Source organism: Jaculus jaculus, chromosome 2 (assembly GCF_020740685.1).
Source record: "Jaculus jaculus isolate mJacJac1 chromosome 2, mJacJac1.mat.Y.cur, whole genome shotgun sequence".
NCBI lineage: Eukaryota > Metazoa > Chordata > Mammalia > Rodentia > Dipodidae > Jaculus > Jaculus jaculus.
Genome location: NC_059103.1, coordinates 197708521 through 197994015, shown reverse-complemented (window position 1 = coordinate 197994015; position 285495 = coordinate 197708521). Strand labels below are relative to the sequence as shown.

The window sequence follows — 285495 nt, the reverse complement described above, 5'->3', positions numbered from 1 at the left end:
CCCAGCACATGGAAGATGGAGGCAAGGGTATAAATTCAAGGTCATTCTTGGATACATAGAGCATTTGAGGCCAGCCTGGAAAATGTGAGACCCTGTTTCATAAATAAATAAATAGATAAGTACTGTGGTGGTCAATGGCCATACCTACCAAGTGAAATTAGGCATACTTGGTGAATTAAAGTTAGTGAGGTAAATGTAACCAGTGTAGTTTTTGCTATTCAGCAAATCCTAATCTTGTGGAAAGACAGAAACATGTCTGCCCGTGTTGCTCCCATTCCCCTTGGCCAGCTTCCGGGGCAGTCTCCTCTGGCGGCCAAGGGTTGTTGAGTTTCATTCAGATGGAAGGCAAGACTGAATCAGAGCAACTTCTCATGTCCAGTGTCCAGTGACTGAGCCTGGTGACTCTTCCTGGGGGATCTGAACGCAGAGGTGTAGGTGGGTCACAGCAGCAACCTTGTGACACTGCCCTCGGGATTCCTGTCGCCTTGTTGTCACTGTGTCTCTGTATATGATCCAGGAGATCAAGGAGGAACCCAAGGTCAAGCCTGGGCCTGGGTCTGCAATTGTAAACTCAGTGTCTGCCTCACCCTACCTTTGTGCTCAGTGTTGGATCCACAACCTGCTTTCCACCCATTCTGTGTGTGTGGTGGATGTGGTGTGTGTGTGTGTGTGTGTGTGTGTGTGTGTGTGTGTGTATGCTCCTATTGCACGGGTGTATGCATAGGAAGCCAGAAGCTGATGTTTCTTCCTCTATCACTCTCTGACTTTTTTTTTTCAGGGTAGGGTCTCACTCTAGCCCAGGCTGTCCTGGAATTCACTATGGAGTTTCAGGTGGCCTTGAACTCACGGCGATCCTCCTACCTCTGCCTCCTGAGTGCTGGGATTAAAGGAGTGCACCACCATGCCTGGCCTTGTTTGGTTTTTTGAGGTCTTACTCTAGCCTAGGCTGTTCTAGAACACACTCTCTAGCCCTAGGCTGGCCTTGAACTGATAGCTATCCTTCTATCTCAGCCTTCTGAATGCTGAGATTAAAGGCTTGCACCCTCATGCCTGACCCATTTTCTTTTTTTCATATTTTATTTATTGTAAAAAGACTGAGAAAGGCTGGGCTTGGTGGCACATGCCTTTAATCCCAGCACTTGGGAGGCAGAGGTAGGGGGATCGCCGTGAGTTCGAGGCCACCCTGAGACTCCATAGTGAATTCCAGGACAGCCTGGGCTAGAGTGAGACCCTACCTCCAAAGCAAACAAACAAACAAAAAAGACAGAGAAAAAACATGAGTACAAACATGAGTATGCTAGGGCCTCTTGCCCTTGCAAATTAACTCCAGATGCATGTGACACTTTGTGCAACTGGCTTTATGTGGACACTGGGGAACTGAACCTGGGATGGCAGAGTTTGGTATCAAGTGCCTTCAACTGCTGAGCCATCTTTCCAGTCTCCCTCTCTATTTCTTCTTCCTCTTCCTCTTCCTCTTCTTCTCTTCCTCCCCCTCCTCCTCCTCCTCCTCCTTCTTCTTAGTATTGTAGTGTCTCCCTATAGCCCAGGCTGAGTTGGAATTCACTATATAGTCTCAGGCTGGGCTGACTCACAGCAATCCTCCTACCTCTGCCTCCCAAGTGCTGTGATTAAAGGTGTGCGCCACCACTCCTAGCCCACTCTCTGCTTTTTTGAGGCAAGCCCATCAGACTGGTCTTTTCTCTCTTGTTTATGCAAGAGAGAGAGAGAGAAAGAATTGGTGTGCCAGGGACTCCAGCAGTTGCAATCCAACTCCAGATGTGTGCGCCACTTTGTGTGCATTGTGACCTTGTACACTTGCATCACCTTAGGTGTTTGGCTTAGGTGGGATCTGGAGGGTCAAACATGGGTCCTTACAGGTAAGCTTCTTAACCCAGCCATCTCTCCAGCCCAACTCTATTTTTCATATTTATTTTTTATTGACAACTTCCATACTGTAGACAATATCCCACGGTAATTCCCTCTCTCCCTTCATTTTCCCCTTTGAAACTCCACTCTCCATCATATCCCCTCCCCTTCTCAATAAGTCCCTCTTTTATTTTGATGTCATGGTCTTTTCCTCCTATTATGATGATCTTGTGTAGGTAGTGTCAGGCACTGTGAGGTCATGGATGTCCAGGCCATTTTGTGTCTGGAGGAGCACATTGTAAGGAGTCCTACCCTTCCTTTGGCTCTTACATTCTTTCTGCCACCTCTTCCACAATGGACACCAAGTCTTGGATGGTGTGATAGAGATATTGCAGTACTGAGCACTCCTCTGTCACTTCTTTCCAGCACCATGATGCCTTCAGAGTCATCCCAAGGTAACTTCCATCTGCAAAGAGAAGCTTCTCTAACCAAAAGTGAGAGTAACATTAATATATGGGTATGAACATTAAGAGATGTGCTTACTGAGCAGTTTGATGAGCATAATATATACATTTAGCCAGACAGCAGCAGATGTTATACTCTTAGGACTCATGACTACCCCTGTTGTAGGTTTTCAGTATCAGGGATGTATTCCATCCCATGGAGTGGGCCTTCAGTCCAATTAGAGAGCTATTGGTTTCCCCCATAACAGATATGCCACTATTGCACCCGTTGGCTCATTTGGCCGGGCTAGCCAAATTTAAGGCTTTCAGTGTCTACTGTTGTCAACTCTCTCTCTCTCTCTCTTTTTTGGTTTTTCAAGGTAGGGTGTCACCTAGGCTGACCTGGAATTCAGTATGTAGTCTCAGGGTGTCTTCGAACTCACAGTGATCCTCATACCTCTGCCTCACGAGTGCTGGGATTAAAAGAGTGTGCCACCATGCCTGGCTTATTTATTTATTTATTTGAGAGAGAGAAAGAATGGGTGCACCAGGGCCTCCAGCCACTGCAAATAAACTCCAGATGTGTGCACCCCCTTGTGCATCTGGCTAACATGGGTCCTGGGGAATCAAACCTGGATCCTTTGGCTTTGTAGGCAAACACCTTAACCACGAAGCCATCCCTCCAGTCCCCAACTCTTTATTTTTTTAGTGAGGCAGTATCTCTTACTTGAACCCAGAGCTCATCAGTTCAGCTATTCTGTCAAGTTAACTTGCCCTGGGATCTCTTGACCACACTTCCTGAGCACTGAGTTTACAGGCGGGCCACCATGCCCACCCAGCATTTATGTGAGTGCTGGGGATGCAAGCTGATGTCCTAGAGCTCATGTGTTTTATCCACTAAGCCACATCCCCAGCTTGTCCTTCTTTGATAGGGAAACACGGACACCAGGGCTCAATGCATAGCCCATCTCTGGGAACCGGAAGTCAACATGGTTTCTGACCTCCAGGCTCCTGACTCTGAATCTCCTTGTAAAACATGCCAGTCGTGAGTGGCTAGTGTGTGGCTACCTTCCAGAATCTTTGGTCCCCTGGGGTTAGGATGGTGGGGACTCAGGACTCCATTCCTCCAGCCATGTCCTCTCCAGCCCTTCCCAGCCTGCTCCTGCAGGAAGCCCTCCCTCTGAGCATTTCCTCCAGAGGAAACCTCCTTTGTCCCTGGAAGTGCAAATCTGGCTGAGAGGGGACAGGTCTCTTGGGGGCTATTGTTTGTACTTCCTTCTTGGCAACTGGCCTTGAGCTCCTGGGCTCCTCTACCACCCAGCTGCCAGACCTGGCTCTTTCAGCAGCTGGCAGCTGAAGAACATTGCCAGAGCCGCCAGATAGAACAGTTCTTGGGTTCCTGCCCTTTGGGGCACCCAAGTATAAAGATATCAAGTCAGAACCATTCAGAAGTGCCCTGGAATCATCTAGAATCAACCAACCATGCCTTTTTTTTTTTTTTGAGGTGGGGTCTCACTCTAGTCCAGGTTGACCTGGAATTCACTATTTAGTCTCAGGGTGGCTGCTAACTCATAGAGATCCTCTTACCTCTGCCTCCCGAGTGCTGGGATTAAAGGCGTGTGCCACCACACCCAGCTAATAAACCATTCTTTAATTTTTAAAAATTTATTTATATTTGAGACAGAGAGAGAGAGAGAAAGAGACAGAGGGAGAGAGAATGGGCATACCAGGGCATTTAGCCACTGCAAATAAACTCCAGATGCATGTGCCACCTTGTGCATCTGGCTTATGTGGGACCTGGAGAATCAAACCTGGGTCCCTAGGCTTCATCGGCAAGTACCTTAATGGCTAAGCCATCTCTATAGCCCACCAACCATCTCATCACACATGGCCTATGAAAGATCATATAATTGTGTGTGTGTGTGTGTGTGTGTGATGTTGGGATGAAATCTAAGGCCTTAAACATGTTAACCCACTATTCTACTACCGAACTATATATACACCCAGACCAGTAACTGCTTTTTATTGGCACTAGGGCTTTTTGTTTGAGGCAGGGTCTCATTCTGGCCCAGGCTGATCTTGAATTCACAAGGATCTTTCCACCTCAGCCTCCCTGTGCTGGGATTAAAGGCATGAGTACAACCTCCACCTTAATTGCTATTTCAATTGTAGTGACATATGTATAACATAAAATTTACCATTTAATTGTTCTCGGAACAGGCTCACAGCACAGCACACACTGGCATTGCATGCAAACCATGCATCTTGCGAACTCTTTCACCTTCCCAAATGGAAACCCTGTCTTGCAAAACACCAGTACCCCATTCCTCACTCCCACAGCCCAGAGTAGAGCGGGAGACTCTCCAGTGACTGGCTAATTTCACCGTTCTTCCTTCCTGTAGCCTGTGCCAGGGTTCCCTTCTCCTGGGGATCCCCATGATCCCCCGTGGTCATCTGTCCCTGACGTGGAGGTTGAGGCTGTTTCCACCTTTCAGCTATGATGACGGTGACTCATGAGGCTTTGAACCTGGTGTAGACATGTCTGTTAGAGGTCCTGCTTTCAAAATTTTTTATTTATTTATTTTTATTTTTTTATTTTTTGAGGTAGGGTCTCGCCCTAGCCCAGGCTGACCTGGAATTCACTATGGAGTCTCAGGGTGGCCTTGAACTCGCGGCGATCCTCCTACTTTTGCCTCCCAAGTGCTGGGATTAAAGGCATGTGCCACCACACTCGGCTCAAAATGTTTTTTTTTTTTTAGTGTAAACCAAGAAGTGGGATTTTGGATCATATAATAATTCTGTTTTTAATATTTTGCAGAGCCACTGGTGTATTCCACAGCAGCTGCCCTGTTTTCCAGTGCTAAATGGTGTTTAAGGACTCAGGCTCCTTTCCATCTCTTGTCATTTTCTGTTCTCCCGCTAGTCACCATGCTTATGGCTGTGAGGTCATTGTCACTGTGGACTGGACTGCATGCCACATGATTGATGATGATGCCCCTGTTTCTATCCCGGCTGATCACCCTATTCTTCTTCTTTGGAGAAATGGCTCTTCAAATCCTTCACTCATGTTGGAATTGGGTCACTCAACTTGCTATTGTTTGAAGCCTTTAGGCATAAGGGGCTAATAACAAGCTTGCCCAGGATTCTACATCTGGCAAGAAGAGGGCACCCAAAGATGCTGTGCTCATTCACTCCCTGCCCCAGCACCCACCATCCCGGGGCTTTCAGACTCAACCAGGTCCCTTCGTGCTCCCAGGCTGAGCCCACGTTATCACACAGCAGGTGTTCTAACAGAGGCCTGTGAAGGCACAGGGGCCCTGCCTGGGCATGAACTCTCCAAGACGTGCAGGAGAGAGGGTTGGGGCCCTTTGGCCCTGCACTTGGCCCCCTGGTACCCACCTCAAGCCATCCGTGAGAGGGCATGGCTTTCTTGCTCTTGCTGACCAGGCTGAGGTCTAGAACAGGGAGCGCCCTTCATCTGACTTTTTGCAAACCCCCAGCCAGGTGGCTTCCCCAGAGAATTCTCTTATGCCTTGCTTTCTCACTTGTTAGGTCACCCAAGGGCCACCCGCATGGATCTAGGGTTGGGGAAAAGGATTCCAAGCACTAATAAATAATGTGATGACACAGTGTTTGGCCCAAAGAAAACAACATATAGAAGCCCAGGCAGCTCTCCAATCAGCACCATGTAACGGAGCGTGAACTATCTTGTGGTTGAGGTTGGTTTGGGTGCCTTCCAAGGGAAGTTCAAGTTGCTATGGCTTGAGAGATGCGCTCATGCAGTGTGTGTGTGTGCGCTGCTGTCTGTGGTCCTGAGTGAAGGAAATACTCTGACTCAGCAACCCTCATGGACGCTGACGTGGCCGGTAGATGGTGGTGCTTTTCTGTCTGAGAATCTTTTTCATACTGACTAACTCATTTGAGCATCGCAACACCCACGTGATGAGTGGGGCCATAGGATTACAGCCCGACCCAGCATGGCTTAGACGGATAACACACTGTCACAGAGCTGGGATGTGGGAGCAGGATCCTAACTCAAGCTCCACGCCCGAGTCCTCTGTGCTGTCCTTCATGTCTTGTGGAAATGTTTGCCAGGCACTGATAGCAGACAGGATAGGCCTCGTCTAGGAAGCTTCCCTATTTTTTTTTTCAAAGTAAGGTCTCACTTTAGCCCAGGCTGGCCTGGAATTCACTATGTATTCTCTGGGTAGCCTTGAACTCACAGAGATCCTCCTACCTCTGCCTCCCGAGTGCTGGCATTAAAGGTGTGCTTCCCTTTTTTAAAAAAAATTTATTTATTGGAGAGAGAGAAAGGGAGACAGAATGGGTATGCCAGGGCCTCCAGCCACTGCAAACGCATGTGCCCCCTTGTGCATCTGGCTTACATGCACCTGGAATCGAACCAGGGTCCTTAGGCTTTGCAGGCAAACTCCTTAACGGCTAAGCCATTTCCCTAGCCCGGAAGCTTCCCTTATATTGTGGGTGATGGGCCAGTGCACCTGACAAGTAAAATAGTGTAAATGCTTTTAGAATTATTATTTTTTGTTTATTTTTATTTTTATTTATTTGAGAGTGATAGAAAGAGAGAGGGAAAGAGAATGGGTGCATCAGGGTCTCCAGCCATTGCAAACGAACTCCAGATGCATGCGCCACCTTGTGCATCTGGCTTAACTGGGTACTGGGGAATCAAGCCTCGAACTGGGGTCCTTAGGCGTCACAGGTAAGCGCTTAACCACTAAGCCATCTCTCCAGCCTCCCCCCTTTGTTTTGAAGCATACTATACAAACCAGCTCAGGCTGACCTTGAATTCCTGATCCTTCTGCCTCTGAATCCTGAGTGCTAGGGTTACAGGCATGATTCACCATGCCTGGCTTTGCTTTCAGAATTACACTGAGCATGGTAATACACACCATTAATCCCAGCACTGGGGAGGGTGAAGTAGGAGAATTGCTATGAGTTCAAGACCAGCCTGGGCTACAGTGAGACTCTGCTTCAAAAAAAAAAAAAAAAAGAGGGCTAGAGAGATTGTTCAGTGGTTAATAGTGCTTGCTTGCAAAGCCTTTATTAGCCTAGGGTTTGAGTTTCCAGTACCCATGTAAACCAGATGCACAGTGTTGCACATGTGTCTGGGGTTCATTTGCAGTGGCAGGCCCTTACTCACTTTCTTTATTTGGCTCTTTCTTTCTCTCTGCCTGTCGCCTTCTCACAAACAAATAAAAATAAATAAATAAATAAAGGAGCAATTACCCAATGTCCCAGGATTTAGTTTTCAGAATTAACTCTGGTCAATTTTTTGTTGTTTCTTCAAGACAGGATCTCACTCTAGTCCAGGCTGACTTGAAAGTAACTCTGTAGTCCTAGGCTGGCCTCACAATCATGGTGATCCTCCTACTTCTGCCTCCCAAGTGCTAGGATTAAAGGATTTTAATTGTTTTATTTTAGTCTTTCTGTGTAGGAAAAATAATCAGAGGGCTGAGAAGATGGCTCAGCAGTTAAAGGTACTTGCTTGCAAAGCCTAATGGCCCAGGTTTGATTCCCCCATACCCATACAAAGCCAGATACACAAGATGACACATTCATCCGGAGTTCATTTGCACCTGCAGAAGGCCATAGCATGCCCATACTCTCTCTAATATATACTTAAAAATCCTTATTATTTCTTTATTTGAGAGAGAAAGACACAGGGGGTGAAAGAGATTGAGAATGGGTACCCCAGGGCCTCCAGCCACTGCAAACGTGCACCCCCTTGTGCATCTGGCTTACATGGGTCCTAGGGAGTTGAACCTGAGTCTTTTGGCTTTGCAGGCAAGTACCTTAACTACTAAGCCATCTCTCCAGCCCCTATAAATACTTAAAAAGAATAGTTAATTTATTCATTTATTTTTCTCAATTTTTATTAACATTTTCCATGATTACAAAAAAATATCTCATGGTAATTCCCTCCCTCCCCCACTTTCCCCTTTGAAATTCTATTCTCCATCATATCCCCTCCCCATCTCAGTCAGTCTCTCTTTTATTTTGATGTCATGATCTTTTCCTCCTCTTATGATGGTCTTGTATAGGTAGTTCAAGCACTGTGAGGTCATGGATATCCAGGCCATTTTATGTCTGGAGGGAGCACGTTGTATGTAAGGAGTCCTACCCTTCCTTTGGCTCTTACATTCTTCCTGCCACCTCTTCTGCATTAGACCCTGAGCCTTGGAAGGCATGATCAAGATGTTACTCAGTACTCCAGTCACTTATTTCCAGCACTATGATATCTTCTGAGTCGTCTCAAGGTCACTGCCATCTGAAAAGAGAAGATTCTCTACCAAAAGTGAGAGTAGCATTAATATAAGGGTATGAATATTAAGAGAAGTGCTTACTGGGCAGTTTGATAAACATAGTATATACACTTATCCAGACATCAGCAGATATTTCACCCCTAGGGCTCATGACTACCCTGGTTTTGAGTTTTCAGTATCAGGGTTGTATTCCCTCCCATGGAGTGGGTCTCCAGTCCAATTAGAGGGCAGTTGGTTTCCACCACGACAGACGTGCCATTATTGTACCTGTTTGCTCATTTGGCCTGTTATTCATTTATTTTTAAGTATTATTTATTTATTTATTTGACAGAGAAAGAGGTGGGAGAGAGAAAGAGAATGGATGCGCCAGGGCATCCAGCCACTGCAAACAAACTCCAGACACGTGCACCCCCTTGTGCATCGGGCTAACATGGGTCCTAGGGAATTGAACCTGAGTCTTTTGGCTTTCCAGGCAAATGCCTTAAACACTAAGCTATCTCTCCAGTTCCATAAATACTTTTTTTGAAAAAGAAAAAAAATCAGATTTTTTTAAATTAAAAAAGATTTATGCATATATTTGAACTCACTAAGTAGTCAGTAATGACCTTGAACCCCTAATCCTTTCCTCCTTGCTTTTCAGTGCTAGTATTACAGGCAGGTGACAACAATTTATTGATGAATGGATGGATGGGTAGATTGGGAGGTGAATGGACGAGTTGAGACAAGGTCTTTCTGTGTAGCCCAGGCCAGCTTTGAACTTGAGATCATCCTGACTCCACCTCCCGAGTGCTGGGGTTACAGGCCTATGCTACTGCATGCTTATATTACAGGCACGTAAAAGTATGTCCAGTTTTGCCGGGCGTGGTGGTGCATGCCTTTAATCCCAGCACTTGGGAGGCAGAGGTAGGAGGATTGCCATGAGTTCGAGGCCACCCTGAGACTCCATAGTGAATTCCAGGTCAGCCTGGGCTAGAGTGAGACCCTACCTCGAAAAACCAAAAAATAAAAAAGAAAAAAGTATGCCCAGTTTTATGTGGGGATGGAACCCAGGGCTTTGTGCTTGCTGGCACTCTACCAATTGAGCCATATATATGTATATGTATGTATGTATGTGTGTGCATATATATAAATCCAAGCTCTTAAACCTCTAATGTTTAAAAAAAATATGGGCTGGAGAGATGGCTTAGCGGTTAAGCGCTTGCCTGTGAAGCCTAAGGACCCCGGTTCGAGGCTCGGTTCCCCAGGTCCCACGTTAGCCAGATGCACACAGGGGCGCACGCGTCTGGAGTTCGTTTGCAGAGGCTGGAAGCCCTGGCGTGCCCATTCTCTCTCTTTCCCTCTATCTGTCTTTCTCTCTGTGTCTGTCGCTCTCAAATAAATAAATAAATTAATTAATTAATTAATTAAAAAAAATAATGATACCTGTTCATATAATAAATTCAAGGTATGATGAAATCCCCAGGAGTGGAAATAAAGGCCTAAACTTCACCAGCCAGAACTAACCATCATCAGTAGGCAAACAGCATTTGGGCAATCTGATCTGCAAATCACAGAGAAATGAGTAAAGTAACAGGTGGGTAGAAATACTTTTACAACATCAGAAAAGTCACGTTTTGGATATTATTTTTAACTTAATTTGAATTTAATGTGGGGGAGGGAAGTGACCTTAATGGACTTGTTGACCTTGCATAAAATATTTCTTGTAGGGCTGGGGAGATGGCTCAGTGGTTAAGGCATTTGTCTGCAAAGCCTAATGACCTGGGTTTGATTCCCTAGTACCCACATAAAGCCAGATGCACAAACTGGCACATGGGTCTGGAGTTGTTTTTTTGTAGGGGCTGGAGACCCTGATATGCCCATTCTCTCTCTCTCTTCTCATAAATAAATAAGTAAAATATTAAAAAAATATTTCTTCTATATGTTTCCAAAAAATATCCTTCTAAGTTTAAAAAACAAAACTGTAGATATATTTGCAGGAAGCAGTCATTACGGCTTGTTCAAGGCTGTATTTATTTTTTTATGTTTGTTTGTTTTTTGAGGTAGGGTCTTGCTCTAGCCCAGGCTGACCTGGAATTCACTATGGAGTCTCAGGGTAGCCTTGAACTCATGGCAACCCTCCTACCTCTGCCTCCCCAGTGCTGGGATTAAAGGCGTAAACCACTGCCCCGCTCCAAGGCTCTGTTTCTATTGTTTGCACCGGTAAACACACGCATGTGTATGGATGTATATGGCTTGCCTGTGTGGGCTGGAGGGGAACAGGTTCAGGTTTAGTACACTTCTGCTCGTTCTTTCTTGAGCCTGAGGCTCTCAGTGGTCCTGGAGCTTACCGATTTGGGGGCGGGGGAGGGTTGTGGATTTTTTTTCCCTTTGGGCCCTGATGATTTTGGGAGTCTCTGGAACTGGGTTTACAGATATGTGTGGCCACACCCAGCTGTTTTTGTGGGTCCTGGTATAAAACTGGATCTGTGGCCTCTCGGGCTAGCTCAGGAAGTGCTTAACTGCTGTGCCCTCTCTCCAGCCCCAGACTAACTTGTTTGTTTGTTTGTTTTTTGTTTTTTTGAGGTAGGGTCTCACTCTAGCCCAGGCTGACCTGGGATTCACCATGGAGTCTCAGGGTGGCCTCGAACTCACGCGATCCTCCTACCTCTGCCTCCCAAGTGCTGGGATTAAAGGCATGCCCCACCACGCCCGGCTCCCAGACTAACTTCTTGTAAGAGATGTGTCCACAGTCCACTGGGCCTAACACACAGGCCCAGTTACTACATACACATATTAAGCTGCCCACACCTTCCTTACTGCCCTAACCACTGCCAGGCCCACTCCAACCTGTATAACCCCAGGCTCCAGAACTACAGGCAGATGAGAGACTCGGTGCACCAATCCAACTCGGATTCAATCAAAGTAGATCACTTTTTTTGCTTTTTGAGGTAGGATTTCACTCTAGCTCAGGCTGACCCTCCCAAGTGCTGGGAATAAGGCGTGCACCACCTGGTTTAAAGTAAATCACTTCTTATCTGTTTTACATATTGGGTGTCCATGAAAGGCTACCAAGGTCGTTTACTCAAGATTAGCCTTCAAGTCTTGAAAACCCACAGCTCGAGGCTAGCTTCCAAACTCTTCAGTTTGAACCCCCTGCACCCCTCCTGCGGGTTAGCCCTCAGGCCCTTCATGTTGACAAACCGCTGCTCCAGGCAAGCCCTGGAGGCCCATGTATCTTGCCTTCCAGGTCGTTCTTTGAACCCACCGGCCTACACGTGTGAGCCCTTTCTGTGAAGCGGCTCAATGCATTAGGAAGTTGGCCAGGCTCTGGCATCGCAGTGTAATTACCTCGCCTCCTACTTGGCAGCAGATGCAGGCCCGCGGGCACGGAAAGTCCCCGGTGAGCTGGCTCCGAACGGGACAAGGCAGAAGGTGCCAGATGGGCACACGCGGAGCTGGCTGGAAGGGAGTGAACTTTTTTTTTTGCCCTGCCCTGGCCCAGGGTCTCAGAGTCCTGTGAGGGATGTGGTTCTCCCTTCTACCGAAGAGGAAACTGAGGGTGTGGGGTAGGGCTCCACGGAGGAGCACACCCAACGCCTGGGGTTCAATCCCAAGTACTGCAAAATAACAAGTCCTGACAACAGCAGCTTAATGGTAAAAGAGCGAAGGGACGCTCTTGCTGGAGCGCCCTCTCCTGGCTGGACTGCACAGGTCAGTGCCATGGCCCAGAGGTGACACGGGACAGCCTGCTGCTCCAGCTGTGAGCGCTTCCCACCAGGAAAGGTAACAGAGGTCAGCAGGGACCAGAAGCACCCCAAGTGCCAGGCATCACCAGAGCCCCTGTGTCCCCAGTGGCTGGTCAGTGGAAGGTGTGTGGAGTAAGGGAGCTTTGGAGAGAGGCCCCGAGGCTGGACTCACAGCTGGCAGTGGTTGGGAGTCACAGTGGTCTGGGTTCAAGTTCCAGTTCTGTCTCTTCTCCCTGTGGCTTCAAGCAGACCACTCCACTACTTAGAAGCTTGGTGTCTTTCTCGGGCATGCCACGCCCGGTGGGGCAATAACTAACTAGCAGGGACTCGACCAGTGGGAGGCTGGAAACTGTAAATTGGGCTGCTTGGAACCCCATTGCTCCCCAAGCTCTGTGCGTGTGTGCACAGGCATGTGTTTTTGTGTGCACACGTTGACATGGAGAGGATATTTAACTTTGCACCTCTCCCACCAGACCTGTGACTTGGGCTGTTCCTCGGGTGTGTAAGGAAAAGAAAGGGCTATGTGATGGTTTGATTCAGGTGTCCCCCATAAACTTAGGTGTTCTGAATGCTAGGTTCCCAGCTGATGGAGATTTGGGAATTAACGCCTCCTGGAGGGAATGTATTGTTGGGGGCGGGCTTATGGGTATTAAAGCCAGTTTCCCCATGCCAGTGTTTGGCACACTCTCCTGTTGCTGTTGTCTACCTTATGTTGGCCAGGGGGTGATGTCCACCCTCTGCTCATGCCATCGTTTTCCCCTGACATCGTGGAGCTTCCCCTCGACCCTATAAGCCAAAATAAATCTCTTTTTCCCAGAAGCTGCTCTTGGTTGGGTGATTTCTACCAGCAATGTGAACCGGACTGCAACAGGCTATAAACGAGGACTCCCTAGGAGAAGCAGAGCCCCACAGATGGGCGGATGTGAACACACTCATCACGTGGTATCTTACCTTTCCACTGGAGAGTGGGCTGGAGGACTCCTTGTGTCTGCTGTCCGGAGCCGCATGCGGAAGCCTCCGGTCCATGGGGCAGGGAGTGCAAGAGGGGCAGGAGATCATGAGTGAGCGTGGGCTACAGGCCTGGAGCACGGATGCCTCAGATCTCCGCAGAGCCCGTCTTGGCTCAGGGTGGGACCTGGTTGTGCAACACTGCCTGACTCCCAGCAGGTGCCCCATTATTTCTCTTGTGCCCCCCACAACTCACCCCTGGGAATGGCTTCTATAGAGAAGGTCCCTCCTAATCAGAATGCACAGGGACCAGGGGACAGCAGGTATAAAGCCTGGCAGCCCTCCTCCCAAAAACCCTCAAAGTTTTGCACCTGGGGATGCCATCTGGAGTCTTCCCGGCTTCTCTGACCTGTATATTGAGGGGTGCAGAGCTGGCAGGCACAGTGATGTGTCAGCTCTTTTAAAAACATAAATATTTATTTATTATTTATTTTACTTGAGAGAGAGAAAAAGGCAGAAGAGAGACAGAGATAGAAAATGGGCACGTCAGGGCCTCCAGCCACTGCATCTTGTGTATCTGGCTTATGTGGGTTCTGGAGAGTCAAACCAGGATCCTTTGGCTTTGCAGGCAAACACCTTCACTGATAAGCCATCTCTCCAGCCCTGATATGTCAGCAATTAACTGCCCTGTCGCCTCTCCTAGCCTTGAGGTTCCTTCTTCCGTATTCCCAAACCTGACCCCTTCTCACCACACTTTCTCAGCTTGGCAACGGAGCAGGGCTGCCAGAATTCATTGGCACATGGGGGCTCCAGTGGGGACCCTAGTGCGATCCATCCCTTCCCTGCTATCACATGTGTGGCTGCTGCTGTGGCAGCAGTTGCCCACCCTGGGGTGTGTGTGTGGGAGCTCTCAGGATCTGCCGGGAGCTATTGAAGGGCCTGGATGTCCACCCCGCCCCCCTACCCTGGCCTGCATCAGAATCAAGAGCCAAATGTCCTGACCGTGGCAAGCAAGTCCAAAGCCACTGCCCAAAGGAAGACCTCAGGTCCCTTGCTGCCCATCTTGGCCCCTGACAGCTTGAGTGCCACCCCCATTCCCAGCCTGACTGCTTATGTCCCCCTGAATACCAGGAGTTGTCCTCGATTCCTCCTGGAGCATGGGTTGTTTGGGCTTCTCACCTGAGGACTGCCTTGAAAACTCTTTTCCTTCCAGAAAACTCTTACCTCCTTTGGGTGGCCCTCCCTGACTGTTCTCTTCACTTTGTTCTGTGGTGTGTAGGTACTGAGCCTGTCTTCCCCAAGGGGAAGCAGAGGCTCGACTCTACGTAGTACCCAAAGCAGGTCTTGGATCAGGGAAGTGAAGTCATCTTTGGGTACAGGCCTGGCTTGTAGTAGAAGCTTCCAAGGTGGCTGAATGGTGGAAGACAAGCCCAGGGACTTGGCCACAATCTCCCCGGATGGCAGAAGGTTCCAGGTGGGGACCTCAGAAGCCAGGGTCTGAATTTGTTTCATTTTAACTATAAATGGGACCTGGCATGTTGGTAGAGATCACACGGCGTGGAGCTGTGAAAGGGAACGCCAGAGGTCTGTCTGCGCCCAGCCCCATCCCGTTCCCTATCTGACTCCTGCCCATGGAAAATTTGATAGCCTGACGGGTCTGACCAGTTTCTCCTGCACATGAGCTGCAGTCCTGCTTTTCTGTGGAAGAGTGTGTGAGCAACATGTTTTGACTGTGGCCAGGCTAGGGTCTCACTCGTCCCCAGCTCCAGGCCCAGGTGGTTGGGACCTGTCAGGCTCCAAGGAGGTAATCTGACTGTGGCCAGTGATTGCCCCTCTCTGATGCTCAAAAGCTTAGTTTGTCTCTCTGCTCGTAACTGTCCTTCCTAATTACTGAGGCTGCTGTGAGGGTGTCCACAGAGCTCACCACGAATGCCCAGTTTGGAACTTTGGTAACTGTCTGCCCTTCATTCCATAGCGGGCCAGGCCATGTGTGTCCCGGGCTTTTCAGGCTTCTGAGGGGGGCAGAGGGACTTCTGAATCCAAAGTGAGTCTGGCCTGCATCCATGCATTGCCATGTGCTCTTAGAGCACCCCATGGGAGCAGGGGAGCTGAAACCCTTGGGGGAGGGGCAACAGCTGGACAGCAGAAGGTGCCTGGTCTGGGTTAGTGCAGGAGGGGGGGGCTACATCTCCTAAGGCCCCTCTTCCTCCTCACAGGGTCAGGACTGCCAACCACCCCAGGGGAAGGACTATGCTTCAGAGGCCAAGGGCAGTGGGAGCCCTGAGCGCAAGCCACGAGAGCGTCCCTAGGGGACATAAGGCTGGAGGGTTATGGGGCTCCTCTCTGTGGGCTGTGGGAACCTCTACAGCCCTTGACCTAGGAAGTTAGGACCCCTGACAGGAATGGGGTCACCTCTACCCTCAGCCTCTTGGCTTCCCTGCCACTTCAGGAGGAAGTGATCTTGGCCTGGACAGGGCTGCACAAAAGGATGCTTTGACAGTCACTCGGGGAAGGGTGGGAAGAAGGAGGTGGCTGGGTATTTTTGGAGGCAGCTAAGGGATCTGCTCCTTCGCCTGCAGCACCATGGCAACAATGGAGCCTCCAGCTGCCTTCCTGGGCTGGAGTGGTGGTGGCTTGGATCTGGTGCTCCTGCTGGCTCCTGAGCTAGGGAGGCAGTGGGTGCTCTGTGGCCCTGGACAAACTGCTTGTCCTCTTTCTTGTGTCACATGTAATAGGACAATATCATAGGTGACAATAATAATCTGCCTCTCAGGAGCAAGGATTCAGGTGTCCAAAACTCTCAGGGGACTGTGAAAACAAGGGAGGGGACTCTGGGAGCCCATGGACAGCCTTGCAGTCTGGAAGGTTTGGTGAGGCCAAAGTGACCTGTCACAGTAACTCTGTGCCCCTTAGGAATGGGCTTGTCTCAGGGTGGCGGTTTGATTCAGGTGTTCCCCATAAACTTAGGTTTTCTGAATGCTAATCTCCCCAGCTGATGGCCATTGGAAATTAAAGTCTCCTGGAGGCAGTATGGGGCGGGCTTATGGGTGTTATAACCAGTTTTCCTTGCCAGTGTTTGGCACACTTTCCTGTTGCGATTGTCCACCTTACGTTGCCAGGGGGTGATGTCCACCCTCTGCTCATGCCATCATTTTCCCTGCCATTGTGGAGCTTCCCCCTTGAGTATGTAAGCCAAAATAAACCTCTTTTCCCCACAAGCTGCTCTTGGTTGGGTAACTTTTACCAGCAATGCAAACCTGACTGCAACACTCAGTGTCCCCACTGTGTCCAGTCCTGGGCAGGAGTGTGTAGCAGGCATTTCAAGGCAGGTGGCCAGCTCTAGCGGCCCCAACGGGCTCATCTGGGCCATCATCCCAATTAAGGGGAAGAGTCCTGGTGAAAAGCAGGGTTTTTTTTTTGTTTTTTTTTTTTTTGTGTGTGTGTGTGTGTAGGGTAGGGTTTCACTCTAGCTCAGGCTCAGGCTTAGAGTGCCCTCAAACTCACAGCGATCCTCCTACCTCTGCCTCCTGAGTGCTAGGATTAAAGGCGTGCACCACCACGCCTGGCCCAGAGAGATTTTAATGTGGCCACCTAGGGAAGGACGGATGATGGGGTCCAGTGACTCCAAATCTGACTTTGGGTTACTGACATGACCTTTAGGTTTAGATAGAGGGAGCCTTGGGATGGGGGTACGTCATTAAGCAGTCAAGGTCAAGGTGGTCCCACCCATTGCTGTCTGGGGGAAACACCACACTCTAACTATAGCGACCCCTGGCCTGTCTGCACACCATCCATCCTCTCAGCCACCTCTCTGAGCAGTTACTCACCCACTCGCTCATCAATCAGCCATCTACTCATCGTTCATTGTCCATCATCATCCACAGTCATGCAGCCAGCAGCCAGCCGTTAATTACCCACCTGTCAAGCATCCATCCGTCAACCATCTACTCTATCCTCCGCCCATTTCATCCATCTACCTATCTGGCCACTAGGTTGACTCTTCTATCCATCCAACCAGTACCCCCCCCCCACACATGTATCTCTCCACCTCATTCCTTCTTTCCTCAGATCGCTAACCAGTCCTCGTGTGCCAAGTCCTGTTCCTGAGGCTGCAGACACAGAAATGGATAGGAAAGGCGATATCCCAGAAGCACAGAGGCGAGGGGAGGGGATACGCTCCCATGGATGAGCCAGGGAGGGGCAATGACAGCAGTAAGAAGTGAGGCTAGTGTCTGGTAGCTGCTGAGAGATGGCTCAGTGGTTAAGGCACTTGCCTGCAAAGCCTGATGACTTAGGTTCGATTCCCTAGTGTCCAGGTAAAACCAGATGCACAAAGTGGCACATGATCTGGAGTTCATTCGCAGTGGCTAGAAGCCCTGGCATGTCCATTCTGAGTGTGTGTTTGTGTGTATGTCTGCACTTGGATCTCTTGCTGCTGCAAACAAATGCCTGTTTGACTTTACATGGGTGGCTGGGAAGTTGAACCTGGGCTGGCAAACTTTGCAAGCATCTTCTTAACCCTGCCAGCCACCTTGTTTGATGCAGGGTCTCTCGCTGGTCTGGAGCTCACAAATTAGGCTAAAGTGGCCTGCCAGCGAGTCCCAAGGATTTCCCCGTCTGTGTCTCCCTAATGACGGGGAGCAACCACGCCTGGCTCTTTTACATAGGGCCAGCATGCTATGACTGGATCCTCTCCCCAGTTCCCACTGACTTTCAAACCTAGAAGGGTTGATTACAGTCTCCCAGGTAGCAGGACCGTCCTGGTACAATGTGGCCTGACTCCCTCCAGACGAGACTGCTGCTCTGCTCTGTGTGGGGGGTGGGAAGAGCAGTTGTGGGCTGGGGCTGCCAGGAAGAGGTCCTGGGTTCTACTGGGATGCAGGCACTGGAGAGGGAGGCACTAGTGAAGTCCAACATGGCCTTATGTTAGAAGGTGACTCCCATGATTAGGCAAGGAGACCTAGAAAGACTGAAAAGAAATGGAGGAGTTGATGGGTCCAATAGGGAATAATAGGGCAATTGTGTGCACCTGCACGTGTATGTGTGTGGTGTGTGTGCGCGTTTGAGTGTGTGCATGCTGCTGTGCATGCGGAGGTCAGAGGACAACCTCATAGTGTCAGTCCTTGCCTTTGTGCAGTCTTGAGAAGCCCTTCCCTCCTTCACGGGATCCAGAGACCTGCTAGTGGCTCTCTAGACAATGTGGACGGCATATTTGATATAAACTGCCTAGTCTTCTGCATGTCCCCTCTGCTGCTTAAACCTCACCAAGGGCAGGTTGAGGAGTCTGTTCTCAGGCTCTGGCACATCCAACCCCTGGCAGATGCTCAGAGGATTTACTGGACCAACAGGGCCTTGGGTATGTGACGTAGCTGTGGCTACGGAGTGGCTAGTGACGTAGCAGGCGAGGGCTGGGGCTCACCCACAGGAACCCCACCGTGCTGTGGGATGGCCCCCTGCTCACAGTGTCTATCAGTTATTTCCTCGAGAGCAGCAGCTTAGGGCAGGAAGGAGTTGGTTGTTCCAGAGGGGTGGGTGTGGAGGGAAGCCACGGCAGGTGCAGGAAGCAACCATGTCTCCTTGGCAGATCAGCAGGGAGGAAGCAGCGCATAATGAATGCTGTGGCTCAGCTGGAGTTGTTTTTTTTTTTTTTAATATTATTTATTGGAGAGAGAGAGGGGCTCCAGCCACTGCAAACAAAGTCCAGATGCATGCACCAACTTGCACTTCTGTCTTACGTGAGTCCTGGAGAATTGAGCCTGGGTTCTTAGGCTTCCCAGGCATACGCCCTAACTGCTAAGCCATGTCTCTAGCCCAAAGCTGGAGTTCTTTTATTCAGTCCAGGATCTCCAGCCCATGGAATGGTGCAGATAACAGAGTAGGTTTTCCCACCTCAATTAATCTAATCTAGAAAATTCCTTACAGACCTCCCCAGAGATTTGTTTCCATAGTGATTCTAAATCCCATCAAGTTGACTGAGAGTGACCATCACACAGGGAACACGAAGAAGACCACAGAGAATGTGGATTTAGACTGCAGGTGGTGGTCCAACTCTAGGAGCATTCTGCAACCCCATCCCCACAACTGTGGATGAGGAGGCGTGTGGCCTGAGGGTCAGCTTAAATGACCATGACACTCAGTGCCCTGCTGAAGAAAAACCGGCCATAGAATGCACTTCCCCATTGCTCACATTCCATTGAGCTCAGACTGATTACTAAGATAAAACGCTTACACCTTCAGTGCTCAATTAAAAACAGAGGCAGTTAGTTGCTCTCAGGCCCTCACGGAGCCTGCCAGTTTTTGTGAGTTCTAACTCAAAAAGTGCAATATGAGGGCTGGAGAGGTGGCTCAATGGTTAAGGAGCTTGCTTTCAGAGCCTGATGGCTTGGGTTCGATTCTGCAGTATCCATGTAAAATTCTAAGCATGCTTACCCTAACACTTTGGGGCTTTCCCACCTCAAAAAATCTCCTTTGCCTTAGAAAACAGAATAAGGGGCTGGAAAGATGGCTTATCAGTTAAATCACTTGTCTGCAAAGCCTAAAGACCCAGGTTTGATTTCCCAGTACCCACATAAAACCTGATGCAGTAGAACATGCGCCTGGAGTTCGTTTGCAGTGGCTGAAGGCCCTGGCACACCCATCCTCTCTCTCTCTCTCTCTGGAAAATAAACAAGTAAAATAAAATAAAATATTTAAAAAACAAAAAAGCTGGGCATGGTGGCACATGCCTATAATCCCAGCACTTGGGAGGCAGAGGTAGGAGGATTGCTGTGAGTTTGAGGCCACCCTGAGACTACATAGTGAATTCCAGGTCAGCCTGGGCTAGAGTGAAACCCCACCTCAAAACAACAACAACAAAAAGTTCTTGTACAACTGAACTCTTGAAGTCCGAGATCACAGATTGTTGGTAGATCTGATGTCTGTTGAGGGCCGCTGTCTCCTTCCAAACTGGTCCACGAGTGTGGTCTCCTTGGAGGGAAGAAGGCTGTCCCTCACGTGGTGGAGATTGTCTGGGCGAGCAGAATGAGAGCTCCCTTCAGCCTGTTCTCTAAGAGTGCAAGTTCACTCATGAGGGTGGCTTGCTCCGGACCTAATCACTTCCTAAAGGTCTGGGTCTTGGCCCCCACCAGCACATTAGGCAATGGGCTCCAACACCCAAGTCTTAGTGGGACACATTCAGAAACCAGGGGGTGACTAGTTACAACTGTCCTTGGAGGCCTCGGTCAGTCGTGTCTGTCTTTCCTTCCTGCCTTATGAGCCAGCTAGGCCTTTAGTAAGAAACATACTTGGTCAGACCTGGTGGCTTAAATGACAAAAATTTGTCTCTCACAGTTCTGTAAGTCTGAGGTCAAGGTGCCCATTGGGTTGGCTCCTGGAAAGACCAGCTTGTTGGCTTGTCTCTGCCCACCCCCACCCCCTGCCGCCCATGTTGAAGAGCAGGGAGCTCTCTGGCATCTCTCTTGTAAGAACAATCATCCTCTGGGCTCAGGACCTCTTTTTTTTTTTTAAGAATCTGCTTTGTTTTTTGTTCATTTATTTATTTATTTATTTGAGAGCGACAGACACAGAGAGAAAGACAGATAGAGGGGGAGAGAGAGAATGGGCGCGCCAGGGCTTCCAGCCTCTGCAAACGAACTCCAGACGCGTGTGCCCCCCTTGTGCATCTGGCTAACGTGGGACCTGGGGAACTGAGCCTCGAACCGGGATCCTTAGGCTTCACAGGCAAGCGCTTAACCGCTAAGCCATCTCTCCAGCCCTCAGGACCTCATTTAACTGAATCATTTCCTCCCACTGCAGTCCACCTGGGGCCGGGAGCTTCTGCATCTGAATGGGGTAGGGATGCATGGTGTTCCCTAAAGCTCTGCTTTCCACCTTCTCTTCGTCCCTCAGTGAGGAATCTTGTGCAGTCCATCCATTCTCACACAGCTCTTACTGTGCACAGGTGCCGGGTGGTACAGGCTGCCTCTGCTGAGCCCCCGCCTCCCATCAACCTTGTCTACACACCAGGCTGGCACCTCCTTCCCCTGCCCAGGACATGTCTCTCCGAGGCTGCCCTGCTTAGGAGCGCTTGCTATAAAGCGGGCTGTTTTTGCAAGAGAAGAAAGCAGTCGCATTAGATGTGAAAGGGGAGCATCTCTATGCCCACTGCGACAGTCCCCCCACCTCCCTGCTGACTACCTGGTGGCCTCTTTTCCTGAGATGCTTCCTTCCCCAGTGGCCCTCAGGCCTGTCAACCATCCCTTTGTCACAGTCCTTCCAGAACCTCGTCTGCACATGCCAGCTGTTTCCTGCCATCATGGCAGCAGACAAAGGAGCCGAGGAGAGGAAGGGCCTGAGCTGGCCCTCCTGATAGGTGAAGAGAAGGATAGGGATGTGGCCTGGTTGGTCGGGGGCCGGGAAGGCCTAGGACATTGGGGCCAGGCCATCCCCCTACAAATCCTGCAACCTGCTTCCGTTGTAAAGGGCTCTGGTGGTCAGGACCAGTGACCCAGGCTCAGCAAAGGGATGTCCCCTTACCCCGACATCTGGGCATCCACCCTCTGTCCCTGGTGCCCTCCTGGCTTGTGACCTTGGGTTGGGGTATGGAACGCTCTGGCTTTCTCCTGTCCTCTGTGGTTTGATTACAGAGTCCCATCTGGATTCTTTGCCTGCCTTCCCCAGCATATTCGTTTTTTTCACCTTGAAAAGAAAATTGATTCAAGCTGCTGCTGCAAACTCCGGGTCCTGCCCCTGAGCCCATGCTCTCCCCATGGAGAGGAAAACCCTAGAGAGTCTAGGTCAAGCTGGGGTGAGGCTGGAGGGCAGCAGGTGGCGGGACCAGGGAAGGGAGTCTCAGGTGAGCGGGTTTGGGCTAGTCAGATAGCCAGCTGCTGTCGCCTCACCCTTCAGTGTGAGGATGGGAATGTCGCTGCAGCTACTCTTGGGAAATGGGGTTTCCCGAAAAGCAAAAAGGAGATTCTGGAAAGGAAGCAAGTTCAGCTGGACTGGGTACCCTGAGGGGACAAAAGCAGGAAGGTGTCTTGGAGAAGTTTGCTTTGTAGAGTCAGGGCTTAGCCTTGAGCTCCAAGCTTGCCTGCTAGTGTGGGACTTTAGACATAGTTCCCATCTCTTCTTGCTCTCCTGGCTAGGAAGTGGGGGAGGGGGTGGTGTTCCAGTCACAGGACAGGGTCAGGAATTGGCCACAGAAGTGGGCAGGGCCACAGCAGACATGGTGGCACTCCAGGAAGGGGAACGGCTTATGGCCATCATATTGTGTCTTTACAAATGTCTTTACCAAGCTCCTGCTGAACAGACACTGTTGTGGTCAACGCCACAATGCTGGGACAAACATCCAAACCAGACACAGTGTACAGGAGGAAGGGATTCATTTCAAGTGCACAGATCCAGGGGAAGGCCCATCAATGGTGAAAGAAGCTGGCTCTCTTTCATAAACCCAAGCAGAGAGAGGGACCACCACCAGCCAGCAAACACCACAAAGCAGCAAGCACAAACCAGCAACAAGCAGAAGCCCCAGAGCTCAACCCCCCCTGCACACCTTTGGGCTGGAAACAGATCACCCCCAAACACACCTTTGGGCTGGGCTCCAGGATCCATCCCCATTGACACCACCTCCAGCCTGGCAGCTGGAGATATAAGTTGTTTATTTACCTATTTTTGCTTAGGTAGGGTCTCACTCTAGTCAGGCTGACCTGGAATTCACTGTGTAGTCTCAGGGTGGCCTTGAACTCATGGCACTCTTTCCAAGTGCTGGGATTAAAAGGCATGTACCACCATGCCTGGCTATAAGTGGTTTTTTTTTCTTTTTTTTTTTTTTTTTAGTATTTATTTATTTGCAAGCAAAGAGAGAGGAGAGACAGAATGGGTGCACCAGGGTCTGCAGCCACTATAAACTAACTACAGATGCTTGTGCCACCTTGTGCATCTGGCTTTAAGTTGGACACTGGGGAATCAAATTCAGCCCTTCAGGCTTTGCAGGAAAACTCCTTAACCACTGAGCCATCTCTCCAGCCCCCAAGTTACAAGTTTTTAAATTTATTTTATTTTTACTTAGAGAGAGAGAGAGAATGGGTACTCCAGGGCCTTCAGCCACTGCAAATTAACTCCAGATACATGTGCCACAATGTGCGTCTGGCTTACATGGGTCCTGGGGAGTAGAACCTGGGTCCTTAGGCTTTGCAGACAATTGCCTTAAAAGATAAGCCACCTCTCTAGCCCCCAAGTTACAAGTTTTTTTTTCTTTTAAAAACCATTTTTTAATTCTTTTTTTCCCTTTGTTTGTTTTCCTCAATTTTTATTAACATTTTCCATGATTATAAAAAATATCCCATGGTAATATGGTAATACCCTCCCTCCCCCCACAAGTTTTAATCAAACATTTGAGTCTCTGGGGGACATACATTCAAACTGCCACAGACACTATCCCACTTTGCATATGAGACACATTGCTGAGAATGAAACATTCTGCCCGGGGTTGCGGGGACCATAAGTGTTTTAGTGACCTTAATGGGCCACCCAAAGCAAAGTGACATCAAATATTTCATTAGTCACTTGTTTTGTCCCCAGATCTTCAGGTTGGGCTCGATGCAGAAAGATTGGCTGCCTGCGACCCGCGGTACCTTGAGGAGGCAGCTCTAGAGAGGTCTTTCTCCCAGCTGGCTGCAGTCACCCAGAGCCCCAGGGCTGTGATCTGGTGCTCACAAGGGCTCCTGTCCACCATGGCTGCTCTACGTACTCAGAGACAGCCACGCCCCAACACACACAGGCCCAAGACCAAAGATCACCTACCTGCTCCCGCCACACTCTGTTGCTCTCCATCACTATGCTGAGAATTCATGGCCATCTTTTTAACTTGCCTCAGTGACAGAGCCAGGGTTGGAAGAGTGATCATTGAACTGGCCTCCAAACACCCTGTCAGAGCCAGAGCCACTGGGAAGCCAGGGAGGGAAACCTCTCTAGGACTGACCTGCCCTGTTGGCTGGGCCACTGGCACCATGTCATAGATGAGGGGAGGTTCCAAAGCTGGGCAAGGAGGGTGTCTGCTGGCTCCTCCCCTGGGAGCCACTTGGCTTTGCTCGGTTTGTGTGGCTCCCAGGGGGCTCTGTGAGCGTTTTCTGGATTCGACCCCAGAGCTCACGTGCAGCAGGGCTCAGCGGAGAGTAGCCATGACTCCAGCGAGGCGGGACAGTCCTGGACACACTGGCATTCACAGTGGGGGCTGAGGAAATGGCTCAGTGGACAAAGCCAGTCATTCAAACTGGAGCCTCCAGTCCCCAGATCCCATGTAAAAGCCGAAAGCTGGAATGGAGAGATGTCTCAGTGGTTAAGGTGCTTGTCTGCAGCGTCTAAGGGCTCTGGTTTGATTCCTCAGAACCCACATAAAGCCAGATGCATAATGTGGCACATGCATCTGGAGGTGAGAGGAGCATATGGAGATTGCTGGGCCGGGTTCCACAGAGTCCCCTGAGTGGCAGCCAGTTTCCTGAGGGCCAGCTGCGTGGTCATCCTTGGGTGGATCTTTCTGCTTTGTTCTGTCACCACTTATCAACAAAGACCTGGCAAGAGCCTTCCCCAGCAGCCCTGCACAGTGCGAGTCCGCTTGCAGCTGCTTCCTGGAGCCCTGGCCAGCCTCCACTCTGACCTTCCTGTCTCGCAGTCCTTCCCTAACCTGAGGCCCCACTGTCCTGACCATGTCACTCTCCTGGATCAGACCTCTGCTCTCCTCCTCCTCCCCATCCCCTCTGCCCAGTGCCCCTGTCCTGTGCAGCTCTCTGCCCTGTGCCCATGTCCTGGGAGCTCTGTTCATGCAGTTCCCTCTGCTGCAACTCCCTTCCACTCCCCACCTGGGCAGCGTCTCGGGTCTGCCACTCCATCTGACTAGGAGGCCCGTACTGCCTATCAAGTGCAGTGCGCAGTGGTTACGCGTGCAGGGCCACCACCTCTCCTGCGCTCTCGAGTCCCAGCTCTGCCACTTACTAGCTGTGTGTCCTTCAACAAGCTCCTAGACCTCTCTGCGCCTCAGTTTCCTTGTGCATCAGATGACACAACAATGGCCCTGCCTGCCTGTGCTGTGGGGAGGATTAAACAGGCTTGAATAGGGGAAGTGCCACAAAGCGCCAGGTCTCGAGGCCACTGGAGCCTCACTGCGTGGGGGCAGTGCCTGCAGCTTGGGAGTAGTCCCTGAAGGGAGCCCCCAGAAGCAAGCACCATTTTCATCCCGTGCTGTCCCTGGAGCCTGCTCAGGCCCAGGGCCCAGACACACTACGCCCCCTGCTGGCTGATGCTGTCACTGCAGAAGGTGGCCCGCTTCCCAGAGAGGACTTGACCCCAGAACAACTTGCCCGGCCCAGTAGTCAGCTGTCTTCCCAGTGGTGTGCCTTCCAACACAGCCGGTCTCCATGTCACTAACCCGGGGGTTATCTTCCACCTGACACCCTCCCTTCCCGAAGTCCCAGCGTTCTCAGCAAAGCATCTTGAACCTTGGTGGAGTGTGAATTCAGACTGAGGCTGGCCACCAGGAGCTGGGCGTGGGGCAGAGATAAATGAGGCGTCTTATCTCCAGGAACCACATTCCTATGGTCCAGTCAGTACAAAGGATGTTCACGGCTGGAGAGATGGCTTAGTGGTTAAGCGCTTGCCTGTGAAGCCTAAGGACCCCGGTTCAAGGCTCGGTTCCCCAGGTCCCACGTTAGCCAGATGCACAAGGGGGCACATGCGTCTGGAGTTCGTTTGCAGAGGCTGGAAGCCCTGGCGCACCCATTCTCTCTCTCTCCCTCTATCTGTCTCTCTATGTCTGTCGCTCTCAAATAAATAAATAAAAAATGAACAAAAAAAATTTAAAATAAAAGGATGTTCAATAAATGCTTGGTAAAGGATCTGTGACATTGATGGACTGGAGAGATGGTTTAGTGGTTAAGCACTTGCCTGTGAAGCCTAAAGACCCTGGTTCAAGGCGTTAGCCAGATGCACAAGGGGGTGCAGGCGTCTGGAGTTTGTTTGCAGTGGCTGGAGGCCCTGGTGCACCCATTCTCTTTCTCTGTATCACTCTCTCTCTTTCTCTCTATCACTCTCTCTCTCTCTCTTTCTCTCTGTCTGTTGCTCTCAAATAAATAAATAAAAATAAGCAAACAAACCAACAAAAAGGCTCTGAGACAAGGTGGTCAAACCCTTGACCAACTGGCAAACTCTACTCATCCTTCAAACCTTGATTGAGGGCTGGGGCGATGGCTCAGTGGGTAAAATGCTTGCTACACAAGTGTGAAGCCTGAGTTTCGACCCCAGAGCTCACGTGCAGCAGGGCTCAGCGGAGAGTAGCCATGACTCCAGCGAGGCGGGACAGTCCTGGACACACTGGCATTCACAGTGGGGGCTGAGGAAATGGCTCAGTGGACAAAGCCAGTCATTCAAGCTGGAGCCTCCAGTCCCCAGATCCCATGTAAAAGCCGAAAGCTGGAATAGAGAGATGTCTCAGTGGTTAAGGTGCTTGTCTGCAGTGTCTAAGGACCCTGGTTTGATTCCTCAGAACCCACATAAAGCCAGATGCATAAGGTGGCACATGCATCTGGAGTTTGTTCTCAGTGGCTGGAGGTCCTGTCATTCCCATTCTCTCTCTCTACCTGTCTTTGTCTCTCTAAAATAAATAAAATATACTTAAACAAAAAGAAGCTGGAGGCTGTGGCAGGCTTCTGTAGTCCCAGCATGCTGATGGGAGGCAGGAGGCAGAGACGGGAGAGTTTCCCAGAAACTCATGGCAGCACAGAACAGCAGAGAGAGACTCCACAGCAAGAAACCTGCCTCAAATCGGGTGGACAGGCGAGGAACAACCTGGGATCCCAATAGCCTACCTCAACTGGAGGCAGAGCCAGGAGAATCCAAAGCTTGCGGGCCAGTTAGTTTGATGGTTTTCAGTCTGAAGTTTGTTTGCAGCAGCAGGACACACGGTCTCAAAGAAGGAGCACAAGAGACACTTGTTCATTGACCTCCACATATGCGTTGTGGCACGTGTACCCTCCCCCCAACTCAAATTTAAAAACTAATTTAAGCTGGGCGTGGTGGCGCACGCCTTTAATCCCAGCACTTGGGAGGCAGAGGTAGGTGGGTCGCTGTGATTTCGAGGCCACCCTGAGACTACATAGTGAGTTCCAGGTCAGCCTGGACTAGAGTGAAACCCTACCTCAAGAAACCTAATAATAATAATAATAATAATAATAATAATTTTTAGGGCTAGGGAGATAGCCCAGAGGTTAAAAGTACTTGCCTATAAAGCCTGCCAAGTCTGGGCTGTTTCCCAACACACCCACATAAAGCCAGACACAAAAAGTGGTACATATGTATGGCATTTGTTTGCAGAAAAAAAAAAAGAGCCTGGTGTGTGTGTACATACACACACACACACAGGCAAATAAAAAAAATTAAATAGAGAAATACCCTGCTTCAAACAAGGTAGAAGGCAGGGCTCGAAACTCAGGTGGTTCTGTGACCTTCACACATTCGCCATGGCACCCATGTGGCTACGCAAACACCTGTATACATGCACGTCATACACACACAAATTTATTTTAAAAAATTGTAAAAGCTGGGTGTGGTGGCACACACCTTTAATCCCAGCACTCGGTAGGCAGAGGCAGGAGGATCATCATGAGTTCGAGGCCACCCTGAGACTATATAGTGAATTCCAGGTCAGCCTGGGCTAAAGCGAGACCCTACTTCCAAAAAACAAAAAAAGCAGGGCTGGAGAGATCGCTTAGTGGTTAAGCACTTGCCTGTGAAGCCTAAGGACCCCGGTTCGAGGCTCGGTTCCCCAGGTCCCACGTTAGCCAGATGCACAAGGGGGCACACGCGTCTGGAGTTTGTTTGCAGAGGCTGGAAGCCCTGGCGTGCCCATTCTCTCTCTCCCTCTGTCTTTCTCTCTGTGTCTGTTACTCTCAAATAAATAAATTTTAAAAAAATTAAAAAGAAAAAAGCAGCCAGGTGTGGTGGCACAAACCTTTAATCTCAGCACTCGGGAGGCAGAGGTAGGAGGATTGCCATTGAGTTCAAGGCCACCTTGAAACCACATAGTGAATTCCAGGTCAGCCTGGTCTACAGTGAGACCCTACCTCAACCAACCAAAAAAAAAAAAAAAAAAAAAAAAAAAAAAAAAAAAAAAAAAAACAGCTGAGCGTGGTGGCGAATAACTTTAATCACAACACTCGGTATGCAGAGGTAGGAAGATAACTGTGAGTTCGAGGCCACCCTGAGACTATATAGTGAATTCCAGGTTAGCCTGGGCTACAGTGAGACCCTACCTTGAAAAACAAACAAACAAGCAAACAAAAAAACTAGACATGGTGGTGCATACCTTTAATCCCAGCACTGGGGAGGCAGAAGTGGGAGGATGTCCATGAGTTCGAGGCCAGCCTGAGCCAGGTCAGCCTGGGTTAGAATGAGACCCTACCTCAAAAAACCAAAGTAAATAAATAAAAATACAAATACAAAGCAACAAGAGGGCTGGAGATACAGCTCAGTGGCAGAGTGTTTACCTAGCGTGCTCAAGGCCATAGGCTCAATACCGGTATCACAAACACTTGGGAAGAACAAGGAGGCCACCTGGCACATTCCACTTAAGGGCAGAGCATCAAGCACACTTGTGTCTCGGGGCTACGTTGTCACGGTGCCTCAGACCAAGCTGAGTGTGTCCTCTTCTGGGTGCTAGAGGCTTTTTTTGCTTAACACAATTTTCTCCAGTTCCATCTTTTTTTCCTGAAAATGATGGGATTTCATTCTCCTTTCAGCCAGATACCTTACTTTTTTTTTTATTTCCTTCAAATTTTTATTAACAACTTTCATGATTATAAAAAATATCCAATGGTAATACCCTCCCTTTCCCCGCTTTCCCCTTTGACTCTCCATTCTCCATCACACTTCCTCCCCCTCTCAATCAGTCTCTCTTATTTTGATGTCATGATCTTTTCCTCCTCTTATGATGGTCTTGTGTAGGTAGTGTCAGGCACTGTGAGGTCATGGATGTCCAGGCCATTTTGTGTCTGGAGGGAGCATGTTGTAAGGAGTCCTACCCTTCCTTTGGCTCTTACATTCTTTCTGCCACCTCTTCCGCATTAGACCCTGAGCCTTGGAAGGTGTGATACCTTACTTATAAGGTCACAGTCACAGGCTCTGGGACTTGGACTTATCTTTGGGGAATACCTGTAATAGTAAAGGTATACAGTTTGGGGTGATTTGTTCACATCTGGGAAGTGGGGAGATAGAAGCTCCACTTTGGGAGTACTTGGTGGAGGGTGTGCGTGGGGGGAGATACAGGAGCTATAAGAGGAATGGCCACGGAGGGTCCTGGGTAAGGCATGGTAGAAGGCAGCTGGCGGGGTCTTCCAGCTCTCACAACCTAAGTTGAAGCACCAGGGTCAGAGCGGGCTCCGTGTTACTGGCCAGCTGCCTTTTCATTTGGCCCTCCCAGCAGCCTGCGAGAGAGCGTGTCAGCAGCTCCAGGCTGCCGACGGAGACACTGGTTTCCAGAGGCAGAGTCCTCAGCTCAGCGAGGCCAGCTGGTAAGTGGGCTGGGTCTTGAGCCAGGCAGGGATGTGCAATGGCTGCCTGGCTCAGCTGCCGTTCCTCTGCTCAGCTGGAGGAGCTGAGGCTGTCACAGGCTTCCTTTGTGTTTGCAGACCTCAGGTGATGCTGGAAGCAGGGACCTTCTCCTGACTCACGACTTTGACCCTCAGATGCTTCGCCCCTTCAGGTGGGGCATTGTTTGTCTTTCTGGTTGAAGTTTTGCAGGACAGTCAACACACTAGGTTAAAGTTCTGGTATGTTCTTAGGGAGGGAGTGAAGGTTCTGGAAGCCTTCTGAGTCCCAAGGGCTGGAGACCCAGACAGCTAGATCCTATTAGCAGGGGGCAGGCAGGATCGGCCCCAGGCTCTGCCTGATGCCAAGGCCATGCATGACTCCCTGTTTGCAAGTAGGTGAAGCCAGCCCGTCATAGGCCTGACTCCTCCTCTGCCTCGGGAGGGCTCAGGCAGAGCTGCTCTGCCTGGAAGGGTTGCAAGCTCCTCAATTTCTCAGCGGAAAACAAAACATTAAGTGTTTGTGCTGAGCTAGGCTAGCCTGGAACTCACTATGCAGCTCAGGCCCCTGGGTACTGCGATTCCAGGAGTGAACCATCATGTCTGGTCCTGATATGTTATCACCCTTGGATCAAGCTGTTGTTCTGCCCAGTTCTCGGCACCCCCAGTGACCACCGAGGAGAACCAAACACTATGCAAGGGCAAGGAGCTTTATTTCGGGCTTAAGCTCGGTCTCTTGGCTTCACCAACGCAGTGGATCCATAGAAGAGCCCTGAGTAGCGGGAGGGTAGGGTTTTTATACGGATTTGAACATAGAAGAAGGAGATGGGTACGTGATTGGTTGATTTAAACAGTAACTGTACTTGTATTCTTCTGATTGGTTTAGGATATTGGTGGCAAAATTGGCGCACAGGGGTCAGGGGAACTCCAGGCAGGTTAGGTAATCTTCATTATGGTTGGCTAAGCGGGCAGCAGTCACATTTGTGTGCTTCTGATTGGCTGGGGCAGAAAGGCAGAAGGGACAAGTCCTGGGCATGTCTAGGGGCTGGCTTAAAACTCAGGCCTAGTCAGGGCAGCGTCCTACTGGAGTCTGTCATGGCATCAGTCTAGTTTCTGGGTCCTTCACTATCCCAGTTCCAGATTTACGTTCAACTGAAAGTAGGGTCTCAGCCGAGTGATTAAAAGTGTTTATGTGTGTTATGAGCATGTAAGGACCAGCATATGGTCCAGGGCCAGTTTAGGATAAACAAGTTTGTTGTGAGAGTAAAAAATGCAAAGTCAAAGCTTGTAAGCAAAACTCTGTGTGCAGTGACGTAGTAGAGGTTAGCAGATGTGTGTGTGAAACTATTAGATAAGCATTGAAAGGTATAAAAACCCCAGCTGCTCAGCAACCATTGTCTCAGTCTCCCCGACACTATGACTGACTGAAAGGTTGCTCAGCAGTCCTGACTGAGACCCCCGCGAGAAACATCACCGATCCGAATTCATCAGCCCGACACGCTGTCTGAATGATCATCCGTAAGCTAACGCACTAGCTTACGTCAGCGGACCAAGACTAGGCTTAGAGCGCAGCGAACCGAAAGTAAAGTAAACAACGTCGCAGCTCGAACGTCGCAGCTAGAACCCCGCGTTGGACAGGGCGTAAAACGTCGTAAAACGTCACAACTCAAATATCGCGTTGTCAGGTCGTATACATGTTAGACTCGTTAGAAATATTCTTGTGTTAGTAATGTAGCGATGAATATTATATTAGCTATAATATTATTTGTGATAGTTTGGACTTGCTTGTGTGTGACTTTCATCCCAGTAAACTCCTTTGTAAGTATACCAGTGTCTAAGTATCATTGACCTTCGCCGGCGGAATCCTCTCAACCAATCATCTTTGAGAGTGCTCGCGACAATGTGTAAAGCCTGACAGCCAGGGTTTGATTCCCTAGTATACAGATAGAAAGCCAGATGCATAAAGTTGTGCATGTGTCTGGAATTTATTTGCAGTGGCAGGAGGCCTTGGCATGCCCATTCTTTCTCCAAGGATATTTATATTAAAAAGAAAGGAAAGTAGGGCATCAAAGAGAGTTTTTATTATTATGATTATGTTTTATTAGGAAGGTGGGGTAAGGATTGAGATAGCGTTAGCTTACTTTCTTTTTCTTTCTTTCTTTCTTTTTTTTTTTTTTTTTTGAGGTAGGGTCTCACTGTAGCTCAGGCTGACCTGGAATTCACCACTATGTAATCTCAGGGTGGCCTCAAATTCACAGCGATCCTCCTACCTTTAGGCCTCCTGAGTGCTGGGATTAAAGGCCTGCGCCACCATGCCCGGCTACATTAGCTTACTCTCTTGTTGCTGGGACAAAGTGCTTGACCCGAAGCAGCTGGTGGGAAGAAAGTTGCTTATTTGAGTTTAACAGTCTCTAGCAAAAGCTTCACGGTGGGAGGGAAAGCATGGTGTGAGCAGAGGCTGGATGTCGCCTCCTTGCCACCACAGGTGAAAACAGTAGCAGGAGAGTGAGCTGAGTTCTGACAAGGGGGAGCTGGCTATAACACCCACAAGCCTGCCCCCAACAACACAACTCTAGCAAGGCTCCATCTCCTAAACTGCCATCAGCATCAAATTCAGAAGCCATGCATTTGTGGGGGACATCTGATTCAAACTGCCACAGACAGGGTGTCACCATGTAGCCCAGGCTGGCCTCAACTCATGGCAATTCTCCTGCCTCCGCTTCTCTAGTGCTGGGATTGCAAGTGTGTGCCTCCACATTCAGTCACCTGTGTTGTGGCAGCAGGGCCCGATCGCCAGAAGGGGAGCAACCCAAGCCTGCATCACCAGGTATGGGTCAGCGTGCAGTCGATCCTGGGAGAGTCTGACAGATGGGCTTTGAAGACTTGTTGATTGATGGAAACAAAAGGCCAGCTATTGTGTGGTTCCACTCATATCAGGTCCTTGGGGCAGCTGAATTCCTAGAAGCAGACAATAGAGTGGGGATTTCCAGGAGTCGGACAGGAGATGGGAGCCAGAGTCTAGTGCTTAATGGCACTCAACTCATATTTCAAAATGGTAAAAATGGGGATTGGGAGATGGCTTAGCTGGTAGGAATGCTTTTCACATAAGCACGAGGGCATGAAAAGGCCTGAGTTCAATACCCAGAACCCACATAGAAAGCCAGATATGGCCACACACCCCAGTCCTATGGGCGGGGGAAAGGGGAGCGTGGAGACAGAAGTAGAGCTGACAGTCACTGTCAGCCATTCTGACTAAAAAACAAAAGAGCAGCTCCAGGCTTAGAAAGAGACTCTGTCTCAAGGAAACGATGCAGAAGAATGATAAAGGACACTGGCCCCCCTCTGGCCTCTGCAAGGGTGTGTACAGGGCATGCACATCTGCACACACATGGGAATACACTATGCAACACAGTCCAAAGAAAGAAAAATGAATAAAATCTCAAAACAATAAATCATATATACATATAGGCTTTTCGAGGTAGGGTTTCACTCTAGCCCAGGCTGACCTGGAATTCACTGTTGTCTCAGGATGGTCTCAAACTCACATCCATCCTCCTACTTCTGCCTCCCAGTGCGCCACCATGCCCGGCTTATTTATATATATATATTTTTAATAATTTTTTAAATTAACTTATTTATTTATTTGAGAGCGACAGACACAGAGAGAAAGACAGGTAGAGGGAGAGAGAGAGAATGGGCACGCCAGGGCTTCTAGCCTCTGCAAACGAACTCCAGATGCGTGCGCCCCCTTGTGCATCTGGCTAACGTGGGACCTGGGGAATCGAGCCTCGAACCGGGGTCCTTAGGCTTCACAGGCAAGCGCTTAACTGCTAAGCCATCTCTCCAGCCCAGCTTATTTATATTTTAACACAATAATCTTAAAAGATTGTTGAGTTTCAAAACCTCGCCTTATAATGACTGCTTGATTCTGAGAGTCAGGCTGAAGCAGCGCCCCTGAGTCTTTATCCCTGGGGCAGGCTGTGTACTGTCCTCGCTTCTCTTCCTCTCAGGATGCAGGGTCCTGCAGCTCTGATGGGAATGGAGCTTGTCCTGACAGGTGTCTCAGCTTTGTCTTGTGACCTGCATCTGCCAGTGGAATGTAATCAAGTGTGACTGTAACGGGGTGCTAACGGTCCAGGAAAGTCCTTGAACCCCAAACCCTAGGTTCGTTTCTAATTTTAGTCAAAGAGTTGAATAAAAAAGAAGACTGAGAAGGATGGCTATTAAATTATTATATTTATTTATTTATTTATTTTTTTCCTTTTCGAGGTAGGGTCTCACTCTGGTCCAGGCTGACCTGGAATTAACTCTGTAGTCTCAGGGTGGCCTTGAACTCACGGCAATCCTCCTACCTCTGCCTCCCGAGTGCTGGGATTAAAGGCGTGCGCCACCACGCCCGGCTTTAAATTATTATATTTATTGAGGGACACACAGAGCCAAGGAAAGGCACCCATGTGGCTAGAGAGCCCATGTGGAGGCCTGGGGAAAAAGTGTGGAAAGAAAAAAGTTCAAAAAAAAAACCAAAAAAACAGTTCAAGGAGCTCCCGCCATGTGGGGAGCTGATTTCTAGCAAGTGTAAACTTTCCTGGCCTTTTTACCTTCAGGGGTCCAGTCACCTAGTTGTACCCCCCTCTCATGACCATGTGCTGGAGAGCTGGACTTCAACTCTGCTCCTACCATCATCTGGTGGGGTGCCTGATTCAGATATATATATATATATATATATATATGTAAAAATTGTGTGCATATGTGTGTGCACATGTGCATGCTCATGTGTGTGAGTGTGGGCACATGCATGCCACAGCATGCATTTACATGGGGTTCTGGGGATCCAAACTCGGGTACTGATAGTTGCATGATAAGTGCTTTATCGCCTGAGCCATCACCCCAGACCCCACCTCTGGAATGTTCTTAAGCACAAACTCACTGGAACAACAGTTACCTACTAGAGCCACCCACCCATCAGAATGCATGGCCCAGGTCTCCTGCCTCTAAATCACGCAACACAATACGCTTTGCAAACAAAACAAGGCAAAAGCAGGCATGGTGGATGTCATGTGCAGACCATACTGGATATGTTCCTAGAAGCAGGTGGTAGGGTCAGGATGTTGCTATGTAACCTTTCCGAGAATGAAGATCTCCCATCAGCCGCTGGGAAAGCGCAAGAGATGGAAAAGTTGAAGGAAAAAAACACTGGAAGGAGAAACAAGGTTGGGACCCAGCCTAGGCACTTTCCCTGGAGTCCGCCAGGGGGCGCGCACCACCCTCTGAGCAAGAGCTCAGAGGCGGAGGCCTCCAGGGTCCACCAGGGACGAGGCGAGGGGAGCCTGGATTCTCAGGGCTGGAGGGGGATCCTCAGTTTTCTCATGGGTGGGGCTCATTTGTGTCTTCCCTTCGGTCGGGTGAGTCCTCAACTCCCAGCTGCTGTTTTGGTTGGCAGGCTCAGGGATTATTCGGCCTCTTCCCAACCACAAGGACCAGGGTTATAGACATCTGAGGCACACTCAGCTTTTTTTTTTTTTTTTAAGTTTTTTTTGTTGTTTATTTATTTGAGAGCGACAGACACAGAGAGAAAGACAGATAGAGGGAGAGAGAGAGAATGGGCGCGCCAGGGCTTCCAGCCTCTGCAAACGAACTCCAGACGCGTGCGCCCCCTTGTGCATCTGGCTAACGTGGGACCTGGGGAACCGAGCCTCAAACCGGGATCCTTAGGCTTCACAGGCAAGCACTCAACCGCTAAGCCATCTCTCCAGCCCCACACTCAGCTTTTTATTATTTATTTATTTTTGGTTTTTCGAGGTTTCACTCTAGCCCCAGGCTAACCTGGAATTAACTATATAGTCTCAGGGTGGCCTCGAACTCACAGCGATCCTCCTACCTCTGCCTCCCAAGTGCTGGGATTAAACGTGTGCGCCACCATGCCCTGCTTAGCTTATATTTTTGAGTGTGATCTCCCTCCCTCCCTCCCTCTCCTTCCTTCCTTCCTTCCTTCGTTTTTCGAAGTAGGGCTTTACTGTAGTCCAGCCTGACCTGTAATTCACTAGTCTCAGCGGGCCTCGAACTCATGGCGATCCTCCTACCTCTGCCTCCCAAGTGCTGGAATTAAAGCCGTGCGCCACCACGCCCGGCTGAGTGCGATCTTTCTTGAGGCAGGGTTTTACTGTAGCCCAGGCTGTCCTGGAACTCACTCTGTAGCCCCCAGGCTGGCTTCGATCATCCTACCTCAGCCTCCTGAGTGCTGGGATTAAAGGCATGTGCCCCCTCACCTGGATGATACCCAGCTTCTTTTTACATCTTTTATTGACAACTTCCATACATACAGGCAATATAACATGATTGTAGTCCCCTCCCACCACCCGTTCTGAATTCTTCTGAATCCCCCCTCCACTGAGTCCCTGATTTCCAACTAGTCTCTCTTCTACTTTGAGGTAATCATTTTTCCTTTCTCTTTTTTTGTTTATATTTATTTATTCATTTCAGAGCGACAGAAGATAGAGAGAGAAAGAGGCAGATAGAGAGAGAGAGAATGGGTACGCCAGGGCCTGCATTCACTACAAACGAACTCCAGATACATGTGCCACCTTGTGCATTTGGCTTACGTGGGTCCTGGGGAATTGAGCCTCGAACCAGCATCCTTAGGCTTCATAGGTAAGCACTTAACTGCTAAGCCATCTCTCCAGCCCATTTTTCCTTTCTCTTATGCAGGTCTTGCACAGGTATATCAGCCACTGTGAGCTCATGAATACCATGCATACTTTGTGTCTGGAAGACAGTATTGTAAGCAGTCCTCCCCTTCCTTTGCCTCTTACGTTCTTTCCTCCACCTATTCTGCAACAGTTTCTGGGCCTAAGAAGGTGTGCTAGAGATGTCCCACTTAGTGATGAACGCAGCACTGTCATTTCTTCTCAGCACTTTGGTGAGTTTTTAGTCTCCCCAGCAGTCACCATCATCTGAAAAGAGAAGCTTCTCTAACCACAAGTGAGAGGACCATTAATATATGGGCATAAACATAAGTATTTAGAGCTGCTGCCATTTTAAATGCCAAGTATTCATCTGCATGTTGATTACCCAGAACGACCCATTTTGTATTTGGTTCATATATGCACACGTATTTTCATCTTAGCAGAACAGTGGGCAGGCTGCCCAGATCTCATTTACTGTTTTGTTGTCATTTTCATTATGTCTTTCCTGGGCACTGGGGAAGCAAGTGGCTATGTGCGGGCTGCTGGACTGTGCTCATGGGGTGGGGCCTGGAGAACACTGTGAGAACCTTAGACACATATCCCAGGCTTCTCCTCTTAGACCCTACCACTGTTTCACTGGACTAAGAAACACAGGTTTAAAGATGAAGCTATTGGCCATTTCCTGATGGTGACCAGTAAAGCATCTGGTCATCCTGCGGCTCCCCTGTGTTGCATGTCCATGAAATAAGCCCTGCCAAAGTGTCCCGGAGAGTTCCGATGGCAGAGGAGGAGTGGTGCCGGGGCAGCAGTGTGGGGTCAAGGACATGTCCATCAGGCAGGTTGTCAGGTGTGAAGAAAAGCACAGGCCTCCTCCTCCAGAGAAGAGGAAAGGGCTCGGACTTCAACCTGGACTCTTGCCAGCTATGTCAGTGACAAGGTCAAGAAAGGTGACTTCTCACATATCCACTTACTCACCTACCTCTCCATCCAACAATTCACCTTGCCACCCGTTCTCCTGTCTACATATCTTCCCTCCACTCATCATCCACCCATATATTCATCCTTGTGCCCACCCACTCACTTTTCTACCCATGGGCACATTGGGACCTTTTGTCACTGCAGACAAACTCCAAATGTATGAGCCACTGTGTGCATCTGGCTTTATATGAGGAATTGAACTTAATACACCATCTATCATCCATCCACCAGTTCGCTCACCCACCCACCAACCTGTTTTTTTTTTTTTAATTTATTTATTTATTTATTTGAGAGCGACAGACACAGAGAGAAAGACAGATAGAGGGAGAGGGAGAGAATGGGCGCACCAGGGCTTCCAGCCTCTGCAAACGAACTCCAGACGCATGCGCCCCCTTGTGCATCTGGCTAACGTGGGACCTGGGGAACCGAGCCTTGAACCGGGGTCCTTAGCTTCACAGGCAAGCGCTTAACCGCTAAGCCATCTCTCCAGCCCCTGTTTTTGAAATCTGCTAGGAGCCAGACACCAGTGGGTGTGTGGTCAACTTGGGCTGTGTCTTCAGAGTCCTTTCGGTGAGTGGTAGATGCAGATGGCTTACGTGGTGGTGTCCCCCATAAACTTAGGTGTGCTGAATGCTGGTGTTGGTGGCAATTTGAGAACTGGAGCCTCCTGGAGGCAGTGTGTTTTTGGAGGTGGGCTTATGGGTTTTATTCCCCATGCCAATGCTTGGTATACTCTCCTGCTGCTGATGTTCACCCTCTCTGCTCATGCCATCATTTTCCCTGCCATCATGGAGCTTGCCCTCGCGTCTGTCAGCCTTTTTCCCATCAGCCGCTTTTGGTCGAGTGCTTTCTACCAGTAACGGCAAGGCGTCTGACCCAGGCAGGTAGGGGAGGAGCTTCCCATTGGATGGGCCCTGATTCGCCCAACTTTGTGCAACACAGGTGCTGCTGTGATTCCAGCCTTTCAGCTTTGAGCATGCTGAGCAGAGGCCTGGCTTTGCTTGGGGCGGCTCAGGGCCTGCCAGGAGAGATGGGGAAGGATGGGGCAGAGCTGAGAGAGGAGGGCTCTGTCAATGGGAAGCTGAGTGCTTGCAGCTCTCCCTGGAGGGTGGGCATGAGATAGAGGCCTCTGCACACAGCCACTCGTGGGAGAGGAAAGTCCTCTGGGTGGAGAGCCCAGAGGGATGGGCATCGCTGGCTCTTTCAGAGGGCTAGGACCTGGCCGGGACTGAGGGGCGAGTCCTTGACCTTGGCCAAAGAGGCCTCATTCCGGTTCCTCTCCTCTCCCTGTTCTGGAGTCAGACTCAAGGCTGAGCCCCCTCCCCCACCTCAGGTGCAGGCTGCTGAGGGTCGTGACCTTGGGGATCGCTCACAAGCACCAGTGAAGCCTTGCTTCACGCGGTGAGTAGCAGGGCAGGAAAAAGGGAAGGAAATGAGGCCTCACCAGTGCTCAGTGTGCTCAGCCTGAGCCATTATCAGCAGCCAGAGGTCAGATGGGGAAACCAAGGCTGTAGGAAGTGGAGGGAGCTGCCCAAGCTCTGGACCCCTTGCATCTCCACAGGCCACAACCTCCATGACTGGTTCTCCTGGAGGTCCCCACCCTGTCCTCCTTCGTGACTGATGGCCCCAACAATGTGATTACCATGGAGGAAACGAGAGAAAGGAACAAAAGTCCCAACCCTGGGCCTCTGTGGCACATCCTCTGCTGGGCTGCATCCACATCGTGGCCATGTGCAGGTGTCATGGTGGTCACTGTTGTCCTGAAGGAATCACAGGCTTGGGGACAAAGGGTCCTTCATGGCCTGGTGTTTGTACTAGTGGCTTGAAAGTGATGATGGGGCCTTGAAAGAACGTTTCCTCCTGTTGAAGTGATGCATAAGCATTGCAAAATTCTTTCCAAATGAAAATAAATTACATGTGGGGCCAGGGAGATGGTTCAGTCAGTAAGGCACTTGCTGCGCAAGTGTGAGGCCAGAATTCCCATCTCCAGCACTCACAGAAATGTCAGGTGGACATGGAAAATGCCTGGAATCCCAGTGCCCTACAGAGGGAAATGGGAGACTCCCCAGGGCAGGCTGGCTAGCCAGATGAGCTGAATTGGCAGCTCAAACCCTGGGGTCAGCCTCTGTCGCATATGTCCTTTGCTTCTTCAGGTATTTTTTTGTTTTGTTTTGTTTTGAGGTAGGGTCTCACTCTAGCCCAGGCTGACCTGGAATTCACTATGTAGTTTCAGGGTGGCCTTGAACTCCTGGCGATCCTCCTACCTCTGCCTCTTGAGTGCTGGGATTAAAGATGTGCACCACCATGCCTGGCTTGTCATGTTTTCTTTTTTATGAGAGAAAGACAGAGAATTGGCACACTAGGGCCTCCAGCCACTGAAATTTAACTCCAGACGTGTGCACTGCCTCGTGTGCATGTGCGACCTTGCACACTTGTGTCTCATTGTGTGTCTGGCTTACATGGAACCTGGCGAGGTGAACATGGGTCCCTAGGTTTCGCAGGTAAGTGCCTTAACCACTAGGCAATCTCTCCAGCCCCTCCTTCAGGTCTTAGGCCTGTGAGATACCCACATGGCTGCAGCCGCAGGCCCCTGCCCTGGTCATTGTCTCTGAGCTTGGCTTTCCAGTGGGCCTGACTATAGTCTAGGCCGGGTCCCACCCTCCCGAGAGGCCCCAGGGTGTGGCCAGGGCTAGGACACAGGATGTCTCTGGTGCCTCACTCTCTGTAAATGAGGAGGCTTCGAGGGTGGGCTGAGAGGAAGTGCCCTGCCCATGGTCACACTGGGGCAGAAGCTACATCTCCTGGCCCCCGGCTGCTGGAGAAGCTGAGAGGTCCTGTGGGAGTGTCAGTCCCAGCAGAGCCCTCAGGGAGACAGGTTCTAGGGAGAGTCCTGGCTAGTGACAGACGGTGGGGGGGCGGCATAGCAGAACTCAGATACCAAAAATCCCCAGGGAAATGGGACATTAAATACACACACACACACACACACACACACACACACACACACACACAGAGTTTATTTGTTTTTTCAAGGTAGGGTCTCACTCTAACTCAGGCTGACCTGGAATTCACTATGTATTCTCAGGGTGGCCTTGAACTCCTGGCAATCCTCCTACCTCTGCCTCCCAAGTGCTGGGATTAAAGGCATTAGCCACCACACCCAGTTTAAAAATACTTTTTTTCTTTTTTCTTTACAGTACCTCCAGGAGGCGTTAGTATCCAAATTTCCATCAGTGAGAACCTAGAATTCAGTACACCTTAGTTTTTTTTTTTTTTAATTTTATTTATTTATTTATTTATTTGAGAGCGACAGACACAGAGAGAAAGACAGATAGAGGGAGAGAGAGAGAATGAGCTCGCCAGGGCTTCCAGCCTCTGCAAACGAACTCCAGACGCGTGTGCCCCCTTGTGCATCTGGCTAACGTGGGACCTGGGGAACCGAGCCTCGAACCGAGGTTCTTAGGCTTCACAGGCAAGCGCTTAACGGCTAAGCCATCTCTCCAGCCCAAAAATACTTTTTATTTATTCGTTTATTTATCTTCAGAGAGAGAGAGAGTGAGAGCGAGAGAGCACATCAGGGCTTCTTGCCACTGCAGATGAACTGCAAATGCATGTGCCACTTTGTGTATCTGGCTTTACATAGGTACTCAGGAACCAAACTTGTCTGTTAGGGTTTATAATCAAGCACCTTTAACCACTGAGCATCTCTCCAGTCTATGGGACTTTAACATTTCTTATTAATTATTTTAATTTTTTGGGGGGTTTGAGGTAGGGTTTCACTCTGGCTCAAGCTGACCTGGAATTAAATAATGTAGTCTCAGGGTGGCCTCAAACTCATGGTGATCCTCCTACCTCTGCCTCCTGAGTTCTGGGATTAAAGGCGTGCACCACTACACCCTCTTATTGTTTTAATTTTTAAAATTTTCTTTATTTGATAAATACAGAGAGCTAGGGAATACCAAGACCTCTTGCTTATATATGAACTCCAAATGCATGCACCAGTTTGTGCATCTGATTTTATGATGGGTACTGGGGAACTGAACCCAGGCCAGCAAGCTTTGAAAGCAAATATCTTCAACCACTGACCCATCTCCCCACACCTCTTCCCCCCTCCCAAGGTAGAGTTTCACTCTAGTCCAGGCTGGTCTTGTACTCAAGTGATCCTCCTACCTCTGCCTCCCAAGTGCTGAGATTAAAGGTGTGTGCTGGGCTGGAGAGATGGCGTAGCGGTTAAGTGCTTGCCTGTGAAGCCTAAGGACCCCGGTTCGAGGCTCGGTTCCCCAGGTCCCACGTTAGCCAGATGCACAAGGGGGCGCATGCGTCTGGAGTTCGTTTGCAGAGGCTGGAAGCCCTGGCGCGCCCATTCTCTCTCTCCCTCTATCTGTCTTCCTCTCTGTGTCTGTTGCTCTCAAATAAATAAATAAAAATTAAGAAAAAAAAAAACTTTAAAGGCGTGTGCTGCTATGCCTGGCTTCCACTCCTCTTATTTTATTTTTAAATATGATTTTAATTTTTTTTTTGTGTGTGTATGTGTATGTGAGAGAGAAAGACAGTGAGAGAAAAAGAGAGTGAATTGGCATGCCAGGGCCTCTAGCCACTGCATTTGAACTCCAGACACCTGCGCCACCTTGTGCACATGCATGACCTTGTGTACACGCTCTACCCTGTGCATCTGGCTTATGTGAGTTCTGGAGAGTTGAACCTGGGTTTTTACGCTTCGCAAGCAAGCACCTTAACTGCTAAGCCATCTCTCCAGCCCCCATTTTTTGTTATTTTCTTAAGGTAGGGTCTCGATGTAGCTCATGCTGACTTGGGACTACACCTGTCTGGGCCTCCAGAGTGCTGGGGTTAAACGTGTGTGCCATCACGCCTGGCTCTCTTTTCTTTTTTAATTAACATACATATCTTAGTATTGGGTTTTGTGGTAGTTTGAATGTCTGTCCTCCATAGACTCAGGTGTATTATTAAAGCTTGTAACCTGGGTCTTCAACTGCCTGGCTGGAAGAGGTGTCCTGGAGTCCAATCCAAAGATGTGTTTGGGGGTGGATTTGAATTCCAGCCCAAAGGAATGCAGAGAGGTTTCAGCTCTGGGGTCCTGCTTGCTGCTTTTTGGTGTTTCCTGGTGCTGGTGGTCTCTCTCTCTCTCTTTCCTTGGATCTGTGAAGAAAGAAGAGCCAGCTTCTTCTGCCATGGAGGGAGCTTCCTGTGGGTCTGCAAGTTTAAAATAAATCGCTTCCTCCCATAAAGCTGTGTTTGGTTGGATGCTCATTCCAGGTTTCATAATGGCATTTCCTTTTTGTATATATACTTTTAACACTTACATATATTTGCAAGCACAAAGAGAGGGAGAGAGAGAGAGGAAGTGAGAGAGAAAGAGAGGGCGAGAGAATGGGCTCACCAGAGCCTCTTGCTACTGCAAATGAGCTCCAGATGCATGTGCCACTTTGTACATCTGGCTGGATGTGGGCACTGGGGAACTGAATCCGGGCCATCGGTCTTTGCAGGCAAGTGCCTTTATCACAGCACTATCCCTCCAGCTCTCTTTATGGCATTTTCAAATAAAAATTGTTTTTGCTGATTCTCCTCCCCACCACCCCCCATTCCATAAACGCCTGTCCCAGGACTTTTAAGAGTCATTATTAAGCATCTACAGAAAGCCTTCCCCACACATACACTTTAAAAAAAAAATTGTGTTTATTTTTATTTATTTATTTGAGAGGGACAGACAGACAGAGAGAGAAGGAGGCAGATAGAGAATGGGCACTCCAGGGCCTCCAACCACTGCAAATGAACTCCAGATGCATGTGCCCCCTTGTGCATCTGGCTTACGTGGGTGGAATCGCGTAACTGGGGTCCTGTGGCTTCACAGGCAAGTGCTTAACCATTAAGCCATCTCTCCAGCTCCCCCACACATATACTTTAAAAAAAGTATTTTATTTATTTATTTGAGAGAGAGGAAGAGGGAGAGAGATAGAAATTGGGTGCACAAAGGCCTCTAGCTACTGTAAACCAACTTCAGATGTATGTACCACCTTGTATATCTGGCTTTATGTGGGTCCTGGGGAATAGAACCTGGGTCCTTAGCCTTTGCAGGCAAGTTCCTTAACTGCTAAGCCATTTCTCCAGCCCACACTTTTTTTTTTTTTTCAGAGTAGGGTCTCGCTCTGGCTCAGGCTGACCTGGAATTCACTATGTAGTCTAAGGGTGTCCTTGAACTCATGGTGATCCTCCTTCTTCTGCCTCCCCAGTGCTGGGATTAAAGGTGTGTGCCACCACACCTGGCTCAGCCCACACTTTTTACTTATTTATTCAGTTTATTTTTTTCTGTGTTTGGATTTTGAGGTAGGGTCTCATTCTAGCTCAGGCTGACCTGGAATTCACGATATAGTCTCAGGGTGGCCTCGAACTGAAGGTGATCCTCCCACCTCTGCCTCTCTCGGGATTAAAGGCATGTGCCACCATGCTTGGCTCTTATTCAGGTTTTCCAAGACTGGCCTTAAACTCCTGACCTTCCTGACTCTACCTCCCAAGTGCTGGGATCATGATGGGGGGGCGGGTGTCACTATTCCTGGCCAAGAATTTTCTTTTCCTTGTTGTTTCTGTCACAAACTCTACAAAATGCTCTCAGGCAGGGGCAGAGAAGTGGGTGGCCCGTTAGTCTGTTACCTTGTCACCCATTATTGTAGGAGGAAGGGAAGGGGCTCTGTGTGTTCCCGACCCGGGAGAGCCATGTGCTTGGGGCCGTGTGTTCCTCCGTGGGTCTGCTGCAGCCATGGTCGGAGAAGCCAGGTGCGGTTCCCAGCTCCGCTTGGATTTGTTTAGAATTTCTTTTGAAGTAAAGAGTTCTATCATTTACAAACAGGTTTTCAAAGCCATCTGGGGTCCCTACCGCCCCCAGAGGACTCCTGGACTGTGGCATCCCCTCCCACTCTGCCCCCTTCAACTGCACCCAGGGAGGCAAGTGGGACACTCAGGTTAACAGGACAGATTTTGGAGGAACTTCCGAGACGCTCTCTCCCAAGGGAGCCAGGCTGCTTTGAAGAGAAGCGCGACCCCTTGAACTCGCCCACCCTGGCCAGCACCCCCTGCTACCGAGGAAATGGCCCGGTCTCTTCTGTCCCATCCAGAGCCACAGCGAGGCCAGCTTGAAGCTAGCAGGGGAGGTGCCCCGCCCGCTTGCACAAAGCAAGGAAACGTGACCTCATCACAGCAGGGGAAACTGAAGGACACTTCCTCTTTTGCCTGCTGGGCTGCTGCCAGAAGGTTCTCAGAGCAACAGAAGTAAGATGTGTCCAGCTCCTCCTGGACGGGGCTTCTGAGGGCCACGGTGCTCCGTCTGTGGAGAAGAGAGGGCGGAAAGCTGGATCTGATGTGCCGGTGGACCCAGTACTGGGGAGGCTGAGGCAGGAGGATCAGGAGTTGAACAACAGCATTGACGACCTACTGAGTTAGAGGCCAGCCGGGGCTACATGAGATCCTATTCAAAAAAAAAAAAAAAAAAAAGAGAGAGAAAATAAAAGAGTGGGTGGCGGGTGGAGAGGAGATGGAGAGCTGGTTTAGCAGATAAGGGTGCTTGCTTGCAAAGCCTGACAGCCTGAGTTTAGCAGATAAGGGTGCTTGCTTGCAAAGCCTGACTGCCTGAGTTCAGTGTCCCAGTACTCAAGTAAAGGCAGATGCACAAAGTGGTATGTTTGTCTGGAGTCTGTTTGCAGTGACAAGAGGTGCTGGAGCGCCCATTTGCTCTCTCTGCTTCCAAATAAATGAATAAAAAATAAAATATACAAGACAACAAAAGAAACATTAAACAAAATAATTCTGAAAACCAGTGACCCAGGTGATAGGCGAGAGCTAGAACCCAAGTAGAAAGGCCACCAGCCACGACCCCCCTCCCCCGGGCACTTTGCAGATGAGCAAGCTGAGCAGCAGAGGGTAGGTGACCCCCAAGCAGGTGGACCCGTGGGCAGTCTGCATTGTGCTTTGGGCTGTGGGGCAGGTTCGCCAACGTCCTGTGGCAGACCGCCTCATCTCCTTGGTCACATGCTGACGCCCTGGGGTGACACAAGTGGGAAGGACAGCATTCTTCAGCATTAGGGGCCCTCTACCCTGGCCTGGCGGCCTCCTTCCCTCTGAACCCGGACCATGACACCCACATCCGACAGTGGATGTACCCGTCAGATGGCTGCCTGACGTGGGAATTCGGAAGAGTTCTTGAGAGCCAAGCATTCGCCCTTCCTCCTGTGTGGCTGCCCCACCAGTCAGCACAGAGCCCCTCACCCCCGGTGCCAGCGTGTGGGGACCCTCCCTCTCATCAAGCAGCAAGCACCTGCCTTGTTCATTTGGTCCCCACACGGTCTCCCTGGACACAGCATCCGGTCCATCATGTAAGAGTATCAGAAGGACAGCAGCCCACCATTGTACCTGACTGACAACCAGGGCTCCCATTCTCTCCTCCTTATCCCTGCAAATTCGCTAGAATGACTCGTGGCATGAGGACACATTGCCCCTTCATTATGAGGGGGTCACGGGGGCAGATAAACACAGAGGAAGAGGTGTCGTAGGCAGGTGTTCCCTCTGGGAGCATTGTCTGCCGGGACCCGCCATGTGTGCAGTCAAAAGTTCCCTAACCCTGTCCTCTTGGGGTTAGATGTGATGGATTATACCTCCCCTCTTCTCTGTCCTGGGAAATGGCATCTCAGCTGAGGTCCCTCTAGAGCCATGCACAGGACACAGAGCAAGGGAGCTGCTAGAGAGGCCAGCTTAGCAAAGCTGCAGCCATCTTGTGGTTGCTGGGCCTCTTGGGACAGCAGAACCAGGGACCTGCTTTGACAGAAGACTCTCTCGCAAAGCTCCCATGTGTGGAGGGGGTCTGATGGCAGTCTCCGAGGGTGGTTCTCCGGGCGGAGCTAGCAAGGCTTGCTTGTCTTCTTGGCCTCTTGGGGTAGTAGCTCCTTCCCCTGGGCATGGGGCAGGACCCTGGGACCAAGGGCTTTAGTGTCCTTTCAGGGCACAGCTGCTTGCAGCCAGCTCATTTGCAAGAAGGTTGGGGTGTGGAGAACATGCAGGGTTTTCAGGCGTTATAGCTGTTTGGGGTGAAGGCTCTAATTTCCATGACGGACCTTGGGGAGAGGAATTGAAGTTTTTAAGGCTTGTGTGAGAGAGAAGAGAGCAGGAAGAACAAAGGTGAGGTGGGGTGGGGTTCAGAAAGGCCCTTCCAATGCCCTTCAGCTCGAAGTCCTCAGCATGCCCAAGTTCTTTCGCTAGTGGTGTTGGGTTGTGAGTCCCCAAAGTAGTGGGAATCCATAGATGATCCTAAGACTCAGCAAGTGGCATACCACTGATATGCTGGTATCATTTCCCATACCATCAGCAGAGGAGTTCTGCCAATCTGCAGCTGGTGAAGAAGCCAGAAAGCCCGCGAGGGTCACTTTCTGTTTTTTTTTGGGTTTTCCCAAAAGAACCATCCTGTCAGCATTGGTCAAATCTTTCAAGTAAGACTGAGTCAGAAAGTTTACAACGTGTTAGTTCTCATGACAAGATGCCAAGTCAGAAAGTTCCCAGCAGGACATTGCTAGTTCACCTGAAAAGGAATGGAAAATCAGAATGAGAGCGAAATGCTTTTGGAAAAACCAAATCCCAGATCTTCCTTATCTATTACCAAATTGCTACCAGAATGGTAACATGGCAAACCCAACCCTTCTGATGTGTTTGGGGACTGAAAACCATGGCATGAGATGCTCTTGGTCTATGCAAGAACTGCCTCATTTACATAAACGAACTTTAGTCTAAATAAAGATTTCACATTAAGGGGAAGCTTGACTTATTTACATTTCTTTAAGAAGGGTTTAATAACAAATAGGGTCAAAATGATTGTAAGAAAAACCCCAAAGTAAATACAAAACCACAGGAGCCTCTAAAAATCTTCTCATGGTCCCCTCCCTGCAGCATATATTTGGGAGGAATGCAATTGGGGTCATGACCAGAGAAGCTCCGGGGTGGGGGAAGGAGGGCAGAACTCTGCAGGGAAGCCTCGCGTACTGGCTCAGAATACCCTCAGGAGCCATAGTGCTGACTGCTCTCCCGGGACCCAGCCAGGGCCAGGTCAGCTTTAGGCTTTGTCATCTCTGCTAGTCCTGGTGGTCCTGGCCTCTCTGAGAAAGAAAGACCAGCACCTACCCAGCAAGCCACTAGCAAGCATGCAGGAGCTCCCAGAACCGGGTGTGATCCTGCATCCCTTGGCCTTGGATGATGGCCCTGAGAAGGCTACCTGACTCCCAAGGATGTCCCAGAGGGCAGCCTGGTTTCACGTTTCTGACGCACAGTCAGTGCTCAATGGGCTGTAGTGAGGTATATGGGTGGATTTGTATCCCAGACTTCCTTTTTAAGACACTGATTGAAAATGGACTCACAGCTGGGCGTGGTGGTGCACGCCTTTAATCCCAGCACTCAGGAGGCAGAGGTAGGAGGATTGCTGCGAGTTCGAGGCCACTCTGAGACTCCATAGTGAATTCCAGGTCAGCCTGGGCTGGAGTGAGACCCTACCTCGAAAAAAAAAAAAAGAAAAGAAAATGGACTCACACTATCCCAAAGAAAGAGACTTTAGGCTAGCAGTACCATTTTGAAACTGCATTAAGAAAAAAGAAATGGCTAAACATTAATTTTAATTACCCCTCTTAATTCAATTCCATATACCACAAATGATATTATATCAGTATGTGATCAATAAAGAAGTTAAGGCTGGAGAGATGGCTTAATGATTAAGGAGTTTGCCTGCATAGTCAAAGGACCCTGCTTTGATTCTGTAGGACCCATGTAAACCAGATACACAAGAGGCACATATGTCTGGAGTTTGTTTGCAGTGGCTGGAGACCCTGGTGTGCCCATTCTCTCTCTGTCTCTCTTCTATCTCTCTCTCTCTGCTTACAAATTAAAATAAATAAATAAAACAAAATAAAATAAAGAAATTATTCCCTGGGTGTGGTGGCTCATGCCTTTAATTCCAGCATTTGGGAGGCAGAGGTAGGAGGATCACTGTGAGTTCAAGGCCACCTTGAGACTACATAGTGAATTACAGGTCAGCCTGGGCCAGAGTAAGACCCTACCTCGAAAAACCAAAGAAAGAAAGAAAGAGAGAAAGAGAAAGAGAAATTAATCCTGAGATAGTCTGCCTTCTTCTGTGAGAAGTCTGTGAAATCCTGGATTGGGGCTGCAGAGATGGCTCAGCAGTTAGAGGCACTTGCAAGCAAGGCCTGAGATCCCAGGTTCAATTCCCCAGTACCCACATAAAGCCAGATGCACACAGTGCTGCATGCGTCTGCAGTCTGTTTGCAATAGCTAGAGGTCCTGGAGTTCCCATCTCATTCTCTCTCTCTCTCAAATAAGCAAATAAATCCTTTTTAAAATGTGGGACAGGATGTTCTCAGAATAGCTGAGCAATGGGTCAGGTGGTTTTAGAGCAGTGCCAGGCTATGAAAGCCTGAGGGTGATCTTATCTGCACTCCACAGGTAGACAGGTGGGTCCCTCCCCTGAGCCAGCTCCTATCACTTGGGCCTCATTGCTCATCTCTGTCTTGCCCAGCCTGGCCCTGAGGTGTCCCAGCAGCTGCTGAATAAATTGCTCTCAGTGAGATTTATGCAAAAACAACGTAGTAATAGCACATTCACTCACTCATTCAATTCATGTAGTCACTAAATGATATATTTGAGCAGAGACTGTGTGCAGGGCCTCCATCAGGTCACTGGGCACCCCCAGGTAGAAGTCCAAAATCAGAGTCCACAGGGGCATGCTAACCCTGGAGCTGCCAGCAGCAGTGTGTGTCTCATCTCAGTGCCCGACTCAGCTTTTGGCAGGTTTGGCCCTGTCTTCACAGGACTTTCTCCCCCGTGTATATGCGTGTATCCTCTTCTATGAGTCCCGGGACTCAGGGCCTCCTCAGCTAGGCTGGCCTCATCTCAGCCAATCACATCCCAAAAGACTCACACTCATAATTTTGGGGGACACCATTCGTTCCGCCATCTCAGTCTCTGGTAGAGCTCCCAGCGCTTCTTCCCCGAGTTCTGTCCCTGGGTCATTTCAAGGGCATCCTCAACATACCACTTGCCTGCTTTGTCTTGTCTTGGGGATTGTTCCCCTCAGTCCCTGGGCTAACGCAGACGCACAGCCATCAGGCCCAGAGAAGCTAGAGCTCATCCTGGCCTGGGGACAGGCAGACCAGTGGATGACCAATGGCCAGCAGGAGTGTCTGCAGGACTAGGAAGGATGGCTGAGGAACCAGCAAACTGACCCGGGTATGTGGCTTGGGCAGGTGTGAGGGAAGCTATCATCACTGAGGTGGAACCTCTGTGGGGCAGGGCCATGTTTGGAGGAGTACTTTGGGTATGTACTTAGGAAGCTGAGCCCCATGAGAGGGTGAGTGGCCTTTAGGAGGCTGGACTGGCCATGGGGACAGGAGTTCCATGAGAGTGGAACAAGTGAGGAGGACAAGAGAAGGGCAGTGGCGAGACCCCCCAGGCCTGTGTTGGGCAGCTGCAGGGTAGAGATTGGACCTCTTCTCTCCCTGGACAAGGCTCCTGGAGCAGTGTTAGCTAGCGAGGCAGGACTGGGTTTTGGGTCATGAAATGTCTGGGGGATAAGCTTGGGTGGTTTTTAAAAAAATGTTTTTATTTGTTTGCAAGCAGAGAGAGGGGAAAGACAGAGAGAGAGAGAGAGAGAGAGAGAGAGAGAATGAACATCAGGGCCTCTTGCCACTACAAATAAATAAACTCCAGATGCATGCACCTCTTTGTGCATCTGGAGTACTGGAGAATTTAACCTGGGCTGTCAGGCTTTGCAAGCAAGCTCCTTTAACCACTGAGCCATCTCTCCAGCCCCCTGGGTGGGTTTTAAACCAACCTACCTTTAGCAGACTCTTTCCACCTAGCTTCTTCAAGACGTTTGATGGGAGTCATCTAAGACTGGTGTCACCGCACTAACTTATCTCACCTCTCCCTGCCTCTCCTCCCTCCTGTCGGAAGAGTTCTCAGAGGTGTGGGAAAGTGATGCAGCCCTTCCTTGCTCCTGGCCTCCTGAGGACACGTGTGTCACTGTTGGAAGAGCCTAGGTGCCATCTCAGTGGGCCAAGGGTGATCTGCAAAGGCCTCCAGGTCTCTGCTCCTCCACCGTGGAGACAGGCCTGGCTCTGAGTTGGAACTGAAGAAGGGTTGACAGAAGATGAACCTTAGGTGACAGTGCCCTGACCTCAGCTGGGCCGAGAGCCTGGAAGGGGTTTGGAGGCTCAGCCTCAGCCTGGCCTTCTGGGACCCCAGAAAGTAGGTGCTGTCCTCTGTGGGGTGGCACAAGGGGCTCCTCGGAATGAATGCGTCCTGCCCACCTCTGGCTACTCGGCCAAGGGTCCTCAGAGGATAACTGCCTCCCTCACCTCCCTTGGCAGTGTTTCCACTACTCCAGGCTGGCAGGGTTGGAGTTCAGAGCCTAGCTTCATGGGCACCCCTCATGAGTTCCTGCACCCCTTGTGTCTCTGCTTCTTCAAACTGGGACCTGTACTGAGGACCCAGCTGAGCTTCTACCCTGGGTTTGGGAAGACAAAAGACCCCCATTCCACCCAAATCAACAAATACACCTCTGTGCCTGTGGCCCCAGCGTGGACACACAGTGGGAATGGGTAGCAGGGACAATGAGCTAGAGGAAGGCTTTGATCTTTCACTCAGCCTGGGGGAGTTTAGAGTTGCCTGAATTTGACCAGATGGTTGTATAACCTCTTCTAACAATAACATTCCATTAAAGGAGGTGTGGTTGCCCACAAAACAAATATTAGAATCTCCTACAGAGGAGCTGATGGGGCAAGGCCCATGGTGGGGTGAGGTAGGGGCAGTGGTGGGAGGCCAGTGGGTTGGTTCTGGCCATTCCAGAAGGAACTGTGTCTGGAGGACAGTAGACTCCTGGAGTACATCTGGACTCTGGGCTACGTGGCTGGGCTGTCTGAGCCTCAGATTCCCTATCTGTGGAATGGGGTGATACATCCTCTTATGGAGGGTGTCCACAAGTGAATGTGTGGACATGTGAGGCTCCGAGCATTGGAGGAGCAATAAGCAGTCATTTTCGTTCTTTTTCTGTTTTCTAGAAAGAGAGTGAGCGAGTGAAGGAGGGGGAGAGAGAGAGAGTGAGAGAGAGAATTGGTGGGCCAGGACCTCAGCCACTGCAATCGAATTCCAGGCACTTGCACCACCTAGTGGGCATGTGCGACCTTGCACTTGCCTCACCTTTGTGCATCTGGCTGAGGTGGGATCTGGAGAGTCGAACATGCATCCTTATGCTTCGCAGGCAAGCGCCCTAACCACTAAGCCATTTCACCAGCCCAGTAGTCATTTTCAACACTGTCGTTACTGTCATCACTCCCTCAACACTGCTTGCTCTCACCTGCCCTGTTAGACAGCAGCGGGGCCAACAGGTAGAGCCAAAATGCATGGTGTCCAAAGGAAACCCCTCCTGTGTTGGATGCTGTGGGTGACGCCCTCCAGTCACTTTCCCCTTCAGAACAACTTCTCTTGGTTTCTTGTGGCTACTTCCCCACTCTTGCAGCTAGAGAGGGCAGAAGCTGGACCTTGAGGCAGACCTTTCTGCTTTCAGTGGAAGTGCCCTTTCCATGGGGCACCTGGTGAGAAGTGCCCATGCTGGAGAGACTGTGCTGGCCTCCTAGAGCAAGAACAAAGGAGGAGTCTGGACTGTTATTGAATTGGAAACCCAAAAGACATGAGCCTGCTCATCAGGTGATCAAGTGGTCAATGCCCACACCATGAGAAGTCTGGGCTGCTGGAGGGGGCGCATCTCAGCCTGGGTGGAGGAAACAGGGTGTCTCCTGCAGGAGTGGTACAGGAGCCAATGAAAGGCAAGTCGGAGTTATCTGTGGAGGAAGGGCAGCGGGAACAAGTGTGTAGAACGACCTTGAATAACCTTAGGAAGGATGAGCTTCCTCCTTGTGGGCACCTGCCACCCCCGCCCCCCTTTACCATCAGTGGCTATTTGTTCTGGTCTTGATTCCCAGTGCAGATGGGCTAAGAGAGTTCTCACATCTGTCCCCTTCCTCCCTGACTGAGCGTATGGCCCAGCCAGACCGCAGTTTCCTGTCTTTCTTCATCAGGAGGGGGATGGGAATGTTGAAAAGGAGCCACTTGGCCACACGGTCCTGACTCAGCCCAGCGCGGGAGCCTGGGTCACTGCAGGCCACAGCTGGCTGCCACTTCTGTAGCCAGAGGCAACTTGGCTTCTAGAAGTTCATTTGGTCAAAACCCGAAAAATAGTGCATTTCAGAGCAGGTGGCCACCAGAAAGGAGGTAGCCCGGTGTGCAGGGCCCCCCAGAGCCATAGAGTTATCAAATTTTGACCTAGGAAGTGTGGAGTCAGTTTTCTTTTCATTTTGGCCAGTTCCTTTCTATGTTCAGTGTTTTCTCTGGGATCTGCATGGGGTGTGGGATAGTTGCCTGGGTTGGGAAGGTGTATTGTTCTAGACATAATAGCATTCCAAAAATAGACCTAAGCCCTGGCTTGGCATTCTTCTGATAACATATTTCATTTTACAAAGGACATAATGCTATCCTGCCACACCCTCCAAAGGAGCAGATTTCACGAAGACCACCCCCCTCAAGCTCCCTTGGGCTCTAACTCACTGAACTTGGTCCTTTACAACCTGCCATAATTTATCACACGTTTCTTTTTTTTTCACTTACCTATTTTTTTTTTTTTTTTGGTTTTTCGAGGTAGGGTCTCACTCTGGTCCAGGCTGACCTGGAATTAACTCTGTAGTCTCAGGGTGGCCTCGAACTCTCGGTGATCCTCCTACCTCTGCCTCCCGAGTGCTGGGATTAAAGGCGTGCGCCACCATGCCCAGCTTCACTTACCTATTTTTTAAAATATATTTTATTTATTTATTTGAGAGAGAGAAAGGTGAGGGTGAGGGCACATGAGGGGGGGGGGAGTATGGACTTGCCAGGGCCTTCAGCCACTGCAAATGAACTCCATATGCATGCGCCCCTTTGTGCATCTGGCTTATGTGGGTTCTGGACTCAAACCAGGATCCTTTGGATTTGTAGGCAAATGCCTTAAATGCTAAGCCATTTCTCCAGACCTTTTACTTATCTATTTTGTATGCTCGTGTGTGTGTGTGTGTGTGTGTGTGTGTGTGTGTGCGCGCGCGCCCATCCACACATGCAACTGAAAGTCAGAGGACAACCTTGAGGAAATGTCTGTACACATCTCCTGAGACAGGAGCTCTTGCCAGCACAACTGTGAGTTTTGGATTATATTTTGCTTTAGGATGGTGTTTGGGAACTAAACCCAGGCCTGTAGGTTCTCCTGGGCTGGGGTCAGGGACTGCCTTTTACAGCAGCTGTCCTCTACTGACATAACCCATTTCAAACTAGGTTGTTTGATTTCTTATTATTTAGGTTTTTGAATTATTTGTATATCCTAGATATTAATTCTCTGTCAGGTGAATAGCTGGCAAAGATTTTCTCCCATGTGTAGGTTATCTCTTTGCTCTATTCACAGTGTCCTTTGCTGTACAAAAGCATTTTAATGTCATGAGGTCCCAGTGGTGATTAGTGGTTTTATTTCCTGAGCAACTGGGTTTATATTCAGAAAGTCATTGCCTATGTCAGTATGTTGAAGTGTCTTCCTGCTTTTTCTTCTAGCAGTTTCAAAGTTTTAGGTCTGATATTAATGTCTTTGATACATCTGGAGTTGATTTTTGTACATGGAGAGAGATAAGGATGTATTTTCATCCTTCTACATATACATATCCAGTTTCCCCAGCACTATTTGTTAAAGAGACTGCCTTTTCTACAGTGAATGTTTTTTAGCGTTTTTCTCTTAAATCAGATCACTGTAGCTGCCTGAATTTACATCTGGGACTTCCGTTCCACTGATCTACCTGTTTTTGTGGCAGTACAATGCTGTTTTTGTTACTATGGCTCTGTTATATAGCTTAAAACTGGGTATGGTGATACTGCCAGCCTTATTTTTGTTTTCTCAAATTTGTTTTGGATAATTGAGGTTTTTTGTGCTTCCAAATGAATTTTAGGATCATTTTTTTCTATTTCCGTGAAGAATACCATTGGGATTTTGATGGGGGTTGCTTTAAATTTGTAAATTGCTTTTGGTAAGATTGGCATTTTCACAATATCGGTTCTTCCTTTCCAAGAACATAGGATGTCTTTCCACTTCCTAGTGATCTTTCTGATATACTCTTGTATTCTGATTGCCAGTATTTTGTTGAGAATATTTGTTCTTTTATTTTTAAAAAAACTTTATTTATTTGAGAGAGAGAAAGAGGCAGAGGGAGGGAGGGAGGGAGAGAGAGAGAGAATGGTCATGCCAGGGCCTCCAGCCACTGTAAACAAACTCCAGATGCATGCACCCCCTTTTGCATCTGGCTTACATGGGTCCTGGAGAGTCGAACTGGGATCCTTTGGCTTTGCAGACAAATAACTTAACTGTTAAGCCATCTCTCCAGCCCCTTTATTTCAGTTTTTGAGGGTCTCACTCTATCTCAGGCTGACCTGGAATTCACTATGTAGTCTCAGGATGGCCTTGAACTAATGGTGATCCTCCAACCTCTGACTCCTCAGTGCTAGGATTAAAGATGTGTGCCACCACACCTGGCTTGTTGAGCAGTTTTGAGTTCATGAGAAAGATTGGTAATTTTCTTTTTTGGTTCAGTATTTGTCTGATTTTGGTATCAGTATGATGCTGGATACGTAGAAGGAGCTTGATAGGATTCCTTCCCTTTCTATTTTTTGGAAAAGTTTGAGAAGCAGTGGTGTTAGTTCTTCCATGAAGGTCTGGAAAATTCACCAGTGAATCCATCTGGGCCTGGTCTTTTTTTGTTGTTGTAAATCGAGGTAGGGTTTCACTCTAGTCCAGGCTGACCTAGAGTTCACTATGTATTCTCAGGGTGGCACACCCGGCAAGAACCAACCTTTTGTTTCATTGATTCTCTCTCTCTCTCTCTCTCTCTCTCTACACACACACACACACACACACACACACACACACACACACACACATATAATTTTTTATTTTATTTTCTTTGGTTTTTATTTCATTACTTTCTGTCCTAATCATTATTATTTCTTCCTGTCTACTGCTTTTTGGTTTGCCTTGTTTTCTATTTCCAAGGCCTTCCTTAAGGTGAAACATTAAGTTGTTTACTTGAAACCTTTCTGATTTCTTTTTTTTCATTAAAAAAAATTTTTATTAACAACTTCCATGATTATAAAAAATACCCCATGGTAATACCCTCCCATCCCCCAATTTCCCCTTTGAAACTCCATTCTCCATCATCTCCCCTCCCCATCTTAACATGTCTCTCTTTTACTTTTGATGTCATGATCTTTTCCTCCTCTTATGATGATTTTATGCAGGTAGTGTCAGGCACTGTGAGGCCATGGATATCCAGGCCATTTTGTGTCTGGAGGGAGCATGTTGTATGGAGTCCTGCCCTTCCTTTGGCTCTTATATTCTTTCCACCACTTCTTCTGCATTAGACCCTGAGCCTTGGAAGGTGTGATAGAGATATTGCAGTACTGAGAACTGTGGTCATTTCTTTCCATCACCATGATAACTTTAGAGTCGTCCCGAGGTCATTGCCATCTGAAAAGAGAAGATTCTCTACCAAAAGTGATAGTAGCATTAAAATAAGGGTATGAAAATTAACAGAAGTACTTACTGGGCAGTTTGATAAGCATAGTATATACATTTAGCTAGACAACAGCAGACATTACACCCCTAGGGCTCATGACACCCCTGTTTTAAGTTTTCAGTATCAAGGATGTATTCCCTCCCATGGAGAAGGCCTCCAGTCCAATTAGAGGGCAGTTGGTTTCCGCCATAACAGATGTGCCACTATTGCACCTGTTGGGTCATGTGGCCTGGCTGGCCAAGTATAAGGCTTACAGTGCCCACTGTTGAGTATCTTCACTAGTGATTTCTGTTTCTCCCATTGAACTGCATGCAGAATGGCTTCTTCTAGCTTTCTGTCAGCTGGTCTGCATGGAGGAGGTTATCAGCTCAGATCCTGCAGGATTTCTCAGTGTCCTTGCAGCCCAAGTATATGGAGTCTTCAGCAATAGGGTCTTACCACCTATTCCTGGTGGGAAACCAAGGGTCTTGGCAATGGCCTACAATGTTTTGGGACCTCCCTGGTCAACAACTCACTGGAAGATATCCCATCCCTGGCACTGAAAATTTTCTCGCCACAATCTACGGCTCCTGAGTGTTTCATTGTCCAAAAAAGTAGGTTTCCAAACTATTTATTTATATGCTCTTAGATTTTGATTAGCTGTCCCTCCACCTTTCCTTTACTCAATCTCTTCCCCAAACCTCATTTTGGGCCTTTTCACCCCCATTAATCTATTCTTCTACGTACATATATACAATACCTTCCTATTAGGTACCCCCTCCCTTCCTTTCCCTTCCACTTATATCTCTTTTCTAGCTTACTGGCCTCCGCTACTGAGATTTTTTCTTCTTACGCAGAAGCCCAGTCATCTGTAGCTAGGATCCACATATGAGAGAGAACATGTGGCACTTGGCTTTCTGGGCCTGGGTTACCTCACTTAATATAATCCTTTCCAGATCCATCCATTTTCCTGCAGATTTCATAACTTAATTTTTCTTTACTGCTGAGTAGAACTCCATTATATAAATGTGCCGTATTTTCATTATCCATTCATCAGTAGAGGGACATCTAGGCTGGTTCCATTTCCCAGATACTGTGAATTGAGCAGTAATAAACATGGTAGAGCACGTACTTCTAAGGAAATGAGATGAGTCCTCAGGATATATGCCTAGGAGTGCTATAGCTGGGTCATATGTTAGATCAATTTTTAGCTGTCTTAGGAACCTCCACACTAATTTCCACAATGGCTGGACCAGATTGCATTCCCACCAACAGTGTAGAAGGGTTCCTCTTTTTCCACATCCTTGCCAGCATTTATGGTCATTTGTTTTCATGATGGTAGTCAATCTGATTGGAGTGAGGTGAAATCTCACTGTAGTTTTAATTTGCATTTCCCTGATGACTAGGGATGTAGAACATTTTTTTAAATGCTTATATGCCATCTGTATTTCTTCTTTTGAGAACTCCCTATTTAGTTCCATAGCCCATTTTTTAATTGGCTTGTTTGATTTCTTATTACTTAACTTTTTGAGTTCTTTGTATATCCTACATATTAATCCTCTATCAGATGTATAGGTGGCAAAGTTTTTTTCTGTAGGTTGCCTCTTTGCTTTATTCACAGTGCCCTTTGCTGTACAAAATCTTTGTAATTTCATGAGGTTCCAGTGGTTAATCTGTGCCTTTATTGCCTGAGCAATTGGGGTTATATTCAGAAAGTCATTTCCAAGACCAATATGTTGAAGGGTTTCCCCTACTTTTTCCTCTAGCAGTTTCAGAGTTTCAGGTCTGATGTTAAGGTCTTTAATCCATTTGGACTTAATTCTTGTGCATGGAGAGAGAGAGAAGAATCTATTTTAATCTTTCTACAGATAAATACCCAGTTTTCCCAACACCATTTGTAAAGAGGCTGTCTTTTCTCCAATGAGTATTTTTGGCATTTTTATCAAATATAAGGTGGCTATAGCTACTGAACTTGCATCTGGGTCCTCTGTTCTATTCCATTGATCTACATGTCTGCTTTTGTGCCAGTACCATGCTGTTTTTGTTACTATGGCTCTGTAGTAGAGGTTTAAATCAGGTATGGTGATACTACCACCCTTAGTTTTGTTGCTCAGTATTATTTCTAATATTCCTGATTGGTTCTTCTTCAGACTCTCTATTTCCTTATTCCTGTCTTATATTGACCTCCTTATTTCATTAGGTTGGTTTCCTGTGTTCTCCTTTAGAAGTTTGAAGTTTATTTTCTTCTTTGATTCTTTTTTTTTTTTCTTTTTTTCTTTCTTTCTTTTTTTTTTTCTTGATGTAGGGTCTCACTCTCGCTCAGGCTGACCTGGAATTCACTATGTAGTCTCATGGTGGCTTCGAACTCATGGTGATCCTCCTACCTCTGCATTCTGAGTGCTGGGATTAAAGGCATGTGCTACCATGTCCAGCTTGATTTCTTTGAATATAGTTAAAATCAGTCTTTTGAAATCCTTGTCAGGTATTTCATCCAAATCAGTCTCAGTGGGGGTGCAGCATTCACATTGGCTCTCCTGTCTTTATCTTGCAGCCTGGGCCACTTTCCGTAACTCAGTGGAGCCCTCTTCATTCTTCTTCCCTACTGCCATACCCAGGACAGACATCACCCTCCTGAGTGTGCAGCTTGCACTTTCTTTCCTGACCCCTCTGTAGGCATCTCTGCCCTGTTCCATGACATGTGTTGGGTGCTGATCCAGGGGTGGAGCAAGCTGCAAGCACGAGGTGGACCCTTCTTGCCCCAGCCAGTGGGGAATTAAACAAGGACATGAGGGGAAAGCAACCTGGATGGGAGACAAGAGACACAAAGAAGGAGACCAGGTCTATATTCTGATTAAGGTCTCAGATTTATTCAGGCAAGCACCAGCTTATATACAGAAAATAAAACTTTCTAGACAGTGCCTACATGCCTAAAGTCTGTTCCACAAATACCTCTGTGCCTGAAGACTGTTTGCCAAGGCCATACGATAAGGTCTCTGTGCCTGGAGATCTAAAAACAGCTTCAGTTCTCATGGTCAAAGAGCAGCTACAGCTCCCAACATCTCCTCCCTTCTTTTATACAAAAGACGGGGAGACTCGCTATTCAGTGGTGGGCTTTAACCAACTGGGGGAGTATTGACCTGACACCTCCTGTGGGCTGTCATTTTTTCGACCCACAATATTGGCCCTTGGTACCTCTTGGGGAGGGGAGGCAGGGTCTATATGATCATAATAAGTGTGGTACCAACCTCCATGCAAGTCAGGTTTTTCTCTCAGGGAATTCAGAAGTGGTCAGAAAGGGACCTTCCCTTGCGGTGCTTTGCCTCGCACCCATGTTGGTGCCCATATCATATTCACTTTATTGTGAGCTGATATGCATAGGTCTGAATACTATGCAGCTCCTAAAGGAGGGGAGTCAAGGATGTATTCTATAGTGCATAGCTTGGACCTCTGCACGAACATTCACAATAGACTTCATTAGACACTTGAAGAAAATAGGCAATAGGCATAAGAGAAGCAGAAGACAAACTCCCACAGCTGCAAAGCTGCCTCTCCAGGAACTTAGAGAATCCCAACCAGGCAACACAGACTGAATTGCAGCAAGTAAATCATTAGCAGCCTTAGTGGCATTAAAATCAAGATGACTGTTCTGTATAGCTAAAATGTTTCCAAGGCTTTGAAAGATTAACAGGAATCATAACAAATGCAGATTGTTTGACAATCACTACAGTTTCAGAATCATGAGAAATACAATTGGACAGACTACAATTATCACAGGTAACATTAAACATTTTCTCAGACCCGTGACACCAGGTAATATTTATATTCCCTAACATAAGGGCATAAGGTGGTGTAACACAGGCCATAACAGTTCCCTTTGGAAGGCTATTTGAATCATTGCTGTCAGATGTAACCTTGATACCGCCCATAGCAGCAGCAATTTTCCACACATAAGTTTGCTGATGTTCATTGTCTGACTACCACAAGCCTGAGGACAGTCCAGTAGCCCAATCATTAACCCATTCAGTTTTACTCTCTTTAGAGCCTGCTGATCCTGACCATATCTAGTAGATCCAGAAACATTATACCTGATAATTTTTTTTTTCCCTACACATTTGCTCCAGTGTATAGATTTATTGAACCAAGGTGTGTTTCCTTCACAGGGAATAAAGTCCTCTGGTGGACTATCCCCTGTAACTTGATTTCCATAGGGAAGCCAAATAGAAATGCTGCTTCTTTGAACCTGCTTTATCGTCTTTGTACCTTGTACATGCTTTACAGTAATGTTTCTTTCCTTTATTTCAAAACATCCCACTATTGCTAGTCTTAGAAAAGCATAGTGGAATTCTTAGACCACGCCCTGAATATGAACTCATAATTATTTGATGTAATTCTATATTTTTACTAGATGGTGTACTTAGCAACCGAGTGTTATTGACTAGAACTATGATTTCTTTTTTCTCCCAGGTCACTGGATGTAATATAGGAGGATCAGGAACATAGGTCCAGTAAAGTTCACTGCAAGCAAGATGTAGATGACGCCATATTATCAGGATCAGCAGTGTCCTCTTGTTTGATCTCGTGGCCTGCATGCCGCACCAAACATTCTGGCGACCATCTGGCTCCATTTTCTTTCTGTGAAAAAATGCAAACAGATCCTCGTCCCCATATTAATACAGGGTTGGGTCTACTCCATTTGTTAGTCAATGGATCTTTCCACATTACTTTAGCATAATTAGTGTTGGTTTGTGCATGCCAAAAGTGGTCAGCAGCAGAAGACCCTTTTGCATCCAAAAGTAAAAAATTTAAAAATAAACAAACTATGATTTAACCATCTTGTTACTGATCCCTGCATCATTTTTCCCTTTTTTGTTTTTTGTAACTAGATTTCTGCCTTTTCTTTCCAGTTAATAAAATATCATCCATATAATGAATAACATATAATTGAGGAAATTTGCTTCTTCTAGAAGCTAAAGCTTTAGCCACAAATTTCTGACATGAAGTTGGACTATTAGCCATACCTTGAGGGAGAACTTTCTGGGCACAGAGAGGATGGGAGTGGCTGCTCAGCCTTAAGGGCCATGCATTCTCTGGAAAAATGACCTGGTTGTTTGCAATTAAAACAAGTTTTGAGCTTGTCCCCCTGGGTAAAATCTTTAAGGGCCACTCCTATGGCTAATCCAATGCTGTGGGACACAGGGTCTACATCAGCACAGAGTTTGATAAAGTCAGAAATATTTTTGCCACGGCGATGGGGGTGTACAGCCGCTTGGCAGGCTGAGTTAGCATTCTCAAAGGCAAGATGTCTAACACATTCATTATCTGTTTCCTCCTTTCCCATGAGGCATTCAGCGGCCTCTGTAAGATGGCCAATAAAATCACTATAAAGCTCTTGTGGACCCTGTTTCAGTTTAGCAAGAGAGGTGACAGCTGACCCTTTAGGGGGAAGGCTCTTCCAGGCTTTGAGAGCTGCATGTTGAATTTGTGTAAGTAATCCTGGAGGAAATTTGGTTTGTTTTTCATTTGTATCGTAGAGACAGTTGCCCAAAAGTTTATCTAGTAATCAGCTTTCCATAGAAGAAAGTCACCCCTAGTTAAAGTAGCTTTAGTTAACAGAACCCAATCATTAACAGTAAGTAAGTCTTCACTTAGAGATTCTAACAGTGAGAGAGTGAAAGGAGCAATAGGACCATATGAAGTAACTGCATTTTTTAACTCTTTTATATGTTTAAACTTAAGACGGCGATATCACTGGGCTTTAATGAGTAGAGTTTCATCCCCTTCCTCATTCTCAGTGCTTTCTGACCCAGCAGGTTCCCTTGTCTCAGATTCTCCCTCCCCCTCTTCTGGGCTATCTGGATCCCTTGGCTCAGCCTCATTAGTTTTTCCTTCAATAGGTTTAACTTGGGAGTGAGTTACAGGAAAGGCGTGGAGAGTTTTACTTTTGGTTTTAGTTTTCTGAACAGGGTGAGTGGAGGGGGAGCGTATTTCTAAATCAAGGTCGTGTAATTGCTTGAGCAGCTGCAACTTTTCCTTTTTGGCTTGGCGGAGCGTCTTAAGAGATTGTTCCTCCCGGGAAAGTTTAGTAATGGCTTGTCTAGTTATTTCTTCTAGATCAGAGGGACCATCAAGCGCTGGGGCAGAAGAAGGGGGTGCTATGTTATAGGGTGGTGACTGTGTGCCCAAAAGTGTCTGGGGACCAATCAGGGTTATGATATTTAGTAGCTTCATCCTGCAGTTCAGCTTCTCCCTCAGCTTTATTTGCCTCATTCTCAGGGGAAAGGGGGTCATCATTAGGATTGGTGGTTTTTAAGTTAGACAGAACTGGATAGATAGATTGCGGAGAGGGCTACTAGGCAGGGGTGGGTTATTAGGTGGCGGATCATCAGCATTTTCTGGCATAGGAATGATAATAGAGGAGCAATTAGAGCTTGGAGAGAAAGGGCAGGTTTTTGGTCCACAGCACAGCACTGAGCGAGAGCCGGTGCGGGCGGGGTAGGGGTTCTCTGGGACTTCATTCTTAGGGAGGGAGGTTTGACTACTGGTGAATTTATTTTTAAGGAAATTCTCACTATCTGTAACTACTTTTGAAACATCAGGGTGATAGTGGTGGACCTGTAATACGTCATTAATGAGATTCCAATAAGAAGATGCCTGCACTGGAATCTTTTCAGGAACATAAGAGCAGTAGTAGTCATTTAGACAGTCACCAACACGGCGCCACCGCTTCTCATCTATAGTTCCTTCCTGCGGGAACCAGGGACAGACATCTTCTAAAAAGACAAAGAATTTCACTAAATCTTTTTCTTAACCCGTATTCCTCGTGTCTTGAGAGAAGTTTTAAGCCCTTCAACAAACAATTCATGCTTACTTAATGCTTGTCCCATAATTGCGTCGCTTTTCTTACCTCTCCAGATCTGTATCACAGGCTGGCACTCCTGTGGTGATCTGCATGCGGATCTTCACTCACCGAGGGGGTGGCAATCCAATGGGGGTGACAGACGTCCATTTGAGTGACGTCCAGGTCACATTTCGTACCTCAAGCCCCACGTTTGGGCGCCACTTGCCCCGGCCAGCGGGGAGTTAAACAAGGACATGAGGGGAAAGCAACCTGGATGGGAGACAAGAGACACAAAGAAGGAGACCAAGTCTATATTCTGATCAAGGTCTCAGATTTATTCAGGCAAGCACCAGCTTATATACAGAAAATAAAACTTTCTAGACAGTGCCTACGTGCCTAAAGTCTGCTCCACAAATGCCTCTGTGCCTGAAGACTGTTTGCCAAGGCCATACGATAAGGTCTTCGTGCCCGGAGATCCAAAAACAGCTTCAGTTCTCATGGTCAAATAGCAGCTACGGCTCCCAACACCTTCTCAGCAGCATCCGGCCGCAGCTCCTCGCAGCCCCTGCCCTCACCTCGGAGCCTCTGCATACCTGAGCCCTCCCCAAGGCCCTGCCTGCTGCCACGCCCAGCTTAACCGGAGTGCAGCTGCTCCTTTGGACAATGCCTTTTCACCTGTCATGCTAGTCCTCCGTGTTTCTCTTTGGCTCAATCTGCAGTGGGGCAGGTGGCCTATCCCTTCTCATAGCTGCCTCCACTTCCTCGCTCTGGAGACATGCATGTTTTCTTCAAGTGGGCTCTTTGGTGGTGGTGGTGGTGTGTAGATGATGGTAAGTGTTCAAGAAACATCCAAACTGAAATGAGGAAACCAGAGCTTGAGAAGAAGATGGCTTCCAGGACTCTCAGCTAGTATGAGAGGGATTAGGGTTTGGAAGCATCTGATTGGTTCTCTCTGGTGAGCATTAGTCGCTGGACATGCTGCTTTCATCCCATACTCGGACTCAGGCTTCCTGCGCTTCCACACATGTCCTCACAATTCCCCAAGGAAAGGGGAAGGCTGGCATGTGTCATTTGCACAGAAAGCCAACTGACCCCAATCAGGGAGGAGTCAGTTCTCTTGCTGAAAGGCAGTTCTCATGTGGCAAAAGCTGTCCAAATGCTACACAGTGCATCTGTTCACAGTATTCTGCATCTACTTTTATTTATTTATTTATTATTTTAAAATTTTCACTTGAGACACACACACACACACACAGAGGGAGAGAATGGGCACACCAGGGCTTCTAGCCACTACTTTTATTTTATTTTTTGGAGGGAGGGGGTAGTTTTGAGGTAGGGTCTCACTCTAGCCTAGGCTGACCTGGAATTCACTATGTAGTCTCAGGCTGGCCTCGAACAATCCTTTTGCCTCTGCCTCCCGAGTGCTGGAGAGATGGATTAGCAGTTAAGGCACTTGCCTGTGAAGCTTAAGGATCCAGGTTCAAGTCCCCAGTACTCACATAAGCCAGATGCACAAGGTGGCACATGCATCAGGAGTTTGTTTGCAGTAGCTAGAGGTCCTGGCATGGCCATTCTCTCTCTCTCTCTCTCTCTCAAATAAATAAATAAAAATAGCTTCTGCTTTTAGCTGGGCATGGTGGCACACACCTTTAATTCCAGTACTCAGGAGGTAGGGGTAGGAGGATCACCATGAGTTCAAGGCCATCCTGAGACTACATAGTGAATTCCAGGTCAGCCTGAGCTAGAGTGAGATCCTACCTCAAAAAACCAAAATAAAATAAAATAATAATAATTATTTATTTTTCATTTAAAGCCATACTAAAGTCTTCCAAGGAGAGTCCATGCACCATGGTCCTCATACACTCCACTTAGAAAACAAATCATTCAGATGACTCGGCGGGCTCCTCTGTCTGTGGAGTGAGTGTCCCTGACAGCACCGCTCCTTCAGGAAGCTCGTCAAGGAGTGGGCAGAGAGTGCCTTCTTTCTTTCTTTCTTTCTTTCCTTCTTTCTTTATTATAAAAGAAAAGTTAGCTGGGCGTGGTGGCGCACGTCTTTAATCCCAGCACTCAGGAGGCAGAGGTAGGAGGATTGCCATGAGTTCAAGGTCACCCTGAGATGACAGAGTTAATTCCAGGTCAGCCTGGACCAGAGTGAGACCCTACCTCGAAAAACAAAAAAAAAAGGAAAAGTTATTTATTTGACAGAGACAGAGAGAGAGAGAAAGAGAGAGAGAGAGACAGACAGACAGACAGAGACAGAGACAGAGACACACAGACAGAATGAGAATGGTCATGCCAGGGCCTCCAGCCACTGCAAACAAACTCTAGAGCCCCCTTGTGCAGCTGGCTAATGTGGGTCCTAAGGAATCAAACTTGGGTCCTTTGGCTTTGCAGGCAAATGCCTTAACCACTAAGCTATCCCTCCAGCCCTCCTTATTTCCTTACCTAAGCTGCCTCAGGTTTTTCTGTAGAAACAGCACAGGACATCAGGGGTCTGCAGAAGATAGCTGGGGCTGGTGTCACACCTGTCCATCTGTCCTTGCGTTGCAGACAGAGGCCTTTAAAATGGGCCCTTTGGTAGCCAGAGCACAAGCTGCAGCTGTAGCCTAGGCATTGGTCTGAGCCTTGGCTTTGGTCAGCAGAGCCTGTGATCTTTGGCAATGTTGGCCTGAGATCGATTCCCAGGCATGGGGTGGGTGGTGACAGCTGGGCAATGGAGCTTGTGGTTGACCCCTTAGGATCTGCTGTTTTTCCTCCTTCCTTGAGCCCCGATGGCCTCAGCACAAGTGCTCCCGGGCGTATGTTTGTTTCCTGGCATCTTGGTTTTTTTTCTTTTCTTTTTTTTGTCTCATGTAGCCCAGGTTGGCCTGGAACTTGATATGTAGTCAAGTATGACTCTGATCTTCCTGCTCACACTCAAGCTCTGGGATTACTGTCATGTGCAACCATTCCCTGCATCCCCTAAATCTTCCTTGGGCCTTTCCTGGTGTGCTGCTTGGCAAAATGCTTGTTCCAGGAACTTGGGGTTTACCTTTTAAGAAAGTTCTTCCTTTGTGATCAGGGTTTCTTGATGACATTTCTGGGACTGGCTGAGGGTGGTGTAGTTCTTACATTTGGCCATGTATGTATTATCACTTTGGCTTCCTTTGTTTTGTGGCACAGGTACACTTTAGGTAAACGCTCTACCACAGAGCTACATCCCCGCCCCAGAGCAGAGCTTGCTGTGGGCATAGGATGGCCCATGGGGACTTTTGTTTTTGTTTTTGAGGTGAGGTCTTGCTGTGTAGCCCAAGCTGGCCTGGAACTTTTATTTTATTTTTATTGTTTTGGTTTTTCGAGGTAGGGTCTTACTCTAACCCAGGCTGACCTGGAATTCACTATGTAGTCTCAGGGTGGCCTTGAACTCACAGCAACCCTCCTACCTCTGCCTCCGAAGTGCTGGGATTAAAGGCGTGTGCTACCATGCTGGGCTAGTCTGGAACTCTTTTTTTTTTTTTTTTTTGGTTTTTTGAGGTAGGGTCTCACTCTGGCCCAGGCTGACCTGGAATTCACTATGTAGTCTCAGGGTGGCCTTGAACTCACAGCCACCCTCCTACCTCTGCCTCCGAAGTGCTGGGATTAAAGGCGTGTGCTACCACGCTGGGCTAGCCTGGAACTCTTGATCCTCTGCCTCCATCTCCAGAGCACAGGGATTACAGATGTGAACCACGCCTCCTGATTTGTCAGGGAGACATACTTACATGAGGCCAAGAGCCCTGGGAGATTGCCTGGCCTGACTCTCTGGCATAAGGTGAAGGAAGGCTTACAAAGGTGGAACCCTGTATCCCTTTACACTGCTGGAGCTTGGCCAGGACTATTTACCCCTGCCTAGAGCTCCCCTTCTCAGATCCTTCCACCTCCTGGAGGAAACAGGACACACCAGAGACTTGCTGTCCTTTGGGCCTCACTGGCCCTTAGCTGCTAAGTAAATCCTATCTGTCCCCACCTTCTAGTACAGTAGTCGCTCAGGGCTGTTGGGCCTGTCACAACACTGACGAGGAGGAGCTAGATTCCAGCCTGGGCCCTAATAGGGGCCCATGAGCATCTCTTGGGTGCTGGGGATTCCCAAGCCCAAAACATGGCCTTGGAAAAAGCCAGACAAACAGTAGTAAGTTTGAAGTCAGTGACTTTGACCACTTGTCCCAGGCTGCAGGAGCAGCTGCCACTAGAGGTTACTTATGGGTCAGGCTGTGGTCACCTCACCAGGCTCCACCCAGATCCAGGAATTTCCTCGGTCACCAGCTACAAGCCACCTGGGCTTTGCTGGTAAGACTTTCCCTGTTCCGACCCAGGTTTCCATTTCTCTTCCTTCCTTCCTTTCTCTGTTTTTTTTTTTTTTTTTTTTGAGGTAAGGTCTCGCTCTACTCCAGAGTAGGTAGCCTCAGGATGGCCTCGAACTCACAGTGAACTCACAGTGATACTCTTACCTCTGCTCCCCAGTGCTGGGATTAAAGACGTGCACCGCCACGCCCGGCTCAGGCTTCTATTTTTTTTTTTTTTTAATTTTTATTAACATTTTCCATGATTATAAAATATATCCCATGGTAATTCCCTCCCTCCCCACCCCCACACTTTCCCGTTTGAAATTCCATTCTCAATCATATTACCTCCCCATTACAATCATTGTAATTACATATATACAATATCAACCTATTAAGTATCCTCTTCCCTTCCTTTCTCCACCCTTTATGTCTCCTTTTCAACTTACTGGCCTCTGCTACTAAGTATTTTCATTCTCACACAGAAGCCCAGTCATCTGTAGCTAGGATCCCCATATGAGGGAGAACATGTGGCGCTTGGCTTTCTGGGCCTGGGTTACCTGACTTAGTATAATACTTTCCAGGTCCATCCATTTTTCTGCAAATTTCATAACTTCATTTTTCTTTACCGCTGAGTAGAACTCCATTGTATAAATGTACCACATCTTCATTATCCACTCATCTGTTGAGGGACATCTAGGCTGGTTCCATTTCCCAGCTATTATAAATTGAGCAGCAATAAACATGGTTGAGCATGTACTTCTAAGGAAATGAGATGAGTCCTTTGGATATATGTCAGGCTTCTATTTTTTAAAAAATAAGTTATTATTATTTATTTATTTGACAGAGAAAGAGGGAGATTGAGAGAGAGAGAGAGGGAGGGAGGGAGGGAGGGAGGGAGGGAAAATGAGTGCATCAGGGCCCCCAGCCACTGCAAACGAACGCCAGATGCTTGCGCTCCCTTGTGCTTCTGGCTAACGTGGGTTCTGGGGAATCCAAACGGGGTCCTTTGACTTTGCAGGCAAACGCCTTAACCGCGAAGCTATCCTTCCAGCCCAGGTTTCTATTTTTTAAAACAAGAGTCCTGGAAAAGTCCCTTAGCCTTTTCCCCTTAGGCTTAGAGATGCCCTGAACAGGACGCACAGGGGAATGGTCAGCCGGGTGGCAGGACCAGGACCTGGGTCCTATCCAGGCTCAGTAGACAGCTCTTTCGTGTGGGACCAGTCTAGAGCTGGAGGAGGTCCACCGGGCAGGGACCAGGTGTGCGGCTGACCGTCTCTGGTTCGAAGCTCCCCTTGCTCCAGGTGGCAGCGCCCACCCCCTTGTTCCCTGCTTCAGCCTTTTAGGCTCTGGAAGCCCGCGGTTAAACAGGCAGCGTTACTAACCGGAACAGACCGCGACATTCCCTTCCCTTCCCTTCCCGCAGCTCTTCCCGGGACAGCCCGAGCAGACGCGGGGCGGGGGAGCCGGGTGACGTGGCCCAGCACCTGGGGACCCCGCCCACTCCTCCCCGTGCCGGGGGAGGAGACCAAGCCGGCCAGGCGGCGCACGCGCCCGACCCACGGCCGGCTTGGAAATGAGGACCGCGCTGGAGACGCAGCCTCGCCCCCCCAGTTCTGTTTGCCCCCCCCAGAAACCCCCCCATCTCCAGGTCCCTCGGGTCAAGGTGTAAACGTCCTGTCCTTCCAAGCATGGTCCTCCTAAGCCCCGCCCCGTGCCTGCCCAAGCCCCGCCCCAGGCTCCTCCCGGCGCCCCGCCCCTCCCAGGCCCCGTCCGGGTCCCGAGGACGGCTCTCGCTGGCCGCGGCCCGAGGCTCCCGCGGGACCCGGCGGAGGCGCCCAGTCGGCCGGCGGCGGGGCGGCCATGGCGGAGCCCGCTGCGCGGCACCCGTCGCCGCCCTCGGGGCTGCTGGAGCTGTGCGCGCTGGTGGGCGCCCCTCGGGACAGCCTCCGCGGCCTGGAGCAGGTGAGGGCGGCGGGGCGCCGGGCGGAGGGCGGGAGCGCGGGTTCGGCCCGCGCGCATCCCGAGTGCACGGCGGACGGCCACCGTCGTCCTGCGGGGCGGCTCAGCGTCTTCTGAACGGGGACCGTCATCCTGCCGGGCGCGCAGACCGGTGACTGCTGGAGGCCCCCGGGGACCCTCTGGTGACCAGCTGGCGGTCGCCGTCCCGCGGGAGCGCTGGCACGCGGTGGAGCGCGTCCGCGTCCTCGGGCCTCGCTGCATTCCTCCGACCCAGGATGCCACCCGGGGCCGGGCGCTGACCCCGCGGGACCCCGGAGTCCATGCTCGGCGGGACCGGATGCTCTCCCATTAACCCGGTCAGGTGCTTTGCCCTCCCTCACTGCATGGTTCAGGACCAACTGCCAGCTTTGATTATTCCGAATTTATAGAGGTGAGGCGCCGCCCAGCAGTTTTCCTCCTCGCTTTCCCCTCGCAGCCAAAGACGCCCGAAGACAGCGCCTTCAGAATAGCTTGCTCTCCCCATTTCTGCCTTGTTTTCTTAATTTGGAAGCCCAGGTTTTCTTTTGAATCCATTGGTAGCTCTTTTCCTTTTGACCCAGCATGTCTGTAATAACTGTCATTTCCTCCAGAGAGTTCCCTAGTGTCCGGCCCAGAGATCTGGACAGATCCTCTGGAAGGCAAAGGCCTGAGTATTTGATTGATGGCTGGCTGTCCGGGGGTAATTCAGGCAGAAGGGATGTCTGCAAGGCAGGTGAACCATTGCTGGAAGTAAACACATGAATGTGTTAATGTCCGCGTAGTTTCTGCCCTGGGCCAATCTGACTAATACAAACTGCATTACTCCATATGGAAATGATTCACTTGTTCCTCCACTGGTCTCACTCCTGGTTCCCCCTAAACGTCATGGTGCCCCCTGTAGCGCTCTGAGTCCTCAGCAACCCTCCTATGAATGAATTGGTAATCTCTTTCTCTCTCTAGCTGGCCTTATGACATTGCCTCCTTTTTGTTAGAACAGGAAATACCCCGGTTTCACTTGTGGTCTTTGGACAGTTCTTTGCTTCCTGGATGTCACAGCGTGCCTCTTGCCTGCTCAGAGTGCACTGCCATAGGCACAGGGGTACTTTCCTAAACGCTGTAATCGGAAGTCCCCCTCCGGGCTTGGGGGAGAGGAGACTGGTTCACTTTAGCTTCACTTATGTTCGACTCCAAGATTGCTAGGATGTTGCCACACAGGAGAAAGCGTAGGGTCAGGCAAAAAGGAGTGAGGAGATGACTAAATTTCTGAAGTAATTCCACTTTAAAAAATATTTTATTTTTATTTATTTATTTGTTAGAGATAGAGAGAGGGAGGGAGGGGAGAGAGAGAGAGAGTGTGTGAGGGCGGGCCTCTAGTCACTGCAGAACTCCAGATGCATATGCCACTTTGGGCATCTGGCTTATGTGGGCCCTGGAGAATCAAACCTGGGTCCTTAGGCTTTGCAGGTATGCACCTTAACCACTAAGCCATCTCTCCAGCCCAATTCCACTTCTAAATCAACATAGTGTTGCGATTAACTAAGCATGCAGTTTAGTTTTATTTGTATAATTTTTATTCTTATAGATATTCTCTTTCAAATACCTCTTTCTTTCTTTTCTTTTTCTTCCTTCCTTCCTTTCTTTTTTGAGGTAGAGTTTCCCTCTAGTGCTGATACATTCACTATGTAGTATCAGGGTGGCCTTGAACTCATGGTGATCCTCTTACCTTTGTCTCCCAAGTGCTGGGATTAAAGGTGGGTACCAGCAACCCTGCTATTTAAGGCTATTGAAATAATTTTACCTTTTGAAATTGATATTTACCTTGATGGGGTACCTTGTTTCTATTTTCACATACTCTTAGAGAGCTAAGGCAGGAGAATTGCTGTGAGTTTGAAGCCTGCCTAGGTCACAGAGTGTGTCAGGCCAGTTTGGGGTATAGGGTGAAATCTATCTCCCTAAACAAAACCAACCAATCAACTGAGCAAAAGAGGCAAGAGGATCAGGAGTTCAAGGCCAGCCGCTGTTACGTAGCAGAGGCCTGCCTTGGCTACATGAGACTGTGTCTTTTTTTTTTCTCTGTATGGTGAACTGGTGTTTTTGTCCACTCTATTTGTATTTATTTTGTCTTTATTATTTCTTCATTGCTTATATAAAACAGGTACATTTTGAAAGCAAATAAGATAATTATAAAACACTATGGTGTTAGCTTACTTGTCATACAACAATCTTAATAATAAGTAACCATCAAATAGCCAAATCTGCCACATGACAAGAGAGATTTTTTATATACCTCAAAGGATTATCGACCAGATATACTGATCTCACACAAAAGGTATCAGAAAAACAAACACACATCAAAACTGAAACCATGGCTTAAAGGAGATAGGCTATTTTAGATATTTTCAACTACATTTGAAATACTGTAGCACTTTGGTTTTTTTTTTTTTTTTTTTTTTTGGTTTTTCCAGGTAGGGTCTCACTCTAGCTCAGGCTGACCTGGAATTCACTATGGAATGAGACTGTGTCTTTAAAAAAGAAAGAAAGAAAGAAAAGGACACTTTTGTGTGGTCCAGACATTCCTGTTTGGTGAAACATGAAAACAAGACCAGAGCACCAGAAATATTCAAATTAAGACCAGGTATGGTGGTGCACACCTTTAATTCCAACCCTTGAGGCAGAGTTAGGAGGGTCACTGTGAGTTCGAGGTCATCTTGAGACAGCCTGGCCTAGAGGGAGGCCCTACCTAGAAAAGCCAAAAAAAAAAAAAAAAGGCAAATTGAGGGTGAGAGTGCTCTGCCCTTTTTATTTTTTAGGTAGGATTTACCCTAATTCTTTGTTTTCTTTCTTTCTTTTTTTTTAATTTCTTAAGTGGAGTTGGGGCTAGTGTTTGTTTGGTTGGGAGTGGTGACAGAGAATTCCAGAACCAGTCAGCCCCCCTTGTGGCCTAGGGTAGGTTGTGATCTCCTCCATTCTTTGGCTGAGGACCAATCCTTTCATTGCTGCTATGATGTGAGGAGAGTCACCATAAGACGGGGTGTTAGGGGTTCAGGAATAGAGTTCTGGAACCCCAAATCCTAGGTTCATGTCTGCTTCTAACCAAAGAATTAGATAAAAAGACTGAAAAGGATAATCATTAAATTACCACATTTATGGAGGGAAGTACAGACAAGGGAAGAAAAGGAATGCACCCATATGGTCTGCGAGCCCACATGGTGGGCCTGGAAGAAACAGAGAGAGAGTTTGAGAGGAAAGAAAAGGAAGTGCTAGGAGCTACTGCTGTGTGGGGGCCAGGGGGGTACAGAGCCCATGTGGGAGTCGGGGTCGGGGGTTGGGGGAGACTCACCAGAACCTGCGAGTGATGGGCATCCGCCAAGAGAGGATGCCCTCCCCTTGTAAACGTGTTATAACCTTATGGTGGTGGGCCCCACCTTCCCGCTCAGGTGAGCCAGAGACAGCTGACTGGTCTGGGCTAGGGGCTGTCTCAGGAAGAGGCCAGACATGATGCCAAGTTCTGGGGGCTGAACTTACCACAATGTTAGGATTAAGTCTTGGGAAGAAGACCTCCCTCCTAGGAGGGGCCCAGGTGGTTTGTGGAAGAACAGATCTAGGGAACAGATGAGATGTCAGATCCTACTTGATCTCTAGCAAAGAGGAGACTGCAAGGATGCTTTCAGGGGCCCCGTCACCCTCACTGCCTACCAGAGCTACCTGACTCCCCCTCAACCATGAACCCTGGCTGGGAGGGGCTGGGAGTATGCTCACCACGCCTTCCCTGGGGCAGATGACCTGGTCATTTGTGTGTGGAGGTACCTTTCCTGGTTCCAGTGAAGAGCTGTGGCTTTCATTTCTGTGGGCAGCACTGTCCAGTAGAACATCCTGACAGCGGCTCTCAGCGGTCTCCATCCATGCCATCCAACACAGTAGTCACTGGCCATGTTGGCCATTGAGCCCTTGAAATAACACTACTGTGCTGAGGAGTTTGATTTGATATTTCATTTAGTTTTCATTCATTTACATTTCAGTAGCCACCTGTTGCCCACCACGTTGGATGGCTAAGTTCTGGAGCATTAAGAAATCTGAAGAGGGCTGAAGGAATGGCTTAGTGGTTAAGGTGCTTGCTTGCAAAGCCAAAGGAGCCAGGTTTGATTCCCCAAGACCCACGTTAGCAGATGCACAAGGGGGCGCACATGTCTAGAGTTTGTTTGCAGTGGCCCGAGGCCCTGGTGCGCCCATTCTCTCTCTCTCTCTTCCCCTCCCTCTTTCTCTGTCAAATAAATAAATAAATATAAAATATTTTTTTAAAAAAGAAATCTGTGGATTTCTTTTCTCTTTCACTGATCACAGCCAGTCCTATAGCAGTGCCACTGTGAAACAGTTTAGAAGGAAGCCTGTGACTCAGCGAGTTGGGATGCTTCTGGTTTTGCCTTTAGTTAGCTTTTTAAAAATGATGGTTTGGGGGCTGGAGAGATGGCTTAGCGGTTAAGCGCTGGCCTGTGAAGCCTAAGGACCCCGGTTCGAGGCTCGGTTCCCCAGGTCCCACGTTAGCCAGATGCACAAGGGGGCGCACGCGTCTGGAGTTCGTTTGCAGAGGCTGGAAGCCCTGGTGCGCCCATTCTCTCTCTCTCCCTCTATCTGTCTTTCTCTCTGTGTCTGTCGCTCTCAAATAAATAATAAAAATTAAAAAAAAAATGATGGTTTGGCTGTACCTGGAACAGAGCACGGATGACAGGAGCCTGGGCCCCAGGGGCTCCTAGCAACCGGCTGGGGCGGGAGTTCCCTGGAGACTGGGGGGGAGGGTTACCAGCTCATCTTCATCCTTGTCCCCCAGCTTCTCCTTTGCTGCCACCACATCCTCTGCGACTGCCCCGTCTTCCCACGGTGTGATCTTTGTGGTGGGAAACAGTTTTTAAACTACCCCAGTGGATGCAGACAGTGATGTTGCATTGGACATTTTAATTACAAATGTGGTCTGTTTTTAGAACAGGATGCCATTTGAACTTAAGGGAAATTGCTTTGGAGAGAGCAAATGTAATTTATAAGCGTGGTGTTGGGAAAGTATTAATGAGGTTGAGAAAACCTAGAATTACAGCTACGATTTGGTCCTCAGGAAAAATTAATTTGCATTGGAGCAACAAGTAAAGAAGCAGCTAAATTTGGTGCCAGGCGTTTAGCCTGCAGTCTGCAGAAACTAGGTTTCAGGTAATTTTTACAGATTTTAAGGTTGTGAATGTTTTGGCAGTTTGTAACATGCCCTTTGAAATCCGTTTGCCAGAATTCACAAAGAACAGTAGACCTCATGCCAGTTACGAACCTGAACCTCATCCTGCCGTGAGCTGTCGAATAAAGTCTCTGAGGGCTGCGTCGCAGGTGTTTTCAACAGGAAGCATCGCAGTAACAGGGCCCAGTGTAAAGGCTGTGGCTGCTACCATGGAGCAGGTTTACCCATTCATGTTTGAAAGCAGGAAAGAAATTTTTTAAACTCATCATCACTTCATTGGTTAGAATCTCTAACTGAGCACCTTTTAAAACCTGCTGCACACTTGGACTCAAAGGAAAACTGGAACAACAGTAACTGACGAGGAAGACTCTCACCCCTCGGCTGCAGCGTGAACCCGGTCCCTTCGGATTCTACGTCCAACTGTGCTGTGATCTAAGAAGGAAGTTTACAAGACATGACATTGCTGCTTTTACAACAGGACTTTCTATTTATTTTCACAGTAATTCTCACGTCCCCACAAGCAGAGCCGTCACAGTGTGCACTACCTTAAATTGTTTTATTCTTGTTATTTTTTTCCAGTTTGCGCTAATGTGTTTTATTTGTGAGTAGTCTTTTACATTTTTGTATGCTAAATATGGGCACCAAAGAAACTGAAAGAGTTATTTTTTTCAATTGAATGTGCACAAATAAAAAGTTTGAAAAAAGTTTTCTTCATAAAAAAATGATGGTTTAGGGCTGTGGGCATGGTGGCACATGACTTTCATCCCAGCATTTGGGAGGCAGAGGTAGGAGGATCACTGTGAGTTCGAGGTCAGCCTGGAATTAGAATTTCAAGACAGCCTGGACTAGAGTGAAATCCTACCTTGAAACAAAAACAACAGCAACAGCAAAATGATGACTTGGCTGGGCATAGTAGCCCACACCTTTAGTCCCAGCACCTGGGAGGCAGAGGTAGGAGGATCACTGTTGAGTTTGCGGCAAACCTGGGACTACATAGTGGATTCCAGGTCAGCCTGGGCTACACTGAGACTCTACCTCAATAAAATAAAGTGATGCTGTTGGCTAGAGATTTAATAAGTCAGTGTTGGGGACAGAAGAGTAGGAAATAACCCTCAGTGCCTGGTTTGGGCTGGCATAGATAACAGTCTTGGTGTTGGCATAATCTGTGGGCACTAACCTGTTTGTGTGTGTGTGTGTGTGTGTACATGTGGCATGCATAGGCCACTGTGCATGGGTGAAGATCAGAGGGCACCTTGGGGTATCAATCCTCACCTTCGACCTTGTTGCTGCCAGTGCCAGGCTAACTAGCTGGCCCTGAGCTGTGGGGTTCTCCTCTCTTGGTCTCCCATCGCTGGAGGCATGTTTAGGACAACAGACTGTGTGCTGCTTGTGTCCAGCTTTCTGTGGGTGCCAGGAACCTGGACTCTGGTTGTCAGGCTTATACAGCAGCACCTCTAACAACTGAGAACTCCGCCCAGCCCTGACCACCCTGCCCCTGAGCTGTCTTCTTAGCCTGGAGGTGAGGACAGCTGAAATAGGTATCAATCACCAAGTAACACTCTTGAAGGACGCTTCCAGGAATTTATTCCAACAAAGAAACTACTGTGTGCAGCCGTTTCAGTGGCAAGACTCATTGCTGTTTTCTCCCCAGTTATGATAAGACATTCACGGAGACCCTGATGTCTTTCTGAGGGGATGGGTAGATGCGTTATTGTCGCGTGGAGTCATACTATACAGCTGTGAACAGAGAAGTCAGCCCCACTGCTAAGTTAAATTGCAAGGCAACAGTTTAAAGGGATGAGTGCATTATGAAAAAATGTCCTAGGGCTGGAAAGATGGCTTAGCAGTTCAGGTGCTTGTCCTACAAAGCCTAACACCCTGGGTTCGATTCCCTAGTACCCATGTAAAGCCAGATACACAAAGTGGTGTATTCATCTGGAGTTTGTTTGCAGCGGCTGGAGGCCCTGGTGCACCTATATTTTTTCTCTCTCCCCTTGCAAATAAATAAAAAAAATTTTTTTAAAAATTTTCTGAGTTTACATTTGCATAGAGGACAGAGGGAAGTGCCTGGTCCTGGGCTGTGTGGAAGTGCCACTTTTGAGTTGTGCAGAGCTCTTGAAGGCTTTCCTGTTCTCGTGTTTCCTTCATTGTGTGTTCATTGTCACCTGTGGATGGTGAGACTGCATTGCTAATCCCATCAGACAAGACCACAGTGATGTCCATTACGTGTGTCATTCTGAGACAGTAGCTTGGGTTTTAAGCACATCATTTCTTTCTGGTGTGTGTGTGTGTTCTGTGTGATGTAGGCACATGTGTGTGCAGATGTGTACACCTGTGTGTGTGGGTGCGGAGGCCGGAGAAGAACATTGGGTATCCTCCTCTTTCTGTTCCTTCTGCCTCTTCGAGACACAGTCTCACACTGAATGCACTCATCCCAGAGCTGCTGTTTCTCCATCAGCAAGCTCCAGTGCTTCTCCAGTCTCTGCTCCTGGCAGGACTGGGTTGTGCACATGTGGATGTGACTAAAGGGAAAGACGGGATGGATGACAGGTGTTGGCTTTGGTGTGATGCAATCCACTCTGAGCTGCTTCTGAGGTCACCAGATGCCAGAAGTGTGGACCAAGGGACAGTATCACCCGAGTGTGCCACTTGTGGGAACAGAGTAACGACGGACGGTCTGACTGGTGAAGAGAGCATCGCAGAGGTGCTGTGTGCCTCAAGGCCCCTGAGCGGGAGAGTTGTGTGTGTCTTTGGGGCCCCCTGGCTTTGGAATTCACTGGAATATTGCTCAGAGACACATGCTCTTGTGACACACACACACACACACACACACACACACACACGTGATATGTACATGGGAAGATAAGCAGTGATGATGTATGGAAGACCATGGCAGTGCGTCCCTCTCCCTCGAGGCACCTGGCTGGTTACTAGCTACAAGGCAGCACCTGTCTTCAGCTGAGTGGGTACAGGTGCCCTGGGCCAGCTGGGTGAAGTGCCTTCATTCTCATGCAGCACCCTGGGCGGATGTGCTCCTGGTTTATCTGAACCCACTCTGAGCTGCAGTCTGTGTGGGTGCTGATCTGCACACGTGATGCCATAGATGGCGGTGAGGCCTTGCCCAGGCCCTCGGGGGCTGCACATGGTGGATGACGGAGTGAACAACAGGCTGGAGGAGTCCCAGGTCCCAATACACAGATGGTGCCATCTTCATTGTAGAAAGCGGAGGTGGAAGAACAGCTTTTGGAAGCTAGCAGCATGACTTTTGAACCAGAATGGACTCCCGATGCTCAGCTGAGCACGCAGACAGGCAGCTGGGAATGCAGAGGTCTGAGCTGGCACGGGAGCCTGGAAGCTGTCTGCTTGTTGCTATCAACAGAAATGTGCAATTAAGAAGTGGTCTCAGGAGCCTGAGGTTTGGGGCTCATCACTATGCTCTGAGAAAGGAGAGGCCTTCAGGGGGCAGGCCAGAGCCGCGGGGACCCAGAGAAGAGAGCCGAGGGATGCGTGGGGCGCGTTGTGTCTTTGCTGATGAAACATGGTTCTGGTGTGAAGTACCTTCAGGGGATGCTCCCTCTTGCTCCCCTTATTTAAAATAATACATACTTATTCACTTACTTATTTGAGAGAGAGGGGGAGGGAATGTATGGGTGTGACAGGGCTTTTTGCCCTGCACATGAACTCCAGATTGCATGTGCCGCTTTGTGAGTCAGGCTTTATGTGAGTACTGGGGAATCCAGCTCAGGACCATCATGCTTTGCAAGCAAGTACCTTTAACCACTGACCCTCTCTGATCTTCTTTATTTGGTTGTTGTTGGATGGGATGTCCTGCAGCCTAGGCTGTCCTCAAACTTACTTCTTAGCTGAGGCTGGCCTTGAGCTCCTGAGCCTCCTTCCCTGCCTGCCACGTGTTGATGGCGTCAGTGCGCTCAGCTGTCCCCTTGCTCTTGCTGGGGAGACTCATTGCTCTTGGGGCATCAGAGACCCTTTATTGCCTGCACCTCGCCCCTGCCTGGCTGCCACTTGTTTTCCTGTCTCCTGTATTTCCAGGAAGCCCTAGTTTAGACTTCATAAAAAATATATATTTATTTGGAAAAGAGAGGGTGGGGAGAGGGGGAAGTAAGGAGGGGGGGGGAGAGAGAGAGGGAAGGAGGGAGGGAGAGAGAGAATGAGCACACCAGGGCCTTCAGCCACTGCAAATGAACTATAGATGTTCCACCTTGTACATCTGGCTTACATGGGTCTTGGGGAATTGAACCTGGGTCCTTTATCCTTGCAGGCAAGTGCCTTAAATGCAAAGCCATCTCTCCAGCCCGACTTTTTGGTTTTTAACTAGCTGAGCACCCAAGCCACTCCCTCCTCTCATAGACTGCTTTTCTGTTTGTTTTTGTTTTTTTTTGAGACAAAGTCTCATGTGCTCAGACTAGCCTCAGCCTTACTGTAGCTGAGGAAGTCTCAAACTTTAGGTCCTTCTGCCTCTACCTCCTGACAGGCATCTGCACATGCCCAGTTCGGGTGTTGCTGGAGACCAGACCCTGGCCTTCATACATGCTAGCTACTTTAAAAAAACTGCATTTATTTATTTATTCATTCATTTATTCAGGGGGGTGTGCATGTGTGGACATGCCAGAGGCTCTTGTTGTTACAAATGAAGACCAGATGCATGTGCCACTGTGCATCCTGTTTAACTTGGGTGCTGGGATTTGTACCTGGGCCGGCAGGTTTTGTAAACACCTTTAACTGCTGAGCCATTTTGCTTTCTTTTCAAAAATATGGAACGCTTCACAAATTTACATGTCATCCTTGCACAGGGGCCATGCTAACCATCTCTGTATGTTCCAATTTTAGTATATGTGCTGCCAAGCGAGCACTCTTTTTAAGACAGGGTCTTAATATGTATCCCAGACTGGCCTTGAACTCTTCTTCTGCTTTGTCTTCCTGAGTGCTGGGAAGAAAGGTGGCTGTCACCATGTCCAGCTTACAGACTGCATTTTGGCCTCCGTCTTTGCGAGCTCTGAGGGCAGATGGCAGAACCATGTGCTCAGCCCAGCTCTGCAGCCCGAATTGTGCCACTCAGGGCATCGTCTTTTGATAGGGAAGAAATTGCAGGCTCAGCCCATGTTCTGTACCTGGGGAAAGAATGGACCCATAAGAGGTTTTTAAAACCCTGCACTTCTTTTGCAGGTCTGGGGATGGAATTCAGGGCCTTACGCATACTAGACAAGCGTGCTACCACTGAGTCACACCTCAGACCTCCAATGAGTTTATTTTAATTTTTATGTGTGAATGACGTATGTGCATGGTGCATGTCCAGGTGCGTATGTGCAGGTGCATGTACTCTGTGTACTCCTGTGACAGCCAGAGGAGAATGTTGGGTGTCTTTCTCTGTCACTCATCCATGTAGTTGAGACAGAGTATATTACTCAACTTCTAGTTGCCTCACTTTTCTGGGTTGCAGCCCATCATGGCAGCGAATGCCCGGCACCGTCACCCTCTCACTGAACCTGAGCTTGCAAGTGATAAGATACTCTGTTCACCACAGGGCTGGGGTTACCAATGTGCGTGGCCATAACAAGCTGTTTACCTGGGTGCAAGGGAATCGAAGTCAGGGGGGTTCTTGGACACTTAGACCCTCATGCTTATAGAGCAAGACCTCTCAGTGGCTGAGCTATTTCTCCTACCCCAATGTGAGATCAAAAGAGTTTGGGCTAAATGTCTGTGCCCCTTTTACCGCTTCAAAGGGGCTGTGTGGGCTAGCGGAGAAGGGATGTGTCTGCATGGTGTCCATCTGAGCCTCCCTACTCCTCTGTTCCTTTCCCCGATTGGACGGTGGATGACTGTGGGCGGCGTCCCCGTGAGCATGGAGGGTGTGTTGCTGGTGAATGAGTTTGTGCAGAGGTGCATATAGAAACAGAACAAGGCTCAGTGGCCACTCCCCTCCCGTCCCACATCTGTCTTCAGGGTGTTAATGTGAGGTTTAAGTTTAAGTAGAGGGTAAGAGGTCTGTAGAACTAAGCAGTCCTGGTCCAGGGGTGGAACCACCCATCACTGTCCAGGCTCTAGTCTCTACTGCAAGGTGGTCCGATGCCTTGTCAGCCCTGTGTGAAATCTTTTCTTGGAGTCAAGATTTCCCTCTGGCTGGTACCAGACCATTAAGCTTTTTCCTTCTCTTTGAATGAGATTCCTGGGGAAATTCTTTAAAAACATATTTAAAAAATTTTTATTTATTTAAGAGAGAAAGAGGGGGAGAGGGAAAGAGAGAGAGAGACAGAGAGAGAGAGAGACACAGAGAGAACGAGAATGAATGAACATGAATGGACATGCCAGGGCCTCTAGTCACTGCAAATGAATTCCAGATGCCAGTGTCATCTTGTGCATCTGGCTTACGTGGGTAATTGGGGAATTGAACATGGGTCCTTAGGCGTAAGTGCCTTAACCACTAAGCATTCTCTCCAGCCCCTCCTCCCCAGGAAATTCTAATTCCTGATGTTGCCTTGTTTAGTAGTCTAATAGCCAAAGAGAACAGAGAGAGAGGTGGGAATATCTCTTCAGAATTGTCTTTGGTTCTGTCAGGAAGGTCTCTGAGCTAGCATTTGACCTGAGCTTGAGGTAATTAGAGTGTGAAATGTCCTTTATAGCCTCATGTGTTTTGAATACTTAATCCCCAGCTGGTGACAGTTTGGGGCAGTTGTGGAGCTTTTGGGAGGTAGAGCCTTGCTGGAGGAGGTGTGTCCCTGGGGTAGTCCCTGAGGCTCACTGTCCAGCCCCCCGGAATTGAGAGCTGGCTCACTGTGATACCGCTTCCTTTCTGCTATGTGGAGATGAGAGCCACGCTTCACTCAGGCGTGTCATGCTTTCCCTGCCAAGGTGAAGCTTCCCCTTGGGACTGTGAGCTGAAGTCAATATGTCCTCCCATGAGCTGCGGCTGGTCAGGTGTTTTGTCCCAACAACAAGAAGGTGACTGCTGCACAGATAGATCTATGCGTCACAGAACCCAGCTCTGAACTGTGGTGCTTCGTGACACTTGGTGCGCGTTTCACACCTGAAGTCTGAGTGGTTACATAAGTCGCTAGAATGTAGGGCCTGAGAGGTTCCTGGAAGAGTCTTCTGCTGTCCCTGTGACATGAGTGCCAAGGACAGGACCCCTCTGCTGCAGCTTAGGGAAGGCAGTTAGGGCATCATGGAGAGAAAGGAGACACTTAGTGACTCTCATTTTCCCTTTCCTAGGCTGCTCAGAAACGAGGAGTGAAAAGGCTCTCCTCCCTCGACCCGGAGGTTCTGTCTGTCTTTGTGCCTCCTTTCGCCAGTAGAGAGGACAGCCAGGCCCCCAGCATAAGTGGCACCGCTCTCAACAAAGTCAGGAGGCGCTCCTTCCGGAAGAAGCGAGAGAAGCCCAGGATGGAGGCGTGGAAGAGCCCCCCGGGGGACCCCAGGGGGCCTGATCCTGAGGACGTCAGCATTCCAGGTGGTGTGGACCTCCTTGCCCTGCCTCAGCTGTGCTTCCCAGGTATGGTTCCTGCACTGGCAGACCTGTGGTGCCCTGGTGTGGCTCCAGACTGAGTGGTCTGATCCCAGAGGCCCCAGCACTAAGGACCACCTGTGCCATCTCTGGTGTCTGGCCATGAGATTCAGGGCTTGGTTTTTCGGTCACTGTTTTTTTTTTTAATTTTTATTATTTTATTTTATTTGAGAGTGACAGACACAGAGAGAAGGACAGATAGAGGGAGAGAGAGAATGGGCGCGCCAGGGCTTCCAGCCTCTGCAAACGAACTCCAGATGTATGCGCCCCCTTGTGCATCTGGCTAACGTGGGATCTGGGGAGCCGAGCCTTGAACCGGGGTCCTTAGGCTTCACAGGCAAGCGTTTAACCGCTAAACCATCTCTCCAGCCCTTGGTCACTGTTTTTTTGAGACCACCTCTTGCTCTGCAGGTTGCTTTCCAGATTGGCTTGGCACTCGAATCCTTCTCTCTCTTCTCTTTTTCTTTTTCAAGGTAGGGTCTCACTCTAGTTCAGGCTGACCTGGGATTCACTCTGTAGTCTCAGGGTGGCCTTGAACTCACAGCCATACTCCTACCTCTGTCTCCTGAGTGCTGGGATTAAAGGTGTGCGCTACCACGCCCAGTTTCTCAATCCCTGTGCTAGAGTCAATTAGTGCGATTGCACTGTGCCTGGGTGGGCTCAGTCCTCTTGGTCTGGGCATTTAAAGCTAGAGGATGCCCACACCTCCCTCTCCCTCCCCGATCCCTGTCAGTAGAAGAGATGCAGCTTGCTTTCAGCCCCAGGCTCATTAGTGCTAGCCAGGGACCACTCTTGCACTTCTAGGCCTAGGTCTCCACCTGACATAGGAAACATTAACTCAGCCAAGGGACTTGGTCCAGATCCTGTCTTTAGTTCCCACCAAGAGCCTGTTGCCCTCTTCTGGCTGCAGGGGTTATTTATAACTGTGCCCAGAGGCATGACCCTGACTACCCAATTGGACTCTACACCCATTCTGCCCCACCTCGCCCGTCTACCAGAGGGGCTGTGAGGAGGCTATAGATGGGCAGGCATTGGGCAGGGAGCTGTCTGGAGTGGGATGGAGAGCAGGGTGCTTCTTGGACTGGTAAGGTACATGCTGGGCACTGGGAAAAGGTTGGTTTACGTGCTCTGTAGGCCACCAGCACGTGCTGCGTCGCACAGCAGAACGCCCTCTCCTCTCTCTCCTGCCTGTAGGGGGCATGTGTGCGGCCTCGGAGCCAAGGGAGGACTCTGTGCATTTCCTGGTGCTCACCGACATCTGTGGGAACAGAACGTACGGCGTGGTTGCCCAGTACTGCCGACCTCTGCACGTAGGTGGCTCGTTGCTGCCCTCTGAGCTTGGGCTGGGATGTTTTGTTGTGGTGAAATGTGTGCACCAGGCGTTCTCTGCAGTGCGCCAGGTGTGTTCAGTGCACGCAGTCACCACCACTGCCTGCTCCCATCGTTGCCATCCCTCCTGCCTGGGTGCTCTTCCAGCCCGCACTGCCCTCTTCCCTTCCCCGTCCCTGGCAGACACTTGGCTGCATGCTGTCTCTGGGTTTGTTCTCTGCCTACTTCCTGTCGGTGGAAGCCTGAATGTGTGGCACTGTATGCCTGGCACCTGGCCCTTAGTGTGGTGCTTTGGAGGCTTGTCCACATTCTGGTATATGCAGTACTCCATCCATATTATGGCTGAATAATATCCCATTGTGAGAGCGTTTTGGGTTTATTTAGCCTCAGATGGGCCACATCGTACTTACCCACTGGTGGGCATATTGCCCCCACTTTTGCCTGCTGTGCAGGGCACTTTGGTGTAGGCTGACTACTCACCGTATCTTAGGTTTTCTGTTCAGGATTGCACACTGTGAATCTGGTGGTGTTTGAGGAGCTTTTAGGAAAATTACACACCTAAAAGTGTGGCGTGACTCACTTCCTGCTCGCAGAGGGCTTCCAGAAGCTTAGTGTGACCTGCTTCCTGCCTGTGGAGGGCTTCCAGAAGAAAGGAGACCACCAGCCCCCCTGGGCCCCTTTCTTGGCAGTTGTGTTTCCACAGTGACTGTACTGAAGTGTTAAGAGTCATCAGATGGCTTCTGTCCCCCAATGCTCATGGGTGGTGCGGATGGGTTAGGTCTTGGGAACTCCAGGTATGACCCTGAGAACCGAAGAGAGTGATTCCTTTAATCCTCACTCCAGGTAATGAGGTGGGGGACTATTCACAGAAAAGGAAATGGCAGAGAGGGTAAGTGATCTTCCCAGGTTCGCACACCAACCAGGGTTTGAACTTGAGCAGCCTGATGCTGGAGCAGTGTGTGCTCACGAAATGCTGGGGATGAACAGCTCATGTGTCTGCCTCCTAGGCTTTCCTGTAGCTCAGATCCGCAAGTCCCCAAACCAAAGCTATGGTTATACCCGCCCACATCCCTTGAAGAACAAAACCTGAATGGCTCCCTTCCCTCAGGCCAACCAGGAGGTGACATGTGTCACTGCCCTTTGTCTAGGATGAACACTGTTTCTACAATGGAAAGACGCACTGGGAGCCCAGCGTGAGCGTGAGCACAGCCGGCTGCTTCGTGCCCTTCGCAGTGTGTGTGGTGTCGCGGTTCCCCTACTACAATTCCCTTAAGGACTGCCTCTCCTGGTGAGCCTGGTGCCCTCTTGCTGTCCCTGGGAGCTGGGTCCAGTGGGCTGCAGTCAGGGGACCATAGGAGACTCTGGAAAGCCTGGAGCCTCCGTCTATACCACATGGCAGGGCAAGAAGCCATGCCAAGGGCTTTAGCTGTGTTTGTTTTTATTTTAAGAAGACCCCCAGCATGGTGGCACATGCCTGTAATCGCACCTTGTATGAGGCTGAGGCAGGATGATTGCCATGAATTTAAGGCCATCCTGTATACATAGTAACGGGAAAGCCTGGTCTACAAAATGAGACCTCGCCTTAAAGTCAACAAAAATAGGGCTGGAGAAATTGCTCAGTGGTTAAGGTACTTGCCTACAAAGCCTAAGGATCAGAGTTTGATTCCCCAGTACCCACATAAAGCCAGATGTGCAGAGTGGTACATGAATCTGGAATTTGCTTGCAGAGGCAGGAGGTCCTGGTGTGACCATTCTCTCTCTCTCTGCTTGCAAATAAAAATATAACAAGAAACAACAAAAATCAACAACAACAACAACAAAAACAACCCTCAAGGAAACAAAAAAGGGAGGCATATCAGGAGACACTCTAGGCCTGTGACAGAGGGAATAGCGGGCTGCCATCTGCTATGACATGATTCAGTGGTGTCTACAGGTGCATGGAATCTGGGCAGCATCTGTAATGTCTGCAGTGGGATTGTGAGGAGAAAGGGTTCTGAAATACCAGGAAGGCATTTGGCACACCTCGCTGGGTGCTTGCTATTAAAGGCTGTGATTGTGAGGTGGGGCGCCAATCCTGTCCCTGAGCCTGTGAGGTGGGGGCATAGAGAGCTGTTTTCTTAGGCACTCAAAAAGTCATGATCCTGGAATTGGTTCAGGTTCATTAAAGACAGAAGATGGCAGTTCACATGGGCTCCCCTATTGTGCGGCTGAAGAGCCGACTGGGGTGAGGCACCAAATGGCATGTGGGCTCTTTTGAAGACATTTGTTTTTGACCCTGCACCTGGGTTACAGCTAAGGCAAGTGTCACACTAGCTAAGCAGGAATCTCACTGCATGGATTCTAGCATCCACAGGTCCATTTCTAGCACTTTCATGATTTGCTTTTGAACAGAGCTGGCTTTGGTCAAAGTTTGGGCTAGCCTCTTACTTTATTGCTGTAGATGGTCAGGGTCTCTGTAGAGCAGAGTCAGTGAGACAGGGCATGGCTGTTTGTCGAAAGCTCTTTCTGTCCAAGGAAGCTTCAAGGCAGACAGCTGTGTGTTCCTCTTCTGTCCAGCTCCTGACCTATGCCCTTCACTGAGAATGACATGTGGGAAGTGCGCTGTTTGCACCTCTTCGCTGTACACCTGCAATTGGCAGTAGCAGCCCTCCTTCTCAGTGCCAGTGTGTGATGTCACTGTCACGTGTCCTGAGTTCCTTTCCTCCCACACTCATTGCTACACTGTCAGAACTGGAAAACATGGCTGGAGAGATGGCTTAGCGGTTAAGCGCTCGCCTGTGAAGCCTAAGGACCCCGGTTCGAGGCTCGGTTCCCCAGGTCCCACGTTAGCCAGATGCACAAGGGGTCGCACGCGTCTGGAGTTTGTTTACAGTGGCTGGAGGCCCTGGCATGCCCATTCTCTCTCTCTCTGCCTCTTTCTCTCTCTGTCTGTCACTCTCAAGTAAATAAAATAAACTAAAATAATTTTTTAAAAAAGAAAAAGAACTGGAAAACATGGCTAGAGAGGAGCAAATGACTGAGATGCAGAACACGGCATGCGCTGGGTACGGTGGCCCACACCTGTTGTATCTGTTGCTTTCTCGTTCCTGGGACAGAATCCCTGACCAGAAGCAACTTAGGGAAGCAAAGGGTTTATTTCTCTGACCGCTCCAAAGCCAGAGGCTGTCATGGGGGGAGGCGTGCTGGCTGGAGTGCGGGGCAGCCTGAGGCAGGCCACAGGGAGCAAGCAGAGAGTAACGAAGGCTGGTGCCCTGCCAGCCCTCTCTTTTCTGTACCGCCAAGGGCACAGGCAAGACTGCCTGCCCACAGGTAAAGTGGATCTTCCCAGGTCAATTAATGTAGCCAAGATAACCCTTGAAGACATGCTAACCTAATCTACACAATCCCTTATAGGTAATTCTAATTCCTGTCAAATTGACAATACAAACCATCCCAGCTGTATTCTCAGAAGGTAGAGGTCAGAGGATCAGGAGATCAAGGTCATCCTTGAGTACTTAACTAGTTTGAGGCCAGCTTGGGCTGTATGAGGCCCTGTCTGATAATCAAACAGACAAAACAAAACAAAATGTGACATGGCTACAGGATTTTCCTCTGTGACAGAGGTGACACACATGCCGTGTCTCTGTGGGCACGCACGGGGTGAACACATTTTCCTGGGTCTGAGGAAGTAGATTATGGATAGTTCTCGTTTTAAGTTCTACCTTGCTACCATTAGAGTTTTTACAACAATGCAAGTTTGTTGGATTAGCTCCACAAACAGTTAACATTTGGCTCTTACAGAACACAAGTGCTTTGAGTTGTGGGTGTCTTGCTGTGTTGAGGGAACATGTTCAGACCCACCATGTGGCGAGTGACAGGCGGGGGTGCTCTTCCTGGGGGCTGCCTGAACAGTGGCACCCTGTGGGTGCCTCTCTCTTCCGCTGTGTCCCCTCCCTGAGTTGTATCCTTCGGGCTATTGTAGGGATCCCTGGGCAAGGTCAGTTTCTTTCTTGGTCTGAGGTTCCTTTTCAGGGCCAAGTTGCCACTGACTTGGAGACCCGTGCAGGGCATGTGCCACATGGACCCTCAAACATACTTGTGTAAGGAATGAGTGAGGCAGGCAAGGTACAAACAAGTCTGTCAGAATACCCTTTAGAGTGTGCATTCCTGAAATTCTCCAAAGAGGTGGACCCCGGGCATGTGTCCGTCTGTGCATGTGACTTTCTGCCTGAGCAGTTACCTTTCGCACCTGCATCCACAGATCCCATGTCAGAACTACCTGAAAAGTATTCCAATCTGTACTGAATATGAGTAGCCTCTCCTCTGCCCTGCAGCCCATTACTCATGCTGTCTGCGCAATGTTTACAGGGAAGGAGTCCTCTTAAGTCATCTCTAGGTGGTGTAAAGTGCACCAGACTGACTGCAGGTTCTTGGCCAGTGTGCACCATCTTATATGGGGACCTGAGCATCTGTGGAGGTGCTGGGCACAGACCCTGCAGGTGCCGAGGGGTGATCGAACTTTTCTGCATGCAAAATTCTGAAGATTGGCTCTATTGATGTGTAACAGATGAACTGTGGTAACCTCTCTTGTGTAAGTGTATGGTAGGTGTGTAACAGATGAATTGCGGTAACCTCATTGTGTAAGTGTATGGTAGGCGTGTAACAGGTGAACTGCACTAACCTCACTTGTGTAAGTGTATGGTAGGTGTGTAACAGATGAACTGTGGTAACCTCTCTTGTGTAAGTGTCGTAGGTGTGTAACAGGTGAACTGCGGTAACCTCACTTGTGTAAGTGTATGGTAGGTGTGTAACAGATGAACTTCGGTAATCTCACTTGTGTAAGTGTATGGTAGGTGTGTAACAGGTGAACTGCGGTAACCTGACTTGTGTAAGTATATGGTAGGCATGTAACAGATGAACTGTGGTAACCTCACTTGTGTAAGTGTATGGTAGGTGTGTAACAGATGAACTGTGGTAACCTCATTGTGTATGTGTATGGTAGGTGTGTAACAGATGAACTGCAGTAACCTCACTTGTGTAAGTGTGTGGTAGGTGTGTAACAGATGAACTGTAGTAACCTCACTTGTGTAAGTGTCGTAGGTGTTTAACAGATGAACTGTGGTAACCTCACTTGTGTAAGTGTATGGTAGGCATGTAACAGATGAACTGTGGTAACGTCACTTCTGTAAGTGTGGTAGGCGTGTAACAGATGAACCGTGGTAACCTCACTTGTGTAAGTGTATGGTAGGTGTGTAACAGATGAACTGTAGTAACCTCACTTGTGTAAGTGTATGGTAAGTGTGTAACAAATGAACTGTGGTAACCTCACTTGTGTATTTGTATGATAAGTGTGTAACAGGTGAACTCCGGTAACCTCACTTGTGTAAGCGTATGGTAGGCGTGTAACAGATGAACTGAGGTATCCTCACTTGTGTAAGTGTATGGTAGGTGTGTAACAGGTGAACTGTGGTAACCTCACTTGTGTAAGTGTGGTAGGTGCACGTTGGTAAATGTGAGCCCTGCATGGCCACCTCCACAGTGCAGAGCATGTGCGTTTTCACCCTAGTCTCCAGTCTCTGTTCCCAGGCTACTGCTTACCTACTTTATTTTGTTACTTTATTTAATTTATTTTTTATTTTTTGGAGACAGGGTTTTCAAGGTGGCCTCAGACTTGCTATGTAGCCCAGGCTGGCCTGCCTTTGGGTTCTGGTTTTACAGCACTGGGCATCCTCTTATATTTGAAAGCCATGTACTTAAAAAGCATGAATGCAGAGTAGGAGAGATGGCTTAGCAGTTGAGGTGCTTACCTGTGAAGCCAAAGGACCCAGGTTCGATTCCCCAGATCCCATGTAAGCCAAGTGTACAAAGTGGCGCCCGCATCTGGAGTTCGTTTGTAGCGGCTAAAGGCCCTGGTGCACCCGTTCTCTCTTTCTCTCTCTCTCAACAAATAAAATGAAATAAAAAAAGTTAAAAAAAAAAACCTTTAAAACAAAAAGCATGAATGCATTCTTTACCACTTTACTTCAAGTTTCTGTTTTTGTGCAATTCCTAATGATGAACACACATTTCCAGCCATTTTCACAACTTGCACACACATGTGATTAGCACTCAGAGCAAGAAGTAGGATGACCAGGCCTCCCCTCCAAACCCTTACCCCAGGTTCTTTTGGGCAGTACCAGCCAGGAGCCCGTTTCCTGTGACTAGTGAGGAGAAGAACAGAGCGGCCCACGCACACGCTTCGCTGGTTTCTGCTTGCTGAGAAGTGCAGGACGCCGTGATGGGGCTCAGCCAGGGCACTTACCCTCCTGCGTGAGGCCTGGCTCCAATCAGCCCTGGAAACACGGCCGAGGATGATGCTCAGAGTGCTGTTTTATTGTGTGGCTTAATTTCTTTGTGATTCCAGTTTATTGACTCACCTGAAGCTCTGTAAAGATTTTGAAGTTGACAATTGCATAAAAGACTTTGCCGCAAGACTGTCATTAATACCGAGCCCACCGCCTGGCCCGCTCCACTTGGTAAGTCAAATCTGGAATTAAATTATGTTGTTTTTTTTTTTTTTTTTTGGCAAACAGTAAAAGGTAGATGCCAACAATGCTTTAAATGCTTTGAAGCTTTAGCAAGGTTTAAATTGTTCTCCAGGGCCTTAAAGGTGCATTTTTACACTTCTAAAGGAGAACCGTTAAACAGCTAGACTTCAGTTGTGCCGAGTGGCTCATGATCACAGGGCTGGAGACAACAGTCCAAGTCAGTGTTAGCTTGCTGTCCAGGGATTATGTAGACAACTAGCCTTCAGCCTAAGTCCTTCTAATTTACTTACATGTGGAGCTGGTTTTTCACTTGTTTGTCTTGAGTAATGGTTATTGTATTTAATTTGCTAGTCCTTCCCCCTAGAGTGTTGCTTTCTGCTCCTCTTATAAGCACCACTATGTTATTTCACTAATGAATACTTCCCAATTTGGGTCACTTTCCAGGCATACAACTGGATCCTGTAAGACCCAGGGGTCTCACAGTGAAGTTGTGTTGGTTCCTTATCATCCACATGTAATACATGACAAATAGTTTAAAGAAGGATTTCTTCTGCCTTGTGGTTTCAGGGAATTTCAGGCCATGCTAATAATGAAGGCATGTGAGGGGGGTCATGGCAAAGGGAGTGTGGGGAGCGGCTCCTCTCATCCTGGTGGATCAGGGAAGGAATGGGGGAGTTCATGGCAGAGGGAGTGTGGGGAGCGGCTCCCCCCATCCTGATGGATCAGGGAAGGAATGGGGGAGTTCATGGCAGAGGGAGTGTGGGGAGTGGCTCCTCCCATCCTGGTGGATCAGGGAAGGAATGGGCGAGTTCATGGCAGAGGGAGTGTGGGGAGTGGCTCCTCCCATCCTGGTGGATCAGGGAAGGAATGGGCGAGTTCATGGCAGAGGGAGTGTGGGGAGCGGCTCCTCCCATCCTGGTGGATCAGGGAAGGAATGGGCGAGTTCATGGCAGAGGGAGTGTGGGGAGTGGCTCCTCCCATCCTGGTGGATCAGGGAAGGAATGGGCGAGTTCATGGCAGAGGGAGTGTGGGGAGCGGCTCCTCCCATCCTGGTGGATCAGGGAAGGAATGGGCGAGTTCATGGCAGAGGGAGTGTGGGGAGTGGCTCCTCCCATCCTGGTGGATCAGGGAAGGAATGGATGAGTTCATGGCAGAGGGAGTGTGGGGAGTGGCTCCTCCCATCCTGGTGGATCAGGGAAGGAATGGGCGAGTTCATGGCAGAGGGAGTGTGGGGAGTGGCTCCTCCCATCCTGGTGGATCAGGGAAGGAATGGGCGAGTTCATGGCAGAGGGAGTGTGGGGAGCGGCTCCTCCCATCCTGGTGGATCAGGGAAGGAATGGGCGAGTTCATGGCAGAGGGAGTGTGGGGAGTGGCTCCTCTCATCCTGGTGGATCAGGGAAGGAATGGGGGAGTTCATGGCAGAGGGTGTGTGGGGAGTGGCTCCTCCCATCCTGGTGGATCAGGGAAGGAATGGGCGAGTTCATGGCAGAGGGAGTGTGGGGAGTGGCTCCTCCCATCCTGGTGGATCAGGGAAGGAATGGATGAGTTCATGGCAGAGGGAGTGTGGGGAGTGGCTCCTCCCATCCTGGTGGATCAGGGAAGGAATGGGCGAGTTCATGGCAGAGGGAGTGTGGGGAGTGGCTCCTCCCATCCTGGTGGATCAGGGAAGGAATGGGCGAGTTCATGGCAGAGGGAGTGTGGGGAGCGGCTCCTCCCATCCTGGTGGATCAGGGAAGGAATGGGCGAGTTCATGGCAGAGGGAGTGTGGGGAGTGGCTCCTCTCATCCTGGTGGATCAGGGAAGGAATGGGGGAGTTCATGGCAGAGGGTGTGTGGGGAGTGGCTCCTCCCATCCTGGTGGATCAGGGAAGGAATGGGCGAGTTCATGGCAGAGGGAGTGTGGGGAGTGGCTCCTCTCATCCTGGTGGATCAGGGAAGGAATGGGTGAGTTCATGGCAGAGGGAGTGTGGGGAGTCGCTCCTCTCATCCTGGTGGATCAGGGAAGGAATGGGGGAGTTCATGGCAGAGGGTGTGTGGGGAGCGGCTCCCCCCATCCTGGTGGATCAGGGAAGGAATGGGCAAGTTCATGGCAGAGGGAGTGTGGGGAGCAGCTCCTCCCATCCTGGTGGATCAGGGAAGGAATGGGGGAGTTCATGGCAGAGGGAGTGTGGGGAGCGGCTCCTCCCATCCTGGTGGATCAGGGAAGGAATGGGCGAGTTCATGGCAGAGGGAGTATGGGGAGTGGCTCCTCCCATCCTGGTGGATCAGGGAAGGAATGGGCGAGTTCATGGCAGAGGGAGTGTGGGGAGCGGCTCCTCCCATCCTGGTGGATCAGGGAAGGAATGGGCGAGTTCATGGCAGAGGGAGTGTGGGGAGCGGCTCCTCCCATCCTGGTGGATCAGGGAAGGAATGGGCGAGTTCATGGCAGAGGGAGTGTGGGGAGTGGCTCCTCCCATCCTGGTGGATCAGGGAAGGAATGGATGAGTTCATGGCAGAGGGAGTGTGGGGAGTGGCTCCTCCCATCCTGGTGGATCAGGGAAGGAATGGGCGAGTTCATGGCAGAGGGAGTGTGGGGAGTGGCTCCTCCCATCCTGGTGGATCAGGGAAGGAATGGGCGAGTTCATGGCAGAGGGAGTGTGGGGAGCGGCTCCTCCCATCCTGGTGGATCAGGGAAGGAATGGGCGAGTTCATGGCAGAGGGAGTGTGGGGAGTGGCTCCTCTCATCCTGGTGGATCTGGGAAGGAATGGGGGAGTTCATGGCAGAGGGTGTGTGGGGAGTGGCTCCTCCCATCCTGGTGGATCAGGGAAGGAATGGGCGAGTTCATGGCAGAGGGAGTGTGGGGAGTGGCTCCTCCCATCCTGGTGGATCAGGGAAGGAATGGATGAGTTCATGGCAGAGGGAGTGTGGGGAGTGGCTCCTCCCATCCTGGTGGATCAGGGAAGGAATGGGCGAGTTCATGGCAGAGGGAGTGTGGGGATTGGCTCCTCCCATCCTGGTGGATCAGGGAAGGAATGGGCGAGTTCATGGCAGAGGGAGTGTGGGGAGCGGCTCCTCCCATCCTGGTGGATCAGGGAAGGAATGGGCGAGTTCATGGCAGAGGGAGTGTGGGGAGTGGCTCCTCTCATCCTGGTGGATCAGGGAAGGAATGGGGGAGTTCATGGCAGAGGGTGTGTGGGGAGTGGCTCCTCCCATCCTGGTGGATCAGGGAAGGAATGGGCGAGTTCATGGCAGAGGGAGTGTGGGGAGTGGCTCCTCTCATCCTGGTGGATCAGGGAAGGAATGGGTGAGTTCATGGCAGAGGGAGTGTGGGGAGTCGCTCCTCTCATCCTGGTGGATCAGGGAAGGAATGGGGGAGTTCATGGCAGAGGGTGTGTGGGGAGCGGCTCCCCCCATCCTGGTGGATCTGGGAAGGAATGGGGGAGTTCATGGCAGAGGGAGTGTGGGGAGCAGCTCCTCCCATCCTGGTGGATCAGGGAAGGAATGGGGGAGTTCATGGCAGAGGGAGTGTGGGGAGCGGCTCCTCCCATCCTGGTGGATCAGGGAAGGAATGGATGAGTTCATGGCAGAGGGAGTGTGGGGAGTGGCTCCTCCTATCCTGGTGGATCAGGGAAGGAATGGGCGAGTTCATGGCAGAGGGAGTGTGGGGAGCGGCTCCTCCCATCCTGGTGGATCAGGGAAGGAATGGGGGAGTTCATGGCAGAGGGAGTGTGGGGAGTGGCTCCTCTCATCCTGGTGGATCAGGGAAGGAATGGGCGAGTTCATGGCAGAGGGAGTGTGGGGAGCGGCTCCTCCCATCCTGGTGGATCAGGGAAGGAATGGGCGAGTTCATGGCAGAGGGAGTGTGGGGAGTGGCTCCTCTCATCCTGGTGGATCAGGGAAGGAATGGGGGAGTTCATGGCAGAGGGAGTGTGGGGAGCGGCTCCTCCCATCCTGGTGGATCAGGGAAGGAATGGATGAGTTCATGGCAGAGGGTGTGTGGGGAGTGGCTCTCCCCATCCTGGTGGATCAGGGAAGGAATGGGCAAGTTCATGGCAGAGGGAGTGTGGGGAGCAGCTCCTCCCATCCTGGTGGATCAGGGAAGGAATGGGCGAGTTCATGGCAGAGGGAGTGTGGGGAGCGGCTCCTCCCATCCTGGTGGATCAGGGAAGGAATGGATGAGTTCATGGCAGAGGGAGTGTGGGGAGTGGCTCCTCCTATCCTGGTGGATCAGGGAAGGAATGGGCGAGTTCATGGCAGAGGGAGTGTGGGGAGTGGCTCCTCCCATCCTGGTGGATCAGGGAAGGAATGGATGAATTCATGGCAGAGGGAGTGTGGGGAGTGGCTCCTCCTATCCTGGTGGATCAGGGAAGGAATGGGCGAGTTCATGGCAGAGGGAGTGTGGGGAGCGGCTCCTCCCATCCTGGTGGATCAGGGAAGGAATGGGCGAGTTCATGGCAGAGGGAGTGTGGGGAGCGGCTCCTCCCATCCTGGTGGATCAGGGAAGGAATGGATGAGTTCATGGCAGAGGGAGTGTGGGGAGTGGCTCCTCCTATCCTGGTGGATCAGGGAAGGAATGGGCGAGTTCATGGCAGAGGGTGTGTGGGGAGCGGCTCCTCCCATCCTGGTGGATCAGGGAAGGAATGGGCGAGTTCATGGCAGAGGGAGTGTGGGGAGCGGCTCCTCCCATCCTGGTGGATCAGGGAAGGAATGGGCGAGTTCATGGCAGAGGGAGTGTGGGGAGCGTTCCCCCCATCCTGGTGGATCAGGGAAGGAATGGGCGAGTTCATGGCAGAGGGAGTGTGGGGAGCGGCTCCTCCCATCCTGGTGGATCAGGGAAGGAATGGGCGAGTTCATGGCAGAGGGAGTGTGGGGAGTGGCTCCTCCCATCCTGGTGGATCAGGGAAGGAATGGGTGAGTTCATGGCAGAGGGAGTGTGGGGAGTGGCTCCTCTCATCCTGGTGGATCAGGGAAGGAATGGGGGAGTTCATGGCAGAGGGAGTGTGGGGAGTGGCTCCTCCCATCCTGGTGGATCAGGGAAGGAATGGGTGAGTTCATGGCAGAGGGAGTGTGGGGAGTGGCTCCTCCCATCCTGGTGGATCAGGGAAGGAATGGGTGAGTTCATGGCAGAGGGAGTGTGGGGAGTGGCTCCTCCCATCCTGGTGGATCAGGGAAGGAATGGGCGAGTTCATGGCAGAGGGAGTGTGGGGAGCGGCTCCCCCCATCCTGGTGGATCAGGGAAGGAATGGGGGAGTTCATGGCAGAGGGAGTGTGGGGAGCATCTCCTCCCATCCTGGTGGATAATGAAGTAGAGACTAGATGGGTCTGGGGCTGAGCTACTGCTTTCGGTGGCTGTCCTCTAGTGCCCTTTTCCTGCAGCCAGATTTCATCTTGTCAAGGTTCTGTGGCCCTTCCCAAGCAGTACCTGCACTGGGGATGAGGTTTACAAACGTTAAAACCTATAGGAGACAGTCCAGATTCAAGCCATGACAGAATTCAAGTTGGAGAAGTGGTGAACTTGACTCTGATCTCCCTCCTGCACTTCATACCCTCTTTTTTTATTCAGTAGTGGGGTCAAGCTGCTGAGCTGTGAAAACTCCTGTAGCTCAGTGTTTTCCAACTGCTTTCACCACACATATGAGGAGACAGGGTCTCCTGTTACCCTAGGCTTGCTGTGCATCCAGAGCTGTCCTGGAACTCTGGATCCTTCAGCTTCTACTTCCATAGTGTTGGAATTGCAGGCAACTACTGCCATGCCTTTCCCTCTTTTTATGTACCTGGGCTGGGGGATGTAGTTCAGTTGGTAGAGTGCTTGCCTGGTATACACCCAGTCCTAGGTTCAATCCCCAGCAGTTGGCACACACCTGTAATACCAAATCTCAGGAGGTGGAGGCAAGAGGATCAGAAGTTCAAGATTGTCCTGTGATACACAGTGAATTTGAGGACAGGTGGGTTACATGAGTCCCTTTCTCAAAGAAACAAAAGATAACCTGCTAACGAGGTGTAGTGGCACATTCCTGTAATCCCAGCCCTGGGGAGTCAGGGGCCAGATCCATAAGTTTGAGGACAGTCTAGGATATAGAGCAAGACCCTTTTTCAAAAATAACCTAAAAGCAGGAGTCTCTTAAGCATCTTTTCTTAAAAAAAAATACATTTAATTAATTTATTTATTTGAGAGGAAGAGGGAGAGAGAGCGCGAGTGAGCAGGAGAGAATGGGTGCACCACGGCCTCCAGCCACTGCTAACAAACTTCAGACTCATGCGCCACCTTGTGCATCTGGTTTACATAGGTTCTGGAGAATTGAACTGGGATCCTTTGGCTTTACAGGCAAATGCCTTAACTGCTAAACCATCTCTTCAGCCCCCTCTTAAGTATCTTAAGTAAATGGGGACTTTTATTCTATCAATCTTTTCTAGAAGATTGCATATAAGTCTTTGTCCTCTGCTTTGTTTTTGTTTTGTTTTTTGAGGTAGAGTCTCACTCTAGCCCAGGCTCATCTGGAATTTGTTATGTAGTCTAGGGTGGCCTTGAACTCATGGCAATCTTCCTACCTCTGCCTTGAGTGCAGGGATTAAAGGCGTGTGCCACAACACCTGGCACCTCTGCAGTTTTTTGTTAGTGACTGTTGTCACTAGCAAAAAGACATTACTGATTATGAAATGAGGCTGTATTTTGGGGGAAGTATTCTTCTGTGATTTTGTTGAAAATGCTTACTATGCCTTTGGAGTGAAATTCTCCTTCTACTATACCCTGAATTCTGATGTTTGATGTTTTCTTAGTGTCTCAAATATCTTGAAATTTCCATTCATACTTTCCTATTGGTTTGTCTTTCTCTTTGTTGGACTGTATTAGATCTGCCACCTAGTCTTCTAGCTTAGATATTCTGTCCTCTCCTTCATCCATTCTACTGGTGAGATTTTCTACAGATTTATTTTATTTTATTTTATTGACTGTGTTCTTCATTGCTAGTAATTCTGACTGGTTTTTCTTTGTTATTTCCATTTCTTTATTTATGTCTTTTGTTGACCTCCTCATTTCATTGAATTGGCTTCCTGTATCTTTGAATAATCTGCTGCAATCCTGATGGGCTTGCTTTTGTAGGTAACTTGATTTTTCTCTCTAACTGCTTTCACTATTTTTTCTTTGGTGTGTGTGTTTGGAAGTTTGATTATAATATGGCGAGGAGAGGGTCTTTCTGGGTTTTGTCTGGCTGGGGTTCTAAAGGCTTCCTGTATCTGCATTGGCACCTCTTTCCCAATTTGGGGGAAATTTTCTTCTATGATTTTGTTGAAGACGCCTACTATGCCTCTGGAGTGGAGTTCTTCTCCTTCTACTATGCACTGAATTCTTATATTGGATCTTTTCATAATGTCCCGAATATCTTGAAATTCCCACTCATACTTTTCTATAAGTTTGTCTTTCTCTTTGTTGGACTGCATTAGGTCTGCCACCTGGTCTTCTAGCTTAGATATTCTGTCCTCTCCCTCATCCATCCTACTGGTGAAATTTTCTACAGAGTTTTTTATTTCATTAACTGTGTTCTTCATTGCTAGTAATTATGACTGGTTTTTCTTTATTATTTCTATTTCCTTATTTATGTCTTGTATTGCCTTCTTTATTTCATTAAATTGGTGTCCTGCATCTTCTTTGATTCCTTTGATTTCCTCTTTGATTTCTTCTTTGATTGTTTTGATGTGTTCTTTGACCTCTTTGAACATATTTATAATCATTCTTTTGAACTCTTTCTCAGGCATTTCCTCTAACTCTTTCTCACTGGAGGACATTTCTGATGCATTAATACTTTTAGGTGGATTTATATTGTCTTGCTTTTTAGTGTTTCTTGTGTTATAATGTATATATTTTTGCATCTTGGATTAAGTTAATGCTTGGATTTTCTAGCTAGCTGTGTATTCTTAGCTGTATCAATTGATTTGATGTAATATATTTTCAGGGTAGGACCTTAAGGTGTTAGGTGTGGCTCTTAAGACTCTCAGAGTATCTACAAAGATGTTCTTAGGGGTTGAGTTTCCCTGCTATAGGAGTATTCAAGCAGGCTGAGTGGAATAAAATACAGGTAGATTCTAAAATTTAACTAAACACTGTACACATTCAATCAAAAACAGCCCCGAGTATGTATGCAAGAGTAGTTATTATAACGACCAGATCCTCTATCAACAAAGAGGTTAAGATTTCTGGTCTGTTGAGGGATCCAAGTCAGCTTGCGACCAAGTGAGACCCTTCCCTGGTGCAATCCCAGTTACCTTGGGTGATTTTGGTCTCAGTCAAGTTGCTGCCTGGGTCGTCGGGCTGCTGTTCTGATTTCTGGAGCTGGGCACTTGCTTTTCCTGCGGGGCAAACCGAGCTGCTGCTGCTGCCTCTGCTGCTGCTGTAGCTGCCACTGCTGGAGCCACCACTGCTGCTGAAGGTGGTGCTGCTGTGTCCACTGCTGCTGCTCCCCCTGAAGCTGCTGCTGCTGAGTCTGCCGCTGCTGCCACTCCTGGGTCTGCTGCTGCTGAGGCCGCTGTTACTGGTGCTGGAGCCGCTGATGTTGCTGCCGAACTCTGCTCCTGCTTGGGTCCCGCTGTCAGCCCAAGTTGGTGTGGCCGGGTCCCGGGCCACTGCTCTGTTCGCCGGAGCTGGGCTCAGGCGGTGGGGGAGGGGAGGGAGCCGCAGCTGCTCTGGTTCTCTTGCTGCTCCAAGCGTTTTTCTACCTCACGGTCTGCTCCTCTGTTGCTCGCTGCCGCTCTCCCCTCACGTTTCCCGAGTTGCGGAGAGTGCGGTGTGAGGGGAAGCGCCCGCACCTGACTTTTCCTGTGGCTCGAGCCGAGTCTAGTGGCTTTCTGGTGCGCCGCGGCCGCGGCGGTTGGCCGAGCTGTCGGAGCTGCTTTTCCCGCCTGTGCAGGCTCTGGATGCTCTGGAACTCTTCTACTTCTCTGCTGCCGCTTCAATTTCCTATACACCTCACTTTTTAGTAAAAGTGTGTATTTTGCTGAGTTTTTTGGGTCTTTTTCCCCCCTAGGCTGCTTTGGCATGGTACCTACGCCGCCATCTTAACCGGAAGTGGATGTCGCTTCCTGTATCTTTGATTCCTTTGATTTCCTCTTTCAGTCCTTTGATATCCTCGAACATATTTGTAGTCATTCTTTTGAAATCTTTCTCAGGCATTTCCTCAAAATCAGTCTCACTGGAAGTCATTTCTGATACATTAATACTTTTTGATGGATTTATATTGTGTTGATTTTTTGTGTGTTTCTTGTGTTATAATGTACATATTTTTGCATCTTGGATTAAGTTAATGCTTGGATTTTCTAGTTAGCTGCAGTATTATTAGATGTATCAACCAATCTGATGTTATATATCTTCAGGGTAGGAGCTTAAGGTGCTAGGTGGGGCTCTTAAGACCCTCAGAGTATCTACAAAAGTAACCCTAGATGTTGGGTTTGCCTGCTATGAGAGCATTCAGGTAGGCTGAGTGGAACAAAATACAGGCAGATTCTAAAATTTAACTAAACAATGTACTCATTCAATGAAAAACAGCACACAGTATTTATGCAAAAGTAGGTATTTTGACTACCAGATCCTCAAAGTCATTGTCCCACACCCTTAATCCTGTCAACTTGGAGGCTAAGATTTCTGGTCTGTTGAGGGTTCCAAGTCAGCTTGTGACCATGTGAGATCCTTCCCTGCTGTAATCCCAGTTACCCTTTGGGATGATTTTGGTCTCAATTAGGCTGTGCTCCACTTGGGCCCCTCTTTGGTGTGCTGTGGTATCAAATAGGCTGGCTGGGTCGCTGGATTGCTGCTGTGGTCGCCAGTGTTGGGTGCTGTGAGCTCCCTTCCCCAGGTCTCTAGTGCTTGCTGGCGCTTTTGCTGGTGGTGGGGAGGGGAGGCTGTGGATGGTGGCTGACGTTAGCCCACTAGTCCTCCCAGTTGTCTTCCTCATGAGCTGCTCCTCTGTTCTTCCCTGCTGTCTCCCTTCACATTTCTTGAGTTTGCGAGGAGCTCCGGTGTGAGTGGCGAGTCTCCTCACCTGGCTTTTCCTGTGGCTCAGGCTGAGCCTTATGGCTGGAGCCACGTGGATCTGGTGTCGCCACTGCTGGAGCCGCTTCTGCCTGCCTATGTGGGCTCTAGATGCTCTGGATCTCTCCTACTTCTCTGCTGCAGTTGGTAATTTATTATATACCTCACTTTTTAGTAGAAGAGTGTATTTTGCTGTGTTTATTTTTGGCTTTCTCCCCTAAGCTGCAACTGGAAGTCTTATGTTTATTTTTTAAATTTTATTTATTTATTTGAGAGAGTGAGAGAGACACACAGAGAGAGAACGGGTGCACCAGGGCCACCAGCCACTGCAAACAAACTCTAGACGCATGCACCACCTTGTGCATCTGGCTTACATGGGTCTTGGGGAATCGAATTGAGGTCCTTTGGTTTTGCAGGCAAGTGTCTTAGTTGCTAAGCCAACTCTCCAGCCCTCATTTTTATTTTTAAATATTTATTTATTTAGAGAGGGGGGGGGGAGAGAAATGTCAGGGCTGCAAATAAACTCCAGACACATGCACCACTTTGTGCATCTGGCTTTATGTGGGTATTGGTGAATAGACCCTGGGCCATTAGAGTTTATAAGCAAGCACCTTTAGCCACTGAGCCATCTCCTCAGACCCCTTCCCCGCCAGCTATTTTTTAATTCTTTATTTTGTTGTGTTAGGAATTAACCCTAGGGTCACAGGCACATTAGGTCAGTGATTCGTCCCTCACCGCGCCCAGTCTCCACTGCCTTGTTTGAAATGGTTCTTGCTTCTAATGGACAAAGTGGCTATAGCAAACAGAGGCCCACACATTGTAGGAAACATTTGGCAGTGTCCTCTCTACCAAGAAGCTAGTCTTTTGTTGTTCCCCATCTTCCTGTGGAAAATATACTTGGAACAGTGACTCAGTGGTGGTTGGGATGGGTAAATAGGAACACACCCTTTTTGTTTCACTTTCCAATCCTTCCCTGGTGCCTGGTTGCCTTGGTGATGCCACTCTGCCAGTCAGACTTGATGGGTCCTCTTTGTCCTGTCTCACTGTTTGCCTCTCTCCAGATCTTTCTGTTCTCTCTCAGTGGAGGAAGCAGGAGCCACTGTGGGCAGTGGGAACGTGAGCCACAGACCTGTCCCCTCCAGGGACTGGAAGCCCTGGCAGGAGGGAGCCCACCCTCCTCCTGTTTGTTTCTTCTGTTCCCACTATGTGTGGCATGATGTGAACATGGAATTGACTTGAAGTGTTATTTCAAACTAATGGTACTTGGGGATAGAAGGCATCCTTGTGATAATCACAGGCTTTAAAGGAGCTCTGAGTGGTTTATGGAAAATGTGAGAATACAGTCTTTTCTAAGAAAAACTCACAATTCCTGAGAAGGCTTCCAACATGCTTGGTTTAGAATCAGTGCCAACTGGAATGCCAGCCTGGGCTATGGCTTAGTTGTGGCTTTCAGTGAAGAACATGCTGACTAGTTGGCCAGGTTAAGGGAGTTAGAAGCAAGAAGATCATCCTGGGCTGCCTATTGAATTTGAGGCTAGCCTGGACTACATGGGATCTTACTTCAAAAACAAATAACAACAAAAAAGTCATGGGCTGGAGCAATGGCTTAGTGGTTAAAGCACTTGCCTGTGAAGCCTAAGGACCCATGTTCGACTGTCCATGTCCCACATAAGCCAGATGCACAAAGCAGCACAAGCACGCAAGGTCACACGTGCGCACAAGAGACGCATGCATCTAGAGTTCGATTGCGGAGCCCTGGTGCACCAATTCTCTTTTTTTTTTCGTTTACTTTTATTTATTTATTTATTTGGGAGCAACCGACAGAGAAAGAGGCAGATAGAGAGAGAGAGAGGGAGAGGGAGAGGAAGGGAGAGGGAGAGGGAGGGAGAGGGAGAGGGAGAGGGAGAGGGAGAGGGAGAGGGAGAGGGAGAGGGAGAGGGAGAGGGAGGGAGGGAGAGAATGGGCGCGCCAGGGCCTCCAGCCACTGCAAATGAACTCCAGACGTGTGCGCCCCCTTGTGCATCTGGCTAATGTGGGACCTGGGGAAATGAGTCTCAACCGGGATCCTTAGGCTTCACAGGCAAGCGCTTAACCACTAAGCCATCTCTCCAGCCCGCCCGCCCGCTCTCTCTCTCTCTCTCTCTCTCTCTCTCTCTCTCTCTCTTTGGAGGTAGAGTCCCACTCTTGGTCAGGCTGACCTGGAATTCACTAAAATAGTCAGTCTCAGGGTGGCCTCAAACTCACAGCGATCCTCCTACCTTTGCCTCCCGAGTGCTGAGATTAAAGGTGTGTGCCACCACACACTCTCTCCCTCTCTCTCTCTCTCTCTCTCTCTTTCTCTCTCTCACTTTCTTGATCTCTCACATTAAAAAAAAAAAAACGGTCATTAAAGGGCTAGGGGCTAGGGCCTCGCTCAGTAGTAGAACATTTGCATAGCACAAACAAGTTCTGGTTCTGTTCCCACACAGACAGCCATGGAGGACTAACTGCATGGATGTCTTCAGGCTGTCCTCTTCCTTTGTGATGTTCCTGGTGGCAGGAGCGTTCCACAGTGGTTTCTTTCTTTCTGTTTTTTTAAAACTGTATTTATTAGGACTCAGAGGTTTTTAGCCTGCATTGCGAGTGGCTGTTTTGACTAACTGGCTCTTGGTCCTCACAGATATTTAACATGAAGCCACTGCAGGTGGTGTTTCCCTCCCAAGCCGACCCGGAGAGCCCCGTCATTGACTTAGACCTCCACCTGCCCCTGCTGTGCTTCCGGCCTGAGAAGGTGCTGCAGGTGTGTGGCCTCCAGGCGGGGTATGAGGACATCACAAATGCTGCTCATCAGACGCAGTTAAACTGCAAGTTAAAGTGTGCAGACCAGGGGCTGCCCTTGCCTGGCAAGTGTGAAGTTCTGGTTCCATCCCCAATACTGCTTAAAAAAAAAAAAAAGCCGGGCGTGGTGGTGCTCGCCTTTAATCCCAGCACTCAGGAGGCAGAGGTAGGAGTATTGCTGTGAGTTTGAGGCCACCCTGAAAGTCCATAATGAATTCCAGGTCAGCCTGGGCTAGAGTGAGACCCTACCTCGAAAAACCAGAAAAAAAAAAAAAAAAAAAAAAAGCACAGACCCAGGAACCATTGTATCCAAAATAGTCGTGTTTTGTGCTTAGAACCAGTGTTTTAAGACACTTTGTCTGGGGTCTTAGCTGGCTTTGCCGTTGGCAAATTGAAAGGAGAAAACAGACCAAAACCTGCCTCTGGTTCTGGTGGGGGCAATATATAAGTGTTCTTTTTTAAAAAAAGTTTTTATTTATTTATTTGCAAGGAATGAGTGGAGGGAGGATTGGCTATGCTAGGGCCTCTTGCCACTGCAAATGACCTCCAGATAAATATGCCACTTTGTGCATCTGGCTTTGTATGGGTACTGGGGAATCGAACCTGGGCCATCAGACTTTGCAAGCAAGTGCCTTTAACTGCTGAGCCATCTTTCCAGTCCTGTGAGGTTTTTTTTATTTTTATTTTTATGTATTTATTTGCATGTGAATATATTTGGGTGCCCCAGAGCCTCTAGCCACTGCAAATGAAGTGTCTTTAACTGCTGAGCAGTCTTCCCAGCAACCTAACTCACAAGTGTTGTGAGCTTTCTGTTCCCGGCTGGGCGCCGGCAGACGGTTCTGTTGCTGTCCCCAGGTCCTGAGCTGCCTTCTGACGGAGCGACGCATTGTCTTCTTCTCCTCGGACTGGGCGCTGCTGACACTCATCGCCAGCTGCTTCATGGTCTACCTCCACCCCCTGCAGTGGCAGCACACCTTCGTGCCCATCCTGTCGGGACAGATGCTGGACTTCATCATGGCGCCCACGTCTTTCCTTATGGGTTGCCACATTGACCACTTTGAAGAAGTCAGCCAGGTCAGGTAGAGAGCGTTTAGTTTGGAACACGGGCTGCAGGGCAAGTGGGAAGTCGCATTTGAAAGCTCTGTGCGTCTCAGGCCCTGGGTTTGATCCCCATTGCTACAAGTGGAAAAGCAGAAAAGCATGAGCCCTGAATTACCTCCTACCCACCCTCTTTTTTTTTGTTTGTTTTGGTTTTTTTGAGGTTGGGTCTCACTCTAGCTCAGGCTGACCTGGAATTTACTATGTAGTTTCAGGGTGGTCTTGAACTCTAAGCAGTCCTTCTACCTCTGCCTCCCGAGTGCTGGGATTAAAGGCGTGCACCACCACGCTGGGCTACCTCCTACCCTCTTAAGTTCAGAGCAGCATTAATGGTCTGCCTTAGACCTTCACTGAGGACATGGAGGTATGGGAGTGAGTGGAACTCGCTCTCAAGTGTAACCTCTGCTGCTCACCAGCTCTGCAATGTTAGTGAGTTAGTCCCTTGGCCAAGCCTCAGTTGACTTGTCTGGAAAGTGAGGCAGGGGCGTGTGCTTGTGAGCAGGACTCTAAGCTGAAGAATCCTCCACAGGCCACAGGCCTCTCAAGTGCTGACATGACAGGGATGTGCCACCACATGCAACGGAATTTGGGTTATAAAGACCCCGGTAAACTGGGTGTGATGCACTCAGGAAGCTGAGGCAGGGTGATCACTGCAGGTTCGAGGCCAGCCTGGGCTACATAGTGAGTTCCATGGTCGCCTGAGCAATACACAGAGACTGTCTCAAAAAAAATCTCTTTATTAAGATACCATTTACAGACCACAAAATCTACCTAGTTAAGATGCACAGTTCGGTGACTTTGATATATGTGTAGGGTTTTGTAAATATCGTATCATCTTGCCACCCACCAAAGGACTCTACAGGGTATTAGCAGTTCTTCCCATCCCCATCCCTGGTGAGGGAGGGCTCCTTGGGTCTGAATGGACTTGTCTCTTCTAGATGTCTAATGTTAAGTGGTAACTGCAACTCCTGGTCCCTTTGCCTGCCTTTGCCTCGGCAGAATGTTCTCAATGTGTGTGCATGCTTTATTGCTGAGTAAGATTCTGCCATGCAGCTGACCCATATTTTGGCATGGTTGGTATACAGCTGTCACCTTGGAGATAGTTGATAGGCACTTTTGGGCGCACATGAGCAGTGCTGCTGAGAACATTCGGTGTGTGAGTGTAGGGTCCCATTTCCCCTGGTGACACCTCGGAGATTTGCCGAGTCAGCTCCACACACCTGTCTGAGGGGCTGCCAGCCTGCTTCCCCAGGCAGCTGCTGCAGAGGGGAGCATGCAGCGAGTTTTCTGCTCCCCCGTGTCCCTGACAACCATGTTGCTGTCTTTTTTTTCGTTTTAATTTTATTTGTGAGCTGGGTGTGGTGGTGCATGCCTTTTATTCCAGCACTCGGGAGGCAGAAGGAGGAGGATCACCATGAGTTCAAGGCCACCCTGAGACTACATAGTGAATTCCAGGTCAGCCTGGGCTAGAGTGAGACCCGACCTTGAAAACCACACAACAAACGACAACAGTAACAACAAATACTTGATTTGTGGGCAGCAGGGGAGGGCAGTGGCGCAGTGTGGGCGCGCCAGAGCCTCTTGCCACTGTAAGGAACTCCTGATGCGTGTGACGCTCTGTGCAGCCACCTTTATGTGGGATTGGGGAGCTGAACCATAGCCAGTGCCTGTGACTTTCAGAACCATCTATGCAGCCCCACGGTTGCATTTTACTTTGCTTTCTTTTTAAAAAAATTTTAAATTTTTATTAACATTTTCCATGATTATAAAAAAAAAAATCCCATGGTAATTGTTTTGTTTTGAGACAGAATCTCACTATGTAGCTAAGCTTTCCTGGAATACAGAATATTGTAGCCCAGGTTCTCATCAAACTTGAAATCCACCTGCTTCTGCTTCCAGAGTGCTAGAATTTAAGCCCTGTTCCTCCATACTCTAAATTTACGCTTTCTGTTTTAAGCATGTGACATGTGGATGAAATGAGAGAGGAAAATACAGCAAACACCAGGTGCTCTTGTTCTCCCCAGCAGTCAGGCCTGTTCCCAGATTCCTTGTCCCCAGCCCTGTCTTCCCAGAGGTTTAAAGGAAGTCTCCACTACCAGGCAGGAGGCGCTGGACCTGCTGTCCCTCCTCTGAGTGGTGGGTTTCTATGCTCTGAGCAAAGGCAGTGATTCACTGGGAAAAACGTGGTCTAGGAAAAGGCTGTTAAGACTTCTGTGGAAGGAATGGAAAAACCTCACCCTGTGCCTGAAGGACCAGAAAAAGAAAAAGTAGGCTGTGCTCTGAAGTTTAAAGCTGTGTTTCTTTTTTTAGTCACTGGGGAAAAGCCATCTTGTCTGAGTTCTTGAGACAGGAAGATTTTTTTGGCACACTTACTTGGCAATTCCATTTCAGCAGTCTTGCAGGAAACTTGCTTAATGATTTATGTGTTCTGGAAGATTCCAGGAGCAGCGGTTTAGGCTTGTTTCGATGTTTTGTTTCTCATGGTTGGTGGTGGAGCTGCAAGAGGGAGCCAGGAGGGCACTTGGTGCACTTGCCTGGCATTGACAGTGTGGCATTTCTGGCCAGAGGGCCGTGCTTGCTCCATTAGACTTAGGGGCCAAGAGGAAGCAGGTGTTTGTGCATATTTTGTGTGCCATCCGAATGAAGAGAGAAGGCCCGGAGCCAAAGCAGGAGTGGCACCTTCAGAGAGGGTCTTCATCCCTGTGTGGAGATGTGAGTCTTAAAATCTAGCACAGTCCTCGTGGCCTGTGCACTTAACACAGACAAGAATTTACAAGAAACCCACTTGTCTGTTTCAGAAGTTTCTCCTGTGTGTGGTCACGTGCTCCAGGCCCTACCTGTGCTTTGGCACTTGGCTAGCGGAGCTGGTTGGGCAGTGGAGTAGTGACACGTTAAGTGTGGGTAGCACAGTCTGTGAAGTTCTGGAATGTGCCCTCAAGGCGCCATGAAGTAGTACATGTAGTGTTTGTACTGGGGTTGGTAGAAACTTGACAACATGCTTTGGAGTCTTGACTCTGAGAAAGAAGGCCTGTGTCCACCCACACAGTGGAGTACTCAGCTTCGTAAGAGAGGGGCTTCTGATCGACCCCTGTGCAATCCAGATGAGTGCCCAGGACTTGCTGCTAAGTGACATAGCAGACCACCTGAGCCCACTTAGACAGGGTTCCCAGAGCAGTCAAATTTGGACACTGAAAGGAAAATGGTGGGCGGAGGGGCTGAAGGGAGGAAGAAACAGCGTTACTGCCGAGTGGGTCAGAGCACCTCTTGGGGAACATGAGAAGTTCTGGGGATGGGTGGTGAAGGCCGGACAGCTGTGTGAATGGAACAGACACTCTTCTGCTGACTGCATACATAGGGCTGGAGAGATGGCTCAGTGTTTGAAGGAACATGCCGGCCTGGGCTCAGATCCCCAATACACGCATAAAGTCAGACGCACAATGTGGTGCGCACATCTGAAGTTCATTTGCAATGACAGGAGGCCCTGGTGTGCCCATGCTATCTCTGTCTGTTTCTCTCTAATAAAGATATTTTTTAAAAAGTCAACTAACTGTGCTGGAGAGATGGCTTAGTGGTTAAGGTGCTTGCCTTTGAAGTCTAAGGACTCAGGTTTGATTCTCCAGGTCCTTCGTAAGCCAGATGTACATGATGGCACAAGTGTCTGGAGTTGGTGTGCAATGACTAGAGGCTCTGGTATGCTCATTTTATCTTTCTCTCTCTTTTCCTCCCTCTCTCTGTCTCTAATAAATAAATGTAAAAAAAAAAAAAATCAACTAACTGAAGCCAGGCGTGGTAGCACATGCTTTTATTCCCAGCACTCAGGAGCAGAGGTAGAAAGATTGCTGTGAGTTCAAGGCCGGCCTAAGACTACATAGTGAACTCCAGGTCAGCCGAGCTAGAGTGAGACCATACCTTGAAAAAACAAAACAAAATAAACACCACTAACTGTACACTAAAAACAGCAAAGACAGTACATTTCATGTTGTGGATATTTTACCACAATCCAGAGAAACCAGTGAGAAAGGCACATTTAGTCAGTTACCCGTTGCCAGAACTCAGTTTATCCAGGACTTTCTGTGGACATGTGTATGTTAAGTAATGTAACACTGAGTGCGAAATATGTTTGTGTGTTTCAAGGTGTACACAAGTTCTAACTCTTACATTGCCTCTACTTTCTAGGAAGCCGACGGCCTGATTCTGATAGACATTGACCACGGGAGTGTCACCTGCTCTAAGAGTTCAGACCACGACAGGGACATTCCTGATGTGCCCCTTCTGCCGGCACAGACGTTCATTCAGAGGTAATGGGCAGTGGTGCATGGTTGAGAACCTCTGTCTTTGCCACTTCGAATGCCTTTTGCAATTTTACATTTTCACAGATGTGTATGTAGTTAGGATTTGGACATGATTGGCGAATATTTTTAAATAAAATTGTCTTTATTCTCATCGTGTCTAAATATGGATGATGGCACAACAGAGCAAGGAGATCGTGACACCCTCTGGAAACCTCCTGATGCTTTGTCCAGAGCCTCAGGACTGTGCTGTGATCCATCTGTGACACTTATTGGTTCATTCACTCATTCGTGCATTCATTTGTTCATTTACTAAGTATGTGTCAGACACCGTTAAATGCTGGCATTTGGCAGGGTCTGTGTCCCAGTGGTTGAACAGTGATGGCACCTACTCTGTGACACTGAGTGTGATGGCCTTGAGCGTGTGACCTGCTGTCATCCTGAACGCTGTCACTGTTCTTAACTTCATGTCTCATTTCCCAGCTCTGTATCCTGTCTTCTGTTTATTGGCCTAGAGCCAGCCTCAGCAGACTTTCTCCCCAGAGGCTTCAGTCATAGCTCTTTGAGGGCTTGGGGGCCCTGCACTGTCTCTTCTGGGGCAGAGGCTCCATGTCCTTGGGCAAGGTAGGGGTGTCGTTGCTGGTAAGTTAGGAGGTGCCTGTGCTGTGGTTCTTGGTCCTCTGAGCCCTGGCCCAGCCTGCAGGTGGTGTTGGGCGGGCAGGTGTCGTCTACAGTGGTACCAGCTTCTGTGAGTTGCTCTTCTTTTCCTGGGAATTTTATAAAAGGATAGCAGGAGAGGTTCTGATTTTCAGCCCACATGGCCTGCGGGTCACAGAAGTGACACTGAGGACAGGTGCTTTTGGGCTTTGTGGCAAGGAGTCAGGCTGCCCGCGTCCGCTGCAGCTCGGGATAAGTCTCTGTAGGTCTGGGCTAACCCCAGGGTCTTGGGGGCATGGAGGTCATTTGTAGTCCAGGCTGGCTCTGAACTCACAGCAGTCCTCCTGCCTCAGTCTCTCAAGCACAGCAAATATGGGCACGAGCTACCGCACCTGGCTCCTTGATTGGTCTTGTTTGTATTAATTATGATTATTTTACAGTGATAGTGATCAAACCAGGGTCTGTGTGCGTGCATGCTAAGCAAATGTTCCACCACTGAGCTACATCCCTATCTGATCATTTCTTTTTTTCCTCTCAAGGTAGAGTCTTTCTAGCCCAGGCTGACCTGGAATTCTCTATATAGTTTCAGGTTTGCCTTGAACTCGTGGCAGTCCTCCTACCTCTGCTTCCTGAGTGTTGGGCTAAAATGCATGTGCCATCATACCCAGCCCAATGATGTTTAGAGACAGGGTCTTGCTGTGTCGCCCAATCTGGCCTCAAACTGTTAACCCTTCTGTCTCCCTCTCAGTCCTGGGATTACAGACATGTGTCACCACAGCCTGGCACCCCTTTGGTCTTTATCTTGGGGGTTGGAAGCTGAGTTGGAGGGTGGGGAAGCTACTTTGGGTCTCTGGACTGGGCTTCCTGACTGACCATTCCTTCTTCCTAGATGCACTTTGCTAATGACACATTACGTATCCCTAATCCAAAACCCAAAGTCTGAAAGTTTGGAGTACCGACACAGTGCCAGGAGTAGAAGACTGCGCGCTTGACCTCTTGTGACAGGTCACATTCAAAACACAGGTCCACTAAAATTCTGTTTAAAATTGCCTTCAGACTGTATGTCCAAGGTGTGTATAAAACATCATCAGGGCTGGGGAAATGGCTTAGCCATTAGGCATTTGCCTGCAAAATCTAAGGACCCTGGTTCAATTCCCCAGGATCCATGTAAGCCAGATGCACAAGGTGGCACATGGTCTGGAGTTCATCTGCAGTGGCTGGAGGCCCTGGTGCACCCATTCTTTCTCTCCCTACCTGCATATTTCTATATATCTCTCTCAAATAAATAAATAAAAATAAGAAAATATTTAAAACATCATCAAAACCGAAACACCTTTACATTCAAAGATTTTAAATAAATTACATTTATTTAGCTTGTTGGTGCTGAGGCTAGAAACCAGGGCCTCAGCACATGCTAGGCCAGTGTTCTGACACTGAGCTACATGCTAGCCAAACATCTTAGATGACGTGCACTCAACCTGCGTGTGGGAGAATCACCTTTATGATTGCTTCTTCCATGGGGGCTGCAGACATGGCTCAGTGGTTAAGGCACTTGCTTGCAAAGGCTGATGGCCCAGGTTCAAGTCCCCAGTACCCAGGTCAAGGCAGATGCACAAAGTGTCACAATGTGTCCAGAGTTTGTTTGCAGTGGCAAGAGGCCCTGGTGCATGCATATTCTTTCTCTCTCACTATCTGCCTCTTTCTCTCTGTCTCTCACTCTCTCAAATATATAAATAAAATATTTTTTAAAAAGTTTGAAGGACCCCAAAGCTGCACTGGGGGAGGGTTTGCTTTCCACAGGCCATAAGAGCTGGGCTCACAGCACTGTCCTGTCACCACTGCCCAGAGCTTTGGGCCAGGGCTCTTGAGTGGGCTCTGGTGGCACTTACCCTGTGTGACTGTGGAAGTGACATATTTCTCCGGGTCTCCTTCCCTTTGTCAGGCAGGGTTGCTTCCCTGCGGACTGGTAAAATCATTCAGAGCCCCTGGCTGGCCTCCGCAGGCTCCTCTTGGCTGTTTGTTTTCTCTGAGGAGTCTCAGTGTTGGCATTGCTGGCATACCAGAGTCCACTCGCGCACAGTGTGGGGTGGGGTCTTTGCTGATGTAGTGAGCTGCCCAGAATGGGTGTGTGGATTGGAGTGTCTCCTATAGGCTCATCGTGGGGCCTTCGCGAAACACGACGGGCCCCTATGCCCCAGGTCTCTCCACCCTGATCCAGGCCAAGGTGGGAGCTCCTTACCTAGTTTGGAGGACGGAATGCATCTACACATGGGTGTTTGGCCACAAGGACAAATACCGCTCCACTCCATTTTATCACAAGTGTGCATTTGCTTTGGCTTGGCTCTCCTGAGGTCAGGGACAGGGACCCCTAGCTTGACTGGGCTGGCTCCATGTGTGGGTAGGAGGGACAGGGTTCTGGAGAGAGTGGACAGCTTCTCCTCAAGACCCAGAGGTCCCTACAGGGGGCACTGCCATTGCAGGCAGCATCCCTATGGGCTCTGTGTTGGGTAGTCATCAGCATTTCTGTCTCTGCCATGCTGTATTCTGTGTTCTGCCAGGTGACAGACACCACATGGCAGCTGTCATGGCCCTGCCAGGCAGGAGAGGGTGGTTAAAGTCTGTGGGTCAGGTCAGCCCCGGGGGGGGGGGGGCACCCACCCATTAGGGCAGCTTCTTGGCATATTAGGAGTGAATCCAGAGCCCCAGTCAGGCCCACACTGGCTGCTGAAGCCACACAGGCCTTGTTGAGCCATGCTGGCTCCAACAAGCTCATTGCACCCACAGCAGGGCCTTGTGATCTGGAGCTCCTCCCCGGGGCACCCCCACGTGCTTCCACACCATGTGTCTTGCCTCTCTCAGGACAGGCTTACTGCCGTCTCCTGGGAGCCCCCTCCCATCTGACCTCCAGTGTCCTTGTGGAGTCTCCTCTGTACCTTTACTATCCTGTTTGGTGCCCGACTTCTGTTTTCTGTTTCCTCCACTCCAGTATAAGTGTCACATGTGGGGGCTTTGCCTGACCCCAGCCAGAACCGTGCCTGGCCCATGGTGGGAGCTGAAGGGATGCTTGCAGAGCACACGGTAGTTTCTTCCATTTATTTTGCTCATTGAAAACTGCAGATGTGGGCTGCAGAGACAGACCGCTCAGCAGCCAAGAGCACTCTACGCGAGCGTGGAGGCTGAGGAGAGCGCTGGAGTTCTGCACCCAGGCCCCGAATAAAAGCTGGCTGTGACTACATGGGTCTGTAGCTCTGCTCTCACAGGAAAACAGAAACAATCAACAAGGTGGAAAAGTCTGGAGCGGGACCTCTGATGTTCTGCTCAGGCCGCTGTGGGTGAGCGCACTCAGCTGTAAGTGCGTGCACAGGGTACTGCATCAGGACACACACATTACACACATGAGCAAGCCAAACCAACCGAACCAACCACAGGAAGTGGCTCCCCCCTCCCTCCAGTGGTAAGGATTGAGCCCAGGGCCTTGAGCATGCTAGACCAGCGCTCTCCCAATGAGATACGTTCCCAGTCTCTTCAACCCCTCCCTCAAAATGCGGGTCTGAGCAGGTGGCTCCAGTTTACCAGAGCTAACTGAATCCATGTGGTGACCCACAGGTGAGCCAGTGCCCGTCTCCTACTAGGCCAAGAGCAGTGACACCCAGGTCATGTGGAGCAGGTCACAGAAGAACATCTGATGTGTCTGGGCAAGGGATGCCAAGGGATGCTGAGGGGTGGTGGCTGTCCCTCCTGGGAACCTAAACAGGAAGTACCCTTTGTCCTTTTGCTAGGTAGGGCTGGCATCTGAGTGATTATTCAAAATAAAAATGTTACATGGTCCAAAGCCAGGGCTTCATTCAGTGGCTTAGAGGTGAATGAACTTTTCCAGACCTGGGGGGGGGGTGTTTGTTTCTAAAATATTTTTATTTATTAGAGAGAGAGAGAGACCAAGAGACAAAGAGAAAGGCAGAGAGAGAGTGTGAGAGTATGGGTGTGCCAGGACTTCCTGCCACTGCAGATGAATTCCACACTCATGCATCACTTTGTTCATCTGGCTTTATGTGAGTCCTGGAAGTGGAACCCAGGCTATTGGGCTTTGCAAGCAAATACCTTTAACCTCTGAGCCATCTCTCCAGCTCGAGCCCTGGGTTTTGGTGACCTGCCTGCCCCCAAATTGCTGACAGGCACTTAGAGCAATCTAAACTGCCTTCGTGACTCAAGGCCAGGCGCAGGAGTGCAGCCTCACCTGCTTTCTTCCAGGATCCAGAGCCTCCAGCTATACCCAGAGCTGCACCTTGCACACCTGAGCTCCAGCACAGACCTGAACGAGGGCCGTGCCCGCCACCGCGCCTGGCAGCAGACACTCAACTGTAAGATCCAGCACATAGCCCTGCAGCTGCTCGTTGATGTCTTCAGGTAGAGAACCTTCCAGCATCTAGGCATGGCCTAAAGCGTAGGACACCCTACCAGCGCACCCCCATGCCTTTTCCTTGTGATCTGATTAGCGGGTCTCTTGGGAACCCAGCAGCCTCCCTGTCACATCTCTAAGCCCATGTGAATGACTGCTTCTGGGGTGGCCTCCCAGGAGATAGTGTCTGATGGAAAACCTGCCTGGAGGCCTGTGTGGTGCTGGTTGAATGCCAGGGGTCAGTCCAGGGAGGCCTGGACCCAGGGATAGAGAAGAGATGGACGGGAGGATTGTTTCCATAGGACTCAGAACCCAGAGAATGCAGCATCTGAAGGGGCCATGGACTGAGCGTTCAGGAAGCTTCTCCTTTCTCCTGTAGCTTCCAGCTGCCTCTTGCATGCCATTGCTACCTTAGCCTAGACTAGCATGCTCAAGCGGTGGACTTCGTTTGTCTGTTGTGTGTGACACAGTCAGGAGTTGAATTTCTAGTCGCAATGTGTGACCTCCTAAGGAATTGTTTATAACTTGAGGGCTTGATAATCCTTGGCGCAGAAGCCTTTAGACCATTTCTTTTCCAACTTTCTTTCTCTTCCTCTCGCAGTGTCCTTTTCTCCTTGCTGCTTTCTCTCCATCCTATCAGAGGAGGGGCCGACACCAGACACCAGCGCCGCTCGCCGCGTCCGCTCGGGAGGGTCAGTGCAGAGCCCACGGCTTCCCAGAACTCTGTGTATTCAAAACTGAAATTTCAGTGGCCTTGACCTTTACTTACACAAAGTGCATTATTAGAAAAAATGAAGTGGTGTGTAGAAGAAGGTTGTGTCATTATTATTATTATTTTGCTCAAAGCTGGGGGATTATTGTGGTCCTGAATATATTGACTACTTTTGTCCTTTGGAGACAAACCTTTTTTGATTCAAGTGGCTGTGACTTTTTAAAATTTTTATTTATTGTTAAAAAATATTTAATGACCTCACAGTGCCTGACCCTACCTACACAAGACCATCATAATAGGAGGAAAAGATCATGGCGTCAAAATAAAAGAGACTGATTAAGAGGAGGAGGGGATACGATGGAGAGTGGAGTTTCAAAGGGGAAAGTGGGAGGAGGGAGGACATTGCCATGGGATATTGTTTATAATCATGGAAGTTGTTAATAAATAAAAAAAATTTATTTATTTGAGAGATAGAGAAAGAGTGAGGAAGGAAGATGTGTGCACCAGGGCCTACCAGGACCTCCTGCTTCTGCAAATGAACTCCAGACATATGCACCACTTTGTGCATCTGGCTTTACGTGGGTATTGGGAAACTGAACTCAAGCTGTCAGTCTCTGCAAGCAAGTGCCTTTATCTGCCCATCCATCTCTGCAGTCTGGTTTTGTTTCTCTTGTTTGAATAATGGTTTATAGCAAGGGGCCGTGACGCATGTCTATGATTCCAGAACTTGGAAGTAGAGGCAGGAGGACAAAGGAGTTGAGACCATCCTCAGATACAGAGTGAGTGTAAGGCCAGCCTGGGCTGAGTGAGAGTTTGGTTTCAAAGAAACAAACCCAAACATAAGAATCACCTCACTTCATACTGATGAATTTGTTTTTCAAAAGCAAGGAAACGGGCTGCAGAGGTGGTTTAGTGGGTAAAAGTCCTTGTCATCTGAGTGAGGACCTCAGTATGCCTCCCCAGAACACACATAAAGCCAGACAGTAGCCCCTGTTTGAAGTCCCAGTGCACATGTGGTGAGAAGGGGCTGGAGACTCACGCCCAGCTAGCTTTGTGTACGTAGCAGGGAACCCAGGAGACTCTGACTCAATCCAGGTGGGAGGCGAGGACCTTCACACGTGCACTACGGCTCATGGATGCCAACACACACATGCGTGTGCACACACACCAACACACACGTGCGTGTGCACACACAGAGATTTCTAAAACAAACAAGAAAATATGATTCCAGACTGCAAGACCCTGTGTCCCATAGATGAGTTTTTTTTTGTTTTTTTTTTGGTTTTTCTAGGTAGAGTCTCACGCTGGTCCAGGCTGACCTGGAATTAACTATATAGTGTCAGGGTGGCCTTGAACTCATGGCGATCCTCCTACCTCTGTCTCCCGAGTGCTGGGCTTAAAGGCGTGTGCGCCACACCCTGCTTGATGAGTAAGTTTTTGTTCGCAGCGGCAGGAAGACAAGGGACGTGTCTGTGTGGCCACCCCCTGACAGGCCACTGGGCTTGGGTGTAGGCTGTACCTTTGCTCTGGAATGTTGTGTGCTGAAGTCCCGTGATCTTAGCGTTCCACGAGGAAGCTGCTTACTGAGTGGGGAGAGGCTTGCCAGGGCCGGCTGGTGGCCAGGCAGCTCAGCAACACTTGGCTGCTCCTGTGTTGCTCCCTGACACAGTAGTGTTTGCAGAATGATAGCTGAAAATTGACTGTTTTTATTTTTGCATGTCTGTGTGTATGGTGTGCATGTCTGAATATGTATATAGTCACGTGTGTGCAGGTGCATGTGCACAATGTGTGCGCGTGTACCTTTTGTGAGTGTGTGCATGCGGAAGTCAGAGGTTGACATGGGGTCTTCCCTGATTGCATTTCGGCCCTACCTCTTTGAGGTACTCTTGCTCACTTGACTGTGTGTGCTGGTTTGGCTGATTGGCTAGCCAGCTTGCCCTGGGGATCCCACCTCTGTCTCCTGAGCTCTGAGATTACACGTGGGCCACCACACCCGCCTGGCATCTTATGTGGCTCTAGGAATTCAAACTCAGGTCCACATGTTTGCGTGGCAGACGCTGTATGGACTGTCCCCAGCTCTGACTATTGGCGCACATCGAGGCAGAGGGTGGAAGATCGACACATTCTCCAGCTTCTTTTGAGTGATGGCTGAGTCCTTAGTCTATCCTGACCCTGTCATTCTCGGGGTTAGAATAAGTGCTTAAAGAACAGGCCTTTAGGGCTGGAGAGATGGCGTAGCAGTTAAGCGCTTGCCTGTGAAGCCTAAGGACCCCGGTTCGAGGCTCGGTTCCCCAGGTTCCACGTTAGCCAGATGCACAAGGGGGCGCATGCGTCTGGAGTTCGTTTGCAGGGGCTGGAAGCCCTGATGCGCCCATTCTCTCTCTCTCCCTCTATGTGCCTCTTTCTCTCTCTGTCACTCTCAAATAAATCAATAAAAATCTTTAAAAAACAAACAAACAAAAAAAGAACAGGCCTTTAAATGTTTTTATTATTTATTACAGAGAAAGAGAAAGAGGCAGAGCAGATAGAGAGAGAATGGGCATACCAGCACTGCAAACAAACTCCAGACACATGTGCCACCTTGTGCATCTGGCTTATGTGGGTCCTGGGGATTTGAACCTGGGTCCTTTAGCTTTGCAGGCAAGCCCCCTAACTGCTAAGCTGTCTCTCCAGCCTGAAAAACAGGCTTTTAAAGAGTATTTCTTGTCATCCTACTGCCTCTAAATGTGGTGTATTTCACGTTTGTGATATTCTAACACTAAATGTGCTGTTCTCACATGCCTGTGAAATTCTGGTGGAGATGGCTTCCTGCTGCCATTAAACGTGGTCTGTTTCCACATGTCTGTGATATTCTGACACTGAGATGGCTTCTACTTGTCAGGGAAGTGAAGAACCACTTAAACTATGAGCACCGAGTATTCAATAGTGAGGAGTTTCTCAAGACGAGAGCAGCAGGGGACCAGCAGTTCTATAAGCAGGTAAGAGGGTTCGGGCAGGTCTGTGATTGTCAAGATTTTATTAAGTGAATTCGCTTTTCCAGAAAGATTTCTACCTAGCTCCTTTTCATTCTCTAGCTAGATCTTATTTTGAAATCAACTTTAAATTTTATGTATTTATTTATTTGAGAGAAGGAAAGAGAGAGAGGTAGATAGAGAATGGGTATGTCAGGGCCTCCAGCCACTACAAATGAACTCCAGACATCACCTTGTGCATCTGGCTTGCGTGGGACCTGGGGAATCTCACCTGGGTTCTTTGGCTTTGCAGGCAAGTGCCTTAACCATTAAGCCATCTCTCCAGCCCCAAATCAACATATATATACATATGTGAAATAAAAGACATCATGCATATTTAGTGTGTGGTCTGATGGACTGTGACATGTGACAGCTATGTGACCAAGTCCTCGATCTGGATGTCAATGTCCTTTCCCAGCCTGGTAGCCTCTGCTTTGTGCCAGAGGAAGAGGCCCTTGGAAAGTGCCCTACCAGTGTGTCCTGGTTAGAGCTCTGCCCGCCCCTTCCTGTTCTGGGCTCTCTCTCTCTCCTCTTGTTGATGCTATCCCTGGTTTGGGTGGGGCCCAGTCTGTTGATCTGTCCAGCACACAGTGTGGCACAGTGGACTCTGTGTATCACACGGTAGCTCTGGCATTGACCCTTTGTGGGTTTGTGTTCACATCTGTGGGGTGGGCAGAACAGCCGCTGTCCAGGTACAGTAGTCCGTCCAGTGGGTAACAGCTTTCTTCTCTGGCCAGGGCTGTGATCAGCTGTACCCTCTGCGCTCTAGGATGTTCCTGGTGCAGCTTCTCAGACCTTCTCTCTCCCGTGTTGCTACAGTTTCTCCTGGGGAGGGGGGAAAGATAACCAGGGAGCTCTGAATCCCTCTGCTTCTGAGCCACGGGGACCTGGCCGCTTCCTGGGCTTGGCCAGGGCTCTGGTAGTCTGAGTCAGTGTGTGGGCCCTCCCAGCTGTGATGGGGTGCCTGCCTTCGCCCTTCAGTACGGCCTATCCTCCGCCTGCATCTTCCTGCCTGAGTTTTGCCTTGTATCTCTGGGTCTGAATCCCGGTCTGCCATGCCGATTGAGTGCGTCTCTCTCCTCTCCTTGACCTGGTTAGGGGTGACCTCAGCCTGCATCCCTCCTCTCCAGGCCACTGGCCCATGTCTCCGGGTGGAAGTGAGTCCTTGGTGCGAAGTCAGAATCTGGGAAGTCTGGTTGTGAGGCCTGCCAAGGCGGCTGACAAGAGCAGGCAGCACCCCGGCAGAGTGTGCTGTGGGCCGTGGGGCTGTGGTGGACAGTCAGAGGCCCCTAGGTTCAGGGCATACAGACAGTGCAGGCACAGCTGGCCAGTGACCAGGTGGCACTTTCTGTGGCTGTGTATGTCAGCTGTGTAGGCAGGGAACTGCAGCTTCGCCGCAGGGAGGAGCCGAGGGCGAAGCTCCTGTCCGGGCGTCTGCCCGAGGGCCCGGCACAGGGGTGTCGTCTGCCCGAGGGCCTGGCACGGGGGTGTCGTCCATGCGGCTCCGTAGGCTTTGTGCAGAGCAGTGAGGGCTGCTCACACCGACGCCTCTTCTCCCATGCAGGTTTTGGATACATACATGTTCCACTCCTTTCTGAAAGCCCGGCTCAGCGGCAGGCTGGACGCCTTTGCCCGCCTGGACCTGGACACCCAGTCTGAGCAGGACAGGTGCCTTATCCTCTGTCGGCGTGCGTGGTTTTCTAAGGAGCAAAGGCTGTCTGGACAGAGGAATGATAACATTGAGCGGCAAGCAAGCGCCAGTGTGTGTCCTCGTTTCCTGGGGGGTGGCTCGGCTCTGTGCCCAGGGTGGAGCCCTGTGCCACGCTTGGGCTCTGTCCGTGCCACGCTCCTCATCTTCACTGTTGCCCCATGGCCCTCGCTCACAAAGCTACTTTCTTTTTCCACCTCTGCCAGGTTTCTTTTCTGATTTCATAGACACAGTACCTATGATGACACCACATTTCTTTTTTTAAATACTTTATTTTTATTTATTTAACAGAGAGAGGAGGGGGGCAGGCCACACTAGGGCCTCCAGCCACTGCAAATGAACTCCAGACATGTGCACCCCCTTGTGCATCTGGCTAACGTGGGCCTTGGGGAATCGAACCTGGTTCCTTTTTGGCTTTGCAGGCAAATGCCTTAACCACTAAGCTATCCCTCCAGTCCCGACACCACATTTCTTTCTGAGACTGTAACATCTGAGGATGCCTCCGTCCTCCCCTGCTATGCTGAGTGAGGTGGGACATAGGTGACGTGGCTACTTCCGCCTGCACTCACTGGCGGTGCCGGAAGCAGTGCGTGGAGGAGGTGCACGCTGCCATCGTTGCCTCGTGATGTGAAGCCTTGCTTCTTCCCATCCCAGAATCGACAGGATGCTCATGAGTCCAAGGAGACCAACGGTGGAGAAGATGGCCTCCCGGAAGTTCACACCCCTGCACATCACCCACAGGCGCCTGGTGGTCAGCATGCCCAACCTGCAGGACATCACGCTGCCCGACCTGCCACCCAAGAACTCATCACTGCGGACAATGGACACGTCGCCCTGCAGCAGCAGCAGCCCGGGTGAGGCCGCCACTGCTGTGCTCACCGGCCCCAGTCACGGTTGGAGAGACTGCAGCCGGGGCCTGGGGCTGGGAGATACATTTAAACATCGTAATGTGGGAGCTGAGGAGATGGCTCAGGGGTTAAAGGTACTTACTCACAAAGCCTGCCAGCCTGGATTCAATTCCTCAGTGCCCATGTAAAGCCAGATGCACAAAGTGGGGCATGCATCTGGAGTTTGCAGTGGCAAGAAGCCCTGGCACACCCATTTTTTGTCTGTTTCTGTCTCTCTTTCTCTGCATATAAATAACAATATTAAAAAAGTTAATTTTAGCCAGGTGTGGTGGCACATGTTTTTAATCCTAGCACTCTGGAAAAAGGTAGGAGGATTGCCATGTGTTTGAGGCCACCCTGAGACTCCATAGTGAATTCCAGGCCAGCCTGGGCTAGAGGAAGACCCTACCTTGAAAAACAAACACAAACAAGAAATTTTATTTTGAAGCCGGGCATGGTGGCGTATGCCTTTAATCCCAGCACTTGAGAGGCAGAGGTAGTAGGATTGCTGTGAGTGTGAGACCAGCCTGAGACTGCATAGTCCAGGTCAGCCTCAATAAATAAATAAATAAATAAAAATTTATTTTAATTGGGGCTGGGGAGATGGCTCAGTGGGTGAAGTGCTTGCCTTGAAAACATGAGGACGTGAGTTCAGGTCCCCAGCACCCATGTAAAATGCCAGACATGAAGGCAGATCTGTAATCTCAGTTCTGCTATGTGGAGACAGGAGGATCCCTTGTACTTGCTGGACAGCTGCTCTGGCCAGAGTTGGTAAGCTCCAGGCTTGGTACGGAGACCCTGTCTCAAAAAATAAGGAACATAAAGGGAAGAGAAAGGAAGGGAGGAGGATACTTGATAGGTTGATATTGTATATATGTAAGTACAATGATTGTGATGGGGAGGTAATATGATGGAGAATGGAATTTCAAAGGGGAAAGTGTGGGGGTGGGGAGGGAGGGAATTACCATGGGATAATTTTTTATAATCATGGAAAATGTTAATAAAAATTTAAAAATTAAAAAAAAAAAAGGAGCAGACCCAGTGAGGAAGACACCTGATGTCAACCTCTGCCTCCCAGGTGCACACATGAACATGGACACACCTACGGGCACGCACAGCACACGCTCACCTCAGTTTTGGGAGGGAGGTATGTGTTTCCAAAGAGGTATGCTAAATGCCAGCGTGGAGTTTGCCTGGCACAGGAGTTTCCAAAAGGCACATTTGGCCTGCTGTATTTCTGTGTCAGCTGCCTCTGGGATGCTGCTTGTCCCCAGAATCCCCCCTGTGCCCTCCAAGGGTGGAGCCAGTGGGTGTGGTTGTTGGCAGGCCAGTGCACACGGCCGCTTTGTGGTCACTGCCCTGGGCTCAGGCCCCAGGTACCTGATGGTGCCGGGTGTTGACAGTGTTGAAAGCCCCGGAAGCTGTGGCTCCCCAGAGGGTTCCCATCTGGCAGTAGCAGTCCCTGGAAATGAACAGACCATGTTGCCTGTAGCAACAGAGCCACCGAACAAGCATTAAAAAGAGGGAGCCCCGGTGTAGCCACTTCTTTGGTGCCTGACCTCAGGCAGGCTTCATCCCTCTCTGGGCCTGTGCCGCCTCTTCTGGGCTAGGCAGGTGCTCTGTGCACACTCACTCTGGGAATCCGCTCTGCCTTCACCTGGAGCTCTTGGCCCTTGCAGGCTCCGCCCTCTTCCTCCAGCCTCCATGGCTGAGGCCGCACCTCTGGGAACACTGCTGGCGGGGCTGGCCTTATTTTGGGTGGTCGGGTTGCCTCCTCTCGTCCCATATCACACTGGAGCTCCCACCCTGAAGGCCTAGGTCATACTTCCTGGGGGAATGGGTTGAAACACTGCCTATGACGTTTCGTAGTTAGGTCCTTGTACGGTTACCCAGGCTGTGCTGGCCTCGCTTTCCAATTCTGTGCCGTGAGAATACTGGTGATACCCACCTCGGAGAGCTGTTGTTGGGTGCAATCCTTGTTTGTGTGCAGGGGGAGGGTGTGGGGTCAGAGGGTCGACTTCGAGGTGTTTGTGCTCCACCTCTTTCAGACAGTGTCTTCCTGCCACACATGAATGGCAGACTAGCTTGCCCATGAACTTTGGAATCTCCTGGCTCTGCCTCCCATGGTTATAGGCATGTTGCAGTCACAGATGCCTGGGCCATTCTACTTCCAGCTTTCTGTGAGCACTGGGGGATTGAGCCTGGGCTGGCATGCCTTGCAAGTAGTGTCTTTAATTGCTGAACTAACTCCTCAGACAGTACTTATTTGACAGGTGCCTCCTTAATGCTGGGATTACAAGTGCCACTGTACTGGCTTGTCTAGGTGGGTTCTGGGGATCAAACTGAGGCTTAAATTATTAGCTTAATCCTCAAAGCTCAGTCCCATCATTTCTATTTAGTACTAGTAATTTTAGCAAACAGTTGTCCCATGGAGGATACCGGTAATTCTGGAAGTAAGATAGGAGACTCATGTTTACCCCCAGGATATGCAGTGTCCTGGAAGGGGCCCACTAGCTGTGTGTGTGTGTGTGTGTGTGTGTGTGTGTGTGTGTGTGTGTTTAAAGTGTTGAGACATTGCCCTCAACAGTTACAACAGGTGCCCATGCACCTTCCAGGCCTGTGCTAGTTATGTGTGTGCCTCCCTTGTTTTTTTCAGTTCTGAACATGGCTCCAAAGACCACATATACATTCAAGATCCCAGAGATCCACTTCCCGCTGGTGAGCCAGTGTGTTCAGGCCTACTACACTGATTTCATCACCCTGCTGAGTAAGGCCATGGGCCTGCTGGGCCCTGGCGACTCCCTGCTCCTGGCCAGGTATTTCTACCTGCGCGGCATCGTCCACCTGACACAGGGACAGCTTCTGAACGCCCTCTTAGATTTCCAGAACCTGTATAAGACCGACATAGGGATTTTCCCGGCTGATCTCGTTAAGGGGACAGTGGAATCCATGTCGGCCTCTGAGCGAACCCAGGCCGAGCGGATGCCCGAGCTGAGACGGCTCATCACGGAGGTCATGGACAAGCCAGGCGAGCCCCCCAAGGTGGATGACCCTGTGAAGAACTTTGAGCTGCCCAAGAAGCATATGCAGCTGAGTGACTTTGTGAGGAGGGTCCAGGAATCGGGGATCGTGAAGGACGCCACCATCATCCACCGCCTGTTTGATGCACTGACCGTGGGTAAGAGACTCCCTGGTACCCTTTGGAGGATGCCGTCTCCAGGCTGTGCTTCTATAGACAAGGTCCCACCAACTGTGGTTGAAAGTATTGAAAAAGCATGCTGTTGTGCTGGGCAGATGACCCAGGAGATGAGAGTGCTGGCTGCGCAAGCTTGTGAGGACCAGAGTTCTAGCGCTCACGTAAACAGCTGGGTATGAGAGCCAGGCGTGGTGGTGCACACCTTTAATCCCAGAGGCAGAGGTGGGAGGATCACTGTGAGTTCAAGGCCACCCTGAGACTACATGTGAATTCCAGGTCAGCCTGGGCTAGAGCGAGAGAAGCTGGGTGTGGCTGTGCATGCCTGTCAGTCCTGGGGTGGGAGGTGGGCGCAGCAGAGACAGGGTTGCTGGTCGGCCAGTCCAAATGAAAGCTCATAAGCTTCTTCAGAGCCAGCGAGAGACTGTCTCTGGGACATAAGATGGAAAAGCGAGTGAGGAGGACATTCAGGATCTTCCTCTGGACGCCATCCACATGTACACAGGGTGTGTGCACACCACATGACACGCACTGCACGCGTACACAGGGCGTGTGCATCTGCACATGTATGCACACGACACGCACTGCACACGTACACAGGGTGTGTGCATCTGCACACGTGTGCACACACCACACGACATGCACTGCAGACGTACACAGGGTGTGCGGGTCTGCACACGTATGCACACACCACATGACACGCACTGCACATGTACACAGGGTGTGTGTCTGCACACGTGTGCGCACACCACACGACATGCATTGCACACGTACACAGGGTGTGTGTCTGCACACGTGTGTGCACACCACACGACACGCACTGCACACGTACACAGGGTGTGTGTGTCTGCACATGTGCGCGCACACCACACGACACACTGCATGCGTACACAGGGTGTGCGCGTCTGCACACGTGTGAGCACACCACACGTACCCAGGGTGTGCTCATCACACACGTGCAGGCACAGGCACAGTACACGCACATATGCACCAAAACATAACAAAAATTGTACAGAAATCTCTTATCACTTTCCCCAGGTCAGGGCATCTTAAGCCTTTGTTACTCAGGAGCCCTTTTCACCCAAGAAACTTTCATGCAACCCCAGGTATACAGGCATATGAAATAGATACACAGGGCTAGGGAGAATCTCACTTGGTAGGGTGCTATCCGTGTAACCAGGACAGCCTGAGTTTGATCCCTAAAGCCTACACATATGTTCTGGTACATGTATGTATGCCTGTGCGTACACTCCTGGGTGCGCCCCCTCTCTCTAAAACAGAGGCCGAAAAAGATGTAACTTCAAATGCTGCTGGGCACATGGGACAGAAGTGACCAGGGGCCAGTGAGGGGTGGCTTCCCCTCCTCTGCCTCCGAGTCTCAGTCTGCGATACATACAGCTGCCTGTGGTGGCAGTGGTGTGAAGTGATGCCCTCTCTCAGTGCGGCACATGGGCGTCGGTACGTGGTGGCAGCTGCATTGGTGGGATGCACAGGGGATGTGTGTGTTCAGGTTGGTGGTCACCTAGCATTGTGATTTGCTTTGTCTGGGAAGGCTGCCTGCCGGGTGTTAACCTGAGTGCTGAGGGGTGACTAGGGGTTCGGGCCTGGGTGGTCAGGATGAGCCTGCGTAGAGGTGTGAAACAGCATGGCCGCTTTGCGCAGTGCTTACGATTGGATACAGGCATGCAGGGAGGGAGCAGCCCTGGGAGAAGGTGTTTGCACTTTCGAATGATTGGTCTTGGCAAAGCAGCCCACCTGTGGGGGGTTCTGATGCCAGAAGCACCGACAAGGGTATCCCCTTGTACAATGGAGGACAGAGGGACAGGCAGGCCCACGTCCCATGACCAAGGCTAGACCAGGCCATGGTGGGGCTGAGCACGGGGCAGCAGTGGGGTTGGGGCCAGTGCTCAGTGCAGGTTGGGAGCTCACCTTGCTGTCCAGAGAGGGAGTAGGGATTCTCTGCTAAGCAGGGTGGCACTGAGCTCTGGGCACGGGTGTCTGACTCAGCCGTGTGAATGCTGAACTTGTGCAGAGGGGATGGGATCCAGTGAGAGGGTCTTGAATCTTCTGCTTGCACACAAAGAGACAGAGCTGGGCTCTGTGGAGCAGGCATGACCCCAGGATCTGGTTTCTACAGCGTTAGCATCAATCTCGGACTAATTTTCCTCACAGCTCCAAGATGATCTCCCCCCTGCTGATCCAGTGGGAATAAGGATTTTGCTTCATGAGAAAAGTGTCCTGAGGCTTGGGGACGCAGCTCAGGGGTAAAGCAGCGCTTGCCTAGCACACACAGGGCCTTGGGATTGATCCCAGCACTGCAAATAATGAAAAACAATAAAACACTAGGAATTTGAGGGAGGTTATAAGCTGGGCGCAGTGGTGCATGCCTGTAAGCCCGGCACTTGGGAAGCTTCGCCAGGAGGATCACAGAAAGTTCAAGGGTAGCCTGGGCTACATAGTGAGTTCCAGACCAACCTTGGAAATAAGAGACTATCTCAAGCAGAAGTGTCCTCACCCCTCTGTTCCCACCCAAAGTCCTAAGAGCTACTGTGACCATCTGTCAAGGTTCATGTGACCATTTCTTTGTGAAGTGGAAATTGTAGCTGGCCTCTGCCTAGGCAAGTGTCCCATCCTGGACAGCTGGGGAGGGTGAAGGCCCTCTGGGAGATTGTTGATCCAAAGTCCTGGGTACTGGCGCCACCTGCTGCCTGGCTTGGGTAGTGTGTTCTCTCATGCATGAGGCCTTACAAAACCTCTTTTCTAATTAAATATAGGACAGCAAAAACAGATAGACCCTGACACATTCAGAGATTTCTACACATGCTGGAAGGAGACAGAAGCAGAGGCTCAGGAGGTCAGCCTGCCTGCGATGGTGATGGACCATCTGGACAAGAATGAGTGTGTTTATAAGCTCTCCAGCTCTGTGAAGACAAATCGCGGCGTTGGCAAGATTGCCATGACCCAGAAGCGCCTGTTCCTGCTCACTGAGGGCCGGCCGGGCTATGTGGAGATTGCCACATTCAGGAACATAGAGGTGAGGGGCCTTGGATGCAGCTGCCCTCTGGGATGCATCCATCCCAGCACACACACCTCTGAAGTGGGCATGGCATGGCACCCCAGCTCCCCCAGGCCAGGTTGTTATGGGAGGGGACGGGTGGACAGTGTTCCTCCTCGTCAGACTACTGTGGCTGACCGTGTTTGAGAGGCAGGAGGCGCGATAGATGTGGCCTGCTCGTGCGGAGAAGTGTGGGGGTGAATTTACCAGGAAAGATGGCGAGCCTGCCACTTGCTCACACGCCCTGGCACATGTTGTTTACTTGATGTTCAGCCTTCACATTACATTTTATTTGTTTGCTTTTGAGACAGGGTTTGCTATTTAGCCAGGCTGGTCTTGAACTTGCAATCCTCTTGCTTCAGCCTTCTGAGTGCTGGGATTATTGGCATGCGCCACCATGCCTGGCCACATTTTATTTTCATTTAATTTTATCCCCTGTGTGTGTGAAGAGAGTGCGTGATTATGGGCGAGCACACGTAGGGGTCAGAGAACAACTTGGGCGTCATTCCTCTGTCTCTACCTCCCGTCGAGCTGTCGGCATCGCACACCTGGATCACGGGCCCCACCACAGCTTCTGGCTGTTTATGTGGGGCCTGGGGCTCGAATTTCCTGTTCCAGCTTGAGTGGCGAGTGCTCCACCCACCAAGCCATCTCCCCAGCCCCATTTTGCACACCGAAGGTGGCCATTTTCTCTTATGAGGAAGTCTGAGCCAGGCCTGTAATCCCAGAACTCCGGAGGCAGAGGCAGGAGGATCGCTGTGAGCGCAAGACCAGCTGGGGCTCCATTGTGGCGGGGGAGGTCTGAATTGGGACTCTGGCTTGTGTTTACTGGCTGGATCTTAAGAGGTCCTGGAGAAGTAGGAAGGAGATGTTAGTGTTGTCTGTAGTCCGCCACTGAGCTGCCATAGAAAGAGGAAGGACAAAGCCGTGCGTGGTGGCGCACGCCTTTAGTCCCAGCACTCGGAGACAGAGGTAGGAGGATGACTGTGAGTTCGAGGCCACCCTGAGACTACATAGAGAATTCCAGGTTAGCCTGAGCTAAAGTGAGACCCTACCTCGAACCCCCTCCCCCCAAAAAGAGGAAGGACAAGAGGTCAGTGGCCACTGTGGGGCTCCGAGGCCAGTGGTCCCCTGCCTGCCGCCTTGACTTGCTCCCGGCAGTGCTCAGAGCTGCGGAAGGGGGTGAGGGACGCGCACGCCTGTGGCTGAGCGTCTGCAGGGACTGCTGGTGTGTCGCTGCTCCCAGAAAGTCTCCATGCCCAGCGTCCTGTGCACTGTCCTCAGCGGTGCCCTCATTGTGGAGCCTGCTGGGAGACGTGGCTTCAGGCTGGCAGCTCCTGTGCTCAGAACCCGCTCTTCCCTGCCTCCCATTGGTGCTGCCTCCCTGTGCCTGACCTCCTGTTCTCCCCTCTGCTCTGCAGGAAGTCAAGAACACCACAGTAGCCTTTCTCCTCCTGCGGATCCCCACCTTGAAGATTAAGACAGTGGCAAAGAAAGACGTCTTCGAGGCAAACTTGAAGTCTGAGTGTGACCTCTGGCACCTGATGGTGAAGGAGATGTGGGCTGGGAAGAAGCTTGCGGATGATTACAAGGTCAGAGGAGGGTGGCCCTACCCAGGAGTAACTGGCATAGGTTTGGGTGGCCCTTGGGCCTGATGGGGGCACCTGGCACTTAAGTGCTCAGGCCACACAGGCCTGGCAGCCTCCAGGCAGGAGAATCATGCTGCCCACATAGGTACAGAAGCAGCTGCTGCTCTCTGTGTTCTCCGGAGGCCTTGGTGGCCTTTGGCAGTGCCACGGGGAAGTGGGCAGATATGAGGGCTGCAGCTCCTCCTTCCTCAGTCATCTTCTGTACCTCCTCGGTCTGGGTGACTTCCAATGAGTAGCGGGACAGCACTGGGGATACTGACCCTGAAGGTCTATGCTGGCGTTTGGGTCTCTTAAGTGACCGTACTGTGTAGTGTCACAGGCTTAGGAGTCTGACAGGACGCCATTGGGTCCTTCCGTGGGGTTAAGTTGATAGTCCTGGGATCTTTGTGCTTTAGTGTCCTTTGGTGTAATAACTGGATGGTGAATTATGGATGAAAGATGCCACAGCAGAAGGGACAGGTGCAGAGTGTGTGGGGTGTGGTGCTTATGCTATCTTTGATGAGACCTCATTAAGAAGTGGGCCAACAAGCGCCACATGTTCTCTCTCATATGGGGATCCTAGCTACAGATGACTGGGCTTCTGCGTGAGAAGGAAAATACTTGGTAGCAAAGGCCAGCAGGTTAAAAAGGAGACATAAAGGGAAGAGAAAGGAAGGGAGGAGGGTACTTAATAGGTTGATATTGTATATATGTGAGTACAATGATTGTGATGGGGAGGTAATATGATGGAGAATGGAATTTCAAAGGGGAAAGTGTGGGGGTGGAGAGGGAGGGAATTACCATGGGATTTTTTTTTATAATCATGGAAAATGTTAATAAAAATTTAAAAATTAAAAAGAAGAAGTGGGCCAAGGGGCTGGGGAGATGGCTTAGTGGTTAAAGGCACTTGCTTGCAAAGCCTCTCAACTTGGGTTCCATTCCCCAGTACCCACATAACGTCAGATGCACAAAGTGGTGCATGAGTATGGTGTTCACTTGCAATGACGAGAGGCCTTAGCATGCCAATACTCCCTCTTTCTCTTCTCTCAAGTAAATAAATGAAAATATTAAAAAAGTAAACAGTGGGCCAAGCAAGACAGGCATGGTGGTACACACCTATCATTCCTGCATTCAGGAAGCTGAGGCAGGAGGATCTGAAGTTTGAGGACAGCCTGGGTTAAAGACAGTATCCTGTCCATGTCCCCGCCCTGCTGCCCCAAATGAATAAACCAAAGCAAAGCAAACGGGCCAAGGCCATGCTCAGGCTGCTTACATAAAGGACCTTTCATAAGGTTACCTAGAGTCTCATGGCCTCTGAGTCACCATAGAAATGCAAGTGACGATGGTGCTCACTTTGGTGGCATATCTTAGAAGGGACAGACTGCCTAGTGGCCAGGGGAAAGCTGCCACTTGTGACACAAAGTTCCCTGACGTGGAGTGGCAGGACTTAGTGCTCTCTGAGATTCTGTATTCCAAGAACTCTGGCCTAGCCTCCTGTTGCAGTAAGATTCGCATTGCTGGTAGAAATCACCCAACCAAGAGCAGCTTGTGGGGAAAAGAAGAGGTTTATTTTGGCTTCCAGGCTCGAGGGGGAAGCTCCATGATGGCAGGGGAAATAGCAACATGAGCAGAGGGTGGACATCACTCCCTTGCCAACATCAGGTGAAAACAGCAATAGGAGAGTGTGCCAAACACTGGCAAGGGGACACTGGCTATCACACACATACGCCCGCCCCCAACAATACACTGCCTCCAGCAGGTGTTAATTCCAAAATCTTCATCAGTTGGGAACTTGACATTCAGAATACCTGAGTGTACGAGGGACACCCGAAACAAACCACCACACCTCCATTTCACACCCACTGGGTTATGCAGGTCAACCTGTGCAGTCAGAGCCCACAGTGGGCACAGGCCCAGGCTGCCTTTGTGTTGCTGGGGTGGAGGTGAGGGGGTGTGAGTTCCCCTGGTTCTAGATGCAGGAAGGGTGTGGGCCCCTGGCGTCAACTGTCAATATTTGCCTTGGCTGGAGAAGACTTCCAGACACTACCTCCCCACTCTTCATCCGTCTGAGCTCTTCTTCCTTGAAATAATGCCCCGTCAGAGGTCCTGCCTTCCAAAATGAGGGGGTGCTGCCTGCTAGTCTGACGCACACGTGTTTCTGCCCTAGGACCCACAGTATATTCAGCAAGCGCTGACCAACGTCTTGCTCATGGACGCCGTGGTCGGCACGCTGCAGTCCCCAGGTGCCATCTATGCTGCCTCCAAGCTGTCCTACTTTGACAGGATGAAGAGTGAAGGTGAGCCGCATCTGGGCCCTCCCCGTTGTCTTCCGTGATTACATCTGGTTGCTGTTGTTTTGTTTTGTTGGTTTGGGTTTTCGAGGTAGGGTCTCATAGCTCAGATTGACCTGGAATTCAGTTTGTCTCAGGCTGGCCTCAAACTCACAGCAATCCCCTTGCCTCTACCTCCTGAATGCTGGGATTTAAAGGCATGCCTAGCTTTTTAATTCTGTTTTGGTTGGTTGATATTTTATCAGTTAGAACCCACCCCCAATTACTTTCTTGCTCTTCTTTCTTCTAATTTATTTTTACTCTTCTTTATTTTTGATATAGGGTCGTAATGTGTAGCTCAGGCTGGTCTGGAGTTCTTAATCCTCCTGCCTCAGCCTTCTGGGTGCTATGTGTACATGTATGTGTACATTGCTACCTCCAGCTGTAGCTTGTTTCGATTTTTGTTGTTTTTTTAAATATTTATTTATGAGAGAGAGAGAACAAGAGCACACCAGGGCCTTTTGCCACTGCAAACCAACTCCAGACACATGCACCACTTTGTGCACCTGGCTTTATGTGGGTACTGGGGTATTGAACCTAGGCCAGCAGGTTTTGCAAGCAAGCACATTTTCTTTGTTCTGTTGTTTGTTTGAGACGGGGTCTCACTCTGTAGCTCATGAGCCGTTGTGCCTGTGACGACCTCCTGTCTCAGCATCCCAGGTGTTGAGATGACAGACATGGTCCACTGGGCGCTGCTCCCACACGCTGGTCTTCAGCCTCCCACTTTTCACCTAACACTGGACCTTGCGGCTCTTGTGTATAAGAGCACACTGAGTCCCTCCTAATTCTCTAGCCTGGTGGCGCTGGCTCCCGTTTACATCATAAAGTGTGTCCTGATCCTTAGCTGCAGAATTTCCTCTAGTGGCTTAAGTAGACCAGAAGTTTCTGGAAGGTCACTGAGTAGCTCACAGCCTATCTGGCTAGCCTTAGACACCTGTGGTCAAGAGAGTGCCCACTGGATGGCCAGGTTTACTCTGTACCTAGTCTGCCACTTGACCAGTGTACTGCGGTATGAGAGGCAGGGAGGCATTTTGTTTTTGAGGTAGGGTCTCCTTATCTCAGGCTATTCTTGAACTCACTCATATGGGTGAGGATAACCTTGACTTTCTGGTCTACTTGCCTCTGCCTTCTGAGTGCTGGTGTTAGAGGCATGTGTCACCACACCTAGCATCTTGTTTTCTTTCCTTTTTTTAAATATATTTTAAAAACTTATTAAGGAGAGAGAGAGTGAGAGAAAATGGGCATGCCAGAACCTCCAGCCGCTGTACATGAACTCCGGACACATGTACCACTATGTGCATCTGGCTTATGTGGGCAGTGGAGAATCGAAACTGGGTCCTTAGGATTTGTAGGCAGTCACCTGAACCACTAAGCCATCCCTCCAGCCCTGTTTTCTTTTTAACTTGGCCAGTTAGTGGATAGGAAAAGTCTTTTTCCTGATAATACCTGTCTGTCTCTCACATTCTGAAACCCATACATAGGCCAGTGGAAGGCTAAGATATTTGTTTGGTGAGACAACTTTCAAGTCTCAGACCAAAGGGGTCGGAAGACTCCATGTGGCTTCAATGACCTCTTGTAGACACCTGCTTGTGAGCTGCTTGCAGAAGTAGAAACAATATTGGTGACAACTTGTTAAAGGAAACAGGCATTTAATATATGAGGTTAAGGCAACAGCATTAAATTAACTTAGGAAACACTTTAGCAAAGTGGGGATGTTTCACAAATGCTATGTAGATGCTGTTGAATTTTTGTGGTGGGTATACTGAGATTTAATTTTGGTTTGCATTGTGAGTGGTGAGCGCACATGTGGGCACACGTGTGTGCAGGTCAGAGGCTGACGGCGGCGTCCCCTCAGTTGTCTGCATTGTGAGTGGTGAGCGTGCATGTGGGTACACGAGTGTGGAGGTCAGAGGCTGACGGCGGCGTCCCCTCAGTTGTCTGCATTGTGAGTGGTGAGCGTGCATGTGGGTACACGAGTGTGGAGGTCAGAGGCTGACGGCGGCGTCCCCTCAGTTGTCTGCATTGTGAGTGGTGAGTGTGCATGTGGGCACACGAGTGTGGAGGTCAGAGGCTGACGGCGGCGTCCCCTCAGTTGTCTGCATTGTGAGTGGTGAGCGTGCATGTGGGTACACGAGTGTGGAGGTCAGAGGCTGACGGCGGTGTCCCCTCACTTGTCTGCATTGTGAGTGGTGAGTGTGCATGTGGGCACACGAGTGTGGAGGTCAGAGGCTGACGGCAGCGTCCCCTCACTTGTCTGCATTGTGAGTGGTAAGTGTGCATGTGGGCACACGAGTGTGGAGGTCAGAGGCTGACGGTGGTGTCCCCTCACTTGTCTGCATTGTGAGTGGTGAGCGTGCATGTGGGCACACGTGTGTGGAGGTCAGAGGCTGGCAGCATGTGTCTTCCTCAGTTTCTTTTTCACCTTATTCTCTTTCTTACCTTATCTTTGAGATGGGGTCCTCACTGACCCTGGTTGTCTGAGCTAGCCACCTCCCCAGACATGCTCTTCTTTGACTCCCCTGTGCTAATATGACGGATGTGTACGATCATGCCCATCACTTAAGTGGGTTTTGAGGATCCAAACTCAGGTCTTTGTCAGGAGTCCATCTTCGCTCCACCCACCATGTCCTCGGCCGCACGTCTGTGGTTTGTCTCCACGCCTGGTCTCTGCTGGCGTTTTCCAGGTGTGGACCCTTCATGACTCCGTTCTTCACTGAGCCGAATGTTCCGTCAGTTGTCCATGTGGAAGCACATGCCTAGTACTTCATTCCTTTCATGTACGAATAATAGCACATTTTCTTGCTTCTAGTGCATTTCCATGTCCCTTTTCCAACAATGAATATTTGAGTTGTCTCTATTTTTTGCCTATTATGAATCATACTCCCCAGAGCAGCCATCAGTGCATGAGTTTTGCAAGGGTGTTATTTTTACTTCTCCTGATGTATTGCCAGGAGACTGCTTTTAAAACATTTTATCATTTGGAGAGAGCGAGAGGGAGAGAATTGGCATGCTAGAGCCTCGGCCATTGCACTAGAACTCCAGATGCTTGCATCACCTAGTGAGCATGTGCGACCTTGTGCTTGCCTCACCTTTGTGTGTCTAGCTAACTTAGGATGTAGAGAGCAGAGCAGGGGTGCTTAGGCTTCATAGACAAGCACCTTAGCTGCTGAGCCATCTTTCTGGCCCCGAGACTGCTTTTTTTTTCCCCGTTTTTTGGGGTAGGGGCTCACTGTAGCCCAGGCTGATCTGGAATTCAGTATGAAGTCTCAGGGTGGCCTCGAACTCATGGCGATCTGCCTCCTGAGTGCTGGGATTAAAGGCATGTGCCACCACGCCCAGCTCCAATACTGCTTTTGGAACGGCCCAGTATGAGGAGGAACGTCAGCTGTGTGCTCACTCACTCGGCACATTTCACTCTTTGTGGCATATGTCACTGACTGTGGGCTCCCTGATGCTTTTGGTCACAGAATCCTCCCTCACATGACTCGGGACCCCGAGATAGGAAAGCCGCCAGTAGGTTCAGGTACCTGGTGTTAACTCGAGATCCTTCGAGGAGACTGGGTCGACTGTCCCAGAGGGAAATATCAGGTGCTTTCCTTCATGGGAACAGAATCACATGACCACTGTCCTTCGTACAGCTCCAGGCTCAGACCTGGCCTTTGCCAGGAGCTTTCAGAACAGCTTTCTGGCTCCTCTGAAAGCAGTTTACTCACCGTGGTAACATCCATGGGAGAAAGTACTGGCTGACAGTTACTGGCAACTGGGTTTTATGTGGCTCAAGAGGTGTATCTGAGCTCAGGTCATACCACACCAGGCTCTTGGCTGCTTTTAGAAAGAAAGTCAGGAAATATGCTCTACAATGTAGAGCTCAATGAGGTGCTGACACACAATGCAGGATCAGAAGTTTGGAGTCAACTTGTGATGGAAGGTCTAAAGTGTACAAAGTAAAGAAACACTGAAGAGTCCATAGGCAGACGCACAGGAGAAGAGCTGAGGGTTTGGGACCCGTCAGTACCACGTAGGACGGAACACTGAAGAGTCCATAGCAAGGCACATGAGAAGAGCTGAGGGTCAGGGATCAGTCAGCACCACGTAGTACGGAACACTGAAGAGTCCATAGCAAGGCACATGAGAAGAGCCGAGGGTCAGGGATCAGTCAGCACCACATATGATGGAGCACCGAAGAGTCCATAGGCACAGGCACTGGAGAAGAGCTGAGGGTTAGGGAGCAGTCAGCATTACGTAGGACACCCCTTGGGGCGTGGGTTGGTGCTCTTCAGCACAGGTGGAAATCTGTCTTTCTTCTCCTTTCTGTCTGTCTGTCAATCATCTCTCTGTCTGTCTATTTATATATGTAGCTATCTGTGGTGGTGGGGGGAGGATGGGCGTGCCAGGACCTCTTGCTGCAAAAGAACTCCAGATACATGCACCAGTTTGTGCATCTTTTTTTGTTTGTTTTTACGAGGTAGAGTTTCGCTCTAGTCCAGGCTGACCTGGAAATCACTATGTAGTCTCAGGTTGGCCTCGAACTCATGGTGATCATGGTGATCCTCTTACCTCTGCCTCCTGAGTGCTGGGATTAAAGGCGTGTGCCACCACACCCAGCTAGTTTGTGCATCTTACTTTACAAGCATACTGGGGAATTGAACCTGGGTCAGCAGGCTTCATTTTTAAGGTAGGATGTCACTCTAGCCCAGGCTGACCTAGACTTCACCATGTAGTCTCATGGTGGCCTTGAACTTACAGTGATCCTTCTACCTCTGCCTACCAAGTGCAGGATTTAAAGGCTTGTGCCACCACGCTTTGGTTCCATATGTTTTTTAAAAATGAGGGTAGACCTGTATAGATTGCTTAGGGGTTAAAGGTGCTTGCTTGCAAAGCCTGGAAGCCAGGATTCAATTCTTCAGAATCCAAGAAAAGCCAGGCACACGTGTGAACACACACACACACACACACACACACACACACACACACACACACACAGTACATGTAAATGGAGCTTGTTTGCAATGGCCCTGGCATTCTGCCCCATGTGAATAAATAAAAATATTTATTTGTTTGCAGGCAGAGATAGTATATAGAAAAGAAAGAAAGAAAGATAGATAGATAAGGAATGTGTGCACTCGGGTCTTCAGCCATTGCAAATAAACTTCAGAAGCATGTGCCACTTTGTACATCTGGCTTGCATGGGTCCTAGGGAATTGAACCTGGGTCCTTAAGTTTCACAGGCAAGGGCCTTAACTACTAAGCCATTTCTCCAGCCTGAGAACTAACTTCTTGAGTGTCAAATAAATTTATTAAAGTTTTTTTTTTTTTAAGAGGGGGCTGGAAGAATGGCATAACAGGTAAGGAATTTGCCTGCAAAGCCAAAGGACACAGGTTCAATTCCCCAGGACCCACATTAGCCAGATGCACAAGGGGGCGCACACTGGCCCTGGCATGCTCATTTTCTGTCTCTCTTTTACTCTCCCTCCCCCGTCCCTCTTTCTCTGTGAAATAAATAAATAAAAATAAAAGAGGGAGAAGCAGCAGCTGCAGCCCTGGCCCCTGCCCAGATCTCAGTGGCAAGGTGATTTGTGGGGAAGGAGGCTCTGAAGTGCCCCAGAGATTCAGTCATTGTCTGGAATCTGGGAGTGGCACCCAGGTTTTTCTAGGCACTATTCATAATAGGCAAGTCATGAACCAGACTGGATGCCTGTCCGTGGATGGATGAAGAAAATGCATCTGCAGTGCAGTTGTATTTGGCCATAAAGAAGAATGGAATCATGTCATTTTCAGGAAAACGGATGGAACTGGACGTCATCATGTTAAGCCAGACTTAGAAAGTCATGCTTCCTTCACATGGTGGAATCTGGACTTTTTTTTAAAAGAAGACATGAGCATAGAAAGGAACGATTTAGGAAGAGAAGGGGACCGGTGAGAGGGTTGAAGGGGACAGAGAGGTTAGTGGGGAGGGTGAATAAGATCACAGCATACTACAACATGCTTGAAATGTCATAGCGAAGCCCATTGTTGAGGACAATTAATATCTGCTAGTAAAGAGTAAATAAAGCCCAGCATGGTGGCTCACACCTCGAATCCCAGCACTAAGGAGGCCGAGGTAGCAGGATCACCTTGGGTTCAGGCCAGCCTGCACTACATACTGAGGTTCAGGTCAGTCTGGGTTAGAGTAAGACCCTGTCTCCAAAAAACAAAAAAGAAAAAAAAAAAGACATACAAAAACTTCTTTCAGAGTGGGAAAACAAAGCAAAACTAACTTCCAAGCCAGGCATGGTGGCCTATACCTTTTATTTCAGCACTTAGGAGGAGGCTGAGGTAGAAGGATTGCCGTGAATTCAAGGCCAGCCTGAACTCATGGTGAGAGTGAGTTCTAGGTCAACCTGGGTGAGCAGCGAGACCCTGCCTCAAAAAATAATAAAAACTGAAAAACAAACAAACAAAAATAAGTCTAGGGCGGGAGAGATGGCTCAGTAATTAAAGCACCTGAAAGTCTGGATGGACAGAGTGGCACATATGTCTGGAGTTCTCTCTCCGTCCTTACAAATAAATATATTAAAAAAATTTAAAGAGTCTTAATATAGAAACTGGGGAGATGGTTCAGTGGTTAAAGGCACTTGCTTGCAAAACTTCCAGCCCAGGCTTGAATCCCCAGTACCCACGTAAAGCCAGATGCACAAAGTGGTGCATGTAGCTGGAGTTTATTTACAGTGGTAAGAGGCCCTATGTGCCCATTCTCTCTTTCCTTCTCTCTCTCCTTGCAAATAAGTAAATAAATACATTTTTGGTGTTGCTTTTCAAGGTAGAGCCTCACTCTAGCCCAGGCTGACCTGGAATTCACTACATATTCTTAGGGTGGCCTTGAATTCATGGCGATCCTCCTACCTCTGCCTCCCGAGTGCTGGGATTAAAGGTGTGCACCACCACGCTTGGCAATAAATACATACATTTTCAAAAGTTTCAATATAGAAATGGGGGAATAAGAATGTGTTAGATTCTCCTCACGTGTGGTGCTTTTAAACTGGGGGTGTTTTTTTCAGCCCACCCCTTGGGGAGAGGCACCCAACGGCACCAGGAGCTAATTGGTGTGTGTGTGTGTGTGTATGTGGTTGTGTGTCCATGTATGAATGTGTATGTGGCTGTGCATGTGCATGCATGCGTATGTGTAGGAACTACTGGTCACATCTAGGAAGCAGAGGCCGGGGATACTGCTAGACAGCCTTCTGTGCACAGGATATGGGACGTCCCCCCCCCCACACGCTGTCACACAGTCCCATTGCCCACAGTTCTGAGAAATGGGCTCATGAAGTTATGTCCATTTCATGCTGGGCATGCTTGGTTACCAGTGACTGTTGGCCTTCTCCTTGGGCCGTGGTTGGATGTGGCTAGAGACCCTCCAGTCTCTTGCAGACTGAGAAGGGGATGGCAGTTGACACTGGGCACTGCTCTTCCTTGTCTCCGCTTGTCACTGGGCAGGAGGGGCCGCCCCAGCTGGTGCTCTCCTAGCACCGCGAGAGCGCCCTCTTCAGGCTTCTTGCAGCTTAACAGGAGAGCAGGATGTGTGGGGTCCTGGGATGACATTGTCCCGCTGTCTTCACGGCTGTAAACTGACTCACAGGCTTACATTTCAGTCCCCATGGCAGTCCCAAAGACAACTTCAGAGACCCTGAAACACAAGATAAACCCTTCTGCTGGAGAGACTGCCCCACAAGCTGTCGATGTCTTGCTGTACACGCCAGGTAAGGTGGCTTCAGGTCCTCTGTGATCTGGGACGGTCTGAACAGCTTGGATTTGGGTCCGTGGCGAGCACCATGGAAGCCAGCCAGGAGACAGCGCCAGGATAGAGGCAGGAGTTTTCGGCCTGTGGGACAGAACCTGAGCTAGGAGGGCAAAGCTGTCATGGCCACCTGTGCACTTGGCCTTGTGCTGTGCGTAACTGGCGAGCCTGTAAGACTCACCAGGGCATCGGGCTTGAGAGCCAGAGTGCTGCTTCCTTTTCTTCGGCAGCAGGTGATGTCGGAGAGGCCGTTTCCTTGCGGGCTGTGTGTGGCTTGTAGTGTCTTGGGGGCGAGGAGGCTGCTCTTGGCTTTCTGTGCCAAGTGGCTGAGTGGCAGCATGGCTGTGTAAGCCACAGAGTGGCTGCCTCTGTTTGGTGGTGCTTTGTGGTGCCTCTGTTAGGGGGGGTGCTTTCTGGTGCCCCGCATGTTGCGGCTGGAGGTTGACAGGAGAGGACTAGGTGCCGCCGGGGCCTGAGTAGAAACAGGTCGGTTGCAGCTAGTTCCCTTCATGTGGCTGCCACAAAGCACCCTTGTAGGAGGAAGTAGTTTGTTTTGGCTTGTAGACTTCAGGGGAAGATCCATTGTGGTGGGGAAAGGATGCCATGAGCAGAGAGGCTGGGCATCACCCCCTGGGCAACAAAAACTGGCAAGGGGGCAGCTGGCTGTAACTCTCCTAAGCCACCCCCAACACCATACCTCCTCCAGCAAGCTTCAGTGCCCAAATTGCCACGTGCTGGGGACCTAGCATTTGGAACACGCGAGTTTATGGGGAACACCTAATTCAGAATACCACAATGTCCTTGGGATTAAGAGTCAGGATTAAGGCACTGCTCAGTTCTGCCAGGCTGGAGCGGAGGAGCTCTGCTGCGGATGAGAAGGAAGTTTAAAGCTGGACACTGTCGTCTGCTGCCCCATGCTGGAAGGATCACCAGCAAGCGCCATGGCCGTGCTGCTGCCGCTGTCTGCGTGTGGCTGCACGTGGCGGCCGTGGCAGAGCGTGGTCCCAGGAGGCAGCCGCCGTCCTCTGCTGTGGGCTCTGGAATGCCAACAGAGCTGTGGATCATGAGTAGAAGTGGGGTGGAAATGTCCCCCACATCTCCAGATTCACAGAGATCCTTTACAAGGCCACAGACTATGGCCTATGAGCCAGTTCCCTGGATGACAGCTGAGCAGACTGGGGACCAGGTAGTTTAGGTCACCACTCCGAGAACATCTCAGGATGAGGAAGGTGTGAGGAACAGGGAAATGCCTTGTACCTGGGCATGGTGACTGAGAAGCTGGTAGTCTAGCCAAACTTTGCCAGCCTTATTGGGTGAGAGGGACTTTGTGGGGTCAGGACCATCAAGAAGTGGGAGTCCTGGTGACAGTTCACTGTAGTTGGGACTCAAGTGCCGCTCAAGGAGCAAGGGGAGCTGAACCCGCAGGTTTCGTCCTGTTTACGTCAGCCTGGGCTTGGGTGCCCAAGAGCTCTGCAAGTGGGGCAGTGTCCCTGTGCCAGTGTGCCAGTGAGCAGACGTGCCAGGGTGTGGTGAGCCAGTGTCCCCATGCCAGTGCAGCAGTGAGCAGACGTGCCAGGGTGTGGCAAACCAGTGTCTTCACATGTAGGGCAGAGGTGCCTCCGGAGAGGGGTTGCAGTCAAGTTCGCATTGCTGCAGCAAACACCTGACCAAGACCAGCTCATGGGAAAAATGGCTCATTTTGGCTTACAGACTCAAGGGGCACTCCATGATGGCAGGGGAAAATGATGGCACAAGCAGAGGGTGGACATCACCCCCTGGTCACCCTTAGGTAGATAGCAAGAACAGGAGAGTATGCCAAACCCTGGCAAGGGGAAACAGGCTATAACACCCATAAGCCCGTCCCCAGCAATACAGTCCCTCCAGGAGGCGTTAATTGCCAAATTGCCATCAGCTGGAGAGACTAGCATTCAACACACCTAAGTGTATGGCGACACCTGAATCAAACCACGACAGGCGCAAGCCGAGGATAGCCTGCCTAACCATGGCATGATAGGACGTCGTGTCTCCATGCAGGAGGCTGGGACCATCTCCTCTTCTGTCTGTTCCAAGTGACTGAAGCGGGGACGTGAAAGGCAGTGCAGACAGGTCAAAGCAGCAGGCACCTGCCAGGCCAGTGCTCCCAAGGACACAGGCACGACCTTGGGGCAAGCCCCAAGTGCATGAGCAGCATGTTAAGAACTGATGGAATTTAGCTCCATGAGGATTTCAAGATGTCACTGTGAAAAGTGGGAGTGCAAGCCCAGGCTGGGAAGGGGTTCCCCACACCATGGCCTCAGTGAGGGACTCCTGTCCAGTCGTGAGAGCACAGCCTCCTGAAGGAGAACAGAGTAGCTCAAAGTTGCCACGAGAAAAACACCTCACAAAAGAGGCCACCCCAGCGGCTTGCCGACATGGGTGACCTCATCAGCAATTAGGGGCTGCCAAGAAAGCTATAGTTCCAATGCCAGGGCCGGGACTAGGAGGTGGCTTAGTGGATGGAGTTCGCTGTGCGAGCACGAGGAGCTGCTTTTGACCACAGAGGCCGCGTAAAAGCTGGCACGGTGCCCATCCGGCAGTCGCTGCACTGGGGAGGTGGGCAAGAGGGTCTTTGGGGTGCACTGGCTGTCAGTTTATCCTACTTGGCACGTTTTAGACCAATAAGAGACTCTGTCTCAAAAAAAAAGTGGACAGGGCCTGAGGGACGCTGTCCAAAGCTGTCCTCTGGCCTGCACGTGTGTGTCTGCACACACTTGAACGTGCACGTGCACTCAAAAGTTAAAAAAGAAATCAAGCTGCAGTGCCAGCTGAGAAAGGAGATTGAGATGAAAGGATTGCTTGAGCCCAGGACGCCAGCCTGCACAGCACAGCAAGATCCATCTCAACAAACAATGAAAAAAAAAAAAAATCCAAACCTTCACATCATTAGAGTGATCAATATTTTAAGAAATTTACATGGAACCAGATGTGATGGTACATGTGTTCAGGAGGCTGTGGCAAGAGGATTGTCACAATTTTGAGGCTATCCTGGGTTACAAACCAAGACCCTGTCTCAAAAAACACACACATACACATGTAAACAAACAGGCAAGCAAATAATAATAATTAAATAAGGGGCCCTGCTATCTATGTTCCTGGTAGCAGTGGCAATCGATGTGGGCACCATGGCTCCTGCCTTGTTTCTGCAGTCGACCCTCTACCTTGTGCCCAGTGTCCTCCAGCCCTCCTGCTTTTGGGCCTGCTACCTTAGCAGTGTCCCCGCTGCCGTACGGGTCCTGCCTTTCCACCTTCGAGATGTCAGGCTTCAAGGGAAGCGATGGCATCAGGGCAAGGACATACCTGCATGAAGCCAGCACCCCCCTCCCCCAGGCTCACCAAAAGTCCCTTCAGATTTTTGAGGGGAGGGTGGGTACGGTTTGCCTTCAGTCCTGGTACTCAGAAGGCAGAGATAGTGGACGCCTGAGTTCTAGACTAGCCCGGGGCTACAGAGCAAGTTCAGGGTCAGCTGGGCGAGAGTGAGACCCTCCCTCGAAACAGAGCAAGCCAATGCTCTAGGGCTGCTTTCCTCTTTAGGGCGCCTTGATCCTGCAGAGAAAGTTGAAGATGCCCACCCCAAGCTGTGGTGTGCCCTGAGTGAGGGCAAAGTGGTCGTGTTTGACGCTTCCTCGTGGGCCATCCACCAGCACTGCTTTAGAGTGGGCACCTTGAAAGTGGTGAGTAGCGGAATAAGTGCTTTTAGCCCCGCCAGGGCAGCACGGTGTTAGAAGTGGGCATCTGATAGAGAAAGGAAGAGGGGAGGATACTTAATAGGTTGATATTGTATATGTGTAATTACAATGCTTGTAATGGGGAGGTAATATGATGGAGAATGGAATTTCAAATGGGAAAGTGTGGGGGAGGGAATTACCATGGGATATATTTTATAATCATGGAAAATGTTAATAAAAATTTAAAAAAAAAGAAAAAAAGAAAAAAAAAAAGAAGTGGGCATCTGACACCATTCACAAGACTCATGGTGCCCAACCTCACCCGTTTTCTCTAAATAGGGCTTTAACTCTAGTTCTTAAGAAAAAATGCTTGTGAGCAGAGAGGAAGAGTGAAAGAGAATGGGGGTCTCAGGTATGGGCCCACCAGGGACTTTGCCACTGCAACGAAATCCATACACATGGGCCACTTTGTGCATTCAGCTTCTTGTGGGTACTGGGGAATTGAACCTGGGCTGGCAGGCTTTGCAAATAAGCATTATTTTTATTTTTGGAAAAAGAGGGAGAGAGAGAATTGGTGTGTCAGGGCCTCAGCCACTGAAATCAAACTCCAGATGCTTGTGCCACCTAGTGAGCTTGGGCCACCTTGCAGTTGTCTCGCTTTTGTGCCTCTGGCTAATGTGGGATCTGGAGAGCAGAACATGGGTCCTTAGACTTCACAAGCAAGTGCCTTAACTGCTAAGCCATCTCTCCAGCCCCAAACAAGCATTTTTAACCACTGAGCAAGTTCTCCAGCCTTTGACTCTATTTTTAAGCTTAGATGTGAGCTCGCTCCACTCTGCTCACATAGGCTCACAAGGGGCAGGAACGGCCTTCCTTCCTCAACACGCTTTGGAAGCCAACAGATTTCATGCACATCCCACAGGGCAGTGGTAAGCCAGCCTTGTTCCTGAGGCTGTCGGATACACAGACTCTGGCGTGCCCTGGTGAAGGCTGTGAGTGGCCCTTCGGCACCAGGATGAGCCAGCTGTTTTTTTCAGGCCTGGCGTGGGGTGTGCCACCCTGGGTACCAGGTTGCAGGGAGATGGGGGTCTGCAGGACTCAGTGTTATGTTCCCCTGAGTCAAAGCAAGCTTGAGCTGTGTTTTGACAATTTTATGACAAGTGTAAGTTAATGTATTTTTGAGTAGTTATTTTTGAGCACTGCTGTAGTATAAAAATTATTTTATTTATTTATTTGGGGAAGAGAGAGAGAAAGAGGTGGAGAGGATAGGCACACCAGGGCCTCTAGCCACTGAAACGAACTCCAGACCCATGTGCCACCTTGTACATCTGGCTTACATGGGTACTGGGTAGTCAAACCTGGGTCCTTAGGCTTCATAGACCAGTGCCTTAACCACTAAGCCATCTCTCCAGCCTTGTGTTACCTCTTCACAATCACCGTAGCCCACTATGTCACCACTGCTACCTCCAGGTATTTGGCAGTCCCTCCTGCTTTGTACCCCATTTCCTGTCTAGTAGGGATGAGATGCTCCTCCTTCTAGCATTTCTGTAATTCCCTAGACCTCGTGGGTCTGAACATCTTTCTTCGTCTCATGAGTCACAGCCCTTCCTCATGGGTCACTTGTCTTCTGTCTACCTTTCACTGTCCTCTGACCTCCGGGCATTCTTAAAAATGTATTTACTAGGAGCCGGGCGTGGTGGCGCATGCCTTTAATCCCAGCACTCGGGAGGCAGAGGTAGGAGGATCGCCATGAGTTCAAGGCCACCCTGAGACTACATAGTGAATTCCAGGTCAGTCTGGGCCAAAGTGAGACCCTACCTTGAAAAACAAACAAACAAAAAATGTATTTACTTATAAATTTATTTATGAGAGAGAGTGTGTGTATGAGCAAATCAGGGCCTCTTGCCACTGCAGATGGACCCCAGTTACATGGGTACTTTTTGAGTCTGGCTCTATGTGGGCACTGGAAAATTGGACCCACGCCAGAAGGCTTTGCAAGTAAATGCCTTAACCACTGGACCACCTCCCTAGCTGTGGGCATTCTTCATGCCCACTCTCACCTCATTTCACACCTGAAGCCTCTGAGGACGCGAAAGCACTCACTTCAAGGGAGACCCTGTGCTGTGGAGTTCCTGTCTCAACCATAAAGCACTGTCTGGGGGAGTGCTAGGCACTGCTTGGCACCCACCTTGGTAGCTGTGTCTTACTGACTAGTGACATGATGCTGTGGCATGGTGTAGGCTTTCAAAAGTACAGTGGAAGAGGAATCGTGTGGGTTTGAATGCATTGCTGCGTGGGTGGGAGGCTGCTGTGCAGGCTCTTCCTGGGAGTGAGTGTGATCACCAGATTTGAACAGGTCATTTTCTCCCTGTGTTCAACACCAGCCACACATTTCTGTAACCTACCTGAGTTCAAGTATTACAAAGTCTAGCAATGTTCTAGAGCAAAGCAAGAGAGAAATTAAGGAAACCATTCTGCTTCCAACTTCTTCAAAGACTTTAATAGATCAGTAACTTTTAAAATCTTAGTGAAGGTAAAACCAAAGGCGCAGTTTTGTAGAGTCTGTTGCTCTCCAACTTGGCCAGGGGACACCGAAAGCAGCAAGGTATCCAGTTATGTCTCTGTCAGTTTTCTACTGTGCCATTCCATAGCAAAGAAACCTGTTGCCTGGGGAGGCAGTGCTGAGAGGTGGCCATGGCTCAGTGGGTGAGAGCTCTTGCGGCCAAGCATGAGGACCTGAGTTTGACCCCCAGCACCCACTTGTAAAAAGCTGGGTGGGGCCGCACACGCCTTTAACCCCAGTCCTGAGGGGGCCGGAGTCAAGAGACTTATCTGGGGTCCGCTGACTGGCCAGTCTGACTGAAAGCAGCAGCCTCAGGTTCAGCCAGGCTGCTGTGTCTTTGTGTTCTCTGGTCTTCGTGGTACTTGGTACTGCTGCGTGGGTGAGGTGGCCTCAGTCCACTTGAAGCTATGCTGGGATCTTCCTTTCTCCAGCCCAAGTGAGAGCTCTTTGGTGCCCCTTGCAATGAGGAGAAGCAAACTGTCGAAGGTGTGTGAATGTTGGAGCTCAGCTTGGGTCTTGGCGCCCATGGTGGGAGGTGTGCACTCACTCCTATCCTGTGAGGTGAGGAAGAGGATGTGCAGCTGCTGCTGGAACTTACCAGCCCTGGTCCCCATCCAGATGTCGGGTCCTGTGCCCCAGAGAGACAGTCAGAAGGAGCCCAAGCAGAAGAGCGAGTCTGCTCTGTCCCCACATACACTGCACATCTGCATGCACACTTGCAGACATACACTTCACCCATTAACACGCACACACATGTGCCCACACACTGCCCCATCCACACACATGTGCACATGCACACATGCAAACATACACTGCACCCATTATACATGCACACACACATGTGCAAACATACTGCTCCTCTATTCACACACATACATGCATGCACATGTACAAACATACACTGTACCCCATTACACATGCACACACATGTGCCAACACACTGCCCCATCCACACACATGCATGCATGCACACGTGCAAACATACACTGCACCAGTCACACACACCAGAAGAGGAAGGAAACCTGGACTGTACTGCATGAAAACACTGTCTCCTCTGAAGAGTGAAGAGTGAAGCGTAGAGTCTAATTTTGGAGCCATGTCTGCGAGACATCAGTGCAAAGCCCTGAAGTTTGCAAGCCGGCACCTTTCTCAATGGGACGTTGTACTACGAACGCTTAGCGTGCTGGCTTTCACCAGCGCGGACTTACGCCTGAGGGAAATGATGACCCCTGGGGTGCTGATAATACCCATGGCCAAGTCCTCCACATTCTCCACGCTCCTGGAACTCGGCTCCTCCGTGAAGCTCAGAGTCACATGCTCAGTTACCAGTAAAATGTCAAATGGAGGCAGGAGGAGAGAAAGCTGCTACAGAGAGCTGCCGCGGCCTGGCTGTGCAAACCCAGCTCAGAGCAGGGCCGGGGAGACTCACGAAGTAAGGTGCAGTCCACACAGCATGGGGTCTCTATTACAACTCAGTGTTTAGGTCCTAGTTTCTTTCTTTTCTTCCTTCCTCCTTCCCTCACTCCCTCCTCTTTCTCACTCTCTCTTTCATTATCTCTCTTCTCTCCCTCCCTTACTTTGTTCTTTTTCTTTGTCCAGCCCAAGCTGGCCTCAAACTCACAGCAATCCTCCTATCTCAGCCTCCTGAGTGTTAGGATAATAGGTGTGAGGCCACAGCTGGCTTGGTCCTTAATTTCTGATTTCAGAAAGGCTGAATGCCATCGTTGGGTGTTGACTTTGAGAGCCAGAGCCCAGTGGCCATCTGGTTGGTCATTTCTGTTATCCTTTCTCCTTACTACAAATTCAACCACCAGCTAAACATACCCGCAACCCTCAAATCAATGCTCGTGGTACCGTCTAGTGGCCCGGGCGTGGTGTGCTTGGTGTGCACAGTGCACGTCGGAGCTGCCTAGTGTGTGCTCCGGCCCAGGCTGCTGCCCACACTGCTGCTTTCAGCTCACACTGCACAGCTGTCCTTCCCACAGCTTGCATCCCACCATATTTTTCATGCTTTTGAGCTTTTTGCTTGCAATTTTTCTGCTTCCAGTGGCCCTGAGTATAGTTTTGAAGTGCTAGCCTGGTCTCCTAGTGCAAGGGGACCACCATGTGTCTGCTGGAGGGAGTGAGCTGGCCAGATGAGGCATGGCTCAGGTGGGAGTGGTGACGTGAAGTGTCTTTAAAGCAAAGCCGCATGACTGAAACAAGGGTATGTGGTCATCAGAAGACCCACAATTGGTTTTTGAGGCTCACAGGACCCTAACCCTACATGCCCCCAGGGGCCCAGTATTTGCTACTCCAGGGTTGGTGGCATGGATTGCAAGCCCGGGTTCATGTCTCATCCTGGCTTCTTTTTTTAACATTTGATTTTTATTTATTAATTTGAGAGAGAGAGATACATAAATGGGCAGGTAGAGAGAGAAAGAATGGGCATGCCAGGACCTCTAGGCACTGCAGATGAACTCCAGATGCATGCACCCCCTTGTGCATCTAGCTTATGTGGGTCCTGAGGAGTTGAACCTCGGTGGTTTGGCCTTGCAGGCAAGTGCCTTAACCGCTAAGCCCTTGCCGTCTTTGTTGTTGTTGCTGTTGGTTTTTTGAGGTAGGGCCTAACTCTAGTCCAGGCTGACCTGGAATTCACTATGTATTCTCAGGGTGGCCTTGAACTCTTGGTGATCCTCCAGCCTCCCGAGTGCTGGGATTAAAGGCATGTGCCACCGTGCCCCCCCCCTTTTTATTTTTGAGATAGGGTCTTGCTCTAGTCCAGGCTGACCTGGAATTCACTATGTAGTCTCAGGGTGGCCTTGAACTCACAGCAGTCCTCCTACCTTTGCCTCGTGAGTGCTGAGATTAAATGTGTACCATCATGCCCAGCCCTTTTAAAATAATTTTTTTGGTCATCCTGGTGTCTTGGCTTCCCCTTAGAACTGCATGGTGGCGGTAGAGCAGAGCCAGGTGTGGGTGGGCTCCGAGGACTCCCTCATCTACATCATCAACGTCCGCAGCATGTCCTGCCACAAGCAGCTCACGGACCACCGGGCTGCGGTCACCGGCTTGGTAGTGAACTGTGGAAAGAAATGCAGGTACGGGCTTTTCATGGGGCCGGGGAGACTCGGATCCCAGGGACACAGAAGGGAGGGGCCCAAAGGACCTGTGGCTCCAGGGCCAGGGAAGGCAGGAGACACATGAGTGCTCGTGGGTACAGAGAAAGGTGCCTCTCTTCTGGGGCAACATGGACAACGTGGTGATTGTCGTGAGCCTTGCTGCTGAGGTCACTCCGGTTGGGGGTGGGCTGCAGCAACATGGAGAAGGCCTGGCCATCTCTGAAGAGTGCTGACGATGGCTGGCTTCTCATTTCTCCCGGCCTGGGAAATGGGGCTGAGAGAGTGAGAGCTCAAGCTTTCAGTGTTTGCTCTATCTTTGAAATGTCACTGTAAGGGCCGGGGAGATGTCTCAGTGGGTAAAGCACTTGCTGCACAGGCCTGATCCCCACACCCACTTTGAAACCCAGAGGTGGCTGTATGTGCTTAAAATCCAGGGGAATTGCTAGACTTCAACTCCAGGTTCAGCAAGAAACTGTCTCAGGAGAGAGGGTGGGAGAGTCAGTGTGTCCTCTGGCCTCCACACACACATGTATGGGACAGAATTATCTGCACACATGTGCACACACCATGTGCGTGCCCCAGAAGATAAAAGGTCACCGTAGAACACCCCGTAAGCACCCCAAAGTTGCCTGTATGCCAGCAGCTGGACGGTACTTCCTCCTGGCAAGCGTGAGGGCCAGCACGGGCACACTGGGATGGGGTCCGCAACCCAGCCGTCCTCATTTCACACCCACTCTGTTTGTTTTGCTCACTTGTCACTCTGCCCTCGGAATGCAGGCTGGGTAGAGGCAAGAGTGGCTTGTCCCTTATTTACCTGTGTGTTCCCACTTCCAGCCCCCCTACTTCTTAGGACCAACTTATCCTGGCAAAGGATAGCTTTGACTTACAACACCCTGAAATTATCCTGGCCAGTGGGGGCCCAAGGAGGGCATCAGGTGCTGCCTGGGGCACCCTGATGGGAGCAAGATTGTGACCCTCAGGCCAGTGTCTCCCATGCCCACTTAGCCCTTCGGTGGGGCCGCTGCCCGGGGCGGGGCCGGGGCCACGGCATGTCTGTTACTGAGGAGCTCTGTCACACGCGGCCGCGCTCCTCCCCGGGCCGGCTGCCCAGGCTGCGCTGCAGGCCGCCTAAGTGTGTGTGCTTGATCCCTCAGTGAGGTCTACTCGTGCAGTGTGGATGGGACGGTCCTGGCGTGGAACGTGAGCACTCTGCGGGTGACCCACCGGTTCCAGCTGCAGCACGGGGACCTCACAGCCATCCGCCTGCACGGCGAGCGTCTGTGGTGCTGTAAGTTCTTGGCCGTGACCCGCGCCCTGAGCCCCGGCTGGGCCGAGCCGCCCCCTCGGTGGTGTGCTTTCGTGTTGCTCGGCTCTGCTCCACCCCGCCACGTGCCAGCCTTCCCACCCCTACCCTGCACCTTGCTCTGGGGGTGAGCCTGGCCTTGTGCCCTGGGGGTGTGTCACTCTTTCCTCCAGGGCCAGCCCCATCAGGCCACGTTGCTCTCATCCCCCCCCCCCCCCCCCCGGGTCCCCGAATGTCCTTAACTCTGAGCCTGGCGTTGTGCCCGAGTGTGGCAGCAGAAGCAGCTTCTGGGTCTGGTCGACGTGTTCCATGCTGCTGCACATCGCGCCCCAGCAAGCAGCGATCTGGGCGATGAGGCGGCCTGGCAGGGCGTGCCATGCCAGAGGAGGAACTTGAAATGCTTTTGGCAGCGTGCTGGGCTCCAAGTGTACAGACTCTTTGCTACTTTTTCTTTCCCTTCCTTCTTTTTTTTTTGGATGGGAAGGGGGGACAAGGTCTCAAGTAGTCCAGGCTGGCAAGGACAATGTAGTTGAGGCTGGTCTTGAACTCCTGATCATCTTGCTTTCCCTCCCAGGTGCTGGGGTGAGAGGCATGTTCGCCACACCTAGCCTACTTTTATTTTTTTCTGTTTCTCCTTTCTGGGCTGCTGTTGAGCTAGTGGAATGTTTAGATTCAGCTCTGCCTTCTCTTCAGTCTTTTTAGCTCCCAGGCTACTTCCCTTTCAAGTGGGTGCTATAAGGATGGTGACACGTGGCCTCACATCACAGCCTACCTAGACAGCACTGGCACCTTACCATGGGGAAACATTATGGCCACTCACCTCTACATTTCTCTCTGTGCCTTGGGTGCTGCTCTGATGAATACAGAAGCTTATCCCTGTGGTTCCAACCCTGTAATGAACTTTAAGCAGATAATGGTCTTTCAAAGAAATTAAGAAAAAAGTTTACTTTGCAAAGACACATACCATTCCTGGTGAGCCTTTTTAACAACATGTCCATTAGTCTGTGGTTGGTGGGAGGCCACCTCACATAGGATGGGCTTCCTGGAGAAGGCTCACATGTACCTACTTGGTCTCTTTGGGCTTAGAAGCCGGACAGAGAGAGAGAAACTCATGTTGGCTTCCTGTTCTTTGGGCGAGATGAAGACCAAGGGGGCTGGTTCTTAGGTGAGGCTGCGGGCAGTGGCAGTGTCCTTAGGATTTGGAGCCTCACAAACTCTCCAGGTGGAAAAGCCTGCTTCCCTGAACGGAACTTACAAGCTCCAGCATTGGCCTGTGCACGATGCTCCCACAGGCTGGGCTTGTGCACCTGGTCACCATGGCGATAGTAAGAGGTGATGCCCCTTACCTGTGCTGGAGTGTCACATGAACTGTGATACACGCTAGCCTGGCAGCCAGTACCTGTGAAGGGAGTTGGCATGCTCTGACCTTTCCTGGTGGCATCACCCCTGTATCTCATGTGCCCTGCCCAATCCTCCTCGCAGCTCTTTCCTCCTATAGGTACAGACCATGGTATCATGGTGGTGACGATGCAGGACTTTGCTCAGGAGATGAGGATCAACAAGGATGCAGATGAGGGTCATGCCTCCGTCCTGGACTTCCAGCTGCTCCCCGAGGTACTCCGCAGCACTGTGCTGACAGCGTGGGCTCAGGGACACCTCTGCCACGGTGCTCTGTCTCATGAGGATTTCTGTGGCAGGAGGAGCAGCTGTGGGTAGCTTTCAAAGGGTGCAGCGAGCTCTGCACCTGGAGCCTGAAGGACCTGGCTCGGCCCCCTCAAAGGACCTGCCTGCAGGACTGCCTTGAGCTCAGCTGCATGATCCGTGTGAAGAGACAGGTGAGAAGGGCTGCCACCCGAGAGCACCCTCCCCACCCCTCCTCCCGAGTCCTTTTCTCCCTGGTGGCCCAGGGTGTCATGTACCTTAGGTTTCACGGTGGAAACTGGATATCCACAGCCTCAGCGCCAGAGGCCTCAGTACAGGTCCTCGGTGCTGGCAGGGCTGTCTGCTTCCCTGGACCACTGGGAGGCTCTGTCCCTGGCCTTTCTATGACCTTCTGTTACTTTTTACATGTGTGTGAATACATGTGCACATGTGTGCACCTGTGTGTGGAGGCCAGAGGCTGGCTTTGGGCATCTTCCGCCTTATTCATGGAGACAGGGTCTCTCGCCAGTCCAGCCGGTCTAGCTGGCCAGCTTGCTGCGGGATCCTCTCTCTGCCTCCTGAGTGCTGGGATCACAGCCATCATGCCATCTGGCCATGGCTGTGAGGGTCTGAATGCTGCTCCTCGCACTTCTGGGGGACAAGGGCTTTACCAGCTGAGCTGGTTCCCTAGCCCCCATCTCTGAGTTCAGGCACTGTGGGCTATGTCTGGCCCTCTTGGCTCTTGGGTGCATCTTTCCTTCCGTGGCTCAGTCCTCATGTGGCATTTCTGCACGTGCATCCTGTGGGCCTGGCCTGACCCAGCATGGCCACATTTAGACCAGCTCACACGTTCCGAAAGGACATGGGTATGGGCGAGGACTAGCCAATTGTTAAGAGTTTATCCTCCTGTCCCTCAAAGTCACATCTGTCCCACATGCTGAATACATTTGCACTATTCCCAAACTCCCCAAGTCCTAATTCCTCCCCTTATTGTCAGAGGCCCAAGACTCATGTGCACATACCCAGCTGGCTCTCCTGTGGGCTCAGTGCCAGGCAGTGGCCGTTACTGTAAGAGCAGAGATCATCAGCTTAGACAGAGTGGCCACGGGCCAGAAGACCCCGCTTCATGGCGAGGTGGTGCACGGAAGGTCAGCTGCTCATTCCATGGCCAGGAAAGAGCGGGAAGGACTGGGCTCCTACAGTCCTCCCTTAATGGCACCACAGTGACCTCAAGCTTTTAGCAGGATGCTGGGGACACTTATCTAAATGGTAGCAGTGAGGCTATGGATATAGTCCATCCTCTTCTCAGCTGTGACCCTGAGAAACAGGTCCTCTTCCAAGAATGCAGTAGTGAGACAGGCTGATGGTAGACAGTTCCATCCCAAAAGAGTGAAACTATGAAAAAATAGGTCACAGGTCCTCAGCAAGTCTGACCTATACCAGTGCAATTCCAGTTTTACCGAAGTATAAATGATAAGTAAAAAATACACCTATCTGCTATGCACAGTTTGGATTAACACTGCACACAGACACCACAGGCAAGCTCGCTAATCCACCCATCACTTCAGTGGTGTGTGTGCAGTTTGCTGTAAGGATTCTTAAGACCTGTCCTCTCAGCAAATCCCAAGCCTTTGAAACTACAGTCCTATGATCTCATTGTATCCTACGGTCTCAAAACTGACACTGACTCTCTGGCCTGATGCTGTGACCTCTGGACTCCAAAGGGAGTACAGCCCCCTGGGGAGCAGAGACCTGTCTAGAAAAGGCATGAGTTTGGGATGCACTTGTCAGTCCAGCTCCAAGGGGTCTTTCTGGCTGACACTTCCTGCTTCTCCTCTGCAGATCTGGGTGGGTGGCAAGGGACTGTCACAGGGGAAGCCCAGAGGGAAGATCTACGTGATCGATGTGGAGAGGAAGACAGTGGAAAAGGAGCTGGTGGCCCACATGGATGCCGTGAGGACCCTGTGCTCCGCGGAGGACCGCTACGTGCTGAGTGGGGCAGGCAAGGAGGAAGGCAAGATCGCCATCTGGAAAGTGGAGTGACCGCCACCGAGCGCCTGAGCTGAGAAGACCAGGGTCGGTGCTCAGGAGCCAGGCGGCCCCACACGCTCGCTTGCGCTCCCGCGCTCTCTGCCCCGAGGGTCTTCATGTCCAGCTGCTCCTTGGGTGAGCAGGCCTGCCTCACTGCTGATAAACCTCAGCTGCAGTTATGGCATATGTTGTCTAGAAAGTTCCAGACTCCACGGGCAGGAGCCAGCACTGTAGTCACCCGTTTCTTTGAATCCCATGACCTGCAGCTCTGTGGCTTTCCTTTCCTCCACTTACTCATGCATTTGTTCATTCCACTGACACTCAGACTCCACAGCGTGGAGATGGCTGGCATGTGATTGGGAGCCACAGAGCCTTGCCACGTTCCACCAAGTTCTGTTTCCAGGGAGGCTTCTGCGTGTTTGAGATAACTGGTCTGGTGGAACCGGCTTGTGCTACCTACCTTTCCCCATCAGGACAGGTGACTGAAGCTTGCCCAAGGGGAGGGGACAGCACTGGTGGGTGGGTTTGTCCAGACAGGGCTGGCCAAGGCAGGCTCTGTCTTTGTATTAAGGTTTTAATGAAAAACAAAACAAAAAACCCAGTGAGGCTTTCTCTAGGAAAGACTGCAGCTAGGAAGCTCCATCCAGACGCACATGTACGCCCTTGTCCAGCGCAGCTCTCACCAGGAGCACGTTCCCACCGTGCCTGCACCTTGTGTGCCCTGTGTATATGTATGTAGGTGACCCTTGCTATTTTTTTATTTATTTATTTGAGAGAAACAGATAGAGAAAGAGGCAGATAGAGAGAGAGAGAGAAAGAGAGAGAGAATGAGCACAATAGGGCTTCCAGACACTGCGATTGAACTCCAGCCGCGTGCGCCCCCTTGTGCATCTGGCTAACGTGGGTCTGGGGAATCTTGCCTGTGAAGCCTAAGGACCCTGGTTCAAGGCTTTATTCCCCAGACCCTTGCTACTTAACTGTAAATAACTAAATATTTGGAAATAAAAGGAACCTCTGCTTGTTTTTTTTTTAAAATCATACTACTGAGGTTCATTCTGGGAATGTTCTGTGAGGCAAGTCTGGGTGTGGTTACTGGGCATGGCAGGTGTCCCCGTCCCCTGCGTGCCCTTCTGTGAGCTCAGCACAAAGCCCTCCTGGGCCCAGGTTTTCAAGTGCCATGCTGGAGCTAGCCTACTGCGTGCTCTCCCAGGGTCTTCACCCATCTTCTAGGCTACAGCAGGCACGCCCACATGGACTCAGCCTGACCCGGGGATTCTGCATTTCAGAAGAGCTATCTCACCGGTAGCTTTTGAGAGGAGCGCATGGAGCCACGACCTGGGGTCTGTGCTCAGAGGAAGATACGGTTAGCAGCCATGGGCAGAGCCTCACCTTAGCTTTTGTAAATATAGGAAACCTACTGTAAAAGTGTCAAAAAGACATTCTAAGTTACTTAATGCCGGTTCTCCACATGTAACCCAGTGTTTACAGCTGTAAATAATAAATTCTTTTAGTTAAAAATGCTGCACCTGGGTTTTATTTCAGCCACTGTGACCTGCTAGGAAAGGTTCTGAAACTAGAAATCTTTTTTTTTTTCTTTAGCACTGGGATGGAACCCAGGGCCTCATATCTGCTAAGCAAGTGTTCTACCACTGAGCCACATCCTCAGCCCCAAAGAGGTCTTTCTGTGGCATGTGTGTGTGTGTGTGTGCACATGCCCATATATGTATGTAAGTACACATGTGTGCATGGGGAGGCCAAAGGTTGACATCAGATGTTCTCCTTAATCTTATTCCACCTTATGCTTCCTTTTTAAAAAATATTTTGGGCTGGAGAGATGGCTTAGCGGTTAAGCGCTTGCCTGTGAAGCCTAAGGACCCCGGTTCGAGGCTCGGTTCCCCAGGTCCCACGTTAGCCGGATGCACAAGGGGGCGCACGCATCTGGAGTTCGTTTGCAGAGGCTGGAAGCCCTGGCGCGCCCATTCTCTCTCTCTCCCTCTATCTGTCTTTCTCTCTGTGTCTGTCGCTCTCAAATAAATAAATAAATAAAAATTAAAAAAAATATTTGACAGAGAAAGAGAGAGAATGGGTGCACCAGGGCCTCTAGCCACTGAAAATGAACAGACACATGTGCCCTCTTGTGCATCTGGCTTACATGGGTCCTAGAAAATCGAACCTGGGTCCTTCGGCTTTGCAGGCAATCACCTTAACTGCTAAGCCATCCCTCCAACCCTCTTTTTTTACTTTTTGAGGCAAGGTTGCACTCTAGCCCAGGATTGCCTAGAACTCACTCTGTAGCCCCGGCTGGCCTTGAACTCATGGAGATCTCCTGGGTGTCGAGATTATAAGCATGACCCACCACGCCTGGCTTACTTCATCTTAGTCTTTGAGGCAGGGTGTCCTGGAGCTAACCCATCCAGCTAACTTAGAAAGCAAGCAAGTCCTAGGGATTCAGCTGCCTCCACCTCCCCAGCTCAGGAATCACAGACCCACACAAGCATGCCCGCTTTTCCATGGGCGCTGGCACCCAACTCAGGTCTTCCCACTTGATCTCTGAGCCGCTACCTCAGTGCCTGGAAGAGGTCTTGAGAGTGGTCCTGGAACATTTTGGCTATTGTAGACGTGGTTTCTTTTCATGCATGATGATACTTTCCAAGATCATACATGACCAAGATCACATTTGAAATAATTAGTGCAGAAGGTCTAGAAGCTTTGAGGCATGGTCACTTAGCCAAAAAGAAAAGCAGCAGATGCTGAGCAGAGGTGCTCAAAGGCGCTGACGGACTGCAGCGAGTGTGGCTCTGCTTCACATCAACAGCATCCTTGTGGAGATGAAAAGGGCACCTTGATGCCTTCAGTTTGTCCTTTGTACCTTGGAGAGACTCCGTTTATGAATAATTTGTCATAGAAAGGGCCAGAAGGAGCTGGAATCCATGAAACAGGCTGCAATGCCTCCCCTAATGCAACTTTACAAACCTGAATTAAACTACTACAAAAAGCATTCATTCTGGACCAGAAATCAATCTATGTGATTTCAGCTGTCCAGCCATTTCATACAACAGAAAAGCCAGCTTGCTGAGGACTGGCACCATCGCTCACCCAGGTCTCCTAACCTGATGCAGAAGCTGTAAAGATGATCTTAAATGGCAGTGAGAGCTGTGTGTCCGTCAGCCACTCCCCAGTGATGGCTCTTGGCCTTGGATGTGACTGCATGGATTTTTTTGTCTCTAGAGCCTTCTTTAGGAAGATGAAGTGGTATCTCCTCCACGTGGGTGGGAAGGGCTGAGAGAGCCAGGCATGGTCATTTCCTTGATGTTTGCATTTCTCTCCCTCCCTCCTTCCTCCTTTTTTATTTCCCTTCCTCTTTTTTTTTTTTTTTTTTTTTTTTTTTTTTTTTTTTTGAGGTAGGGTTTCATTCTAGCTCCGGCTGACCTGGAATTCACTATGTAGTGTCGGGGTGGCCTCTAACTCATGGCGATCCTCCTACCTCTGCCTCCCAAGTGCTGGGATTAAAGGCGTGTGCCACCACACCCGGCTCCTTCATTCCTTTTTCATTGTGAGATGGGGTCCCATGGAGCCTGGACTGGCCTTAAACTCACTATGCAGCCAAGAATGACCTTGATCCTCCTGTTCCCTCCCCGAGTGCTATGATTGTACCCCCATACCTGGTTTATGCGGAACTGAGGATGCAATCCAGGGCTCCAGGCATGCTGGCAAGAGTCATACCCATTGGTACTTGCAGGGATGGCACAGCAGCCCCAGAGCTGAAGCAGAGGCTGGTGGCCATAGGGCTTCACTGAGCTGTGGGTACCATGGGCTCTGTGCCATGGAAGAGAGGCAGCCTGGGTTCTGGTGTGGCAGGTGGGCCAGGCCTGGCCAGGCTTGCTGCAGGCTGGCCATGTGACCTGAGCCTTGTGCGGCGGGGCAGAGTCTTCCTGTGGGGCTGGCACAAGAGACTGAGAGGTGTAGGTTGGAGTCCTGCTCTGCCGTCACCGTCTCAGAACAGCTCGGGGCACACACCCTCCAGGGCGGTCTTGAAAACTTTGAGAGAAGCCGGGCGTGGTGGCGCATGCCTTTAATCCCAGCACTTGGGAGGCAGAGGTAGGAGGATCGCTGTGAGTTCAAGGCCACCCTGAGATGACAGAGTTAATTCCAGGTCAGCCTGGACCAGAGTGAGACCCTACTTCGGAAAAAAAAAAAAAAAAAAAAATGAAAACTTTGAGAGAGAGCAGGGGAAATGCGCAAGGACTGTAGTGCCCTCAGAAGAATATACTTGTCCTGAACTGGAGAGATGGTCCAGTGGTTACAGCGCTTGCCTACAAAGCCTAACAACCTGAGTTTGATTCCCCAGTGCCCACGTAAAGCCAGATGCACAAAGACGTGCATGCACCTGGAGTTTGTTTGCAGTGGCTGGAGGCCCTGGCATGCCCATTCTCATTCTCTCTCCTTGCAAATAAATAATATTATATATATATATATATATATATATATATATATATATACACACACACATATATATATATGTTTTGCTCACTTATTTATTTGAGAGGGACAGAGACAGAAAGAGGCAGAGAGAGAGAGAAAGAGAGAATGGGCACGCCAGGGCCTCCAGCCACTGCAAACGAACTCCATATGCGTGCACCCCTTGTGCATTTGGCTAATGTGGGTCCTGGAGAATAGAGCCTTGAACCTGGGCCCTTAGGCTTCACAGGCAAGCGCTTAACAGCCAAGCCATCTCTCCAGCCCAATATATATATTTTTTAAAAAAGTAAGTCTGTCTTAACCCCTTGAGCCCATGAATGCGACCTTATTTGGGTAATGGGCTTTGTGCGTGCATGTGCTTAGGGATCTTGAGATCTGGTCTGTGGCAATGTCTTGAGGCCAGAAGGTGACGACAGAGATGCAAATGGGAGAAGCCAGGTGAAGATGGAGCAAGACAACACCTGGAGCCTCCAGAAGCTGTAAGAGGTGGGCATGTGTCTCCCTAGAGTTTTCCCGAGAGGAACTGTGGCCCTGTGACACCTCAATTGCCATTCCTGGCCTGCAGAGAAAAGTATGCCCCTCATTTCCAAGTTGACCAGTCTTTCCTGAGTGGGCCTTGGGGGCGGTCTTGCTGTCCAGGAAGCTGTCCTGCCAGCTAGTCTTTCAACAGGGTGCTGAGCTGGGCTTGCTGCTCTTAGGGCTGCAGGGCCCTGTGCAGCTGGGGCTTCGGAGTGGGAGCATGGGTCCATCCTGCTGACACACAGTGCGCCTTCAAGGGTTTAGTGGTGGTCAGCCAGGGGCTAAGGGAAGAGGTGGGCAGTGGAACGAGATGATGCAGGATGATGGTGTCAGTGGCTGGGCCTGAAGACTGCTTACATCCAGGCAGACGGCTGCAGAAGGAAATGCTTACAAAACTGACCAGCAGGGCATGGTGCTGCATACCTCATACTCGAGTACACTAGAGACGGGCAGGAGGATCACAAGCCACACTGGGCAACAGACTGGGTTGGAGGCCAGCCTGGGCAACACAGTGTAATGTGCCTCAAAATAAAAAACTGGGGTCAGGAGAGATGGCTTAGTGGTTAAGGCAATTGCCTGTGAAGCCTAAGGACCCAGGTTCAATTCTCCAGGTCCCACAGTTGGTGTACAGTGGCTAGAGGGCCTGGTGTGCCCACTCTCTGTCTGTCTCTAATAAATAAATAAAAATTTTTAATTGGAAAAAAGTGGGGTTACAGCTCAGTGTTTGTATTGGCTACTTTATTCATTGCTGTGACAAAAGCAGTTTGACGGCAGAGCCATCAGTGGGGAAAGGCGTGCGTGATGGCGGGAGTGCGAAGTGACTGGTCATGTTGCCCCCCCCCCCAGTCAGAAGGGCAGTCATGAATGCTGGAGCTCAGCTAGTTTTCTCCTTTCCCCTTTTCAGTCAGACCCCCACCCATGGAATGGTACTACCCCACCCATGGTGGGTCTGCTATCCTTAATTAATTAATTAATTAATTAATTAATTTGAGAGCGACAGACACAGAGAAAGACAGGTAGAGGGAGAGAGAGAGAATGGGCGCGCCAGGGCTTCCAGCCTCTGCAAACGAACTCCAGACACGTGCGCCCCCTTGTGCATCTGGCTAACGTGGGACCTGGGGAACCGAGCCTCGAACCGGGGTCCTTAGGCTTCACAGGCAAGCGCTTAACTGCTAAGCCATCTCTCCAGCCCTGCTATCCTTATTTAAACCCAGAAGTGTATCTCATAGGTGACTTAAAATTCAGTCAAATTGACACTGGAGTAACTGTTCACAGGCACTTGCCTAGCACCTGTGAGCCAGCACCTGGTTCCATCTCAGGTGTAACAGTAAAATTAAATGCTTGAAAAAAGGTACAAAAAGCCAGGCGTGGTGGCGCACACCTTTAATCCCAGCACTCGGGAGGCAGAGGTAGGAGGATCGCCGTGAGTTCGAGGCCACCCTGAGACTCCATAGTGAATTCCAGGTCAGCCTGAGCTAGAGTGAGACCCTACCTTGAAAAACCAAAAAAAGAAAGAAAGAAAAAGATAGAAAAGGAGTGATATATGAACACAACTTTAACCCAGATGACAGATGGAAATCAAGTAGCAAGATGGTTCCTTGAATTTAACAATATGGATGGTTGTGTTAAGTGTCAATAAACTAAATACTTCGATTTAAGAGCAGAGACTGGGGCTGGAGAGATGGCTTAGCGGTTAAGTGCTTGCCTGTGAAGCCTAAGGACCCTGGTTCGAGGCTCAATTCTCCAGGACCTACGCTAGCCAGATGCACAGGGGGCACACGTGTCTGGAGTTCATTTGCAGTGGCTGGAAGCCCTGGCACGACCATTCTCTCTCTCTCTCTGCCTCTTTCTCTGTCTGTTGCTTTCAAATAAATAAATAAAATAAACAAAAAAATTAAAAAAAATAAAGGCAGAGACTGACTGGATAACAATGATCCAATCAGTAGCCAGGCATGGTGGTGCACGTCTTTAATCTCAGCGTTTGGGAGGCAGAGGTGTGAGGATTACCGTGAGTTTGAGAACACTCTGAGACTACATAGTGAATTCCAGGTCAGGCTGGGCCAGAGCGAGACCCTACCTCAAAAAACCAAAAAAAAGTAAAAGAAACTTTCATGGCTACGTTGTCATCACAGAAAAATATTCATAGACATGGATGCAGGAAAACAGAAAACTTACCAAGAGCACACTGTCATTTCACATTTCTGTAGGATTATACATATAGTTAAAATAAAAAACTTGGGCTGGAGAGATGGCGGAGCAGTTAAGGCGCTTGCCTGCAAGGCCAAAAGACCAACGTTCAGTTCTTCAGGACCCACATAAGCCACATGCACAGGTGGCACATGTGTCTGGAGTTGTTTGCAGTGGGTAGAGGCCCCGGCATGCCCATTCTCTTTCTACCTCTTCCTCTGTCTCTCTCAAGTAAACAAATAATAAAAAAAATCACAGCTATTGCCCTGGATGGTGGCGATGTGGGTGCTGGGGATGCAAGCGCAGGTCCTCACGCCTACGCGGTAAGCACTTTCCCCACTGAGCCTGGAGCATGGCTTCTCCCCGGGGTATTTCACATGGGTGCTGGGGGTGCAAAGTCCTGCTTGCACAGCAAGCGTTTAACCACGAGCCATCTCCCAGCCCAGGGTCATATATATCAGTAATAGAACGTGGAACAAACCTGGCAGAAGTTCAGGGGAAAACAGAGAAATCCCAAACCGCAGCTGAGATTTTAACGCCCTCCTCTCAGTGACTCAACAGCACTGTCCCCTGACTCAGGACCCCGAACAACACCAGCACCCCACCTGCAGGGGGAACGCATGCGTGCTCGGTGGCCAGAACACAGGCTGCACAAGAAACACCCAAGAAGGTTCAATCCTGCAGACCATGTTCTCTGGTCTCACAGAACTGAGTTAGAAACCAACAGTAGTAATACACCTAAAAAAGACATCCCAAGAAGCTTGTTGGAAATTCAATGATATACTTTCAAACAGGTTACTGTGGCAGTCAGGTCCGCATCACTGCCAGGAAGCACCTGACCAAGAGCAGCTTGTGGGAAAAATGGGGTTTACTTTGGCTTCCAGACTCAAGAGGAAGCTCCACGATGGCAGGGAAATGATGGCATGAGAAAAGGGTGGACATCACCCCCTCACTGACATTAGGTGGACCATAGCAACAGGAGAGAGTGCCAAACACTGGCAAGGAGACACTGGCTATAAGACCCATAAGCCCGCCCCCAACAATACACCGCCTCCAGGAGGTGTTAATTCCCGAATCTCCATCAGCTGGGAACATAGCATTCAGAACACCGAAGTTTTTAAACCACCATGGTTAGAGAGGGCATTTTTCACTGCTAAGCAGGGGAAAGGCAACACAGTAGAACTGCTGAGACACAGCTGAATGTGGAAAGACTGTCGCTGTAAATGCCTCTATCAAAAGAAAGAATTAATATCCTTAATATAAGTTTCCCTCTGATAAACTGAAGGCATATTTAAACTGAAATAGAGAAATAATAAAGACCAAATAATCAAAGGGAAACAACTGACAAAGCCAGGCATTCATTTAGTAAAGTAATCGAAAAAGAAGAAAGCAAGATTGCTAGAGAGAAAAGGATAGGAAGGTTAGAGAGGGGGGAAAGGGAAATGGGGAGGGTGGGGGGCACAAAGTGCTAATCAAAAGGAGATCAGAGCTGGAGAGATGGCTTAGTGGTGAAGGCACTTTCCTGCAAAGTCTAAGAACCCAGGTTTGATTGCCCAGTGCCCATATTAAGCCAGATGCTCATGATGGCGCATGCGTATAGAGTTCATTTGCGGGCTGGGGAGATGGCTTAGCGGTTAAGCGCTTGCCTGTGAAGCCTAAGGACCCCGGTTCGAGGCTCAGTTCCCCAGGTCCCACGTTAGCCAGATGCACAAGGGGGTGCATGTGTCTGGAGTTCATTTGCAGAGGCTGGAGGCCCTGGCGCACCCATTCTCTCTCTCTCCCTCTATCTGTCTTTCTCTCTGTGTCTGTTGCTCTCAAATAAATAAATTAATTAATTAAAAAAAATAGAGTTCATTTGCAATGGCTAGAGGCCCTGGCCCACCCATTCTCTCCCTGTCTGCCTCTCTCTGAAATAAATAAAAACAATTTAAAAAGTGTGTGGGGGGGAATCAAGTCTTACAAACATCAAAAGGGTATCATGACCAACTAGGCTAGATGAAATGTAAAACTTTCCTGAACAAGAGGTTTATTAAGTCAACACTGGGGGGTGAGGACAGAAAACTGACACAGTTCCGGATGTACAAATGAAATTGACTTTGTGGTAAAGGCCTTCCACGGGGGAAATTCTAAGCTCAATGGATTTCGTTGGTATAAAAACTGAAGGATACACGTGAGCTGAGGCAGAGTGAGATGCGGACTAGACTGGAAGATAACACCATCTATGTAAATCCTCAGGAGTCTAGTTTTCAAAAAGGAGCAAGAGACTTTAGGCAACTGGATACAGGGTCAGTACACACTGACCACTGTGGCAGACAGAGGGAGAATCTCGCTACCACTCAGGCCAACGAAACCATGCCCAGGAGAGGGAAACGTGCTGGCGGAGGCGAAGGGTTTGTGTGCTGGAAACGCGAAACGTGGCTGAGAGAAGATTGAAAAGATCTAAAGAAATGAAAAGCAGGCCATGTTCATTAACCATGGTGAAGATGTTCTCTCCACATTGGTGAATCCCATCCTAAACCCCGACATGATTTCTAAAAGCAGCAGCTGATTCCCAACTCCCCTCCAAGTGCTGAGTCGAACAGCCGACCAAACAAGGACCCTCACGACAGGTTTCAAACCTTACAGGATGGCAATTGAGAGAGCTCTGGCATCGTGACAGGTGGGTTGGAGGGGACAACGTAGGTTCTGGATGGCTGCACAGAGCCAAGGGTCCCAAGACGGGTCAGCAGAGAAATCTGCCGGACGACTGCAGTGGCTGCCAGAGCGGGGGCCTCAACCCTCACCTCGATGCACGGAATTAAAGTCGCAGCATTTCACTGCCCTAACTGTGAAGCCAGGAGCTGGGGAGACGGCTCAGCTCTTAAAGGTGCTTGCTAATTAAGTCTGCCAGCCTGGGTTCAATTCCCCACTACTGACATCAAGGCAGGTGCACAAAATGGCCTATGCATCTGGAGTTGGCGGTAGCAAGTGGCCCTGGCCCACCCATTTGCTCTCTGTCTCTCTCCCCCCCCCCAAATAACTAAATTAATTAATTAATAAAAATATAAGCCAGGTGTGGTGGAGCACACCTTTAATCCCAGCACTCGGGAGGCAGAGGTACAGGAGACCCTTTTTCAACAGATAATGTGAAGAGCACATAAGGGAGACAACCGACATAGACTTCTGGCCTCTACAAGCATGCACACTCATGGATACACACCCACACATGCATGCTCATATGCATATGAACACATGCATTCACACACACGCGTTTAAAAAAAAACCTTTCTGCTGCACATGCCTTTCATCCCAGCACTCAGGAAGCAAAGATAGGAGGATCACTGAGAGATCGAGGCGACCCTGAGACTACATAGTGAATTCCAGGTCAGCCTGGGCTAGAGTGAGACACTACCTTGAAAAAAACAAACAATAAAAATAATAATAAACTAAAATAAATAAAAATAAATCTTCCAGGCTGGAGAGATGGCTTAGCGGTTAAGTGCTTGCCTGTCAAGCCTAAGGACCCCAGTTCAAGGCTCGATTCCCCAGGACCCACGTTAGCCAGATGCACAAGGGGTGCATGCGTCTGGAGTTCCTTTGCAGTGGCTAGAGGCCCTGGCATGCCCATTCTCTATTTATCTGTCTCCTCTTTCTGTCTGTCGCTCTCAAATAAATAAATAAAAACCAAAAAAAAATGTAAAAAAAAAAATCTTCCTTAGGAATGGTGGTGCACATCTATAATCCCAGCATTTGGGAGGTGGAAGTAGGAGAATAAAGAGTTTCAAGGCCAGCCTGGGTTAAAAACACAAAAATAGCATAGGCAGTTGAAATGAACACTGTATCACTCCTGGATGCAAACAGGAGACCCACTTGGAAGAACTGTTTTAACGTGAACACGTAACTATCCTATACTCCCATAGTTCCACACCAGCCCAACTGACATGAAAATGTCTACAGTAAGGATTTTACTAGGGTGTCTCCAGTTATCTTTTTAAAAAAAAATTATATTTATTTGGGGAGAGGCAGATAGAGACAGAGGGACAATAGGCGTGCCAGGGCGCCCAGCCGCTGAAGACCAACTCTGGACGCATGGGCCATCTTGTGAATCTGGCTTAAGTGGGTCCTGGGGAATGGAACCTGGGTCCTTTGGCTTTGCAGGCAAGTGCCTTGACCGCCAAGCCATCCCTCCAGCCTCCCAGCATCTGTTTGTAGCAGCCGGGACTGTAAGCGAGGGTGGTCTAGGGCTGGGGAGCACACAGCGGTGCAGAGGGGAAGCGGCCCCATTTCATGATCACGCTCAAGCGAAGTCCAGAGCAGCTCGAGGGGCCCACGGGTCTTGGAATCAATCACATAGGCCCCGCCGCAGGGCAGGAGAACCTTCCGCAGGGGAGGCCATGTCTCGGGGGCCTGGGTTCACCCCACGACCGCGGGTCGCCGCTTCCCGGGCCGGGCGGGGCAGGCAGTCTGAGGCCGGCTGTCCGCACGTACTCGCAAACGAGTTCTCGCAAACCAGCGATGGCAAAACTCTAACCTGTCCGCCTGGGTAACAGTCGCCGAGCCAAGCCACAGATGCGAAGGACCGAAGGCCGGCGGGAGGCTGGTCTCTGCCGGGTCCGCAATCCGACCCCGCGCGACCTTGACCCGTGTCTGGGACTCGGGGGCCCGCCCCTGCCCGCGGCCGGGTGCGCATGCGCCGGCCAGGCTCCAGCAGCGCCCGTCCAGGTAGTGCAGGAAGGGCCAGGGGTGGCGGTGGGTCCCGGGGGTGCAGAGGGTCTCGGGCCCTGAACCCCCGCCCGCACTCCTTCCCGGCTGGCCCTCGGTGCTTCTGCACCACGGTAAGGCAGGGGGACGTGCGGTGTTCACGCGGTGACCCCAACGTTGTGACGTTGGTGCTCCTCTCCTCCTTAAAAAGTGGAGCCCGGCTACCCCTCACCGCGTCTGACATGCTTCGCTCCTGGTCTCGCCTCCAAACTGCGACAGTCACAGACCTCGCAGCGCGTCATCAGGACCACCCAGACGACTCGTTCTGTCCCAGGAAGGCCTGGGGGACCCACTTCCAGATACCCAGGGCGCTGCATGCACCAAGGGAGCCTGACTGGACCAGTCCTGTGTTCGGGCTGCCACCACCACCTCTGCCTGCATCTTCCAGCTGTGGGGAGGCCTCCTTCCACTTCCAGCAGGACCTTCACAAGCAGCCTCCAGCCTGAGAGTGGCCTGGGACTGCAGGAAGCGCCAGCTGGGAGGGTCCCTCAGGCCTATACTGCTGCTCCCCCTGCTGCAGGTGGTGGCCCGGCCTGGGATGCTCTAACGCAGCCATGAAGAGACACACCCGTATTAGTCGTCTTCAAGGGAAACGTTTATTAAGTCAACCACAGTACAACAGAGCAAGAGGTGGGGAGTCACTGAGTGCCTGGCAGGAAGTTAGCACTACACATTGTCAAGTTTCAATGTTCGCAGAGCAGATGACACAGCAGGGTGGGTGACAGAATGGACAAGGGTTCTCGGCAGAACAGACATAAAGGCTCGCCTAATAAAAAATTTAAGCCATATGTGATACTTTTCTTTATAATCTGTTTTCTTCATAAAATGTAATGTCATGTGTTTAACACACACTTAACCGTTGCTAAAATCAGCAAGAGCTATCTATTACAGTGCTCCAACTTAATAAGTTGATAAAGTTGTCCTGTGTCCAGTTCACAAAGGAACTAAATAGTCTTGTTCCGAGGCACTGGGGAGCCTCTGTGTGCTGAGACCTTTCTCACCACCTCATTTGACCACCAAGCAGTTCTGGGTCCTGGCACAAGGCAGAATGCCCAACACAGCACACGGAGGCAGCCTCAGCCACCAGACTACTGGGCGCCTGAAGGTGGGCAGGCCAAGGGGCAGACTCAGCTGGGGCTCTAGCCATGATCTTGATGATGGCTCCTCAGGTGACAGGAGCTACTGAGACTGGGTACCCAACACGCCATGTGTGAGAGCCTGCTCAACCCTGAACAGATTGACAGTGTGCCTGGCAGTGCAGGGCAGGGCAGGGCAGGCACCCCACGTGCTCCTGGAGGGACAACCCAGGTCTCTGCAGCTGGCTGATGTGCAAAGATGGGCCAGCCTGCTTGTAGTGACGGCTCCCAGGGGGCATCCCATTGGCAGTTTCATTTGCACACTCCAGGTTTTGGTGGCTTAACACAAGAGCTTGGGTGGAAGCAAGACAGCTTGGGAGCAGCGGCATTTGGTGCATCTGAGGTTGTTGAGTGTCCAGTGTCAAAACCAGTGTGTGGCGTTTTACATGTTGCCATGGCTGTTACAGCACAGACCACTGGCCATGGGAGGAGGCCTGTGGCCCCCAGGGAGGCTGCTGAGCAAGGTGCCACCTGGAGCGTCTCCCCACTGTGCCCGCCACCTGTGAACATAGCACTACAGGAAGCCATGGTAGAGGAGGGTTCCACTGCCCTGCCTCCCCTCTCCCCCATGACTTCTCCCATCCGGGCCCTCAGGGGGGCCATGGCATTTAAGGATGGGAATCTGAGGGCAGTAGATGTGCTAGACAGCTTGGATACTCCAGGAAAACCTTCCATTCCACAGCCAGACACCAGGGAGAACCACCATGCCATTCTGCCACCAGCCGCCAGAGCCAGAGGCTCTCTGGGAGCCACCTTGCCCCTTTCTACAGCAAACTGCTAGGGTGTCTTAAAAACATTCTGACTTTCATAGGGGGCCACACCTCTTTTGTTACTGATACCATGTGCATCCTGTGGCCTGAAGCCCTGTTCAAACCCACTCAGTGCATACATGCAGCCCAAACTCCAGGGCTCTGCAAGGCTTCTTCATACCACATCCTCAGCACCAGCTATGCGGGGCACTTGCACAACCCTGCCAGTCCCCTGGGTCTAGACCGCCAGAGGACAGCCTTTCCTAACGAGTCAGGCCGCAATAAACTGCTCAGGCACCCTTCCCTTGGCGCTTGATCTGAGGCAGCAGGCCTGCACTGCGCGGACACCAGCCCTTCACCCCTGGCTTCGCTAAGTTGCCCGGGCAGCTCAGAAACCAATTCGGCTATTACCCTAGCTCTCAGGCCAAGGGTTCCGTGCTGCACATACCCACGCGTATTTGATTTTGGCTGCAAACACCTGAAAGGTTCAGACTTATAAAAATGATCCATGTGCAGCTATTCCTGGTGGGGGGCAGCAAACGGCAGGCACACCCCAGCCCATCTTCAGTCCTCACTGTACTCCTGGGCAGTGTGGTGTCCTGTCACTTCGGATCATGGTGAGTGGATCCCGCCATCTCATGGGCTGACGCTGCAAGCGGGGGGTCCCAAACCCGTCTTCCTCGGGCCAGCTTGGTCTCACCCAGGCCGAATCTTTGGGTTAGATGCTCTGGCAGCCATGGCCTGACAGACAGGATCCGGCCACAGTGGCTGCTCCGGATCTCGGCTCAGGCCGGGTCTTGCCCTCCCCGCCGTCTTTGTGCTCCTGCCCCTCCTGCTCTTTGGTGGCCAGGTAGAAAAGCACGAGCGTGCAGGCTTTGGTCCTGCCTGCTGATAGGGCAGAGACTGAGGTGGAAGGGACTACTACCTTAGAGCCAGAGTGACCCGCCAAGGGCCCTGGCTGAGGAGAGGAACCCAGAGGGCCCCGCTATCCTACAAGAAGGGACAGAACAGCTGGCAGAGAGGCCTTGGCTGGTGGGAGCACGTGCAGCAAGGGGACGGCGTCTGCAGTAGCCGGGCTTCCTGTCAGCAGATGCGCAAGGCCGTTCTCTAGCTTGGGAGCGGAGCGCTGGCTGGTGGAAGCCAGTCCTCGGCAGGCCTGGGCTTCTAAGGGCTGGCAGGATGTCTTCTCATGCCCTGGGCACAGGCCTCTGCTCCTCAGATACACACACACAAACTACCATGTGCCGACAGCAGCAAGAGACTTGGCAAGACTGTAACTGCCATGGATGTTAAACACTGCATTCTTTTGAATACACTTAAAATTCAAGTAATTTATTTAAAAACGGCTTACTTTCATCTTGAAATATATCTGTTTTAGAATAGTCATATTGCAGCATGGTTCTCATGCACTGTAAAGTACTCATGTAAAAACACCAACTTGAGGCAGCTAGGGAGACAAGTCTGACTTCCCCTAGGTCACTATAGGGAGGGCCTCTCTCCTAAACTCAAGACTGGTTCACACCCAGAGAGAGGAGACCATCGTTTCTAACAAGAGACTGTGGTCTGAGAAGCACTTTCGGACAGCGGCAGCGTGTGATGAGAGCCTCCGAAGCCGGCGTGAGCTTATGCAGCAGCATCGGACTCTGCTGGCCGCCCTTGGGTCAGGGCCTCCCACCCAGTCACACATTTGTCTCTTTGCCTTTGTTGCCGTTCCAGTGCCAGGCACAGCAGGGGCAGGTGAGGAGGTCACAGGAGTTCAGATGGGTTCCAGCAAGGGTGTCCCCAATGTAGCGGAGAAGCAGGCTTCAGCACTCTCCACGTGCTGCTCTGAGACCGTGCTCCCCTACTCTCGAGGTAACCTTGCAGAAGGACTGGGGTGCCAGCACCTACCTGAGCTTGGCACCCGGGGATCCCAGCAAATGGTGTAGAGAATCAAAGTACAGTGCCAAGTGGACTGGAGCCCTCCAGGGAGGAGGCTTCCTGCCAGGACTCAGGAGGCATTCTGCCCCCCCCCCATGGCTGCCCCACGTGACCCCCCCCCCCCCAGACCTCACTGAGGAAGCCAGGCCCTGCCTGGACACTTTGGGGGGCTCCCAGCTTTGGTGTGTCAAACCCTCGGGGGAAGAGATGCGGTTCTAGGAAAACCACAGTTGTGAAAAGACATTTTTTCTAAAGTAACACCAGAGAAAGCTCTGTGCAACCACGGCACCAGCCAGCACTCTGGTGTGGCCGCCGCCCACACCCAAGGGACAGCGAGGGGACATGTGGCACCACACTGCCACCATCTGACAGCTTCAGACGGCATACACCAGGATGTCAGTTTTTGCATTTTCAATTATAATTTTAGAAATGCAAAAATCTTATTTTTTTCTAAATTGCATATTGACTATATTGTAAATGTTTTACAATTTAAAAACATGCAGAATAATATACCTGCAGAATAAAAAGATAGTTGAAATTAAAACATATTTTTCAATTAAAAAAGATTTCAAATGATTTTTTTAATTGTGGAAAAGGTAATTAGTGTGATATTTTTGCCTAACAGCTCAGACCTACCCTACACCTACTGAACCTGACTGCGCTCTGGGAAGCTCTCTGGCTCGGCCTGCGTGGCCTGGAAGTGCTGGACAGCTTCCCGCTGCAACCGGCCACCCTGCCATGTGGAATGTGTCCACTGGGGCTCAGACCATGGACTCGGTCTCCGACGGCACCGACATGACCTCCTTCCGTGGCAGCTTCAGCACAGGGGGCTTGTCGAGGACTGAGCTGCCCTCGCCTTCACCAGCGGGCCGGGCAGACAAGACTTTCTGCTCCTCCTTGGCCTCCTCTGACACCTCAGGGTAGATCACCAGGAAGGTTGCCGTCAGGAAGCCCAGGAAGGAGCCCACCGAGGCCACCATGGGGATGACACGAACTGTGCCCACCGCGTCGACCACACCCCCAAGGGCAGATGCCACCAGGATCTGAGAGATGTAGACCTGGCAGGAGAGGATTGCGCAGTCGATGCCAAACCCACGCTTGGAGTTCCCGGGGCTGTGGTGGACATACTGGAAGAGAAAGGATGCGGTAATGAGTGGCAAAAGGAAGGGCATTAGCACCTCCCCTCAGTGGCATAAACGCTGATAGAGATGTCGGGAGATGAGCCCTGCCTTCCTGAACTTCAGAGCCCTACGTCCCGCCCACAGCAGGCAATCAGGAGAGGGGGACAGTTCAGCCTACAGGAAGGAGGCAGGAGCCTGAGCAGTGGGGCAACCTTCCATGGTGGTCTTGAGCAGGGGAGCTGGAGAGCAGCAAGCAGTGAGCTTCAGCTCACACGCATGCGGCTTGGGTGACAGCGCAGGGAGCACTGGGGGCCTGGTTTGTTCCGGGGGTGCAATGCTAACGAACACCAGTGCACGACACTGCTATGTTCATGCCTGGTCTCCCTGGGGATGCCACCCTGCAGGAGATGCAGAAACCCAGTCAACCGAGAGGACTGAAGCAAGCAACTGTGGATGTGCGTGTGCAAGTCACACTGTGAGGTCTTAAAGCCTTGTTCATGAAACAGGCGGAAGAGAAGCAAAGAGGCGACTGGCGAGCACACTTCACCCACAGGAATACGGGACAGGTACAGAATCTCCCTCGGCTGTGTGTGGCACCTGCACTAAGAGAGAGATGACACAAGTGTAAACACACTCCCTCGGCTGTGTGGAGACAAACAGGCATCTCCATCAGGGATTACTGTGTCACTAAGGGAGTCTCACTCTTAGGGGCTGAAATCATTCATGTATGTTCTCTGCCCTCGAATTAAACATCAGTAGCACACGACCACCACAAAATCCCCCTAACGAGACAAGTTTACTGACATATTTCACCTGGTTCAAAATAGACATCATGATGAAAACAAAAACCCTCGTGTTGGAAAAACCAGACAGACACACGTTAAGACTTGCAGGTGGTCAGCCTCTGCAGGAGCAATGAGACTGCTGTGTGTTTCAGAACAGCTTGGGCCACAATGGTGAATTTCAGACCATAGACTACACTATGAGACTGTCAGAAATCCAAAAAGAGCTGAGGCATCCTTGAAGAGTGACCAGGTTGAGGAACTCATATACTGGGTATGAGGACTTATCACAACAAAGTTCACCAAGCAAGTGACACATCTGTCCTAAGAATCCAAGACCACCACCACCACAGATAGTCACACAACTCATGTACACTCATGACAACAAGGACACCCGTCAGGGTGGGCAGCACTGGCTCCGGTGGACGGCCACTGGGGGCAGCAGCACCGAGTCCTGCTCTGCTGCCTCAAGCCCCGTGCAGAATATGCTCTGACAAACAATGCTGGCAAGAACGCTCATGGTTGTGATCTGGAGCAACCCAGACAGGCCACACAGGGGAGGTGAGAGTGCATAGAACAAAAGATGTCAGAAACAGGCAGAATGGGTGAGGGGCTGCTGGGCTCTGGTCTCCTCCTTTCTTGGCCTGGCTGGTTCTATAACTGTGATTCCCTCTGAAAAGCCAGCAAAGGGCTCCCTATGACCCAACAGTCAAGTGTGCAGCACAGTCCTTCACGGAGCCTCGCACAGGGCCGGTCCACACTGAGTGAGCACAGGGGGTTGGGAAGGAGACCTGCCACTGCTCCTCCTCCTTCAAAGGCCCACTACACACAGAACTGCTCTCCACCTGGCTGCTGGGTGTAGGCTGTGGCCTACATGCCAAACATGGCTAAAGATTAATCTTGAAAGGCAGACTGCCTCTGTCTATCATCCATCCATCCATGCACCTACACACTATCATTTGTTTTTTATGTTTTGGTGAGACAAGGTCTCACGTAGCCCAAGCTACCTGTGAACGCCTGGCCTCCCTGCCCCCACCTCGTCCGTGCTAGGACTGCAGGTGTGCGCCACCACCCGCGCTCCAGGAACTTCTTAGTTGAGTACATGCTTCAGACACGACGGGTTCAATAATACCCGACAACACGGCTACTCTGAGTGTAAAGGCACCTGGGGCTTGCTGCTAGCAACTATGCAGGAAGAGAGCTGTTCTCCTGACGGTGGGGAGGAGCTCAGTACAGGCTTGGTGTTCAGGAGAGCTGCAGGGAAGGACCCTGGCTCCTGACCAGGAAAGGTGGCAGCCGTCAGCCTCCTTGGAAGAGAAGGTGGAGAGAAGAACTGGTGCCTGGGAGGTCCCCGCACGGCAGTGTACAGGAGAGCCAAGCATAGGCTGTGGAAGTAGACTTAAGGCCAGAGTGGAATCCCCAGTTGAATTCACTGCCTTCCCCCTCCTTCAACCCAGCCCCTGGGCTACACGTACCTCTTTGATGTCGTGGTAGTGCCCCAGCAGGGCATAGGGGCAGTAGGAGATGCTCATGGAAACGATGCCCATGGTGCTGATGGTGACCATGGCCACATAGACGTTGGGGAACATAGCCATCACGGCAGTGCCCACTGAGAAGCCCAGCGTCCCCAGCACATAGATGACCCTGATGCTCAGGTCATAGTTGTCCAGGTACTTCTGTAGCAGGGCTGCAGAGAGGACAAAAGGGACAGTGAAGGAGCCCCTGGCCCCTGGAGGATGCCCTTGTCCAATCCACCCCTCACTCTAACTCTGCCTCTCAGGCCGGAACTGGATGTGCAGGTACACACACCCTCTCCTGCCCACCTGTGCCATGCAGCCCAGGCACGTGGCTGACAGGTACAGCCGACCTCAGCTCTAGAACCCAATTCCAAGATCCTAGCCCATGAGGACAATCGGGGGTGCCAGCAGCTCAGAATCAAGTGATCTCTCTGCCACCCTGCCCTATGACCTGGCCTTTCTGCGATTCTGAGACCTTCCTGGCCTGCTGGTTGTCCACCCCGGCCCCCAGGGAGGACTTTCCTGGCTCGTATTTCCTGGAGGACCAGCAGCCCAGCCCTGGGAACTGTCTGCTGGCTGGATCATGTCACATGCATCTTCTCCAGGAGGCTCTTCCAGGGCTCTAGTGGAGTAGTGACAACAGTGTGGTCCCTGCTGCCCTGCTACTTGGGTGACCGTGCAACATTCTGGCCACCCCCAACATTAGCCATAGCTTGACACAAGGCTGGCTTCTTTCTTCCCTAGGTTCAGAGTGAGTGTGGGCAGGCGAGAGAAGGCTTAACCATACCCAGTTCCAAGTCTGTTGCTTCAGGACAAGAGCCTGTCACCCACCCTTCAGAATAAGCTGCACATGTAAGTAAGCCAGGCTGCCTGTCCTTGGCAGCTTGAACCACTCCACTGCCCCTCTGACTGCTGGGCCCTGGCGGGGCTGGCAAGGCTGGGACAGCATACAGAAGACGGCCTCTCAGGGACACCTGACCAGCTCAGCCCATGGCAAGCACCACCCTCACTACTTCTCCCTGGCTCAGCAGGAACCAGTCTCACTGACACCTTGACAATCTCCCGTCCTCATGTAGTCCTGGAAGCGAATGCTCTCCTCACCTGAGCAGATAGCACCAGTGGTGGCATAGATGACAAGACCCCAACAGCCCATCTTCACACCAGCATTGTAGGCGTGCCAGTCCGATGAGTTGGACGGGGCCTGTTGCAGAGAAAGGGAGTTATTCTACATTTCCACGCAGGCAGGCAGGCAGTTTGTTTTGCAGACCACAAGCACCTCGTGAGGAGAGTAGCCTATGTCCAGGCCAGCACCTCTTAAACAGAAGCCCGTTCCACCCAGCCCGTGCACAGAGACAAGTGGGCAGGCAGGCGCTGCCTGTGGCCTTGCCCTTGGCCTGAAACAGGCTGGGCCAGGCCTGCGGAAATGACTCTTCTGGCTTGGAGTTGCCACTCTAGACCCAGAAAGGGTGGAGACATTGCACCAAGGCCCTTCTGCAGGTGGCGGTGTGGCTGTACAGTGAGCCAAGCAGAGCCGTCAGCGGAGCCTGGTGCAACAGGCCATTATTCTGACAGCTGAAGCAGCTCCCTGTCCCGCACTGCAAAGGCTTCTGCCATGGAAGTTCTTGGCACTAAGAAATGGACAGCACAGGCCAGGTGTGGTGGCGCATGCCTTTGATCCCAGCACTTGGGAGGCAGAGGTAGGAGGACTGCCGTATGTTTGAGGCCACCCTGAGACTCCACAGTGACTCCCAGGTCAGCCTGGTCTAGAGCGAGACCCTACCTTGAAAAAACAAAACAGAAAAAAAGAAAAAGAAAAACATGGTCACCACGGACCCCACCGCAACCTTTCTTGGCTCACATCCTCGACGCTATAACAGAGATGCCCACTGGCTAGCTGCCTGTGCAACCTCCCTGACACATGAGGGCATGACACACGACGCACGAACAGTGAGGGCACAGGGCACTGCAGGGAGGCTTGCAAAAGGCCTGGGACACCTAGGCCCACCTGGTTCTCAGTGTGCCCAAGCCTCTTGAGTGTGGCAGGGGTGCCTTAGGGTGCTCACATTAGGGTGCCCTTCAAAGATAACCTGGCCCATGAAGTCGGTGTAGAAGACAGCCTCGGCGATGACGGAGAACCAGGTGAGCAGGTGGCAGAGGCAGAGGCGCATCAGCTCTTTGGGCATCTTCAGCATGGACAGCCACAGCAGGCGCACAGTGGTCTCGCTCTCACCTTCCTCGCTGTCCGTGTCCCCGCTGGAGGTAGTGGCCCCGCTCTGGTGCCGGTGGCGGCAGCGCTGCCTGTGGCGCTGCTGCAGCTCGTACAGGTCACTCATGCTGTGCGATGGCTTGATCAGCACCACCGCGTTAGCCCGCCGGTAGCGGTAGCAGTGGGACCCCATCTTGCCGTAGTAGGAGAAGGTGCTGGAAGCCTGCCGGCGGAACATATGCCTACGTCGCCTCATGGAGCTGGATGTGGTTGAGGGCTTCATGTCCACCCTGGTACAACTGCTGGGTGCGTCCCTTGGCGGGGAGCCACTACCGTTTGGGACTTTAGTTTCATTCAAGTGATTATCGAGCAAGGTGTCATCCTCCTTGGCGGACTCCCTGAGGAATGTGGACAGGCGGGGCAGCTTGGCCCTGAGGAGCTCCTGGCTGGTGCTCCGGGGGGTGCTGGGGTAGGAGGCGTCCTGAAAGATGGAGGGCTCGATGTCATGCAGGAACAGCAGCTCCGAGTCCATGTCGAGCGTGGCGTCTGGCATGTGCAGCACCGAGTCACTCTTGCTCCGCACGATGTCCACATCGAGGTAGTCCAGGGACAGCTCATGCTCTGACTGCACCTCGTCTGGGAACGGGGGACTGCCATCCTGCACGACCCCAGTGAAGGAGCTCAGGCGAACGGCTGGGGCGGGGGCGGGGGCGGGGGCAGCCTCCTTGGCGTTGCGGTCCTGCTGTGGGCTGTACTGCTCCTCCTCGATGCTAAAGAGGTGCAGGGCCACTGACACCGTGAAGATGATGGCCGCGAAGAAGAACAGCACCTGGTTCTGTGTCCGGAACCAGCTTCCCAGGATGGTCTGTGTCCAATCCAGCCCTCCCAGCACGTAGCCAATGGCTCCGCCCAGGCCTGCAAGGAGAAAGTGGCCAGTGAGGCCCAGCACGGCCTAGGGCAAGGCTTTCCTGTAACAGGACAGACTGCCCTTTGCAGTATGTGACAGGCCAGGATGCAAGATTTGGAAATGGGGAATGAAAGACCACTTGGGAACAAATGAAATGAGAAGCCTAAATGACCTTGTGTTGAAGGTTCCAGGCCTAACGCTAATCCCCACTAGTAAATTAGGGAGTGGGTAACCCTGGGACACGACGCCACACTACTTCACTCAACATCCAGGTATAAGGGCCACCTTGCTGAGGCAGTGGTCAGCATGGGGCCCTCTCCACATCCACCTGACACCTATGCAAGCCTGCCTCGCCCTAACCCAGCTTCATCTGGTTAGGCTCGGTGACTGGTGGTGGTGGGGTGACGGATGCATGGTGCCTTTAAAAAAGGCCTGCCAGTGTCTGCGATGGAGCCTCACGCAGAGATGGCACTAGCCTCGGGTGAGCTGGTTCTCCCCTGTACCCTGGGTCTGGCATGGGAGCTTTACCAGCAGAGAAGGCATGAATGTTAAGAGCCATGTCCTGCTCCTCACTGTCCACCACGTCCAGCAGGTAGGCACGGATGGGTCCTTCAGTGGCATCAGCGCTGAAGTCCAAGACCACCACTCCCAACACCGTGAGGACAATGCCAATGGGCTGCTGGTTGGGGACATCGCCCAGGGCCAGACCTAGACAGAGCACAGGGATGCAGTCAGTCCTCAGCACCTGTGTGTCAGGCAGCCCCTGCTTGCTTCTGTGGTTTGTGGGGTTTCCCTCTGTCCAGCCTGAGCTCCCTTGCCCCTTCTGTTAAGCAGGAAGGGGAGCAAGTCCTCCCTACCCCACCATCGGCAAGGTGCTGGTGGCTGGGAATGTCACCCATTGTCAGCTGCGTAACACTGAGCACCACTGCCTCTGCCTCTGCCTCTGCGAAAGCGATTTCCCTCCTCTCCACCATTGTGCAGTCTGGGGAGGTGACCCCTCATGCCACTTCCCGAGTTGGAGAGACATCCTCTTGCCACCCCAACGCCAGACCCTGGCCTACTCAAGCTGGATCTTGCCTTTAGGACTTGAGGCAAGGGAGCCCAGGATTGGCCTTAAAGCATGGCGCGTAGCCTGTTCCCACACACGCCGATGCACAGGGGGCATCAAGAGGGCTGGGACCCTCCAGGCCTTTAATCCCAGTACTTGGGAGACTGGGGTAGGAGGAAGGCTTTGAGTTTGATGCCAGCCTAGAGATAAGAGTGAATTCCAGTCAGCCTGTGCTAGAGTGAAACCCTGCTCGGAAGAAAAAAAAAAAAAAAAAAGAAGAAAAAAGATACTTCACACAGTCTACTACATAAGGGGGAAAGAAGGGCTGCTCCGAGGTTATCCTGATAGGCTTAGAGCCAGCAGTCAGTGCCAAGGACTATGGGCTGCGGGGGGAGGGTCCGCCCTCCAGGTGGGGTATGACCCTGGGAGGTGACACTGATGCAGACAGAGGAGGTGGAGGAAGAGATGCCATTGTTCTGTCCCCACCACAGGAGCTGTGGGGTTCTCCACCACAAGGTGGTCTTCTGAGCCCCATATGGGCATCCCTAGTGCTGCTGCAACCTGTGCAGACCTGGGTGCCGCTCTGCCCGTGAGCCCAGACCACACTCCCTGGCCTGGCCAGCCAGAAAACAGGCCTTTGTTTCCACCAGTTCTGATGGTGCCCTGAAGGCAGAAAATATTTTCCCACACAGAGGGACTTTAATTAAAAACAAAACAACACAAAGAGGCAAACAACACATGAGTACACGAAGCAAGAAAACAAACAGTAAAATGGCTTCTGGGTATTTTCAACGCCACCACGTCTAAGAAAGGGAGAACAAAAAAAGAAAAGATAATTTTTGAAATCATGCTGGAAACAGGACGTGGTGTCAGATACGCATTAAAAACAAATGGCCACAACAGGAAGCGTTTCCCTGTGAACAGGGTCCTCCAGCTTTCCCACATGGGGCTGGCCTCTGCCAAGAGACCTACTGTGATCTCCCTCCACCAGGCAGCCGGCCCTCTGCAGCCCAAGCTGGTCCCTACACATGGTGGAAGACAGTCACCAGGCACGTGTGGTGCAAGCACAGCCGATGCTCACCTATGGCAGAGCCGTTGAGGAAAAGTGCGACCCCAAAGAGCACACCCACGCAGAGTGCCAGGATGAAGGGCCGCCGGCGGCCCCAGCTCAGAGTGCAGCGGTCACTGGCGGAGCCGATGATTGGCGTGAAGATGAGGCCAAGGACGGGGCTCAGGAACCAGGTGAGGCTGTAGTACTGTTCACGGAGGCCTGTGGGGACACGTGGTGGTCACTTATAGCCACACTGCCCATGGGGAGAGAGAGAGAGAGAGAGAGACAGACAGACACAGACAGAGACAGACAGAAGGCCAGACTATAGCTCCAGACCCCATGGAGAGAGAGCGAAGAGAGACAGACAGACAGATAGACATGGAAGGCCAGGCCATGGCTCCAGACCTTCATGTGAGCCAGGCCCGCCTACAGGACCATCAATGCTGCTGCACCCGCTGCAGCAGGAGCCACACACATCAGGGGCAACTATGGAGCCCACTGCAGAGCAGGTCAGTGGCTGCGGCTGCACAGGCAGCTTTTGGACCATGCCGGGGAACACCCGACACAGAGGGTCTGCAGCCACCAAGGTGCTCTATTTCACTGGCAGTGGGTGCTCCAAGCACTGGAGTCATGTGTCCAGTTGGAGCCGAGGAGCTGCCAGAAAACCAACACCCCTTCTCACAGCTTTCCTCGTGCCCAGATAGGCAGGGCTGTTGGAACTATTTTACAGGTGGCAAACTGGAAGCTCAAAGATGTTGGGCACACAGAGAGAAGGCGGTGGCCGCACAGCTGCCTCACTTCCCTTACTCTGTACACTGCCTCCCTTTCCATAAACCCCAGTGTGGCAACAAAGTATCCTGCCAACTGGAGGACATGCCATGTCCCGTGAGGATGAAGATAGACCTGGTGCTCCATGCTGCATGGCAGAAGTCACCACAGAGTGCTCCTGGTCTGTGACATGTGACAGCTCCTAAAGGAATCTGCATGTTACAAGTGAGGGCAGTGGCCAGCTTTGGGAGGGCAGGGACTGGAGGAAGGGGCTATCCCTGTCTTTTCTGACGAGGATGGCAGGCTCAAGTACGGCCACATGAGGACCATTCCACCAGCCAGACACTTATATCAGCACACCTGTCTTAACCAACCGAAGATTTCTTTATGGACTAAAGGCTCGAGTATTGGTTTACACAGTATGGTTGCCCAGCTGACAAAAGCAAACTTGCATGGGAGGAGGGGCCCGTGCTCACAGAAGGAAGCACCTTGCAGAACGCTTGCCACTGTGCCCGCTACACCACTGAGGCGCTCTGCCAGGGTCTGAGGTGTGTGCTCTGACCCCTATGTCCAACCAGGCTGCAGGAAGGCTGGGGTTTGTTCCCACCCCAAGTCAGCAAAATGAATGAGTGGTCAGGAAACTGAAGTCTGTCCAGGGAGTTCCTCTGGGGTGGAGGCTCTCTGGTGGGTGCAGATTCCTCCAAGCACATGAATGGGCTATGGCTGGCCTGACGACACATTCTGGGACATGCACAGCAGGTGTCCCTTCAGGCCTTGGCATTGGCGTTCTCAGCACGGCTCCTTCCTAGTAAAACTACCCAGAGTGAGCCAGGCGGCAGGGGTTCGGGAGAAAGAGGGGCAGCAACAGGAGCTCTACCAGAGCCTCCCAGTGAGCGACAAGCTCATCACCCAGCACACTGGGTGCTCTAGGGCTGAGAGGGTCTGCAGTCCTTGGAAGCACCTCCTTATGCTCTTCCCAGAGCATCCTTCGTGGGGGCCCTCACTGACTGGGCCCTGCCATGTGCCCCTTCTCCCAAGCCTGGGTGGATACAGACATCTGCCAGGGAGGAGACAGTGCCCAATCAAACCAGCCTGTGACCCACATGCTCAGGCCCTTCTGCATCACATCCCCCTGCAACAGTTACAGCACATGTATTCGATGCTATCAAGCCACAGGTAGACGAGCATGCAAGGTAGTCGTCTGTCACCCGGAGAATGACACATCCAGGCAACCAGTCCCAGGAACACAGGTTAAGTCTGCACAGCCTAGGGGCTGACAGACCTCTCCCATGCGATGGACAAGGCAGGCTCTAGGGCACAGACCCTCTTGAGCCACAAGTGGCTTCATAAGTGGCTAGGGCTGGCTGTTGCCAGAGGTGTGCTGACATACACGCTCCTCTTAGCCCCTTCAGGTGGGCATAGCAAACAGGAGGCTGAAAGGACATGGGAGAAAAGGTGTCCTGGAGGATCTTTGGGCCTAGCTGTCACCACCTGCTCTCTGAAGGTGCACCCACTAAGAGCTATGGCTGTGGAATTGGAAGTGAGCTCTGCCACCTAAGATCATGTGGCCTTCCAGTGACATCTTACAAGGTGTGGTGGTACACATCTTTAATCCCAGCACTTTAGGAGGTAGAGGTATGAGGATTACCATGAGTTTGAGTCTACCCTAAGATTACATAGTGAATTCCAGGTTAGTCTGGGCTAGAGACAGACCCTACCTTGAAAATCCAAAACAAAAAGATGATGAAAACATTTCTTGGGCTGGAGAGATGGCTCAGTGGCTAAGGTTCTTGCTTGCCAAGCCTAAGGACCTGGGTTTGAATCCTCATATTCACATAAAGCCAGATGCACAAGGTGGAAGATGCACCCTGAATTCATTTGCAGTGGCTAGAGGCCCTGGCACAGCCATTCTCTCCTCTCCCCCCATAAATGAATGTGTGGCATCAACAGAGGAAACCTATAAACTAAAAATTCTTAAAACAAAGGCAAGTAAGATGCCCACGGGTGCCATTCCCTGCTTCCAGGCATCCCATCTTCTCCTACCCAGGCTCTGCTGCTCTCAGGCCTCTGTTTTTCTCACTCTGTCTATCTGTAACTGTTAGGCACAGGAAACTCATCCAACAGCAACTGCGTGGCCAGGACTTTGAGGGTTCCGAAAGTGAGCGACGTGGATTCTGCTCTCTCGCTCCCCAGTGACTACAGGGGCAGCAGCACCAGCCTTACTGTACCCACAGCCAGCGTAGTTTGCACCCTGATACCTCTCCACTAAGAGCAAAGACAACACACTGCACCAAGCAGTGCCATTTAGCAACTGCCAGCTCAGCCACAATGCATGCTGTACACTGCCATAGCCCGGTGGGGAGGTGGTGGCAGTGGCCACTCTGAAAGTACTTGTCATACCTGGCCATTCTCCTTCCAGCTCTCTGAAGTCCTACGGATTATGACAACCTGGTGAGATGCTCTACGCAACTCTGGTCACATCTCACAGATGTCTGCTGAGGTTCCTTGCTATGCTGGGGAGGAAGCAAAGGCTCCTGGGGGTGATTACTCATCTGGATGGTAACTCACAGTGACTGACAGCCCAGCTGGGTGAAGCATTAGGCCAACCTTTGTTCCCCAAGACTGACTCCATGGCCAAGGAAAGGGCCAGCAGCAACACCAGGGCTGGTGGGACCCATGGCTGAGGCCTCAAAACAGGGCCACTGTCTCCTCCACTCTGCTAGGCTGGCAGCGGTCCCCATGAGGTACAGGGGCTCAGCACTTGCCACCAATTGGGAAGCTGGGTTTATAGAGTGGGCTGATAAAGGCAGGGAGTGGGCAAGCAGTGGGGGGTGGGATGCAGGCAGGTGCCACGTCTGCAGAGGCCTCTGAGGACACCCACACCCACCTGCTGCTTCCCTGCACAGCCCCTGGGTACGGATACTCACCTTTCTTGTAAGGTGCCATTTTTTACCCTCCCTGGCAGAAGCCCGAGCCCCGACTTCTGCCGTGGAAGCTGCTCTTGCACGGTGAAGAGGAGGGAGCTACCACTGCTGAACCACATAGAGGAGGGGCAGGTGGCAGGCCTGGCGCAGCCCTAGCACAGTGCCCAGTGCCCAGCACAGCCTAGAAAGCCTTCACACTGCGGCAAGCTCACCAACCAGTGGGGCAGGCCGCTCCGCAGAGGCCCATGAATGGACAGCTCGCCAGGGAAGGCCTTTGGGGCCTACGTGGGATGGAGGGCTGTCAGGGTAAGTGGGCGGCAGGAGGACATGTTCCCGTACAGACAGAGACGCGGCTACCATGGGAGCTCGTGTGCCTTCAGCAGAACTGGGAAGCCCGTGTTCCTCTCTGGTAAAAGGATGCAACCGAAACCAGCAAAGTGGACACATCTTAAATGCGACCTTGTGTTTTTCTACTTGCAGACAAATGTCAACAGGCAGCACAGCTGGTCAGAGTGCTGACCAGACTTTGGGAAGGTGAGAGGGGGATGTAGGTTGGTGTCCTGGCCTCACTCCCCTCCACTCCTACCTGCTTTCCTCCCTCATGCCCAGCCTTGTGCTCTCAGACTGGGTGGCTATTGCCAGCTCCTAAGTGAGCCTGCTGATGCCTGAGGGATCAAGGTGGGCAGTGCTGGGGGCGGGGGGGAGCATCTAACCCTCTGCCCCCTGTGACCTCATGCACATTACCAGTGCCCTACTGACTCTAGCCCAGCACGGGATCATTTTTCATTCCAGGCACTCCACCTACAAGTGAAGTCACCCAATGGAGGTCTGTCTCTCATTTATTGCAGTGCCCCACTCTGTACTGTGATATACCCCAGGACTCTGCTGTGCTGAGTGGCAGGTGCCAGGCTCTCCCCCAGAGGCTCCCCTCCCCTGATCTGTGACACCACCATAACTCTCAGACCTTCCAACTGGCGACGTGAGGTCAAAGCACATAGCTGAGGTGCTCTAAAATCTTTGATGGTTCCTGGGGCCTGATGGTGTACAGACAGCAGGAATACAATTTCCTAAGTCACCAGCCTCAGGGTCTGGCCAGGCTCAGCAGCTTCAGGGCTTCTGGCGCCTCCAAAGTCTGCTCATGACAGACATGTTGCACACTATGCATTCCAAGGAGTTCCAAAGGAGCATCATGTACAGCACAGCCACACGTGAACTGCAAGCTCACTCTGCAGATCTCAAGACTGGCCGGGACAACTGTGGCAGCCAACGCCCCGAGGGCCACACAGGCACTTTAATCTTCCCAGTGGCCCAGATGGGCGGGTGTATGCTCAGTGCCTTCCAGACAGATTATATAGCCAGGCGACCATTCGGTCTGGCTCCACAGGCTGTGCCCTAGCCACTGTGGCCTCCACCTTGAGGCAAACCCTTCCTCCCCAGCAATGCCTGGGCAAGGGCAGGCAGGCAGGGTGGCCTCAGCTCAGTTAGGGAAGGCTCCCAGGGGCGTTTCATGAATCACCAGCGTATCACCAATCTTCCCCCACCCCAAGTAGTAGTAGTGGTTCACCCTAGAGTGTAGACTGCAGTCCCCTAGAAAACCAAGCACAGTTCCAGCCACCTGCATGCCGGTGGCCTACCGAGGCAGACTCCACAGAGCTGACTCTAACAGGGTGACAGTGCTCTGCGTTCTATCATGTAGGCAAGACAAACACTATCATACCTCCAATTCTGCCCACGAGGGTGCTCCCCCCACTGCAGGCCAGGCGGCCCTGGCACAACCAGTTGGCTGCCATCACAGACTGCCCCTGAGACTCCTCAGCTAGGCAATTCCCAGCAAAGCCCTAAACAAACACAACAGCCGTCCCTAGTAAATAATTTTTGTTTTTTTCCAGGCAAAGACTGAACAACAATGGTGGGACCCGGAAGGCTCCCCGTTCACAGGAAATGCTCACTGTGTCACCACGCGCCCGTGGGCTGTGTGAGGTCACAGCAGCGGTTGGTCACGTGCTGTAACTTCTATTCACAGGGAGTTTTTGATAAACTAGTGCTTTTGGTGGGGGTGGTAAGGAGAGGGGCTGGGAAAGTGGCCTATAAATGTTTAACAAAAGGTCTGGGATGGGAATAGGAACTCTTTCTTTCTCTCAGTGGACAAGCCTGCCTTGTCCAGATAGGTTTGTGTTCCAGGATAAAAATTCACGATAATGTTAGTTCATGAGAACGAGTTCTTCATGGGAAAGTCTTAGCATCCTTGAGTGACCTCTGAGGAATCTTGGCCAGCAAGCCCACCAAGAGTCCACTTTGTCATGGCCTTGCTAAGGCTACAGCCAGAGAAGAGTGTACTTCCCGGAGGACAGGGAGGAGAACCAAAGAACAGGCTGAGGCGGTCTGGGGGCCTCCCCTGGCAGAGCTTCTGCAATGGGGACAGGGCACCTCTAGCTGAAGGTGGGGCCACAGAGCTGCAAGGAACATTCTAGTCTGGAATCACTGGTGCTGTGGGAAGACAGGGAGAGGATGGAAACAGGGGGAGGTGCTCATCTGGTTTTTCCCATTTTACACAGTACACCCTTCATGCTCACAGGACTACCACTGATCTGTCACATGTCACCTGTGTCCACAACGCCCACAGCCCAGGCAAGAGGATCAGAAGTGCAAGACCATCCTTAGCTATACAGCAAGTTGAAGGCCAGCATGGGCTACATGAGACCTACCTTGTCTTTCTTTACTTGTCCCACCCCTTAAAAAGAACAACAGGCCCTTTGCTTTGGGCAAACAGACCACACACATGTGGACGTTCACACTGAACTGCTATCCTGACCCAGCTGCCTGAAGGCCACTCAAGTGGGAGTACCCTAAGAAACAGTAACAGTGTCCAGGGCTGGTCTTCTGTGTCTCACTGGCACAGACCTGCATAGATGTGGGCTGGAAAGGTTACACTTGGTGGTCACAATCTGAGTACCCAGGCCACTGCCAAGCACCAGGCTTTATCCAGCAGGGAATAAGACGCATGGAGGGGAACTGTGAGGATGTGAAGTCCTTGCACTGCCCCGTGTGTTCCTGAATGCAGGCTGGGAAGCCCCTGGTGTGCCTGGATCCTGGAAGACGTGCCCTTAGCACCAAGGATGAGAGGTTCCATTAGGTGAGGCATGCAAGTGTCCACCTCCAAACCCAGCCTCATAGCAGAACACTTGGAAAAGCTACACCTAGGGTGGTCACTCAGCCCCTCATGCGTGTCCAACCTGTGAACGCCTGTGAAACTAGCTACTGAAAGTCTCCTGCATGTCTAGGTACTGACATTTTCTACTTCCTGAAAGAAGCTGACCAGACAGCCATGATATGGCAGAACACATGCCTGTCCTGTGCTGGAGATCAGACACAGGCTGCTGGAAAGGATGTTTCAGCTTTGGTGGCAGTCATGACAACCTGTGAGGTGTCCCCACTTCATCTGCAAGATGGAGGAGGGTTATGCTTCTCTGATGACCAAGGAACAGAGCAGGTCACCTACCCAGCAAGAATGCACCCTCACCCTTGCTCCAGGGTTAAGACAATGGCCATTTGAGCAGGAAGGCAGGCCTCAGCAGATGTGGTGGGGAATATGGGGTGCAAAGGAGTAGACCTGAGTCTGAGGAGGAGATACTCAGCTGGGGAGGATGGGCAGCATGAGACAGGACCTCAGGAAGGAAGGAAGGACAGGCGCAGGACTGCATGGAAGGCCTCAGCCCAGCCACTGCCACAGGTGGGCAGGGCCTTAGTGTTTCCAGGGATGCAGGGTCTGGTCCTGCTCAGGCCCAAATGTTAAGGCCACTTTGCTAGATGCCCAATTTGTCACAGTGTATAGGGACCCATGGAGAGCTGTAGGAGGCATCCTACCTCTGGTGTCCTCTGAGCCTACAAAGTCCAGGGAGCGCTGAGTGCCAGGCCGGCAGGAAGGCCACAGAGAAGCCAGCAAGTCCAGGGAGCCAGGTCGATCACTGCTGCTTTTCACTTCCCAGATTTCCACCTTTGCCCCCAACACCCTCTACTGCCCTCCTCAAGGACGCCTCTCTCTCCTCCTCAATCAGGGCTGAGCCTCTCCTGGACTGAAGCACTGGACAAGTTATGTCCCCCGGGTGGGGCGGGGGGAGCCCTCCCTTGGGCAGAGGGAGATTCATGAAGAGAAGCTAGGGAAACATGAAAGGCAGCCAGGTGTACGAGTGCAGGGCTGAGCATGGCAATGCCGAGAAGGCAGACTGGCAGGGCTCGGGAAAACCTGGACCCCAAGATCCATCTAGCCCCCAAGGTCAAGTGCTAGGTGACCCTAAATCACGAAGTCACAAAAAAATGGGGCACATCCCAGGATTGCTCAGCTTCCCATCTGGGATTGGTGGCACGTGGATGGCAGAGTGAGCGGCAGACTGGCTCAGACTTGGAGGTTTCACTTAGTAGCCACGGACCCTGGCAGGCCGCTTCTCCTCTTGAAGCCATGGACTGAGTCCACATGCCCCCTCTGAACACTAGTCACTGTCAGCCAGCCGCTGGCTTTCTGGACAGCACTCGCTGTGTTGCCCACACTAGTACTGGGTGAGCACTAGAAAGGATTCCAGAGGCGGGCAGGGTGTGTGCCTGTGAGCTCTTAGCCAGAAAGGCAGCTTGCTCCAGGACCTTCTCCCCAGCACTGTGACCACGGTACTCACACACTACTACAGCTGTGGCCTGAGATGACCTTTCCAGGCCTCAGCAAAGCCAGGCTCAGGTAGGACTCAGCCTCCCCGCCCTGGCGTGACTGTCCCCCAGGTGACCATGTCCCTCTCACCTGCCCTACTTAAGCATGGGGCACAATGAACTTCCCTGGGGCTGCACCCAACAGGTCCTCAAAATACCTCTTGCAAAACAAAGCTGACTCTTCAGCAGGAGCTTGTCACAGTCCCACCTCCAGTGATAGTCAAACCCCTGTGCCTAGGAATGCAGGTGACTGACATCAACACAGCAAGGTGAGCTGGTTCAAAGTCACCGTGCTGTGAAGTGCCCTGTCCTACAGCTGCACTGCTGGCAAATGCCAACGTAAAACGAGCTCTCCTCACAGCCCCTTCCTTACGCAGGGAGGGTGTGACGTGAGGCCCATCCAAGAACTGCAACTCCACGTACAGAGGCACACTTCCATCCCAGAATGCTGCACGGCGCCACAGCCATGCATGGACCATGCTTGGCTGTGTCCTAAGGGTACAGGGAGGAAGGCACATGCTTAGTTCTGCAGGGAGGGTCCATCCAGGCCTCCCATGAACACCCCAGATGGTTGCTGGGGGTCACTAGTATGAGCTCACAGGCCAGGAGAGGAAGACTCTTACAGTGAGGCCAGCCTGGCTGGGAACAGAATGGGGAAGTATTACAGGGCTCAGGGATCTGGAAGGGGGAAGCACAGCCTTCAAGTGCTTCTGAGTCAGAAAAAAAAATCACCCCCCAAGCACAGGCAGCGATGTCCCATAAGTCACTGTTTCAAATGAGAGCCAATGCAGGCATGTGCACAGGGAACAACGGGTTTAAAGTAAGACACAGTATACTGCAGCTTACTGCCTGAGCCCTCTCCCTGAGTCAACACCCCAGCGTTCGAACCAGCCAGCATGCCTGTAGCCCCAGATCACCTTGTGTGACCCACACCCAGGATCCTCCAAGCCCCACTTAACTTGGCTGGCAGGTGTTGGGGAAAAATTCCTCTTGTCCAGCCTCATCCAGCCTCAGCATCCCCAAAGTTTTCCATTTCCTTATACAACTATGCTGATGTCTACAAGCATGGAGGAGGCTTCACAGTTCTAGCCAATGTGTTAGGGCCAAGTTTCTTCACATTTCTTTTTCTGTGATGTTCTCAAAACAGTTTATAAGGACACCCCATGTCCTTGCTTCATGGACACGTGGCTTAGTGGCACAGTCAGCCTATTCTGTGCAAGGCCCTGGGTTCTGCCCATGGCACCGAACAAAAGAAAAGGGGCAGTGCACGCCTTTAATCCCAGCACTGGGGAGGCAGAGGTAGGAGGATTGCCATTAGTTCGAGGTCACCCTGAGACTACAGAGTGAGTTCCAAGTCAGCGTGGGCTAGAGAGAGACCCTACCTTGGGAAAAAAAGGGGGGGGGAGTAAACAAGTCATTTTGCACCAAATACAAGCCCTGCTCACTCACTGCTCTCATGCTGAGCATGTTGGCCTCTTACTGGTATTTTAAATTTCAATAGCTCACTTTCTTTCCATGCTAGGAATGGTGCCCAGGGCCTTGCACAGACTGGGCAGATGTTCCAGCAGACACGCTTTGTACTAACTACTTGGGAGAATAGACAGCATTTTATTTTAAAGTTTACCATGCAGCAGAAATGGTGGCATACATACATAATCTTAAGGAGGCAGGAGGATCAGGAGTTGAAGGCCATCCTCTGTTACACAATGGGTTCAAGGCCGGCCTGGGTTACATGAGACCCTATCTCAACCAACCAAAAACATTTTTAAAAAATTAAAGTTCATTATGTTGAAAAGAAAGCACTTCTCTCCACAATTATAACTTGACATTGATTTGGTTTAAGGAAAATATTAAATGTTCATAGAGAATCCCTTGGTAATCACTGTACTTTTCCCCAGGGAGCCATAGGACAAGGCTGAGCACTGGGGCTACAGTAATGTTCAAGAACACTTTGGGGCCTTAGGTATCTTGGCCTATCCTTCCAACACATACTTAGTTGTGTGATGTCTTGCTACAACTTAACTCAGTTTTGGCTTTCATTATCAAGCTAAGTCATTTTCTGCAGGAACTGATGCAACGTTGGTCTTCATTAATCCTGTGTGCTTGGTCCTTGTTCCGTGTCAGTATTTCTGCTATGAAGAGCAACTCTGTTGTGCAGAGCACCACGCCAGTGCGGCTCACTGTGGAGCCTTGTCAACCCCCCTATGAGCCTCCACCCTCAGACACTCAGCTCGGGTCTCTAGAGCAACTTTCTGCATGGCACTGAAGCCTCCTGCAGGACACCACTCCCGCTCTTTTCCACACTGCGCCCACCCTCACTGTGCTTCACGGACCTCCACCAGACCTCTGCACCTTAGAGGCACAGCCTGCCTTTCTGTCCCTGCTGTCATGTTCCTGCTATATCCCCCCACCCCCGGGTGACCAGTGAAAACCCTCCAGACAAACCCTACCAACTCCACCCTCCTCCTCACCCATACTGCCCATGCCACTCACACGCCCTCCTCTCCAGATGCCCAGGTGTTCTGGCAAGCCCTGAGCTTTGGACTGCCACATCACTTCCATGCCAGGCACAATGCCTAATACCGGCAGGCTCAGTAAGAGTCTGATACAAGAATAACAGCGTGGCTCATTCCTCGGGAAATGTTTCATTGTTTGTTAAACACAATGATCTAAAGGGCGAGGAAACCCACTTCCCACGCAGACACAGCACGACGCACAAACAGCGTCTCCATCGGTGCTCAGGACTGGGCAGCTTCTTGTCTGTCCACGCTCACAGGTGTATATATAACATTCTGGGGTCAGAGCCACATCTGGTTATGGGGAGGCCTGGCACTTGATTCATGTGGGGACTCCTGGTGGGTGCCCACCTGCCTACCTGTAGCTTTCTTTACCACACAAGCAAGCACCATCAGGATTCCCTACCTGGCCACAGGCACCTGTCTATAGGAAACCTCCCTTACATTTGTTACTGTAAGAAAATACACATGAAAGTCACCATCTTAACACCAAGCAGCTCCAGGTACTTCACACTATTGTATAGCCATCACCATCTGTTTTCAGAACTGTCACCTTACCCAGCAGAAGCTCTGTCCCTGTTAGACACTGACCCTCTCTCCCTCTGCAGCACCAAGCATTATGGACTGGACTCCCCCAGGGGCCTCACTCACACAACGGAATTACTCAGTATCCTTTCGTGCCGGCTTATGTCACTGAGCAGATCGGCCTCAAGGCTCGCTCGGCAGCCGCACTGGCTCTGTGCTGGTGCTTCGGGTCCATGCTTTTTGCTTCCTGCAGGCCACAGGAGCCAAAGTGCTGCAGCGTCAACCCGGTGTCACACAGCACTCTGCAGAGAGGAGCCACAGGACAAACGCAGGGAGTCTCAAGTGTCTGACATCTCTCCACAGTTCCTAGGAGGGAGGCTAGAGTGACCACAGACACAGACGCGAGTGTGCGTCCCAGGCTGAAGTGGCCTTGGCCAAACGCTCCCCTGTCTGACTGCTTCATCCCACCTGGGCCGGCACAGGCTGCCACAACAGCCACACCAGGTACCCGCAGGAAGTGGGGCAAGGGTGTCTCTGGGCAGTTCTTCCTGCAATGAGACTGGAACAGCCAGCTCCAGAGACCTGCGCCTTCCTTTTAGTTGGCATGGAGTTGTACTGAGCTGGGAAAGGAGCATGGTACAGCTCAGTGGTACACAACCCCACCCAAGAAAAGGTGAGTGGAGCCTTGCTCTATTGCTCAGGCTGGTGGTAACACCCCAAGCTCTAATGACCCCCCTGCTCCAGCTGGCTCTATATGTGTGTGCACACTAAACATCACCCCACCACTGACTTATGCCCATAGCCCTGGGTTGAGGAAAAAAACAAACCTAAACAATGTGACCCGCACAAGACCCACATTGCTAGGGCCAGGCTAGTCACCTTCCTGGGGTCATAACAAGGCGCCTGGGGAGGAGTCAAGTGCATTGGAGCAGCCAGGGACCACAGGCACGTGTGCAGAGCCCGCAGGCAGAGGAGAGGGGCAACCAGCATCACATCAGGCAGCCAGCCAGCCCCAAGCTTTAAACTATGTTGGAAGTATTTAACTTGTTTGATTTTATACGGCTTACTGTATTTTTTTATGTTGTTTTTTTGAGGCAGGGTCCGGGCTGACCTAGAATTAACTATGTAGTCTCAGGGTGGCCTTGAACTCACGGTATCTTCCTACCTCTGCCTCCCAAGTGCTGGGATTAAAGGCGTGTGCCACCATGCCCGGCAGGACTTACTATCTTAAATTGGTCAAGACTGTGGGGACCTTTAAAATTGAACTGAGGGCTGGAGGGATGGCTTAGCAGTTAAGCGCTTGCCTGTGAAGCCCAAGGACCCTGGTTCGAGGCTCGATTCCCCAGGACCCACGTTAGCCAGATGCACAAGGGGATGCATGTGTCTAGAATTCATTTGCTGTGGCTGGAAGCCCTGGCGCGCCCATTGTCTCTATCTGCCTCTTTCTCTGTCAATTTCAAATAAATAAATAAATAAAAATAAACAAAAAATTTTAAAATTGAACTGAGTACAGTTTACAATGTGTGATGGTTATGAATCTATTGGGGGCCAAGGGCAAAATGTTGTAGTTTGAATAGATGGCCTCCAATATAGTCACTGTTTCATTAATTAGTAGTTTGCATCTGCAGCCACCTGGCTGGTGGTGTCACTGGGCAGATCTTAGGGTGCAGCCCTAAGGTTTACAGTGGGTTTGGAATTCTAATATAAAGATAGGCAAAGTGTGCCTCGCTGGAGTTCCTGCAGTGTGCTGTGCTTCTCTCTCTGCTTGGTCCTGTGAAAGCAGATAGCTTCTTCTGACATTATGGAACTTCCCCTGGGTCTGTAAGCTTCAATGAATGCCTTCCTTCATAACTGTGGCTGGTCTGGAAGTTCTTCTCAGCGAACCTGAAGCTGTTTGCTACACGGACACACGGACTCTATTAAGTGTGCACTTGTATGCACACGGACTCTATTAAGTGTGCACTTGTATGCACACGTACGTACACGCACGCACGCACACACACCTGTTATACACGTGTTTGCGGATAGGTACCTAAAGGAAGAAGGGAAGCATCTCAAGTTTCACATGCTTGTCATTTCAACATGAAGGTAACAGTCAGTAGCTGCTTTAGAACAGTGTGTTGGGTTCCCAAGGCCTGGGCTGGGGCCCGGGCCAGAAGGGAGTCCACCCTCAGGACGACTCAGCACCAGGCTGCTACAGCTGGTCCTTTGGCACGCCTCCTCCTCCTGCCAGCACCAGGCCTCCAACTGCCATGCCTCACACAGCCCTGCAAGTGGGAGTGCCCGGCACTGAGGTCATTCGACTTCAGTGTCATCCATGAGTCAAGTTCTAGAAGTGTGTGCTTTTCCCACAGGAGAGGGGCAAGCTTCAACATACAGCCAGCAGCACCCGGGGAAATCCAGGTCTGAGAGCTACCACGGAGGGCAAGAAGGGCTGTTGTTTTTCCCTAAATGCAGCACTCACAGAGTGGTCACCCACTCTCCACCTTCTGTGTGCCACAGAGAGTAAGTCTGGCTTCCCTGCAAGCCAATGTCCAGGCCAGGCAGTTCGCTCCTGGTGCACCTTGCAAGGCTCTGGCCAAGAGGACAACAGGTAGGGTCTCATGCTAACCCAGTTCTCATTCATGAGTCAAGCCTGGAGACCACAATAAAAGGCGCCCCTTTTCTCTGTTATCTGATTTTCCTTTTCCCCTGAGTATACTTCCTGAGCCAAGTGGGAAACAATAAACGGGACTAGGAGACTGGACCTCTCCTTCCCAAGGGAAAAGGGCAACATGGGAACAAAGCAGGACAGGGCACCCAACGAGGCTGGGTGTGATTTGGACTGGTGCTGGCTCTTCAGAAGGGCAATTCCCACAGGGCTCCAAGCAGTCTGCTTCAAACCTGCCTCCTGAAAGTGGCCAGAGAACTCTGAGAAGCCGGATAGTGCCTGCTCCACTGGCATCCTGTGAATGGGAGGCCACCCGCACCAGCGTGGAATGCAGGTGGGGTGGGTGTGGTGTGGTCTGCCAGCTCTGCCTCTGGACTCTGGAGGGTGGCTGGGCCGCTGCTGGCTTTGAATCACATTGGGAGGCTTTCTGTGTTCAAGTGGAGCTGGTTTGTGATCTGTTTCATGAGCTTTCTAAGAGCCACTGAGACAAGGTGATGAGGCACACAGCCGCTTGTCCAGCACATTTTCAACGGAGAAGACAGGACACAGGGGACAGAAAGGAAGATAGCCCTGCCAAGCCGAGTGTTTAGAACACTGAACTCTGACGAGGGAGAATGACAACACACTGAGGACAGAGTCCTTGTAAAAGAGGAGCCTGGGAAAGGCAGGTGGTGTCACTCCATGAACACAGCTGTGACACAGCTGCCTGTCCTTCCTGTGCAAATGCCCTGTCCCCTTTGCGGACAGCCAGGTCCCAGGCATGCAGTCCAGGAGGGGAGAGGGTGACTCAGGTCCTGCCCACTGCTGCACACCCTCCTCATCCCTTGCATAAAGAGCTTCTGCCTCACCAGCCCAAGGATTCAGCAATAGCCTCTCCAACATTAGGCTGGTCCTGCCAAGCTAACAGCTCCTTGGGAAAGGCAGACTGCCATTTGTAATCAAGAGATCTGAATACAGGCCCCGTCTAATGGGTCTAACAGGGACACAGCTTCCTGCACAGCTCACTGACAATAGGTGACAAGCAGCAGCACACAGAACTGCTGTAGCATTCATGGTGTTTGGGTTGGGTAGTCAGAGCCCAGTCAGGTCAGAGAGAAAAGAAAGCTAATGTGCTGGGCCTGGTGACACAGACCTGCAATCCCAGGTATTTGGGAGACTGAGGCAGAAGGATCACAAGTCCAAGCCACCTAGACCACAGAGAAAATTATGGCCAGTCTGGGAAATTAGTGAGATCTTGTCTCAAGGAAAAGTAAAAATAAGAAGAGCTAGAGGCATAGCTCAGTGGTAGGACACTTACCGGGCATGCTCCAGGCCCTGGTTTTCATCCCTACTATCCTTTTAAGAAGACCGGGTAAGCTATACTGGGTGGCGGCAGCGGCCTAGGTGACGCAGAGGATTCACACTTTCTGAAAGGGTTACCCTCTACAGCAAAAGAAGTTCCAGCTGGTTTCACGAGGACTCCCATGTGGAAAGCCTTGAACCAACACGCCTCAGCGTACCTGCACCCTAGGAGTACCTGTCAGAACAGATTAACTGGGACAGAAAAGACAAATATACTCTGTGCTAACTCTCATCAGCTAGGGAACACACCGAATGCTACCAAGAAGACAGAACAGAGGTGGAGGGTGAGAGCTCAGCATCACCCCACAAGGCGGTGAGGCCCAACATCCCCGAGGACACCCAGGAGCCCTGCACACGCCCCGGTGCGCTCCTGCACATCCCACTCCTGCCCACCTCCAACCTCACAGGAGCATCTATTTACTTTCCTTGAGTGTTTATTTATGCTGCAACTCAGATCAGGCACTGGTTAAAGGACATCAGACTAGTTGTGACATGTCAGTAGATGCTTTAAAAAAAAAAAAACAGTGGTTGGGCTGGAGAGATGCCTTAGTGGTTAAGGCACTTGCCTGAAAAACCTAAGGACCCAGGTTTGACTCCCCAGTAGCCACATAAGCCAGATGCACACGGTGGCTCATGCATCTGGAGTTTGTTTGCAGTGACTAGAGGCCTTGACGCACCCATTCTCTTTTTGTCTCTCAAATAAAAACATTTTAAAAAGCAAGCAAAAACCCCAGTGGTCCCCAGTCTGGCCCAGCTCATCCCACAGAACACAGATGGTGAAGGTATATTGTCAGGCCAGGCAGGTGACCCTACCTTCTGCACACCAAACACCTTCAGCCACCGCCCAGCTCGCCTCACAGGCCCAGGTCCACCAGGTCTGGGATCCCCAGGGTGCCTTGGTTCCTCAGTGCCCATGTGCTGCTCTGAGTGTGCGCATGAGCATTTAAAAAGAGAGATGTTGGTGCCCTCAGGGACGAGCAAACCCTCAAAGATGAGATGCAGCAGGTCCCACGAGCCGGTTTGGGTTGCGGGCACTGTCTTTGCCAGCACCACAAGACGGGGCTCGACACCTGTACAGTGGCCTGGAGTTATTGCCACACAGGAAAGCACTGTGATTCACCACACACAGAAGAGGCAGGCAGCCTGCCAGTCACACCACCACCTTCTGTCCAGCCCAGACTTCGGGAGCCTCCTTTATTTCTAGCCTTCCCTGGGGCCAACACCACAGTCGGGTTCAGCATGACCAGAACATTAATGTCCCGGAGGGCAGAGAGCTGCAAGGGCGACAGCTCCGAGGATGCTGGATCCTCTGTGCTGAAGGGACTTGGGAGGTCCTCTACTGGTCAGAGCCCTAGTGTGACAGTGCAAGGAGCGATCCCTCTTGAAGGCAAGAGAAACACAGGCCGCCATTCCTGATGTTTGGTATACCAAAATGACAAGAGAGCCAGCCTGCCACACAGCTGGTGATGGCAAGGAACCCCTAAAAAGCCATAAGGTGGCAATTCCCTATAGGGCATTACTGTCTTCTGTCTATGCTCAACACTGGGGTTCAAAGGAGCAACAACCACCATATTTTAAGAACAAAAGACAACTTACGGACTGGGATGAACACACTGACGGGACAGCACAAGGTCACTGCCTTTAGGAGCTGCCACAAAGGTGGACTCTGTGGCTACTTCCAAACCAGCACATGAGATAGATGACGGCAGCTGCTTCCATGACCTCGTCATAGAAGAGACACCCTCTCAGACCACACTGCTGCATCAGTTACCAGAAACAACATGAGAACAGGGGCTAGGCAAAGCTACAAAAACCAGGACAGGAAGACCACTGGGCCACCTCAGGAGCCTTCGACTCCATTTATACTTCTCCGCGGCACTTCAACATAGTAACAGTATTACTAAGTGGAAAAGTCTAGCTGGGTTGGTGTAGTGATATACACCTGTAATCCCAGCACTTAGGAGAAGTACTGGGGGTTCAAAATCATCCTTGGCAACACAGTTGAGTTCAAAGTCAGTCTAGAATAAATGAGATTATATCTCAAAAAGAAAAAGAAAGGGCTGGAGAGATGGCGTAGCGGTTAAGCGCTTGCCTGTGAAGCCTAAGGACCCCGGTTCGAGGCTCGGTTCCCCAGGTCCCACGTTAGCCAGATGCACAAGGGGGCGCACGCGTCTGGAGTTCGTTTGCAGAGGCTGGAAGCCCTGGCGCACCCATTCTCTCTCTCCCTCTATCTGTCTTTCTCTCTGTCTGTCTCTCTCAAAGAAATAAATAAATAAAAAAAAATATTAAAAAAAATAATAAAATTAAAAAAAAGAAAAAGAAAAAGTTTAAAAAATGGTTAACTGTATGCTTAACCTTAAAAACTAGAAAGAGCCAGGTGTGGTAGTGCACACCTTTAAACCCAGCACTTAGGAGGCAGACATAGATGGATCATTGTGAGTTTGAGGCCACCCTAAGATTATTACATAGTGAATTCCAGGTCAGTCTGGCCTACAGCAAGACCCTACCTCATAAAAGAAAAAGAGAGAGGTAGAAACAGAAAATAATAATAATAATAATAATAATAATAATAATACCAAAGAAAAAGTCAGGCATGGTAGTATGCGCCTTTAATTCTAACACTTGGGAGACAGAGGTAGGAGGACTGCTGTGAATCTGAGGTCACCCTGAGAATAAATAGTGAATTCCAGGTCAGCCCAGGCTAGCGTAAGACCCTACCTCAAAAAGAAAAACAAACAAAAAAAACCAAAAAAAAACCCAAAACCAAGAAAAGAAAAAAAGAAAGAAAATGAAACAGGACTGGGGAGACAGCTCAGTAGTCAAAGGAACTTGCCTGCAAAGCCTGCTGACACAAAAAGCGGTGCAAGTGCCTGGAGATCTGTTTCTAGTAGTAGCAAGAGACCCTGGCATGCCCACCCACACACATACATGCACACATAATACACACACACACACATAAACAAACAAACAAAAGGAGAAAATAAAAGGTAAATTAATGAAGTAGGTAGTTTAAAACAATAAAATTAATGTGCATATATGGTAAAATGTTCACATTATTCTCAACTACCTAAAATTACACAACTAATCTCATGTAACAGATACTCAAAATCAAACAATAAAAAATGGTGACCACATGGAACAACCCGCAAAGTGAGACAACTCCAAGAAGCTGGGGGTCGGGGTTTCGGAGACGCCGTACCCACTGCACCACAGAACCGAACACGGCAGTTCTGCTCGCCGAGTCCGCGCTTTCTCAGCAGCCTGACTCCAGCTAAGCTACGCTGGCTCTGCTACACAGGCTTTCAACACCACGGCTGGAAGCAAACACACACTCGGGTGGGACAAAACGGAGTAAGGTGTGATGCCCCTCCAGACTTCTGTGTCACTAAGGGGTCTTTCAGCTTCTCTCCTGGGCCTCCTTTTCCTGGTCTCCACTCTGTACAATCTCTGTTCCTTTCCCTCAGGCTCCTTCAAAATGGCTCTGGTAGGTCAGGCCACAAGGGATAAGATGACATGCAGTGACAGAGCAAAAGGTTGGTCATTGTGGTCATGCTTAACAACTTCTGACCCTCTAAGTGGGCTCAACTCACCTGTGACCCCAGTCCTCTGGTCACCTTGTGAGTCTTCTGATGTTGTGAAGGTGGCAGTGAAGGACCAATTTCCAGGGAAGAACATGCTGGGAGCCATCAAAGAACCCCCAGTGATAACAAGTGACGTATCTCAGAACCCCTTCTCCCACATGTGGCCAGAAAGAAGCCTGTGCTCTCTGACACTGATGCCACCCACTTAGAATGAGAGAAGTGTGACAAGTTCACGCAGGACCTCACACTGGCCACACACACTTTGGAGTAAGTGTAGGTTGGGGCAAGAGACATTGCTACACTAACCAAAGTGAACAGGTATTTTTCAAATGCTATTCCTTCCTTGTGTGGAATTCTAGAACAACATGGATACTTTTAAATTGCTTGGCCTCTTCTAGAGCTAAGGAGTTACAAAATTACAGTTTTTAAAACCTCCTGAGACCATAGAAGAAACTAAACTTTATGATAATACTTTTGGGGCTAAACCCATGTCCCAGTGGCAATTTAGGGGAAGGGGGACAGGTGGTTTCCATGTGCTAAAGGTCCATCAAGGCAACCTGGTAGAACCTTATGAATGCCACTCTTTCAGGACACAGGCATCAATGGCCATCTGAAAACTACACTACTCTTGCAGTAAGTCAAGTGATGACAGTATGGTAAGGAGAGAAGGGCTGGGGAGATGGCTCAGCAGTTAAAGGCACTTGCTTGCAAAGCCTGATGGCCAGGGTTTGATTCCCCAGTACACAAAGTGATTGCATGCATCAGAATTTATGTGCAGTGGCAAGAGGCCCTAGCACAGCCACACTTACTCCCTCTCCTCTTTCTGATTTCAAATAAGTAAATTAAAAAATATTTTTTAAAAAATAGATGAGGGCTGGAGAGATGGCTTAGTGGTTAAGTGCTTGCCTGTGAAGCCTAAGGACCCTGGTTCAAGGCTCGGTTCCCCAGGACCCATGTTAGCCACATGCACAAGGGGGCGCATGCATCTGGAGTTCGTTTGCAGTGGCTGGAAGCCCTGGCATGCCCGTTCTCAATCTCTCTCTCTGTCACTCTCAAATAAATAAATAAATAATGAACAAAAAAAAATTTAATAAATAGATTGAAGCTGGGCATGATGGTGCATGTCTTTAATCCCAGCACTAGGGAGGCAGAGGTAGGAGGATCGCCAAGAGCTTGAAGCCACCCTGAAACTACATAGTGAATTCCAGGTCAGTCTGGGCTAGAGTGAGACTCTACCTCAAAAAACCAAAAAACAACAACAACAAAAAAAAAAAAAAAAAAAAGAGAGAGAGAGAGAGAGAGAAAGAATGGAACAAGCATCACTGTGCTTCAGTCAGGGATGCCCTAATCTCAGAGGCCAGCCTTCATTCACTCTCACACTGCAGGTAAGGAGCCCTGACCTGGCAGGTGACAAAACCAGTATGCCCAACGTGGCAGGATGGTGTAAAGGGGGCCCAGCCCAGTCAATGCCAGCTTGCCTCAAGCATTTAGCTGCTGTTTCTACTGCACCTACAAGTCATGTCCACTCAAAGGAACAGGCCCCAAGCCCAGTTGACACAGAAGAGAAGGACTAGAGAGGCCAAGGTACAGAAGAGAAGAAGCCCCAGCCGGGGTCCCTGAGACACCCAATTCTCCCTCCTACGACTGGGGCGCTGAGCTGTAGCTGTGCGGAGCTGCACTTACCAATCTGTAACAGTATGGGTGTGACCAACGCAGTCTCCATGGCATAACAGAACTCTCTGCCAAACATCACTGCCCCGTGCATGACCCATAGGCGCATGGGGATTCTGTCTATGGATCCTTCACTGATGGTCTCCTCACGGTTGTCAGCATCCGGGTCTCCAGGTTTCTGTGGGTCCGGCAGGGGCACAGGTAACTCTTGAACTTGCATAGATTCTGAGTCGGCATTCTGCGGAGCCATTTTCATTACCACCAAAAATAGATATATGTGTGTGTATATATATATATATTTATTTATTCTATCTATATAAATAATACTATCATATCTCTTCAATGATAAATTAAGACGTCTTCTTGGTCTGCTGCAGGTGTGTTCCTTGGCAAGTAACACTTGTATTCCTCTTTGTACAAACAGGTATCTTAGCGTCTCACGATCTTGAGATGTGCAGCGACACGGGAGGGTTTTTGGTTGGCTGTAAACATATGGCTCGCTGGCTCACTGAGAGTCAGAGATAAAAATCCATAAGTGCCACTCAGTTAATACCAGTTTCATCATGACTGTGGAGGCGCTGCAGTCACTTCTCTTGCTACAGAGAGGTGGGGAGGTGACACACACAGGCGGTCTTTTGTGAATCCCCATCGAGTGGCTGGAGAATCTGCAAGAAAGCAAAGACAAGCTGCAATCAGGGATGGCCTCTGTGCCACCCAGGCACCTGGAGCTTGCCAGGCAACACTGCAACAACGGCTCAGGGGAATCTGATGCTGGGGCAGCCGAGGAAAGTGGGATCAGAGAAGCCCACCACTGTCGCCTCTACGCCTCCGCGTGAGCTGAGTACTTCTGTGCTGACGGCATCACGGTGCCCTTCCTGACCTGCCAGTATCATCACATGGACAGAAAGTGGGAGGTGGAAGCTGGGGAGGGGACTGACAGAACCACAGGGGGACTCTTGAGACACCATCTGCAGAGGTCCAAAGAAAGGTGGAAAGGGGAGCTGGGTGGAGCAGGGAGACTCGACTCCCACAGCCTCATGGGGAAGTTCAAAGTCTGTTCTGAGGTGGACTCTTCGTCAGCGTCTAGGGTAGTGGTCCTTGGCATATCCAGATTGGAAAACCTGCCCATAATCATGGATGTAAGAGCCTCACTCCAGAAAAACAAATGTTCAGACATGCCAAATTCTGCCTGTAACTTCTTGGAGTTTAAAGTCACACAGCCTACATGTGGAATTCCAAGGGGAACCCAACATCCCAGTTATACAGTTGGCTCCATCCAGCTTCTGTGACCAGCTTATGACATGTCTCTACCTGGATACACATGCCCCAATAATGTACTGACATTGAGAAATAACTAGAAACATCCACTAAGGGTACAGAAGTCAGGTATGATGGTATACACTTGTGGCCCCAGCAGGCAGAGGTGGTTAGACCGTGAGTTAATAACAGCAAAGTCCATGGAGCACATGCTACTCTGTGAACTTACCCCGGCACGGCCAGCCTGTGATACACCAACTGGAGGCAGCCCCCCTGAGAGTAGCCAAGCCTCCGCGGCTTTTCAACCGGGATTCTGATGGAGAGGGCTCCGCTAACAATGCCAGCGTTTGCTAGAACAAGACTCACTCTTGTGAGTGGACTTCCTCATGGACACAGAACCGATCCCCCGATTTTGCAGGCTGGCGCCATGGAAGACAGCCTGCTCCTTCTTGGGCCCCACTTAGCACAACCTCTAGGCCCAAGTTCTCTTCTGCAAAGCCGTGGTGAGCAGCCTTCAGACCGAGACTGCTTTACAACAGTGAAAAATAGGGTAGAGAGATGATTTAGCGATTAAGGCGCTTGCCTGCGAAGCCTAAGGACGCAGGTTTCATGCTCTAGTAACCATACAAGCCAGATGCACAAGGTGACACCTGTGTCAGGAGTTTGTTTGCAGTGGCTGGAGACCCTGGCGTGCCCATTCTCTCTCTCTCCATCTCTTTCAAATAAGTAAATTTAATTTTTAAAAATTAAAAGCTTGGTGTGGTGGCACTCACCTTTAAAATCCCAGCACTTGGGAGGCAGAGGCAGGAGGATCTCTTTGAGTTCAGGGAGACCTTAAGACTACATAGTGAATTCCAGGTCAGCCTGAACTAGAGTGAAACACTACCTTAAAACCAAAATAGCTTGGCGTGGTGGCGCACGCCTTTAATCCCAGCACTCGGGAGGCAGAGGTAGGAGGATTGCTATGAGTTCAAGGCCACCCTGAGATGACAGACTTAATTCCAGGTCAGCCTGGACCAGAGTGAGACCCTACCTCGAAAAACCAAAAAAAAAAAAAAAAAAAAAAAAAAACCCCAAAATAAATAAAGTGAAATAAAATAAAGGTTAGACATCACACCTAGAAGAAAGGGCCATCGCCCCTCATTACAGAGTAAACATGGGAACCTACAGAGAAGAGAAGGCACACCCCATGACCCGGGCAGGCCCTAGTTGATCTAAAGAGTGAGGCTTAAGGCTGAGGCATGAGCACTAGCCAGAGTATTTCTGCTTAACAGCCACGCTGCAAGGACGGTACAAGAGCACGACACATGGAGCCTGTGCCAGCACTTCTCATAGACCTGAAAAAGACCCCAGGAGTCAAGCCCTGGGGTCAGGCAATGTGCAGAACAGGCCTAGGAAAACGCTTGGTAGTCATCAGCTACCCATGAACATACATGCATGGAGGGACCCACAGCGCTCCCACTTAACCTGCTCCCAACAGCCATCTAGGTGACTAAGGTAACTTCTCTGCAAGTCCATCAACCCTAGCCCTTGACAGATGCTTGATTCTTATATACTGAGCATGGATTCACACTGGTCTGTTCCCAGCCAGTCCTTCTGTCCACCGAGCAGTTCCCACGTTGCTCTTCTAGCATTTTCTAAATCACTCGTCCATTTTTACCTCCATTTATGAGCATATGAATCCAAGAGCACTGGGATGCACTCTGGCAGAATACTTTTTGCTATTTTTACTGGATTCCACTCCTTTTGCTGATCACTTAGGGACAAGCTAAGGCCTCTGGTGCCTTGTCTTCTGGTTTTGTCTGAGCCTCCCACACCTTCCGGGAGAGTTCCAGAGAGGCCTTCCACAGCTCCGCACACTTCTTGGGTTTACTCCTAACTCCTTCAGCCACTGTGGCTCAGCAATCCGGGTCCTTCCTGCCTATTTCCAGCTGGTCTGTCAGGCCCCTGGCCTCACTCCCCACCTGAGGCTACTGATTCTCCATCATCCACTTCCTCAGAGCCAGGCTTGTCCTCCACGGCCTGAACTTAACTCAAGCCCACCTTTTTCAGGAACTTGAACTGCGCCTTTCCTGGTTACACAGATCCTGCAGGGTACAAGCCATTCCTTTGTGGCTTCCCCATGACTCTCATCTCTGAGGCAAGTGAGAAAAGGAAAGAAGCTTGGACAAGAAACAGGAAGCAGGGCCAAGTGCTCACTTTAGTCAGCACATTTTAGGAGCAAGCCCTGAGACAGCAGAGGCAGGGTCACCGCCCATAGGCCTCCCAGCACGAGACAGCTCTTCCCTGTCAGGAAGCTGGTTTCCTGCCATAGCTAGAGTTAACAAAATGTGGTAAAGGGCTCCTCTGCAGGACTCTCAGGAGCAAGGCCAGGAATATGGTCGACCCTGCCAAAGGCCCAGGCAGCACTGTGTTCCTGAGCCTCCTCTACATGCTCCTGAGAGGATGAGTTCAACTCCAAGAGAAGCACTCAGGACAGATTTTCCCCTTGAAACCTGATCCAGTGACCGTGAAGCACTTGGTGACAATTTTGTTACAGTCTGTAGAGGTACTCAGACAAGACGATAATTGTTCCAACCAACAACTTCCTCTATTGTCCTGTTTCTAATTTGAAGGTTACTGATGCCAAGACATGGGACTTCCCACAAGTTGCTGTGTAGAAAATCTGGCTAAAACTAATATCCTTAAGAAGTGCCCTCAAAGCCGGGTGTAACAGCGTGCACCTTTAATCCCACCACTCGGGAGGCAGAGGTAGGAGGATCACTGTGAGTTCGAGACCACCCTGAGAGTACATAGTGAATTCCAGGTCAGCCTGGGCTAGAATGAGACCCTACTTTAAAAAAAAAAAAAGTCCCCTCAAAAGTGACTCTGATCAGTGCCCTAAGGTTGGCCATCAAAAGCTTTAAGGATATGTAATCCTCACACTATTCAAAAGCAATGTGAATGCCAGGCAGCCACGTACCCTGGGAACGAATCTGGGAAGCAGGAGTGACGTGTGCTGTCCTACCCTCCCATGCCCCCATACGCATCTCACACCTATGTACTAAGTATGTTAGACAATACATGTGGGCAACAAATGCTTACAAACAGGCACAAGTTGGGGCATCCCAGCCTCAAAATCCTGTGAATAACATAAATACTCATTGACCTACTATGGGACATAAATTGAAATATCTTGGGCTAAGGAGATGGCTCGGCAGTTAAAGGCACCCACTTGCAACATGTGCTGGCCTGGATTAAACTCCACAGCACCCACAGGAAGGCCATATGCAAAAGAGCATAGGATATCAACACCCCTATAACAGAATCTGGAGCTCAAGGGCCAGCTAGTGTGATGTTCACTTGCAGTACGGCAGTTCATTTGCACGGGCAAGACACTGTCTCAGAGGTGAAGCAAATACCTTGAGTTGGCCTCTCACCACCTCCCCAACAAATAATAAACAAAATTTAAAAAATCCAATCAAAGCAAGATAGTGCAAATTATCCGTGGTAAGAATCAAACATGATGGAGAGATGGCTCAGCAATTAAAAGTGCTTGCTTGCAAAGCCTGCTGACCTGGGTTCAATTTCCCAGTACCCATGTAAAACCAGATGAACAAAATGGCTCAAGTGTCTGAAATTTCTTTGTAGCAGCAAGATTTTCTCTGTCCTTGCAAATAAAATTATATACATTTTCACATATATATATTTCTTTTATTCAAAGGTAGGGTCTCACTCTAGCCCAGGATGACCTGGAACTCCTTGTAATCCCAGGCTTGTCCTGAACAATCCTCCAAGTGTTGGGATTTAAGGGGTGTACCACCATGCCCAGCAGACACATTTTTAAATAGTGTTTATTTATAAGTAGAGAGAGGAGAAATTAAAAAAATGGGTGTACCAGGGCTTCCTACCACTGCAAATGATGTATGAGCCACCCTGTGCATCTGGCTTTTACATGGTTACTGGAGAATCAAACCTGGGTCACTAGACCTTGCAAGCAAGCACCTTAACTGCTGAGCCATTTTTTCAGCCTGGCAAAAAAAAAAAAAAAAAAAAAATTAACAAAAGAGTCAAACACAGCATTGTGCAATTCTGCTGATTTTAGTTCCTGAAAAGCATTTACAAAATTCCACTACTTCCAACATAAAATCAGTGCATCCTAGCACTCCCGTAAACCCTAGCACGTGGAAGGTGAAGGCAGGAGGATGAGAAGTTTATGATGAGGGGTGAGGAGAAGGTTCCGTCAGTGAAGTGCTTCTGACGCAAGCATGAAGACCTGAAACCAGCGCCCACTTAACATGTCAGACATGGCAGCACACGCCTGCAATCCCAGCACATGGAAGGCAGGGACAGGGGACCCTAGGGGCTGGCTTGCTAGTCAATTTGCATGAGTGAGCTAGCTCCAGGTTCAGTGAGAAATCCTGTCTCAACAAATAAGGAAGACATTCAACATTAACCACTGGCCTTCACACACACACACTTGTGTACCCCTATGCACAAATACACACATCCTCTTTCCAAAAAAGAAAAAGAAAAGGAAAAAAAAAAACCATCTGACTCTGATGAACTGGGTGTAGTTGTGCATGCCTTTAATCCCAGCACTCAGAAAGCTGAAGTAGGAGGGTCTTTGTGGTCAGCCTGAACTACACATTGAGTTCAAGGTCAGCATGGGCTGCATGAAACCTTGTCTTAAAAAAAAGGTAGAAGCCAGGCATGGTGGCACAAACACTTGGGAAGCTGATGTAGGAGGATTGCCCGGAGCTCAAGGCCAGCCTGGCAACACAGCATGATTCCAGGTCAGCTTGGGCTACAGTGAAACACTACCTTAAAAAACAAAAAGGGCTGGAGAGAGGGCTCAGCACCTAAAGATACTTGTCTAACAAGCCTGCCAGCCCAGGTTCACTTCGCCAGCACCCATGTAGTCAGATTCAAAGTGGTGTGTGTTCACCGGCAGTGGCAAGAGGCAATCCTGGCATGCACACACAGATGCACACAGAGAAACAAATTCAATAGCTTTTTTTTTTTTTTTTCAAGGTAGGGTCATAGGGTCTCTAGCCCAGGCTGACCTAGAATTCACTATGTAGTATTAGGCTGACCTCAAATTCACAGTCTCCTATCTCTGCCTCCCAGGTGTTGGGATTAAAGGCATGTGCCATCATGCCATCAGGGGTTAAGATGCTTGCTTGCAGAGGCTGACAGCCTGGGTTTGATTCCCAAGTACCAAATGTATGGGTAGTACATTCATCTGGAGTTTATTTGCAAGAATTCTGGTGTACAATCCTCCCCTCCCTCCCTCCCCTTTTAAGTAAATAAAATTTTTTAGGAAAAGGAAACGTCAAGATATACACTAACACTAGAATGATTTAAGTCCTCTGAAGAAAGCCACACATAGTACACATAAACAGGCAGGTGACAACAGATGAGCTCTTGAGGACCCCATGGCCAGCTGGTCCACTACTCCAGCCTGCCAGTGGGATCTGTCAGTGGTCATTATGTCAACCGTCACTACAAGACTCCACATACATGGGCTACAAGGTCACTGAGAAGTCCTGCCGAAACTGAGCTGAAAACCATGTAGACCAGCTGACAGAAAGCTGGGAAAAGCCATGCTGTATGCAGTTCAATAGAAGAAAGAGAAATCACCAGTGGAGACGCTCAACAGTGGACACTGCAAGCCTTATATTTGGCAAGCCAGGCCAAATGAGCCAACTGGTGCAATAGTGGCACGTCTGTTGTGGGGGAAACCAACCGCCCTCTAATTTGACTGGAGGCCTGCTCCATGGGAAGGAATACATCCCTGATACTGAAAATCTACAACAGGGGTAGCCATGATGAGCCCTAGGGGTGTAATGTCTCTACTGTCTGGCTAAATGTATATTCTATGCTCATCAAACTGCCCAGTAAGCACTTCTCTTAATGTTCATACCCATATATTAATGCTACTCTCATTTTTGGTTAAGAGAACCTTCTCTTTTCAGATGGCAGTGACCTTGGGATGACTCAGAAGGCACCATGGTGCTGAGAAGTGACAGAGGAGTGCTCAGCACTGAAATATGTTTATCACACCTTCCAAGGCTCAGGGTCCAATGCGGAAGAGGTGGCAGAAAGAATGTAAGAGCCAAAGGAATGGTAAGACTCCTTGCAACAAGCTCCTCCAGACACAAAATGGCCTGGAGATCCATGACCTCACAGTGCCTGACACTACCTACACAAGACCATCATAATAGGAGGAAAAGATGATGATGTCAAAATAAAAGACTGTTTGGGGGGGATATGATGGAGAGTGGAGTTTGAAAGGGGAAAGAGGGGGGGAGGGAGGGAATTACCATGGGGTATTGTTTACAATCATGGAAGTTATCAATAAAAAATGAATTAAAAAAATAAAAATACAAGGGCAGGCGAGACCCCATACAGATATATATGATGAAGTTTAGGGAAGAAGCTATAATCCTAGATTAAAATCATGGCCAGGGGCTGGAGAGATGGCTCAGCTATTAAGGTGCCTGTGAAGCCTAAGGACTCAGGCTCGAATCCCCAGAACCCATGTAAGCCAGATGCACATGGTGACTCGCACTTCGGGAGTTCGTTTGCAGTGGCTAGAAGCCCTAGCCTGTCCATTCTCTCTCTCATAAATAAAACAAAACAAAGAAAACCAAAACAATAACAAAACATGATCAGACAGAGATCATCGGCTATTCTGCTCAGGGCCACCTTCCCTTCTCAAAGGGAACTTTTGCTTATTTACACTTGTGCCCAAATTTAAAAAAAAAAAAAACTGCTAGCTTTCAAAAAAAAAAAAAAACAAAACAAAAAACAACAACAACAAAAAAACGGTGGCTGTGCAGCTGGCAGAGCACGACTGATGGAAGGAAGCTAACACTGACTCAATGAAAGCATGCCAGTGCTGATTCTAGGGAAGGCACCAGACTGGTCCTGGTGGACACTGGATAGGCAACGACACTCCCAGCAAACATGCTCTCCAAGCATGCTCCGCAAACCATCACAGGTGCCTGTGTTTTCCCGGCTGCACACTGAAAGCCATTCTTCCATCTGCAAAACAAAACATCAAACTGGGTGTGATGGTGCACACCCTTAATCCCAGCACTCAGGAGGCTGAAGGAGGAGGGTTGCTGTGAGGCCAGCCAGGGCTACAGTGTAAGTTCCAGGTCAGCATGGGCTAACGTGAAACCCTGCCTTGAGAGAAAGACAAGGAAAAGAAAGCAAGAACTTGCCAAGGGAGCTGCAGGAGGCTGCTGGGAATTCCCAGGCATGTGAACAGGGCATGGGGCTGCAGTCCAGACATCCAAAACCAGGGGTCTCAAGAAAGTAGCCTGGGGATGGAGAGATGGCTTAGTGGTTAAGCGCTTGCCTGTGAAGCCTAAGGACCCTGGTTCGAGGCTTGATTCCCCAGGACCCACGTTAGCCAGATGCACAAGGGGGCACATGTGTCTGGAGTTCGTTTGCAGTGGCTGGAGGCCCTGGCGCGCTCATTCTCTCTCCCTCTCTATCTGCCTCTTTCTCTGTCTGTCGCTCTCAAATAAATAAATAAAAATGAACAAAAAATTTTAAGAAAGCAGCCTGTAAAAGCCGGGCATGGTGGCACACGCCTTTAATCCCAGCACTCGGGAGGCAGAGGTAGGAGGATTGCCATGAGTTCGAGGCCACCCTGAGACTCCATAGTGAATTCCAGGTCAGCCTGGGCTAGAGTGAGACCCTACCTCGAAAGACCAAAAAAAGAAAGAAAGAAAGCAGCCTGCAGCTGAACCAGGGGCACCAGCCCTACCTGGAGGACTGTGGGGTGAACTGACAAGAGCTAAGTAAGTGCAAGCAGCAAACCAAAGGAGCCCAGTAGACAGAGCAGCTCTGCTTGTCTACCAACCCTCTCCATCCCCCAAGCAGCTGGCCAGGACACCAGCTCAGCTGAGGTGGCAGCGCATGCGTGTGAGTCCATAGCTCACCAGTACAGCACACAAGAGTCTGAGTTCCTCCCCGCCCCAGGAGACCATGCTGAAAGAGCCACTGGCCTCCTTTTAAACTTTCATTTCTCATGGATCTTTCTGGTCTTTAAAAAATCATATGAAGAAGGCTGGATAGATGGCTTAGCAGTTATGGTGCTTGGCGGCAAAGTCTAAGGATCTAGGTTCTATTCCCCAGTGCCCACATACAGCCAAATGCACAAAATGGCATGTACATCTGGAGTTTGCTTGCAGTGGCAGAAGGCCCTGGCATACTCTTTCTCTTGCTCTGTCAAATAAATACAGTATTTCTAAGACAGGAAAGGCAGACTTCTGATTGCTGCAGGTGTTAGGTCAGCTCCCAACACACACAGGCCAAACTCTCAAGTGGAGTTTGTGATGTGTCTGCCCATCAGCTAACTGCAGGCTCTATTCTATCTTGCCTAGGGCCAATGTCCACCTCCTCCACATTTCCACCAAATACTGAGACTAATCCATGCAGCTCCAGAGTTGATGGCTTTGCCCTTAACCCCTAGAGTCCATTCTCAATACTATAACAAGGGTGATCCCTTAAAAGACCAAGTTGATTACATTATTTCTTGCTTCTAACTCTGCCGTGGATCTGCAATGGCTCCCAAAGTTCCTCGGAGGCCAAGCACTCCTGCGGCTTCTCCAGCCACCAGCTCTTCTTCAGTCACCACAGGGTCTACCCAGTTCACACATCTGCTAAAGTCTCCAGCTCAAAAGTAAATGCCATAGGCTACTTGGTGCAAGTCAGGCAGACTTCAGTGAGTCTATATGACAGTAAGGTTTTGTTGTTGTTGTTTTGGTTTTGGTTTTTGTCTTCTAGCCCTGGTTGACCTGAAACTTACAGAGTAGCCCCAGGCTGGCCTTGAATTCACAGTGATCCTCCTACCACAGCCTCCCAAGTGCTGAGATTAAAGGCATGTACCACATTTTTAGTGTGGAGTAAAATTTAAGAATTTATTGCTCCACTTTATAAAATTTTAAGGGCAAGCCAGGCATGGTGGGACATGGCTTTAATCCAAGCACTCAGGAGGCTGAGGTAGGAAGATTTCTGTGAGTTCAAAACCAGCCTGGGACTACAGAATAAATTCCAAGTCAGCAAGGGCTAGAGCGAGACCCTACCTCGAAAAACTAAAATAAATAAAATAATGGGCATGTGGGGCATGGGTGTAGCCACCAGATATATGAGAGGCTAAGGTATGGGGATTAGTTGTGCCCAGTTTATAGCTAGGTTAGGCAACATTATTTCTTGGAAAAAGCAGTAACAAACTAGACGCTAAAAAGTTTACGGGGTGCTAGGCATGGTCGCTCACACCTGTGATTACAGGACAAGGGAGACTGAGTCAAGAGGAATTCCAGGGCAGCCTGAGTTACAAAGCAAGACCTTGTCTCAAAAACCCCCAAAAAAGGGGGGGGGGATAAGGCACAGGGATTTGACATTAAACACCTTTTTTTAATGCTATTTTGTTTTGTCAAGACAGAGTGTCACTGTTGCTCAGGCTTGCTTCCAACTCTAGATCCTCCTGTCTCAGACCCACAAGGGATAGATAGCCTGGGATTGCCAGCTGAATCACTTTTTGAAACAGAATAGAGGGAGCAAGACAGCAGCCACACCTGGACAGGATACTGAAGCAAGGGTAAACGGCCCCAAGAAGACTTTCTCTGCTTCTAACCTCTGTCCTCTCTCTTCCTCTATCTGCAGATCAGCTGAGCAGAAGCTATTCTCTTTAACTAACAAGTGGCAAGGGCTCTCCTCTCCCTCCTTTCTAAACCTTCCTAGCACGGTCTGCTTGAGGCCCTGCAGTCAGAATGAGGCTCTGGCACCATGGAAACCACAGCAAGCTTCTACCCTGAGCAGCTCCTGGAATGAGGGGGGGGGGCGGCTTCAATCTGAAGCCAACAATGGTGGCCTCAGCCCCAAGTCCCATGACATGAGGGATTGGATCAGCACCTATATAAAAGCTGGGCGCATGCCACTGAACCCAGCACTGGGAAGGCAGAGACAGGAGGATCCCTGGGTCTGCTGGCCAGTTAGTTTAGCCAAATGGGTGAGCTCCTGGTTCTGATTGTTTCAAACAAACAAATAAAAATGTGGAAAGCAACTGAAGACACCCAACACCAACCCCTGGCCTCTACATGCACACAGACATGAGCATGTGTGTCCCCCTTCCCCATACCTCACATTACACACATATCCTCAAGAACTGACCTCAAGACATGGCCACAATTAAGGAGTGCCACTACCAAGATGCAGTTCAAGCCTCTGGCAGTGTTTGCATGGAAAATATAACCAGAGGCTTCCAGATCCCGAACGTGTCCTAAGGCAACGAAGATGTGGACAGGGCATCAGAGAACTCCAGCACATGGGGTCAGACAAGCAAGAGTGTGTTGGCTACCTTTGCTAGCCAGGGACTTAACGAAAGCTGCCCAGTGGGTGCCTGCCACCGCCAAGTGCCAAACCCAGGATGCACTGCTCTCTCTTTCACACACATGCACACTAGTCCCACCTGAGCACCCATCACAAGCTGGGACCACAGCATGTGCAGGGTGAGGAGTGACAAGTGGAGCCTCTTCTCCTTCACAATTTCGTGGACAGAAGATCTCAGCAGGGTCAGCAAGACTTTTCTTTCCTTGCTAAATGGACGGCTTCTGTAGGCTCACTCAGCAGAACTACTCCGCAGCGCCTCTGTGGTCAGGGTCACCAAACAGCACTGTGGTTCTATGCTAGCCATACGGGTCAAAGGGGACCCAAGACCCTGGAGGGGCCCTCTTCAAACCGGCTACAACTTAAGAGTTCATGAGGCACTTACTTTACTTCTGGCACTTCCCCTTTTATACAGTCAGCTCTGGGGTGACAGCAGATAGCTGTGAAAGTGAAACTGTGTACAGAAAGCTTGAACCTAGTCTTCAAAACATTCAAGCTTTAGAGGATGAAGAAAACTTATACCAGACTTTAGCCTGGGGATAGGTTCCTCCCTATGACCAGGAAAAAAAAAACAAAGAAAAACAGAAACAAACAAACAACCCAACCACTCTACACCTCCCCACACATCAGAGATTTTTGTGACCAGATGACCAGTGAATCACTGGCACTGTTTAGAGCAGGGCTCTACCAAGCCTGCAAACACTGGGCTCTGGTGGTGACCTCTGACCCTGCCCAGCTCCCACTTCCTATAACATTCAACAAAGATCAGCACTCCAGTGACTGCGGAGAGCTGGAGCGCTGCAGGTTCAAAGATGACTTATTGGCCTATCTTAGCCCTTAAGGTGGCTGTTTATTGCCTAGCCCTGTGTATGACCTAACATCCTATAACTGTTAGGTAAGTCCCTTTGGAATGTATGAACAGATCCCCTAGCTTCTCCCACCCCAAAAGCTAAGAATGTCACCAGACAGCATCCGAGGCTTGCTCGTCCTTGCTTGGCTGGAACCCGCCTACCCAACATTTCCACTAATGTATGTGAAAAGTGCTTTATGACTGACTTTGTTCTTTTACTACAACAATGTTGTGAAGCTGTTACTATGCTGGAACATGGTATTTGGGGGGTAACCTGAATCTGCATTCCTGGCCATGGTTGCTCATACTTGGCTCCAGAATAAACTCTTTGTTTCCTTTGAGGTGAAAGCTGTTTGTTTTATGTCAACATTCCACACAGACCCTTGCGCCAGCTAAGAGGGCAGAGGAGAGGATTTGGTCAGCTACTTCCTCTTCCTCCTCCTGTTCTCAGGAGGCACGAGAGGACAACCAGCAGAGAAGAGGGCAGGGTCCCCTGCATACATCAGCTTACAAACCACCTCCCTTTAGAAAGGAGGGTGCTCCTTGATCCAGGGTGGTCCCCGTTTTCTGCGTTAGGGAAACCCCATCGGGAGCTCCCTCAGCTGTAAGTTGGTGCTTCAGGACTGGTGCTTTCTTGGCACTGTGAATAGCAGAGTGCTGTCCCAGAGCCACCAAGTGGCCTGCTAAGACAGTGGGCCTGGCCGGGCCGGGCTGTGTCCAGAGCATGACTGTGCATCGCTATCATTTGGTGGAACCATGCAAAGAAACAAAGCCACCAGGGTTTCACTCCACCACCCAGAAACCTCCAGTATCCAAGAGAAATTAGCAAAAAAAGTGGCACATCCACAAATAAAACAGTCATTATTTGGTGACAGAAAATACCTGATATGGGGGCTGCAGAGATGGTTTGGCAGTTAAGACGTTTGCCTGCAAAGCCAAAGGATACTGGTTCAATTCTCCAGGACCCACGTAAGCCAGATGCACAAGGGTGTGCATGTGTCTGGAGTTCCTTTCCAGTGGCTAGAAGCCCTGGTGCATGCATTCTCTCTCTCTCTCTCTCCACCTCTTTCTCTCTCTCAAATAAAGGAAAGGAAGGAAGGAAGGAACGGACGGACGGAAAGAAGGAAATACCTGATATAAAATGTCAAAGTACTGACTGTGGGCATCCTTGCTAAGACCAAGGGTTAAATATAAAAAGCAGGCTAGGGCTGGAAAGATGGCTTAACGTATAAGGTGCTTGCCTGCAAAGCCTAAGGACTCATGTTTGACTCCAGAGCCCACGTAAGCCAGATGCACAGTGACGAAGGTGCACAAGGTTGCACATGCGTCTAGAGTTTGAGTGCAGTGGCTAGAGGCCCTGGCGCACTAATTTTCTCACATTCTTGCATTAAAAAAAAAAAAAGGCAGTCTGTTGGGTTTGCCTCAAAAAAAAGAGCTATAACTCAAATGTGATTTACAATCACATGAAGGTGGCGTTTTGTGGTTCAAGCACAGATACATAGCAGAAGGTGTCACCTGGGGCTGGGGGGTAGTTCAGTAACAGAGCACTTACCAGCAGAACACGGACCAAGTGGAATCCCTGGCAATGCACACAGTACAAGGAGCTTTTTCTGCATGGCCCAAACAGGTTCTTTCTGCTTCTCCATGACATACCTTTAGTTAAACCAGACTTACTGCTTGTACATCCAAACATCCTCCAAGTTTGTGTGGGGTCAAGAAACTACTCAAGACAGGCATGATGGGTACACCTATCATCTCAGGGTAAGGCAGGAGGATCTCAAGTTTGAGGGCAGCCTGGCCCTCAGTGAGACCCTAAGAGGGGGTCTGAGAGAGTGCTGCTCCCAGCTCTTCAGGCCAAAGGCCTGACTGAGCTGCTTAGCTGAAGACATCAACATCCCCCTTTCCTGCTCAGTGATTTGTGGCTGAGGCCCAAGCACTACAGGACTGGCTGTGGTCTGGGAGCCAGCAGACACATAAGTAAGGCCAACACTCTGCCACCTGCAATCCCAGGCGAGAGCACAAATGCCTGGGCAGGATGGATCAGAACTGGCTTTTCACTGAGGAGCACTCCCTGTCTGGAAAGCAAAACCATCCTCCTCCCCTCCTCACGGCTCCACAGGTGCACAAAATGTTTCTTCCGTCATCTGGGAGAGTAGCAGCCACTGCCAGATCAGGGAAGAATCCTCTACTTCTGGAACTCCATGTCAACGACCTGGTGGCCTGTGCCTGTCATAACAGCACTCAGGAGGCTGAAGCCAGCCCAGCTACAGTGAGACCCTGTCTCTAAACACCAAAAGGGTTAGAACACAGCTGCAAGAGCCAGGCGTAGTGGTGCACCTCTTTAATCCCAGCACTCGGGAGGCAGAGATAGGAGAATCGTCGAGAACTCAAGGCCACCCTGAGACTCCATAGTGAATTCCCAGTCAGCCTGAGCTAGAGTGAGACGCTGCCTCAGGAAAACAACAAAAAACATAGCTCTAGTCATGGGGCTTCACACAAAGTCAATTAATTTCAAAGACTAGAAACTGATTTTCCCCTATATATGAAAACCTTGTTGCTCTGCCCTGGCTCTATAGAGGTACATTAAACCAAGGTGTAAGCCTTTATACACTAGGATGCAGATGAATCTTGCTGTGCTGAGCACAGTGGGTCCTAACACTTAATCCCAGCACTCAGAAGGGAGAGGTAGGAGGATTGGTGTGAGTTAGAGGCCAGCCTGGGACTACAGGCAGTCTGTTGGGTTAGAGTGAGTTCTGGGTAAGCCTGGACTAGAATAAGACCCTACTCAGAGGGAGTACAGGACCCCTGAAGGTAAAAAAAAGGGCAGGAAAGTCTGTACTTGCTAGAAATCAAAGATGATCTGATTTCTGACTTATCTCTTGCCTACTTCCCTATACCTGTTTTTCCACAAGCAACCATTGTGGTTGGTCAAGCTCAACCCCTGGAACTTGGTGTCAGGGCTAGCCTCTCTCTGAAACAGCTCCTAGCCCTAACCAACCAGCTGCCCCTCTGGGTCACCTGAGGTGTGAGACAGCCACCACTGCAAGGTTTTAATACCTTTCAAGGGGAGGGCAGGTTCTCGGAGCTGCCTCACCACTTGGGAACTTTCAGCTGTGGATGAGTTTTCCCCTCATCTGGGCCTGGACTGGCTTGGCCCAGGTCCAGCTGGATTGAGCCAAGAGAGGGCCCTTAGCCCTCAACTCCCCACATGGCAGGAGCTCCTTGAACTTTCATTTTTCTTTCCATGGCTTTTCCAGCACAACCCCCCTCCCCCACCACATGTGGGATCTCTAGTCACATGGGTGCCTTTACTTAGCTCTCTCCTTCCCTAAGTAAATATAATAACTTAATTATCCCTCTCAGTCTTTTTTATTCAATTCTCTGATTAAAATTAGAAACAAACTTAGGGATTGGGGTTCAAGGACTATCCTGGACCCTGAGCACCCCGTTACACTACCTTGAAATACCAATCTCCCAACCCCCACTGCCAAGTGCAAGGATAGCTCGGTAGGACTTCCTTGCAAAGCCTGATGACCTGGGTTCAACTCCCCAGCCACCCCCATAAAGTCAGACATGCATTCACTGTCAAAGGCAAGACACCCTGGCATGCATGCATGCATGTGCACATGTGCACATATACACATATATGCAAATAAAAAAAATTTAGGAGCTGGAGAGATGGCTTAGTGGTTAAGCGCTTGCCTGTAAAGCCTAAGGACCCCAGTTCGAGGCTCCATTCCTCAGGACCCACATAAGCCAGATGTACAGGTGGCACATGCATCTGGAGTTCACTTACAGTGGCTGGAGGCCCTGGTGGGCCCATTCTCTCTCCCTGCCTCTTTTTCTGTCACTCTCAAATAAATAAAAATAAGCCAAATAAGTTTTTTTAAAAGTTTAGGCTAGGAGATGGTTTTGAAGTTCAAGATCCTTGCTCACAAAGCCAAATGGCCTGGGTTTGATTCTCCAGTGTCCATATAAAGCCAGATGCACAAAGTGCTGCCTGCGTCTAGAGTTTGTTGGCAGCAGCATTGGGCCCTGGACCACTCATGTTCCCATTTTGTCTCCCTCTTTCTCTCCTAGCAAGAAATAAAACATTTTCTTAAATACATGCTGGGCGCAGAGCCACACAGGGGTCTGATGCAGCTCAGTACCATGTGCCAGGACAAGCACAAGTGTAGTCTGCATTTTACCTCTTCTGCAAACAAATGAAAATCATGTCAAAGCTCCACAATGTCCCTCCCCTCAAGACAGCTGCAAAGCTACGTCAGCCACCTTGAGAAGTGAGACGCTTTAGTGACTGGACCCTAAGTAAAAAGCAAGAATGTCTTTGGGTCTGTCTTCTCAGTCTCCACTTTGCTAGAGTCAGAGAAGAATCTAGCTTCTTATCTCTTTCCTAAGGGAGTTCCCTAGACCTGTTTTTCCATAAACGAGTTCCCTGTCCTAAAATTAATGTTTAATGTTTATGGATCCTGGAATTCTGGTTGGTTAAGCAAAGACCTCTTCCCGAACCACCCCATCCGAGTCCACCAGACAGCTCTCACTCATTTTTGCTGAGGGAACCCCAGCACAACACGGTTACCAGGAGATGCTCGGCAGGTGGGCAGGCCTCTTATTATCTTTGCACCTCTCCTGACCTTGCAGGTCTCTGCTCTGGTAAGCCCCCTCATCTTTCTTCTCAATCTAATAAAGTCTCTCTAAACCTTACCTTCTGGTCTATGGGTTTTAATTCTTTAAATTCCTAAGATAAGAATCCAGGGTACTCTAAATTTACTGATGTGTTGGCTTATTAATGTATTGGCAAGGAACCCAAAATTCCCATTTTAGTACTGGGAACCCTGTACTCTGACCAACCCTGTGTATCTAGACAGCAGGAGTGGGTCATGTTAGTGAGAAGGCAGTTTCCACTGTCCGGGGTTCAATGCACCCCACACTATCCACCCATGGGGAGTCCTACACATGAGCTCATACCTAAGGGGACAGTGTCCAGCAGGCACCAGTGCCTGTAGGAAAGACAGGGAGCAAACCAAAAAAGACCTTAGAGGGGGCAGAGAGGGAGGAACTGTAGGTTCCCCCAAAAGTGGAGTCAGCTGACCAGAGAGAAGTGCTAAGGTCCCTTGGCTCCTTAGAAGGTCTAACAGGGCACCTATTCCATGCACACTGCGGGGAAGGGCAGGGGTTGTTCTGATGGTAACAGGGTGTCCAGTGTACAAAGCTCGGCCTGGGGGGAGAGGGGCTCCAGGGCAACCACCTTGGCCATTTCTAGCCCTAACACGACCAGCCCATTCAGGTTGGAGACCCTAACCTTGGCTCCTATGGTCTCTAGGTAAAAAGTCAGGTGTGAGGACAGTAGGCTCAGCTGAGCTTTTTTTAAAATTAAAAAAATATATATTTTTATCTATTTATTTGAGAGCGAGAGAGAAAGAGGGAGAGAGAGAACGGCCATGCCAGGGCCTCCAGCCACTGCAAATGAACTCCAGACACATGTGACCCCTTGTGCATCTGGCTTACACGGGTCCTGGAGAATCCCAAGGACCTTTGGCTCTGCAGGCAAATGCCTTTACTGCTAAGCCATCTCTTTATCCCCTTGTTTTTTAAAACGTTTTATTTTTATTTATTTGAGAGAGAGAGAGAAAAATAAGTAGCTAGGTAGGTAGGTAAAGAGAGAGAGAGAGAATATGGGTGAGCCAGGGCCTCCAGCCACTACAAACAAACTCTAGACACATGTGCCACCTATGTATCTGGCTTACATGGGTCCTGGGAATCTAACCTGGGTCCTTTGGCTTTGCAGGCAAGTGCCTTAACCACTAAGCAATCCCTCAAGCCCCTCAGCTGAGCTTTTGAACCTCCTCACTCCAGCTCGCAGCCCATCCCTGCACCATCACAGGGATGCAAGCTCATTCTAGGAGGTGAATCCCAGCTCTCAGCTCCCACCAATTAATCCAGACACTGGGACCCTATTCTCTCATCCTTCTGGCTTCAAGACAGAAATCAGGGGATACTGAATGCAGGATTCCTGTAACACTGGGCCTGCCCCACCAGAAGGCATTTCCTGGCACTATGAAAGTCCAGGAGACGCCAGATGAAGAGCAGGCTCGGGAGCAGAGGCAGCTGCGGCCTGCTTTATTACGAAGTGACACACCCAGGAGTTTCATCTAAGGAGTAAGTTCATAACCAGTGTCCACTCTTCAGGGCTGTGATGACCTGCAACACAGCACCACCTGAGCCCACCTTTCTGCTGGGCCCACCTGTCCTTCCTCACGCTCCCTGTGGAAGGAAGTCCCTTCAGCTTTAAAGTGACCACCTATAAAAACCTGAGGGCTCCCAGTACAAAAGCCTGCGTTCCAGAAAAGCCCTGCCAATCATAAAGGACAACACTTGGATGCATTGCAAAAGTGCCTAGTGTGTCATGTCCAGGTCTTGGCCCTATCACACACTCAACAACACACAGGTGAAAAAAGCCAGGCACGACAGTGCATGCATTTAATCCCAGCACTCAGGAGGCTGTGCTGGGAGGAATGCTGTGAGTTCAAGGCCAAAGTGAGACTACATAGTGAATTCCAGGTCAGTCTGGGCTATAGCGTAGATCCTATATTGAAAAACCAAACCAAAACACACACACACATGGGGGGGGAGGGTGAAAGGGGGAAGCCTTTAAGGACCAGGCCAGGCGTGGTGGCGCACGCCTTTAATCCCAGCACTTGGGAGGCAGAAGTAGGAGGATTACCATGAGTTTGAGGCCACCCTGAGACTACATAGTGAATTCCAGGTCAGCCTGGGCTAGAGCAAAAAGAAAAAAGGACCAATGGGGATCGAGATGGCTTAGCAGTTAAGGCACTTGATTGCAACCAGGGTTCAATTCTCTCTCTCTCTCTGGAGGCCCTGGCATGCCCAATTTCTCTCTGGCTAGAGGCCTTGGCACACACATCCATTCTCTCTTCTTCTGCTTGCAAGTAAATTTTTTTTTTTTTTTGGTTTTACAAGGTAGAGTCTCACTCTATCCCAGACTGACCCAGAATTCACTATGTAGTCTCAAGATGGCAATCCTACCTCAGTCTCCCCAGTGCTAGGATTAAAGGCGTGTGCCACCATGCCCGTCAAAAAAAATTTTTTTTTTACGGGCCAGGGCTGGAGAGATGGCTTAGCAGTTAAGGTGCTTGCCAGCAAAGCCTAAGGACCCACATGTGACTCTCCAGATACCATATAAGCCAAATGCACAAGGTGATGCAAGTGCCTAGGGTTGCACATGCACATATGGTGGCACACATGTCTGGAGTTTGACTGAAGTGGCTGACGGCCCTGGCGCACCAATTCCCTCTGGCCTCCCCCATTAAAAAAAAAAAAAAAATTAAATGGGGCCAAAACAACCTCTTCTGTTAACAAAGACTATGTTGAATCAGAAACTGAGTTCAGACACAATCTCAGTATTGTAAGCAGCGCCTTGGTTTATCAATGCCACATCAGCTTCCTCTGAGATTCATTAAGGCCTCGGCAGTACTCCCCCAGCAGCATTTTTAAGATACTCTGCAGGAGAGTAGTAGCTTGAGGCCTCCTGCACGAGAAGGGAAAGCTGCCAGAGCAGCATTTCGACAAAGAACCTGCCCAGTGGCTTCAGGTGTGGGAGCCTGGGCTGGCCTCTGCTAATGGCCTTGCTGTCCTAGGCCTGGCTCTCGATGGCCAGGGTAGGGCTGTGGTCTTCATGGGAGGAGAAACTGCACCAGACACTCAACAAATAAACCATAAGGGGAATGAGAAATCAAGGCCATAAATTGGTCTTAAAGCTGAGTCTGACTGTGGTTTTTAAAAAAAATTGTGTTATTTGCATGTGTATGGGGGTGTGTGGAAAGGGTGCACCAGGGCCTCCTGTCACTACAAATGAACACCAGACACTTGGGCCATTTTTTGCACCTGGCTTACATGGGTGGCTTGGGAACTGAACCCAGACGAGCAGGCTTTTCAAACAAGTGCTTTTAACCACTGAACCATCTTCCCAGCCCCAGTTTAATTTCTTGATAGGCATTCAAGCAACCTTGTGACCAAAGGGATCAATGACTATAGAGTGCCAGAGCTGCCCTTCACAGTGCTGTGGACCCCAGATTGCGGGCAGTCCAGCGGGTGGGAGATGGCCCCATGGTGTATTACTGCTTCAAGTTCCCAGGCTGACTCCCAATCTTCCCACCAGCAGGGTCTGTGAGGTTAACACATAGCTAGCAAATGCCAGCTCGGTCAGAGTGCTGGGAGGGGCTCTCCTCACCCAGGTGGTCTAGCCTTTTTCTCTCCAACATCCAGCTAAGACAAGGCAGACTCTTGGGCACTTAAGATGCCCCGAGTCCATGTGAACCAAGGGTGCAGAGCCACAGAAACGTCCCCAGGATGTGTACGTGCAGAGAGCTCAGCTGCCGGCTCCTCGCACGGTGCCAGTCCGGTGCTCTCAGGAGGCAGGGAACCTGCCATGGCAGACCTCGGTCAGGTGGTGGGTGCGCCTCTCTTATGGCTCTTCCTATGCTACTGTGGGCTACACTGATGACCAATGGTCAAGCCCTGGGCATTTTCAAGAGAGGTGAACCCTGCCACCGCAAAGTGTGTGCATATGCAGGTTCTCAGCTCTGAAAGAGATGACTAGACAGATGGACAGAGGACAATCCAGCTAAAAACAATGGATCCTGCAGGCAGTCTAATTTCACTTGCATAACCCTAAAGAATAAAAGGGCAATCTAACAGTAATCATGTTGCTTTCTTCTGAGACATGATCATGCCATGTAACCCAGGCTGGCCTCAAACACAGGGTAATGCTCCCTGCCTCCCAAGTGCTGGGCGCACGCACACACACCCCGGCACCTCCCTAGGGCCAGGACCATGCATACGCCTCCACACGTGGCAAGTTCTGGAGTCTCAAGACTTTTACTCAGGGCTGTTACTAAAAGGGGGGTGTTTCTGACTTGGAAATACTAAAATTGTATCAATGTTTCTGATCAGAAACTACGAGTAAGTGACTCAACTACTGCCTGGTGTGGAAAGACTCGCCTGAGGCCTTGCTAGTGTCCCCTCAGCCCTGCCCCACTGCTGACAGAGATTCAGTGAGAGCCAGGGTCTGCTTGCTCACATCAGACTGTGAACCAGCCTCAATCAGAGTAAGTCTACCCCGTGGCTTCCAAGTGCCCACTCAGCACTGTGCTTCCTCCCAAGCTCCATGATGATATCACTCCTGCAGACTAACTGCACCCACGTCCAGGAGAGTGCTGAAGTCTAGGGTGTGAATCCCAGGGCCAGCCCATAACATGGGGCCTAGGCAGGAGGCATGACAGGCAGCCAAGAGTTCTAGAGGTAAAGAGGGCCTGGCTTCCTGGGCAGCTCCTGGCCTCCTCACAGTGGTTAACAACATACTCCTGCCTCTCAGGATAGAAAGCTGGCCAGAGCTGTCTGGTGTCTATAAACATGTTCCTCCCAGGAGACCGCTGGACACAGACACTGAGTTACTTTCATTCTTTTCCTTATTTGCCACTCTGAAAAATAAGCTCTCTACTCAGTGATGGAATAGGGTTCAAAACCTTAAACACTGAACAGTGACCCAGAGAAAAGATCACCAGATCCAAGAGATTTCCAGTTTGGCCAGTGGCCCAAAGTAACTCTATTCTGTTTACTTGGTGAGAGCAGAACTTGCCTGGGGATAAAAATCTAATCCTGTAACCAGTCAGCCACGGCTGTTGAGACTGTTGGAGTCCATGAGTCCTGGAAACGGGTTTGAAGCACAGGCAATTTCTAACCCCAACACCCAAGGGTATTCCTCTGTCCTCACAAGGGCATTCTCAGAAAAATAACCACAGTGTTCCTGGTCCAGTTCCTGTGATAGCCACCATTTGACATGTCTATTTCAGGTCCACTGTAGTGTGCCCTGCAGGGGTTAATGGAAGAGTTCAGGGCTCATTCACTCCAAAGGGGACATCCATCTCACTGAAGGTCCTCCTGGTTCTATGTTCACCTCCCAAGGGCATCCAAATATCCTTGGATGAGGCAGGGCTCTGTCCTTGGCTACATGGCCTTTACTGCAACTACTATGTAACAGTTTCTGCAGACCATCCATGAGAACAAGGCCACTTCACCCCAGCTGGTGACATGTGGATCAGTCCCCTCAGCAGGGATAGGTCCAGGCCCTCGCCCCTGCCCTAAATGGCTGCAGAAATGTGCAGGATGCCTGGGTACAAACCCATCAGAGCAGATGTGAAAGACAGTAGGGTCTGCATAACATCACATCCCCAGGGCATGTGGGCTACCATCAACTGGGGAGCTCCCAATCAGATCGGCCTGGGGATCTAGTGGTGGGCAGAATCCTAAAATCACAAAGGCATTAAGGGAGATGGTCCTTAATGAGCCCATCATGTCCCTATAGGTCCCTATATCTCTATTGCTAACCCAAGCCCCCAAAAGAGCATGTTTTAGCTTGTAATTCTTCTCCCCCCACTTCCTGTTGAACTGGGGTCAGACAGCAATGAATGGTGGAGCTGGCCACATGTTCTGAAAAGGCTCTACCCTCAGTGAGAGAGACCAGTATCCTGCACATTGTACCTCCAATGGGGCACACCAAATCTGTCTTCAGACAGTCTGAGAAGTGGCCATATAGGTGGTCATTAAAAGCATACTAAGCCGGGTATGGTGGTAGAGGTAGAAAGATCACTGTTAGTTCGAGGCCAGCCTGAGACTACACACTGAATTCCAAGTTAGCCTGGGCTAGAGTGAGGTCCTACCTCAAAAAACCAAAACCAAAACCCAAAGTAAAAATTATGCAACAGCTTATTAAAAATATACATACATACATACATACACATACATACATACATATATATATATATGTAGCTAAGTATGGTGGAACATGCCTTTAATCCCAGCAGTTGGGAGACAGAAGTAAGAGGATCACTGTGAGATGGATGCCAGTCTGAGACTGAGACTAAATAGTGAATTTCGGGTCAGCCGGAGCCAGAGCAAGACTCCAAAAACCTCCAAAAACCAATGAATAAATAAGAAAATATTCGTTTAGGTATCTTGTAAGTAAAACAGAGAAAAAGAGTGAGGGGAGGCAGTGGCAGCAAGCAGGTGTTTGTGGCTAACCTAATGCCTGTAATTCTAGTGCTGTGGTGGCAGAAGCAAGAGGACTGCCTGAAGTTGGGAGGCTGGCTTGGGCTACACAGCAAGAACTTGTCTCAAAAGAAAGTCATCAAGAGTAAACCTTTGAGCTGGGCATGGTTTCTCATACCTAGCATTTGGGAGGCTGATGTAGGAGGATCCCTGTGAGTTCAAGGCCAGACTAGAACTACAGAGTGAGTTCTAGGCCAGCCTGGGCTAGAATGAAACTTTGTCTCAAAACTAAAAAAGGAGCTAAGCGTGGTGGCACACACCTTTAATCCCAGCATTTGGAAGGCAGAGGTAGGAGGACTGCCATGAGTTCGAGGCCACACTGAGACTATATAGTGAATTTCAGGTCAGCCTGGGATAGAGGGAGACCCTACTTTGAAAAAAAGAAAAAAACTATACATGTAAACACACACACACAGTACAAGATTAAGCACGAACTAGGTAGGCATGGTGTGGTACACATGTAATGCCAGCGCTGAGAGCGCAGGCAGGCAGATCAGAAGTTCAAGGCCAGCTTCATAGGATGCCTTCACCATCCCTCCAAGGTGGCCACAGAAAGAATGAGTTCCTGGTAGGCCAAAGGACACAGGGCTTGGCCCCTGATGCTCAGACCAGTGGTCAGGCATGATTGCAGCTTGCCACACACAGGGGAGGGGCTCAAGAAAGGCACAGATCCACCTTGGCCTTCACACTCAGCACCAGAGGGACAAGCCAGAGGCTACCTTATGGTTCTCCAACCTCCCACATCCACAGATCTTCCACCATCCCCTTTCCCTCCCAGGCCAATTGGCCCCTTAACTGCAGGGTCATGGAACTCCTTGCTTGCTCACAAAGGGCCTCCCAATCATCCATCTAGCCCTAGTCCAGCTACATGTGGCCGGGCCTGAGCTTCCTCCTCCAAAGGGCTCTGGGTCTGGGTCTGCGTGAGAATGTTCTGCTCACCCCAGGCATTCAACAGCAGCTCCAAATGAGTGAGTGAGCACTGCCTGCTGCAGGAAGCTCTTCAGCTTTGCTCCCATCTTCACAGGAGCTGCAAAGCCCATGTCTGGGCTCGTCTCCCACAGCTGCTGCCCACTACTGCCTTCGCAACTGCTTCTGTGGTACGCAGCAACTGTAGCTGAAACTGCAAGAAGGCACTTCCTATGAGCCAGTTCCTACTGTAGACTCCACATCTATGTTAACTCACTTCGTCACAGCAATTCAGCATGGGGAATCATTAGTCCCATTCTACAAAGAACAAACCAAGGAAAGAAAGATGAAGTCACTTGCTCACCTGCCTGAAAGATTCAAGATTAGGAGCCCACAGCCTGGTGTGGGCGCCCTCTTTCTCCCTCCTCTGTACAGTCTACAGTATCTGAGAGACTGATGTTCCTTAGAGAAAAGCAGAGCAAGACGAAGTGCCCTTAATGGACAGTTGCCTGTAAGTATGACACGCCACCCAGGGCTTAGGGAGGAAATCACGCTCTTGAGCATCCAGAATGGTCAGTGTGTGGATGGGTGAGGCCTGGTTGGCTGGATTCGCCAGAAGGCCAGTGCCAACAGGGTTCTGCCCTCCTTTTGTTGTGCTTGGAAAGGTGGGGGAGGGATTGCTGAAAAAGAAAGGATGGGATAAAGGGGCAAGATCTCCTTCTCCAAGTTTAGAAATGCCAGGACACTTAGGCAAAAGAAACCTGTTACCCTGAGCCGAGTCAAGTGCAAAAACAAAGTGGTATTCCTTATTCACTCCCATGATCTGCCAGGCAGAGCTATATGAAAGCTCCCTGCTACTGCAGGATGGGGCTGCCGGCAACAGCAGGCTCCTGGGGGACACACGCTCCTCAAACGTCCGCTGAGGCGAGACAACACAGCTACAGCGGCACAGAAGGCCGTGGTGCTCTGCCGACACTGCCAGCGCTCTACCGCATGGCAGGGGCACCCTTCTCCCACCCTGCCCACCTGCAGGTGGCCCAGCAGGTCACCCAGGATCTGCGCCCACTAACTGGCTCACTGGCCAGCAGCTGAGTACTGGACACAGTTCTGCTCCAGGTCCTAGACCCCTCAGTGCAGCCTGGACACTGCCTGCTATCCAGACTGGGCACACACACAGGCTAGTTGGGTTTTACCGACCTGGGATACTCAGCCAGCTAACCCACCATCAAATCACTGAGACAACAGCGAAAGGAAGGGACAGTTTTCTGTGGGAATTCTTGATCACAAAGCTGACAAAAAAAATGAATCTAAACTGGGCATGGTGGCAGACACCTTTAATCCCAGCACTCGGGAGACAGACGCAGGATCACCATGAATTCAAGGCCACCCTGAGACTAATTCTAGTCAGCCTGAGCTACAGTGACACCCTAACTCAAAAAAAACAACAACAACAAAAAAAAAAAAAACCCTGAATCTAGGACTGGAGGATGGCTTAGCAGTTAAGATCCTTGCCTGCAAAGCCAAAAGACCCAGGTCCAATTCCCCAGGACTCATGTTGGCCAGATGCACAAGGGGGCCCACGTGTCTGGACTTCATTTGCAGTGGCTGGAGGCCTTGGTGTGCCCATTCTCTTCTCTCTCTCCCCCAATCCTTTCTCTAAATAAATAAAAAATAAAATTACAAACAAAAAACACCTGAATCTAGGCGTCTGGAATGGGATCGAAGAAAGAATACTTGGGTATGGTAACATGCACATGTAAGCCCTGTACTTGGGCTGAGGAAGGTTGGTAAGTTTAAGGCCAGCCTGGGCTGATAGTGAAATCCTGTTCTCAAAAAAAACAAAGGTGGTTCCAAGGCTCAGGGCCTAATGTGGAAGAGGTGGCAGAAAGAATGTAAGAGCCAAAGGAAGATTAGGACTCCTTACAACATGCTCCCTCCAGACACAAAATAGCCTGGATATCCATGACCTCACAGTGCCTGACACTACCTACACAAGACCATCATAATAGGAGGAAAAGATCATGACATCAAAATGAAAGAGAGACTGAGCTGGGGAGGGGATATGATGGAGTTTCAAAGGGGAAAATGGGGGGAAGGAGGGTATTACCATGGGATATTTTTTATAATTATGGAAGTAGTTAATAAAAATTGGAAAGAAAAAAAAAGTGGGCTGGGGAAATGGCTCAGTTAAGGTGTTTGCCTATGAAGCCTTAGGACCCCAGTTCGATTCCCCAGTACCCATGTAAGCCAGATGCACAAGGGGGGAGGTTGCATGCATCTGGAGTTCGTTTGTAGCAGCTGGAGGCCCTGGCATACCCATTCTCTTTCTCTCTGCCTCTTCCTCTCTCTCTCTCTCAAATAAATAAATAAAACATTTTTTAAAAAAGGAAAAAAAAAAAAACCCACCCTGGACTGATCAAAACACTTAAGCACTTAAGCGCTGACCCCGGCCTCCCTGTGACTCCCTGTGACTCAGGCTCCTCATGGGAACAGGGCTACAGACTAGGCCAGGATGCTGCAACCTGCCAGGGACCATTCAGACGAAAGATCAGCATTCACTTGCATGGGGGATATACAGACAGTGTGTCTGGAGTTCCCCTGGGCCTGCCTGTCAGGAAGTGCAGGCTCAGGCTTCCTGACACAAGAGGAACTAAGTGACATGTGCCAGAGACTCCTGAGGTCCCTGTGGCCTTGGCTCTGCAGAGGGACTTCAAGAGAGGCCAATGGGTGACAATGAATAAAGTGGAAAGCTTTGGTCCCTCAGCCCCAGGGATGTGGCTACAGCAAAGTAGAACCATGCCACACTCCTGCAGCCAGCAGCCGGCCAAACATCTCTGCTTTGCAGGCTAGGACTTGGGGACTCCTGGCACAACAGGTTTAGACCCCAGATCAGTCATCTACAAAACCCGCCAATCCTCAGTGCAACTGGGACCCCGACAGCCAGATGGCCCCATGGAAGAAGTTTTAAAAAAGCTAATTATTCCCAGCACTCCCGGGAGGCAGAAGAGGAGAAGTGCCATGAGTTCGAGACTACATAGTCAATTCCAGCTCAGCCAGGGCAAGAGCAAGACCCTATCCCCCCACAAAATAAAAAGGAACACAAACCCAGTCAACCTCCATTATCCCTGAGTTCTGCATCCACAGGTTCAATCAAATGAGGAAAAAGTAAATTAAAGATTTTATTTTCATTTATTTATTTACTGGAGACAGAGAGAGAGAGAGAGAGAGAGAGAGAGGGAGGGAGGGGGAATATCAATGAATGAATATGGGCATGCCAAGACTTTTAGCCAGTGCAAACGCACTCCAGATGCATGCATCACCATGTACATCTGTCTTACGTGGGACCTGGAGAATTGAACCTGGGTCCTTAGGCTTTACAGGCATGTGCCTTAACTGCTAAGCCATCTCTGCAGCCCGGATAAAGTAATTTCATCTGTCCTGAGAACACGTCCTTATTTCAGCAGCATTAACGGCATTTACACTAGAGTAGAGTTTAAGTGATCTAAGCATGGTGTCAGGTACACAGCAGGATGCTGGGGGAGGTCATTTTCAAACACAAGGCCGTTTGGCCTGAGGGACTTGAGGTTCCTTGGACCTGTGCTGGCCACTCCACTGACGGCTCCAGCCGGCGCTGCGTGGTGGTGCACATCTCCATGCAGATGCAGGTCGGACTCTGTCTCAGGGCGCTCTGCACTGGCAGGAAGTCCTCCTAAGGTCCCTGGAGCTGTAGTTCCAGGGTACCCACCCACCCTGCTCTGCTCAGAGTTGAGAACTCCACTAGCCACTCCTTCATTGCCAAGTTTTATCTGCCACATTTTTCAATGTGACCCAGCTTCATTCTTTTGGACAACCTTGACTCTCTGTGGTGCTCACTGCTAATTTTAACTCCTCTACAATTCCTCCAGAGAGGCTGTCACAACAGCACCCAGCAGTTACTCTGCATGGTGTTTGACAACATGGGATTGCAGATGGGTGAAGAGTCACATTAATCCTGCTCAAGATGCTGCTGCTCAACCAAAGCTGGGAGAATAGCTCCCTCAGCTTGACGTCTAATGGGAAGAGGCATGCCCCCCACCACACACACGCAGGCAGCGTCTGCTTCAAAGAAGGTACTGCAGCACTCTTAGCTGACCCTGCAGGCTCCATCCCCAGCCAGAGATGGGCAAGGAGGGGCCTCACTAGGAGAGTATTAGGAGACACACAACCACCCCTAAACTGTACCTAATGGTATTATGTTGTGTCATTGTGAGAAAAGGGCACACAGCTCTCAGCAGATTTCCAAAGGATTCCATGTGGCACAGAAGATGACGACCACCCAGTATGGAGACTGGGTCACTCAGAGCCACTTGGTCACTCAACTGGTTAAGGGAGTTTTTGTTGTGGTGTGGTTATGTCATAATCTTTTCGTAATCGCTTTTAAGTAGGTCCTCCCTTTTGTTGCTTCCTTTAGGACTTAATTGAGCAATTTATGGTCATACCTCAAAACGCAGGCAGAATGAAGGAAGAGGCTGGAGTTACCACTGTAGACTTGTGTAGCATATGTGAGGCCCTGGGTTCTGCTCCCAGCATCAGGAGAAAAGAAAACAGAAAAGGAAAACAGACAAGCCAGGATGCAGTGGCACTTGCCTATGGCTCTGGCTACTCTAGAGGTAGAGGTGGAAGGTTCATGTGATCCCAGAAGTTCAAGAACAGGGCTGGAAAAAAAAAGAAAAAGAAAAAGAAGAACAGGGCTGGGAAGATCATTCCCACCCGAGTTCAATCAGCAGTATCCTTGCAGGCAACGTCCAGAAAGCTTGTAATCACAGAACCAAGGAAGTAGAGATAGGTAGATCCCTGCAGGTGACTGGTCAGCCAGTCTAGCCTAGTTAGCAGGCTCCAGGCCAATGAAAGACTTCTTTCTTTCTTTCTTTTTTTTTTTTTAGGTAGGGTCTCCCTCTAGCCCAGGCTGACCTGGAATTCACTATGTATTCTCAGGGTGGCTTCAAACTCAAGGTGATCCTCCTACCTCTGCCTCCTAAGTGCTGGGATTAAAGGGGCATGCCACCACGCCTGGCAAGAGACTACCTTAAAAAGAGGCAGATGGCATACCTGAGGATGACAAACAAGGTTGTCCTCTGGTCTCCACATGCACTTGCCCACACATGCATATGCACCCACACACATGTGCGCCCACACATGAACATGCAAGCACTGCCCCACCATAAACAAAAAGTTTCAAAAACAGCCAAGGCAACACAGTGAGACTTGCCCCTCCACCACCAAAAACATTGGGTTTCTGGACTGGAGAGCTGGTTCAACAGTTAAGGTACTTGCCTGCAAAGCCTAAGGACTGAAGGTTCAATTTCCCATTACCCATGTGAGCCAGATGCACAAGGTGGCACATGCATTTGGATTTCATTTGCAGTGGCCAGAGGCTGTGACACACCCATTCTCACTCTTGTCTGCCTCCTTCTTTCTCTCTCTTAAATAAACAATTATTTAAGTGGGTTTCTAAATGTAGGGAAAATTAAGTCACCAGGTAGCAAATACAGGGATGACAGTAACCAATCCCAGAGGAAGGAGAGAAGTATGAACACCTACTGGGAAACAACTGTCACCATCAAACCGAGTGAGCAAGACGCAGAGGTCCCAGCAGCTGATCCTGGTAGGTTCACTGTGGGTGCAGGTAAAGGTGGTTTGCTATCTGCAATGTCCATGCATGGCACTAATGCAACTGAAGAGAAGACCAACAGCGACAAGGGACTCAGCAAACACTTGTCTCACGTTTCATAAACAACACGTGACCATGCCCAGACAGGCCGTTCTTCTAATCTGCTCCTTTAGCTAAAGAAAGCTGCTCAGCACACCTCCTTCCCTCAGATTCCAGAAAGTGAGCCTCTCTCTGGTCCCACTTGGCATTCAAAGTTCCTGCACCTGCTATCAGGTGCACAGGCCAGTATGGCCACTCTAGCATGCAGCTCCAAGAAACCTGAGTCACTGCCCTGGGGGTTACCTCAGAGACTTGCAGTGTCACTGGCGTCCATGGGCCAGGCTCTGTCCACACACACCACACACTCACAGAGGACCTCAAATCACCCCCACGAGGTCTCAGCTGTGGCCAGACCCATCAACAACCTCTGGGTTCTTCTTGTTCAGCTATTTGGCCAGGGCAGATCCTTCCTCCCACTCCTTAAGACTCCAGGTTACCATAAATTCACAGATGCACCTCGTCTTACAGGACCCCAAACTACCAGTGGTTTAAAAGAAAAAATCTTACTCCAACTGTGTGTGGTGATGTGCACCTATATCCCAGCACTCTGGCAGCTGAGGCAGGAGAGTAACAAATCTGAGGTCAGGTTAGAGACAAAGCTCAGTGGTAGAGCACATGCCCAGCACACACGAGGTCCTGGGTTCCAGCCCCAACACCACACCAAAAGACAAACGAAAACAAAAACAAGTTATTCTTGACTACAGGAATTCAAGGCCAGCCTGAGTGACACAGCAAGTTCCAGGCACGACTGCTACACAGTCAGATTAAAATGAAAAAAGAAAAAAGAGGGGTGGGGAAGGCCTCTGTGGTTCATTCCTCAGCAGCACAAAAAGCCATACGCAAAGTGATCGCACATCTGTGACCCAACACGCCTATGGCAACAGGACGCAAAGTGAGCAGGACCTCAAGCTGGTGAGAGCCACAAAGAGGGGAAAAAAACAAGCAAAGTGGAAAGAGAGGACAAAAACTCAAAGGCTGCCTTCAGGGACATGTGAGCATTCCCACACACAATTTTTTTTAAAAAAAGAGGGTTGGAGAGATGACTAAGTGGTTAAGGTGCTTGCCTCTAAGCCTAAGGACCCAGATTTGAGTCTCTGGTACCCATGTCAACCAGATGTACAAGGTGGCAGATGTGTCTGGAGTTCACTGAAGTGCTGGAGGCTCTGGCACACCCATTTTCTAATCTTCCTCTTCCTTACTCTCTCACTTTCAAATAAATAAAATACTTTTTTTTTAAAAAAAAAAAAGAGGAACCTCAGGGCTGGAGATATGGCTTAGTGGTTAAGGTGCTTGCTTACAAAGCCTAAGGATCATGTTCCACTCTCCAGGTCCCACATAAGCCAAACGCACAAGGTGAGGCAAGTGTGCAAGGCTGCACATGCCCACTAGGTGGCGCATGCACCTGGAGTTTGATTACAGTGGCTGGAGGCCCTGGCAAGCTAATTCTCTCTCTTACCTTCTCACATGAAAAACAAAAAGACCAGTCTGTTGGCTAGTCAAAAACAAATCCAGGCGTGGTGGTGCATACTTTTAATCCCAGCACTTAGGAGGTAGAAGAAGTAGGAGGATTGCCGAGAGTTCCAGGCCACCCTGAGACTACATAGTGAATTCCAGGTCAGCCTGAGCAAGAGTAAGACACTGCCTGAAAAAACAAGCAAAAAAAAAAAAGGAACCTCAGCAGCCTGTCCTATCTTGGCAAAAAATGGTGAGGAGCTGATAGTCCCAAGAGGGCAAAAAGACCATAGCCAGCAGGGGAAGAAGAGCTGTGGTGCCACAGGTCAGGGTACTGGGGTATACAAGGGAAACGGGGGGGCGGTGGGGAGTGGGAAAATCTGCCCACACTGTGCTCTCAGCGGACCAAAGGACACTCCTGGGCTCTCTCAGCGTCCCCTGGTTTCGTTGTGCCTATTTTACAAGTGGAGTTCTGGGACTCCCAGAGGTCCAGAGCCTGGAGAGAGGCTGAGTCCAGATGATATGAATGCTACAGACCTCCAGGCCCAGGCACGAGGCCAGAATCCCCAGGGTCACTCCTCCTCACTTAGGTCACCAGGCAGTTCCTGATCTCACTGACTGAAGATATGGAGAGCTTTCATTTTAGATGTGGGCACAACAGTCTCCACTGTCTCTACACTGAGATGATGTCACAAGCTGCAGACATACAGTGACATCCTGCCCAGTCCTACATGCGGCAGAAACCAAGACACAACAAAGCTGTGCCCCAGCGCCCTGAAGTGTCCAGAAAGGCTCAACCAAGCAGCCTTACTTCCATCTCCTGGCAGGTGCTGCCTGTGGGGAGAGGAGGGAGGAAGGCCAAACCCACAGCAGGCATGATGTGTGCACCCACTGGTCATGCAAAGGAGTCCCTGAGGCTGAAGGTGCCCCAGGGACCCTAGATGTACTGCCACTGCTTCCTCTGGACTTTTTACAGGGCAATACTGACAGGACAGAGAGACTCTTTAAGCCCTTTGAAGCCAGCAGTGCTGGTTCTAGGACAAAAAAGGCCAAGGTATCTGCATCCAACCAGTGGTGGCCAAGACCTACCCTGCTCTCCTTGGCTCTGAGGCAGGAGTACCTGCCCTCCTAGCAAAACCCGGACCCAAGCTCCCAGCCAGGCCTGCTTTTTCTGAGCACTCATGCAAAACAAATGGAGATATTTAAAGTCCCTTTAATACCAGCACTTGGGAGGCAGAGACAGGAGGATTACCATGAGTTCAAGGCTACTCTGACACTCTGAGACTACACAGCAAACTTCAAGTCAGCCTGGGCTAGAGGGAGATCTCACTTCAGAGAAAAGAAAAACAAAAACAAAAACAAAAACCCAGCAACTATGGCTGCTCACACAAGGAGGAATGGGGCTCTTGAGAGGTGGGTTGTATTCCAAGCCTCTGCTCGCAAGAAGCCCTGCCTGATTCCCCAAAACCAAAGAGCACCACACCTTGGCTCTTGTAACCTCCACTCTCATTCTGCAGTCCTATCCGGGTCAGGTGCTTTTCTACCTTAGCCAAAACCTCAAGTGTACTTACTCTATGAGCAAGGACAGAGTCACAGGCCTAAACAAGGAGGCGCCACCACTTTACCCAGTATGAGTGATTCAAAGCCCTAGTGGCACTTCAAGTAATCAGTGCCCACTGTGCACTCACTGGGCTGCTGGCGCTGCACACAGGGCTTCTATGGGACTTTCAGGACAGCTTCCAACATGCTAACCAGCTTCTGTAGTGACTACGTAACCAGAGTGGCCATAACTGAGGGCTATGGTCTGATGTGTCCCCTCTATTCACACACAGAAATGTTACCTCCTGGGCTGGACAGATGGCTTAGCAGTTAAGGTGCTTGCCTGCCAAGCCTAAGGTGCCAGGTTTGATTCCCCAGTACCTACGTAAGCTAGATGCACAAGGATGCATGTGTCTGGAGTTCACCTGCAGTGGCTAGAAGCCCTGACATACCCATTCTCTGTCCACCTCCCCCTCTCATTTAACTAAATAAAATGTTTTTAAAGAGACAGAAATGAGAGGTTACGGTCTTGACAGCCAAGTCCTCCTAAATAGGCTCTCTGTCCTAATAAAAGAGGTGGAGAGAGACCGTCGCCCACCCACCCCCCTGGCCATTTCCATCACATGAGGACATAGCAGCAAGTAGCCCTCAACAGCCCATGGCACTCTGCTCTTAAAACTCAGACTCTAGATCTATCCTCCAGCCTACAGCATTGCTGAGTCCCCACATCCCGTTCAGTTCAGCACACTGATCCCCAGAAATTTTGTTCCCATGTTGGCCTCAGTAATAAGATTCTTCACTGGACCATCTACTTGGTCTCTTTCCTGGAGCCACTAAGGTCAAATGCACCAGGGCTCCAGGAAAACAGGGTCTCTGACAGCTGTGAGGAGGATGCACTGCAGGACAGACTACTAAGACAAAATAGAACAGTGTAACTGAGACAAATCCCAAGTGGACCAAGTTCTGAGGGGAGTCCAAGGCTTCAAATTAGTTTCCAAAACTGTCCCACAGGCAGGCGGAAAGTACAGCTGCACTGACTTGCTTCCAGAGCCCGCAGACCCTAACCAAAATCCTATCTTTGCCAGACACCACAAACTGGCATCACCATGTGGCCTTATCAGCACACAGCCTCCCAGACACAGAGATAGCTCAAACTGTCAGGACTGGCTGATAACAGCGGTGACAATGTCACAGACCTGCACCCACAGCCACTCCCATCAGACACTAAGGGACAGCAAGCATTCTTCCCCCTCAAGTCCTTCTGGATTACCAGGGACTGCCGCCAGCTGCTGCTTGGCTCAGAAAGGAGTGTTCTGTGCTATGGTGGTTTGTTACTGTTCTACGGTTGATGAGTTTTAAGCATCACCTCATTCCATTATTTTTCACAAACATGGTTACAGTAAATAGAAAATGACACTCAAGACTGGAAAAACAGGGCTGGGAGTTGGTGCATTCGTAGAGCATTTGCCTAGCAAGCATGAAGCCCAGGAGTCCATTCCCAGAAACAAAAATAAAACATTAGTAAGGCATGGTGGTGCAAGCCTGAAATCCCAGCATTCTCTGAATGTATATGAGGCTAAGGAAGGAGGCTTACAAGTTCAAGGCCAGCCTGGCTATATATATCAAAGCAACAACAAAAAAGATCAGATTAGGTATGTGGACAACCACCAGTGCTAGATGACAAGCAAAAGGGATGCTATCTCACTGTTTCCCACTTTTAGGTGTATGTCAAAATGCCAACAATAACAAATTTAAAAACAACCTTCGGGGGCTGGAGAGATGACTTAGCAGTCAAAGTGCTTGCCTGCGAAGCCTCAGGACCCAGGTTTGATTCCCCTGTACCCACGTAAGCCAGATGCACATTGTGGTGCATGTGTCTAGCGTTCATTTAGAGTGGCTAGAGCCGTGGTGCGCCATTCTCTCCCTCCCTCCCCCTCCTGTCTCTCATAAATAAATATTTTTTAAAATTTACAAAGAGCCAGACATGGTGCCACACATCCTTAATCCCAGCACTTGGGAGGCAGAGGTAGGTGGTTCACCTTGAATTCAAGGCCACCCTGAGACTACATAGTGAATTCCAGGTCAGCCTGGGCTAGATTAAAACCCTACCTCAAAAAAAAAAAAAAAAAATTAAAAAGAGCAGGAGAGATGGCTTAGTAGTTAAGGCACTTGCCTGCAAAGCCAAAGGACCCATGTCCCATTCCCCATGTGTGGTGGTTTGATTCAGGTGTCCCCCATAAACTTAGGCATTCTGAATGCTAGGTTTCCAGCTGATAGAGATTTGGGAATTAATGCCTCCTGGAGGCAGTGTATTGTTGGGGGCTTATGGGTGTTACAGCCAGTGTCTCCTTGACAGTGTCTGCCACACTCTCCTATTGCTGTTGTCCACCTGATGTTGGCGAGGGGGTGATGTCCACCCTCTGCTCATGTTGTCGTTTTCCCGACACCATGGAACTTCCCCTCGTGCCTGTAAGCCAAAATAAACCTTTTTTCCCACAAGCTGCTCTTGGTCAGGTGATTTCTGCAATGCGAACCTGACTGCAACACCATGTAAGCCAGATGCACAAGATGGTGATTGCATCTGAAGTTCGTTTTCAGTGGCTGGAGGCCCTGGCCCATATTCATTCTTTCTTTCTCTCTCTCTCTCCCCCTATTTTGCTCTCTCAAATAAATAAATAAAAATAAAATATTTTACAAAAAGACCTTTGAATGAGAGTAGGCACCACACCTGACAAATGACTTCCACAACTGGCCCAGGTCAACAGCCCTTCAACTCGGCACCCCAGTGCCCAGATGGAGACCATTTCTAGAGTGGAGCAGAGCCCGAGGCCGGCCTCGCCTAGCTACAGCACGAACTGATGACACCTATACTCCAAGGGCGGTGGAGTACTAGAGCACCAGGAAAGGCCACCGGCTGCACAACAGAAACCAAGGGAGACACCAAAGGAATGAGCCAGTGGACGCAGCCCCTGTGCCAGCTGCACAGTCCACCAGAGCCACGGCAGGAGCACAGGCTGCCAGGTGAACCTTCCCACACCAGCAGTCACTGCCGGAACTCAGGGAGGAAGGGCACTCGCGCTTCTCTGGGCAGAAAACAAGCCTGAGAGCCTTGAGAGCCCTGGGCCATGCAGCCTGGCACCCTGGGTCGCCCATCCTGTGGCTCTGGGCACATCACTTGGCCTCTACCTCCGGGTTCTGTCAGAGAGCTCAGCACTCTGCTCACGGCTGCCACTCCTACTCTTCAAGGGATAAACAGCAATGGGCTCCCGGATGTCACGCAGAGGCTAGGACTTGTGGGCCCAGGTCACAGAGGCCTCGAAGGCCAGCCAGAGCTGGGCCACTCCCTGCACTCCTCCAGGACAAGGCTGGGCTCTGTCAAGCTCCCAACAGACAGCATAAAGCCCCTCCCCACCCTCTTCAGAATTATATCACTTGAGCTACGTGACTCATTCAACACGAGCTGGAAATGCTTTCAAAAGCTTTCCTGCACCTCACCTAGGGACCAACTGTCTCCTTAGGGCTGACTCCAGGTTACGTGCCTGGAACAGGACAGCCTTGATCCTAAGAGCTGACCTCCATGTCCATTCCCTCCACCAAGTCAGAACTGTCTCCAAGTGGGGCCCTGAGCAGTTTCAGAGCAAGCCAGCCACCCGCTGGGCCTGGATCCACCCAGCAGAGGGGAGCGGTGTGCAGGGCTGGCGGGGGAGGGCTTCCCTACTCCCAGCTTCTGATGCAAACAGTTTTACATAAGCGATATGAAAAATGAAAAACCGTAACGGTTACTCTAGTATTCCCGTAGCTTGCCAGGCTGGGGGAAGGGGAAGATCTGCATGCTGGAGTAAGCCAGAGTGAGTGTGGGAGCGTCTAGACGCAAGCAGTACCTGCTCCTGTACCTGCTGGCTCAAACCCCCTTGGTCCCAGTGAGGGACTAAGGAAGAAGGGGCTGTGCTGGACACAACGTCAAGAAGGGTCCATCTTCGGGGTCACTGTGGGTCTTGTCATCTCTTCCAGCCCCATTCTTTGCTTTCAGACATACCTTGGGATTCCCACTCTGAAAACTGGTTCTCATCTTCTGGGGGGGTGGGGGGGAGGGCACTGGCTCACTATCTGAGGACAAGGTCTCCATCCTAAATATTGTCCACAGCACTTTTTTGGTTTCTTTCTTTTCTTTGCTTTTTATGGTTAATCAAGGTAGGGTTTCACTCTAACTCAGGGTAACCTGGAATTTACTATGTAGTCTCAAGGTGGCCTCGAACTCATGGTGATCCACCTACTTATGCAATCACTACTTCTGCCTCCCGAGCGCTGGGATTAAAGGTGTGCGCCACAATGCCCGGCTTACTTGTTTGGTTTCTTGAAGCAGTCTCACTCTGTAGCCAGGCTGGTTTAGAACTCACAGGTGATCCTCCTTCCTCCCTCCACCCCCAAATGCTGGGATTACAGGCATGACCCTCAGCAACCCACTCCAGTGTGCACTGAGCTCGTTGCTCCTGAGTGGGGGGCGGGGAGGACCGCGCTGCTTCACTCCTAACCGGCTTGACTGGCCTGCAGGCTAAAAACAGCATCTCCCAATCCCAGCAAGCTCCCACTTTAGCTTCTTGCTGTATTCTCAGGAAGAGGCCCTCCTTTCCAATACTCCAGGTCCCGAGGTCAGACCCTCTTTGCTCTCCTGCATGCACTCAGTGGCCCTAGCCTCAAGAGAACAGCAAGCAACCCCAGGAGACAGCACATTTGTGGGACGGAGAAAGAGCAGACAGGGACACTGATTCTTGTCAGACAAGAACCCCCAGGGAGCCTCAAGCCCAGCCACTTGCTCTTCCTGCTTCTATACATCTTTCCTGTAAATTAAAATTTAACTCAAAGCACAATTCCACAGGCTTACATTTTAACCCAACCAAATAAAAATGCCCCATCTCTTACTAAACCAGACATCTCCAGGAAACTGACAACACTCAGCACTTAGAAATATGCGATTAAGTACATGAAACCAGAGCTTTATCCCTCAAATATCCCTCAAAACACACGGCAGAAGCAGAAGACACACCCTCCCAGTAAAATCCCATGAAGCAAGCAGGGCTCTACCTCTCCACGACACACAGCAGTGCTCTGCACACGACACACAGCAGTCCTCTGCACATGACACACGGCAGTCCTCTGCACATGCAAACGCCACACATGACAGCACCAGCACCCCCAAGATCGTGCCTAAGGGCTCCCAGGCAGTCGCCAAAACCCTTCTTCTAAAAAGGAAGGGCCTGAGAAACCAGCTGCCTAGGTGACAGTCCCAGGCATGCCACACCTCCGCCAAATGTCACCTTCACTCCTTCCCCACCTGGACAGCTGGCTATGGTGGTTTACACCTGTATTCCCAGCACTTGAGAGGATGAGACAGGAGGATTACTGCAAGTTAGAGGCCAATGTGGATTGTATAGTGAGTTCCAGGCCAGCCTAACAGAACATTCTAGCAGCAAAAGTGTTTAGGATCCCAGGGACAGGTCCCTAATTCCTTTAGCTGAGGCAGGCACTGTAAGCCACTGGGCCCCAAGACCCTCTTTCTTGAGATCCCCTTCTTTTAGGACAATTTTTATTTTGTGTATTTGGTGATGACTTACCAAGGTCAATGATGCATTAATGCTTATGAGACTCATTCTGTACCAATAAAAATTCCAAGGACAGGACTGGAGAGATGGCTTAGTGGTTATGGGGCCTGCCTGCAAAGCCAATGGACCCAGGTTCAATTCCTTAGGACCCAGATAAGCCAGATGCCCAAGGTGGTGCATGCATCTGGAGTTCATTTGCAGTGGCTAAAGGCCCTGGTGCACCCATCCTTTATATCTCCCTGTCTGCCCCTCTCTCTCTCAAATAAAAAGTAAAAATATTTTTTAAACCAGACATGGTGGCACACGCCTTTAATCCCAGCACTCGGGAGGCAGAGGTAGGAGGATCGCTGTGAGTTTGAGACCATCCTGAGAATACACACTGAATTCCAGGTAGGCGTGAGCTACAGTGAGACCCTGCCTAGAAAACAAACCAAAAAAAAAAAAAAATTTTTTTTTAACTCCAAGGACAGACCATTCTCTGAATATAGGGGCAAATGATCACAGAAATGTTCTGAACTGCAGTTTTCCTATTCCTTAGTCACAGAAAAAAAAAAAAAGACAACCAATAAAAACACTATCAGCTATAAAAATACTACATTAGAATAAAATTCTACAGGGGAAAAAGGTACAAACATAGAAGTTGGGAGAAAATTATCACACTGTCAAGAACAATTTGTTCTTGTTTTAAAGCAGCACTGACGGTTGTACAATCCTTAGGGTGTCTAACACTGGATACTTTTTTTAAAAAAAAGTTATTTTTCAATGCTTGCAATATACTAGAAATGACATCTTTTACAGCTATTTAGATGTGCCCGTGGTTTTTCAAATTCATTCTTCTGGGGACACAAGAAAAACTGCATGAGGTTGGTACTTAACAAATTAGCCTACTACTACTTACAAAGGAGCTCCTTCCTACCAGGACTCAAACCAGTCCTTTTCTTTGGTCCAACATTTTCAGGTTTTGGTATTTAAAAAAAAAATTGGGGGGAATTTTTGTTTATTTATTTATTTGAGAGCGACGGACAGACAAAGAGGAGGAGAGAATGGGCACACCAGGGCCTCCAGCCACTGCAAGGAACTCCAGATGCGTGCACCACATCTGGCTTACGTGGGTCCTGGGGAATTGAGCCTTCAACTGAAGTCCTTAGGCTTCACAAGCAAGCACTTAACCACTAAGCCTTCTTTCCAGCACAGGCTTTGGTATTTTTGAGATAAGGCCTCAACCTGGTATTCAACCCTTTAATTCTCCTGCCTCAGCACCATGAATTCTGAGATTACAGCTGCACACCAAAATGCCTGGCATTATAGTTATTAGTTATTTCCTTATCTATTTATTTTTTGTGTCTTAAGAAAGGTCTCAGTAGCCTCTTTACTCGTCTGGCATCTAACTCTCCTGGCCCTTCCTTTGCTCTTCTGAAGGAGAGCTGAAGCTATCATCAATGGCAAACGGCAGCTGCAGCAAACCAAACACCAAGAACTGGCTTCACGCTCAGTAGAGAGCGCTTTGCCTCCTCCTCGTGGTTTCCAGTACTCTACCCTGTTACAGAAACTTCTCTAGAAATATGTGAGAAGGTGGCCCTCGGGTCCTTTATACAGGCACCCAGGACCTCATGTGATAGTGTCATCGGAGGACGCAGCATTCCCAGGAGATCCATTTTTCAGTGAGGACACAGGAAGACAAGGGTGTGCATCCCAGACCAGTCAGAGCCCAATCAGAGATTGAAGCTACAGGATGACATGTGCAGTTTAATAAGAACTCCTCACTGACAGAGGGATTAGAGGTGTGGGGAGGAATTGGCTAGTACAGAATAGAGAACCATGATCAACATGGGAATAAAAGTTGATGTAAAAACCAACACCAGGGAGGAGGGTACTGGGGAGACGGCTAAGTGGATAAGGCACTTGACTGTAAAGCCTAATGACCTGTGTTCAATTCCCCAGTACCCACTTAAAGCCAGAAGCATAAAGTGGTGTGTGTATCTGGAGCTAATTTGCAGCAGCTGGAGGTCCTGGCACACTCATTCCTTACCTAGCTTTCTCTCTCTCTAATAAATAAAATTAAAAAAAAAAAAAGAAAGGTCTCACTGGAGGAGCTTAGGCTGGCCCCCAACTGTGGCAATCCTTTGCCCCAGCCTACTGAGTGTTGGGTTCACTGGTGTGGGCTACCATGAGCACCCTTGTTCAGAAGTAATCTCACCCCAGTACACAGGCCAAATCCCAGCCTTCAAAAAACTGAGGGAATGCTTCAGGTGCACCTCACCATGCGAGTGGTCCTGGTTTAATCACAGACCCTGAAAGTTGATGGGAAAATCTTCCCTGCTCACTCCCAACCCAAACTCACACTCTGGGTAGATGTATTTCCCTCGGGTGATGACTAGACTGCTGGAACTGCATATGGTTCTATGGCTTACAACATTTAAGTGACTACTCAAGACTGTGCAGTAAATCAGGCATGGTGGCGCGTGCCTTTAGTCCTAACACTTGGGAGGCTGAGGTAGGAGGATCATTGTGAGTTTGAGGCCACCCTGAGACTACATAGTGAACTCCACATCAGCCTGATCTACAGCAAGACTACCTAGAAAAACAAAACTGTGCAGTAAGATGCATATTTAAAAGTGCTGTGGCATGCCCATTCTCTCTGTGTCTGCCTCTTTGTCTCTCTTCCACTCACTCTCTCTCATACATAAATATTTTTAGCCTTTCTTTAATGCCAGCACATGGGAGGCAGAGGTAGTAAGATTGCTTAAGTTTGAGGCTAGCCTGAGACTACAGAGTGAGTTCCAGGTCAGCCCAAGCTAGAATGAGACCCTAACTCAAGGAAATAAATAGACAGATAGACAGACAGATAGATAGATATTATTATTTATTTATTTTGGTTTTTCCAAGGTAGGGTCTCACTCTAGCTTGGGCTGACATGGAATTCATTATGCAGTTTCAGGGTGGCCTTGAACTCACAGAAATCATCCTACCTCTGCTGGGATTAAAGGCATACACCACATTGCCAAACAAACATTAGATTATACTAATTATATTGTGTATTATTTTAAAACAGTGCACGAGGAGCAATCAGTACAGCTGACCAAAAGAGTATCTGACCCCAAACCTCTCTACCCTCTACTTCAAAGTTTTATTATCTATTTCTTTTTTTAATGAGGCAAGCCCAACTGGCCATTTTTTTTTAATGCAAGGGAGCAAGAGCAAGAGAGGCAGAGAGAGGGAGAGAATTGGTGCGCCAGGGCCTCCAGCCATTGCAATCAAATGTCCAGCCATTGCAATCAAATGACAGACACATGCACCACCTTGTGCATATGTCCTACCTTTACCCTTGCCTCACCTTTGTGTGTCTGGCTTACATGGGACCTGGAGAGTCAAACATGGGTCCTTAGGCGGCGTAGGTAAGTGCTGTAACCACTGAGCCACCACTTCAGCCCTGTTATCGATTTCTTACTCAAGATTTCCCCATATCTGAAATGGAAAAAACATAGTGGCCAACCAATTCAAGGGGCTCCAAGACCCGAAGACACAAGCTACCAAAAGTCAAGCCAAGCAATTGGGACAGTAGGTCCTAGAGTGGACATCCTTTTCCTTGGCCCTCTGGGCCAGGCTCAGAGAGCACTGCTGCTCCCCAGCACACTGGCCACAGGTTTGGGAGGCCCACATCAGCAGGGCCTGCTCTGCACAGTGCCTTCCTAGCCTGGGCCTGGGCCTGGGCCAAGCAGAGGTGGAGGGCAAGGTGGCCAAGCTGACGGGCTGAGCAGCAGACCCTCACTCAGCTCATTCTCAGTTCCCACACTTGTTAGCCATGCCCAGCACAATGTGCCCTCCCAAGAAGCTGTGGAGGATGACGGTCAGGAATCCCAATGTTCCCCCCAAAACAACTGACTAGTGCTCTCACAACGCATAAACCACAACCCCATGGGGAATACCTGCAAGCCCACTGAGAAGTGTCCCCAGCAGAATGGGGAAAGGGACCGGGTAAAGGAAGCTACTAACACATGGCGTACCCATACGAGACATCTTATGAATAATAGTAATAATAAACATGCAAAAAGAAAGAAACCCAAATGGGGTGGCACACACCTGGAATCCTAGCACTCCGGAAGTAGAGGCACGAGTATTAGAAGTTCAGAGTCACCCTCAGCTACGTATGAGGCCAGCCTGGAATACATAAAGGGACAGGGCTGCAAAAGTGACTAAATGAAAACACTGCTAGCTAAATAAGCATGAAGACCACAGTTCACACTGGAGGCAGAAACTGACCAGCTAAAATAGCTGAGTGTGTGAACTCAAGAAAGAGACCCTAGCTCAGTAGGAAAGCCAGTGCCAACCTCTGACCTCCACACGCATGCACATGTGTACCCACATCATATCCCTCCCTCCCTCCCTCCCTCTCTCTCTCTCTCTCTCTCTCACACACACACACACACACCAGCAACAACAATAAAAAATTTTTTTAATTACAGAGAAGCTCTCTTTCTCACTTATTGACCACGCAACCATGTTGGGGTAAAGCCAAAGGGACTGATGCCGCCCCAGTCAGTGTTCAGTGTCATTCCCCTCTGCTCGCAGAAGCCTTGCTATTTATTAAGCCTCACTGAGAACACACTCAACGGTCTGCCCAGCATTCTAGGCACTCAAATCCCATACACTCTAATACAAGGGCACAAGGTGGGCTCACCCCATACTCAGGCAGGAACACAAGGCCTCGAGGAAAATGATCAGTGACAGGAAAGCCTTGTGGGCGCTGGTCCCTGAGATTGCACGGGCCATGACTTTTTTTTTTTTTTTTTTTTTTTTAGGTAGGGTCTCACTCTAGTCCAGGCTGACCTGGAACTCACTATGTAGTCTCAGGGTGGCCTCGAACTCACGGAAATCCTCCTACCACTGCCTCCTGAGTGCTGGGATTAAAGACGTGTGCCACCATGCCCAGCTGTTTTTTTTAATAGGGTTCCCGTTTGTACCCCAAGCTGTGCTGGAACTAGCAATCCTGTTTTAACCTTAAAGCCACCCTGTAGAGCCATGAGTGGTAGTGCACCTGGTAGGTGGTGGCAAGAGGATCAGAAATCCAAGGTTAGTCTCAGCTATATGCAACAGTCCCCCCCAAAAAACTCTCAAGCGCATTCTACACACATGGTGGGGAAGAGCTCGGCCAGGTTCCCCTGTAGGGGCAGGCCTGTCCTGCGCACCAGCACGGATCAGTGGAAAGTGAGCTAAGTATCACAGGGCTCAAAGCTTGATAGTAAGGAAGGACCTCTGGAAGCATACTCTGGAAGTCTGCATTTAAAGAGACTCTTGCTCACTGGTTTGGTGGAACAGTTATGCTAATACAAACAAAGAAGAGCTTGCCCAAGAGTGGGGAGGTGCCCGGCTCTCCCCCTCAGTACACTTGCACTTACCAGATCCTCTACTGCCCCCCCCCAACTTGGCAGCTCTTCCTCTGTGAGGCTACCCCCACTGCGGCACCTTGCCACTTGGCAGTCCTCAAAAAACACTCCTGCCGTCCCGTCTCCATCCTAATGCCATGTCACTAAGTGCACCGTGATCAACATGGAAAAACAATCTGGGGCCGGGCGTGGTGGCACACGCCTTTAATCCCAGCACTGGGGCGGCAGAGGTAGGGGGATCGCAGGGAGTTCGAGGCCCCCTGAGACTATATAGTGAATTCCAGGCCAGCCTGGGGTAGGATGAGACCCTACTTCAAAAAACCAAAAAATAAATAAATAAATAAAATAAAAACAATCTGGGGAACCACAGGAGGCGAGCACCCTGAACAAGAACACTACTTCTAGCACATTCCAGCTCCGCAAATTACAGGCATGGCTTTGCCAGGGGTGTTCCCTTGGAGGGCAGTGGCAATTTGGGGCTGTCTGCCATCTACAGTACTCGCTAGCCACCCACCCCCTGTGCCAAGCCATGAAACTGTCACAAACCAGCCCCGTTGGCTACTCAGAGCTGACACCAAGGCCCTGGGGACCAGTGCGGGCACGGGACAGGGTAATGCAGCACAGTCAGAAAATTCAAAGGGATCCAGGTGTGACTGGGGAGGCAGAGGCAGGAGTGCCATGAGTTCAAGACCACACTGAGAAGTACAGGTCAGCTTCAAAAAAAAAAAAAAAAGCGAACGGAAGCCTGAGCTCAGGGTAGCCCTGGTCTGTCCTCCGTACTGGCCTTTCCGACACCACAGATGAAATCAGGTCAGTGCCCAACCACCTAAACATCAGCTCAAAGACCTTCGTAGCTTCTTTCCAGCACAGGGGGGCAGGGAGCTGCCTCGCCCCAGCCCCTCCTCCCCTGCACATCTGCAGACCAGGAGGGGGCACAGTTCCCTTGGCTCCTCCCCCAAATAAGCAAAGTTAGAGGGTGTTAAAAGCTGCAGGCCACCTAGATCACCTGGTCTGCTTTTAAGAGGCAACAAAGGCCAAAGCTGCAACCCTCAGAGTCTGGGCAAGGGAAGCCAGCAAATCCTCCATGGCCCTGGCGCCTTCCTGGGCAGCTGCTGGCCTCAGTACCAGACTCAGACAGCCTATCCCACAGGTACCTCACGAGCATGTCAAACCTCTCAAAAGGCTTTTCTTTGCAGTCTGAGTGGGACTGAAGTCCGACCTACTTCCCCAACCTCCCTTCAGAACTTAATTTCTTTTATTATGCCTGAATCTCTCTCCACCTGGAGCCCACAGAGCTTCAGGCTATGATCGCTGCCTCTCCCCATTCTAGGCAGCTTAAGCAAAAATCTCTCCAGAGCCTTAAACTCAATTGGCTCACTTAATAGAAGATTAAGATCTGGCAGCATGGTGAGGAGTTATTCACTCTTTTCTTAGGTCGGAGGATGCCCGGTTTCTGATGGCCACCCATTTGTCACCCTTCTTAGTCGGCATAGGACCCCTCACTTTTTACTCTCTCTCTCTCTATCCCTCTTAAGCTACAAAACAAAATAAAAGGAAGGAGCTAAGGGAACAATCTACTACACCCTGCCTGTCCATCCACTACAAAGAGAGGAATGGGGCACAGGGAATAGCTCAGGGCATAGTTGTCAGTGCTGAAGAGCAGTCCACTCAGCCATCCGAGGTTCTGAGTCCACAATCATCACTAGACGCCAACAACTCCTTCAACTGCTCATCCTACAAGTCCTGTTTCCCAGGGCCACCCCAATAACAACGGGGAGCTACAAGCCCCATTTTGTGGAGTCAGCTGAGGTTCTAGAGCATGACAACGGGGAGCACCTGAGTCAGCTGAGGTTCTAGGGCGTGACACTGGGAACACCTGAAGCGCCCGTATCTCCACTGGGAAACCTAGTTCCAGGCTCCCTAGAAGACCAAGTGCCCCTTCCCATCCCTGGCAAGCTCCACCTTCTAAGAATATTAAGAATGATCAATAACTAAGCAGCAGGCTGGGCCCCCCATTTGGACATACCTCCCCAGGGAAAGCACTCTGCAGGCGCTTGGTTTCCAGGCACACATCATGCACCACACACACCTTTGGAAGGAACGGGTTAAGTTCGGGTCCCGGGGAGGAAGAGGGGTGCTGGGAAGAGGCAATTTGCAGAGGTAAGGATAGACGTGTGGGAGGCTTGCAAACCAGAGACTCTGGACTTCAAGGGCAGCGTTCCCTGGTCCCTTCCTCCAGGGACAAGGTTGACCTCTGGAAATAAAGGCATCTGCAAAGAGACCAAGACCGGCCAAGGACGATGCTAGTAACACAGGGCAGAGCCACGGCAAGCCTGGAACCGAAGCGGGCCACTGGCTAGCAGAGCTACGAGGAGCGTGTGCTGGAGGAAAACGGGAGAATGTGGAGGGAGAGGGGGCATTTCGGGGTGGCTGGCACCGATGAACTGTCGGAAGTTAACGATGGCGGCGACCGGGAAAGAGGTGGAGGGAACAAGATCTGCACCAACAAGGGGCAGGAGGCTTCTCTACGGGAGAGGAGCCTGGGATGCTGACGGGCGGGACCCGGGCCCGTGCAGAGGAAGGTGCACACTCCGGTGGGAGCCTGGGATGCTCGGGGAGGCTGCTGGGATGCGGCCGAGGAAGGGCAGGTGCAGCGGAGGGAAGGGGCCGAGTGGGGGCGGGGCGCCCGGGGAGCCCGCGCCGGGCCTGGCGGTGCGGGACGCCCTCCCGGGGGAAGGAGCCGCGGGGTCGGAGAACCGGCCGGCAGTTCGAGGCCCAGGCCGCGCGGGACGGGGGCGGGGGCAGCAGGTGCCCAGGCCAGGTGCGGCGCCGGCGGGGCCGAGCGAACCCTCACCTGTCTCCTCCGGCCGGGGCCGCGGGGCGGCGGGACGGCTGACCGGCCGGGCTCGGAGGACGGGCGGCGGCGGCGGGGGTGGGGGGGGGCGCGGGCCCCGGGCGCACCGGGGCGACGGGGAGGCGTCAGGCGGCGGCTGCGCCCTCGGCGGCCGGCCGGGCGCTCCGTCCGTCGGTCCGTCCGTCCGTCAGCGACGCGGGCGCGGAGCGAGCGCTGCGAGGCTGCGGCCGGCGCGCGGGGACAACGCCGCTTTATCGGGTCGGAAACAGCCGCTCCGCGCCGCTTCCGCTGACGCAGCGCCGGCCGCAGCCTCATGACTATGCAGCGACTCCGGGGGCGGGGCCTAATACACGCGAGCCCATTGGCCGGCGATGGACCTCGAGGCCCCGCCCCGTACGCGGAAGCCCCGCCCCCTCCCCTCCTCCCCGCAAGCCCCCCGCCCGCTGCGCGACAGGGAGGCCCCGCCCCCTGCTGGCCCTAGCCCACCGGGTCCCTTCCCGGGGTCGCCGGAGGGGGCACCGTGCGCCCCTGAGCTTGCTGCCTTCCTGTCCCCAAACACCCTCGGGCCCTCCTGGCAACCAGGAGCAGCGAGCCGAGAGCCACTTCGCCCCCTCCGGCCGGCCGGCCTGCGCAGCCCCGGGGCAACTCGCTGTTCCCTTCGTCCCACCGCTGCAGGTGGCCCCGCCCGCCCCCGAGGCTGCGCCACCTCTTGGGTAACAAACACGTTGCTGGTAACTGGCTGGTAACCAACACCGCCCCCCCCCACCACCACCACCATCACCCTCACCTAGCTAAGCCACCCACTTCCTCCCGCTCCGTCCCACGATCGGAGCGCCCCCTCCAGCCTGCCAGGGCCCGGGAGAGTTCAGCAGGATGGGTCACTTGGAGGCAGAACCTCCCACGCCCCCGGAACCCCATCAAAACCACAGATCTGATGTCTCGCCACATGCAGGATAGCTGGGACCCCCTAGGAGGGGTCTACTGGGAAGCTTTCAAGGCAAGATAGGGGAAGGCAGGGGCTGGACCAAGTGATGGCTGAGGTCAGACAGCCGTGTTTGCATCCCCGCCCTAAACCCTCAAGAGGGTTTAAGTGGCTTTGGCGAAAATCGTTCGCCTCAGCGTCCTGGTGTGTTTCTTCGTCTGTAAAACAGATCAGAAGAGCCATCTGAAGGGGTTGGGAAGAAAGTTAGAAATAGGCGCCCCATGCAGCCTCCAGAACGATTAAAGGGAGAAAACCTGACAATGCCAAGTGTTGGCAAGAAAGTGGAGCAACTGGAATGCTAGTACACTGTGGGGGGAGGAGGATGAAGGTCTCAGGAATCTGCTGTAAAAGGATTTAACTGCCCAGTGCCTTCACTCCTAGAGGTCTACCTACCTTCATACTTCTGTTCCTAACACCACTGTTTGGAGTGACCACAAACTGGGAATCCCCCCATACTCATCAACCATTTAAGGGCTATATAAATTATGACATACTCAGCGGAATGACAAGGAATACTTTACACAAGAAGTGTGGATGAATCCCACAAATGACTGAGCAAAAGAGGTCAGAGGACAACCAGGATTGGTAGTGGAGATAGTGAGGCAGGAGGATTACCAGGAATTCAAGGCCAGCTTGAGCTGCATAAAGAGACCCTGTCTCAAAACAAAACAAAACAAAACAAAACAAAATGGGCCTGTAGAGATGGCTTAGCAGTTAACACAACTGCCCACAAAGCCAAAGGACTCAGGCTTGATTCCCCAGTACCAATATAAAGCCAGATGCACAAGGTGGTGTGTGTATCTGCAGTTTGCTTATGGTGACTGGAGGCCCTGGTGTGCCCATTATCTCTCCTCTCCCTCCTCTCACTTTTCTTCTCTCTCTCTCTTATGCCTCTTTCTCTCAAATAAATAAAATATTAAAAACAAACACAAATCCCAGCATAGTGGCACATTTCTGTAATCCCAGCACTTGGTAGGAGGAGGTAGGAGGATTGTGAGTTTGAGGCAAACTGGGGCTACATGAGATCTTGTCACAGAAAAAAAAAAAAAAAATCAAATGCTACAAAGCAATAAGCTTCCATGTTTGTAGAGCGGGAGAGGTATGTAGCTGGCGTTAGAAGTCACGGTGGCGCTAGGGCTGGTATGAAGCTCAGTGGCAGAGTGCTTGCCTGGAAGTCAGGATCATAGTTAAGCTTGCGGGCAGAGGCACCAGAGCCCGGAAGCAGGCACGTGTGTCTGGGGGGCTGGTGGCGCCCCTGGTTCTGCATTTGGGTGCTGGCTACTCAGTATACTCAGTTTGTGACATTTTCTCCAGCTGTGTACTCAAGATGTGTGTGAGCCTCCTTGGTAAAGGATTAGAACACGCTTGCTAAATGTACAAAGCCCAGAGCAGCACCGGCCCATCACTCAGTATTTACCTCTCCTCTTGACTTTTTTAATTGTGTGTGTGTGTGTGTGTATTTTGTGAATGCAGCACACACATACCACCAAACACAGTGCAGTGTTTTTGTGGTTCCTCTCTGTGCCTCCCAGGCTCTCTGGCCCCTGAGCTTGGGAACCCATTTGTCTCTCCTGCCCTTCTTTTTTTTTTTTTTAATTATTTATTTATTTATTTGAGAGTGACAGACACAGAGAGAAAGACAGATAGAGGGAGAGAGAGAATGGGCGCGCCAGGGCTTCCAGCCTCTGCAAACGAACTCCAGACGTGTGCATCTGGCTAACGTGGGACCTGGGGAACTGAGCCTCGAACCGGGGTCCTTAGGCTTCACAGGCAAGCGCTTAACCGCTAAGCCATCTCTCCAGCCCTCTCCCGCCCTTCTTGCCATAGGTGCGCTGGGGTTACTGATGCCAGCTCTGTGGCATCAGCTTTGTGTGGGTCTCGGAGTGTGCACTCTGGTTGTCCTCAGAGTGTGGACTCTGGCTATCAGGCTTGCATAGCAAGCTCTGTGCTCACTGAACATTTCCTCAGCCTGATGATGATGGTGATGATTTTTGTTGTCACAAGCGTTCACCACCATACCTAGCTCCCCCGTGGATTTTGAGTTGCAGTTTCAGAGGAGCAGTGTCATGTGACCAGGCACTTTCCTGATCCCTCATCTGGAAGGGAAGATGCCAATAAAACTGAGTTCAGCCAGACATGGCGGTGCACGTCTTTAATCCCAGCACTTGGGAAACAGAGGTAGGAGGGTGGCTGTAAGTTCAAGGCCAGCCTGTGACTATATAGTGAATTCCAAGTCAGCCTGGCCTAGAGTAAGATCCTACCTCAAAAAGCAAAATCAAAAACAAACAAAAAACCCTGAATTCACAGTTGTTGTGAGGAACACATAAAATATAAAATGATGTGTGTGTGTGTGTGTGTGTGTGTGTGTGTGTGTGTGTTTTGAGACAGGGCCTCATGTAGCCCAGGTACTTCAAACTTGCTGTGTAGCTGAGGCTGTCCTTGAACTAATTGTCCTGGAGTCTGGGCTGGTTATATAGCCAAGCCTGTCCTTAAACTACTTCTTTTTTTAAATTTCTGAATGGCAGCTCTTTCATATATTTTTTAAACAATTTTTAAAATTTATTTGAGAGAAAGATAGAAAGAAAAAAGAAAAAAGATAGAAAGAAAAAGGCAAATAGAGAGAGAATGGTGCATCAGGGCCTTTAGCCACTGCAAGGGAACTCCAGACAGGCACCACCTGTGTATCTGGCTTATGTGGGAATTGAACCTGGGTCCTGGCTTCTCAAGCAAATGCCTTAACTGCTAAGCCATCTCTCCAGACCTTTGTTTTTTATTTCCTCCTCTTCTTTTTTCCAAGGTAGGGTCTCACTCTAACCCAGGCTGACCTGGAATTCACTATGTAGTCTCAGGGTGGCCTCGAACTCAATCCTCCTACCTCTGCCTCCCAAGTGCTAGGATTAAAGGCATGCACCACCATGCCCAGCTCAAAAGTTTCTCTCTCTCTCTTTTTTAATTAAGTAGAACTTTGTATGGACACATCATATGTTGGTACTATTATTTCCCTCCTCCTCCCTGACCCCATAATGCTGAGGGCCACCCTCCGTTGGATGGCTGCTATTCCCGCTAAGTAGGTGGGGTATAGATGTGAGACCTTCAGTTATTGTAAAGGAGGGGAGCGCCTCTGGGCTTTCCCTTCCACTCTGTGGCTCTTACAATCTTTCCGAACTTCCCCTGCAAAATCTGTCCTTGAAGTCTTTGGCCCTCCTTTCTTCTACCACCTCCCAAGTGCTGAGATTACAGGCATGCCCCACCACCTCGAGCTCAAAATGGTGCCCATTAGAAAGACAAGTACAGGGGAGGTTTATCATGGTTTATTGTCTATAATTATAGAAATTGTCAATAATAAATAAAGACAAGTACAGGAAGGAGCATCAAGGACCAACTTAGTAACATATTTAATTATTCGCTAACTGCTGGGTTTTACTACGCTTTTCCACCCTCATTCATCAGCAAGCTACTAGTGAGTGCTGGTCTACTCCACCCATAAGCCACTGAGCTCCACCAGCTGGAGCTGGGAGTGGAGCGCTCCCTGGGGATCCCACGATGGAGTGGAAAACGCCTCCAGCCACTGTTGCTGAGCAGTCCAAGATAGGACATGAGTAGCTGTTGGCATTTGATCAACATTTCTCAAACGCATGCACGCATGAAAGTATATGATTGAGCCTGGCACTCACCTATAATCTCAGCGCTTGAGAGGCTGAGGCGGGAGGATTGCCAGGAGTCTGAAGACAGTCTGGACTACATAGCAAGACCTTGTCTCAAGAGAAAAAACAAAAGAGGGGGGAACAATATACAGTTAAATGGAATTTGGAAGGCAGTTTCTAAGCCTGAGGTATGGAGACACCTCATGCATTTAGTGCTGTGATCTGCACTTAGATGAAGAGCTCAGGCCGAAGTGTAAGGAGAGATCTCTGTTGTGCGCGCGCCGGCGCTGTGCAGATGCGTGTGGGAGCAGGCAGTGACTGGGCAGCCCTTCTAGCATCTGTCTAGCCTGGCCAGGCAGGGCCTTGTGTCTGCTGCTGTTATCAAGAATGTGCGTGTTTGTAGCCTTTGGCTCTGTGGTCTTGTTGCCCGTGGAAGCCTGCATGGCTTCTCCCTGCTCCATTCTTCCATGAATGGCTGGGCCCCAGGCCTGCGAGAGAACTTGGCACTTGACAGCTCACTTGCCCAGGGGTCAGAAAGCCCTGCTCCTGGCCTGGCTCCAGAGCAGGGCATGCCTGGGCCCTTACCTGTCCTGAGCGTGCACCTGTGAGATCCCACAGGCTTTCAGGTCGGAAGAGCTCCACACTGGGTGTTTTGCTCCGCTATCACCATCTCCAGATGCCCAACAGTTTTTACCAAGGGCCCCGTGTACTACGGAATTACACAGGAAATTCCATGTTTGTTTGGAAAGCAAGTGCAGAAACTCCGGTGCTTGGGAGGAGCCTGGGGCTTGTCTGCACCTTGTTCTCCTCCACTCCGCTGGTGGTCAGCTGCATCTTCCCATCCTTGTCCCTATGTGTGTGTGTGATTCCCCCGAGATGGGGAAGCTGTGTGCCTGTGCAGCGGTAGATGGCAAAGTCAGATCATGTATTTGGTGGCACATCTGGTTAGGTGCTGGATAAGAAGGATAGCCAACAAGTGAAAAAGAATTCTGCTTATTGGGCTGGAGAGATGGCTTAGCGGTTAAGGCGTGTTTGCCTGCAAAGCCAAAGGACCTTGGTTCGATTCCCTAGGACCCACATAAGCCAGATGCATTTGGAGGCCCTGGTGCACTCATTCTCTCTAGCTCGCTTAAATAAATAAATAAACAAAACTTTTAAAAAAAGAAAGAAAGAATTCAGCTTATTATTGTAGTTGTCTTTGTACTTGGCACATGAAGAAATGAGAACCCTTTACATATAGACGCCTGCACCCTGGCCAAGGCAGCTGCAGGCAGGTGGTCTTTCTGGAACAGCTCCTCACTGTGCGCTGAGAAAGCAAGACTCTACCTCCGGGACACACGCCCGCCCGCTGGGTCATGGCAGAGGGGCAGAAAGCACTGGATGCAACAGGAACATGGGGTTTCTGGAGAGTAACGGGTCGTTCCCAGCATCCACTTGGCTTGAAGGAGGGCTAAAGGCACAAAGGTGGTCCTAAGGGAAAGGGTGTGGTGGTAAGGGGTGCATTGACCTAGGTGTACCTGGGACACACTCCTGACAGCCCCTTGCGTCACATACCAGTGGCTGACTGTCCCGCCACCCTTCTCAGGCTACCTCTTGACTCTTCTGGGAGTGTCCTTGCCTCTCCCTCTCTCTCTATTTTTCAAACTTAAAAGGGATTTATTTGTGATGTCCTATATATTTAGCTTGTAAATACAAGACTGTAAGTGTATTAAGAGACAATTTCTGTTAAAGTTTTCATTATGTTTCACTTCAAGTACTCTGTCTAATGTCTGATAAGCAATGACCTTGGACTTCCCAGTTCCTTGGAAGGGAGGGAGGGAAGAGAGCTTTGGGAAGCCCTAGGAAAACTGGGAAGGCTCAGATTGTACTGTGATTAAAAACAATGCAGGATGGACATAGCCTGTTATCTCTGAAACCGAGGATCCAGAAGCAGCCGGGGCTACATAGCAGGACTTGCAAAACAAACTAAATAACAATGAAATGCACCCACTTGTTCATTGAAGCCCTTTCCCACCTTGTCAGAGCCCCTCAGAAAACTGAGACAAGTTCACTCTGGGACTGTATGAAGAGGAAGGCAAGAGAAGACACAGGCTGAGGCGGTGACCAGTCCCTGGGTGACCAGTCCCTGGGTTGGCACCTCTTCTGCTAATTTGTAAACTTTTTTATATTTTGAGATAGGATCTAATGTAGTTCAGGCTGGCCTCAAACTTTCTATGTAGCCAGGGGTGGCTTTGAATTTCCAATTCTCCTGTTTCTACTCTTTTATTTATTTATTTATTTATTTATTTATTTATTTATTTATTTGAGACAGAGGGAGGGAGAGAGAGAATGGGCACACCAGAGCCTCTAGCTACTGGAACTAAACTCCAGATGCATATGTCACCATTGTGTATCTGGCTTAGGTGGGACCTGGAGAATTGAACCTGGGTCCTTAGGCTTCACAGGCAAGTGCCTTAACTGCTGAGCCATCTCTCCAGCTCTGTTTCTACTTCTTGAGTGCTAAGATTATAGCTTATATCAGACATGTACCATAACACCCAACCAACACATTCTTTTCTTTTTCTTTTTCAAAACAGCAACAAATATTTAAAATTAAAAAAGGGCTGGGCATAGTGGTGCATGCCTTTCATCCCAGCATTTGGGAGGCAGAGGCAGAAGGAGCACTGTGAGTTCAAGCCAGCCTAGGGCTACATAGTGAATTCCAGGTCAGCCTGGGCTAGAGCGAAACTGTATCTTGAAAAACCAAAAGCAAACCAAAACAAAAAACCCAGTCTGGAAAGATGGTTCAGTGGTTAAAGGCATTTGCTTACAAAGCTTGGGTGGGTTTGATACCACAGTACCCACGCAAAGCCAGGCACACAAGGTAGCACATGTATCTGGAGTTTGTTTGCAGTTGCAAAAGGTCATGATGCACTCATATTCATTCTCTCTCTCTTTCTTTCTCAAATAAATAAATAAATAAATTTAAAAATAAAATTCAAATTGGAAAATCATTTTGGTAGAACTCCTCTATGCTAAGAAGCATTCTTGGTTCACATTTTATGTTAGGGATTTCTTTTTCTATTTTATGAGTGTGTGTGTGTGTGTGTGTATTATACACATTTGTACATACACTTGGAGGCCTAAAGACATCAGATATTGGAGATCCTCCTGTAATGGGGTGCTAGGGGTTTAGGAAAGTCCTTAGACCCCAAAGCCTAGGTCTGTGTCACTGCAAGTGAACTCCAGATGCATGCACCACCATTTTTAAGCTTCACAGGCAAATACCTTAACTGCTGAACCATCTCTCCAGCTCCTGTGTCTACTTTTAATCAAAGAGTTGAATAAAATAAGACTGAGAAGGATGATTATTATATTTATTGAGGGAAGTGCGTCTCCAGGAAAAAGGCACCCATGTGGCTTAAGAGCCCATGTGGAGGGCTTGGGAAAACCATGGAGAAAAAAGAAAGAAAAGCAACTTCAAAGAGCTCCTGCCATGTAAGGAGCTGGAGGGGTAAAGAGCCCATGTGGAAAGTAAGGCACAGGGGCTCTCCCCTGGGCTTGCCCAGTTAGACTGAGCCAAGGAGGAACTCACCAACAGCTGGAAGTTCGGCAGAGGTTAGGCAGCAGAGAGAGCCTGCCCTCCCCTTGCAAACATATTTACAACTTTTTACGGTGGTGGGCCCTACCTTCCAGCTCAGGTGAACCAGAGGAGCAGCTGGTTGGTTAGGGCTATTGGCTGTCTCAGGAAGAGATTAGCTATGACACCAAGTTTCAAGTTTCGGGGGCTGAACCTGACCAACCACAATGTTTAAGTCCTACAAAAGACCTCCCTCCCAGGAGGGGCCCAAGTTGTTTGTGGAGAAACAGGTCCAGGGAATCAGGCAAGAGATAAGAAGTCAGGTCCTCTTTAATTTCTAACTAGCGCAGTCCATGCTGCCTTTTTACTTGCACGGGTCACCCTAACTGCCTAAAAGAGCTACCTGACTCCCTCCCACTCCTTTATCTCTTTTGCCTTATTTCCCTAAGACAGAGACTCTCAGTGAACCTGGATCTCCCATGTTTTTGGTTAGACTGGCTGACCAGAGAGCCCCAGTGACGCCCCTGTCTCTACCTCCTCAGCACTGGGGTTACTGGCATGTGTGGTTATGCCCAACTTCTTCTGTATGTGTTGGGAATTAGACTCAAGTCTTTTTTATTTATTTATAATTATTTATTTGAGACAGAAACAGAGAACAAGGCAGACACAGAGTAGAGACATGCCACGGCCTCCTGTCACTGTAAACGAACTCCAGGTACATGTTCCACTTTGTGCATCAGCCTTTATGTGGGCACTGGGGAATTGAACAGCAAGAGCCTTTAACCATTGAGCCATCTCTCAAGCCCTGGACTCAAGTAGGTGTTTTTTTTTTTTTTTTTTTTTTAGGCAGGGTCTCATTTAGCCCCGGCTGACCTGGAACTCACTGTGGTTCCAGGCTATCCTCAAGCTTATGGCATTCCTCCTATTTCTGCCTCCCAAGTGCTGGGATTAAAGGCGTGCACTAGCCGACCTGGCTTAGACTCAAGTCTTCATACTTGTGAAATAAGTGCTCTTACCCCGATGAGCCATCTCCCAGCCCCTAGGGGCTTCTTTTCTTTTCCCTTCCTTTTCTTTCTTCTCTTCCTTTAAAAAAAAATTATTAAGAAAGGGAAGAGAAAGGAAGGTAGGAGGGTACTTAATAGGTTGATATTGTATATATGTAACTACAATGATTGAGATGGGAAGGTAATATGATGGAAAGTGGAATTTCAAAGGGGAGGGAGGGTATTACCATGCGATATTTTTTATAATCATGGAAAATGTTAATAAAAATTGTGAAAAAAAAAAACAAACCAAACAAAAAAAAAATATTAAGAAAACAAAAACAAAAAGTTTTGGCTGGGCATGGTAGCACACATCTTTAATCCCAGCACTTGGCAGGCCAAGGTAGGAAGATCACTGTGAGTTTGAGGCCAGCCTGAGACTACATAGTGAATTCCAGGTCAGTCTGGGCTAGAGTGAGACCCTACCTCAAAAAAACCATGAAAACAAAAACAAAAATTTTATTACTTTGAGAGAGAGAGAGAGAGAATGGGTGCACCAGGGCCTCCAGCTACTTCAAACGAACTCCAGACACATGTGCTGCCTTGTGCATCTGGCTTACGTGGGTACTGGGGAATTGAACCTGGGTCCTTAGGTTTCGCAGGCAAATGCCTTAACTGCCAAACCATCTGTCCAGCCTTTTTTTCTTTAATTTTATTTACTCATTTGAGGGTCTTTTTTTTTTTTTTGAGGCAAAAAAGCCTAAGGTCTCTGTCTTAGGAAAATAAGGCAGAAGAGATAAAGGAGTGTGGGGGGGGGAGTCAGGTAGCTCTTTTAGGCAGTTAGGGTGACCCGTGGAAGTAAAAAGGCAGCATGGACTGCGCTAGCTAGAAATCAAAGATGACCTGACTTCTTATCTCTTGCTTGGTTCCCTGGACCTGTTTCTCCACAAACAACCTGAGCCCCTCCTGAGAGGGAGGTCTTTCCTAGGATTTACCTAGCCCAGGCTGGCCTGGAAATTTGTAGCCCAAGTTGGCCTTGAGCCTCTGGCAATCGATCATCATACTTCAACCTCCTGCTTACTGGCACTAAAGGGATGAGCCACCATGTCCAGCTTTTCCTTTGAGATGCGCATTCTTGTATCCCTGGTTAACCTTGAAGTCCTGATCCTCCTACCTCAGTCTCCCCAATGCTGAGATCACAGGCATGCGCCCCCATACTGGCCTTGTGCAGTGCCGGGGGGATGGAGTCCAGGTTGGTGCGCACTAGGCAGGTGCTCCTCTTTTTTTTTTTTTTTTTTTTTTTTGGTTTTTTGAGGTAGGGTCTCACTCTAGCCCAGGCTGACCTGGAATTCACTATGGAGTCTCAGGGTGGCTTCGAACTCATGGCAATCCTCCTACCTCTGCCTCCTGAGTGCTGGGATTAAAGGTGTGCGCACCACGCTCAGCTCAGGCGCTGCTCTGAGCCACACCCCCTTCCTCCCTCTGCGGGCTGATGGTCCAGGGGTGTCTGGGTTACTCCTGACTGCTTCCCTCTTTCTGCCTCTTCACCTCCCGCCCCCAGCCCACTGTGCTTTAGTGCTCTTGAGCCATGTGACCTTGAAGGATCACCTAAGTGCTGTGAATTCCACCGGAACACGGAAAGGGGAGGAGCTCCACTGAGGCACGCCCATAGGTGGCCCAGATCTTCAGAGGCCAAGATCTCCAACTACTCACATGGGGATCTAAGACCCTACACCTGCCCAGGGATCTTCAGAGCCGCTTATGCTGGGATGAAAATCCATGTCATGGCTTCAGGAGCCATAGCTGCTTCCAGGCACAGAGCTTCTTGGCATCATAAGGCTTCCAGGTCACAGCCTCCCTGAGTCATGTGGCCATATGAGATCATATGGCTTCCTTTGTCCAAAGGGCTATGTGCGGTCACACAATTGCCAGGGGTCATATGGCTGCCTGGTTGTACGGTAACTCAGATTATGTAGACACCTGGGGTGCGTCACATGGCTTCCCGTACAGGTGTGTCTTGGAAGTTTAGGCTACTTCCAGGCCATTCCACTGCCTCTGCCTTTCAGGCAAACCTCAGTCCCTCCCAAAGCTTTAGTTTCCTCATCTGTACGGTATAGTCTATCTCCATAGTACAGGGCTGTGGAGAAGATGTCATGAGGAGACAACTGTGAAGGGCCCACGGAAGCCCAGGCAGGCTTACACAGGGTGGGGAAGGGCAGCTGTTTCCTGATGATGGTGAGCTTCAGAAGATCCCTAGAAGAAGACAACTGGGTGATGCATCCCTGCAACCTCAGCCCTCAGGAGGCTGAGTTCTACTGAGGACTATTAATCCCAGTTCCAGACTAGTATTGGCTACATAGTGAGCCCTGTGTACCTAAAAAACAAAACAAAACCCCGGGCATGGTGGCACACTCATAATTCCAAACTACGTGGTAGATAGAGGCAGGAGGATCAGGAAGCTCAAGGTTATTCTCAACTAGTCCCTATTACTTAGTGAACTCAAGGCCAGCCAACTGGAGCTACATGAGACCCTGTTTCCAAAAAAAGGGCCAGTAGTATAAAGCTGGTCCAGCTCAGCGTGTCAAGGGCCCCGAGCTGGGATGGCAGTAACCCGAGGGGGTGAGTAGCAGCTCGGGCCCTGCCTGTCACCTTACAAGCAAGTGTGGTGGCCTGTCATTCCACCACTGGGGAGGCAGGGACAAGAGGAAACTGAGAGCAAGAAAACCCGTCTCAAAACAAAAGAGGGCAGGGCCTGGTGGCACATGCCTTTGACCCCAGCAGAGGCAGAGGTAGGAGGATTGCTGTAACCTCCAGGCCATCCTGAGACTACATAGTGAGTTCTAGATCAGCCTGGGCCAAATCAAGATCCTAACCTCAAAAAACAAAGCAAACAAACAAACAAACAAAAACCCAACAAAATAAAACAGGGGCTGGAGAGATGGCTCCGAGGTTAAAGGTGTTTGTTTGCAAAGCCTGCCAGCCAGGTTTAGTTCCCCAGTACCCACATAAAGCCAGATGTACAAGGTGGTACCTGTTTCTGGTATTTGCAGCAGCAAGAGGCCCTGGCATGCCCATACTCTCTCTCTCTCCCTACCCCTTTCTTTCTCTGTGCACATAAATATAAAACTATTTTTTAAACACTTCTCAGTTCTTTCTGAAAGCATAAACCAAACCAGAACAAGTACCCTTGTCCTCATGCAGCCCCGTGTCCAGCGCAGCCAGTGCTCCACCTGGAAAGGAGGAGCCCCAGACAGGCATGGGAGCCCCTAGGTTGGGGTCATCCAGTGGCCAAGTGGCCAAGCAGGGATCTGAGCCCAGGTGAGCTACCTGGTTCTTTCAAGGAGCTCCCAGGCCACCTAAGTGGGGAGAGGCACTGGAGCCACAGCCATGAACCAAATGACCAAGGTGACATGGAGAGGGGGCAGGAAGCCAATTGCGGATAGCAGGTGACAGGGTGGGGCACATGGCATGGCTGTCAGAGGGAAGGGTGAAGGCAGGTGATGTTCAGGCTGCCCCACCTGCTGTTGTCAACAGGGCATGGCAGTCCCCAGGGTGCTCCTCCCTCCCAGACTTCCCTGCAGGGCCAGTGCCCTCAGCCAGGCCTCTGTGTCTTGGGGGCAGCCCCTTCCTTAGCCCTTGGAGCTAGCTGCCTCCTTCTCCTTCTGCCTCTCCTCGCTGGTCCTCTTGACACCAGTGCCTTCCTCCCCCTCTTTGGGCCTCAAGTGCGGGCAGCCCTCCCAGGCCACAGTAGCGTCTTTCTCCCTCAGCACTCAGCAGCATTAGAGTTAGGAGACAAACAGTGGAGCACATGCCTATAATCCCAGCACTTGGAAAGTGATGGAAGGCGGATCTTGAATTTGAGGCAACCGGGGCTGCATAGCAAGTTCCAGGCCTGCAGAATGAGATCCTCAAAAAAATAAGGCAGGGATGGGCTGTTGCTAAAGGTGTGACTACGTTGGTTGAGTCCTTGTCTAGCTGTCGTCGAGCCTCGAAGCTCTGGATTCTATTCCCAGCACTACATAGACAGTAAGTGCTCACACATACATGTAATCCTAGTACTTAAGAGGTAGAGACAGGAGAATCACAAGTGCAAGGTCATCCTTGGCTACATAGTGATTTTGAAGCCAAATTGGGCTGGCCAAGATACACTATATAAATTTATTTATTTACAAAGAAAGAGGGAGAGAGAGAGAGAGAGAGGGAATGAATGGGCATGCCAGGGCCTCCCACCTCTGCAAATGAACTCCAGATGCGTGCGCCTGCCTGTGTGTCTGGCCAATGTGGGTCCCAGGGAATCGGACCTGGGTCCTTTGGCTTTGCAGGCAAACACCTTAACTGCTAAGCCATTCCTCCAGCCCAAGATATTATATTTTTAAAAATATTTACTTCTTTGAGGGAGACAGGGGTGGGGAGAGAATGGGTACACCAGGGCCACTTTGTGCATCTGGCTTTATGTGGGTACTAGGGAATTGAACCCAGGTCGTCAGGCTTTGCAAACAAGAACCTTTAACCACTGAGCCATTTCTCCATCCCCAAGATACCATCTTAAAAAAAAAAAACAAAAACAAGCCAGGCATGGTGGCACACACCTTTAATCCCAGCACTCAGGAGGGAGGTGGAGGTAAGAGGATCGCTGTGAGTTCAAGGACAGCCAGGGACTACAGAGTGAATTCTAGGTCAGCCTGGACTAGAGTGAGACCCTGTCTCAAAATTTTTTAAAAAAAAAAGATGGATAAAACAGAGCAGGATGTGGTGACATACATCTTTAATCCCAGCACTCGAGAGGCAGAGGTAGGAGGATTATGGTGAGTTCGAGGCTACCCTGAGACTACATAGTGAATTCCAGGTCAGCCTGGGCTACAGCAAGACCTTACCTTGCAAAACCAAAAACAACAACAAAAATAAGCAAGCGAACAAGGACCCATCAGGCTCTGCCCTGGTTGTGACCTGATTATGTAACATCAATTACAAGAGGGTCTTCCTCTTCACAGCCTCGCTGGAGCCTCCCAGAACCCCTGGGGAGAGTCAGGTATTGTCACTCTTAATTTGCAAAAGGGAAGGAAGCACTGAGCGCCTCCCCCCACCACCACCACAGGGCATCACATCTACAGCTAAGACCTCTCTAGAGGCCCATTCACTCATTCATTCATTCATTCAGTGGCAGATGCTAAGGGTGTCACAGAGGGAAGCAACAACCTAGAGAGCTGAATCCTGCTCTTGGGACTTGCAGCCCATAGAAACAGGCCATGGGTGGACAAGAAGGCCAATGGGCCAGAGGCAGAAGGCGAGGGATGCATGTAGAAGATGGAGAGGAGGAAGTTCTGTGGAGAGTGGCCTGTCCATGAAGTGGACTTTCAGGAGGGACCTGAGGGGGGGAGGGACCAGGACAGGAAGGGTGTGCACCCCAGAACTGAGCTTGGCTGTTATTTCCCATAATCTGGCAGCCATATGATCCATCTGGTGCACAGACCCCTCAGCCCCCTGCCCCCCAGCTGCTCTTCCCTGCTTGCCCACCTGTCCTGAACTGGCTGCCTTCAGCCAGACCTCCTGGTCAGGAAGGCTTCAGCCAACACATTGCCCCCAGTTCTCGGTGCCCGGGTTGGTCCTAGGCCCGTGGTTCACAGTTGAGAAAGGATCAGAGGAACTAGCGAATGAGAGAGGGTGTGGGCTGTGGGCAGTGGGAGGAAGTCGCCTCCTCAAGCCCTGTGGGAAAATGAGCAATCAGCTCTATGAGGTAGGCTGGAGCTGGGCCAGCTGCCTCCCTCTCAGCCACACATCTCTGCAGCTCCATGATCCGGGCTCTTTCATCCAGTAAGTAGTGTCGTTAGGGGGTGCTGGACCCTCAACACAAAACAGACCTTGAGGGGCTCACTTCCAGGTGGATGACAGCAAGAAGTGAATAGCAGTGGTCCAGGTGGCTTTAATACCCAGAGCAAAGGAGGGTAGAAGAGATGCGTCCAAGACCCTGAATGTGAAACAGGGTGCTAGGGGTTCAGTAAAGTCCTTGAACCCCAAACCCTATGTTTGTGTTTAATTTTAATCAAACAATTGACTAAAACAAGACTGAGAAGAATAATTATTAAATTATTATATTTATTTAGGGAAGTACAGAACCAAAGGAAGGAAAATTAATACATCCATGTGGCTTGAGAGCCTACATGGTGGACCTGGAAAAACCATGCAGGGGGCAGAAAAGAAAGTACAGAGAGCTCCTGTCATGTGGGGCGCAGGAGGGAGTGAAGAGCCCACGTGGAAAGTAGGGGTCAGGGGGTTCTCCCCTGGTCTTAGCCCAGCCAGGCCGAGATGAGGGGAAACTCACCAGAAGCTGGAGGTTCAGGAGTGGTCAGGCAGCGCAGAGAGCGTGCCCTCCCCTTGCAAATAGGCTTATAACTTCTGGCTTAGGTCAGCCAGAGGGACAGCTGATTGGTTTGGGCTAGGGGCTGTTAGCCATGACGCCAAGTTCTGGGGTCTAAACTTGACCAACCGCAATGTCAGGATTAGATTTAAATCCTAGGAGAGACCTCCCTCCCAGGAGGGGCCCAGGTTGTGGAAAGACAGATCTCCTTTAGGCAGGAGATGAGGAGTCAGATCATCCTTTGATCTCAAGTGGAGACTGCAGTGATAGGCCCGGAGACATTCCTGCTTCCTCCTTTCAGGGGCCGTCACCCTGACTGCCTCACAAAGCTACCTGTCTCCCTCTCATTCCCCCCTCTCTTGAGAAGACAGAGGAAAGAGAATGATGGCCCGTGTGCCTTTACTGCTTCCAGATGAACGGGGCTGTGGAGTAATTGTAGTTAGAGTGTGTCCCAGAGAGGGGGAGCTATCTAACAGACCCCAAAAGTATACTGGTCGAGTGCAGGAAAACAGTCCTGGAAGAAAATGTTAGGGAGAGAATAAAAACAAGGAGTTAAGGGGAAGTAGGCACACAGCAAACTGGTCGCCTTCAGGGTTCCCCTTTGTGTGGCCTTGTAAGCCCTGGAGAACTATCCAGAGAAGCCAGGTAGAGATGCATTGACCAGTTCCAAGATGGTCTGAGCAGAGAAGGGTCACAGAGCCCTGGGCTAATGCATGGCTGTAGTCTCAGCACTTTGGGAGGAGGAGACAAGAGGATCAGAAGTGCAAAGCCAACCTTAGTGACACAGCTAGTTTGAGGTTAGCCTTTGCTACATGAGACCCTCTCTCAAAAAGCAGCCTGTGTGGTCACGGTTCACGCCTGAGGACGAGGTTAGGAGGATTGCTATGAGTTCGAGTCAAGCCTGGGTTTTGAGACTCTGCCTCAAAAACAAAAAAATGAAATGAGAGCTGAATCCCTGGGCCACAGGTGGGTCAGGTGTTTCTGGGTCCAGGGACAGCAGTCCTGCTAGGTGGCTGTCTGTGACGCAGTTGATACGCAGTCTGAGGAACCAGAGAAGTTGCCCGAGTAACTGAAATCTGGGTCCAAGAATGGTGGCTGGCGGCTGCAGGCGGGCTGTCCCCGTCCGAGGCGGCAGTGCCAGGCTGGCTTTCCATGGTATCTATGGACTTTTCTCAGTTCAGCTCCAAGGAGCTGCGTGTGTTTGGGCCCAGTTCCCAGGGTCACTCCTGGACAGCAGGGTGGAGGCAGCTGTGGGGGAGGAAGAGCAGGATGGTGACTGCAGGCTGCCTGTCAGTAGGATGGGGCTCAGCCCACCCTAATCTGCTTCCCAGCTCACGCCTGGGCAAGGCTGGGGGCTGGGGTGGAACTGAACTGAGAGGCCTTCCTCTTGCCTGGGGAAGGAGGGAAGGGAGGCAGCCAAGGAAGGGATAACAGCTTAGTAAACAGGGTCAGGCTCTGGGGTGGATTGGGGGAAGACCAGATATATGACCAGGGTCCAGGGTGAACATCTGACCGAGGCTAGGCCTCAGAACGTGAACAAGTAACAGGACTTGGTCTGTAATGAAGGCAGGGCTACAAGGGGGTCAAAGTCAGGGCTCAGTATGTGGCCAGGATCAAGGCTTACTATGTAACCAGCATCAGGACTCAGTGTATGACCAGGGTTCAGAGCTCAAAATATAAACAGGGTCAGGGTTCAGAGTGTGAGTAGGGTCAGATGTCAGGGCATGACTAGACTCAGGGCTCAGTGTATAACCAGCCTCAGAATTCAATGATGAGGGTTCAGTGTATGAATTGGATCAGGGCTCAGAGTATGACTAAAGTCAGGATTCAGAGTATGAACAGGGTCAGGACTCAGGATGTGATCAGGCTGAGGGCTCAGTGTATAGCCAGGATTAGGTCTTCTAGAATCAGGGATCAGTGTGTGATCAGGGTCAAAACTCAGTATAAACCAGGTATGGTGGCATATATCTATAATCCCAGTACTGGGAAGACTGAGGTAGCCAGATTGATGTGAATCTGAGGTCAGCCTGGCTATAAAATGAGTTTCATGTCAGCCCAAGGCTACAGTCAGGCCCTGTCTCAAAACAGTAACAAGGGCTGGAAGGATGGCTTATTGGTTAAGGCATTTGCCTGCAAAGCCAAAGGACCCAATTCCCCAGAACCCATGTTAGCCAGATGCACAAGGGGGCGCATGTGTCTGGAGTTCTTTTGGAGTGGCTGGAGGCCCTGGGGTGCCCATTCTCTCTCTCTATCTCTCTCTCCCTCTTTCTCTGTCAAATTAATTTAAAAAAAAAAATCCCAGACAAGAGGGGTGTAGTGGTGCATACCTGCAATCCTAGGATTTGGGAGGTATGGGTAGGATGCTCAAGAGTGCATAGTCATCCTTGGATACATAGCAAATTCAAGGTCAATCTGGACTACTTGAGGTCCTGTCTCAAAACAAAGCAAAGCAAAACAAACAAATGAAACAATGAAAATCAACAAAAAACAAAGCCCAGTGTTCATGTGTAACCGGGTCCATGACATTCAAAGAACCATGTGGGGGCTGGAGGGATGGTTTAGTGATTAAGGCAGTTGCCTGCAAAGCTAAAGGACCCAGGCTCAATTCCCCAGGACCCATGTTAGCCAGATGCACAAGGGGGTGCAAGCATCTCTAGTTCTTTTGCAGTGGCTGGAGGCCCTGGTGTGCCCATTCTCTCTCTCTCTCTCTCAAATAAATAAAGAACCATGTGGATTAGGACTAGTCTGTGAGTAGGATCCGGGTTTAGCATGTGAGGACTCGGGATAAGGCTGATTGTTCTAGCTACCACTCTAAGATGGCCTCAGGATGGAGTGGCCTCTTTTCCTTGAACAACTGAACTTCCTTCATCTTTCTTTTTCTTTTTAAATTAGTTATTATGTATACGTGTTCTTGTGTGTGAGTGGGGGCATGACCTGCCTCTCAGTATGTGCAAATGTGGTCAGAGGACAGCTTTGGGGTCGTTCCTCACCTGTCCACCTCCTGTGAGGCAGGGTTTCTTCTGCTGGATTCTTGCTCTCTTCTCTACGGTGCTTCTCATGGGGTTCTGGGAAATTCTCCCGTCTCTACCTCCCATCTTGCCTTCAGTGCTGGGATTCCAGAAACCCTCCATGGCTTCTGTCTTTCTCTATGCAGGCCTGGGGAGCCACCTCGGGAGCTCTAGCTTGACATGAGTGCTTTATTCACTGAGCCATCTTCCCAGGCCCCCTCTTTGTCTGCCACATCTTCATTTATTTTATTAATAACTTTATACATGTATATAATGTATTTTTAAAATATATTTTACTTGTTTGTAAGTACAAAGAGAAAGAGATAGAGAGAGAGGGAATGGACATGCCAGGGTCTCCAGCCACTGTAAAACCATTGGCTTTGCACAGGTACTGGAAAATCTAACCTGGGTTGTTTGGCTTTGCAGGCAAGCACCTTAACCACTGAGCCATCTCTCCAGCCCTATGATTTTCTCTCTCTCTCTTTCTCTCTCTCTCTATGTGTGTGTGTGTGTTTTGCATCGGGCTTGCATGCATCGGGCTTGCGTGCATCCTGGGGATTCAAACCCGGGTCCTTTGGCTTCAGAGTCCAATGCTGTAACCGCTAAGCCATTTCCTGGTTCGTGTGTATGTGTGCGTGTGTGTGTGTGTGTATGTGTGTGTGTGTGTGTGTGTGTGTGTGTGTGTTTTAATCACAGTCCCCTCTCTTTACTTTCTATGCTCCCTTCCTATCCTGTCCCATCTTTTCCCCTGAGCCATGGTTTCTCGGGGTAGCCCAGGGTAGCCTCAAATTCCTCCCAAGTGCTGGGATTACAGGTATGTACTACCCCACCTTCATCTTTCTTCTTCTTCTTCTTTCTTTGTTTTGTTTAAAAATATTTATTTATTGGGCTGGAGAGATGGCTTAGCGGTTAAGCGCTTGCCTGTGAAGCCTAAGGACCCCGGTTCAAGGCTTGATTCCGCAGGACCCACGTTAGCCAGATGCACAAGGGGGCGCACACATCTGGAATTCTTTTGCAGTGGCTGGAGGCCCTGGTGCACCCATGCTCTCTCTCTCTCTCCCTCTCTGCCTCTTTCTCTCTCTGTCTGTCACTCTCAAATAAAAAAATAAACAATAAAATTTTTTTTTAAATTTATTTATTTATTTATTTGAGAGAGGAAGGGAGAGAAAGAGGCAGACACAGAGAGAGCAAGCATTGGTGCACCAGGGTTTCCTGCCACTGCAAATGAACTCCACATACATGCGCCACTTAGTGCATCTGGCTTTACATGGGTACAGTGGAATCGAACTGAGGTCCTTAGGCTTTACAGGCAAGTGCCTTAACCACCAAGCCATCTCTCCAGCCCTCTGTCCATCTTTCCTTCTCTTTCATTTGAGTGTCATCTACTGGACTAGGCAATGTTCTAGGAACCACAGACTCATGAGCCACATTGCCACAGCCGAGGCAGGTCTCCACTGGGAACCACGCCGAGACAACTTAGAGGCCATTGCTCAAAAGTACTTGTTCCCGGGATTCGGGACTATTCCACAGGAGGCTCCGCAGGCTGCCTTACTGAACAGGGTCGGGGGGGAGAGGGCATCCAGTGAGAATGCAGGATGGTTGTGCTGGGGAGAACACATGTGAACTGGGCGCAGTCATCAGTGGGGTTCCTGCCAGCTTGATTGGCATCAGTGTCCTTGCTCTTCTAGGCTCCAGGTGGCCCTAGCTAGTTCCCACCACCTGAGGGTGATTGCTTTAGCAGCTGGTGGGTACTCCCTGCCCCAGAGGCCACCCACCGTGGGTGGGACAGAACCCACAGACAATGGGGAAGGAATGAGAGTGCGTGAGGAAGACCAGGATGGCTGGTGGGAAGAGGGTGGATGGGCGGAGGGGTGGTTGGAGACTAGAACAGAGAAGTACGTGAGGGTGGGGGTGCCTTGGAAGGAGGAAGACCAACAGGAGCTCGCAGAGGGGCTGCGTGGGAGCGGCTCCCGGCTGGATGCTATTCCTGAGCTCTGGGCTGGGTCCCTGTTATTGCCTTGAGGCCCCTTTTCTGCATCTGTGACTTGAAGACTTTGTCTAGGAGACATCAATAGCCCTCTGCTGTCTGCAGGCATGTAGGTCCAGGACTAGATGGGTAGGTTCCCGAAGGACATTGTTATATGACCTTGGCCTACTATTGCAGTCGTTCAGCCTAACCCACCTTCACAGAGCTTCTGGAATCATCTCCTTTTTACTGCTTGTTTTTTTTTTAAATATTTTATTTATTTGGGCTGGAGAGATGGCTTAGCGGTTAAGCGCTTGCCTGTGAAGCCTAAGGACCCCAGTTCGAGGCTCGGTTCCCCAGGTCCCACGTTAGCCAGATGCACAAGGGGGTGCACACGTCTGGAGTTCATTTGCAGTGGCTGGAAGCCCTGGCGTGCCCATTCTCTCTCTCTCCCCCTCCATCTGTCTTTCCCTCTATGTCTGTTGCTCTCAAATAAATAAATAAAAAATGAACAAAAAAAATTTAAAAAAATTTAAAAAAATTTTATTTATTTATTTAAGGGAAAGACAGGAGAGAGAGAGCAAAAGCAGGAGAGGGAGGGAAGGAAGGAGGGAGAGAGAGAAAGAGAATGGACATACCAGAGCTTCTAACCACTGCAAACAAATTCCAGATGCATGCTCCACCTTGTGCATCTGGTTTATGTGGGTACTGGGGAATCAAACCTGGGTCTTTAGGCTTTGTAGGCAAGCACTTTAACCAACTAAGCCATCTCTTAGCTCTGTTTCTTTTTTTTCCTGTTTTTCTTTTTTTGAGGTAGGGTTTCACTCTAGCTCAGGCTGACCTGTATTTCACTAAATATTCTCAGGATGGCCTTGAACTCATGGTGATCCTCCTACCTCTGCCTACCAAGTGCTGGGATTAAAGGTGTGCGCCACCACACCCAGCTGTTTCTTTTATATATATAATATTTATTTAGTTGACAGTGAAAGAGGGCGAGAAAGAGAGAGAGAGAGAGAGAGAGAGAGAGAGAATGGGTGCAGCAGGGCCTCCAGCCACTGCAAACGAACTCCAGATGCATGTGCTCCCTTGTGCATCTGGCTAACGTGGGTCCTGGGGAATCAAACCTGGGTCCTTTGGCTTTGCAGGCAAATGCCTTAACTGCTAAGCCATCCCTCCAGCCCCCTGTTTCTTTTTTTTAAAGACAAGAATACATGTAACCCAGGCTGGCCTTGAAGTCCTGATCCTTCTGTCTTCATTTTCTGAGTGCTGGGATTCCAGGTGAGTACTACTTAGTCCTGGAGCTGTCTTTTTCAAACACAGAGTCCTGCCCTGGGTCCTGCATCAAGCAAACAGCCAGCTCCCCTGTGGTTCCTGTGCCTAACGTTCTTCCATACACCATCCCTTCCCCACTGGCCCATTCCATGGCTCCCAGTGGTCAGGGTGGAGACGGGAGCTGGACCAGAGCTAGGCCAGGGGGGAGAAAGACCTCCAAGGTTCAACAGCTCAGAGGACTGGAGATCCTGGAGGACTTAGGGGGCACCCAGAGCCCCCGAAGCATGGAGATGTAGCTGGGGGCGGGATCTCTCAGCTCATTCAGTCCCAAGGAGCCCTTTCTCAGACAAGTCCTGTCACCATTCTCTCTGCTTAGATGAGGGGGAGCAGTTAGGTGACACTGTCTAAGTCCCCCAGCCAACTGGGCAGAGCCAAACTGATGGCCCCAGGGTGGCGTCCTCAAGGGGGCTTTTCTGACCCCCAAGAACTGTCCCAGTTGTTAAGAAGGGGGCCTGGGGCTGGGTGTGTTGGCTCATGCCTCTAATCCCAGGACTTGGGAGACTGAAGCAGGACAATTGCAATGAGCCATGCCAAGGGCGGATGTGGGAAGCACTGTGACTGGATTCAGAGGTGACCATACACATAGGGAACTTGTGGCTCCTACCCCCAGAACCCTGTGGCCCGCCTCCATCACTCTCACAGACGCACTCTTCTGTGTCCAAAGTGTCCTCGGCCCTCTCCACCCTTCGCTCGTCTCATCCCCTTGCTGACCCACAGCACCTGCCACTTCCAAGCCATGTTCTGGTCTCTTGACTCAGGCAGCAAGGTTGAGGGCACGGTCGCCTGGCCACATATGAGGGCACGCAGAATGCTGGCCTGTCTGTTCATGGCCTCAGGCTGTCCTCACAGCCAGGAATAAGGTCACCCTCATCCTGCAGTGTGGGGTGCAGGAATGGAAAAGGCCCACCCTGTTCTAGCCCAACCTGCTGGGTAGGTTTGGCCCTGCTGGCACCCCACGCCCCGGGAGCCCACGGCTACGCCCTCCCCAAGGCTGTCTTTAAGAGCAGGGACTTTAGCTGCTGGGCTGATGGTCACACCATGCGGGAGGCAGCCCTTGTGACGCCCTCTTTGATCTCAGAGAGCAGCGGGCTTAAGAAGCTGGGCCCCGACCATCTTCAGTCAAAGCCCTGGACCCACCAGCTTGCTACATGGGTGCACTGGGGTACAGTCATGGCCACGGGGCACCTGCGTCGTGGGGGAGCCCCACATGTGGTACAGCCATGGCCTCGGGGCAGCTGCATCTTGGGGGAGCCCCATCTGTGGCCAGGCAGATCTCATCGAGATGGGGCACTAGTTTCTACAACTGCAGCATTAGACAACACACCCCCAAACCAACGGGCTTCAGGACTCAGCTTTGAACATAGGCCTGGCACACCCCTCAGGACAGCTCAGTTTCCTAGACGAATGAATCCCAGGCTCACATTGAGGCTGCATCTCAGCTACCCTGTATCCAAGTGTGGTATGAGGCTAAAGGGTGCAGCAAAGCCCACGTGTTCTAGTCCACTCTGACCTATGTGATCTGTGAGGGCAGACAACCCCCTTCCTTACTCGCTCCATGCCTCAGTTTCCCCATGTCAATGGTACTGGTGCCATCAGGTGAGACATGAGACCAGGATTTGCAAACACACACGCGCACTGCCTTCATACTCAGAGGTGAGCACGCTCACATGTGCACGTACAAATGTGTACACACCTGCCCATCCACACCAGCAGCTATCATAGACATCTCTACATGCCCATGAATCCTGCCCCCAGATATGCCCTGTCTTCCACAGTGATGTATGAACCCCCATGCTCTGCTCACAGCACAGGTTTTGGGCTCCCCTTCCTGTCCCATGCCAGGCTGGCACAGGCATTCTTGCATTGCTTACCCTGTTCCTGCTCTCAGATGGCAGCTTCTGTTGCTCATGTCTTCCTGGGGCGTCCCCCTGGGCCCCGGGGTGTTATAGGAGCTTCCAGACCTCTTGCCTCAACTCCAGTGGGAAAAACAGGGCCTCTTGCTACTGCAAGTGAACTCTAGACTCCTGTACCTTTGTGTGTGTGTGTGTGTGTGTGTGTGTTTGTCTGGCTTTATGCAGGACTGTGGAGTCAAACCTGTGCTATTGGCCTTCAAAAGCAAGTGCCTTCAGTGGCTGAGCCGTCTCTCCAGCCCCCAAGCTCATCTTCTATGCATTTTCCCCTGGAAATTTGGCAGAATGCTTCCCCACATTGGCAGCCTGTTGGCCCTCAGGCTCCACAGCCCTAGGGTAAGGAGCCTTCCCATAGACCCTAGGACACTGGTCTGACTCCCGAGTTGGTAACACTGTGAGGGCCACCTGAAGAGGCTCCTGCCTGCCTGTTGCGGCCCCCAGGACTGTCAGCAGTGGAGGAGGAAGCTGTAGCCCTATGCACAATCGAGCTTTGGCTCTTCAGCTGCCCAAGCTTTAGTCTTCTCACCTGTAAAATGGGCTCCAATCTGGGAGCTTACAGGGAAGAGGTGACGAGTTGTTCACCTGAAACACCCTGGTACCAGGAAGCTTGGTGGGCAGCAGGGGCAGCCCACAAACTCTTCATCACTCTGGTGCCCTGAGACCTGAATCCTTCTGCAAGCTTCTCAGACTCTGGGAAGCTGATGGGGAAATTTGAGCATTCTGCTTGGGTCAGCCAGCACACCACCCTGGGTGACCACAGCCCATGGCTCAGACTGAGCTCTGAGCGCCATACACAGCACAGTCAACCTCAGGAGGCCAGTAAGAAATGACAACGTTCAGGTCCTCAGGGCACCCACATTGGCCACTGCCATCCAACTCCCCCTTCACACACCTTCTGCCACATCTGATTCTGATTCACACGGCACAGTGTGGGACCCGCTGCTGACGGAAGGTTCTATTTCCATGGGCTCCACAGACCGTGTGGACCTCCAGTGAGGGAACGTGCCCAGTGTGTGGATGGAGAAACTGAGACTGAGGGAGCAGAAGGATGCAGGGGAGGGATGCTGCAGTCGGCTCACCATGGCTCTTGGCTAACAATGAAGCACTACATCGGCATCTCAGTTTCCCGACACGGGAAGCAAAGCAGTTTGCCCTAAGACAAAACATGCAGCTACCTGGGCCTGTTTGAGGGGCTCAGGAAGAGCCGTTTTGGGTTTCTCGAGCTCTTTGCCCACGCTGTTCTTCCTGCCCAGGCTTTCCACTCTCTCCACTCCAAACTCCACACAGCTTCGCTTGCACAGGCTTTTTCCTACACACAGGTCCAGTACAGAAGGGAAGTCACATTTGGACCAATCCAAAACCCCCGTGTGAGAGGGCCTTGCTGAGGCTGGTCCTCTACATGGGAGATGTGACCTCATGGCTGCACTTGGAGCCAGGGAGGGCCTGAGGGACCAGGAGAGAGTGGCAACCTGTGCTCGGGCCCTCCTGCTGACCCTGCCCTCTCCAAGCAGGCTGGGTCCTCCCTGACAGAGTGGTCAGTGCTGGAAGTTTCTAAGCTTGCCTCAACCCACCGGAGCTCAGCAGAGCCCTTTCGACTGTGGAGGGACAGGGGATGTTTCACAGTGGCTCATTCCCCACACCCCTCCTTTTGGGACTCAGCATTGCCACTTTATTCACGGTCGCCCGTTCCAGGAGCTTCTGGGATGCCACCTCACTTGACTGTCAACACACCCATTTTAAAGATGGGTGTCGTGGTGGTTAATATTAGCACCATCGGGGCTGGAGAGATGGCTTAGCAGTTAAGGCATTTGCCTGTGAGGCCTACGGACACAGGTTCCATTCCCCAGTTCCCACATAAGCCAGAGGCATAAGGGGGCGCATGTGTCTGGAGTTCATTTGCAGTGCCCATTCTCCCTCTATCTTAAATAAGTAACTAAATAAAATATATTTAAAAATATTAGCAGAATGTAGAATCACCTAGGACACAAACCTCTGGGCATGTCTACAAGGGAGTTTCTGGAAAATGAGGCTAATGGAAGTGAGAGACCCACCCTAACTGGGTGGCACTACACCATGGGCTGGGGTCCCAGACAGGATCAGAGGAGAAAGCACATTGAGCAGCAGTGTTTGTCACTCTCTGCTTCCTCGCCGTGGACTGAACGTGACCAGCTGCCTCACGCTCCTGCCGCCACGCCTTCCCTGCCGTGATGAACTGTAACCTGGAACTGTGCGCTGAAATAAACCCTTCCTCCCTTACACTGTTTCTCGCCAGTATTTGGTCACAGCTAGCTAGCATAGGTGCCCTGAGAAGAAACACCCACCCAGCCATACAGCAAAATGGCAGTGGGTTGAGGTGAGAAAGCATCCGGGGGAAAAGTGAACCTGACTCTGGGGTGGGGTGGCCAAGCTGAAGATACCAGGGCTGTGGCCAGGGCAGGGCGGGCACTGGAAAAGAAACATCGATACCCCCGTGGGCGCCTGCGTCCAATTACTGGAGGAGGAGGAAGAGGACAGGGAGGCTGTTGCAAGGGCCCAGGTTTTGAAATTTGGCTTCAACCCTGGCGAACTTGATTCACCCCACAGTCTGGGCTCCACCTTCTCCTGAGCTCCGGTCTCTCCATGTAACCTCAGCTCTTCTGTGCCTGGTGGGGGCTTCACTGGAAGGGGGTTGTAAGGCGCTTCATTGGTGAGATATGGCAGGGAGACTCCCTTCCTGGGGTGTCATGGGTTGAATTGTGACCCCCTAGGCATATGTGAGAGCCCTAATGCCCAGAGCCTTGGGACTTGATCTGTTGATAGAATGAAGTTAGATGATGCCATTAAGTTGGGCCCTGAGCCCAGATGGCCCATGTCCTCGTAAGAAAGGGCAGTCTGGCTGGGTGTGGTGGTGTACATTTGCACAGAGCTGAGGACTCTGCGACAGGAGGATCACAATGAGCTCAAGGCCAGTCTGGGATGCATAGCAGGACCCTGTCTCAAACAAGACAAAATCCCCATTAGGCAGGTGAGAAAAGCAGAACCAGCGCATCCCTGGGTCTTGGGGTGAGGACGGCCGCCCCGGGCTAGGAGCACAGCCAGCGGTGAGGCTCCTCCAGCGAGTCCTCTAGCTCCCTCAGGCCTTAGCTCCTCCACCACCTATCTAGAGAGGCTATGAAAAGCACCTAAGGCCAGGCAAACATTCTGGAAAACGCCAATGCGTCTTTCCTTCTCTGTGGGTCATGAGTTCTCTGTTAACCTGAATGCACTTGGGAGACCGTGGAACCCAGGGCTAGAGTTTTAGCAGCGTGCGATGGTGCACAGCTGTGTATTCCAGCACTCAGAAGACCTCAGAGGCAGGAGGATAGCTTTGAGTTCAAGGCCAGCCTGGGATACATAAGGAGACCCTGTCTCAAAAATAAATAGGGCTGGGGAAATGGCTTAGCGGTTAAGGCATTTGCCTATGAAGCCTAAGGACCAGGGTTCAATTCCCCAGGACCCACGTAAGCCAGCTGCACAAGGTGGCACATGTGTCTGGAGTTCGTTTGCAGCTGCTGGAGGCCTTGGCACACCCATTCTCTCTTTCTCTATCTACCTCTTTCTCTCTCTCTCTCTTTCTCTCAAATAAATAAAAAAATAAAAATTAAACTAGGGGCTGGACACCAAACTGCCCTGTAAGCACTTCTGTTAATGTTCATACCCATGTATTAATGCTACTCTCACCTATGGCTAGAGAACCTTCTATTTTCAGATGGTAGTGACCTTGGGATGACTCAGGAGGTACCATGGTGCTGAGAAGAAGTGACAGAGGAGTGCTCAGCACTGCAATATCTCTATCACACCTTCCAAGGCTCAGGGTCTATTGTGGAAGAGGTGGCGGAAAGAACGTAAGAGCCAAAGAAAGGGTAGGACTCCTTACAATGTGTTCTTCCAGACACAAAATGGCCTGGATATCCATGACCTCACTACCTACACTACTGACACTACCTACACAAGACCATCATAATAGGAAGAAAAGATGATGATGGCAAAGTAAAACTGATTTAGAGGGAGAGGGGATATGATGGAGAGTGGAGTTTTAAAGGGGAAAATGGAGGGCGGGGAGAATTACCATGGGGTATTGTTTATATTTATGGAAGTTGTCAATAAAAATATTTAAAAAATTTTTAAAAAGTAGGGGCTGGAGAGATAACTTAGCAGTTAGGGCACCTGCCTGCAAAGCCAAAGGGCCCAGGTTCTATTCCCCAGGACCCATGTAAGCCAGATGCACTGGGTGGCACATGTGTCTGAAGTTCATCTGTAGTGGCTGGATGCACTGGCACACCCATTCTCTCTCTCTCTGTCTGCCTCTTTCTCTCTCTCAAAAATCAATATTTAGAAAATAAATAAAATTTAATTAAATATTTAAAATATTTTTAGGACTGGGCGGTAGCTTAACAGTTAAAGGAGCTTGCTTACAAAGCCTGCAGACCTGGGTTTGATTCCTTAGTACGCACATAAAGCCAGACACACGAAGTGACACAGGCATCTGGAATTCATATGAGGCCCTGGTGCACCCATGCATGCATATTCCCCTCTTTCTCCATCTCTTAAATAAGTAAAGATATTTGTTTAAGAAAGAAATATTTGGGGCTGGAGAGATGGCTTAGTGGTTAAGGCACTTGCCTGCAAAGCCAAAGGACCTTGGTTCAATTCCCCAGAACCCACCTGAGCCAGATGCACAAGGGGGCTCATGCATCTGGAGTTTGTTTACAGGGCCGGAGGCCCTGGCACACCCATTCTCTCTCCCTCTCTACCTGCCTATTTCTGCATCTCTCTCTCTCTCTCTCTCTCTCAAATCAACAAATAAAAATAAAATATTAAAAAAGAGTGCTGAGACTAAAGTTACCATGCCCAGCACTACAAAAGAAAGAAAGAAAGAAAGAAAGAAAGAAAGAAAGAAAGAAAGAAAGAAAGAAAGAAAAGAAAAGAAACATTTGTAAAGTCAGGTATTGTGGCGGCACACACCTTTAATCCCAGCACTCAGGAGGCCAAGGTAGGAGGATCACTTGAGTTCAAGGCCACCCTGAGACTACATAGTGAGTTCCAGGTCAGCCTAGGCTAGAGTGAGACCCCACCTTGAAAAAGCAAAACAACAACAACAAAAAGATATTTGAAATTCACCTGGTCCATTCAGGCTGACCTGGTGGATTTCTTCCCATGGATCCTCCAAGCTGACTTTCCTGACATCTCCAGTGAGCTGGGCTGAGTGTGTAGTATCACTCCCACTTCACAGAAGAGCAAACCAGAGCTCAGAGGCAAGTTATTCAACCTGTTCTCCCCCTCCAGCTTGTTTGAAATAGGGGCACAGAACCCACAAGTTGGCTTCAAATTTGCTGTGTCAGCAAGGGTGACCTCCTGTTCTCCCTTCCTCTACCTCCCTCCCTCCCTCCCAAGTGCTGGGATTGCATGGGCCACCATGCCCAGCTTCTTGTGTTTTTTATTTTTATTTTTTGTTATTTATTTATTTGAGAGCAACAGAGAAAGAGGCAGTTAGACAGAGAGAGAATGGGGGCGTCAGGGCCTCCAGCCACTGCAAACGAACTCCAGATGCATGCGCCCCTTTGTGCATCTGGCTTACATGGGTCCTGGGGAATTGAGCCTTGAACCAGGGTCCTTAGGCTTCATAAGCAAGCACTTAACTGCTAAGCCATCTCTCCAGCCCTCTTGTTTTGTTTTTATTTTGTGTGTGTGTGTCCGGTGTGTGTCTCACACAAGGGTGTCTTGCCACTGCAAATGAACCCAGACACGTGTATAATTTTTATGTCTGGCTGTATATGGATGCTGGGGATTAACCCAAGCTGGAGGCTTTGCAAGCAAACATCTTAAATGCTGAACCATCTTCCCAACCCTTTGTTCTGTTTAGTCTTGAGACAGTCACCCTATGTATCCCAGGCTGCTCTCAAACATATGGTGATCCCTCTTACCCAGCCTCTTTCCTGTCCTTGAAAATAAATGATAAATCAGAGCCGGGCGTGGTGGCGCGACGCCTTTAATCCCAGCACTCGGGAGGCAGAGGTAGGAGGATCACCGTGAGTTTGAGGCCACCCTGAGACTACATAGTGAATTCCAGGTCAGCTTGGACCAGAGTGAGTCCCTACTTCAAAACAATAAATAAATAAATAAATAAAATAAATTGGTAAGTAAAATAAAATAAAATAAAATAAAATATTGTTGTTTAATAAAAAGAAGCACCCTCTCTGTGTTGGTTTGTACAGGGCACTCACCAAGAGACATCAAACACCAGCTGCAGGTATTTTTGGTTTGGATTTGGTTTGCTTATTTCAGACCAGGTTTCACTGAGTAGCTCAGGCTAGCCTCAACTTGCCTCAGCTTCTCAAGTGTGGTGAGACTACAGATGTAAACTGCTACCCATGACTTAGTTTTATTTTTTGCTCTAGCTCAGGCTGACCTGGAATACAGTCTGTAGTCCCAGGGTAGCCTCAAACTTAAGGCATTCCTCCTACCTCTGCCTCTCAAGGGCTGGGACTAAAGGCACGCACCAGCATGCCCAGCTATGTACCTATGACTTTTTTGTTGTTTTTTTAAAATATATTATTTATGTGTTTATTTGAGAGCTAGAGTCAGTATAAGCATGCCATGACCTCCTGCCTCTACTAATGCACCACTTTGTGCATCTGGCTTTACATGGGTATTGGGGAATCGAACCCTGGCCAGCAGGTTTTGCAAATAAGTGCCTTTAAGCATTGAGCCATCTCCCAACTTCAACTTTGTTTCTTTTGAGAGGGTCATTTGCTTTGCTGGCCCTGAGCTTCTGATCTTCCTGCCTAGGAGTAAAGGTGTCACTGCCTAGTAATTTTAAGTTTTCTAGTAGCCATATTTATTTTTTTATTATTATTTTTTTGGTAGCCATATTTTAAAAAAGAACAGGGGTTGAAGAAATGGCTCAGCACAGAAGAGCACCTGACTCACAAGTATGAGAGCTTGCGAGGGTCTGAGTTCCATTACCCAGCACCCATGTGGACAGCTGGGCATGCCATTAGCATCTGTAACCTTAGTCCTGTGGGAATGGAGAGCAGAAGCCGCTGGGGCTCTCTTGTCAGCTAACCTGACTGAAAATGCAAGTTCTGGGTTCAGTGAGAGACTTTGTTTTGAAGTAGTATGTGGGTGAGTGATAAAGGGGAGAACCCCACAGTGTCCTCTAAGCTCTGCACATGTGTGCGTGGGGCTGTACACCTGTACATGCATATACATACACCACACCACGCATACCACACACACATGCATAAAAAAGAAACAGGTGCCCCGTCATGGTGACATGCCTATAACGCCAGCATTTGAAAAGCCGAGTTTGTCATGAGTTTAAGGCTAGCCAAAGCTGAGAACTGGTTAAAAAGAAAAAAAAAAAAAAGAAGGAAGGAAAGCATGTAATTAACGTAATATATTTTATTTAACCCACTGTATTTAAAAGTGCAATTTCAATGTGCCAACAACATAACATATTATTAATGAGCCGTTTTACATTACTGTATCACTCCAGGCCATGGAAATTAGGTACCGACTCTCCACCAGCTGCCTCTCAAGTGCTCAGTAAACTCTGGTGGCTGCCTATTGAATGCAGGGTTAGGGGACAAGTGGAGGCAGGAAAGTCACTGGGAGGAATGACGGCAGAGGGTCTAGAGATTTGGTTCTGAGCTCCCCCACCGAGCCCTGGCCTGGGTAGGCCATGCAGTAGAACCCACAGTCGGGATACCAGTGCCTGTCCCTCACTGGTATGGGAGGTCAGAACTGGGCATAGCATGGAGCAGTAGACTCACCCACAGGGATAAGCCCAGGCCGCCGTTGTCCCTGGCCTGAAGGACCAGCTCTAGACTGCACCCTGCCCCCACTCCAGACTAATGGGCTTCCTGTCCCATCTGGAGGGTGACCTGAGGCCTGACCCCGGCGGGCGGCCCAGGCGGATGGGCCGGAAGGAAGGCCTCGCTGAGGCACTCTACTCTAAAGCTGGCGTCTGGCAGGGGCTTCCCCGGGGGATTCCTTCGGGAAGCACTTCACACTCTGGTGGGCATCCAGCCAGAGTGTCCCCCAGCAGCTGCCAGAGGCCGGGGCCTCTGGGGCAAGGCAGTCCTCTGGGGCATGGCACCCAGGCTAGGGCAATGCCAGGGTGTTCCACAAGATAGTGAACCTCTCTGCAAACACACATGAGGTCCAGCTGGACAGCTCCTCTCAAACCAGGCCCTGCTGGTCAGCCCCACATGGCAGTGGAGAGAAGGTGGTCTCCTGGGGACACCCACTCTCCAATGCCCTAGGGTATGTCTGTCTCCCTTGTGGGCAACTGTGAGAACGCATGATCGAAAGGCCAGAGAGGAGCTGGGATCCTTGTGAGGTAAGGTCTAGCCTGCGTTTTGTCTCTGGCAAGCGGGTTCCCTCCTTTGAGCTGTGTTCTGCTCCAAGGGGTAATCCCCACCCAGCTCTCAGAGGCAGCTCACTTAATTTCATCCATCTCCCTTCCCAGAGTGCCCCAAGGTCCCCCATCTGGCTGACGTGTCTGGCCTTGGGGTGACACATCTCTTCTTTTCTCTCTCCTCTCTCCTTTCTCTCCTCTTCCTTTCCTGTCACACATGCTTATTGAGCACCTACTATGTGCTAGGCCCTATGCCAGGCACCAGGGTACACTGGGAATGAGAGGCCCTCCTGCAGCCAAGGGTCTCGGCAGGCTCGAGATAATACATGTGACACTATGATTATCTTCATGCAGATATGCCGGACCACTGAGAACAGGATGTGAGGAGGTGGGCGAGACCCCAAGGTTTGGGGATGAGCAGCCTGCGCTCAGCACCCTATGGGAGGGCTCTGCTGCAAAGCACCGTGGGAGGGACCACTCAGGCAATCCTCAACCAAAAGTCATGGGAACCTGAGAGAGGGGCCTCATATGTGCTGTGGTAGAATCGATCTTCGCCCCTGTTCTGGAACTTTCCAGATGAAAGCAGAGTGGCTGGGGAGGGAGGAGGAGGGTCGGCCAGAGATGGAAGGGAAGGACTGCAGGCCTCTGTAGGGCGGGACCTTAGACTGTGGTACTCACTCCCCGTGGGCCGGGGGAGCAGCGAGCCAGTGCTCCCAAGTGATGCTTCTGGGTCTTAAAGCAGGCCACACACCTCAGCCCTGCTTCAGACCCAAATCTGGGGCAGGTTGAGAGGACTCCAAGGTCCCACATACCTGAGCACCCCTCCAGCAGCTGCTGACTCGGGTAGGAAGGTGGCTTTGGCCATGTCATATGTCTTAACGTTCATTCACACACAGGGGCAGTGCAGTGGAGCGGGGGAGCCCAAACCACAGGAGCAGTGGCTGCGCAGCCCAGTGGTATTCTCCCGGACTCGCTTGCCATATGACAGTGACAAAGCCATGCCCTCGCCCTCCTCAGCCCCAGGGTCAGGACCAAGGCTCAGGGTTAGAATCTACAGGCCTTCCATGGCTACCTTCGTCCCCCCACCCTGAGGATCTGAGGATCTGGGTTCATGCTTCTGACTTTAAAGATACCAGGGGCTGGAGAGATAGCTTAGTGGTTAAGGTGCTTGCCTGCAAGGCCAAAGGACCCAGGTTTGATTCCCCAGGACCCACATAAGCCAGATGTACAAGGTGGCACATGTACCTGGAGTTTGTTGCAGTGCCTGGAAGCCCTGGCGTGTCCATTCTCTCTCTGTATAGGCCAGGCTGGCCTTAATCTAGAGGCAATCTTTCAGTCTTCGTCTCCCAAGTGCTGGGGTGACAGCTGTGCGCCACCATGTCTGGCTCATGGGGGAAAGAGTGCATTAAGAATTGTCTGCTGGGCAGAAGATGCTGTTCCCACTAAAAATGGGCAGCAAGGGGTCCATCTGTGTCCTGCACTGAGAAGGACCTACCATTCCCTTAGCCAGCTTCCCGGAGACCTGTGGGCAGTCAAGAGGCCATGACCTGGGCCTGAAGGTCTCCAGCAGCACCTCCCTTACCCTGCACGCTGTCACTGTGTCCAAGATCCATGCCAGGTCGACGCTCTGACCTGGAGCAGCACGCTGCCTCGAAGTCTGGGGTTGTCCAGGCTTGAGCCACTCCCCCATCCGCAGTGGGATTTGTTCGGTTTCTGTTATATCGTTTATGCATGAAATAAATCCTCTTAGCGAGCCAGGCACAGTCAAGGACATGGCAATGTAGAGAGATCAGGCAAACTGTTACTGGCCCTGTGGTGGTGAGGACACTCTGACCCAGGTAGGGACAGCTGGTCCCTGTGGATCAGCTCAACTGAGCTGCAATGGCCAGCAGAGCTGGAGGGCAGAGGAGGCCACTCTTAGAATCCCACAGTTTTGGATTTAATCTCTGCTGTGTGCCCATAGGCAAATTACTTTCCTCTCTGAGCCTCAGTGTCCTCATTAAATAGAACACTAAGATATAATTTATTTATTTACTATTTCGGGTTTTTTTTTTTTTTTGAGGTAGGATTTCACTCTAGTCCAGGCTGACCTGGAATCCATTATGTAGTCTCAGGGTGGCCTCGAACTCACAGCGATCCTCCTACCTCTGCCTCCTGAGTGCTGGGATTAAAGGTGTGTGCCACCATGCTCAGCTCTGAGATTTAATTTAAAAATGCACTGTGAAGAGCATGCTGTAGGGGCCTGACCTGTGGCAAGTTCAAGGTTCTGAGAGAGGCTAGAAGCTTGCCAGATTAGGCAGAGGGCAGCAGGGGATCAGGCCTACAGGAGGCGGTGGAGGACACCTGGCTGGGACAGCGGCAGGGTACAGGCCAGGCGGTAGGAAGGAGCACCTGAGTAACCAAGGACCGGAGACTGGGAACAGGGGTGGAACTGAGGGTTGGGTGGTGATAAGGACCATGATAGGACCAGAGTGCTGGGCCTGGCGCCCCGGACGTGGCTGCCTATTCGCCAGCTCAGGCAACTTTGTGAGCACTTGTAATTGCCTCACAGCTATGACAGGGTTCCTGGCAAAAGCAGCCTAAGGAAGGAAGGGCTGATCTTGGCTCACAGTTCAAGGATACAACCCTCACGGCAGGGAAGGTGTGGTGCCAGGAGTGTGAGGTGGCTGCTCACATTTTTTAATTAATTTTTTTTCTTGACAACTTCCATAATTGTAAACAATATCCCATGGTAATTCCCTCCCTCCCTCCCCCCACTTTCCCCTTTGAAACTCCACTCTCCATCATATCCCCTCCCCCTCTCAATCAGTCTCTCTTTTATTTTAATGTCTTGATCTTTTCCTCCTATTATGTGGTCTTGTATAAGTAGGGTCAGGCACTGGGAGGTCATGGATATCGAGGACATTTTGTGTCTGGAGGAGCATGTTGTAAGGAATCCTGCCATTCCCTTGGCTCTTACATTCTTTCCGCCACCTCTTCCGCAATGGACCCAGGGCTGCTCACATACGTCTGCAGTCAGGAAGCACAGAGATTAGAGCTGGGACTAAGCTCGCTTCTCCTTCATCCAGTCCAGGACCCCAGCCCATGAAGCAGCACTGCCCACAGTTAGAGTGGGTATTTTCTCCTCAATATACCTAGCCTAGAAACTCTCTCACAGACAGGTCCAGAGGTTTGTTCCCATGGCGATTCTACAACCTCCTGTCAAGTTGACAACCCAGTTTACCTAACATAGTACTTGGCAATGAGAAAAACACCCTCAGGCTGAGGCCCCAATCCTTCCAGGAAAGATCCAGACATGCCAGAGAGGACCTGGGAAGGGTGAAGGTGGGAATGGGAATGGGAAACCAGCCTTCACCATGGGTAGTGTGGGTGTGAAGTGGAGCAGCAGAGGAAGGTCCACGTTGGTGTTAGAGGTCTGTGGGTGTGAAGTGGAGCAGCAGAGGGAAAGAACAAAGAACCTGCCCATGAGTCTGTCGTCACGGAGGTGTGCACGAACACTGTGACTAGCCCAGGACAGTGCTAGCTTGTGGCACGAGAACTGCTCTTTCTCCTTGGTCAATAAACGAAGAAAAAGCCACCATGTTTCTTTTACAGTCAGTTTAGCTTGTAGCCAGTTACAGGATTTTCTGTGATGCCCAAAAACTCAGGATGGGTTTGAGACCGAGACAGGAGGCCACTCCCTGAACTCACTACAGGGGGTGCACTGCTGGCTTTCCTCAGCTTTGGGACAGGAAGGCAGAGCTAGTGTGTCTACTGCCATCAGTTTAACCCTTGGCACTGTGGCCAGTTCAGGGCCCGAGCTGTCCTCTGACTCACTTAAACTGAGCAGAGAGAAGCCACCGAGGATGGCCTGAAGAAGTGTTAGTGTCTGGGAGCTTGAAGCTGCCTCTCCAGAACCTGTCCCTTTCCCAATTCCCAAACCTTTTACCTACCCTAATAGTATATTTGGGGCTGGAGAGATGGCTTAGTGGTTAAGGTGTTTGCCCATGAAGTCAAAGGACCCTGGTTTGATTCCCTAGGGCCTATGTAAGCCAAAGACACAAGGTGGCATGAGCATCCGTGGTTCATTTGTAGAGGCTGAAGGCCCTGGCACACCCATTCTCTCTCTGTCTGCCTCTTTCTCTCTCTTCCCTTAAAAAAATGTTTTATATTTGTTTGATAGAGAGAGGAAGAGAAATAGGCAGAGAGAGAGAGAGAGAGAGAGAGAGAGAGAGAGAGAGAGAGCGCGCACCAGGGCCTCCAGCCACTGTAAACGAACTCCAGATACATGCACCCCCTTGTGCACCTGGCTTAAGTGGGCCCTGGAGAATTGAACCGGGATTGTTTGCCTTAACCGCTAAGACATCTCTCCAGCCCTTTTTTTTTTATTTGGAGGGGGGAGGGAGAGAGAGAGAAGGAGAGAATGGGCACACCAGGGCCTCCAGCCACTGCAAATGAACTCCAGATGTGTGTGGCTCCTTGAGCATCTGACTTATGTGGGTCCTGGAGAATCAAACCTGGCTCCTTTGGCTTTGCAGGCAAGCACCTTAACCATTAAGCTATCCCTTCAGCGCCCCCCTCTCTTTCAAACAAATTAAAGAAGTGTATCTGGGGTGAAATACACTTTGAGGGTAGGCGAAAGTAGACACCCCAAGTGGGTCATAGACACCAGTTCCCAAGGTGGGGGAAGCAGCCCCACACCCCTCAAAAGTCTCTGGAGACCTGGAAGCTTTGTCGCTTCCCTGTGAAGTTCTGTTCACTTTTAAGCGCAAGTTTCTCACCTCCTGCTCATTCTCCTCATTGCAGAACAGGGCAAGATGCCCCAGTGCCCACCTCTAGGTATTCGATGGCTCAATAAGAAAATGTCCTGCTGACGGGATACCACCTATCCCATGAGTGCCACTTGCCATGCACTGGTGCCCAGAGTCTAGGGAAGGCCTGACTGCAGTAAATTTTTGACAGATGGGGAGGGGAGGTCACTGATGCATGCTGGCCTTTGCCGCAATGGGGAGCCCCCGTGGGCAGGGCAGAGGGTGGGTGGAGATGGGGAAGCAAAGGCCGGGTGGGGGGAGGGAGTTCAGAAGAGTGCTTTTGTGCGAGAGTAACTCCTCCAAGGGTAGACACAGAGTGTGTACACATGCCCATGTGTGATCATACTGGGTGCATGGAGCACACACGCACTCATTAGGCACCACACTGTCTTCCTGGCCTCCTGGCTCCTGCCTGGCCTGACCCTCAAACCAGCACCACACCTGCAGACATTCGCCACCTCACCGCGATCCCTGCGTGCTCCTTACCTGCAGTTGGCCGTTGTGTCCTCATTGTGCCCATGCACCCGCCTGCCAAGGACGGTGGGCTCCTCCACAGTCCACCATCTGCCAGGCTCTCCCGTCTGCCTGTCTGATGACAGGGCCACCTGAGGCCTGCTCCAAAGCCCTGTACCCCTCACACCTGCTGAGAGAGCCAGGCAGGAGGTAGCCTGTGTGCAGAGGAGCCATTCAGAGTCGGCAGATGCCAGGGTCACAGGAGACAGACTGGAGCACAAGGCGGCTCATGCTCTCGTGTGCCAGCCTCCTCCCGCCACGGGCTGCGGAAGCAGGGTGATGCGGCTCTGCCTGCTTTTTGCCAAGCTTCTGTCTAGAACCCAAGCCAGCCTCATGCAAGCCCAGACTTCTAGCGAGCGCCGAAAGCTCCGTGTGCCCGAAAGCTTAGGTTCCAGGGCTGGCTGGCTCCCTACAAGGCCGCAGTATGGGCACCATCAAGGGTAGGAGTCAGGGCCAGGAGGTCACAGAGATGAATCCCTGCTCAGACTGGTTAAGCATTGCCACTCATTGAACCCAGCCTGTGACCAGGATCACAGCTCAGAGCGTGTCTAGGGTCAGGCCTTAGTTTGTGACCAGGATCAGTTCCCAGCGTCTGCTCATATCAGTGTGTCATAGATGACTGAGAGCCAGAAATTCTGAGGTATACAACCCAGCCAGTCGTCTCCCGCTGGTGTATGCTGGGCCAGAAGGTAAATCTTCACCTGTACATATTCACTCTGTTCTTATTATTTTCATTATTTATTTCATTTTCATGTAGTCCAGCCTGGCCTGAAACTCGTGATCTTCCTGGGTTATAGGTGTGTGTGAACATGCCATGCACACACATACACCGGGTATCCATGGAAATTTCTGGGCAAGGAGACCAGAAGTTGCAGGTGGGTAGGCGAGGATGGTCCTTAGCCAAGCTGTGAGCCCCGCCTGGCCTTGGCTTGGGGCTGGGAGGTGGGGTCAGGAGAGACGTGAGTCTGCAGAAGACTTGACTACAGATGCCTGCTGTGATCTTGGGGTCTCTGAGCCTCGGGTTCTCTCGACTACAACACTTCCCAGGGATCTTGTGTGGATGGCCTGGCATCAGCATGAGCGGTGTCCTCATGGTCCACACCCTGTCCCCATGGTGCTGCTTGCCTCACTTCCTCCCAGAAGCTCATGTTGATGACTGTCCCAGTGGGTTCATGAGCCTTTCTGAAATCACTACCAAGTGCTGGGGGCCTACCCTGAGGGAGTTCACAGGGGCAACGTTTTGATGACAGTTATAATGGGGGCATGGGGGGCTACAGGAGTATGGGCCGCTTGGAGGCCCAAGAGTTGGGGACAGCTTTCTGGAAAAGGGGTCAAGCTGTTGTGGATGAGTCAGCGCTGCTGGAGGAAAGGCACACAGAGGAACAGCAGGTGCAAAGGCTCTGGGCAGGTGGCACTTGGGAAGGAAAGCGCCAGGCAGGCAGCTTGTGGCCCTCCTGGACTGGGTCCAGAGTCAGTGTCCAGCTCAACTGGCATCGCACAGCAGACGAACCACGGGGAAAAGCAGCATTTTGCTTCTGGCCGGGCAGCTGTAGCCACAGCCACATTCAGCCTTAGCAGACCATCGTCCCCAGCCTCGGTCCTCCTGGACATCCTGGTGACATGTCCAGGGAGGCAGAGGTCTTCCGTGACCCTCTCAGGATCACTTCTATTCTTTTAATGGAGGCAATGCTTATGCCACGGGTATGCACACTCCAGGTGTAGCACTGGAGCTGTTCCTTGGCTGGGCTGAGCTGTTTACATGCAGGTAATCGGCCCCCATCTCTTCCCGGCAGGCCTGGGCAGGGCACAAGTGAGCAGAATGGGAGATAAAGAGCACTTGGAGCTGTGAACAATGGCCAGGTGTGTAATTAGCATCTCCGCGCCCTGATAGCATCGCTTCCCATCGGTAGACTCTCCCAGTTAGCCCACTGTCTGCGTGTAAACCCTGGGGTGTCTGCCCTCGGTCACACCTCTGTCAGAAGGGAGACACCCTCTGCCCTCACTTGTCTGCCTCCCACCTCCTTCCTCTGCCCAGCACTTAAGAACGTGCTATTACTATTATTGTTGTTGTTGTTAAACATTTTATTTATTTATTTGAGAGAGAGAGAGAGTGATGGAGGCAGCGAGAGAGAGAGAGAGAGAGAGAGAGAGAGAGAGAGAGAGAGAATGGGCACTCCAGGGCCTCTAGCCATGGCAAACAAATGAACTCCAGAAGCATGTGCCGCCTTGTGCATCTGGCTTTACATGGGCACTAGGGAATCAAACCCGGGTCCTTAGGCTTTGCAGGCAAATACCTTAATTGCTGAGCCAAGTTTCCAGCCCCCACAGTTACTATTGTTGAAAAAGTTTTTTCAGGGAAAGTGTCTTCTGTAGTCCAGTCTGGACTTGAACTTGCTATAGAGCTGAGGGTGATTGTACACCTCTGCTCTTGTTGCCTCCACCATACAAATGCTACAATTACACAAGTGTGTTCCCACGCGCATGTATATATATATATGTATATATGTATATATGTATATATGTATATATGTATATATGTATATATGTATATATGTATATATGTATATATGTATATATGTATATATGTATATATGTATATATGTATATATGTATATATGTATATATGTATATATGTATATATGTATATATGTATATATGTATATATATGTATATATATATACACACACATATATATATATTATATATATACATTGTTTTGTGAGGAAGGGTCTCACTCTAGCCCAGGCTGACCTGGAATTCGCTATGCCCTCTCAAGGTGGCCTTGAACTCACAGCGATCCTCCTATCTCTGCCTCCCGAGTGCTGGGATTAAGGCGTGTGCCACCATGCCCAGTTTAGATATGTATTTTTGACAATTCAATACATGTATATAATATGTTTTGATCACGTTCCTCCCCACACCCCAGTACCTTCTCTGGTCTCTTTCCCCATCCCACTAGCCTTTCTTCCCAACCAGTACAGCTTCAACTTTGATGTCTTTTGTTTATTTATTTATTTATTTTGGCTTTTTGAGGTAGCGTTTCACTCGAGCTCAGGCTGACCTGGCACTATGTAGTAGTCTCAGGGTAGCCTTGAATTCATGGAGATCCTCCTACCTTTGCCTCCCGAGTGCTGGGATTAAGGGCGTGCGCCACCATGCCTGGTCTAATGTCTTTTATTTATTATTTTCTTGGTGACCCTCTGAGTTTAATTAGGGTTGCTTGCACAAGAATAGACAACCAAGTAATATATATTTTTTAAGGTTTTTGAGTCAGGGTCTCACTCTGTAGGCCAGGCTCATCTTAAATTCATGTCTCTTGCTTTCATTACAAGTGTTTGTCACCAGGTCTGGCTCACTCAGGAGCTTTTTTTTTTTTTTGGAAATAAAGTCTTGCTGTGGCCCAGGCTGACCTGGAATTCACTATGTCTTAGGCTGGCCTTGAGTTCACAGCAATCCTCCTACCTCTGCCTCCCAAGTGCTGGGGTTAAAGGCGTGCGCCACAATGCCCAGCTCATTCAGGAGCTTTTAATTCAAAGTCAGTAATATAAAATGTTTGCTAATCTGGGCACAGTGGCTCATGCCTGTAAAGCCAGCACTCAGGAGGATTGCCAAAAGCATGATGCCAGGAGAGCTTTCACAGTGACTGTAAGGACAGCTTGGACTACAGAGTAAGACCTTGTCTCGAAACAAGGAAAAACAACAACAGCCGCAAAAATGGCAACAGAAGCTGGGCGTGGTAGTGCACGCCTTTAATCCCAGCACTCGGGAGGCAGAGGTAGGAGAATCACAGTGAGTTCAAGGCCACCCTGAGATTACATAGTGACTTCCAGGTCAGCCTGTGCTAGAGTGAGGCTCTACCTCAAAAAACAAACAAAAAAATAGCAACAGAAAACAGGGCTGGGCTGGAGAGATGGCTTAGAGGTTAAGTGCTTGCCTGTGAAGCCTAAGGACCCTGGTTCGAGACTCAATTCCCCAGGAACCACGTTAGCCAGATGCACAAGGGGGCGCATGCATCTGGAGTTCGTTTGCAGTGGCTGGAAGCCCTGGTGCACCCATGCTCTCTTTCTCTCTGCCTGTTTCTCTCTCTGTTGCTCTCAAATAAATAAGAATAAACAAAATATATTAAAAAAAAAGAAAGAAAACAGGGCTGAGGGGATAGCTCAGGCAGTCAAAGCACTGGCTTTACGAGCGTGAGGACCTAAGTT

General features: G+C 50.3%; 2 protein-coding genes, 1 non-coding gene and 2 pseudogenes across 7 annotated transcripts; 2 read left to right on the top strand and 3 right to left on the bottom strand.

The window, feature by feature from the left end:
- The first annotated feature begins 69150 nt into the window (after positions 1–69150).
- Positions 69151–152559, top strand: Dennd3 (DENN domain containing 3). 2 transcript variants are annotated; one of them, XM_045143755.1, is made up of 24 exons: positions 69151–69252; positions 81710–81989; positions 83196–83311; positions 84479–84618; positions 89713–89824; positions 102493–102612; positions 103506–103724; positions 107925–108046; positions 112943–113098; positions 116684–116780; positions 118378–118481; positions 119176–119375; positions 120487–120555; positions 122065–122586; positions 125376–125635; positions 127078–127248; positions 129452–129581; positions 137243–137350; positions 140959–141098; positions 146578–146735; positions 147911–148044; positions 149558–149673; positions 149757–149894; positions 151543–152559. In XM_045143755.1, exons 1-24 carry the CDS (start codon positions 69151–69153, stop codon positions 151741–151743), a joined length of 3915 nt encoding a protein of 1304 aa, XP_044999690.1. In that variant the 3' UTR covers positions 151744–152559. The 2 variants fall into 2 exon arrangements, with proteins under 2 accessions (XP_044999690.1, XP_044999691.1); XM_045143756.1 differs by lacking the exon at positions 120487–120555.
- On the top strand, positions 72623–75225 carry LOC101595915 (annotated as a pseudogene).
- Positions 79249–79353, bottom strand: LOC123458984. Its single transcript, XR_006635917.1, has one exon. It is a non-coding gene; the product is annotated as a U6 spliceosomal RNA (small nuclear RNA).
- Positions 152560–167595: 15036 nt separating the features above from the next.
- On the bottom strand, positions 167596–243930 carry Slc45a4 (solute carrier family 45 member 4). 4 transcript variants are annotated; one of them, XM_045144565.1, is made up of 8 exons: positions 243869–243930; positions 196777–197429; positions 176124–176312; positions 174523–174702; positions 172945–174002; positions 171983–172082; positions 170840–171051; positions 167596–168588 (listed from the first exon to the last, which is right to left on the bottom strand). In XM_045144565.1, exons 2-8 carry the CDS (start codon positions 197018–197020, stop codon positions 168223–168225), a joined length of 2349 nt encoding a protein of 782 aa, XP_045000500.1. In that variant the 5' UTR covers positions 197021–197429; positions 243869–243930; the 3' UTR covers positions 167596–168222. The 4 variants fall into 4 exon arrangements, with proteins under 4 accessions (XP_045000500.1, XP_045000502.1, XP_045000499.1 ...); XM_045144567.1 differs by lacking the exon at positions 243869–243930 and adding an exon at positions 239711–239772 and having other exon boundaries at positions 172969–174002; XM_045144564.1 differs by lacking the exon at positions 243869–243930 and adding an exon at positions 239711–239770.
- On the bottom strand, positions 237018–237218 carry LOC123458912 (annotated as a pseudogene).
- Positions 243931–285495: the final 41565 nt, after the last annotated feature.

Bases quoted from the DNA above. Each gene is read 5' to 3' on its own strand.
- Slc45a4 (XM_045144565.1), bottom strand. From the start codon at position 197,020: ATGAAAATGGCTCCGCAGAATGCCGACTCAGAATCTATGCAAGTTCAA. The intron at 176,313-196,776 runs GTAAGTGCAGCT...GTGTCCCCACAG, and splicing joins ACCCATACTGTTACAGATTG to GCCTCCGTGAACAGTACTAC. The intron at 174,003-174,522 runs GTAAAGCTCCCA...TTCTCCTTGCAG, and splicing joins CATTCATGCCTTCTCTGCTG to GCCTGGGCGGAGCCATTGGC.
- Dennd3 (XM_045143755.1), top strand. From the start codon at position 69,151: ATGGCGGAGCCCGCTGCGCGGCACCCGTCGCCGCCCTCGGGGCTGCTG. The intron at 103,725-107,924 runs GTCAGGTAGAGA...TCTACTTTCTAG, and splicing joins ACTTTGAAGAAGTCAGCCAG to GAAGCCGACGGCCTGATTCT. The intron at 148,045-149,557 runs GTAAGTTCTTGG...TTCCTCCTATAG, and splicing joins CGGCGAGCGTCTGTGGTGCT to GTACAGACCATGGTATCATG.